The 283,975-nt window shown below is 47.2% G+C and overlaps 9 protein-coding genes and 1 long non-coding RNA gene across 16 annotated transcripts in view; 6 read left to right on the top strand and 4 right to left on the bottom strand.

The window, feature by feature from the left end:
- Window positions 1-15,395, bottom strand: part of MMRN2 (multimerin 2) — a 15,893-nt gene extending 498 nt beyond the window's left edge. The window contains exons 1-7 of one of the 2 annotated variants that reach the window (XM_080823533.1): window positions 15,150-15,395; window positions 6,930-7,058; window positions 6,730-6,836; window positions 6,549-6,629; window positions 5,631-5,795; window positions 3,749-5,473; window positions 1-1,293 (exon numbers count right to left, since the gene is read on the bottom strand). The exon at window positions 1-1,293 is cut by the window's left edge and continues 498 nt beyond it. In XM_080823533.1, the coding sequence (XP_080679659.1) occupies window positions 908-1,293; window positions 3,749-5,473; window positions 5,631-5,795; window positions 6,549-6,629; window positions 6,730-6,836; window positions 6,930-7,058; window positions 15,150-15,313 (2,757 nt within the window). In that variant the 5' untranslated portion in view covers window positions 15,314-15,395 and the 3' untranslated portion in view covers window positions 1-907. Of the gene's footprint in view, window positions 1,294-3,748; window positions 5,474-5,630; window positions 5,796-6,548; window positions 6,630-6,729; window positions 6,837-6,929; window positions 7,059-11,543; window positions 11,653-15,149 lie in introns of those variants that run through there. The other variant, XM_080823534.1, reaches the window with a different exon arrangement.
- A 918-nt stretch (window positions 15,396-16,313) lies between these two features.
- Window positions 16,314-20,881, top strand: SNCG (synuclein gamma). Its single transcript, XM_080823506.1, has 5 exons — window positions 16,314-16,541; window positions 17,344-17,385; window positions 17,737-17,864; window positions 20,252-20,323; window positions 20,572-20,881. The coding sequence occupies exons 1-5, from the start codon at window positions 16,316-16,318 to the stop codon at window positions 20,590-20,592; spliced, it is 489 nt and encodes a 162-aa protein (XP_080679632.1). The 5' UTR covers window positions 16,314-16,315; the 3' UTR covers window positions 20,593-20,881.
- A 3,690-nt stretch (window positions 20,882-24,571) lies between these two features.
- ADIRF (adipogenesis regulatory factor) lies at window positions 24,572-28,777 on the top strand. The gene is made up of 3 exons (XM_080823385.1): window positions 24,572-24,746; window positions 26,485-26,547; window positions 26,746-28,777. Exons 1-3 carry the CDS (start codon window positions 24,686-24,688, stop codon window positions 26,847-26,849), a joined length of 228 nt encoding a protein of 75 aa, XP_080679511.1. The 5' UTR covers window positions 24,572-24,685; the 3' UTR covers window positions 26,850-28,777.
- Window positions 28,778-35,580: 6,803 nt separating this feature from the next.
- On the top strand, window positions 35,581-38,219 carry FAM25A (family with sequence similarity 25 member A). Its single transcript, XM_080823384.1, has 3 exons — window positions 35,581-35,729; window positions 37,050-37,112; window positions 38,030-38,219. The coding sequence occupies exons 1-3, from the start codon at window positions 35,654-35,656 to the stop codon at window positions 38,161-38,163; spliced, it is 273 nt and encodes a 90-aa protein (XP_080679510.1). The 5' UTR covers window positions 35,581-35,653; the 3' UTR covers window positions 38,164-38,219.
- A 7,273-nt stretch (window positions 38,220-45,492) lies between these two features.
- On the bottom strand, window positions 45,493-83,159 carry GLUD1 (glutamate dehydrogenase 1). The gene is made up of 13 exons (XM_080823739.1): window positions 82,419-83,159; window positions 67,505-67,585; window positions 66,939-66,994; window positions 65,780-65,843; window positions 60,710-60,804; window positions 55,928-56,107; window positions 55,078-55,215; window positions 54,515-54,652; window positions 54,031-54,111; window positions 53,036-53,159; window positions 51,941-52,032; window positions 47,758-47,820; window positions 45,493-46,902 (listed from the first exon to the last, which is right to left on the bottom strand). The coding sequence occupies exons 1-13, from the start codon at window positions 82,867-82,869 to the stop codon at window positions 46,783-46,785; spliced, it is 1,683 nt and encodes a 560-aa protein (XP_080679865.1). The 5' UTR covers window positions 82,870-83,159; the 3' UTR covers window positions 45,493-46,782.
- A 68-nt stretch (window positions 83,160-83,227) lies between these two features.
- On the top strand, window positions 83,228-170,477 carry SHLD2 (shieldin complex subunit 2). Of its 6 annotated transcripts, none has more exons than XM_080822597.1 (10): window positions 83,228-83,285; window positions 113,823-113,872; window positions 134,193-135,728; window positions 140,087-140,194; window positions 149,554-149,748; window positions 149,911-150,045; window positions 156,542-156,748; window positions 163,561-163,789; window positions 168,237-168,352; window positions 170,136-170,477. In XM_080822597.1, exons 3-10 carry the CDS (start codon window positions 134,198-134,200, stop codon window positions 170,333-170,335), a joined length of 2,721 nt encoding a protein of 906 aa, XP_080678723.1. In that variant the 5' UTR covers window positions 83,228-83,285; window positions 113,823-113,872; window positions 134,193-134,197; the 3' UTR covers window positions 170,336-170,477. The 6 variants fall into 6 exon arrangements, with proteins under 6 accessions (XP_080678723.1, XP_080678727.1, XP_080678726.1 ...); XM_080822601.1 differs by having other exon boundaries at window positions 156,577-156,748; window positions 170,136-170,463; XM_080822600.1 differs by lacking the exons at window positions 83,228-83,285; window positions 113,823-113,872 and adding an exon at window positions 127,828-127,957.
- On the bottom strand, window positions 140,828-150,395 carry LOC308354847. The gene is made up of 3 exons (XR_013967911.1): window positions 150,306-150,395; window positions 146,202-146,292; window positions 140,828-141,343 (listed from the first exon to the last, which is right to left on the bottom strand). It is a non-coding gene; the product is annotated as an uncharacterized lncRNA (long non-coding RNA).
- Window positions 170,478-184,066: 13,589 nt separating the features above from the next.
- On the bottom strand, window positions 184,067-213,652 carry LOC308355013 (synaptotagmin-15-like; the record flags this gene model as incomplete). Its single annotated transcript, XM_080822931.1, has 11 exons — window positions 184,067-185,436; window positions 185,872-186,051; window positions 187,082-187,202; window positions 187,777-187,947; window positions 189,478-189,773; window positions 190,956-191,098; window positions 191,565-191,822; window positions 192,727-192,803; window positions 212,788-212,883; window positions 213,325-213,472; window positions 213,594-213,652. The coding sequence occupies 11 exons, from the start codon at window positions 213,650-213,652 to the stop codon at window positions 185,294-185,296; spliced, it is 1,692 nt and encodes a 563-aa protein (XP_080679057.1). The 3' UTR covers window positions 184,067-185,293.
- Window positions 213,653-218,195: 4,543 nt separating this feature from the next.
- On the top strand, window positions 218,196-220,302 carry GPRIN2 (G protein regulated inducer of neurite outgrowth 2; the record flags this gene model as incomplete). Its single annotated transcript, XM_080823179.1, has 2 exons — window positions 218,196-218,222; window positions 218,914-220,302. The coding sequence occupies exon 2, from the start codon at window positions 218,920-218,922 to the stop codon at window positions 220,300-220,302; it is 1,383 nt and encodes a 460-aa protein (XP_080679305.1). The 5' UTR covers window positions 218,196-218,222; window positions 218,914-218,919.
- Window positions 220,303-259,230: 38,928 nt separating this feature from the next.
- On the top strand, window positions 259,231-260,376 carry NPY4R2 (neuropeptide Y receptor Y4-2; the record flags this gene model as incomplete). Its single annotated transcript, XM_080822706.1, has 1 exon — window positions 259,231-260,376. The coding sequence occupies exon 1, from the start codon at window positions 259,249-259,251 to the stop codon at window positions 260,374-260,376; it is 1,128 nt and encodes a 375-aa protein (XP_080678832.1). The 5' UTR covers window positions 259,231-259,248.
- Window positions 260,377-283,975: the final 23,599 nt, after the last annotated feature.

The following is a 283,975-nucleotide window of genomic DNA, read 5'->3' as shown; positions in this document are numbered from 1 at the left end:
ATTTTGTCCCATATTTCTACCTCCTTTACCCAATCCTTTTGTGTTCCATAAATAAACCAGGCAGAGATTTGAAGGGCATTCATTGCTTTATTCCAGAGCTGACCATTACCAAGGGAAACCTTGACAGTCGTCCTTCACTTCCTCCCTTAGCCTCCTTCCCGGTGAAAGATGCTAATAAGAATAAGGATGGTCATCAGCGAATGGGAGGAAGTAAAAAAGTTGAAGGCTGTACACGTTTTAGTTCATGTCTGGCATGTCTTGGCCTTTGTCTTGTGGAGGTGAGGAAAAGAATAAGTGAAATTAAGTCATAGATAAATTCAAGGAAGGGCCAAAACTGAAGGAAATATAATTTTGTTTCCTTTGGTTAACTCAATGAGGCCCTTGTCCCTATTTCTAAGACAGGTCAAATAGGTCGGTTTTCTCCTACTGCCCTGGAGTGGGTAGAGACCGGTTTCCAACAGTATCCAAAATGTCACCTCCATTTTAAGCATACTCCTTCCGGGGAGGAATACTTTTCTAGAATAAGATTAGGGAGAAGAGGTGGGAGAAAGGTCTAAAGTTTCCAACCACAGGAGGAGCAACACACCAGAGAAGCTGTAGGACCCAGGGTGTGCTGAAGATCTGGAGGGCGCGACGCCAGACTGCGTCAGAAGGCACACCAAGCTCGGGCTCACGCTTCCCAGGGCCAGGTCCTGCCCAGACAGAAGCATTTCAGTTCTTCTTGTCATTAAGACATAGCCAAACTCAGGGCATCTAGAGGAAGGCCACATATACTGCATCGTCTTTGCAGAAGTTTTCCAGGAAGAACTAGACCCACTGGATGGTCTCCAGACCAACCCTGGCCAGAGCTCCAGGCCAAGGAGAGCTGGGCAAGTCCACGACATCTGGTCAGGGCTGTGCCTGGCGTTCAGGTCTTGAACATCAGGAATCCCCCAAATGCTGTGCCCGGTGGGTTTCTCTTGATGATTGATCCTTGGGTTAACTCAAACCACACTCTCTCGCCTTTCTGCAGCTCGGCCACAGTGAAGGTCGTGGCCGTGCTTCCACCCCTCCGCTCCTCGGTGGAACTGACAGGGGTCTGATGGTGACCTCCAAACACCAGCTGCCCGCTGCCCGGCCCTGGGCCAAATTCAACGCTCACTGCGAACAGATAGACTCCACGCTCAGGGGCTCGGAAGTAGCCGTGTTCAGGGAAGTAGCTGCTGCCGATGTTGATGTAAGTAGCGTTGAACTTCACGGTTTGCAGCGAGGCTGTGCCCTCTGAAAAGCCAGCATAGAAGGCCACAGGGGAGCCTGGAAAGCAGGAGGAAAGTGCTCAGTGATGGTCTCTCACTCCCCTGGATGGGAAATCAAACCCTGAGATCTGCCTTTCTCATACCTTATGAACAGTAGGAATAGGTCACTATTTCCAGATAACCTAGGTGTTCCTGATAGCAGCCTCAGAGGGCGGGAGCCAACTGGCCCACACTCCCCGGGCCACTGAGAGGAAGGGAGATACAAATCTGTCATCTCTAAGAGTGTACATTTTTCAAAAGCACTTTCTCATTTGCTCCCTTTTCCTGCCAACATCCTGGGAGGTAAGTGCCCTTCCTCTGAGGAAACCTGGAGTCTTGAGTGCTTAACTCGTCCAAAGCTATGTGGCTCGCCAATGGCAAGGCGGGGCAGGAACCCAGGTCTCTGATTCCCACACTCCTGCCTCCTACTGGGGATCTTAAGCTACGCAAGGGCAAGAGAGAAAATACTACCTATCCTCCAGGTAATAATGCTAACGCTGGTGAGAGAATGAAAGAACACCGAAGGATCCTTCCTACTGGGTGTCTGGCACAGGACCTTAGAGGGAGGAGAGCAGGTGGGCCCGGACAGGAAGATTCTTCAAGCTGGTCATCTTAATGCTTTCAAACTGTTGCACAGAGTCCTGGGGTTACCGATGGAGAAACCAACCCAGAAAGGGAAAGCTTGTTCATAATAAACGACCACACTGGGAGCTGTCCTTGGACCTCCTGGTTTCTGGTGTTCTTACCACATACAGAAGCATGTTAGCCAGCCATAGGAGGACAAGCAAGACCAAGAGAACACAGGTGGGGGGCCTACCAGGAGGCATGGAGGCAGACTGAGCCTCTCCATGTAGATGGCGAGTGTACAGTGAGGAAGGAGCCAATCCCACTGCCTGGCCGTGACTCCCAGGGTGGGGGTGGGGGGGCTAGGAAATGGGAAGGGTGAGTCCCAGGGAGGTTCTGCCCATGACACTGGCCTTGGCACCGATGAGGTCATGTTCCACATGTGCTCCCTCAACTCTCTGTGTGTCTCTCTGGATCTCTCTCTCTCTGTGTCCCTTGGTTGAGACCAAACTCCCCGTTTCTTAGGGGATAAAACCAAGCAAGGCCTAAAGGAGGGGCAATTTGCATTGTGGTTTGTGCCTTAATCCCACCTACAGCCACAACTCTTTGTCTCCCGGCCCAGAAATAGACTTGTGAGTGTCAAAATTTTGCTCTTCTTTAGTTCTGGAAGATTTTTCTGAGAATTGGAGTGTTGAATAGGGTTCCCATTTGTATTAATAGTGTGTCCTGTCCACGGCCGGCGGCTGGCTCTGCAGTTCCCCCAGCAGCCAGGAGGTGGGGCGCTCGCCCAGCCCAAGGGATGCCCGCCCAGCGCGCCCTCTGCCGGTACTTGGCTCTCTCTCCACCCGTTGCCTCCCGCCTGCCCGCAGCTTCGAGCCCGGCTTTCCAGGCAGACCCTACCCTCCCCAGCCCACCCGCCCCTCAGAAGGCTCAAGCGCTGCGCTTCACTGATTTGCTAGCAGGTAAACTGAGAGTGCGCCACCCTGCAGGGCACAAATTCAAGACCTATGGCCCTTCTACAAGACAAATCAGTGGGAATTTTTATTTTTAAGGGGAAATTTTTTTTGAAATAATAAAACACTGCAGTGGTACACTCAGATACCTAAACCATCAGGCAGTTGGGGCCTTGCATCACTCGCGGAAGGAAAAAAGATGGAAGAGTTAGTGAAGACAGACCCTCGGCCCTGAAAATGCTGGGGAAACGGGAAAGCACCGACTGGTTTCTACTAAATGTTAGACCTTATGTCAGGTACTTGGTAAATGTGTCTGTTAGTCTTCATAACAACCCTTTGATGGAGGTAGTGGCTCTCCCATGTTAAGACGACTCAACATGGCAAAGCCCAAGACAGGCACTGCAGGCGACCTGGCCTGGAGCTGCGAGAGGGGTCGGCTATGTCAGCACAAGGAGCTCCCTTCAGGGCCCGAGGTCTTCCCCCGGATTCCCCTCTTGTGGGGTCCTCCCCATGGCCGATGACAGCAGCCCCGGTTCACATACTGTATACAGGGGAGCCGATTAAAGACACACAGGGTGGAGTAGGTGGAGAGGAAGAGCTGAGATGGAGGGACTGGAGGCTGCAGCCTGCAGGAAAGGGAGGCTTTCCTCCGCCGGCTCTCCACCGCGCGGGCAGCCAGGAGTGTGTACCGAGCCTCAAAGATCTCATGGTGGGCCTCTGCCTGCTCAGACATTTGCTTACACTTCAGGTATAAGCAAGGGATAAGGAAGGGGGATCAGAGCAAAGCTGGGCCTGAGTAGTCCTGACCCCTGGGCACCCTGTTCTCTTTCACCTCGCTTTCTGCCTTCTCGGAGGGGAAGAGCTGCTTGCAGACAGCCCTGTCCTGCCAGACTCACCCAGCCACCCCCCACCTGACCCTCACCGCCCCCCACCCCCCACCTCCGCTGGGGAACTCACCTGCCTGCCCAAGCACCGGCCCCTGGACAGGCTCAGCCGCCCAAGTCTCAGCTTGCTTCCTGTCCCTCCTCCGGGGAGCTTCCAGACCCTTCTGCTTCTTCCCCTTCCTGCTCAGCATGGTCTGCAGCTTCCCCAGGTCCAGGCTGATGTTGGCAGCCACAAGCCCTTGGAAGTTTCCGAAGAGGCCGTGGAAGAGGCGCCGGTGCTGCTCCCAGTCGCGCTGGGCGGTGGCCAGTGCCTCGTGGAGGTCCTCGAGGGAGCTGTTGAGGGAAGAGGCCCCCGAAGCCTCGCAGCACCGGCCCACCCGCCGCAGGTCGGAGTCCAGGCGCTCCAGCTCCCGCGCCAGCCCCGCCGGGGTGGGCCCGCCGGCCCCTGCAGCCCGCTCCAGGGCCGCCACCCGCGCGGCCAGCGCGTCCCAGGCAAGCGCCTGCTCCTGCAGCCCGGTGGCTGCGTCCAGCAGGCTGGCGCGGATCTGCTCGTAGCTCAGAGGCAGCGGGTCGGGCGCCTCCTCCGCCATCTGCTCCATCACCTCCTCCCCGAAAAGGGCGGCCAGTACGGCCTCGTGCCGCAGCGCGTCGTCCAGCAGGGCCGTGAAGTAGCTGTGCAGCTGGCCCACCTCGGCCCGCATCTCCCCGTGCGCAGTCCGCAGCGCGCTCGCCTCGCCGGCCAGCGCCCGCATCTGGCTCCGCAGCCTCGCGCCATCCGCCCGCGCCCGCTCGCCCTCCGCCCGCTGCGCGTCCACCGCCTGCGACAGCGCGGCCACCGTGCCGCTCAGGGCCTGCAGCGACGAGCCGTCGCGCTCGTGCCGCTCGTCCAGGCTCACCTGCGCCTCCTCCAGGGCGCGCGTGGTGTCCCGCTGGCCCTCGCGGATGACGTCCAGGTCGAAGTAGAGCTTCTGGCAGTTGCAGTCCTTGACGTACTTGATGAGGTCGGCGTGGCCGCCCTGCAGGTGCTGGAGGGTGAGGTTGAGCTCCAGGAGCTGCCGCTCGATCTCCTCCTTGTTCTCCTCCATGATCAGCGACTTCTCCATGAGGATCACGCGCAGCTCTCGCAGCGCCGTGTGGTTCACCTGCAGCTCCTCCAGCTGCCGTTCTACCTTGCTGATCTGATCGAAGGTCTCGTCAGACTCCGAGTACAGCTCCTTGATCTCATCCACGTGCTGCGCCAGGGTGGCCCTCATGTCGGCCAGGGTGCTCTGCAACTCCTCCTCCCTGCGACCGGCTGCCGCGTGCAGCGCCGACAGGTTCCTCTGCAGCTGGCCCAGCCTGGCCTGCAGGCTCTCCGGCTCTGGCCTGGCCCCTGCCCCCGCTGCTGCTAGGACCAGGCTGCGGTTGGCCCCCACGGGCTCCGGGGCCTTAAGGCACCTCTTCAGCTTGGCGTCCACGTCTGCCTCAACCTCGGAGAGGGACTGCTGCAGGGAGAGGTGCTGGGCGTGCATGCGTTCCTCCACATCCTGCCGCAGCTGCCCCACTTTCTGGGCGTTCTCCTGGACCTTGCTCTCGAATTTGGTACCCAGCTCCTGGAAGTCAGCCCTGGCCACCGTGCTCTCCCGGACCCCCTTGATGGCCTGTTGGTTGGCCTCCACATCAAGAGACAGGTTTCTTATGGCTTGGGAGAGGCCCTGCAGGCTTTGATTAAGGCTCCTCCAAATAGGGCTGAAATGCTCCTGCAGGAAGGCGTTCAGGTGGGGCAGTAGCACTTGCTCCAAGGATCCACCAGCCACCTCTGCAACAGAGACACGCCCTTACACAAGCTCTGCAGGAGCAGACACCCCTCCCCGGGCAAGGCCTGGGTGGTGGGGTGGGGGGCGGCCCTCTGAGATTTGGGCCCTCCTCTCATCCCCTCGGATATAAGCAGGCTCTTCCTGGAACCTGCCACTCACCAGGCTCTGTCTGATTTGCCTCGATCGTGGCAGCTGTGAGGTTGCTTGCCAGGGCCTTCCACAGGCCTGAGAGCCCGTCTTCCACCTGATGAATGTCATTCTGGAGATCTCCCAGCAGATGTTCCTGCCGCTCCATGGTGCTGCTGAGCTCTGCAGCTGGCTGGCCTGAAGACACATGAGAGATACGAGTTGAGGTCTAACTCCCCAGGCCTGGGCAGATCAGGAGGTACAGAGAAAGAAATTCCCAGGTTCAGTTGGAAATATCAGGGGGGTGTGTGCTGATGTCCTCTGAGCAGGAGCTTAGCAGCCTTTAGCTCCGGAAGGGGAAATGCATGGCACATGAGCCCTCACCCTCAATCTAGCACTTACGGCAGACATGACTGATCAATCATGGCACACTTTCCTCCTTGGCTGCGTGGACTTAGCCTCTCAACATCATTCGAGGCAGCCCTTGTCAAAAGGTAGGAGTTCACCATGTGATGAAACTCATTCACTTCCCAGATGTGGCCCAGCCTTGAAAGCCCTCCCAAATGGTTCTCTTAGTGGTTCTGTGCTGACTGTAGACCAAAGGTAGTATGACTTCCTGACGTTGGTAGGTTGCATGTGGGAAACCTTCTTCCAGGCCATGAGATCTTGTGCCATTTAAGGAGCAGGGAAGATGCAAGATGAAGCTGTCCTTCCCCGAAAATGGAGTCAAGGAAAACGGCGTGTGTGCTTAGCCAGCAGGTAGTAATGGAAGGCCCTGTGACTCTTGCCTCCTTGGTGTGGGGGTAGGCTGATACAGAGCCACAGAAGGGCCCCTGCTGATTCTGGGCACAGAGTTTTCCCGAAATGGCACCACCCTAACAGAGGAGACCTGGGCACCTGGGTTCTTTCTGCCTGCCTGCCCTTCCTGCACCTTCTGGGTAAGCAGCATACCAGGTTCAAAGCCGACTGGCCCATCCCAAGGCTCCTGGAGGCCATCACCTAGATCTTCAGGCTCAGGGATTGCCGTGGGATCTGTGGAGAGGAGGCAACAAATGTTGACCCCACAGGTCAGAGGAATGGCCTGACCTCTGGGGTCAGAGGTTGGAGGGGAGGGAGCTCCAGGGAGCCCTACCATGATGCTGGCAGTCAGGGCCTGCAAAGCCTGGGCAGCACCTCCAGGCCACGGAGGCCAGCACCTTCTGCTTGACCTGGTAGACTGGCTTGTGTGCCACACGATACCTGAGGAGAAAGGGGCCACCTCAGTGACTCCAGGGTGAGCCAGTGTCGGCCTCCGTTGGATGGTCCGCCTTGCCCCATCCTGCCCCCACTCACATGACTTTGACCTTCTGGCAGTCCGGAGTCCCCTGTGGGCATGGCTGCTGTGAGTGGACGAGGAATTTCTCTGTTTTACAAGCAGCTACAAAGGTGACCAGCCGGGACTTCTGGTAAGGGCACCAGTTCCTGGAAGAACAAGCCAGAGGAGAGGGCAGCTGAGCCACACCCAAGTCCCATAGGACCCTTCCTGGAGGTCAGCTGTGTGCCGGTGCCCTCCTCCCCCTCCACCCCCACCTCCCTGCCCCACCCAATGCCGGGGATTCTGGAATCCATTAGCCTAAGAGGGGAGCACTCTGCATTATTCATCCCTGACTCCAGGACTAGAGCGCCACAAAACCGCCTGCAAGGACTCCTGCTCCACTGCCTTCCATGAAGCCCCTCAAAAGGGATCAGCCCAGAGAGGCAGAGGAGCACCCCGGAAATCACACAGCAAAATCACCCACAGAGTCAGGAAAGGCTCTCACTGTTCCTCTCAGTGCCAGGAAAGCAGGATAGTGCTGTTGGGACTGGAGGCTCCTGGGTTTGAATCTTTCACACTCTGGCTGTGTGATCTTACATGAGGCACTTAGGGAGGCCCCCCTTCCCCATTGCTCAGATGGAGATTATAACACCCTCCTCCAGGTGAGTGGATGAGTATCAAGGGTCTGGGTCCTGACAAGTCTCACCGAGCACTGCTGGCCTGCCCCATCACCACTCGTGCCTTTTCTCACCACAGACCAGGTTGCAGGGACGGCACCTGCTCCTGGCCACTTCCCATTATGGCCATTATGGAAATGGGCTTTCCAGCAGGGTGGAAGAAAGCAGCCGAGCTGAGAAGTCCCTTCTCTGGTAAAGGTCCTACAGGGTGGTTTGGGGATCACAGCCAGCATCCTGAATGCCCAAGAGGTAGCCTCTCCCACCTCTGCCCTGTACCAGTGCATGTGGTTGCAGAAATCCCCAGGAGCAGGGGTGCTCATGGCTGGCACAGCCCCAGCTCACTGGTCCAGTGGCAGGCTTGATGGGCTCAGCAGAAGAGGTCAGAGGGTCCTTCGCTGGGTAATTGGCACTGAGAACGGAGCTCTCCAGAGTTGCAAGTGGCAGTGACCTCCATGGCTCTGCTCAGTACAGCATCTCTTGGGTGCTGGGTGCTGGGCTAACGCTCAGCAGCACTCAGGGCCAGTATGGAGGAACAGATCTTCCCTCCAGGGTCCCCAGGAAAAGCAAGCCATCTCAGAGGGTGTGGAAGGTGCTAGGACCTGGGGAGACTTTCAGAAGGAGGTGATAATTTGGTGCCAGGAGCTGTGACAGAGGTGTATGGCCTGCTGAAATGCAGGGATTGGGTTAGGGAAGGGGGTGCAGAGGTAAGGAGAAGCCAGGCTGTGGATGCCTGATGCCAGATGAGGAACTGGACCGTGTCCTGAAAGCAGGGAAAGTTTTGAGGGAGGGGGTTTGAGCAGGGAAGTGACATAACAGAGCCACCCTGGTTCTTGGGTACAGAAAGGACAAGAAGTGGCAAGGTATAGGTGACTGTGTCAGGTATCTAGATGGAAGATGCTGGCAGGTTCCATGGGTGATGGTGATGGGTGTGGAGAGGAATGGCCACACTTGTCAGGTATTAGGAGGCCGTGTTCAGGGGCCTTGGAGATGGAGTGGCTACTGGGCTGGGATTTTATTCTCTGGAGCTGGTCTCTGTCCTGGGGCCACCAGGCACACAGGGATAGGGGTAGGGCGGGGGAAGGACTGAGGGAGATTGAGTGACCATATCTGTTTTGAAAGCTGAGCCTCCCCCTCCCCCAGCCTGATTTCCTACTTGGCTCCCAAAAGCCTGATGACCAGCTTTTACCCTCTTGGCAGCAGACAGAAAAAACTCATCAGGAGAAGGACCCCACTCAAGAGGAAAGACCTAAAAAACAATAACATCAGGGGCTCCTGCAGTAAAATAGCCCAGCTTATTTTCATATTATGAAAAAACACGTCAAAAAGCCCCATCCGCACACCCAGCTTCCAACCAGCTTCTTAGTCTGTCTACTCTCAAGTGGGCAGATGTCCAAGATGACTCCTGAGAAAAATCTGTAGTAGAAAAGAGGGAGGTCAAAAACAAGCAATTGGAAAAAAAATTAAGTTGGACAAAACCAACATTATGCAGAGAAGAGAAGTCCCTCAAATTTGTATTAATAACCCCAGATCTATAAGAGAAGTTACTGCATCCAAGAAAGAACAGGAAGCTATTTTATAAATAGAAGAACATTCAGAGAACAAAAAGTACCCTTGGAAATTAAAACTATAACAGTAGAAATGCAAATGAGATTTAATAGAAATGTTAGAGGGTGAAGTTAAAGAAATCTTCCTAAAAGAGCAAAGAGAGAAAGAGAAGCCTGGAGGGGAAAGATCAGAAAAATAGATCTTGGAAATCCAACATCCAAACAATAGGAGTTCCAGAAAGAGAACAGAGCAAGGAAATCATTGATTTAAAAAAAAAAAAAATCAAGCAAATACTACAGAAGGGAAGGGCTTCAACCTTCAGATTCAAAGGGCCCATAATATGAAAATAAACTCCAGGTCATCATAAAATTTTAGAACCCTGGAAACGAAGATAATTCTGTAATTTCTAGAGAGAAAAATCAAGACACATACATACACACATCAGCACTTAGAATGGCCTTGAACCCCTCAACAGGAACACTGGAAACTAGGACACAGTGGAGAACTGCCTTCAAAATATGGAATGGGCACCTGGGTGGCTCAGTCAGTTAACTCGGTCAGTTAACTCACTTAAACCAAGAGTCTGACTCTTGGTTTCAGCTCAGGTCATGATCTCAGCATGAGATCAAGCCCTGCACTGGGATCCATGCTCTGCGTGGAGTCTGCTTGTCCCCCTCCCTCTCGCTCTGCCCCTCCCCTGGCTCACACACACACTCTCTCTTTCTCAAATAAATAAATAAAACCTTTAAAAAAAATAGAGGAAAATATTTCCAATTTAGAATCCTATACCCAGCCTAACTATCTATCAAAGTGAAGAGCACAGAATAAAGACATTTTCAATAAACCAGGTTTTAAAACCTTGCCCACCCTTGGACTCCTCATCAGGAAACTACTTGAACAGTGGTTTGCTATCTTGCCATCAAATCTTCTCATCAAAACCACTGTGTAGCACTTTATGAAGAAGAGCCTCTGGGCTCCACTCCAGGTCAGTGAAGCAAGCATCTCTGGGATTGTGGCCTGGCATCGGCATTTTCAAGCTCTGTGGGTCATCCTAAGTCACAGCCCAGGACAGAGCATCATCATGCCAGAGGTCCTCCACCAACATGAGCCAGAGAACCAAGAACGAGGAAAGCACGGCCTCAGGAGACAGGAGGAGTTCCAGGGGCGATTCGAGAGGGAGAGCCCAGTACAGTGATGGGCAGTGGGTGTGGGGCCAGTGTCCAGACTGGAGCACAGCTGGAACTCTGAGAGCAGTATCGCTGAGAAGACACAGGTGGTCAAGCACCTGACACGGATAAAAGGGGAGAGCAGGTGTGGACAAGTGGCCAAGAATTCGTGATTGAGTAGTGACAGAGACATGGGGAACAAAGAAAATGAACACAGTTGTTTTCCAGGGAAGACCAAAAATATGAAATGTGGGCGGGGGCAGGGGCAGGGGGAAGGATTCATAGTTTTTTTCAAGTCTCCACTCTGAGTAGCATGCGTAGTCATATAAATGTAAATACTCAAAATGATAATATGGGAGGATGACGGAGGGGTAGTGCGCATGTGTGCACATGTATGCTCGATGCCTTCTTGTACGCCTGTGCATGTGTGCTGGGATTGGGGTATGGAGTGGGAATGAGAGCTGAACCAAAGATAATGCTACTTACCAAGAAGCAGCAATATAAACATGTTAGTTAGAGACACAGAGGTAAATGCCAAAAGATTCACCTAAAGAGTGAAAAGTCACTGCCTTTGGGGACCAGTGGGCAAAGGGGCTTCTGATTGTCTCAGCCAACATTGCAAAGGGTTTGACTCTAACCTAGGAGGTCGGCATGGTTTTTCCGTAAAGGGATAGAGAGTAAATATTTTACATGAGACTGACTACATAATTTGTAGTGTCCAGTGCAAAATGAAAATGCAGGACAACAATAGAGATTAAACCAAGTGTGGGGCCCTTCTGTGGGCTTGCCCTGTGTGACCGCTCAGGTCACATGCCCATGGAGTTGGCTCTGATTTTAGGCAAAGAATGTTCGCTCAACACAGAAAGAGTGACGGTGAAAGTGCTGGGCCCAGAGTTTAGGGACCACGGGTGAGACAGCCACCTGCACAGACTGTTCCAGAACCAGAAACTCCGGCATCCACCCCACCCCCACCCTGGGCCCCATGGAAATGCTGGAACATGGGCTCGGGCCTGGGGAAAAGTGTTTCTCTAAACTAGTGGTTCTCGGGGGGCGGGGGGTGGGGGGGGCAAATGGACTTCCTCCATGGGGAGGACGGCCATGAACTTGGCATCTAGTGGGCAGAGACCAAGGAAACTGCCGAACACCTCGCAATGCACACAGCATGGCCCGGCACCCCCACAGCCAAGAATTAGCCAGTTCCAAATGCCAGTAGTGCCGACCTTGAGAAACACCCACTCAAAACAAAGTGCTGTTCATTGCTCACCCTCTCAACTGCTGCAGAGGGTCCAGAAGCCCTGTGCCCAGGCGAGCTGGGTCTGGTCCAGCCTGCCAGGCCATGACTGGGACTTTCCACCTCGAGCTCCTGGAACCGGAAACGGTACCGCCCACCCTTCCTGCCCAGGAACTTTCTCTCTTGACCTGCCCAAACCTCAGGCTCCAACTATTCTCCCTGCCCCTGCTCCCCCTCCCTTGGCAGCCCTGTCCCCTTGGCATAGTACAGGCCGCTGGCCCAGAAGCCCTGGGAACATTCCTGACCTTTGCTTTGGTTTCCTCCAGCTCCTGGCAGCTGCACTGCTGGCCCTCCAAGCCTGAACCCCCAGCCCGGCTCGCCGAAGCGCCCATTGTTCTCACTCCGTGCTCTTTGCACCCTCCTCTCCTGGGGCCAGCCTAGAAATGAGTGTGGGGATCCTCCAGCTGGGTTTGGGCTGCCCTGGACCTCTGCTGACATGGCCCCCACCTGAGGCTTTGCCCCAGTCAGGAGAGTGTCTGCTGACTCCTTTGGAGCTTTTAATGGAAGCTCGGAAACCTGGGCCCCTCCCCTCCTGTTCCCCTTCCTGGATTCAGGGTGACCTTGAGCAAGGCCTTTCCCCCTCCCCAGTCCTGGAAATGTGGAGAAGATTCCCACTTCTGGCCTCTCCCTTGGGACTGAGGGAGGGGCTGTGGGGGAGGAAGAGCCAGCCTCTAGCAGGGAAAGGGCTGTTTGCTGGAGCCTCCTGAATTATGGTTGTGCTGCTGCCACTGTCCACTGGGACACTTCAATGCCAATAAAGCCCACCTCTGTCTGCCCCTTCTATCTTCCTGGGGAAGGAGAGCGTGTTCTTGGCATTCTTGCTTTCTGAAACTTTGAATGGAGAGAATTTTGCAGGGCTTTGTCTTTGAGCTGGAAAGGGACTTTGGCAGAGGAGCCTGAGGCCCACTCAGTGTCCAGAGTGGGGGTTCCCTGAGTTTGCCCAGGGCCCTGTGCTTCTGAGAGCGGGAGCAGGTGCAGGAAGTGCTGCCACGGCCGTGACCTGTGGTCTGGGTTCCGCCCGGCTCCTGAGTGACCTCCAGCCAAGTGCATAACTCCTCTGGGCCAGGAGCGCTCAGCTGCAACAAATCACAGACGTTGCTGGCAGGTGGGCCAGAAGAAGCTGATGCTGGCGGGCAGGGCCGAGAGACAGCCGGGAGCTCCCTCTCCTACCACTACCACCCACCTCGGGGGAGACAGGCCAGCAGGCACCTGAGATTTGCAGCCCAGTGGATGCTCTGACCTGTCACTTAGGAGCTGGGTGGTGTCCCCATCCCTCTGAGCCTCACAGCGTGGAGAGAGCTGTCACCGCAATGTGAAGATGGGGCACCTTGCCCAGGGCTCAGCTTGGTCCCCATCGCAGGCTCCGTCCTGCAGGGGGAGCACGTGCTGGCTCAGAGGAGCCCACAGCCCAGACTTCTGTTCCATCCCACTCCCACCAAAACTAGGGAGCATCAAAAGAGCCTCCTCCCCACGGAGTCCAAATACACATGTTACTGGGGGTCCCAGAGCCATGGGAAGCACCAGCCAGGTCCCACCTCCACCCTAGGACCAGGCATCTGGCACCAAATTGTTCTGTTCCAACTTCTCCTTTTAGAGTCTCATCTGGGCCCATATCCAGGGCCTCCCAGGGCCTGCCAGAGACAGGTGTGTGGGGCAAATGCAGGTTGGGAAGCCTGGTTCTGGCAGTCAGGGGCTGAGGGTCCATGAGGCTTATCCCTGATGCTGCGGGGCCCCACCTCCCCTTGCCCCTGTTGCAGGAGGGAGGCTGGAGCGGCATTTCCGCCTCTCCCTTCACAGAGCACGGGAAGCAATCAGACCGAGGAAGCTGAGCAGAATTTCCTTCCTTTCACACCAGCCCCTCCGGAGGCCTTCACAACCTGAGCTGGGCCTGTGGAGACCACAGCTTCTGGGTTGTGGGAAGGAGACCCAGCAGGCCTGCTGGGAACCCCTAGGTTCCCCTGGGACCTGGGCTTTCCTGGGCTGGAGCATCCTTGTTTGTACGTCTGCATGTGCTCTGCACACACTGGGACTCCCCAGGGAATGGATGTGTGAGCTCCATGGGGCAGCCTACGAGTCCCTCCCCATAGCCAAGGGGGTGTGGAAAAAGAGGAATGTCTCCTACCTTCTTCTGATCCACCTGGAACCCTGAGCCTCCTTTTAGCAAAAGGAAGCAGGCAGCCCAAAGAAAGGGGTATGGAGCTAGTGGCTTTGGGGAAGGGAGGCTTGGTTCTTGGACCTGAAATCAGAGTTGGGTGGGTGGTGTCCCCCACTAAGAATCACCTGCACCACCCAGCGCCGAGGAGGCCTGGTGGCAGGGCAGAGATGGGGCCCCCCGCCCCGTTTGTTAGACCTCACTGAGACTCGGCCTACACTTGCTTATTCTTTCCTCTCCGTGGGCAAATCTGCTTTTGGGAAAGTGTCCAACAAACACATTCACCTTGAAGCATCAGAGCTACATAGAACTGTCCCAGGCAGAGTCATTCTGCAAGCCATCGTGATGGTGAATCTCAGAGAGCCAAATGGAAGGCTCTGGGTGGGTGTAAGTTGCCCTCTCTCACCCTCCAGATCCATATAAACACCCTCTCCAAGCCTGGTGTGTGTGTGTGTGTGTGTGTGTGTGTGTGTGTGTGTGTGGTTGGGTCCTCTGTAGGCATATGAGGCATATCTGGGGGTTGGGGCTGCCTCTGAGGGCTCAGGGACCAGAGCATGAGCTCTGTCTCAGACTTAGATCCTGGTTCTAGATGTCCTTAGCTGTGTGATCTTGTGGCAGTGGCTTAGTCTCTCTGAGCCTCTGCAACTGTTGGGAGGATTCGCTGAGCTAACACTTGGCAAGAGGACTAGCCCGAGACAGACCCAGTAAAGGACCTGCTGCTCTTGACCGTGGAGGACCTGGAGGAGGAACCCACAGGCCTAGCATCTTATTGGCAGGGGGCCCCAGGCTTGGACAAATACAAAGCTGGAAAATGGTGTCCTGGTTTGGTCCCAAGACCATCCTACCCATTTCCAGAGGGGCACTGAAGCAGAGCTCCCGGATGCCATGGCTTCCTCCTTGTTCTGGAAGTAGAGCAGAGCACCCTGTCTGCTCACTGCCTGTCCCTCGGGGCCAGCCTGAGGACCCACACCAGTCCCAGGACACTCAGATAAAAATCCAGTCCCCGGAGCATCTGTCTTCTGTGACTGATGCCAGGCCAGCCTCACCTAGGTTCAACTGTCAGAGTTTACTTATTTCAGGGAACAGGACCCAGTGCCAGGCCAACTGAAAACTTCTGGAACTACTGCCCCTCATCACCCCATGCTAAGTGGTTGGTGGCAAGAAATGCTCCTGCCCAACCTCCAGGTCCAGTCCCTGCCACAGCCCAGGCAGGAAACTTCCTGTGGTGCCCAGTCCGGGCCGCCTGGCAGTGGCCTTTTGAAGGGAGCCTGGCGCCGGGCACCTCATTCAGCCTCACTGCTGGCCCAGTGGGTAGACAATGGGGTCATGTCACAGATGGGTGACCGAGGTCCTGAGAGACCCCGTTCTGGCTGAGCTGGGACTCAGATCCTGTACATGACTTCCCCCAAGGTCGAGGTCCTCCTTACCGTCTGCTGGGATCCCTGCCGGTGTCCTCAGCCTCTGCCCCCCAGACCCCAGGTGGCCTTGGATTGTGTGGATCCGAGAACCCACTACCTGGGGCCTGGGCTGAGGCCCCCAGCAGCCCCCAGCCCAGGGGTCCCCCGAGGCCAAGCAGCAGTGTCAGGATCATCTTGTCAGTGGGGCAGGCTCAGCCGCAGCAAGTGACTCCACAGACTGCTGGTGAGGGTGACGTCGTCTTCAAGTTAAGTCTCAGAAGGAAAAGAAAGCACAGGGACAACAAAGAGAGGAAGTGGCCTGGGCCGGCCCACCGGGTGAGCCTCGTCCGGCCTCCCCACCCCAATCGCCACCCCCCCACCGTCCCCCACAGAGGCGGCCAACTCAGGCCGGTTCCTGTGCCTCAAAATGACTTAGGTCAGGGACACAGGAGGTGTGGGACACGCAGGGAGGCAGCCCCACCACACACGACCCCGTGGGAGCTAGAAGAGCCCGAGCGTGGAAGTGAGGCTGCAGGAAGTGGTCGGGTCAGTCTCAGGGAACCTGCTGCCCATCCGTGCTGGTGGCCAGGAAGCGGGGGACACTGCATGCCGACTCAGCACCTTTCACCCTGGGTCTGTGGGAGCCAGCAGGTGGGGGGAGACTCAGAGAGAGAAAGGAGCTGTCCTAGGGTCTCTGGGGCACTGGGGAACCCTTGTGCGCTCCTCTGACCCAGGTCCCCGGCTGCCCTTGCTGGAGCCCAGGGATGGGGGCACCCAGGGAGCTGGTGAGTCACCAGGCAGCCCAGGCTGGTCTGGGAGGTTGGCCACTGTTGCCTGACAGGCCTGTGTGGCTCTGACCCCTGCCCTACCTGGGGCGATGGTAGCAAAGGCGCCTCCCCTGCCTGACCCCTTCTGTCCCAGATGGATCAGACACAATAGCCCCAGGCCCGAGAGCCCCCAGCCATGGCAGCCACTGCGGGTGAACAGGGCAGTGATGGATAAGGACGAGTCCAGTTCCCTGCAGCCCCCCTCCCTGAAGGGCAGGGGGCAGGAGGAGAGGGCTGAGCAACTGGGCTCGGGGAGAGCTGGACCCCGCTGCCCCGCCCTGGAGGAAGGTGAGGGCGGCCCCCTCCCCCCTCCCTCCCCGCCCGGCTGGCTGAGCTCCCAGCAGCCAGCCGCCGCATCATCAATATTTCATGGGCGTCAATAAGAGGCGGCGGGGACGGCGGCTGCAGCAGCATTCTCGCCAGCCCCAGCCACAGCTCTCTGCGAGAGTCGGCCTCCCTGCCCTGCCCACCACCATGGACGTCTTCAAGAAGGGCTTCTCCATCGCGAAGGAGGGTGTGGTGGGCGCCGTGGAGAAGACCAAGCAGGGGGTGACGGAAGCGGCCGAGAAGACCAAGGAGGGGGTCATGTATGTGGGTGAGTGTGGGCGAAGCAGGGCGTGGCAGGATGCAGCAACCAGGAGGCTGGAGGCAGGGATGCCCAGTTTCCGGGGGCCAACCTTATCCCCCAGCTCCAGGGAGGCATTTTGGGTGGAGTTGAGGACCTGGCTGTTGATTCAGGGTCTCCAGGCCCTGGAGCACCCCCATCCTCCTGTACATCACCCCCAGCCCCCCAGTATGTGCTTTGACCTCCTCAGGACCCCAGCATGTCTGGGGCAGACAGCAAGAGGGCACTCAGCCCTCAGACACACCTGTTTGTGCACATACACACATGTGCATGCGCACAGATGCAACCCAGTATCCCCCAGCCCAGCACCTGCACCCCTGGACTCAGATGAGAAGCCATGCTGAGCCTGAAGCCTCTGTGGGATGAGTGGGCAGGTGCTCATCAGCCATATCCCAGATCCCCACCCTGTTCGGGGGGGGGGCAGGGGAGAGGAGCCCGAGCCCCAGTATCCTGTGCAGCCCCACCCCCCTCAGCCCCTCAGAAGCCGGTGACTCAGCTCTGTCCTGTTGCTGCTTCCGAGGCCCCGGCCACACCCACGCGGGTCTGGACCCTATGGTCTCTCTCAGCCCTGTCCTGTCCACTTCCCATCCATTCCCTTCCTTCAGACACAGCCGGAAGCAGCCTTTGAAGGGACTGCTGGCCCCCATCCTAACCCCCTGCTGACCCATGGCTTGTCCAGCTGTTCTGTATTTGCTCTCACCAACCCCCCCCCCACCACCCCCACCCCTGTAATACCAGGAGGAGTAGGCTGACGCCTCCATTTCCTCCACAGGAGCTAAGACCAAGGAGAATGTTGTGCAGAGCGTGACCTCAGGTGAGGAGCCCAGGACCAGGGGACATGGGGGTTGGGACCTCTAGGGACTGCAACCTGGTGCTAAAGCTCCAAGCCCAGAGTCCTCCTTAACACCCAATGGGGAGCCCAGAGCCCTCCGTGAACTCAGAGCCCTCCAGACCCTCAGGCTAGACCCAGGGTGGGCCTCCTGATTTCCCCATCAGCATCAGGGCTCCCCAGAGTCAGAGAAAGGGGCAGCCCAGGGCTTCTAGTGGAGCCAGAGTTTTGAGCGCTCTGAGAAAGGGGCTGCTCAGCCTGACTTGGGCAGGCCAGGCCCATGGGGGCAGGGGGCAGGGGGCAGGAGGAACAAGGCTAGCCAGAGTCCTCTTGCAGTGGCTGAGAAGACCAAGGAGCAGGCCAATGCTGTGAGCGAAGCTGTGGTCACCAGTGTCAACACAGTGGCCATCAAGACGGTGGAGGAGGCAGAGAATATTGCCATCACCTCCGGAGTGGTTCGAAAGGTAAGGTGGGGTCCCAGAGAGGCTGGCTGGTGAGGAGGCATCAGTGTCTCATGACATATAAGGAAGCAGAGACTTAGGGGCCCAGGATGTGTGTGCTTGGTTTTTCTCACACCCATTAATGCCTGGGATCCTCCCAATGACCCTTGTGAGGGGGGCAGCTTGGGGGCCCAACTGGAAAGTGAGGCTCCAAACCACATCTTCTTGATGCTCAGCATTTGGGAGGTACCACATTTCACCCGTGAAAGCAGAGCCCCATGGGCCTCCGTGTGGTGACAGGCAGCCTCCTAGGCCACTAACATCGGGCTGGAGCTGTGAAGTCACCGCCCACAGGCCTGGTGGCCCGCCTCCCTGCAGGGCCCGGTGGGCAGCCTTTCCCTCCCAGCTTGAGCAGGGAAGCAGCGCCCCCTCGTGACAAAGCAGGGAGGGTCCTGACCGGGCCCTTCGCCTTCGTGAGCACAAGTGTGTGTGTGTGTGTGTGTGTGTACGTGTCTGTGCACACACGCCCCTGGGCGGCCTTCTGCAGAGAGCACGGGAGCAATCGGGCACTCCCAGGAGGTGGAGGCCCCAGGGGTGAGCTGTTCCAGCATCCACCACAGAGCAGGCTTTGCTTGAGGCATTTTGCACTTATTAACTCATTTAATCAGCCCCAAATCCCCAGAGATGGGGTGTGGAAATGAGGCCCAGAGAGGTTAAGTGAGGTGTCCAAGGTCCCAGGGCTGGTCCTGGCAGTCCGCAGTTCCCAGGGCAGTTAGGAGTGTGAGGTAGCTGGGGTGGGGGAGAGCCCAGTTTATATGGGGGGCAGGTACAGGCTGGGTACAGGCACCCAGCAATGAGGATCCCTGCTTTGGGAGATGGGGGGGAGGGGCCCACCCAGGCACCCACTTTCTGCACCAACATAGGGTCCCCATGTCCTTGGAGTAGGCAACTGCTCTCTGTCCTCACTCCCAGCTCTGCCCCTGGCTAGCTGTGTGACCTTGGGAAGCTACTCAACCCCTGGGGACCTCCATTACCTCATCTGTGACACGGGAGGAGGTGAGAGTGCCCGATTTGCTGTGACAATGTATAATCCTGCAGGGAACTTGCCCCACATGAAACCGTTACTCCCGGATCATGCTAAGCACCCGACAGAGGCAGATGACTCCATCATCATCATCATCGGTGCCTCTGGGCAGGACCCACAGGTGCTCTGGGAGACACCAGGACCCTCCCTCCCAGCAAAAGAGGCCCTGGGGTAGGGCCAGGCCGCCACTGGGTCTCTGAGAGGGAGCCTGGGCCCTTCTCTTTGGCTTTGAAGGAGGGCCGGTGAGCCTAGGGAGCCACCCAGGTCTTAGGGTATGGGTGGCTGCCCCAAGAAAGATATTTCCTGGTGACACCTAAAAACCAGTCACAACTGCCCCTCCAGTGAACCATAGAAGGATGTGGCACTGCCTGTCTGACAGCCCTTTCCTTCTGCGGGCCTCATGTACCCGCCTTGGGGCAGCAGGACTAGGCAGGGAGCTGCCTACCCTTTGCTTGAAAGGCCTGCCCCAACTCTTGCTGAACAGTTTGGTGCCCCAGTCTACCAAGGATGTCCCAGTGGTAGCATGGACATGGCAGGATCCTCTAAAGGTAGGTGCTAGGACTGGTCTTGCCCAGTCTGGTCTTGCCCATAGCTGCAAGTGTCTGGCTGGGGATAAGGGAGGAGGAGACAGGAAGTGGGGAGGATTATATAACCCCTGCTGGCCCAACCAGACCAGCTTCAGCCCAGAGGCCATCCAGGAGGCAGGCAGAGAGAAAGATGCTGCTTGTATAAGGATGGGCCTGGAGCAAGCCGAACCTGATCCCTACAAGTCCCATTGCTTTAAGCTCTGAAGGCTTGAGCTGGATACTTGGCCTCCCTGACCTGGAGGTCGCTGTTTGAACAACGATGGCATATCCCTCCTCCTGGTGTTATTTGGGAACTAAGTCGGACAAGGGTGTATGATCATGTGATTCGGGGACACTGAAGGTGGGTCAGGCCTCAGGTTTCAGGGCCACAGCCCTCCCCACCCCACTGCACCCCCCCTGTCCTCCTCGATGCAGAGGCCCAACCAAGGACAGCCCAGAGACTCTGCTTTAGCTTGGGGGCGGGGCATGTAAAGCTGGGCTCCAGGAGACTTGGTACCCCCAGAAGGCTTCAGCATGCTCGGACAGAGCCCCCACTGTGGGTCTTTACACAAGGCTCTGTCACTCCCGTGGTCCGACTGGTCCTCACACTTCCTTCACCTCTTGCCCTCCATGCACAGCAAGGTGTTGAGGGCTTCTGCTCATCTCTGAGGCCAGGTGGATGAGCCCTGGCTACAGAGCAGCTGGAGCCTCTGCATCTGCATGGTCCCACATCCCCTGGGTCCCCCTTTGCTCCCTCCCAGGAGGACCTGGAGCAACCGGCCGCCCCGCAGGAGGACAAGGCAGCCACGGGGGAAGAGGAAGTGGCCGAGGAGGTAAGTGCTGGGCTCCCGGAGGACACTGGGCAAGCCTGCTTCCCTCCCAGGGTCCCAGATCACTCAGGACAGCCCCTTGACCTTCTGCAGTCCCTCAGCCTGAGTGGGAGGTTCCCTCATGAATGACTCCCTCAGGGTGGAGGGCCGGAGATCACTCCCAGCCCCGCTGCACTCGCTGCACTGGGGGGGGGGGGGGCCGCTGGGGGTGGAGCTGGGGTTGTGTGTGAGGGGCACTCTCTCTCTCCCAGGCCAAGAGCGGAGGAGACTAGAGGGATGCCAGTCGGCCACGGAGACCCCGAGGAAGAGCCCTCTGCCTTGGACCCCACCCCTGCCCGGCACGCAGAGTGCCCAGCCCAGAGCGTGACCCGGGTTGCCCATGTTGCCGCGCCTACACCTGGCCACCCACAGGCCTGTCCTCCTAAGCTGCCTCTGTGGCCTTCACCTCCCTCACTCCCTCCCTCACAGCCTCTGCCCCCCGGTCCTTCTGAACCCACAGATGCTGCTGTGAAATTTTGTTTTTAATGATTCCAAATAAAACTCTAGTCCTCACCCCTGGCCATACGTGCCCATGCTTCCACTCTGTGCTGCCTCATCTGGGAACAGAAGCCAGGCCAGCCTGCTGGTGGGTCTGGGAAGCAGGTCTGGGGCAGGTACCCTTTGGGCAGACCCTGGGCATTTTGGGAACCTTCTGAGCGAGGCACCGCCTTCAGGGAGCCCACGCTGTTGTCTTTTAACATGGAGCGCTTTTGGTTCCCCCAGACAACCTCACACCCCTCCCTGAAACAGGGGGTAACCTTTAAATATGTGACGTCCAGGCCCATAGCAAGTCCTCTTTGAGTCCTCCTCAGCGCAGAAAGACATGACCCCACGGCTCCTCCTGCCTGGCGCCAGCCGGCCTCAAGCTCTCACCAGCTTGGAGCTGGGCTTTCCCGTCCTTTACCAGAAGTCCTGTCAGGTATCATTAGAAAAGAGGAGAGCTGAAAAGCAGGAGAGCGAGCCTCCACCCTTTAAAAGTAGTAAAAACGAGCTCCTCGCAGGCCTGAGCACTTCACCTAATTTCATCCTCAGAACAAACTCTTGGTATGATCCCAGTTTCCCCAAGAAGGAACCGAAGAACAGAGAGGTTAAATAACTTGCCCAAGGGCACAGAGCAAGGAACCTCTGGGACTGGGCAGAAGCCAAGGTCACCTGGCTCCAGAGCCACCCAGTTAATGCCCACACTCTGCTGCAGGACCCCAGACTGCGTGGTCCTGTTTCAAAACAACCTGGGGACCAGGGCTGGCAGGTGTCCTACATGAAGGGCTATTGGCATCATGTCCTGGGGCCTTGTTCATAGACGGTGGAGGTGTTCCTTCCCCTTTGGCACCCAGGCAGTTTGGGCTCAGAACATCTAAGTGACTTGCCCCAAGCCTCCAACCCTGGGTGTCAGAGCCAGAGCTTGAGTCCACCCCCACATTCTGAAACTACTGAGACCACCCCTTTCCCATCTTGCCTCAGTGATGGGAAGCAGGGGTCAAGGCCAGCCCTGTGGGCTGAGCAGGGTTGTATCCCAGCCTGCTGGCCATGGGCATGCACTGCTGAGGAGGCAGAAAGGAGCAGGAGGCTGCTGGTCCCACAGACCCCCAAATCCTGCCACGGGAGGAGTGAAAGTTCTAGAAGAGGTTCAGAGCAGTCAGGGCTGTTAATGCTCCCGGGCCCAGATGCATGAGCACAAGCAGGCCTGTGCACGCCTAGGAGCAGTCCACCTGGGGCCTGGGTGTGTCCGAGAGCTCTTTGAACTGTGAGGGACAGAGAGAAGGAGGGAGTCCCATAAGGTGACAGGGGGAGGAGGACACCTAGACCCAGGCCCTGTACACCGTGCATCACCAGCCTCCCAGTGCTCCCTGCGTCTGCCAAAGGAATCTGGAAGGGTCCCTGCTGCTTGGCTCCCACCCTAGACACATACTCAGGGCCTGTTCTTGGGGTCAAATGCCAAACATCTAGGTTCACCCTATCCAGGAAGCCTGTTCCCACCGGAGGGCACCTGCACTGCTCGCAGCCTTCCAAACCCTACCGGGGTGCCTGGGTAGCTCAGCTGGTTAGGCTAGGTGACCAGCTCTTATCTCAGCTCAGGTCTTGATCTCACGGTCGTCAGTTCAAGCCCTGTGTTGAGATCCACAATGAGCATGAAGCCCACATGAAAAAAATATAGACCCTCTCTTATGTGCTCCGGGCTCCTGCGGTTGCGCCTGGGTTCCCTAGAGGAACAACCGCTCTCTCTGGATCCCTCTCCTTACCTGAGAAGCTCCCAGGAGAATGCCCCCCTGTTGAGGGGCCCCCTGCTGAATGTGGGGCAGCCTTCAGCCCACTGAACCTTTGCAAGAGCCCTGTGAGGAGATTCTGTCTCCCCCATCCGCCCATCAAGGATGGGGCACTAGGGCTCAGAGAGATGGACTTGGTCCGGGGAGTCCGACTGCAGTGCCCGCTGCTTTAGAGACACTCAGCTGCCCTTATCATCACCGGCTTGGGCCCGGCTGTGCCTCCCACAGAGGTTGCTGCCTCCCTGTCTTATTCTCGTCCACTGGGACCTGCACCAAAGAGCATTAACAGCCAGCCATGAGCTAACTGCTGTGGTGAAAAGACCTTCTTGGCCAAAAGGCCTGGTGCTGCTGGTGGGAATTCAGGAGGACATGGGCAAGGCTGGGCTCTGCGGGGTCCCCTAGGCAGCAAGAAGGCAGCTCAGCTCCTGCCACGCCTTTGTGCTCTGGGCTTGGCTGGGCTTAAGGCCAGGAGGAGAGGGCGTGGTGGCCGCTTGGTTCCTCTGTCATTGGTGTCCCCTCCCCCCATCTGAACTCAGCGCCTGTCCTTCTACTTGCCCGGGGTTGACCTCACCTCCATTAATCCATTCTCATTGTGTGTGAGAAAGCAGGCTTCCGGATTGTCCACACGGTGGCTGACACTCCACGGTTTACCCCCCAGCCTCTCCCCCACCCGCCTCCTCCCTGAAACATTAGGGGCAGGGCATAGGCCAGCCGAGGGAACCTGGGTATGCAGGGTCTTCCCAGGGCTCCAGAATATGGAAGACTCCCACACCACCCCGGAGAGCAAGCACTAGAGAGAGAGTCCAGCAGCCACACCAAGATGCACAAGCCCAGCACGATGGTGGCCTCCAAGCTCCACAGGTTGGCTCTGGAGTGGGAGAACATGGGGCAGGGTGGAGGCCCGACCAGCACACTTGAGTGCCAGGAGCTCCTGCCTTTTGGGTCATACGGCTGTTCTCGGGATCCGTGGCTCTACCACTGGTGCACGGGCCTCTAACCCCACTCCCAGTGCCCCTGGGTCGTCACCACATCCGGCGTGCACCCCATCCTGGGAAAGGTGACCTCAGCCGTCTGAGGCTCGGCCACTCCCTTCTTTGCTGTGTGGCCTGGGGAGCTTCTCCGCCCTCTCTGAACCTTGCCTCCTGCCCAATTCGGAGGGCTTTGGTGACCTAAGGTAGCAATCTCCTTGCCTGGGCTGGGCACACACAGCGGCTCTTTCCGTCGCTCCCCCTCCACCTTGGGCTGCTTGCTCCCTGAGTCTCTCCCCTCTGCGCCTGCCTGGTCCCAGTGGCAGCAGGACAGATGGCCAGTCTGCAGTGTCCTGGCCGGTGTGTGGGGACAGCCGGCTTGGCGGCTGTCAGGGCCTTAGGGTTTACAGTCTACTGTCGCAGATTTGAGTCCCGGCCATTCAAGTCTGGGTGAGACCTAACGCGCCCTCTGTGTCTCAGTTTCTTCCTATAAACTGCTAATAACACCGATTTCATGTTGTTGAAAAGATTATACAAGAGGCCCGAAAGCCTTAGGGTAGCACTAAGTACCTTAGTCTCTAAGTACCTTAGTGCTACCTAGTACCTTAAGTACTAGGTAAATGCTCACTAAAAGGCAGCCTCTATTATTAATGTCGATTCCAGCCTTGAGATTCTGACCGCCGCTGAAGCAGCGCGCACCCCATCCTCAGGGTCAGGGACGAAGGGTGGGGCGGACGGGGAGGGGCGAGGTTTGCGCGCCCCCCTTCTACTCCAGCCCACCTCTGGACCCCGACCCAAGCCCTCTGCAGCCCTTCTTCCCTGTTCAGACCCTGGCGGGGACAGCCGCCTTCTCATGGCCACCGGCCGGAGGACGGGATGTGCTCTCCGGTTGGTGGAGCCTGGAGCAGGGCTGGGTCCGTCCCTGGAGCCCGTCTGCCGGGAAACGCCCCGCGCCCCCCCTTCCCCGCCCCGCGCGGGGCGGGCCGGCCCTGGGGCGCCTTAAAAACCAGAGCCCGCTCTCGGGTCGCAGCAAGGTGAACAGGCTCTAACATCGCTGCCGCTACCCTAGACGACCTCGCAGACCCCCCGCAGCCATGGCCAACAAGGGCTTGCAGGACCTGAAGCAGCAAGTGCAGGGGGCAGCCCAGGAAGCGGGTGAGGACAGCGCGCGACCCGGGGCACATGCAGCGGAGGCAGAAGCCCTGGGCTGCGCATCAAGTCGGTGGGCGGTTCCGGCTGGGGAGAGCCCTCCTTTGAGATGCAGGGACGGGGCCGACGCCCACCCCGCTCAGCCCAGGGGATGAAGCCTTGAGGCAGATGGGGAACAGCGGTGCCGAGGGTTCGTGGTCTGATCTGGGCATTGCCAGGAGCCAATATGAGGAGGCTGAGCGGCGGGGACCAGCCGCACCCCGATCCCGAGCAGCCCCACCTCAGTCCTTAGGGGAGGGTAGAGGTCCATGGAGAGAGCCCGCCTTGCACCCCAAAATCCACCTCTGCCTGCTGGGGTCTCAGAGGAGCACTGGACTGGATGGGATGGTGGAGGCGGCTCCACCCCCGCATTGTTTTGCACCCCCTTACCTCCCCCGCCCACACTCCGGAAAAATAATCGTTTCCTTCTAAGCCCTCACCCAGAGGGACTCCCCACCCTCACTCCACAGGGCAGGTCCCCAGCCTTGTTTCTCCACCTCCAGCTCTTTCCTCCTCAGACCTGAGGTTATGCAGCCGGGGTGGAGGAGGGTGGACTGGGGCTAGGGAATGTGAGGAGACTCCTGGGCCGGCCAGCTGCAGCTCTTCCAGTCCCAGGGCAGCCTCCCTCGGGACTCTGGCTCCCAGTCTGTCCTGCACATATCCCACTCAACAGACAAAACTCAAACTAACTCCCTCCTTCACCAGTGCCCCACAGAACTCCCATGGTTGTTCCCCTGAAATTAAAATGCTACCAGGAAGCCTGTCTATAGGACCCTCCCTTCTGGGCCTCACTTTCCCCATCTGTAAGTTGGGTGCAAAGGCTCATTCTCTGTGGCCCTGACTGGTTCTATCATATAAGGCCCCAAGGGGGACAGGAAGGGGGTGTACTTTGTGAGCCACAGACCCAGGGCCTGCCTGACCCCCCTACACCTCCCTGGCCCAAGGTCTGAGTAAAGCAGCTTCCTTCCTGTTCAGCAGCAAGGATGTCAGATCTCTAGAGGCAGGAGCCACTTGTCTGCTCACCCAGCAGGTGGGACCCACTTGAGGCCCTGGAAGCCCTGTTCACCATGGGCACAAACTCTGGCCCAGAGGACAGGCCCAGAGGCCTGACCTTGGAAGGGTCGCCTCCTCTCCGGACTTCATTTCCTAATGCCTTAAGTTGCCCGCCCACGGAGGCACTACTAGCATCACTGCTTGTGACAAGGTGAGGCACAGGAGAGGGTGAGGCACAGGAGGGAAGCCGCGGTGAGAGGGCCTCTTGCAAAAGTGGACTCCCGTGCACTCCAGGTGGGAAATCAGGCATCTGGGCCAGGCTTCTGGAGGAGACATTGTGAAAGGGGGACATGGTTCTTCTTGGGCCATGCCCAGGAGCAGCGGCAGACCAGATGCCAGCTCCAGCCTCTGTCGGGATATTTTCTCTGCAGTCCTGGAGTTGGGAAGAGAAGCAGGCCAGAGGGGAGGAGCCCAGAGTTATAAATAACTAAGAACACCCTAGAGGCATGGAAAGGGCTCCTTGCCTAGCTGGCTGGATGGTCTTAGTCAAAAGACTTCACTTCGATGGCATTCATCCCTTGGGCAGACTACTCCAGAGAACAGACTACTCCAGAGAACAGATCGGGGTGGGGGTGGGGGAGTAGCAACGGTGGGGTCCCTGTGGTCAGCAGTGTCTCAGTAGGGGCTAAAAGGCCACATCTCTCTGTTCCAGTGACTGCGGCAGGAGCATCAGCCCAGCAAGTGGTGGATCAGGCCACAGAAGCAGGGCAGAAAGGTCTGGTGTGCTGGTGGGCAGGAGGGTGGGCAGCCCCGCACACTGCCCCCCTCCCCATTCAGCCCTCACACAGAGATGTCCTCTCCTTCGGAGCCCCTCTGCCCACACTGCTTCTTGGGGATGGAGATCCAGGCTAACCCTACAGGGCTCTGGTTCCCAGGGCCTCGCCCTCATCTGCTTTCTCCTTTCCTTCCCCAGCCATGGACCAGGTGGCCAAGTCCACCCAGGAAACTATCGACAAGACTGCTAACCAGGCCTCTGAGACTTTCTCAGGTTTTGGGAAAAAATTAGGCTTCATGTAATAACAGCAGGGAGACATGGATGACTGCCCTCCAGGCTCTCAGCTCTGGCAGGCCCTTGGTCTGCTGCCTTATTAAAGCACTTGTTCCTACCTTGCGTCCACTTCATGCCTCCCCGCAAGCTGGGCCCAGCCCTCTCTCGCCTAGAGCTGAGTCCCTGTATCTAGAAACCCAGCCCGGACATCCAGAGTTCTGGCATTCCAAATTGGGAAACCCAGGCAGACTGTCCGAGAATTCTTTTCCCATGGTCTCAACAGCAAATCCAGACGCTCCCTTATTCGAAGTTCGACGACGTATGTGCGCCTCCGGCTCTGTTCAGGAGCCACCCCATGCCCCATTCTCAAACTGTTCCCCCAGCTTCGGGAACCCCGCCCCTCCTGGGAGGGGATCCTGGGTCCCTAGATGCTCGAGGGGCTCAGCTCAGGGTGGGGGGCGAGGGACTCCAAGGGCTGGGCTTCGGGAACTTCTCCCTGAGACCTGCTCATGGAGGCTGGGAGAACCAAGGCATCCCAGGGCTGGGCGCCTTCAAGGACCGTGGGTGGCCGGAGCTCTCGGGGACAACAAGGAGTCGCAGGAGCGGGATTTCCGTCCCCCCCCCCCCCCAACCGCGGTGTGTTTGTGCGCCGGCCCCACCCGACGATGAGTCACGGGGCAAGACCGGGAAGGCTAGGACGCGTTCCGACCAGCCACGCCCGGCAGGCTGGACTCCAGAGCTTTCGGCGCGGCCGCCGGGGCAGCCCCGCCCACGAAACGCCCCCGGAGGAGGAGCAGGGACGCACGGGGCCGTGCACGTGGCTGTGAAGTCGGCGACCGGGCAGTACAGTGCGTGCGCGACCCCGCCCGCGAGTACCCCGTCCCGCTGGGACACATCAGGACTTAACGTTTGGGGACGGAGACTGGCCATTTCGTCCCGCAGGGCCCTAGGAGGACTAGACTTCCCACAAACTTAGTCCCCCCCCCCCCTCCAGCACGTGTCCACGCACGCGACACCAGCCCTGGCTCCGCCTCGCTCCTGGGTGACTCACAGTTGCCACAGGATAAGGCGCGGCCCTGGCGCCGGGCGCTGGCGGCCCCCTTCATCCGGACCCACTGCCACACCGCGGCTGGTGACGCGCTCTGCCCCTTCCCCACCTTAGCGTCTTTGCACACGTTATTCCCTCCTCCCGGAAGACGAGCGCATAGGTAGCCAAGCCTTTTCCATTCAAAAATATTGATTACGCTTTCCAGTTCTGGGGAGTAAAGAGGGAGAAGATGAGTCTTTCCTTCCTGCGTTGACTCAAGACCGGCGTTGACTCAAGACCGGCTTCCCGAAAGGCCTTCCGTGGCTTCGGCAGGGAGCAGCGCTGTCGTGGGGTGCCCCGCCCCGGCCCAGATCTCTCTCTGGGTGCAGCTCTGCTCAAGTGACCTTTCTCTTCTCCCATCTGGAATCCCTCCCAAGGGTGGGACAGGTCTTCTCCCTCTCACCGTCAGCATCTCCCAGCCCCACCCCAGGGCCAAGCCCTGTTCACTCTTGTTTTCTGGTTTACTGACTGTACCCCAAAGAATGCCTCGCCTAATCTGCAAAATGGGCCAAGGCTGCTCCCTCTGGCCCAAAGGGAAGGTCCTCAAAAAGACAGCTGGGTAGTGTGGGGGTGCTTCCAGCATCTCCAGGAGCCCCGGCCTCCAGGTGGGTGCCAAGGTCAGAAGAGACCATCTTGGGCCACAACTGGGGGGAGGCCGGAGGGGCTGGATTGGCAGAGCCCTCACATCTTTTCTGGTGTGCGCCCTTCTGCTGGTGACTCAGAGAGAAATCCCCAGGGCCCCAGCAATCCCTTTTTATCCAGTGCTCCTCAAGAAATTGCCTTAGGGATGATGGGTGTGGGACCCAGCTCTGGCTGAGAAGAGGGGAGATCACATCTGAGGGCCAAGGAGCTTTTAGGAAAGACTTTTCCATCCTCAAGAAAAAAGAAAGAGAGAGAGAGAGAGAGATTGACAAAAGAAGAAAGAGTCCTTCATCTTCCACTGGACATTTTTTGTGGCTGGAAATGATGCTTGGAACTGTGGCGGCCACTTGTAACCAAAGGAGGAAGAAGCTTAAGGAAAAGCCAGCTTGCTGATGCGGGCAGAGCAGAAATATAGAAAGAAACTGGGTCCCAAGTTACTTTATTCAGTTCCTAAATTAACCAATCTTTGAGCTGCCACATGCTAGCGAGAGGGAGGATTCAGCTTCCCATGGTATTTTTTTTTTTAAGATTTTATTTATTTATCTGACAGAGAGAGAGAGAGAGAGATCACAAGTAGGCAGAGAGGCAGGCAGAGAGAGAGGGGGAAGCAGACTCCCCACTCAGCAGAGAGCCCAATGCGGGGCTCGATCCCAGGACCCTGAGACCATGACCTGAGCCGAAGGCAGATGCGTAACCCACTGAGCCACCCAGGCACCCCTTCCTATGGTATTTGAGCCACAGTGAATGAAGTTTTTCACTTGCAAACAAAAGCTTCAGTCCCCATGTTACCTGGATGCCAGCATCCTGTTGGCCTCACCTACCTCTCCAGCCTCCTCTCTCAACACCCTGTCCCTCTTTGCCTCAGCCACATTGACCTTTTCACATTTTCCTTGACATCATGCTCCTGCTCACCCCAGGGTCTTTGCATGTGCTGTTTTTTCTACCTGGAATGCTCTCTATCCTCCCCCACAAACTATTCTCTTCTAGAGCACCTACCCTTCATCCTTCAGGTTCCAGCTGCCCTGTCCACCCTCCAACACACACACACACACTCACGCATGCACGCACACTCAGAATGGGTCCAGCCATCACTGATACACTCTCACAGCCCCCCTGTACTCCTTCTCCACAGTTAATCTAACGAGTCCTTTCCTGTGTGCTTCTTTGTGATGGTTGTCCATGGGGCTGCAACCAAGTCCCTTCTACTGATGAGTGCACACCCAGTGCCTAGAGTAGTGCTCGGGAACATTTGCTAAATTGACAAAGTCATGACTGTCTTTTGGTTCTCCTACCAGATAACAGTGAGTTTGCATATTGTCACATTCACCATGGGAGCCATTATTATGTGTGGCCCCTTCCACACTCTTCCTGCCCCATGCAACTGGCCCTCCCCTGGCACCAGGCAAATGCTTGTTTCTGTGTGCCTCTGTTCTCCCCAACACTGTGAGCCCTGGGGGTGGAAGTAGAGGCAAGGCCAAGTTGAACTTGGTTTTGCTCAATATCTGGGACACAGTGAGCACAGTACCCCAGGGGAGGCCACAGGAGCCTATAGGAGCCTAGGCCTATCTCCGTGAGGTTCATGAAGCTAGCTGAGCCCAGACTGGCTGAGGAGGAGAAGGCTGTGGCCATCTGTTGGGTATTGGTCAAGGCTCCAAAGATCAGTTCTCCCATCAGCAATTCCCCCAGATAATTCCTGATTCTCCAGATTCCATTTCCCCAACTAGACCAACACAAGGTCACTAACATTACATATTGGTTCCCCTGGACTTCTCAGTTCTGATTCCTGTCAAGTTATAAACTACATGAGAGACAAGGAGCAGGGTTTTCTATTTTGACTTTCTCTCTCTTTATTTATTTTGTTTAAAGATTTATTTATTTATTTTAGAGAGAAAGAGATCTTGCATGCAACTGAGCAGGAGAGGCAGAGGGAGAGAGAGAGAAAGGGAGGCAGACTCCCTGCTGAGCACAGAGCCCAATGACATGGGGCTTGATCCCACGACCCTGAGATCAACACCTGAAATCAAGAGTCAGAGGCTTAACCGCCTGAGCCACCCAGGTGCCCCTATTTTCCACTTTTCAACCCCATTCTCTCTCTCTTTTTGGTTGTTATTTCTCTCATTTCTACTTTTTGAAATATTTACATTCCATTCCTCTACTCTGACCCACACCTTTGTTTTGCCTTAGATCTGCAACTGAAGATATTAAAAGCTCTCTGCCATTCTTTTTGCTAAAATATTTTTTGCTATCCATTGGTTGGTTGGAGTTAGTCCCCTAGAAGGTTCCTCAAGAATGAAATATTTACAGATAAAGTGGGAAGACATCTGGGATCTGAGCTCACAACTGCTATAGCTATACCCCTCAGGTTATTGCAATGGGCCCATGAAGATTCATTGTGTTCTATATTTGTGTACAGCATTTTCTATTTTTAAAGAAGTTAGGGGCGCCTGGGTGGTTCGGTTGGTTAAGGGACTGCCTTCGGCTCAGGTCATAATCCCGGAGTCCTGGAATCGAGTTCCGCCTCGGACTCCCAGCTCCATGGGGAGTCTGTTTCTCCCTCTGACCTTTTCAGCTTTCATGGTCTCTCTCACTCTCTCTCTCAAATAAATAAATAAAATCTTTTTTAAAAAAGTTAGAAAGTTAAAATTAAAACTTTATTATTCTTATTTAATTAAACAATATTATTTTGTTAACTAACTTAAATTTTAATTTAGCTAAATATGCTAATGTCAGTTCCTCCCTTCTGATAATTGTATTGTGGTTGTGTGAGATGCAAACATCCACGAGGGAAGGCTGGGGGAGGAAGATAGAGAAACCTACCCTACTCATTGTAAAGCCCTTGTATTTATGGCATTGGAGGCTGTCGGGCATCCAAAGTTCAGATCTGAAGTAGAACTTCACAGGCATCAGTGGGACATTCTCGTGGAGAGGGTCGGGCTGGGGACTCACCCAGGTTCTTCTGCTCAGGAGCCTGGCCTTCCTTCATATAAGTGTTGGGCTCACCTTCGTAGCCGTGAACCGAACTAACTTCAAGAAGGTTCTACAGGCAGCCTTCTTTTCCCAGTTGTGGCCTCCAGGGGTTCAGCCCTTGCCTTTCCAAGGGTTCTCTTGTCTCTTGGAAGGTGGTCCTCTTCTAGAGTAGCCCCTCTGGAGTTCCTTGGGCTTATTCCACTTCTTTCTTCAGCTCCTCAGGTTCAAGTTCTGTCCCACAGAGTTCTCACTCAGCGGGCCATCTCATCCCGGAAGTGAGTGTTGCTGGCAACGTCTGAGACGCCTGCTCCCCGGGCCCTTCCCCATCCCCTGCTCTTCGGCACTGGCCTGTTTTCCCCCTGGGTTCACCTGCTTCTGGATTTGCATGGTTTCCCGATCCCAATCTCCTGATTTCTCTGAAATTAAGTTTGACCTGTGGGTGTTGGTGAAGGCCTGCCTTTGTCCTCCATATGGTTTCAAGGAGGAGAAATGGGACTATCCGGAATTAAGCTGCTGCCTTGTTTCCTGCAGACCCAGCAGTCTGGCAGGCTGAGCTGGTGCTGTGTTTACAGAGAATCTGTATCCACTCTTCACCTGCTCCTCCCTGCCCTCGCCCTGGGAACCTGCCCTCGTGAGCTGCATCACCAGGGCTCCCACGACCTCAGCCCCAGTTAGGCTCAGCCAGTGGGGGATGTATCGGGAGAGCAGAGAGGGCGAGGAGAAGTATTTATCCCTCCTGCACCCTCCTTGCTTGGCATGGTTTGGCAGCAGCTGTGTTCCTCTGCTGCTGCTCCTTGTCTGATCTTCTCCTAAAGCCACAGCTCTCCTTGGCGTCTGTACGGGCTCTCCTTTGCCCCTCCCAGGCCCAGGGAGGTAACCGCTCTCGCTATTACAGGTCCCTGGGCACCTTGCCATCCTTTACTGTTCTCTTAAATCTGCCCACAGCTTTGTGGGCATAAGATACCCCTTTGATGTGCCCTCCGCTTTCCACCGGAACCTGGACTGTCAGCCGTGGATGTGTAATGTTGACGTGCCAAGGAAGTCCTTCTCTGCTGGCTCACAGACCGTTGCTAGGAGTCTGGATTTGGTTCCCTATAGCCGGAAGGGGTTGGTGTGCGCAGGGTCTGTAGGCTCAGTCTATCCTGTGAGCTCAAATCCAGGAAGCAGAAGGAGGAGAAGGCAGAAGGAGGACAGGCAGCCATGACACTCGACATTCGTGACATCTGCAGTTCAGCTCACACGAGAAATCGTCCTGCTTTGGACACAAGATAACCCCAAGTATTGGAGTACTTAAAATCAACATTCTTTCTTTTTATTTTTCAGAACTTGTCATTGTTAAGTTGGTAAGTTGTTATTTGAAAAATTAGCTCTCCGTGACTTGGTGACACAGCCAGTGGGTCCTTTGCCAAACTGGGTTGCTGAGCACATTCCACTTGGAGGATTAGTAGGCTCTGTGGAAGGCCTGAGTGTCCAGCCCCGACGGCTGGGCTTCATATTCTGACTCAGGACACGCTGACAGGTGCCTGTGTTCGAGGGCTGCTCCACGGGGGCCCAGTGTGAGTCAGGCCTCTTCCAAGGCTTGGAATGATTCTCTCCTGAGTCATCTTCCATCTCATGGAGGCAGTGAGGTGGCTCCCTGCAGGAGCTGCTTGAGCTCAGCCCCTCCCACTGGCATCCAGCCCTGGTCAGGAAGGTCTTGCACAGGGTGGACTGGGAGAACAGGGAGCTGGTCACAGCTAGAGCTGGAAGACCAAGGAGGGTTGGACCTGGGCCAGAGCACCAAGGTCCGGGCCCCCAGGCTGGTCCTGGGCAGCTTGGCCTCTCCAGGCCCCTTGCTTTCTCCCTGCTGCGTATTAGGGGTCTTTGTCTGGACCCAACCTTGCCAGCAGATCTGGGGCCATAATGTGTTGTCACTGGAGTCAGGGTGCTCATACCTGGGCAGTACAGGGTCTCATGGGCAAGGAGGGTGACATGGCAAGGGCAACAGTAGCCTGACAGTGGAAGAAAAGTGTATCCAGAAGCTGTGCTGGGTTGAGCTCTGGACTGGCACTGGGACCAAAGTCCTGCTGAGGGGCTGAGCCCTGGCAAGGGCCTATTGAGGGGCTAGTGAGCTCCTGAGGAGAGGGAGAGTAGTACCCTAGCATGGGCACAGGTAGGAAGGGGTCTGTGGAGTCTGGAAGCCATTCCAGAAATGCTGAGTGACACCACCATCCTGTCAGGGGAGCAGGCACAGCGAGGACCCCTGTGGGCCTGGGGGACCCACACAACCTCAGAGGAAGGGGGTTTGATGGGTCCAAGGAAGTTCCTGTGGGTCTCTCAGCCTAATTCCCTGCAGGTGTGTCCTGGAAGCTGCCCTCCAACCCCCACTGCCAACTCAGCAGTGCTGCCTGAGCAGAACATTCTGGTATTTGGCTGTGATAAGGGGAGAATGGAGTCTCAGGAACTTACTTAAGCTCCAGAGCCCCTCACTTCACAGCCTCTTGTGAGTCTACAAGGTCACTCAGGGCCATCTGTAACACTTGCAAGAGTAGTAGTAGTATGTTTTTTCCCTCAAAGAGGGCCTCTCCAAGTTGTTTAAGACCCAACCACTCCTGCCAGCGGAGAATGACAGGTGGGTGCTGTGACCCTGTGACCCAGAGTTTCTGCTGCCACAACACCCCCCCACTCCCTGGGGTACTGGTCACAGCTTGGGGCCTCCTAACACCAATCAGGAATGTGAGAGGGCCTCAGCCCCATAACACCCAGGCTGTAAGGGCCCCAGATCGGGTAAACACTAATTAGGGCTCACCACACCCTCCTGAAAAGCTCTGAGGGCTGAGAGAGCAGGCTCGTGGGGAGGCCGCTTCAGACTCCTGCCCTAGGCCTGGATGGCATGAACAGGGACTTGGGAGGACTTTTCTTCCATGACCCCTGGCCACTGGGGTCACACTCCCCAGCCCTCTGCTCCCTCTAGTCTTTGGCCCACCCACTGGTCAGTCAGGACTCACTGCCAAGCACATCAGTGACAAGGGAGAGGGAATAGAAGTTTACCAAGAGCTTGCACACATGACCCCACTGACTATCAGTGACATGGCAGGAAGGCATGGCTGTCCTCATATTATACATGAGGAAACTGAGGCTCAGGTTGGGCCAGTGACTAAAGGGTGTGGCACATGGCATGTGGCTTGAGGCATCTCTCTCCATCCTGAATAACTAGGGAGGCAGCCTGGTCCCTTGAGCATGTGATGCGTCAGGGGCTAGTGGAGTGGCTTTCTGGAATTCTGGCTAGGGCCACCAGACACACCTCCCCTAGTGGGGGTGGGGTCCTCCATCTACTCTTCTAGGACCTCCTGGGGGGCACTGGGCCTCTCCAAGAAGCCAGGCCCCAAGGTGCAGGGATGATCAGGCTCCCTCCTGGGCTGGTTGCTCCTGCGCTGGGCCATTCAGGTGTTCAGGTGCTCCTGTGAGCGAGAAGCAGCTGATGGCAAGCCAGGGGTGACTGTGTTTCTGGTTAACGCTGTGTCCTCCTCAGCCTAGGGCAAGGTACCATGATGAGGCCCCCGCCCCCCCACCCCTCAAATTTCTAGTGAAAGCTGCAGAGACTGCGGAGCTGAGGTCTTGGGGTCCAGTGGCCCCCACTTTACTTGTGTTCCTGGCCTGAGCAGCCATCCAGGTCCCCAGGTCCCCAGACCCTCAAGGCGCTAACTAGGCCACCCTGGGGATCCTGAACAGCCGGCTGGAAATCCTAGGCCTTGTCTGGGAGTGCTCCAGTGCCAGGGATGTGGGAAGCTCGAAACTCAGGGGGCTGGCGGGGGTCCCCAGTTGCCTCTCATCCCGCAGAAAAGTCAGGCCTCCTGCTTTGGGGGAGGGACATGTCCCAGAGCTGACTTCTCTGTCCAGTCCCTGACCCTCACAGGGTCCCAGAATACAGGGTGTAGGGGTCTCATACTGCCAGAAGGGCAAGGTTGCCCTCACAGCACTGGGGTGGCCCCACCCGGCCTCCTCCTCCTGCCGCCGCCTATGCTGACTAACCAGCTGATCTCCTACTTGGCTGAGGCGGGGGCCCCGTGCTCCAGAGCCCAGGCAGACATCAGAGGCATCTATAAAAGGACGCAGGGCCAGGCCCTAGCATCCCGCTTGCTTGCCACCTGTCATCACATGATGCTGGGAGGCCTGGGGAAACTTGCTGCTGAGGGCCTGGCCCACCGCACTGAGAAAGCCACTGAGGAAGCTGGTAAGAAGCCCGAAGCTCCTTTCCACCGGGGCCCTTCTCCTAAGGCTGGGAGGGCTGGGGCCTGTTGAAAGCGGATCCCAGCAGATTGGAGGTAGGCCTTGGCCCCTTGACAACCCTGGCCAGTCAGCCCCACAAGGACAGAATGGAAGTGAGGGGTATGGAAGCTGAGGAGGGCAGCTTGGGTGGAGTCATGAGGGGTCCAGTACCCCAAACAGGCCTCTCCGGGTCAGACCCATTTCTGGAGTCTGTGACTGAGGCCAGAAGGGACTCCAGCTCAGGGGACACAGGGAGAGCCCTGGTGCTTGGGTGAGCTTTGGGTAGCTAGAATCTGTCTGTCTGGAAACCTGGGAGCCCTTCCGTATCAAAAACAGCCTATTTTGAATATCCTCTACAGAAAAAGGAAAAATGGATTTTTATTTTTACCATGAATTTAGAGCTTCAAGCATTTCTTCACTAAGAAACCACCAAGTCTGATTCTGTTCAATGTCAGCCCCTAGGGTTTATCCAAAGGACATTTTTAATTTCTTCCAAGTCCCTAGAAACCCTTTCTTGTACGCAGACTCCCACAACTGTATGCTGGAGATGAGTCTGGGTCCCAGCGGGCATTCTGTGAAACACAGCCCCATGTTCGAGTTGGCCACTGTGGTTCCTCCTGGCTGGCTGCGGCAGACACGTCTGTCTTTCATCGGTTAAGCTGCAGCTGGCCTTCCCTGCCGGGTCACACCTGCCGCTGGCTCTGAGCTCAGTCCCACCCCCAGTCCGCAGGTGAGGGAACCAGGCAGCACACAGTGGAGGTAGAATGAGAATCAGTTCCTCTGACTCCAAAATCTTGCAGTTCTAGCCACTGCCACCCAAACGTCAGACAACTCCTAGGCGGTCAGAGAGTTCTCTCTTGCTGGAGGAATTGCTCTGGGGCCTTGGTTTTGCGGTAGATGGCTTTGGGACTTGGCCTCCCGCTGCAGCTTCCATTGGGCTGAGGCAGGCCAGCAGCGCGCCTGGAGGTGCCCTCATCTGGGAGACAGGCCCCACCTTGGCCCCCGGCCCCCAGCCGGCAGAAGGGCCTGCTCTTCTGCATTCCAGGCCTTGCCAGGCCAGCCAAGGGCCATGGAGAGCCCCGTGCCTTTGTCTGGCTCACCTCAGCTTGTCTCCCAGGAGCCAGGCCCCATGGGAGTCTCTGAAGTAAGCCAGCGGGGGCTCCTTCCTATGGGCTGCCTCGTCCTGCCTGCGGTGATGTCCAGGATATCCAGAGTGGTCTGGGCGCCGCATTGAGAAGAAGCTGGCCTGTGCTGTGTTTTCACTGTGGGCTTCTCCTCTTTGCAGTTCATGCCGTGGAGGGGGTGGTCAAGGAGGTGGTGGAACACGCCAAAGAAGCTGGAGAGAAAGGTATGGCTGGGGCTGGAACAGGGAAGGAGGGAAGCTAGGTGCTGGGAGCCGCCGTTCTTTGCCTAACCAGGTCAAACCCTGACCTTGGTGATGCGTCCTTTCAGGCAGTATGCAATTATCAACACTCATCTGAGACCACAGACTACTTTGCTAAAGCAAGATCTATCCAGACAGTCCTTTCTGGGGGATGTTAAGACGGTGTCACAAACGACTATGTGGCAGCAGGCTCGGACAAAAAACATTTCAGACATAAAATTCTCTATTTATATGAATATAAATTTACAGAAGTATTTGTGTGTGTGTGTGTGTGTGTGCTATAGTATAGTGGTGTAAAAATACTTCCTTCCTTACAACAAAAGAGATTCTAGAGGGATCAAGGGCTCTGTATTAAATACATGAAATTGTTTGTTAGAAGAGAAGGTAGTGGATTTGGATAATCTGGGAAAGGAGAGGATTGTTTTAACTATGACAGAAAACCTAACAGCCATAAAAGAAATAGTAGGTAAATCTGACAATAGAAGATTTCTAAATTTTCTATAATAAAAAAAAAATGGGATGAGCCAAGCCAAAAGAAAAACCACACACTGAAGAAAAGCATTTGTAAATAGAAACGATGAACTGATATAAAAATGACCAGAAGACAGAAGCAGGCAGCTGACAGAGAAACGAGGTCTGAGTAGGCAGTACGCCCTTGAGCGGAGCAAATGCTGTCTCGCTCCAGACTGCAGAAACCCAAGTTGTGGGGGGAAATAAAACCACACTTGAATGCATTCCTCCGGGAGCCCCGCTGCCCTCTGTCCCGTCGGGGCTCCTCCAGGGCACAATCCAGTAAGAACCACATCCCACAGGCCACTCCTGTCTACCAGCTGGAAATGTTTACTTAGCTCACCGGACATTATTCCTCTTTCTTCCGACAGCCATTGCCGATGCCTTAAAGAAGGCTCAAGATACAGGGGACAAGGTGGTGAAGGAAGTCACTGAGACGGTGACCAACACAGTCACAAATGCTGTCACCCATGCAGCGGAAGGCCTGGGCAAACTGGGACAGTGAGCACATCCACCTCCAGGGGACTCTTCCTGAATCTCAATAAAAACTGTGAAATGTGTACACCGAGCCCTGGATTTTTTCCTGTTTGGATGGAAACCCTGCCCGTGTCCCCAGTGGCCACTCTGCAGTGGCAGGGGACCCACATGTTGGCAGCTTCTGGGGGTCAGTAGGACCCCATGATTAATCAGTTGTGCTGCCCTCACATTACGACTTCTCACATCAGCAAGGAGCTCTGGAAGAATTGTTAGTGTCTGTGCAACATTTCAAAAATGGTTATTTTCCTAGACACTATATATAGCTTTCAGACACCTCTATGCTTCCAGGACATCCCAAGGGAGGAACATAATTCAACTCGCATGTTCTTTGGGTTTCCCTTGAAGTGTTCTTTTTTTTTTTTTTTAAAGATTTTATCTATTTATTTGACAGAGAAAGATCACAAGTAGGCAGAGAGGCAAGCAGAGAGAGAGGGGAAGCAGGCTCCCCGCTGAGCAGAGATCCCGATGCGGGGCTCAATCCCAGGACCCTGAGATCACAACCCGAGCTGAAGGCAGAGACTTAACCCACTGAGCCACCCAGGCACCCCTTCCTTGAAGTGTTCTTATAGGCCTCAAGGAAGATTGTGGACCAACCTGATGGAGAGTGTAGCTGGGCAGCTCAGACTGTTTGAGATGCTTCACATTCTGAAAGAGACTTTAGAGAAGCATTTGAGCTGGACAGTCATAGAATCAGGTCAAGTAGTAACTGAGTCCACTGCTTACTGGCCGTGGAAGCCACTGTTGGATCTTTCCCCAGAGACTTTTTCAGGCCCAATTGATAGCAGTGGCCAAGAACGCCTGGCCTCCTCCCCTTCCTGCCATGAGGGTTCAGCACCATAAAGTTAAACCTATGTGGAAGCAGCATTTAGCTTAACATTTTGGATTTTAAAAAAGGAAATGATTTGTAAAGAAGAGGCATCACTTGTTTATCTTGCTGGAAATTACTTGCTCTTCGCAGAAATGAGAAGAAAAGATGTTTAAGGAGCATGTCAGTTGGTCACCACACGTCTAGCTTTTTTAAAGTGGCTTCACAAGTCTTGAACAGCCCAGGAATATCCAATGTCCTGGCTTGGAACACTTGCCACTGTCCAGCTAGATCTGGACTCTATTTCTTGGTTTGGTTCCTGAAGACTTTTGAATTCCCTCAGTCTAAATCCTAGCTCAAAAAAAAAAAAAAAAAAAAAAAAAGAGAGCATTGTGGGTGGCAGAATAAACTGGAGCCCCCTTTGGACAGCAATGTCTCTTGCCAAGACTTGATTCTTCTGGTGTACACAGGTACACACAGATGCCTAGAGGGTGGACACACAGGTGCATCACGGCATGTCTGTAATAGCAGGAGGCGGAAACACCCTAGCATGCCAGGCAGAAATCGGGCCAATTTTGCTCTGCTTAATAGGGTTGATGCCTGATTTAGACTTGACACCTCTTACTTCTAATGTATTGTAAGCCATATCCCAGCTTGAAAAAAAATGGGACCTGTGTCTAGAGGGCCACCAACAGGAACTGGTTAACAATTGTTGCATATATATATATATATATATATATATATATATTCCACATATGTATATGGAATGGGATATTCCGTAACTGTCCAGAAAAATGAGGAACATGTAACACACTGTATGGGAACATGTCCACATAAATTACAAATTATAGAAAATACGTTTGTAGGAGGAGTTCATTTAAGTAAAGCAAACTCAAACTTGTGGAAGAAGAGGAAAAAACTGGTAGTATGTATCTAGCAGACATATTAATACTGTTCCTTTCTGTATTCATGGGAATATGAGAGATCTTCATTTTCTTTCTTTTTTTAATATTTTATTTATTTGTCAGAGACAGAGAGAGCACAAGCAAGGGGAGTGGCAGACAGAGCAGGCAGGGGGAGAAGCAGACTCCTCACTGAGCAAGTGATCCAATATGGGACTCGATCCCAGGACCCTGGGATTATGACCTGAGCCGAAGGCAGACATTCAACAGACTGAGCCACCCAGGCATCTTAAGATACCTTCATTTTCTCCATGACACAGTTCCACGATGCCTGAATTTAAGAGCAAACCAACACAGACAGATTTTTAAATGTTGTTGAGGGCACATATTAGCTTATTCAAGATCATTTGCTAGTTAAGTGCTACTCAACATTTATTGGCTTGCAAACCTTGTTATTACTACTTGGTGACAAGATAAGTGAGAACAGAGCATTTAGAAACTTTCACAAAAATCTGATATTGCCTGGACTTCCAGGAGTGTGATCAGCAGATGATGCTTGTTGAACAGGGTAGAGACCAGCTCTGGGTTGTTGAACTTGCATGGCAAGTTGTATGTGAACTAGTCACATGAAGGAGGACCACATACCCCGATGTCTTAGATTAGCAAACAAAATAAAATTGGTCCTTTACCACGGGGAGCTGGAGCAGCACTGCCCATGGTTCCTTAAGTTCACCTTGCAGTGTGCTGTTCTAGAATAAGAACTTCTATTTCCCACTTTCTCTTTACTGTCTGTTATGCAATGAGTGGTATGACATCAGCCTCAGACAAGCTCTAAATGTGTTAGAAAAAGCAATAGGTGGTGATGTCCAAGCAATGGGCAGAGCAGGGACCTCCAAAAATTTCCTCATCCATAAAAGTAATGAGAAAACTGGCAAAAATATGATCAGAATCAAAAATTTTTTTCCAGAATTCTTAACCAAAGGCTTACAGCAATCCAGGGAGCATTTATTTAAAACAAATTAAAAACAAATAAACAAAGTCTTCTTAAGAATGGCAATCTCTGTGATGTTTTTAACTTACCCTATTCTGTGTCCCACCCCCCAACCCCCACCTTCTCCAGTTCCATGAAAACCAACAGCCAGCGGTTACTGGAAAGAGCTGAAGAAGCTTCATTTCCAGAAAACTGTGCTTATTTCACTTGACTGGTGGTTCCAGTAAGACCTCATTGCAAGGCTGCTTTTATTTGTCTCGACTAGGGGCTCACCTAATGTAAACAGCTTTTTCCCTGGGGTTGTTTGTCATAAAACAATCAGAGGCAATAAAAAAAAAAAGATTTTATTTGTCAGAGAGAGAGAGAGAGCGAGAGCGCGCGCGCGAGTGCACAAGCAGGGGGAGCTGTAGGCAGAGGGAGTAGCCGGCTCCACCCTGAGCAGAGAGCCCAACGCAAGACTCGATCCCAGGATGCTGGGATCATGACCTGAGCTCAAAGCAGACACCCAACCCACTGAGCCACTCAGGCCTCCCTAGAGGCAATTTTTTTAAGCTGGTGGCCTCACTGGATAACAGTTTGGGAAATCAATAGGCTAAACAAAGCAAAGAGCTTTAAAGGAAAAACTGGGGAATGAAATGTCCATAGGGACTTCGAAAATTCCAGTACATTCCTGGGAATCTAGAAGGCCATGCACATGTGTAGGGCTGTACATGCGCTCATTAAAGACTGGAAAAGGCTCGAAGCTCTCACCTCTAAACAACCTTGAGGCTCTGTGCAAGGAGGAAGTGAAAACCAAAGCAGAGATATAATCTGCCCAGCTGAGTTTTGAAGGTGAGGCCCAACCTGCACAGAGTTCCCTGGCAATGATGGGAGACCTACTGATTCTGGATAAATCTCTGTCCAGTCATCAGCTAACAATTAAGCTACCTGAAGAGAAACTTCAATGGCAAAACACAACAAAGAAAACAGACTGTAGAATTATTTCAGAAAAGCCACTACACAAACACTTAAGAACAAAAAGCAACAAGGTATGTGGGGGGAAGGGTGTGGAATCCGATTTCAGAGTTGCCACATTATATTATTCAATACGTGTAGTTTTCAGAAAAAGAAAGTTATGCAAGGAAAGACATTATGACTCATTTAAAGGGGGGAAAATGGAAACTGTGCCTAAGTAAGCCCAAATATTGGACTTATCAGAGATTTTATTTTTTTCCCCAAAGACTTTAAATCAATTATTCTAAACATGTCCAAAGAGCTAAAGGAAACCACATCTACAGAATTAAAGTATATGATCAATACCAAATAGAGTACACATGGGCAGAAATTATAGAAAAGCATGAAATAGATATTCTAGAATTGAAAGTACAACTGAAATAAAACATTCATTAGAGGGCTCAAAAGTAGATGTGAACAGGCTCATGAAAGAATCTGTGAACTTGAAGATATGTCAGATGAGATGATCTAACCTGAGGAACAGAAAGCCAAACAAATGAAGAAAAATAAAGAGGATCAGAGACACATGCATCACTGTGCACCATGGGGGTACCAGTAGGAGAGGAGAGAAAGAGGCAGGAAAAGTATTTGAGGAAATACTGGTTGAAAACAAATTTGATGAAAATCCAAGAAGCTCAACGAACTCCAAGTAGGAAGATCCAATTAGATGTGCACCAGGTATATCCTAATCAAACTGTTTGAATTAAAACAAAGAATCTTGAAACAGAAAAAGAAGGCATCACATGAAAGGGAGGCTCAATGAGATTAACAGGTGACTTCTCATCAGAAACCAGAGGCCAGAGGCAGGAGGATCACCTATTCAGTGTTGAGAGAGACAATCACCCAGGAGTTCTAGTATTAAGCAACAACAGCCTTTTCACCCCATGTGGGCACAGTCTACTTAACCCATAGGACCACGGCTCACGCTTCTGACCCTGTTGTCTCCTGGGGAGACCTGGTGGCCCCAGGCCTTGGTCTGTCCCACCAGCATCATGACCTGCTGTGGGATTGTCGAGGCTCAAATACCACAAGTTCCTACAACTCCCTGATTGCTGTGGTCTGTGCTAGCCCTCTGTAGGGGAGGCTTCCCAGTGGTGGGTGCGCTCTGGGCAGCACCCATCTCCACTCCACTCACAGGATACTTGCTGTGAGCAGGGTTCATCAGAAACGTTGGCCAACTTGCAACTAGACTCCCTGGATGTTTCTGGGGGTTCAACTCTAAGTTAGTGGGTTTTAATTCATTTATTTTTAATTGAGGTGAAATTTATGTAATATATAATTAACCATTTTCAAGTGTATCATGCAGTTGCATTTAGCATATTCACAATGTTGTAAACCATCACTTAGTTTTAAAACTTTGTTATCACCTTGGGGCGCCTGCGTAGCTTAGTTGGTTGAGCATCTGACTCCTGGTTTTGGCTTGGGTTGTGATCTTGCGGTTGTTGGACTGAGCCCTGTGATCAGCTCTGTGCTCAGTGGGGAGTCTGCTTGGGATTCTTTCATCTCTCCCTCTTCCCCTCCCCCAAATTATGCGTGTGCACTAATAAATCTTAAACCAACCAACCAAGCACAAAAACCGTCTCAGAAAAACACCCCATACTCCTAAGCAACCATTCCTCACTCCCCCAGCTCCTGGTAACCATGAATCTGCTTTCTGTATCTGTGAATACCTATTCTGGGTACAGAGTATAGAAGGACTCATACAGTATGTGACCTTCTGTGTCTGACTTCCTTCACTTCCTTAGCATGTTTTCAAGGTTCATCTAAGTTGTGGTGTGTCATCACCACTCCTTTCCTTTTCATGGCTGAGTAATATCCCACCGCATGTACGTACCACTTTGTTTTTCATCAGTTATGTTGGGAACTGTGGATCTTTGTACATGTTTTTATCACATTCAGAAGTTGTGCCTGGGTGGCTCAGTCAGTTGAGCATCTGCGTTCATTTGGCAATGTGAATGTGTTTCTGATTGTCGTATCTGAGGCGCCACTGGCATCTAATGGAGGCCAGGGATGTTGTTAAACATCCTACAAAGCACAGGGTAGTCCCCCAAACAAGGAACTACCCGGTCCCAACTTCAACGGCATGGAGGTTAAGAAACTGCCTAAACCACTGTGTAAGCTTTGAACATCAATACAAAGGAGCCACTAAAAGTAATTTGTGGAAAAAAATCCTAACACTCAATTACAAAGCAAAAAAGGCTTTCACAGGGGTCTCTGTGCAAGGCCCATAGATGCAGTTCCCTTCCTCTGCCATGGCTGGACTGTCTGAATGTAGAGCACGGCCAAGAAGTCTACCAGGGAGGTTTAGGGAATGACGAATTTAAAGCTAGTAATTAATACACTAACGTTTTTGTATAAAAAGTCTATCACCAATCCTAGTAATTTGAGTTAGCAGAAGCACTGTTCAGGAAAAAAATAAACAAAAAACTGCCTCCCAAACCAAAAACCAAGCTTTTCGTCTCACTTCCCTGAACTCTGTCAGATAATTAGAACACATTCTGGTGTAGGGCTTGACCAGGCAAGAGCGAAGTATTCTTCGCATGTCACCCGAGCCGTCTGTGGCTATTTCAGAAGCAATTAATTTTAGAGTATTATATGTAATTTTTAAGAATTATGAATAGTAAATAAATTAGAAAATTTCAGTGAAGCTGAAAGACTAACTGACCAGGATTTTCAAACTCAAACCCCTGGAAACCAAAGTTGATACCAGCACTCTATACAGCTAGCAAGCATGATTCAGGTTTCCTAACATTAGTATCTGCAACGAACATCGATGTCTACCTAATCTTTAAATAACCACTACAAAGGGGCACCTGGGTGGCTCAGTTAGTTGAGTGTCTGTCTTTGGCTCGGGTCATGATCCCAGAGTCCTGTGATTGAGCCCCACATCGGGCTCTCCACTCAGTGGGGAGTCTGCTCCTCCTCCTCACTCTCCCTCTGTGTTCGCTCTCGCTCACTCTCTCTCTTGAATAAAAATATTAAAAACAAAAACAAAAACACATACAAACAGTCCCAATGTTGTTAGACAAAGGCCACCATGAAGACTTACCATCCCCCTTTCACACCTGGTAGGAGTGCAAGTAGACAGAGCAGCCTGGGAAGGGCTCCCTGTGTCCCTGGTGTCAGGGGGCCTCTTTACCTACTGCCTGACTTGATGCTCAGAACTGCAGGTGTTCTAGACAGAACTGGGACAAAACAGACAGTCCAGCTGGAAGCCGAGCTCCAGATTTGGCAGCTAAGTGAGTGACTGGTGGAGTCAGGTCTAGGATCTAGTTCTGCCAACCATGGTTAGTATTCTGCCTTAAGGTGTTACTATTATTAAAAACAAATCCCTGATCACTGAGAAGTTCCTTCATTAAAAAAGGCACTAAAAATTACCTGGGTATATCAGCTTTGAGTACCAGAACCTCCTCCCCAAGAACAGCCATTGATACCGCTTAACAGAACGAAACATGAAAGAATTCGAGAATAAAATCTGGGTGGCTCATAATAGATAGTGGAAAGAAATGTTATATAGGTGGTTCCAAAAATTTCAGAAACCCAACTTAGTTTAATTATTTACAGAAAGTTACTCTTAAATATGAAAACACAGAAACACAGGAAGCATAAGCTTTGGAAAAGGTAGACTTTTAATAACTGCTTTTATCACCAGGTTAAGTCATGCAGTTACAAAGTAGTTAGAAATTTCTGAAAGGATATTGTTGTTTAAAAAAAAAAAAAAGCTCATTCTTACATAAATAATATCTAGTACTCCATTGGGACACTACTGTTCAAAAGGCCCTGGCGAAATAACTCCCAAACAAAGCACTCAAACCAAGGTTGTTTCCAGCCCAGTGGTAATGAAGCTGTGTGTGGAATCCAGGCCTCTCAAAGAGGACACCAAGTCAGGCCGAGTCAGAGTCATTGGCAGGGCTCGGAGCCGCCGACTCCAAAGTGGGAGCCCGAGTGGTTTTTTTCTGGGACACTCTACTAGAATTATTGTTCAATTAGACAACACAGTAGATCTTCAAAAGAGAACAATTAATTAACATGATAAGGAGGTTACTGCACTCTTTGGACTATATGTCATAATTGAAGTTAGTAAATTCTGACAGTCTTAACAAAAATAGCCTCCACCATTTGCAGGTATGAAGATAACTTAATTCTCCATCAGACTTTTCATTTTTTGCTGGACAACAATACATGATTGATAAGCTATAAATGATACTGTTTTATATTATAAAAATACTAGCTTTTTTTCATTTATTACGTTTATAGGCATTCACTGCTTGAGTCAAGGTTAGGCTTGGTAAGTGATTAAAGGCAGTTTTATTACAGCAGCATGTACTTATTTTATTCTAAGAGAATAAAATGCATAAAGAGAAACAGCTTTTATTTTTGTCGCAATCTGTAAAACTGAGTTATTTTGCTGATGTAAAATACCAGTAACTCACTTGAGGACCATGCCACCCTCTGAAAATGCCCCACACCCGTGGCTCAGAGGCGGCCAAGTTCCAGCATGTATCAGACTCGTCCAGAGTGGAAGCAGCAAGCAACTGGCTGCTCTTGGCCAACAGGTGTGTTTCTGGCCCCAGCTCTGACCATACTGGAAGTAGCCGCAGAGCACAGCAGCACAGACAGACGGGAGAGACCTTCATTTAACAGCCAAATACCTATATGGCTCTCTGGCCTAGGGAATTTCTACTTCCATATTCATCAGCTTACATATGATCCCCTAACCTTAATTTCTTTTTTCTCAAAGGGGCTGATTTCGACCGACTTGTTGAGAATGATGTCCATTATCTAGTAAGTCAAGAGAGAGAGAGAGAGAGATATTTCTGTGGTTACATGTAAACTTGTGAAGGGTCTGCAGATGAAGAGGGGAAGAGGGCAGTGAAGAGGTCAGCCACATTCCGTCTATGTGAAGGTCACACCAGCTTCATTGTACACCTTGAAGACTTTCTCAATGGCGTTGACGTAGGCAGCCGTTCTCAGATCCAAACCCAGATTGTACTTCATGGCCGTGCGCATTATTTGCTGGAAGGTCAGAGAAAACACAGTGAGACAACCCCGACCCCAACAGCTGGGCCATGGTCATGAACACATGGGTCCCGTGAGGCAAACCCACCCCCACGTCAGTGCGAGACTCTTTGGCCACTGAACCCCATTGGGAAGGATGAACTCTTCAGACTAATACATGGTATCGATTAGGTGGCAGTGAGAAGTTGCTCTCAAATATGAACCATCTCTCTGTCCGTCAGACATCCTGTTAGCTGGACTGAGCTCACTGTTAAACTTGGTGATGATTCTACAGAACTAAGAATGGGGTGGTGCTGAAAATGTTCTGGACTGAGCGGTGACGGCTACATAGTCTTGGGAAGATAAATTTGAGGACTGTCTACTTTAAAAGGGTGAATTTACGGCATGTCAATGATATCACATTAAAAAAAAAATTAACAGCAAGCACCACCGTTAATGTCTGCTTATGCGATTTCAACTTAAAGCCAGGTGGACAGAATCTAAACTCAAAAAGAAATCAGGAAAACTGGACTCAAATTGTGTTTAAGGTATTGAAATAAGGACCAAATGGTCAAAAATCCTTTTACTTACAGCAAATTCCCTCATGAGGTAGTTCCCTGCAGCCCCAACAGAGTGGTGTAACGACACCACACATCACTCCCGCCTAACCTGCTGTTATCTATTTCCCAGAGCCTGGTGAACATACTGTAGGCAGTGGAAACACTGCCCATCAGGTGAGCCTGAAAAAGCCAGCCTTCTGCTATACGTTCTTGAAGAACATGCGAACAGGCAACACAGTCTGGCCGCCTAGAGGACGCACCCGAGCGGGGCTCCGTGCGGGAGCAGACTCGCCAAGAGCACCTGCACACGTACCCTGGCAGAGCGCTCCATGGTGTACGCCAAGCCGGAGTGCACGATGTCCTTCTCGGAGGCACCCTGGGCAGAAGAGAAGAGAAGTTTAACACCACCACACACAGACACGCTTCATTTATAACCAAAGGATTCTTCAATCAATATACAGCCAGAGAGAACTGTGTTGTCTTTTGGTAAAGACGTATTTAATTCTTATACCGTATCTTTTTTTTTTTATTTTTTTTTTAAAGATTTTATTTATTTATTTGAGAGAGAGAGAGAACATGAGAGAGAGAGCGAGCATGAGAGGAGAGAGGTCAGTGGGAGAAGCAGACTCCCTGCCAAGCTGGGAGCCCGATGTGGGACTCGATCCTGGGACTCCAGGATCATGACCTGAGCCGAAGGCAGTCGCTTAACCAACTGAGCCACCCAGGTGCCCTATACCGTATCTTTTTAAAAATTTTTCTGTAAGGTATCTAAATAGCTATTTAAATAGTTGTGTGTGTGTGTGTTTTAAGATTTTGTTTATTTATTTGAGAAAGAAAGCATGAGAAAGAGTGCAGGCAGGGGGGTAGAGGGAGAGGGAGAAGCAGACACCTCGACAAGCAGGGAGCCCGATGCGAGACTCGATCCCAGGATGCTGGGATCATGACCTGAGCTGAAGGCAGAGGCTTAACCCACTGAGCCACCCAAGCGCCCTTAAATAGTTGTGTTTTAATCACAGCTTGGTTTTCATTATATTTGACAAACAACTCATGAAGTAAGACGGTAAAACAATGCACACAGAGAGCTTGCAGCAGGAAAACATGGGGGCGAGGAGCGAGTCCAGCACGAGTCGCCCCTCTGAGAGCAGACGGACCACAGCAGCACGTTACACTGTCCACTTCATGGCTCACCTCCGCTCTGCAGCTAACAGGGACACTGCAAGGGGCCCAGAAAGGAGTCTGGCCACCTCCAACAGCAGCTCTACGGAAGGATCCTGGCTACGTACTCAGCAGTGCCACCAATGTGGAAAGCTGAACAGAGCTCAGCAGCTCCTTGTTATCCCCTCATTCCACTGAAGAGAGCGCCAACCAGAGAAGTTGGCCATGGTTACGGACAACTATTTTTAGAGCTGGGGTATAACCCAGGGCCTTCGACCACCAAGTCAGCTCATCTTCCCATGCCAATTACTTCCGTAAGTCCATTTGTTTCAATAGACTCCTCTATCTAGTTTCTAGACGCTTTCTAAAATTTTAGGACAATTAATGATCGCCCTCTTTCTAGTATGTCCTACCCAGCTGTCAAATACAAATCCGGCTATGCCAGATGAAAACTTAAAAACTGGGTCGCCAACCACAGGGGTCTATGCTGACCTTTGTCTCGTCAGCATTCTTGTCCCTTCAGAAGGTGTGTATCTGTAAAATCTGTATCAATTGAGAAACATCTGGGTCAAACTTGGTTCTGTCCTATCAAGTTAGGAAGAAAAAAAACTTCCTCTCCAAGTGGGATTACTGCTCTTTCTCACTCACTCATTCCCTCGTGAAACATTCATGGAGCAGCTACCATGTACCAGGCACTCTTCTAGGCATTGGGGGCAGAGCAGAAAACAAAATAATGAAAATTCTCTGTTCTCAGGGAGTTGATATTCTGGTGGAGGGAGTCAGCCTATTTGGGGACTTAAAACCAGAACTGAGGGAGATCACTACAATTCTGAATTCAGACACTGCAGTGATCGAGGGCCCGAGGCCTTCCACCAAGAAGAGCACGGAGAGGGGATGAGGACAGCAGACGGCAAATGCACAGGAATGGCTGGGGAAGCAGGAAGATACCAGTGAGGGTGCAGGGTCTTGGAAGCTAAGAGAAGAAACTATTTTAGGGGAATGATCACCTGTGACAACAGCTGCTGATCAGCAAAGGAAGAGGAGGACAGAAAATCGACCACGGGTGTGGCAGTGCCTGATGCCACGGGTCATCTGGACAAGAACAGTTTTGGAGGAGTGGTGGGCGTCAGTGCACGGAGACAGTACACACAACTCTCAAGGATGTCTGGTATGAGCGAAAAAAATGGGCAAGAACCAAGTTTGGAAGAGGAACTGGGATTGAGATTGAATTTTTTTAAGACTGCATTAAGCACACGGTCAGGAATGACTGCCGATGCGGGAGAGAAGGGAAGGCAGCGCATTTTCGGGGGGTGGAAACAGGCCACTGGGCTTAGATGAAGGTACCCAGAGCCACTCTGGAACCAGAGGAGCGGCGACAAGAGACAGGGTGCAGGTGCCAAAGCGCCGGGGGCCGGGGAAGTCTCCTCTGTGGACAGATCCTGGGTCATGTGCTGGAATGCGGGGGAGAAGAGAATGAGAATGTGGAACAGGGAGAGGCAGGACAACGGCCAGGCAGCGCCGGCTGTAGACCTGAGGTTTGGGTCAGGATGAAGCATTGGGCAGGGCCTCCAGCCCACAGGGGACAGGTGCGGAGGGAGCAGACTTGGTTTCATCAGGGTTCAGGTGTTAGCAAGGGGGTATGCTGAGGCAAAACAAGATGAGGGCATGACTTAATGATGTAGTGTGGAGTTTTTAAGTAAGACAACGAGAGGACTGAGGGGTGGGGGTGGGGGTGGGGTGGGGTGGTGGTCAATGATGTAAGTTCTGGCAGGGCCCGAGCTTGGCTGGGGAGGGGGGAGCGGGAGGGAAGGGGCTGAAATAAAAACCATTTTTTAAACTAATACCACAAGACTCCTATAATAAGTCAGTAAGAGATGAGAAACAGCAATTCAGTTCAACATCTGAAGCACTGAAAGCATTTGGAAATTCTGAGCCCATCACACTGGGCCAAGATTATTCAAAAAAAGGATAATGGGGTGCCTGGGTGGCTCAGTGGGTTAAGCCTCTGCCTTCGGCTCAGGTCATGATCTCAGGGTCCTGGGAGCAAGCCCCGCATCAGGCTCTCTGCTCAGCAGGGAGCCTGCTTCCCCCTCTCTCTCTGCCTACTTGTGATTTCTCTGTCAAATAAATATATCAATCTTAAAAATTAAATTAAATTAAAAAGGATAAAAAGCAAGTCATCATGGCTGTCTTCCTAACTGGCTGTCCTCCTCCTATAGTCCCTTTCGAGGCTTCAGTACCAGGACACAGGCGGCTGCAGGGAGGAGCAGGAAGCCCATCTAAGGGCAGTAACAAGTCCTGGCAGTGCAGGGACACGTGTGATGAAGGACGTGTACAATTCCCGCACGCAGTGGGACCTTCAGGGCTGGCGTACTCAGGCAGGGAGCAGGTCAGGGCACTGCAGGCAGAGGGACCAGAACTGAGACACAGCTCTGGGAAAGGTGAAGGCTCATTTAGGGTTAATACCCAGAGTGGCAAAGCACTTCTCTTCTTCAAAAGAAAACCCTAACTTTCCTTCCATGTTGCAATCTCACCTTACATTACTTTCCATGACTAAATATTTCATACAAAGATGTATTTATTATAACTTGGCCATTTCCCAGCCATGTGCGTGTAGATGGTTAAATCAAACCTAATTTAAAAACCTGACTGCGAACACTGTTCGCGAACACTGTTCCAATGACATCACCATGTGTGGCGTCATTCTTCTCCTTTAGAATGATTTTCTCAGGATCAACCAGGTAAATTCCCAGAGGGGATGTTATGACGGTGCCCACGGGCAGGAAAACTGTCATAGCTCTTCAACTTTGCCGAAGAACTGCACCAATCTGCCTCATCATCAAAATAAAGGTGCACTGTTTCCCCACAGACACAGTGAATGTAAGCTCCATGGATGGTTTTTGCTAGTTTAATACATTAAAGAAAACTTATTTTAATTTGTATTTCTTTAACAGCGAGAATGAACATTTTCTTTTTTCCTATGACTTTGTTTTTCATGTCTCTGCCCTTTACCAGGGACGATGTTCTCTTTGTGACGTGTGTGCGCTCTTACTCGGTCCCATCAACAGCTAATACACTCAGATACCTTTTCTACCTGCTTCCTTTCATGCTTGTTTGTGTAAAGCTTTTTTAAGTTTTTCAAGACCAGAAGAGACGTTAAATATTTATTTTAAACTATAATTCTTACTCAGTGTCTAGCATGTAAGGAGAGAGACTGTACAAAGCACACACAGATCATCATTACCGGCATGCTACCGACAACCCGTCACCCTGATACCTCTGCCTGGGTCTACAGAAGAGCGGGCTGTGTGTGGAGTGTGGGCCTGTCACAGCACACTCACCGATATCCTGTCTTGGAACTCGGCTGTGGGTACAATGGGAATAGTTCCACCATGCTTTCCAAATTTTCTTTCCAGGCTCTCTTGAACAGACACTGCAGAAAGCCAAGAGGTAAAGTTAAAATATTGCTAGTAGGGGAAAAAAAAAAAAAAGAAGAAGAACCAGTAGTAGTTTCAAACTATATCCACAACCCAGAAACTACTAGAGTTTAGAAGCCTTGGGGTCTCCTGGGTGGCTCAGTTCGTTAAGCATCTGCCCCTGGCTCAGGTCATGATCCCAGGATCTTAGGACAGAGCCCACACTGGGTTCCCTGCTCAGCAGGGAGCCTGCTTCTCCCTCTCCCTCTGCCCTCCCTCTATTTGTTCCCCACTCTTTCTCTCAAATAAATAAATAAAATCTTAAAAAAAAAAAAAAAAGACTTCAACACTAATGCCATAAATGGGTTAATCACTTAGAACTCTGCCAGAGTCCTATAAATGTGAATTTAGGTCAGTGCTCTGTTTCCATAACACCCATTACCAGGGTTTTTCCTTGGCTCTGTTAAAAAGAAAATGCTGAGGGAAAAAGAAACGGAAATGGATGGAACACTTCACCCAGATTCTCCGAGTGGGCTGAGTGAACCTCAGCTGGAGGTCTGGTCTTACTTCAGCTGGATGAAATGAGACCGTTAACTTGGGAGCCTACTCTAGTCAAAGAAAAACCGCATTCTCATCAGAAGACTCCAAAATTCTTGACGCTAGAAAGGCCTTAACTAAGAGCAACCAGAGGTCAAAATGAATGAGTATCAACAAGAGTTCCTGGTTTATTAAAAGGAAATTTTTTCTACTTACTAACTTGTAGATTATGTTAGGGGAACATTACAGCATAGAATAAACATCTGGATAGAAATTTGAGAGAGTTAGTAAGTTGACTACCCATAAAGAAATCATATATTTTTGGTCCTAAGGCTCATGAGACAATAATATAATTTCCTATTCTGAGATTAAGTTCTCTGGGATTACAAAAAGGAAATTAGTCCTTTTTAAGTGTAAGCTTTTTTCAGCCTTTTAGCGGGCCCCAAGGATGATTTCTGAACAAGGAAGGGCATCAGAACTCACTGAGCAAGTGGTAGTTAGAATCCCTTTCATATTTGAAGGTCAAACGGCCATAGCTGACATGATTTAGATTCTTCAGCCACTCAAAGTAAGACACTGTCACTCCTCCAGCATTCAAGTAGAGATCCTATACACAGAAATACAGGGAAGACACCAAAGAAATGAGCAGATGATGGCTTTAGTAAATGCTTTCAGTGGACATCAGAGCTCCATTTTAGTATTGAAGCAGATCAGCCTTAAACTTCCCAAATATACCTTAGATTGTATCAGGAATTTCACACTTAAATTTAACAAACATCCTTTCCAATTCACTAGAGGTTTTTTCCATTTTGAAAAAAAAATAATAATAACTTTTTTGGTTTATTAACTAACAAGCATGTGATCAGCTTTGGTTATAGCGTGTTCTCCACCAAGCACTGGATTGCCCAAACGGTACCTCACCAGAAGATCAGCATTCCTTCTCCTACTATCTAAGGGCAGTCTTGTTTCAGCTAACCTGAGTTTCTTAAGTGCTTTTGACAAGAGTTTAAATGCATCACAAATCCACATTCACTTCCTCTTGCAAATAATCTGGTATCGACCCCAAGCTCACACACTGATCACCTAAGCACACATTCTTTCTATGAGCTTTCTGAGTAAAGCAGCAAGGGACATTTGAAATGCACAAGGTTAGAAATTATAGAAAAGCTTAGAGTTCAAGTGAGAATTCGTATTTCTAGCACAATATACATTATTTATATAACTGGATTCTTAAGCAGGCTAATACATACAAGAGCGAGCCTGAAGTTGGAAGAAAATGTTCAGGTCAAAGTGGAAACTGACAGGTCTTTTTTAATACACTAACCAGGCTTCTACTTTATTTTCTTTAAAGCGAAATAAAGATAAAAAATTCAGTATAGTTTGGGAAGTTAAGGATGACCCTTTTCCTCCCCAGTTCATCGCAGAAGAGAGTTAGGATTCCAAGTGCGTATAAAACCTGGCAAAAACGGATGACTTACGGGAATCACCATAATGTTCCTCTCCAGGAAGATCTTATCAGCCTCTGGAGTTGTCGGCCCGTTGGCACCCTCAGCAATAATCTGCGAGAGAGTCAGGACATACAGAAATGCCAGCAACATCATTGACTCCCTTCACCGGGTCCATGAGGGGTGTGTGTGTGGGCAGAACTCCAGTTTAAATTTAATTAATAAGAGTTATTTTGTTCTATAAATAAAGTATATAAAACTATTTTTCACCTTTCTATTTCCTTAACCGCTTTTTGGAAGTTTGGTTTAAGAGGAAACCCGTGGTGATGGACAGCTGCACAGCTCTGTGTATATACAAAGCCATTAAATTCTATACTTGGGTGAATTGTATGGTATGTGAATTATAGCCCAATAAAGCAGTTAAAGAAAAAAAAAAGGAGGAAAGCCAGTTAAGAGCTTTTCTGTGACCCTCAGGGTCATTCCACTCTGTAAGGTCCCAGTTCCACCAAGCTCTCACCTTGGCTTTGACTCGGGGTGCATTGGACTTGGTCAGCTGCTTCTCACTGGCAGCAGGGATCAGGATGTCACAGTCTGCTTCCAAAATGCTCCCTTCATAGGGCTTTGCCTTGGGGAAGCCCAGGATTGATCCATGTTGCTGCAATTGGTTGAGGAGTCAGAATTAATGGCGTGTGCACCACGGTTTCAGTGTTTATGATTAGCGCCCATGATCTGAAGACACATCTACTGAGAGCTCTTTGGATTACATTTTAAAAAGTAAATAATGGGGGTGCCTGGGTGGCTCAGTGGGTTAAGGCCTCTGCCTTCAGCTCAGGTCATGATCAAAGGGTCCTGGGATCGAGCCCCGCATCGGGCTCTCTGCTCAGCAGGGAGCCTGCTTCCTCCGCTCTCTCTCTGCCTGCCTCTCTGCCTACTTGTGATCTCTAACTGTCAAAGAAATAAATAAAATCTTTAAAAAAAATAAAAATAAAAAGTAAATAATGGAAATAGATATTAATAGGGCTTATTTCAACTTTACAATACTCAGGGTAGCCAGACTGTTCAGATGTTAGATTAACATACCAATTTGAAGTCTTCCAGTTCCTTTGGGTCAATACCATCTGGATTCCATATGCTCCCGTCAGACTCACCGACACCCACACATTTAGCACCAAAACGATGTAAGTATCTCATAGAGTGCAGGCCCACATTACCAAATCCCTATAAAGAACAATTACACATGACACAAAAACCAAGGTTTTAATACAGATGGTAAGAGTCGTATTTTGACCAAGACACAGTCTCTTCGTTTAGAGTCATTCTCGAAACCCTTTTGCTACAAGAAACAAATGTACTAGATGGCTTCTCTTCAGCAATCAATTTCTCTTTAAGAATGTGGAGCCCCAGGCTCTGTTATCTGTGACAGCGAGTCCTGAAGAAGTTCAGGTGGGTGCAGCCTTGTCAGCTTGTAAAGAAATGGCCCTAGTGTCAGTCACACCCCAAGTCCTCAGTCCCTGATGACCAGACGCCTTATGGTTGTAAAAATACTAAAGTTACTAACTGGGAGGAATACGAATTCTATTCTAACGTAGCATTCAACTTAATTTAGTTTGCACTCAGTAAAATAACCAAATACCAAGCAAATTCCTCCTGAAAGTTAAAATCTGGGTCATTGTGCAAACCTTTCCCCTTCTGAAAACAATTTCAATTTAAATATTGACCAAAAGAAGTTGGTGATAGTTTCATATTTATCTGCAAGACACTAAACGTGGTTCTAGTCACATGAATCATCAAGTGCATATTACTCTGGAAACATCCACTCTAACACTTAAGAGATTCAATAGAATGACCTTTTAAAAACTGCAAATCTAAAAACACTGAAAAACTTACTTTATGTGTATCAGTTATTCTTTAAGAGAACAAACATTTTTACCTGAACAACAAATGTTTTATCTCCAAACCCTGGTGTCATTCCTAAAATACTCATGTAAGAAGCTTCGTTGATGAAATTTTCAATCCCATGGAAGACTCCTCGGCCAGTAGCAGAGATCCGCCCGTGGATCCCGCCCTGACTGATGGGCTTACCGGTAACACAGGCATGGGCATTGATATCCTGCAAGAAAAAGTCAGAACTTCACATTTTTAACTAATTTACTCATGAGGACTATATGTGTGCTTATGAGTACACTTCCACCAATAGGGCTAAGTCGCATTTTTTCAGATTTCTGTTCCTAAAAAATATAGAATAAAACAGACCGTATTTTCATGGGGCTCCTGGGTGACTCAGTCAGTTAAGCGTTTGCCTTTGGCTTAGGTCATGATCTCAGGGTCCTGGGATCGATCCCCTCCATCAGGTTCCCTGCTCAGCGGGGAGTCTGTTTCTCCCTCTGCCTATGTTCCTCCCCCAGGTTGTGCTCTCTCTCTCTCTTTCAAATAAATAGACAAAATCTTAAAAAAAAAAAGAAAAAAAGAAAAAAAAAAAAAAGACCAGGGGCACCTGGGTGGCTCAGAGGGTTACGCTTCTGCCTTCGGCTCAGGTCATGATCTCAGGGTTCTGGGATCGAGCCCTGCATTGGGCTCTCTGCTCAGCAGGGAGCCTGCCTCCCCACCTCTCTCTCTGTGTCAAATAAATAAATAAAATCTTAAAAAAAAAAAAAAGACCATATTTTCCAATGGGAGAAACAAAGTTTTTAGGAACTTAACATCATTAGTATAAATAACAGTATCGCAAAAGCAGAGATAGTTCTGCTTAAAACTATTATTCCTTCAAAAGTATTTAAGTCCTATTAAGTTAGATATACATCTCACATGTCTCTTAAAATTACCACGTCACCAAAATAGAGAGAGCCTAAGTAGGAGGAGGCATTATGGTAGTCCGGGTTAGATGGGAAGACTCAATGTTGTAAAGATATTCCACCACCAAACTAATCCAGAAATTCAATAAAATGCCACTTTAAAAGATAATATTCAGTTTTACCTACAAGTGGATTAACAAAAGTAGTCAAGAAATTAAAAAAAAAAAGATAAAATAACTAAGGGGTTTGTGGGGCATTCTGGAATGCCTACCAAATAAAAATACCCATTAACTCAAAGATTCTACTTCTAGGAATTCAAATTTTTGTGTATTTAGTGTATCATTTGAGTTAGGAAAAACAAAAAGGTGCATGTGGGCCAGACAGAGAGGCTGCTGCCTACATGTGGGTGGAGGCCCTCTGGGAGGCAGGGAGAGTAAGTCTTCACCACCCATCCTCCCTTACTCTGAACTGACAGTGTATTCTTATTCAGAAACAACTATCATTAGAAAGAAACAAAAGGCTGGGGAGAGCTTTCCTTCCAAGGTGCATCCACCAGAACAGTTCTGTAAGAACCAGAACAGTGCAGAACCCACAGACTTGATCAGTGGGACAGGAAAACTACACGGTCCTATTATATACAGGAAATCAACATAAAAAGGAAGCATTTTAAATCTGTCGGTAAAGTACAGACTAATAAACTTGCGGGGCAAACTGCTACCCGCGGAAAGCAGGATGGAATGCTTCACCTCACACTATAGTCCCTACCCCCAAACAGAGGTAGCTGGGTGAGGTAAGAAGCAACCTGGTCTTTATCCGTATTTTTTCAACTATTTTTACAGAGGTAAGTTAGAACCATATTGACTCTAAATTGCCAACAAAAAGAAGAGTTAAAAAAATCAAAGAAAGCAGTCCAGTAAAGTAATTTACAGAAATTAGTAGTTTTCCCACAGTTCCCTTCATGAATAATTAACACCATGAACACAGAATTAGGAACCTAGTGCCAAATGCTTTTACATAGTGCAAATGCGAATGCTGGAGCCTTGGGCAATCCCGAGTGAGGTCGGCCCGGGGCCAGCCGCCCAGCTCCCAGCACACCTCACTGTCCCGGCAGCCTGGCGACAGCACACCCTCCCTCCAGGACCTGCACTTCTGGGCAGGATTAGACCAAAGTTGAGGCGTGTTTAACTTTGTATCTGGAAATTAAGTTAAGACAGACAGTGGCTTCCTTACCTTAGGCCCTGATTTTGGATTTCCTACCACTTTAAGAAGAAGGAAGTCTTTTGCCAAGGTTTAGCTGGCAGTGCCTCACAACTTTCTTTTGTGGTCACCACTGGGGATAAGCTATGAATAATGAATACACTGCCTACTACTTTGCACTATGCAGTCTACTGTCTTGCTTAAAGGGAACCAGAGACTATCCAGAGCTCATTTAGTATCAAAAGGTGACGTGGAAAAAGCAGCATTGTGGGAAACGGCAGTTAAAACCAAAATTCTCTGAAGTGTCTCAAAATGCTCTTGTTTTATTTCAGGGAATTTATGCAATTTACCTGCTATAATATTTATAATATTTATTGTTTTGTGTATTTTAGTAAGGAGGGGGTACTATTCTAAGTGCATTATATTACCATTCAATTAATCCTCATTAGCTGCTATTACTGCTGTCATCTTACATACAAGACAGAGGCACAGTGAGCTCAAGGCGCCTGCCACAGGTCATGGAGCTGGCGTGTGAGGAGCCAGTTCTAAATCCAGCTCACGCCCCCAACCACAAGTCTGAGGTCATCAGGACCTCAGACCAGTGTGTGAGTTCTGCACTGTCTGCTGCAGCCCCCTTCCTTCCCTGGGGGGAACAGTTCTCCTCTTCTCCAAGGCTCATCTTTCCACTAGGACCTCCCCCTACCTTTTAAAAAAAGGTTTCATTTATTTACTTGAGAGAGAAAGAATCTCAAGCAGACTTGGCACTGGGCCTGGAGTGTGATGTGGGGCTTGATCTTAACACCCTGAGATCACGACCCGAACTGAAACCAACAGTCAGATGCTTCAGTGAATGCGCCACCCAGGCGCCCCTCCACTAGGGGGCCTTTAAAGGAAAATTCATGAGGCCTTTATTCCCTTGGACAACTCTGCTAACTCTTCTGTCTGTTATCGTTCTCGTGCGGTCTCTTGCATGGCTGAATCTGGGGCCCCGCAGTCAACTTGCCAATATCATCAACAACAATAACCTTTCTCTTTGGGCAACAGCCACTTTTCAAGTTCCCGCTCTGCTGTCCAGTGCCATTTTTCTCAGTGAAGGCTACTCTTCATGCCCTATTTCCCTCCTTGCAGCCTGGCTCCAATCACGGTCCCACAGAGGATCTAGTTGCTAAACTTGCCTCTTACCAGAAACCCCTCCCTTGACATCACCATGTGGAGCTCAGTGCTTCCCGTTCTGCAACGGATTGCCTTCCCTCTAAATCACTCTTCCATTTGGCCATCTCTCCAGCTCCAGTGGAGGCCAGTTTCCCTTCCCTTTGGGGCTCCTGTAGGGTCTCCTGCCCCCAACAATCCCATTCTGTGCTACGCACAGAGTAAAGCTCAAAATGCCGCCTGCCTGCTTCTAGTTAGCACCCTACCGGCTTCCCTCTGTTTTCAGGATGAAGACCAAAGTCTTTGCTGTCACTCCTAAGTGATGATGTGGTCTCACACTCCCCGACTGGCTTCTTAGGCTCTACTCTCCCGCTTTCCATGCTGGCTATCACAGTCTTCCCTCAATCTCAAGTTCACCTCTTCTGCACTCCAGAATTTAAACCAGTGGCTCCTTCTGCCTCCAACACTCGCACCCCCGCCCCTTCCCCAGTGGATCCTATTTGTCGTTCTGAGTGCAGACCGGAAGCTTACTCCTTCAAGGCGGCCTTTTCTAATCTCACCTGTGAAGGCTTGGCCAGGCCCTATGACGCCTTGTCCCAGCATCAGAAATCCCCCTGCTCCCATTTATTCCAAATGCACTGAATACTTCGCTTGTTTGGCATGTATATATTTTTAATGAGTCTTTTCAATTCCCTTTCTCTTCCTACTCCTTGCATGGTTTTCAAGGTTCCATCCGTTTCAAGAACAGAAAGTAGCTTTCCTTCTTGTGTTCTGTATTAGCAGCACCATTTCTGCTCAGTCCTCCAGACTCAAGTCCTCCTGGTTCTCTTCCTTGGTAACAGGCCCCCACTCCAGTCCTGCGGGGTCTATCATGTGCCTGTGCTTCTCCCCAGCCCCCAAAGCCCCCAGGCTCCAGTGCAGCCCAACACCACCAGCTCAGTCTCCCTTAAAAAGAGTCAGACCCAGAGCCTCCCCTCTGACTAGCCAACAAAACAAAAAACCAGGGCTTGGGTATTTTTGTCTTGGTTCACTTACTTCTTCACTCTTCTATTACGCTTCAAAATAAGCCTCATCTCCAGATAACCTGAGTTTTTCCTCCTACCCCGACGCTCCCCCCCACCAATGTCCGTGTTTAAATCCTACCCATTTTCCAGGTCTAGCCCAGATACCTCATCCAGGAAGCCTTCTTTCAGAGATGTAACTGCATCCTTGTATTATCCCATCTCCTGACCTTATGGGTTTATGTGTCCAAATTCCTCTTTAAATGAAAGCTCTTTGAGGAAAGTCAGAAATGAATGCTTATCCCTTCTAGCGTCTTGTACCACGTCCTGCCCTGCCTAGCAGGTGATTGTTTCTGAGGTCCCATCCCCAGCTTTCAGGACAGGGCAGCATATAAGTGAAAGCCCAGTTCGTGTTCACTACATTTATGGTTTATGTCAAGAGAGACAGAAGTAAAATAATATCCAAATCAAGATACAACTGAAGGGGAGAAGAGCCCAGTGAATTCTCTCCATCCACACACCATCAGCTTGTTATTTCTTACAGATAGCAAACGGAGCCCTCAGGGTACTCACATAGTGCCCTATGGTGCTGGCGTAGGTGTCCGCAATCCAGGACATCTCCCGCTCACCCGTGCTCATGTCTGGGGCAGGCACATCAATGCCAGGACCTGGGGGCACAAGGAAAAGGCACTGTACCAGCTTTTAAGGTCCACTCATCTCAAACACATCGATCCTTGTAATTTTCTACCATAACAAAGCTACCATGGTTAGAAAACTTGAGATTTCATCCGGTAACTACTTGAAGCCATAGAAATACTCGTTAAACATTTCACTACAAAACTTATACACATGCAATGTTACATGGCAATTTCTCCATCTGGCGTTTCTTTGCTCTGTTTGGAAGTTAGCTCTGCGTGAGACACATAAGCCACTCGGCTGGACTTCTGACTACGTGAGCATAAGCAGATCAGTGTACTCCCCTTGACCTCAGCTCCATGAACTGCAATTAGAGAGAGCGGTACCATCCTGCCCTACACAAGGATGACTGCTGTGGTTAGGGAGTATCTGTGTATGAGACAGCACAGAAACATACTACTTACTGGGGGCACAAGCCCTTCCCACCAGGGAGAAAAAGAAAACACACACACTGCTGAAGCAATTGTGGTAAGCCCCATAATACTTTCACTCGTGCTTTGACCTGTTCATCAAAGCTTACTCTATGTACATATAGTTCCAGGCCTCGGCTCTGAATTCCTCAGATCATAGCAAATTAGAAAGGTTGAAGATAATAGAAGTTAGTCCACAGGCAGCAACAAAGGCCAGGGACAGCACTAACACTGATAGCCAGCCTGAGATCTCAGGTAAAAATGTGTGAGGTGACACCCCCCCTCATCTGTCAAGGGAGGAATACACAGAAATACCCCCACCAGAACAGTAAAAATCAAAACACCTTTGATACTTAAAACTTAAAACACGCTGTATCTACATAAAGAATTATTATGCACCCATTAAAAAGCTTGTAACCCTCACCAAAACACAGTATGTGGGGAAAAAAAAAAGCAGGTTTCGTATAGTACATAGTAAAAGCAGGTTTTGTAGAGTACCGTAGAATGTGTTCCCATTTATGTAACATCCTTTCTTTCTCTCTAGCTACATCTCTGTACAGTATCTATGCATCTGTTTCCGTGTGTATATACAGTACATGGGCACAGGTTTGGAAGGATACGGTTACCTCACACTTGCTCACTATGTTTCCATTATCAGCCTTGTTTATAACTTTCTATATTGTTTTAGTTGTCTAATACAAACTCATTACCTTTATAAACAGAAAAACACAACTTGAAAAATGGTTCAGCTACGAAGTCTTCCAAAGAAAGCTCTTCCTAAGGCCTGCACTTGAGTTCTGTATTTTTCACTTTTTAACCAACTGAACAAGGTACATTTTATTTTATTTTTTAAAAGATTTTACTTATTTATTTTAGAGAGAGAGAGAGAGAGACCAAGCATGAGAAAAAGAGCACAAGCATGGGGGAGGGGCAGAGGGAGAAGCAGACTCCCCATGGAGAGGGACCACACCCACAGTTGCACCCACAGCTGCCAGCAGATGCTTAACCAACTGAGCTACCCAGGCACCCAGAGAGGAAAGTACGTTTTAGTATTTTCCTACACTGCCCAGGTTGTGATGCAATGGATACATAACCCGTCTACAATAACTTGGAAATGGTCAGCTTGCTTTTCACACTCCTGTCCCGCCCCCAGCCAATCTGTCATTCTCCTGCGCCCCAGCACACTTTCCCTTAGGCAGCTTCTAAATCTCATGAAGTCTAACTTCCCCAAACTACTCTCCCCCCATATAACTCTACCTGGAAGAGGTAATGCTCCATCCTGGCCTCCCCCTTTGACAAAAGGGCTCTATTATTTCCATGTGCTCAGTGTCCATTCCCTGAGAACAACAGACTTCAAAGATGTTCATAAAGATTTGTTTGATCATACTGCTTTTCTCCCAAGGTATAAATGAAATTGCTTCTGAATCCTTCTAGAGGCATCTACAAAAGTTTTCTTTTTTTTCTTTTTACCAATATCAAGTGTCAAGTAAGCTTGTTGCAGGGTGCCTGGGTGGCTCAGTGGGTTGAGCCTCTGCCTTCGGCTCTGGTCACCATCTCAGGGTTGGGCTCTCTGCTCAGCAGGGAGCCTGCTTTCCCCTCTCTCTGCCTGCCTCTCTGCCTACTTGTGATCTCTGTCAAATAAATAAATAAAGTATTAAAAAATAATATTAAATTAAAAAAAAAGTAAGCTTGTTGTGACAAATCCCAATTCCAACTGGAGAAAGCCTACTGGCAAGGGGCAAGTTTGAGGTACAGTCCGTAAACTGGAAATGTACCACAATAAACTGCTTCTTAAAAACCTTGATTCATCGGGGCGCCTGGGTGGCTCAGTGGGTTAAGCCTCTGCCTTGGGGCTCAGGTCATGATCTCAGGGTCCTGGGATCAAGCCTCGCATAGGGCTCTCTGCTCGGCGGAAAGCCTGCTTCCCTTCCTCACTCTCTGCCTGCCTCTCTGCCTACTTGAGATCTCTGTCTGTCAAATAAATAAATAAAATCTTTAAAAAAAACAAACAAATAAACAAAAAAAAACACCTCGATTCATCTAGACAGCCTAAGGTGAGACAGCTCTCCCTACCCAAAGCTGAAATATTATTAGGCTTTTGAGTTTTCTACTCCACACAAAATCCAGGGATGCTCGGATTATAGGTAAATCCTGAATTACAGACAAATTCTCAAATACCTTAAAGAGAACAGGTCTGAAAGTCCATACTTTGTAAAACAGGTACCTAACCTCAGGAAAGCTAAAATGCCATCCTTCAATCCCACAACAGTATACAAAAAGATGAAAAAACGGCAAAGAGCACAGCTGCTTTAAGAGAACGTGAGCACAGGGCGGAGCTAAAGGCCAGTTCTGGTGCACTGAGATCAGGGGGAGCTAGAAAGATGGACACACTGGTTACTGTGCGGGAACTTCACAGTGTACACAGGTGGTATCTAAACTCATGCTATAGAATTAACACTGAACTTTAACAAATCTAAAAAGAAAAAAAAAAGACACAAGTGGAAAGAACACTTGCTAACTCATTCTCTGAGGCCAGTATTCTGATGTCAAGGGTCTCACAAAAAAAGAATACTGTTGACCAATATCCCTTAGGGCCGCCTGGGTGGCTCAGTGGGTTAAGCCTCTGCCTTCGGCTCAGGTCATGATCTCAGGGTCCTGGGATCGAGCCCCGCATCGGGCTCTCTGCTCAGCAAGGAGCCTGCTTCCTCCTCTCTACCTGCCTCTCTGCCTACTTGTGATCTCTCTCTCTGTTAAAAAAAAAAAAAAAATCTTAAAAAAAAATAGCATAAAAAAAGTACTTATGAGTAAATTTAACAAGTCGTGCAGGGTATGTGAGCTGAACTACAGACCATCACTGAAGGCAATGAAAGGAGCCGGAAACAACTGGAAGGATACTCAGTGTTCAGGGACTGCAACAGTCCTCAGACAGGTCTGCAAAGCCATTGCATTCCCTATCAACTGCCCAGCTGACGTGACAGGGCTAGGACTCAGAGCCAGGTGGAACACACACTCAAACTCCATGGAAAGAGAAGTCCCCAAATAAGGAAGCAATGACCTCAGTTCCAGAGGTTTGTCAGGACCAGTTCTGTGTCCTGGAGGGAGAGAGAGAATTCCTCCCCCCTCCCCCCAGTGCTAAAAAGCCTTCTGAGCCCAGCCATCAGGTTAGCGGCATTGTGAGTCAATGAGGCTTTTTGCTTCAGAAAAGAAGTCAAATTGCAGGATTTAAGCCTTCATTGTTTTGATCAATCACTTTTAACCTTGGGAATACAGAGAAAATGAAGCTGGTTACCGTCTAGATACGGGCAGTAAATACTAACGAATAAAGTCTGAAACCACTTAAGACTATGAAAGACATTGCATTTAAGCTAAGACGAAATACGATACAAAAATTATGAAGGCTGTCTAAAGGCTGAACATGACTGTAGTTCACCAAATCTGGGAAGCAGGAGGCATTTCTGTAAGGAAGTAGTTACCTCCCCCTCGTGTTTCCCTGGCTCAGTGACGGGACAAGTTCACAGCAGTGCTGAGAAGGGGGCATGCCAAGAATCCAAATGCCTTTAAAATGATCAAATCATTTAAACCAGGCCAAATCTGGTAAAGTTCTCGTGTTACTTATATTTATTTCTGTACTAGTTTATTTCATGCTCTTTTTCCCTAAGAAGAGGGTAAATTTCAAAATAAGGATATCTTAAGTTCATAGGAACATGTCAATGGTGGGGAGAATGCTGGGTAAGAAAACACAGGGGCAGCAAAACAGAAAAAGTAGATTTTCCTTCTTATTAGTCAGTCTTTATGTTACAAGGGCAAACATTCTGTTAAATACTTTTATGTTATTAAAACAAATTAGGATTCTTCTAAGCACAACAGAAGAAATACGGACTCAATTTGCTTGAAAAACTAAAGAGTAAATGATGAATAGTCATACTTCACAGCAAAGAATATTGCTATCCCACATGAAGACAGGACACAGATGACAGTATGATACAAAAACAGCAAGCCAATGAAGATCAGCACCATCAGAAATCTAGTGTTTGGCCAAAGAGCCTCGTGAGGAGTCCCGGGGAACCCTCTAACCAGCCAGTGATGGCAGAGTGAGCCACTGTGGGAGCCCCTCACCTCCCAGCCTCTGCTCACTCTCTGCAGGGGCACCCGGCTTTCGGCTTTTTGCTCTAACCCCCAAAGTTATCAGATTTCTCACTGCTATCACAACAGGATTATTATCATAAAAGTGCTTCTTTATACATTAGAAAATGTTTGTTAATACAGGCATTACTTAGTTCCTCAATCTCTATGGACATCACCACTGTGACTGTACAGGGAGCCAAGGTAGCAGTGGCCCCCTGGTGTCCACACTGCGTACCAAGAACCTGAACTTGCCTTGCAGAGACGCATCAAAACCAGGCCTGTGTGCGCCCACCACAGTTATCACAGAGCCCTGTTTCTCAAAGCAAAGGGGCAGTTCTACCCAGGTACATACAGACAAACACAGGAGTTAGATGTTCCTACTCTATGCACAAGCCTACAAGGTAACACATACCAATAAAGCCCTTCTTCGCCAGCTCCATGGTAAACCTCCTTGTGATCTTTTCCAATTCATTATCCTATAAAGGAAAAAATGAAAACAAAACAACAATGAAACAAATGTTTCTCACAGAAAACCACTGGTGGAGATAAGTAATAGTTGCATCATATTTTCTGTTTATAGGACATTTTCATATATCTTATTTTTTTTTTAGATTTTATTTATTTATTTGTCAGAGAGAGAGAGCACAAGCAGGCAGAGGCAGAGAGAGATGCAGGACTCCATCCTCCCAGGCCCCTGGGATAAAGACCTGAGCCTAAGACAGCGGCTTAACCCATGGAGCCACCTAGGCATCCCAGGACCTTTTCATACATCTTGTGTAGTAACCCTTCTAACTCATAAAGCTGGGATCTCCATTTCAAAGATAAGAAAATGACAGATCAGAAATTAGGTTATACAAATATCAGACAGTAGAACTGGGGCTCAAATCCCAGTTTCTGCTCTTTTTGTATTAATACAGCACCCTACACATAATCCCAATGGTATATAACAGCCAACTTAAGTTAATTTGCAATTGATAGGATAAATGATAAGATTTTTACTAAATTAAGGTATCTGTCACTAGACCTTGGGATCCGGACATAAACATCTCAGATCAGGGTGCCTGGAGGGCCCAAGTTGGTTAAGTGGCTTTGGCTCAGGTCATGATCCCCGCATCCTGGGATGGAGTCCCATGTCGGGCTCCCTGCTCAGCAGGGAGTTTGCTTTTCCTTCTGCCCCTCCCCTAATTCGTTCTCTCAATCTCTCTCTTAAATAAATAAAATTAAAACAAAACAACCCCCCCAAAACACCCTCAGATCATAGCAACATTTTAAATGTATACAGAGCATATTATATTTATATTGCAGAATATATGACATGGATATAATTGCCTAAGAATATGAAGGTATTAATTACCTTTTAACCAAGTGTAAAAATGATAAAGGACATTGATGTTAAGCAGGTGACCTTTACATGGCACCACACTCAATGAGTTAATTATTTACTTGTTTTTCCAGTCCTTTAAAAAGCAACAGGGGTCATTAATCTCACTGGTATGGGGGACACACAGAAACCCTGTAATTTCAAGTCCTTTGTGAGTGTCCATGTGCACAAATATCATTTTGATACTTACAGTATAGTTCTTGGGATTGATCTTAACACCAGCCTTGGCACCCCCAAACGGCACATCTGAAAGAGAAGGCTGCAAGTTGCTATTCCATACAAAGGACAAAAAAAGTCAAGAGGCAGAAAGCACTATGCAGTATTACAATAATTCAAATATGACACTTCAAGCTTGAACTTCAGAAAATTCAAGATATAAACCCACACTGATCTCTTAAAATGTATTTGAACTAAAATTCTAGTGGAACAGAAATGATAAGACTGGGCAAGTTATGATGCCTTTTTATTCACTGTGCTTTACTACTTCTAAAAGAAAAAATTTATTTTCTTTCTACTATGATTTGGTCTTATTTACTGAGCACGGAAAGGGATTTTTAAAAAGATCTACACTTAAAGAAAATCCAATTTGTTTCTATAAAAAGTTTTCCATTAAAAAAAAGAGACTACATCTTAAGACTAACTGAAAAATGATGTAAGCATTAAACGGTGCAACTTAAATAAACCCCTAAAAGTAACCCGCTGTGTAGACGCATTTCCGTAAAGCGTTATCAGGCAGCAGCAAAGGGGATCGCTTACCGACCACCGCACACTTGTAGGTCATCAGCGAGGCCAGAGCTTTCACCTCATCCACACTCACATCCATGCTGTAACGAATCCCTGCAGGACGAGAAAGAAGGGGATGGATTCAGAACGTCTTTTGGCTGGTGGAAAGGAAAAGTGCCAGAAGCTGAAATGTCCACACTTCCTGCATTTCTTACCCTGGTTACTTCCAAGAACACTTAGAGTAGCTCGTGATACAAAGTCAAGGAAAACCTAATGAGACACGTAGCAAGGGCTACGGATGAGTACGGAACTCGATTTTTAAGTATTCTGATAGTTAAGAGAGAAAGATTGGCGTGGGAGTACAGTTTTTGCATTCTGGTAGGAGTGGATAAGAGCATCAAGCAGTGTTCCTGGAGATGAACAGATGAGCCACAGTCCTGTCCTTGAGGGACTTACAGCGCAGTGGGACTTCACAAGACAAAAACTACCTTCAAATGAATGTTTCTAATGCTCTTAAGAAGGCAACTAATTCAGCGAAGTCGTATATTCTTTTACTTTTTGGCTTAGGTGATTTGGTGGCAAGGAGTTAAAAAATGTTTTCTTTCTGAGAGCAGATAAATATAAGCAAATGGATAGTCAACAGATCCAACAGATTCAACTTAGTATCAGGTGTCTAGTTCTGGCTTCAGACAAGTGTAGGAGATCCTTACCTCTTCCTCCCTTCACTCACTGCTAGCTTGTCAACCAAGAGATGAGAAGGTGACAGTCCTTTTTCAGCAATTCCCTCTGCTCTTTCTGCAAGGACGGGAAGAGGCCAAGCGACAGGGAACTGTGTCTTAATGTCCCTGTACTTGGGAGTGATTAGGTGTTTGGTAGAAGGGACATGGAGACTGAGTATGCCCACTACCCACTACTTTGGCTTTGGGGGTCCTGGTCACTCACCCTCCTGAGTTGTGTAGCATGAAGCCACCTTTCATCCTCTGTAGTTCATTGCTTCTCAAGCCCAAGGAAGAAGGCCAGAGTGAGGTTGATGTCTGCATGCTACTTGGGGCTCGTGGGCACTGTGTGTTTGTGAGCAACAAAAGATTCCTGAATGAAGCTGGGTACAACTTCCACTGAGAGTTAAAGTAATGGGGGACCTCAGGGATATCTCTTAAAGAAGAATTTTGGGAATAAAAGCTTTTTAGATAGAAATACACAATATTTCATAAACTAGCAGTTTGAGAAAACTTCCCTAATCACTTTTAAAAGCTGGCTTCTTATGTATTTCAGAAAATATCCATCTAAACACAAATGATACAGCTTAAGGGAATTTTATCTGTTGTATATGCTATCATAAAGGTCAAATTCTAAACCCGAACACATTTCTCTGGCTTATTAGAAAAATAAAATGATTACATTTAGAAAAGTGAGCTGTAAGAAGAGATCTTACATATAATGGGTTCTCAGATTATCTTGGAACAAATTTATGTTAGTGAAATTTTAGATGAGATATAACAATTTTTAAAAGAAGATCTAGTGGTGGGGGTACCTGGGTGGCTCAGTCGATTAAGTGGGTGCCTTTGGCTTGGGTTGTGATCCCAGGGGCCTGGGATGGAGCCCCACTTCAGGCTCCTTGCTCAGGGGGCAGTCTGCTTCTCCCTCTGCCTGCCGCTCCCCCTGCTTGTGCTTGCTCCCTCCCCCTTTGTGTCAAATGAATAAATAAAATCTTAGGAAGGAAGGAAGGAAGGAATTGTAAACAAAGAAGAAGAAAAGGATCAAGCCGCTATCTGTTGCTATAGAGCTTGCTTTCTTATTTTCTTCAGGCCTCTATTAAAACTTGCTTCACTCCAAGAGGCCCTTCCTGACCACGTTATTTAAAAAGCGCCTTCCTCATATCCACTCTCTAGTCACCTCTACCTTATTTAATGTTTTACCACTCACTTTACATTATATATATTGTTTACAGTCTTGGCTTCCCCACCTGGAAAGCTAGCACCATGAGGACAGACTTTATTTTGTTCATTGCTTTAATTCTTAGTACCTAACACAGAAAATGGCAAGCATGTATTAGGTGCTCAAATACGTGTAAATAAATATATGAGTATTTCTTGACTAAGGTGTTAAGACAGAAAGGCCATGGTCACTAAAAATTCTGACATGCCTGTAAGTTCTAAACAATTCACCAGCAGTGTCCGCATGTATTACCAAAGGGCTAGAAACTAGAAAGAGGCAGAAGTACCAGGTCCTAAAATGTACTCCAGACAAAAAAACAAAATAAATCTGTAGGTAATATTAAGATCAAACATTTCTTTCTTTAAAACAAAAAAAAATTCTGCTCAAACACCACAATGTGTTTTTAAAACCAATAAAACTGTTACTATGTATCATGCACATGACTCAGTGGAAACCTTACTAGGCCAGGGACCTGGGCCAGGTGCGGGACTGGGCACTTCCTAACCAAGTTGAGTCCCCCGAAGCAGCAACTGCTGTGGCCTGAGCCTGCTTACCTGGGGGACAGGGACACGGCGCTCACGGTTCGAATCAAGCCTGCACAGGACAGTACCTGCGTGCGGCCATAGCTTCAATCTTGGCCATTATCACTGCTACTGGAAGTATTACCGTGTGGTGGCAGATCAAGAAATTTAGGTTTTAAAAAGTCTAAACTGACAGGAGCTTAAACAACTTAATAAAACTCGATTTCATTACTTCTCAAGATAAATTCATGAAGGTAGAAGAAACAGTCTGCTATGAAGAGTTAGTATTTATATTACACACAAAGCACTTTTTTCATTGTTCTTTTAGAGCCCATGGAAGTGGTTGCTCAGTTATTTAATTTCCCTTGCTTTCTTTAAAAGAAAATCACCGGGGTGCCTGGGTGGCTCAGTGGCTTAAAGCCTCCGCCTTCAGCTCAGGTCAAGATCCCAGGGTCCTGGGATCGAGCCCCCGCATCAGGCTCTCTGCTCAGCGGGGAGCCTGTATCCTCATCTCTCTCTCTCTCTGCCTGCCTCTGCCTACTTGTGATCTCTGTCTGTCAAATAAATAAATAAAATCTTTAAAAAAAAGAAAAGAAAAGAAAATCACCTTAGTTTCAGGTATACCACACCAGAGTGACTAGACAAGCCTATACATTACGTTGTGCTCACAGTGTAGTTACCACATTCCTTGCTTTCTTAAGGGAGGGGGAAAGTTATTGTCCCTTATCCAGTGTTTTTAACTAATACTTTTGGTGGGAAACTGAAAACAGCTTGAAAGAGTAACATTCACAAATCTGAGAGCAATCCTATTATTCTAGACATTGATGCTAATTAGAAACTGGACTCCAGCTTGTACAAAACACTGTAAACAAAATATCTATTTTACTGCAGAAGTCCTGGAATGATATGAGTCAGAAACTGTACATGTATAACAAAAAACATGTTTCTGCTTGGACAGAACCCAGGAATTCTTGTTTGTAAAGTAAAATTTTCTTTCCGAGCCACACCCAGTCAGAGCTCAGCTACATGCCACGGAAGAGCAGCAGTTAGATAAACTACCTTTCACACCAGCCTATTTTGGCAGGCTACGAGCCCCTGAAGGAGTCCAGTGTACTGAGAGGCAGGAGCGGAACAATCAGGGGGATAAGCCCTGGAGCAGATGAAGGTGGGGGCAGAGGTGGACCCCGGAACCAACACACATGGCACTGCTGGGCTAAAGAAAAAACAGGTTTTCCTGGGGCGCCTGGGTGGCTCAGTGGGTTAAGCCGCTGCCTTCGGCTCAGGTCATGATCTCAGGGTCCTGGGATCGAGTCCCGCATCGGGCTCTCTGCTCAGCAGGGAGCCTGCTTCCCTCTCTCCCTCTCTCTCTGCCTCTCTGTCTACTGTGATCTCTCTCTGTCAAATAAATAAAATCTTTAAAAAAAAAAAAAAACAGGTTTTCCTTTCAGTTTTCTAATTAATCAGTTGATACACAAATGTTTTGACTTCTGGAAGCTGGCAGACACGTTAACACAGGGTTACTTAAACTGTTAGTCTGGGAAAAACTCTCCAATAGAGCCATAAAAAAATACTCTGTACTGTACCAATACTTGAGACAAAAACAGGCATCAGTACAAAGAATTCATCCACATCTAAGGGAAAGCTACACTTGCTTTTCTTCTCATGGGACTGGAAACCAAAGGTAATTACTAAAAATATACTGTCACCTAAAAATTCTTACCCACATTCTATTGGATATTAAGAGTATGAGGGCAAAAAAGAAGTCGCTCTTCACTGTATACAAAGCCAGTCAGTTATGAGATACCAACGCAAGTGGGGTGAGTGAGGGACCAAGCAATGTGACATATACTTGATGTGACACTGACTACCCTGAGTTAGGACAGTCACCACATGTTATGCTTCAAAGTTCTGAAAGGGGGAAAACAGAGCATTTCTGAATGCCTCCAGTATTTCAAGAATACAGAATTTGAAGACAAAGTTGTTCAGTAAAGCCAAATAACAGGTAATACACACACACACACACACACACCAGGAAAGCTTAAAATGTTTTAAACCAAAATGAAACAAGGATCTTAGGTGCAGTCTGATATTTTTACTTTTTCTAAAACCACACTTTTCCTTCTTTCCTGTGGGATGGGTAGTATGGCAGAGAAGGCTAAAGGTGAGTCGGGACAGGCCAGGACTGGATGGGGGCACAAGGATAGAAACTAGAAGGACCCCAAGTTTTATTGCAGGAACTGAGAAAAGCAAATCAAGACTTTTTTCTTTCCTAAAGTCCTACAGCACTACCTGTCAGCCTGTGCTGCCATTAGCACTACTAGGGTTCAGGAGGAGGCTAACTGGGTCTCTGAACACAGCACTGGCAGGCATCACGCTGGAGGTGAACACGTGCAGTGAAAAGCAGGAGTCCACGGTTGGCCAAACCAGAACAGGAACTGGGTGATTACACATGTGTCATTAGAAACAGGGTCTAAAAATCGGGGACCACATTCTGACCGGCCCACAGAGTAACTTGAACTTCTAGTTCACCAGAGGAAACTGAAGAAATAGCATCCATGACAAGGTTTATCATCTATCAAACAAACCTGGTCAAGTTGGAGGAAGGGATGGTGACACAGCTTTGAAATCAGACCTTTCATTCTGAAGAGTAATCAACTCTACCATACAGTTATTTTAGGCTAACGGGCATCCAGATGTTTCAAAAGAACATTAATAACAGGCATACATCTGCATGCTACACAACACAGAGCGCGCCTCTGCCTTTTGACTTAATGACCAAAGAGTCTCATCCTCGAGAGTCTCATGATCAGTATACAGCACATTCTTCTAGGAGAAACAAAAAACAAAAGCAAAAATTAGCTGAAGTTGCTCTAGTGATGAAGAAACCACACCGGCTCCTTACTTTGAGAAAAGATTCCGTGAAAACCACAACTGAGTAGCTTCAATTTTTTTCCTTTCGCTAGCTGACTCAAAACCAAAAACAGACAAAAAAGCTCCTAGCAACTGAGCCAACATTGTTTTTTTTTATGATGAATCATTAACTGAACAGATTCACGAAAACTCAAATGGTTTTAAAAATTACTTGAGGGACGCCTGGGTGGCTCAGTGGGTTAAGCCGCTGCCTTCGGCTCAGGTCATGATCCCGGGGTCCTGGGATCGAGTCCCGCATCGGGTTCTCTGCTCCGCGGGGAGCCTGCTTCCTCCTTCTCTCTCTCTGCCTGCCTCTCTGCCTACTTGTGACCTCTGTCTGTCAGATAAATAAATAAAATATTTAAAAAAAAAAAAATTACTTGAACTAAGATCTTTTAATAGGGCTTGATTTATTAAAAATTCAATTTCCAACTGTATTCTATCTCTTTTCAGAGAGATTCTGAAGAGTTCTACCACAAGCACAGAACTCACAGGAAAGCAAAAAGAGCTGAGAATTCACAAAATGCATGCACTAACCCTCCTGCCATCTACTCCTGAGAACACTTCTTTTCTCACTTAATACTAACATAAACTCTAACGTGCAAGACAATGGCATACCTTAATTATTAATGAAGAGAGGAGGGCAAGCAGCAGTGAGGAACCACCACAGAAAATATGGGAAGTCTCAGATAAAAATTCATCTGGCACTGCGGAGAGCGTTTTGTTCGGGAGCAAAGGAAAGTCATACCTTTAACTGCTTTGACAGTGTCCCTGTGTGTGTACAAAGGCAGGGAAACCCCATTATCAAAATCTTTAAGTGTTTTGAAGAGACAAACTTCGTAAGTTCTGGGAAACATATGTTTAGCTGATGCTGGAGAAATGAAAAATATTTCACTTCTTCTTTTCATTAACATTTAGAAGTTTCAACACGTGTTCATCCAAACTTAAACACAGAAAAAACTGAAATCTCCCCTATCACTACATAAACCCCATCTTTTCCTTATGGGTGACCATTCTTAGCGATTTAAGAGAGAGAGAGAGTGTGTGCGTGTATGTGTGTGTATACATATCCTCCCAAATCATTTCCCTGCACTTAAATACGTACTGTCTATTGAATGTGCAGCTTTGTCTTGTACTAAGTATTGAACTTACTGCCCAATAGATGGAGGGAAGATTATGGATTAAGACGGGGGAATCTTGTTCACTGGTTTCACAGACTGCTTATTCTGCTAATAGCAGTAAACTTAGTCTCCCCTTCTCACCAAATAGGTCTTGGAAACGATGCTAGGGTAAAAGTGTTGAATATAAAATCGGACGACATTTAGGAAAACATAAAGGTAACTTGTTATAAAAAGGTTCAAAAGGTAAAGGACTGACATTACAGATATCCAGTTTCATATAAATAATGAATAAGTCTAGGTGATATCTGAGATGGATCGTAAGAGCAGGAAGAGAATTAGAGGGAGACAGAAGACAGGGGCTAGACAAGCACCACAGGCAGAGTGTACTTTGCCAGAGTTAAGATCGAGAAAATACATATGCCTGTGTTTCCAACTGTCCTAAGATCATTTTATACCCGATCTCCTTTAATTTAAAAATCCAGCCCTTTTTCCTAATTGCACTTTCCGGGTAGCTGATACCTCCCATTTCCCTAATGGCGCCTCAGGCTAGAAATAGAGGCGTTATATCATTTTCTGTTCCTCTGCTGCCTGGCCTTCTGGGCCCTCCCAGAGTTATCATTATCCACCCAACAAGCATAAAGGGAAAGTTGTTTCTGCTTGTACACTTCTGACACCAAATGTGTGGGTTTTCCACACCAACAGCCAGTTCTCCAAATCTCTGTGGGCACCAGCTGATTGTTGTACACAATTTAACCCAATTCTGACACTGGCTACCTGGAGTCAGCACAGACTCCACAGATTAAGGGTTTAGTCCCATAAGACTGGCCTTCGTCTTCATCCCAAGTATTGCATGCTCAGGGTACCCAGGCTTTTGTCCAACTTGGCAACAAACTGGGGCTCCCATGACTCCCTCCTCAGGTTTGATAATTTCCTATAATGGCTCACAGAACTCAAGTGAACACTTTACATATGTTCACTGGTTTACTATAAGGGTCCTGAGTATAGCAGCTTCCATCCTTGTGTAACAGGTGTGCCATCCTCCTGGCACATGGATGAATACCAGAAAGCTCTCAGAATCTAGTCGTTTGGGATTTTTATGAAGGCTTCCTCACGTAGGCATGATGGCTGTTAACTCAATGTCCAACTCCTCTCACCTCCACGGAGAAGGATAAGGGATGGGGCTGAAAGTTCCAAGCTACTCATCATGGCTTCATCTTTCTGGTGGCCAGCTGCCATCCTGAAGCTATCCAGGAACCCACCAAGAGTTGCCTCATTAAAACAAAAGATGCTCCTATCACCCAGGAAATTCCAAGGGATTTAGGAGCTCTGTGTTAGGAACTGCAGTCAAGACCAAATATTAGGACAAAAGAGGCTCTCAGCACCTCTATCACTCTATCACTTGTAAAATTACAAGGATTTTAGGAGCTGTGTGTCAGGAACCAGGGACAGAGACCAAAAAAATATTTATCATGCCATGAACCCTCACTTTCCCCTATTTACACACACACACAAAAGCTCTCCCTATGACCCCATCACACAGTCCTGCCTCTTACCTGGGCTTAATCAGTCACTCTCTATTTCTCTTTATCTAAAATCATCTTTCCCCCATCCAAATCCTATCCAGCCCTCCCTGATTACAGATCAAGAGGGTCATTCCCTGGTATTTTCTTTTAACTCCTACTGTAGCAACGCACTGTTGAGTGTTCCCAACTGTGTCATTTACTGACTAGTTCTGGGAAAGGAAAATGTAGAAACAGAATACTGAGCTAAAAGCAAAAGGAGAATGCCACAGATACCATAAGAGATTTGGGATTCTGTTCTATTCTATGAAAATAAATTAAAAGACATCGAGAAAAAAAAAATCAGCTTTGATTTGTTAAAGCTTTCTTATGGATAGTTCCTCCAGCAAAGAGCACAGTACCTGACAGACCAGGGATTAAAATGCCTGTAATGAACAGGTTAACTATCAGAAATCCCCAGGAGTTAAGGAATGCTCCTTAATTAAGCGTAACATTTAAAGCTCTTGCCTGCAGGGAAAACACATAATGGAAAAATTGATTTATCTGAAATATAATCAATAGCTCATAGTGAACACGGTCCTTATTCAGTAAACCCCCAATATGGGGACTTTCACCCTTGACTACTTACTATTCCCTTGCAGTTTCTCTCATGGTAAAAGGGATTAAAAACAACAAGGAGTCCATGTACATCCTAAGGCTCAAATGTGCAAAATGCTTTTTTTTTTAAAAAGGCCCATGTCCATGTATTTATGACGATGATATATGGCAAAAGGAGTCACACTACTGACAACCTTTATAATTTTCATTTGGGTCATCTTTCACATTTTTCTCTAGCCAAGAATAATCCAGAGAAACAGCAATTCATGATAAACTGTAACTTTTGAGTTTTTAAGGAAGAGGCACTCAGAAGAAAGCCTTGTTAAAATGATTCCTTTGAAAACCCTTCAAGATCCATGTTCTAACACTCTGGTAGGGAAAGGAGCTCTCCTGACTGTCACATCAAACTGTTCAGCATTACAGCTCTTCAAACCTTTCAGTGGAAAACTCTCATTAGGAAGTTCTTTCACGGCCGATTGGAATAAATGGGCCTGTAAAGATTCCAGATATGAGCGAGTTTTATATGCACAGCTGCTGGAATATGCAAGCATTTTCTAGGAAGGGAGGCCTTCTAATAGCTTTTAACACATTTCAAATGATCCGAAGTGTTTGGAGTCCTTGTACTGAGGGTATGACATGGTTCTCAGTCACTGCTTAGGATATAACTTGTCATTTTTTTTCATGTGAATAGATCCCAAACAATAATCATTAAGAAGATGGGTGCTGGAGCCAGAGGATGGGAGCCTGAACCCCAACTCTGCTACTTAAATTGGGTGGGGGTGTAACCTTACTGGAGGGCTCTTCGCTTTTCAGCCCCAGTATCCCTTTTTCAAAGTCGGGGCAACAGTGTGTTCATGAGGTTGTTGCGAAGAATAAAAGCGATGATGCATGAAAACCTCTTAGCAAAATGCCTGGTGTCCACAGAGAGCTTAACAAATGTGAGCTGTTAGGTCACCCCTTGCTTTGCCAGTTGACCTGTGTGGAGACAGATCTCTCAGGTGCTGCTGCCTTTGGGAAAGGAAATTAAGATCTGGAGCAGCCTTCTCCCAGGACACCACTCTGCCCTTGGTGAAACCTATCCTGCCTTTAGCCATAGTATTTCATACACCAATGCTTCAGTCTTTTTTACAGTGAGTCATCTACATTAATTTCTGCCTCTGGAAAGGGGAAAACATTGCTTCACTGGGATAGCTAGGTCAGTTTTAGGTAAGAACTATGGACAGAAAATTGTTCAGTTATTTCATGGGAAAGAGCTGGACAGAGTTGGTTCATTTTTCATTTTATAACCGTTATCACTATTTGAGTATCTGAATGATATACAGCTATTTTAACAGGAGTTTCTTGGATTACAGCCATCATGGGCTATTTATGAATCAATGTTCTTCACTGCGCTGATGTAAGAGGTTTTTTTTTTTTTTTTTTGTATTATGAAAATCTAGTATTATGCAAAATAAATGGGAAAAAAAGTCCCACAACATCCTGGAAATCCTATGTCAGGCTATTGCCTAGGAATTCTTCAACAAACCAAAGCTAATTATTTTGGTCTTTATTGGTTCTTGGCAGAACTCTCAGCACCTTTAAACATCACTGGACAAAAACAATTTTCTTAAATAATCTAAATTATTATCAATAGCTGTATGCCACCTAATTTCTTCCCTCTACAAACCAGAAAGTTCACGTTTGATTTTTACTTCTTCTACTTAAAATTTAAACACTGCCAGTTTTATTGAAGTTTAATATACTGGTACTTGTCCTCTGATTTTTGATGCCCCAATTCCTGCAATGTGTTCTCTGTGTAATGAATGGGCAGTGTCTGTGCTCCTGCATACGGGCTTTCTACTGCCAGGGCCAGCCACCTACATGGATTCACCCCAAGTGAGGGGAAGACTGAACCGCCTTCTCATGCATCCCATGTGATGCATTTGTCTCCACCACATTCCTAGCTCCTCATTCTCTAGTATATTGGGGTGGGGGTGGGGGCAGTCAAGGGCATTTGGCTTCCATGAAATTCAAAGGCCTCTATCACGGCAACCCAGTTCTGGATTTAATTAAAAAGGATTAAAAACAACAGCAGGAGCAGCAGCAACAAAACCCTCAGGGATGAGGGCTAGGGCGAGAACACATTACAAATCACTTGTCTTTTAACAGAATTTTCAGACTGCGTTAAATTCTAAGTTTATCTACAAAGGCTACATTTTCTCTTGTGGGAACAGATGCGGACACACGCTCACACTTCAAGAATACTGAGTGTGAGCATTTATTCAAAGTTACCCACGTTCTGACAGCTGTCAATCTGGCACAGCAGAAATAAGTCAGAAACATTTTTTCCCAGTGAAGGCAGAGCATGTGTCATTTTTAAACAGTATCAGTACTTTCTACACTCTTCCTACAATGCACCACCATTCACTACGCAGTGGTAACCCAGAGGACTAGCCAAATGATACTAGTGGACTCCGAACCTCAGCAGCCTCTCATACCCTCCACCCCAGCAAAGGGACTAGAACAAAGACCGTCTACCTCCCACTGCTTCTTTTTTTGCATGTTGGCTCTTAAAGAACAAGTCCACAGGTTATTATAGTTTATGCTTTTTTTTTGGGGGGGGTACTGATATTTACAGTTTAACAAAAGATTTAGGGTCAGTGTACCAGACTATTCCATTTATAGTCCATCAACTTTATTTATTTATTTATTTATTTATTTATTTATTTATTTATTTATTTTTAAAAAAGATTTTATTTATTTGACACAAAAAGATTTTATTTATTTATTTGAGATCACAAGTAGGCAGAGAGGCAGGCGGAGGGGAGGAAGCAGGCTCCCCGCCGAGCAGAGAGGCCCGAGGTGGGCCTCTGGGACTCGATCCCAAGATCCTGGGATCATGACCTGAGCCAAAGGCAAAGGCTTTAACCCACTGAGCAACCCAGGCACCCCCATCAGCTTTATTTAAAATGATGATAATTTTAGGAAGTTCTATGACAGAAGGAAGAAGCAGGAACAGGGAACTTTGGCTTAATAGTTCTAGTATGAAGGTAAGAACAACCTAGGAGAGAAAGTTAAATTGCTCCTACATCAATTAATATCAATTTGTACTTCTCCCCCCAAATTGACTTTTATTTATTTTTAAAAATTTTTTAAAGACTTGAGAAAGCATGCAAGAACAGGGGGAGGGGCAAAGGGAGAGAGAGAATTCAAAGCAGATTCCCTTCTGAGTGCAAAGCCCCATGCTTGGGATCCCAAGACTTCCATGACTGAAAACAAGAGTCAGCTGCTTAACTGACTGAGCCACCCAGGTGCCCCCCAAAACTGATTTTTAAACAATAAATTTCTTTCCGAAAAGGTACTGCACTGGTCTCAGAACTGGTTGCAGAACCATGGGCCAACAGAATATAGAATTTATTCTGAGAAAGTTAACAGAAACAATCACTGATAATGTTTTCAAACATGTAAGAAACTATGAAAAAGTCTTCTCAAAGCAGAAATTCCCACATTATTCATCTTTGTTGAAAATATTAAGGCTGCTCTTGAAATTTCCCTTCAAAGTCTACAGCATACTCTACTGCAAATGCTTAATAGATGTAAAATCTGATGACTTCAGTTAAATATGCTTTGTGGGGAAAGGAGCAAAAAAACCAAAATGTATTATTAAATATTTACTTGGAATAAAGTACACATCAGCCACCCCAGGTCTTCAAACCACCTGTTCCCCTTACACAGATTATAATTAGATTGTTACTTTGCTTCAACCTTGAAAATTGTATTTCAGAAAACTCAGGTAGAAGGTCACTCTTGAGGGAAGATTAGATGCAGAACACTGAGGGTTATGAAAAAGATGAACAGCAGACAAGGCTGTGTGTGTGTGTGTGCGCCCCCAAGAACACTGGCAGAGAAGGCAGCTGAGGTGGTGAGAGAAAAGTGTGTTTAAAAGAGAAAGATTTACTTAAGCCACAGGGATTGTTCAAAGCATCCTTGGAAATTTCAATCACCTAGTATATTTTCGAAGACCAGAGTGCAACCGTGAAGGTCAACAACCTTTTTGTAAGTTAAAAAAAAAAAAAAAAGCTTTAAATGTTTAATTGGAAACAAAAACTACTCAAAATAGGGTGCTCATAGAATATACATTCTTTGCAGTCAGATTAAAGTAATAAATGGGAAGATCGATCCTGGAGTGTTACAAAAAGCAAAGCATGCACGTCCACATTACCCAAACTTTGCTGATCAACTATTTAGCACGCCATGCATTAAGTAAAGCACACCAAAATATTTTTAAGGCCTTTCATAGCTATATAATCCTGCCCAATCAATCCTATTATCTCATTGAAGTCTTTGAAATTCCCTAAGATAATACATTTACCACTTTATAGAGGCCAATTTTCATGTTATGTTATCTTGCAATGCCTGCTTAACTAATTATTAGTTGCAATTCAGTTTCTCTCTGTTTGTAAGCTGGGAGTTAATAGCACTTTCAGTACATACCTTCTGGTAAATGGGGTAAATTGGAGAGAATTGTTTCTTACCCTTCGGTACAAGCAAATGCTACAATAACAGAGCCTCAATATGGCTGATGTGGTTTGTTGCTAGGTTCAATATTTTCGCATTAAAACTGCTGTGGCAACAAGAGGAGGAGGACTGACAAACCATGGTAAATTTTAGTTGCTTTAGTGAGTTTGTAGAGTTGTGATATATAAAGATAGGAGAGGACTCAGCATATAAAGAATAGAGGAATATAAAGAACTTCAAGGAAACGAAATCAGACCCTGCAGAAAAATATCTATAATGGTTTACCTGCTTATCTTTTAAGCGACTGGAATATACTGCCAAGAGGACAGTAATATAAACTAGACGGCCATTTTAAAGAAACACAGCAACTTAGAATTTGCTAACTTCTCTTCCTCCAACATCCTTGTTTGCTTTTCTTGGGAGCCTAAACTCGTATTCTTGGTTTAGAGAATAAGGGAGTGGTAGGAAGAAGGAAGGTGATGTAGGAGACTAACTTTTATGTAATTTGGAGGTGCAAAGGGAAATTAAAGGTCAAAGTGGTTCAAATATTAGTTTGAGAAGAGCAACGAGAGCTAGAGGGTATTAAGCTCTAAAGGTCTGTCCTAGAAGAGGGTGGCGTCAATGCAAATTTAACAGGTAAATCATTAAACACGTTCAGGCAACCTTTGTTCCCAGTTTGGAAATGCCAGCAGATCTCCAACTTTTTCTAAAAACTATCCTTAGGAGTCAGCTCCTATACTGAATACTGTACCAGACTCATGGAGAGAAACGGTCCAGCCCAACACCCTCTCTGTGCTTATTTGCCAAGCAATCTCCAGCAAGACTTCAACTCCCTGGGTCCTTTACTCAACATTTTTTTTTTTTTTTTTATATATAGAAAAAAAGTGGTTGTGCCCTTTTCCTAGGTTATGCTTAAGCGCTTTTAGAATATGTACTGTGCCATGTACTGGGGAAAAATTTTTTTAAGTTTATATTTGCTCGAAGGAAGCCAAATCTCAAAAATATAAGTACAGAAAAAAAAATGTAAGTACAAGATAATTTGGGACTACCAAATTGTAACCGACTCAACTCCTTTCTTCAGTACTTTATCTTTTCCCCAAGCTCAAATCTGGTGCTAGCCAGGACCAGTACACACCCCCAGGGCTATTTCATTCCATTGGCTGGCGGGCCGTCCTGCATTCTACACCCTTTAGATTTACTGTCAGGGCGCCCGGTTGTTTGTTTGTCGGAGATGTTACGTCGCTCTGCATTACTTTTTTTTTTTTTCTTTCTTTCTTTTTTTTTTTGGTGTGTGCAAAACAGAAGTGTCAGGTCAGAAAAATGACGTGATTTAAAAGACCAATGTGTAATTAGTAAAATCATTTGGTTAGCAAAACTGCCTAAATTTCAAACGTAAAAGGCAATTCACTTTGTATGTTTCTGTATCATTTGCCATTGATGTAAAAATGAGTGGAGGAAAAAAAACCCGGAAATAATTATTTCATAGTTCGTGATCGGGTGAGTCATAGAAGCTCACAAAAACTTGCAAAGGCACAGTCAGATGGGCCAGGCATTCTAGAAGTGCATTTCGTCAGGACCCACCCTGGGTGTCACCTACACTATGACCGAAGGGAGAGCCGTGCAGCATCTATTCTGCATGCAACATCCACACGCAGAGGCCGGGGATGATGGGTCACGGGGCAGAAGATGGGACCACTACGTGGCCGTTTCGGGAGGAAAAATCACGGTCCGCACGAGCCTGACACATCTGCGGCTGGGGCCGGGGGGGAGGGTGGGCGGGGGCCGGTTCCCATCCCGGCTGGGCAGGACTGCGGGGGAGGGCGCGAGGGGCTCCGCCGGCGCTCACCTCCCTTGCAGGGCGTGCGGTGCTGGCTGTGCTGGGCCCGGTAGCCTTCGATGACCTCCCAGGAGCCGTCGTCGCGCCGGATGGGGAAGGACAGGCTCAGCACATGGTTGCAGGGCTTGATGATCCGCAGGATGCCGCGCACCCGGTTCCGCTTCTGCTCCTCGCTCTCCCGGGTCTTGAGGTCCTCCACCAGCTTGTCCTCCACGATGCTGGCGCCGCGGTCGAAGAAGCCCTCCACCATCTTGAAGAAGTTAGGGTCGTCCTCGCGGTCGGCCGCCGCCTCGCTGTAGTGTCGCCGGGTGGGCGGCGCGAGCCCCGGCTGCTGGGCGGCGACGGCGGCGGGCTGCCCGCGGGCCCGGCCCAGCAGCGCGGCCGAGTCGGCCGCCGCGGAGACCAAGGCGGCGGGCCCCGCGCGGCACAGCAGCAGCGCTTCGCCCAGGCAGCGGTACATGGCGGCGGGGCGGAGGCCACGGAGCAGGGGCGCTCGCAGAGGCCGGGAACGGAGGGAGGGAGGAAGGGCCCGGCGCCCGCTGCTCTTTTAAGCTGCAGCTTCCTGCCCCCTGGGCTGTCCCCTCCCCTCCGGCGCCCGCCGCCTAACGGGGAGGACGGACTTTGGGGGCCGCGGGCGCAAGTCGCTTGTGAATGGCAGGGCTTGAGGGGGGTGGGGGGCGGTGCGCTCCGCCCAGGGAGCCGGGCCTCCGCCTCTGCCGCGGCCTCGCCGGGCCTCCCAGGCGGCGGCGCGTGCCTGCAGGGGCGCTCGGGGGCGCGCAGACGCGGGCGGGCCCAGTGCGCATGCTCGCGCCGGCCGGGGAGGGAGGGGCGAGGCCTCCCAGGGCTGGCAGGATCTACAGGGAGGCGGTGTCTCAGGTCTGTGCGCGCCCCCGACCTCGATCTGGGGAGGGGGCCAGTGTGGGGAGGGGGCCAGCTCGGGAAGGGGGCTTGCGGGGGGAGGAGCTTGTTCCCACTTTGGGGGCGCTGAGAGGCGGATCCCCGGGCCCCGCGGCAGTGAAGGCGGTGCGGTCTGGCGGCGGGCCGGGCCGAGTGAGTCACTGGTGTCCCTCGTTTCCGCCCGCACGCCCTCGGACGGGGTGGCGGCCCAGCACCCCGCTGGCCCGTCCTCTGGTGTCCCTGCGGGGCGCGGGGCCGAGCGAGGGGAGCCGAGACCGTGAAGCGGCGGTTGAAGACGCGGCTGTGGGCTTGGCTCTGCCTTCGGGGAATGAAGCACGGAAATGTCATCCGGAGGTGGCTTGCAGGAACTGGAAAGGAGAAAGCGTGGGAGCTGGGGAATCCCTTGTCCACTGGCCTTAATATAAAAATGAAGTTTTAAATTTTACCCCATGCAACCACTCATCAATGTCAAGATAATAGTTATCGTGAGTCATTGCAATTTTCTAAGATTTACTGACCGTGCTTCCCCTCTTTAGAAAGACGGTCTAAAAACAAAGACACTCTAGAAATGCAATAATAAGACTCCAGCATATTCTCCGTAATATAGGTATTAAGTGGCCCAGAGTAGGATTTATAAACGTCTAAGCTTCATGAGGGTTAATTTTATACTTGCACATACTTGAGGAATGCTAAAATCATACGCTCCTCTGGGTAGGTTAGGCACCTGTTTCATTCTAATGACTCAGTCCTTAAGAAAAGGTACCGAAGGCCTCATTCCCAGCTTTACTAGTCCCGGTGTACCTTGGTGGTTTTAAAATGGCACCTTTTTGACTTGCAAAACGACTTTACTTCCTGACATTCACTTTTTTCATCTCTTAGAACATGGAAAAGAATGTTCTTAATTCTTAAAATACACTGGGAAGTATGAAGTGGTAATGTAAATCAATTAAATTACATTCATCTATCTCAGTGTACTCTCAAAGCAAAGAAGATGCAGATTATATTTTATCTTATTTGCTAGGTAAATGTATTATTATTTATATTTGCGTGTTGTTTTTCACTGAAAAATACTCTCTAAACTGAATCCTGAATTTGTTTTGTTGGTAAAAAAAATTAAGGTACCAAATTTCCTTTTCACTTGATGGTATTATCATTTTACATTGCAAAAAACAACAACAACAACAACAACAACAACAACAACAACAACAAAACCATGAAAACTGAACCCCAGATACTAAAATTTTAGAATAAAGTGAATTAGCATCCAGAAACATGTGGACATTTTTTCCCTTGAGATTAAATTCTTTGGTATGTTTTGAGGAAAGTGGTTTCAAAGCTTAGTTTTATTGCCCCGATTATCTCTTTTGTGATAACCATAGCCTTCAGAAAAATCAATGTTTAACTTTGCTTCTTCCCAAGTTTTATTCATCTAAATTCAAAAGTTGGAAAGCCTATGGAAGTAGTGAGGAAGTCATCTGTAACTGAGTCTCCTATCTATAAATGACTTACAAAAGGGCTCCATAAGAACCCCAAAAGTAGATGCTTTTATTTTTTAAATCCTCATTATGTTTTAAAATTACATATAAGTTGTAAAAAAAATCCAGGTGGTACAGGTAATTTTTTTTTTTTAAAGTTTTTACTTATTCATTTGACAGAGAAAAAACAAGAGCAGGGGGAGGGGCAGAGGGAGAAGCCTACTCCCAGATGAGCTGGGAGCCCGATGTGGGGCAAGATCCCAGGACCCTGAGATGATGACCTGAGCCAAAGGCAGCTGATTAACCAACTGAGCCACCCAGGCACCCCTAAATGTTATAGATAAATTTAAGGAGTGAAATTTTCCAAACACTACTCTTCTTCCCCCCATTTAGTAAGTAGACGAAGTATTTCTTTTTAAACTAAAGTAGGTATTATAATTCCTGGTTTGATGGAAGAGGGAACTAAAGCTCACAGAGACCAAGTACATTGTTGATGGTCGCCCAGCTGGTAAACAGCAGGATGAGATTCAAACCTGTGTATTCGACCCCAAAGTTATTCTATTGCTGCTATCCCAAGAAATATGTTAAGTATTGTTGCGTTTAGTTTACACTTTTGTGATGTAAGGTATAGTGAGTTTCAGCTTCACACTGATGATTTAGTTTATTTTAATTGCCAGTACAGTTAGCATAGAGTGTTAAATTACTTTCAGGTATACCATATAGTGACTCAACAATTCTATATGTAACATTGATGATTGCTTTATAAAAGATACAGTTATTTTGCAAATTAAAGTTTAAATTTATGAGTAATTTCCATTTCAAAAGGAAGCCAGAATTTAACTGAAGGGAATTTTGGTCATTTGATGATATTCAACAAAGACAAATCAGTTTTCTGGCTTTGACATTTATGAGTTTTCCTTAGCTCTTTTAAAATTCCAGGTCATTTCTCTTTGATCCATTGCATGCTTTTATGTTTTCAAGTGCTTTTAAAAATATTACAGAAGAAGAATTTTAGGATTTAGAAAGACATAGCATAAAAATAAAAGAACTTCATAGTCTTTTAAAAAATGATTTGGAAAAGTAATACATACTTCCTACCTTGTGTGTTTATATTTGTCTTTGCTGGACATTTTGTTTAGATGGAATGATACAATACGTGGCCTTTTGTGACTGGCTTCTTTCACTTAGGATAATGTTGTAAGGATTCATTTATGTTATAGCATGGATCAGTATTTCATTTCTTTTCGTGGCTAAATAGTATTCGTTGTATGGCTATCTCATTTTTTAATCCATTTATCGTGGACATTTGGGTTATTTTCACTTTTTGGCTGTTGTGAATAATGCTCTTATGAACATTCTTGTACAAGTTTTTGTGTGGAAACATGTTTTCAGTCCTCTTGGGTATATACCTAGGAATGGAATTGCTGTTTAACCTTTTGAAAAAAAAAAAGTTTTTTAATCTTGAGAAACTGCCAAACTGTTTTCCACAGAGCTGCACCATTTTAATTCTTATTAGCAGCATATGAGGGATACAGTTTCTCTGCTTCCTCTGCAACACATGTTATTTTCTGGGGTGCAGTGGTAGCTCATTTTGGTTTTGATTTGCATTTCCTTGGTGGCTAATGATGCTGAATATCTTTTCATGTGCTCATTGGCCATTTGTCTATCTTTTCTTGGAGAAATGTCTATTCATTTCCTTTTCCTGTTTTTTTTAAGAAAGATTTTATTTCTTTATTTATTTGAGAGCAAGTGAGTGAGAGGAGGAGCAGAGGGAGAGGAACAAGCAGAATCCTCGATGAGCCGGATGTAGGGCTCGATCTCATGAGACTGCCACCCACTACCCCCCCACCCCCCCACCCCCCCACCCCCCGCCACCGCCCCAGAGATCATGACCTGAGCTGAAATCAAGAGTTGGAGGCTTAACTGACTGAGCCACCCAGGTGCCCCTCCTTTTCCCATTTCTAAGTTGGATTATTTCTCCTTTTCATTGTTGGGTTGTTACAGTTCTTTATATATTCTAGTCACAAATCCCTTATCAGATACATGATTTGGAAGTGTTTTCTACTATTCTGTTGTTGTTTGTTCACTTCTTTGATGGTGTCTTTTGAAGCACAAAAATTCTAAAATTTGGTGTCCAGTTTATTAACGTTTTCTTTTGTTGCTTGCGCTTTTGGTACCATGTGTAAGAAACCATTGTCTAACTGGAGGTCATGAAGATTTACACCTGTGTTTTCTTCTACGATTGTTAGCTTTTACATTTAGGTCTTTTTATATTTAGTTCTTTTATGTTTTAGGTTTCAAAATGGATTTTGAGTTGATTTTTGTATATGGAATGAGGAAGGAATCTACTTTCATTCTTCTGCCTGTGAATATCCATTTGTTCAAAAGTCTATTTCTTTCCCCATTTAATTGTCTTCATACCCTTTCAAAAATTAATTGACCTAAATGTGAGAATTTATTTTTGGACTCTTGAGTTCTTCTCCACTTCCTCACATATCTCTCTTTATGCTAGTACCAAACTATTTTGATTACTGTAGCTTTGTAGTAGATTTTGAAATTGGAAAGTGTGAGTCCTCAAACTTTGTTCTTTTTCAAGATTGTTTGGTTTTCAGAGTCCCTTGACTATTCAAATGAATTTTAGGGTCAAGTGGTTAATTGCTGCACAGATTCTGGCTGGAATTTTTATTGGGATTGGGTTGAATCAGTTTGGGGAGTGCCATTTTAATGATATCACATCTCTGACTCATGAACATGAGATTTTTTTTCAGTTGTTTAGGTCGTTAAAAATTGCTCTCAGCCCTGTTGTCTTTTCAGAGTAGAAGTTCTGTACTTCTGGGCACCTGGGTGGCTCAGTGGGTTGGGCCTCTGCCTTTGGCTTGGGTTGTGACCTTAGGGTCCTGGGATCGAGCCCTGCATCAGGCTCTCTGCTCAGTGGGGAACCTGCTTCCCCCCATCTCTCTCTGCCTGCCTCTCTGCCTAATTGTGATCTCTCCGTCAAATAAATAAATAAAATCTTTGAAAAAAAAAGTTATGTATTTCTTTCATTAGGTTTATTACTGGGGAGTGCTTGATTGGCTCAGTCCGTTAAGCATCTGACTCTCGGTTTTAGCTGAGGTCATGATCACAGGTCATGATCTCAGGGTGCTGAGATGGAGACTGTGTTGGGCTCTGCACTCAGCAGGGAGTCTGCTTGAGATTCTCCCTCTCTCCCTCTGCATCTCCTTGCCCTACTCATGTGTACAGTCTCTCTCTCTCTCTCTCTCAAATAAATAAACAGATCTTTAAAAGAAGTTTATTACTGAGCCTTTTATGCTTTTTGATGCTATTATAATTGGAATTCTTTCCTTAACTTCCTTTTTAAGTTCTTCTTTTCACCTTACAGAAATAGAATTGATTATTGTATATTGATATCTTGTGTTTTAACCTTATGGAACTCATTTATTAGTTTTCATAATTATTTTGGTGGGTTTCTTAGGATATTCTGTACACAAGATCATCTGCAAAGGGAGATAGTTTTACTTCTTCCTTTCCAATAGATGTATTTTATTTTACTGGCTAATTGCTCATTTTTTTGGTTATTATTCCATATTTCATTGTATGCGTGTGCTATAATTATTTTTGCTAGTCCCTCAATGGACACATAAATTGCTTCTAATACCTTGAAGTTACAGCAGTGCTACAGTGAATAATCTATTACATAGAACATCAGTTTTCAGTCTTTCATCTCAGGATGACTTTGCTTTCTCAAGTATGAGTGTGAATTTAAACTTAGGAAGAATTTAACAGTGGTCAGAATTTTGTTTTCCTTTAAAGTTGTTTAGTTCTCATTTGACGTAATTTATTACTCTGTAGACAAGTCAGATATTTAACTTAAACAAGGGCTTCTAAATGAGGAACTAAGAATCTTGATATTTCTTTTATTAGGTCACCATTTTTCTCATTTGAATAGTTTTTTTAAAAACAGATTTTATTTTATTTTATTTTTGCTTACTTATTTTTAAAGATTTTATTTATTTGAGAGAGAGACACAGATAGTAGTGAGATAGTGAGAGAGAGCACAAAGCAGGGAGGAGAGGGAGAAGCAGGCTCCCACTGAGCAGACACCCCGATGTGGGGCACGATCCCAGCACCCTGGGATCATGACCTGAGCTGAAGGCAGATGCTCAACTGATGGAGCCACCCAGGCGCCCCTTAATAGATTTTATTTGTGACAATATTTTATTTTATTTATTTATTTTTAAGTTGACTCCATGCCCATTGTGGGGCTTGAACTCATGACTCAGAGACCAAGCGTTGCATGCTCTACTGACTGAGCCAGCCAGGCATCACTATGTTTCAATCAGTTTTAGTTCACAAGTGCTTATTAGTACTTCATTAATCAGCCAGTTGAGTGTGGGGAGAGAAGAGACCCTTATACTAAAGGAGCACCATATGCAAAGGCCTGAAGGTAAATGGGACCATGATTTGAGAGTGTAGGGTAGCATACACTTTGGTTAAAGGAATTTGATCATAACGGTTCGGTTTAAACAGAAATTTAGTTGAGAGTTGCCTGGGTGGCTCAGTAGGTTAAGCATCTGGCTCTTGATTTCGGTTTAGGCCATGATCTCAGGGTTGAGGAAACAGGCCTGCATTGGGTTCTGTCTCAGCAGGGAGTCTGCTTGGGATTCTCTCTCTCCCTCACCCTCTCCCCCACCCTCAGATAAATAAATTAATTAAAAACAAAACCAAAAACCAAACAATAGTTTGTTTGAAAAATGAGTATCCCCTAGTTCCTTTTTTTTCCTCCCAGCATTGGTAATTTTGGTGTATCATGGATTATTTTTCAAGCCTCTGTGCTGTAATTTTCGGGAAATTTTTTTCTAATACTTTGGTGTTTCTCATGGATTTTCAGAAAAGTTGTAATTTTCATCTTTTGTCCCCTTTAGTGAGCATGTTTTTTTAGTAAGTAAAAAACAAACTATATCCAAGAAAAGAACCTGGAATTTTTAGGATTTCTAGTGTTTTTCCTTTTATTTTTAAATTTTTTTTAAAGATTTTATTTGTTTTTTTGAAAGACAGAGATCACAAGGAGGCAGATAGGCAGGCAGAGAGAGAAGAAGGGAAGCAGGCTCCCTGCTGAGCAGAGAGCCCAATGCGGGGCTCGATTCCAGGACCCCGGGATCATGACCTGAGCCGAAGGCAGAGGCTTTAACCCACTGAGCCACCCAGGTGCCACGTGTTTTTCCTTTTAAAAACCATTTTTTCCTAATAAATTATATGCCACTCATATCTGTTTCTGTAGTTTGGTTAAGTTTTCATTTTGCTGTGTTGCTGAATAATATTCAACAAAGGTTTTTATCAACCCTTCCTTAAGGGTTCTTTCCATGTTGTGAGTAAATGTGAAAACTCATTGTAGGAACTTTTATCTCTTTAAGGATAGTATGCAAGAAACAAATGAGGTCTCCTAAAAATTAGCTATACTAAGGTAGGATTCTGAATTCACCTGTATGTAATTCATTATGCCTGTCTTTTTCTTTGCTTTTTAATTGAGATCTTTTGTTTTCCTTATATGTAAAAAGGACAGCGCATTCAATTATTCATCATCCCAGATGCCTCACCATCCAGCTACATTTATTGATCTATGTAGATGACTCTTTATAAAATCCAGTCTTTATCCTAGCTTTCACACTTCCTTTTGGAAATTTTAAAGATTTTATTTATTTATCTTAGAGAGAGACCGCACGCAGGGGGAGGGGCAGAGGCAGAGGGGAAGAGAGAATCTCAAGCAGACTCCGTGCTGAGCACAGAGCCCCACATGGGCTTGATCTCAGGACCCTGAAATAGTGACCTGAGTGGAAAACAAGAGTTGGATGCTTAACCAACTAAGCCACCCAGGCTTGCACCCCTCCCCCACTTTTTAGAAATTTTAGATCACTTGTGATTTTTTTTTTTTAATTTTATTTATTTATTTGACAGAGAGAGATCACAAGAAGGCAGAAAGACAAACAGAGAGAGAGGAGGAAGCAGGCTGTCTGCTGAGCAGAGAGCCCGATACGGAGCTCGATCCCAGGACTCTGGGATCATGACCTGAGCCAAAAGCAGAGGCTTTAACCCACTGAGCCACCCAGGCACCCTGATCACTTGTGATCTTAATATGAGATTGAAGTTTGAATAATAAGAAAATGTAAGCTAAAAATTGAGGCATATTTGTGTGCTGGAGAAGCAAAAAGTACCTTCACGTTGACCATGGAAAAGTTGTAAAGAAACTGACTTTATCCTGAAGTGCAGATATGAGTGTAGTGACATTGAGTCTGCTCTTGGTAGAAAAGAAAAACATGAATGAGGCAGGACGGATCAAGGCATAGACACTGGTCACGGCTGGCATCAGCTAAGTAGCAGTGGTCTAACTGCAAGATAGTGAAGCGAATAGGTACGTGCTAGCTGTATTGGTTGGGATGTTTTGGCCCTTAAGCAACAATATCCAAATAAAAGTGGCTTTAGTCTCAGAGACTAAAGGAACAAACTAAATGAGATTAACTATTATCTAACAAGAAGCCTGGAGGCAGGGCTATTCCGGTTGTTGGTAAAGGGCTCGGAGATACTCTCAGGGAACCCAGAGCTTTTCTCAGTGTGACATTCAGCAAGTTGGTGGTATCTTTCCTTTTGGTCAGAAGATTGCTACATCAGTTCCAGGGGCCACATCCGGGCACAACTAAGTGCTATGTGGGAGAACAGCAGTTTCCTCCCATGTGCGTTCCTTTGTTGGTAAAGAAAACCTTTTCAAAGGCCTGTCGGCCAGCTTCAGCTCTTTTAGGTGGGCCTTAGTAGCTAGGAACAGGTTCCATGCTGTGCCCTCACTGTGGAGGAGGCAGGAAGGAGAACTTTCTGACGCTCTGAACTTCTAAAATACAGATAGGCACGGCCAGTGAGGAAGAAAGAGCAGGAGGAATAATTGTGAAGCTGGCAACCAGCAGTGTTTGCTGTATTTGCCACAGAAAATAACTGACCTGCTCTGTGCTCTCTCTCTCATTTTTTTTTTTTTAAAGACTTTATTTGTCAGAGAGAGAGAGAAAACACAAGCAGTGGGGGCAGGAAGCAGAGGAAAAAGCAGGCTGCAGGGAGCCAGATACGGGGCTCAATCCCAGGACCCTGGGATCATGACCTGAGCCGTAGGCAGATGCTTAGCTGACTGAGCCACCACCCAGGCGCCCCTGCTATGTGCTCTCTTATTGTGATAATGTATTCTCTTAGAAAATAAGCACAGTTTGAAAGGGGGGAAACATTCTTAAATATACCTCTGGGAATTATGCTTGTGGTTTCATGTTCTCTACATTGAGAAATCTAGAACCCAGTTCCCTTTGAAAATTCTCATTATGTTTCATGTTTTCTACTTTGAGACATTTGCTAAGTCTAGTTCCCTTTGAGATTTTATGTAATGATCCTAGTTTTAGAATATGTCTCTTTTGGCCGGGAGGAGGGGGGGTCACTGACAGCTTATAAGGCAGTATCTTCATGCTGCAGTGTTTATCGCCAGTCAGGAGAACAGAACAGAAGCTAAAAACACGTCCTCAGTTTCTGGGGGAAAGTCTGGGAGTTATAAAGAAATATCAAATGCTCAAATGATTTCAATGGATCTTCAGATTAAGCTGCTACCAGCAACTTACTGGCAGTGGTGTAAGACACAGGCAAATGAGGTACATCTACAGGAGGGGTCATCTGTCTGGTCTTTCTGTTGAAATTAGAAGTTATTGTGTTTGTGCTAAGGACAAGTGTGACAGTGTCACTGGAGTCTCTGTGTTCTATAGTACATACTGTCAGAAACACCGTTGGGGGTAAGACTCCTTTTTTTGAGAGAGAGCAAGAAAGAGCTTGTGTGTGTGAACGGGGTTGGGGGAGGGGCAGAGGCAGAGAGAGCATCCCAAGCAGGCTTCTCATGACCCTGAGATCCCAACCCCTGAATCAAGTGTCTGATGCAATTGACTGAGCCACCCAGGTGCCCTGAGGTGAGACTACTTTGAGATGCGCGGGGCAGATACGAAAAATGGCCCTTTACATATATTTGCCCTCCACAGTTTTCTTGCCAAGGATGTCATCGTTATAATTGTATTCCTGGAGGGCCATCTAGAACCAATGAAACACAGAGAGATTCATCTTAGATTCTAGAATCACCAGCCGTCCACAGTGGAAGTTCCGATCAGCTATGAAAAAAAACGAGGTATCAATGAAGAGCTGTTCGTCCGTGGGAACTTCTATTACAGGGAGAAAAGAGGTGTCAGGACTTCCAGCTTCCAGGGAAGCTGTGACGAGAGGCTCAAATTAAAGCAAGTATGTATCCCTACCTTCATGTGTTTTTTTCTAGGTTAGATATAAAATGGAATTATTTTTGAATAACAATTTTTTGGTATTTTTTAACAAGTATTGTAAAGAATGATACACTTTGACGGTCTTCTGTAATTTCATATTCTGTCTTGCCTTCTTCATTATACAATACAAACACCAAAAAAAAAAAAAAGTGAAGAAAACATTAGAGAAGCAAACACCATTAGCTTTAAATTAACTAGAAAAAACTTAAATGGGAAAAAAAGTAAAAAACCTGAGCCCCGAGAAATTCCAGTTCCTTGCCTCTTATGGTTTTTATTTATTTTAACGTTTTCTTAGAGAAAAATGAAAAAGTGTGTGAATGAGAACAGTAGCCCGCCCATCGGCCTGGGATGACTGTGCATTTTCAACTACAGGTACTCCTCGCTGACCCAACTCTTGCTGTCTGAACTCGGAAACAGAACAGATGGGACAACAAAGGATGCTTAGATTTATTCCTAACTTATTTCTGCAGACTCATGTTATTTCTAGTCCAAATCCATGCTTTTCCGTATTGGTTCTCATTACGGAACACCTATGCTTTCCTAATTTTTCTCTATTGCTATCAGTTAAAACAGGCAAAAAAAAGACTTTGAATTTTATTTTATTTTTAGAGAGAGAGAGAGAGCTCAACTGAGGAGGGGGAAGGAACAAAGGGAATAAAGGGGGAGAGAAAATTTTTTTTTTTTTTAAATTTTATTTGCTTATTTGACACAGAGAGAGAGAGCACAAGCAGGCAGAGGGAGAGGGAGAAGCAGGCTCTCTGCTGAGCAGGGAGCCCTGCACAGGGCTTGATCCCAGGATCCCTGGATCAAGACCTGAGCCAAAGGCAGCAGCTTAACCAACTGAGCCACCCAGGTGCCCCGAGGGGGAGAGAAATCTTTTTTTTTTTTTTTTTTTAAGATTTATTTATTTATTTATTTGACAGACTGAGAGAGATCACAAGTAGGCAGAGAGGCAGGCAGAGAGAGAGAGGGGGAAGTAGGCTCCCTGCTGAGCAGAGAGCCCGATGTGGGGCTCCATCCCAGGAGTCTGGGATCGTGACCTGAGCTGAAGGCAGCGGCTTTAACCCACTGAGCCACCCAGGCGCCCCTAGGGGGAGAGAAAATCTTAAACAGGCTCCACACCCAGTACTGGGGGGGGGGGGGCTCAGGGCTTGATCTCATTACCCTGAGATCATGATCTGAGCTGAAATCAGGAGTCAGATGCCCATCTGACTCAGCCACCCATTTGAATTTTAGAGTAGGGTAAGACCTGAAAAATCTGAAATATGAAAGAAAAATGCTTAAAAATATGTATCTAGGCTCATAGAAACACTCCATGATGTATTTATGATACTAAAAGTTGAAAAAAACAATGACTAGATGTGTTCAATTTTTCCACTTTTAAAATTTTTATTTTTGAAATAGTTTTATTTTGAAATATTTTGAAAACTATTTTGAAATAGTTTTATTTATAATAGTTTTATTTATATAAAATAAAAATTATATTTCATATTATATATATAATTGAAATAGTTTTATTTATAATAGTTTTATTTATATAAAATTATTTATTTTATTTATATAAAATAAAATATATTTATTTTATTAAATACATTAAATAAATAAAAATATTAAAAATAAAACATTTATTGTTTATATAAAATAAAAATGATATTTTATATTATATAAATATAAATATATATATTTATATATTATATAAAATAAAAAACTAAAATAGTTTTATTTATAATAATTTGTTTATTATTAAATAATAATTATATATATTATATATTATATAATTAAATAATTAAATAAATATATTAAATAACTTTTCTTTAGAAAGAATTTTAGATATATAGAAGAGGTGCAAAGATACTGCAGAGTTCTCTTCACCCATCTTTACCTAATGATAACATCTTACATAGCCGCAATACATTTATCAAATTAAGAAATTACCATTGGTACAGGGAGATTTTTAACTGTCATTTCAGCCAGATTGTTGTGTTGACCAACATGCTTTTTGCTGAGTTACTTGGAGCTCTACCATTGATCTTAATCACGATCTATGCTCCCAGCTCATTTGGACGGTCATGTTTGGTACCCTGTGACCTTCATCTCTTGTTCCTCAGGCTGCAGATGACTGACTGCCTTTTGGGCAAGTACCTAGCCACGTCCAGTCTAAATGCTGGCCAGAAACCCATGATGTGACTTGGTCAGAAAAATGGCTTTCCAAGTTTGGTTTTATTTCTAATGCGTGTGTCTTTTTATAATATCCTTCTCTCTACTTTTAGAACTGATCGAAATGTCTTCTTTTTAAACCAAAAAAGCCTGATCAAAATAGTCAGTGTTAGGTAACTGTGTCTTACTTTACTGTGGTCAGAGAGTGTGTTTATGCGGGTCTGCTGGGGATGGAGGGAGAAACAGGAGAAATGGCAAGAGATGAGGTGGGGCAGCTCACCAGATAGCAGGTCTCTTCGTTGGACCAGTTTAATGGCTTTACCAGTATCCTCTATTGGTTGGTTATTATTTGCAATTTTTGAATCTAGAGATGGACATCTTTGCAGGTTCTAGAACATTTGTAACTGTTACCTCTTCCAATACTGTCTCTTCCCTGTTCTATCTTCCTTCACTTTATCTTCTGTGTTTCTTACTCTTTTTGTGTTTTCCAACTTTTTTTTTTTTTTTTTTGTGCTTCATTCTGTAGGTGCCCAGGGTCAGGCAAGGTGCCACATCATTCAAGGTTTGCAGTTTCCTGGGCCATCAAACGATGCAAATCTTGGTTATAAGACTTCAGGCATTTGTTTACTTTATGATGACTGTTACCCTGAGGGTATTGCCCTTTAGAGTTACAGGTTATTGTGGGGACAGTCTCTTAGTAGGCTCATCATTTTGTATGGGTCCCGTGCTTTGAATTATGTTTCTAGTACCCTATGACACCATCAAACAAAAATGTATATTTCCCCTCACGATCAAATGTCCTCATCAAAAGCAGCTCCAATGTTAACTTACTCTAGATTGCTGGTTTTCTCGTATGGCTTTAAGATTTTATTTATTTATTTGACAGAGAAAGATCACAAGTAGGCAGAGAAGCAGGCAGAGAGAGAGGAGGAAGCAGGCTCCCTGCTGAGCAGGGAGCCCGATGCGGGACTCGATCCCAGGACCCTGAGATCATGACCTGAGCCGAAGGCAGAGGCTTTAACCCACTGAGCCGCCCAGGCGCCCTCTCGTATGGCTTTAGTTGCCTAATTTCCTTACTATATTATCTCTTAGTGGCAAAGAATTTGTTTTTTATGTTTCACCTTGTGTTTTTAGTTGTTTTCATAAGAAGAGTTGGCATGAATCTAGCTCTTCATTTTGGAAAACTGGAACTTATATTGTTATTTATATTTAAGTATGTCTAATATTGATCAGGATTAACTTTAAAAAATACATCCTTTTGTATTCTTTTTTTTTTTTTAAGATTTTATTTATTTATTTGAGAGAGAGACAGTGAGAGAGAGCATGAAAGGGGAGAAGGTCAGAGGAAGAAGCAGACTCCCCATGGAGCAGAGAGCCCAATGTGGGACTCGATCCCAGGACTCTGGGACCATGACCTGAGCTGAAGGCAGTCGCCCAACCAACTGAGCCGCCCAGGCACCCATATTCTTTTTTTTTTTTTTTTTTTTAAGATTTTATTTATTTATTTGACAGAGAGAGAGAGAGATCACAAGTAGGCAGAGAGAGAGAGAAGCAGGCTCCCTGCTGATCAGAGAGCCCAGTGCGGGGCTCGATCCCAGGACCCTGAGATCATGGCCTGAGCTGAAGGCAGAGACTTAACCCACTGAGCCACCCAGGTGCCCCCATCCTTTTGTATTCTACTTGTAGTTGTAGTAGGTTTATAGATTCATGGAAGGAGAATTGATATCTTACATTATTGTTTAACCATGAAAAGAATATGGAGCATCTCCCATTATGTTTAGACAGTTTCTTTTATTCCTCAGTAAAGTTTTTATAGACTCAGTTTTATTCTTGTGCACCTAATTATTTTATTATTTATTATAATTATTATTATTATTATTTTCAAAGAAACTCATCTTGATGGTTTGTTGAATTTGTTTCTGTTTTGTGTTTTGGTTTTAAGAGGCTTTAGCCTGAAGAAGTTACTCTATAATTTCATATAACCATTTTCTAAGACTCTATAATTACATTGTTTTAGTTTTTTTTATTATTTTTTTAAAATATTTTATTTATTTATTTGACAGAGAAAGATCACAAGTAGGCAGAGAGGCAGGCAGAGAGAGAGAGAGAGAGAGAAGCAGACTCCCTGCTGAGCAAAGAGCCCGATGCGGGGCTCGATCCCAGGACCTGAGATCATGACCTGAGCCGAAGGCAGCGGCTTAACCCACTGAGCCACCCAGGCGCCCCTATAATTACATTGTTTTAAAAATAAAAATAGAAACTTATTTATGTATGATCTTTTTTTTTACTTTGATTTCCAAATTGGAATATGGTGGTTGTCTACTTTTAACTTTTTAAATTCTTTAATACATGGATTTGTCAGAAGATTTTAAAGTTTATTTTGTCTATGACACTTTACTCTGATTCATTAGTTCCTGTAGGAACTATCCATTGACCACCTGTTATGGACCAGACACTGGGGTAGTTGGTGAATAAGATAGGCAAGAACAGAGCTTTTATTCTAGCTGGCATGTGAGATTTTGAGGACTATTCTAGTTGGAAATCATAGATGCTCTGCTACTTTATTTAGGATGTCAGAGAAGGCCTCTTTAAGGAAGAAACATTTAAATGGAGGCTAAAGTTTGTGTTGGGGCAACCTCTATGAAGACCCATGGGAGTACAAATGAAGGAAACAGCATGTGGAGATCTAGATCTCTAATATAGGAAAGACCTTGGCGTATTTTAGGAATGGGAGGAAACCAGGGTGATTATGGTTGTCCATGCTAAGCGCTGTATGTTGTACCTTTGGAGAGGTCGATCACATGGACAGGGGCTTTACATTTTACTTTTTGTGCAGCCGAAGCCCAACTGTTGTATAGCAGGCATAAATTTTGTCAACTACGAAATGTAGTTCTCTCTCTATAACTAAAATTTCCTTAGCTCTGGAGCTGCTTATTTCTACAGGGTAGTAGAGGACAATTTTGCCAATTTAGGATAAAGTCAGTAGCTTCTGGTTTAGCTTCATTAATTCCAGGTTTACTCAGATCCTTGGGTAAATAATCAGTCCTTTGGATAAAGTCAGTTTTTCCCACATATTTCTCTACTCCCCTCCCCCGCCGCCCGCCCCGGGGTGGAGAGTACTGGTAGAAGCGACACAATTTTTCCTGGCACTGAGGAGGGGCATCTTGTCTTTGGGCCATTCTCTGTCCTTGGCCATTGCTAAGCTGTGCCTTGACTGGCTTAGTCTCAGATGGCACCGTCTGCTCTGCTGCGTCCGAGGCTGATGTCCCTGCTATACCATGACCTCTGGTCAACAGGTCTGTGTGTGCTGGACCCGCCTTAATTCCAGGCTCTTTTGGGCACCCTGGCCTGAAGTAAACTTGTTAACAGTTTCTACATCATGCTAGTGTGCTTGGGTCTCTGAGGCAGCTTTTCAGGAATACGGTCTGGGCATGTCATTGGCTCTTAACACTGATATAGTGGTAGGTATAAGGTTTTGCTAAAAACTTGCAGTTCCCTGGATTATAACTTAGAAAAAGGAAGGGTGGTCATCTTCTCTTCTGGGTCCTTCCCCACAGACATACTAGAGCTTTTTCTCACCCTTACTCACCCCAAGACTTAGCCTCAGATGGGATAAGAGGTAAGAATTCTAAACTTCTACCTATTTTCTACCTCCTCTTTCTCTTTGTATTCCCACCCCCACCCATTTTTTATGTCCTCTTGATTGTTGTGGGAAAACCACACTTACACCATCACCTGCCACTTCCTGTATGCCATAGTTTACAGTATAAACTCTGCCAGCAAAGTTTTCCTGCTTTGTCATATTGAAAGCCAGGGTCTCAGAATTTAAAAAACCCTTAGATGTTGCAAGTGAAATGCTTAGCTTTTGAGAATTATGGTTTTCATGGATTAAGGACCTAAATCTAAAAGCTGAAAGCACACAACTGTTTGGAAAAAAATAGGTGTTAGTATTCATGATTTTATATTAGGCAACCGTTTCTTTCTTCTTCTTCCTTTTCTTTTTTTTTCCCAAAGATTTTATTTATTTATTTGACAGAGAGAGACACACAGGAAGAGAGGGAACGCAAGCAGGGGAGTGGGAGAGGTAGAAGCAGGTTTCCCGTTGAGCAGGGAGCCCAGTGTGGGGCTGGATCCCAGCATGCTGGGATCGTGACCTGAGCCAAAGGCAGATGCTTAACGACTGAGCCACCCAGCCGTCCCTAGGCAACAGCTTCTTAAATATGATACCCAAAGCACAAACAAACAAAGAAAAAATAGATAATTTGACTTCTTCAAAATTCAGTACTTTTGTGCATCAGAGGATACTATCAAGATAGTGAGATATCGAAGTACTGGTATCTTCTTATAGAGAGTGAGTGGGTCCAGAGCTCAGGATAGACTAGAGATCTGTATTTTGTCATCATCAGTGAGTAGGCAGTGTGAACATGGTAATCCCAGGATGGATGTGAGAAGAGCAAAGAAAGGAGTCCTGAGGGAGTACGAGTCTCTAAGCGTTGAGTAGAGAAAGTTAGGAGTGATCTGAGAGAAGAGTATGAATTGTAGAAGCTTCCTCCACCTGACTCTAAGTTCCTTGAGGGCTTGACTGTGCCATGCTCATCATTTTACCCCCAGTTCTTGTCAGAAAGTAGGTGTCCAGTAGATGTTGTTAAATGAAAACTGAGAAGTCTTAAGAGACCGTGGTCAGCAGTATCAAATGTCTCAAAATCGGTGAACTGACGTAAGGGCGAGGAGGAGGAGTGTCTTCAACAGAAGAACGTCAGTGGAGTCTCTGTGGGGGAGACACACAGCCAGATTGCTGAGGACAAAGAGTGAATGGTTGCAAGAGAGTTGGAGACAGTGCAGACATTCTTTTCCAAAACTTGAAGGATAGTAGGTAGAGCATATGTTGTATCAAGATGAGAGAGACATAAGTATGGTTATATGCTTCACAGGAGAATTCAGAAAGGGAGAAATGATACAGGAAGAAGGAGGTGTGTGAGTTTGGCCGAACATTATCCTTAGGATTAGAGTGAATGGAGTAAAGTTACAGGGTTTGAGTAGGAGTAGGAATATAATTGCCACTGACATGGGAATAATGGAAGGAGAGATGATGTCAACGAAGAAGTGCTTGGGGGGTAGGTGAGGAATTTGGGGCCTCAGTACACTTGATGAATTTTTCCAGTGAGGTGAGGGGGATAAAGTCATTAGCTGAGATTATAGGGGAAGGAGATGGTGATTATAGGGGAGAGTTTGGGGAGAAAGGGAGAATTTTGAGAAAGCCGTTGGGGGAAATGAGAGGGCTAACTGAACAGAATTACATAGAGGAATTGTAATGACACATTTTTCTTGGCTTTGGTATATGTAGCTGTGTGAGTGATCTGCCCTCCACCCCCCCCATCTCGGGGCTCAGCAGCCCGAGCGTCTGAGCAGACAAATTGAACAAGTAGATTGATCTTGGTCTGGGTTTAACCAGCCAGTGTGGCAGAAAGGGAGGCAAGAGATTCCAGCAGTGAAGGTGTTTGACGTGATGGACCATTGAGTCGAGGCAGACTAGGGAACAACGGAAACCAGAAAGTGGCAGCTGGGATGTGAAGTGGTTGAGACTGGATGTTGGAATTTAAGATTAAGTTAAATTGAAGCTTAACTAGGAGGAGCAGTTGCTGGTTATGACTGAATGCTAGAGCTGGCTGTGGCATGGGTTTCTGAAGCAGAGAAAGTGAAGGTTACTGGGGTTGAGCAGATAAGGGAGGTGTAAAGCTCGGGTGCAGAGGAGTCAGCTTCACAGAAAGTGAATTGCTCAGAATGGTTCTAGAACAAGGGCTGGGAAGATTCTGAATTAGATTCCAAAGTCTTTGGTGAATGTGGGAAAGTGACTAAAAGGTCAGTTGATGACAGAAACAAGGAGAGAGAGGTAGGAATAGGACAGACACCTCAAAAGAGGTACTTTGAGGGTGCCTCAAAAGAGGTACGTGAGGGTGCAGAACCTCGATGGTGAACAAGGAATGACTTCCGTGCTGTACCTTTGCTGAGGGCAGAAAGAATAGCTGTGGTCAGATTTTAGTTTAGACAAGAAGACTGCTGGAATGGTGCTCAGATTGGTTCAAGGTTTCGGGCATTTGTTTACAGGGGAACAGTATAAAGGGTCATAAAGGAAGGGTCATAAAGGGTATAAAGGAAGTAGAGCTACTGGAGGACTGGATGGTGGTCGAGGAGGGGGAGAGTACCTAGCAGAAATGAGATCAGAGTGCAGTAACGAAGGGGAATTACCTGGAGGGGTTTATGTTTTGGATGATCGTGGTAATGATGAAAAACATGGTGGTCTTAGCTGACCTCCAGATTTTTATTAATTTTGTAGGAAAATATGTTTATGCTGACAGACTGAGATACTGGGTTATGCACAGAGCTAGATGACTTCATTGATTTCAGGTCTACTTAGCAATGTTTAGCAATCTGTGGCCTTTGCTCAGCGTGTCATAAAGAATCCTAGCGTGGGGCTGTTTTCTTCTTTGGCGAGGCTTAGCGCTGGTGAGGAGGATGGCAGGGTGGAAGTGATTGGTACTCATCTGATCTTTTGACCTTGACAAACTTGTCTCTAAGGGGTGGATAGGTGGGTAGAGAAAATCCTGAGTCCGAATTGGGGTGTGATAAGTTGTCAGGACTTTGGAAGCCTGATGCCAGCTTGAGGGGGAATGTTAAAAGTTCTGAGTCCCCAAAGGAGGGAATAGCAATAAGAATGATTCATGTTCTCCTTGATGACTTAAAAATTTAATACTATTGCAGCAATATTTAAATCATATTTAAGTTAAAAATTATAACCCAAAATGCTACATACTAAATGTCTATTTTTGGAATTAGAAAATGTGACAATTTATAAAGTTGCAAGACCATACCCTCAAAGTTTTACCTTTCCCATAATGCCTTTCTTAAAACCAGAGGTTCTACTACATTGATCTTTGGCATATTTAAAATAGGCTTTCAGACTTCCTTGGGTTAAGGAATACTTAGAGTCATGACGCATGGTATTTTTACAGAGCTCTAAGAATACTGGTATGTGCTCTTGAATGCTTACCTTGATAAACACTGAGTAATGGATAGGTAGAATTGTTGAATCATTATATTGTACACCTGAAACTAGTATAATACTGTATGTTAATTACACTTTAATTTAAAAAAGCATAAAATAAAATAAAATTAAAAAAGAAATATTGGTGTGTATGATTTCACTATGCAAACTGAGAACAATTCTGCTAGCAGAAAACACGACTTCCTTGGATATATAACCGTTTCTGCCTCTCACAAAATAATAGATTATGTTCTAAAGAAATCACGTCATAATATTTTCAATCTTTTTCTAAAGATTTATTTATTTATTTGAGAGAGAGGGAGAGATAGCAGAGTGAGTGAGAGAGAACACCAGTGGAGTGGAAGGGCGGAGGGAGAGGGAGCAGACTCCCTGCTGAGCAGGGAGCCCAATGCAGGACTCGATCCCAGGACCTGGCATCATGACCTGAGCCAAAGGCAGACACTTAGCTAACTGAGCCACCCAGGCGCCCCTTTGTCAATCTTTTTAACCACTAGGCCAGTCCACCTGACATCATTTCTTTTGTCATCTATTAGAACTTTAACTCAAAGGCTAGGTGGTAGCAAGTAAGAGTTAATGAAAATTTTGGAGAGAAAAATATGGCATTTTATTTTTTGGGGTTTTTAAGAAATATTTTAACAATAAGACATACTCATTAAAGAAAACTTGGAAAATACAGGAAAAGAGAAAGAAGGGTCGCCTGTGGCTCAAATCGACCATAGTTGATGTTTTCATTTTTTTTTAATTTAGTTTTTTCTCTTATATTTTGATTATTTGGTATTTTGTTGGTTTATTTATTTTGGGTAAATGTGCTTTTACTATGAGTCTATATTTGTAACCTGCTTTTTCACATAGCATTATTCGTAACCTTTATAACATCATTTGTGATGACTGCGTAATAGAACTAATGTGCCACTCTGGATTTAATCCTTCCCCTAAAATTAGACTTTCTGAGTACAGTTGACTCTTGAACAATCCAAGTTTTAGCTGCACGGGACCAGTTACATGCGGATTTTTTTCAATAAATACAATATAGTACTGTAAATGTGTTTTCTTGTTTTTAGAATTTTCTTTGTAACATTTTCTTTTTTCTAGCCTTATTGTAAGAATATAGTATATAATACATATTACACAAAGTAGATTTTAATCAGTTGTGTTATTGTCTCAACAGTAGGCTATCACTTTGGGGAGTTAAAATTATACTCAGATTTTTTGATTGTGTGGGAGTTGATGCCCCTAATGCCCACTTTGTTCAGGGGTCAACTGTATTCTAATTTTCTAGAATGTTAAACCATGTTGCAATATGTGCATTTACATAAAATTTCATCATATATTCTTTATTTATTTCCATAGTATAGATTCTTGGAAATGGATTTGTTTGATCAAAGTCTATAAGCATTTCTGGAGATCCTAATATATATTGCTTAGAAAAATTCTTAATGATAGGGTAACATAATTGGCACTTTCTGCAATGATTGTAAATTTCACAACTGGGCAGAAAAAACACCAAATGCAATAAACACCATTTGAATATCTTCAAATCTATATAGGGGATATGAGACTTACATAGATGGCTATATCTTGATAACGGAAAACATTTTTTTTCTTATTCAGTTGCCTCCAGGCTGGATGATGACTGAATAGGTAACACACAATATTTTGGATAATTGAATGGCTGATCTGATAAGGCAGATGATGGCTTGAAGCCAGTGTGAGCTATGGAGTAGAAAGCAAAATGGTATTTCATTTCAGTACATGTATGGGTTCTGGGCACTGAATCCATATGCCGGAATCTATAAGGAGGTATTACTGCTTTATTATTAAGGATACAACTCAGGAATAGCCAAATGCAAGAGCCATGTAGGGCAGGGTATGAGGGAAGGAGTACTTCCATGCCCACTCTGGACGTTACCCTTCTAGCACCTTGATGTGTTCAGCAACTGGGAAGCACTAACCATGTTTTGTTTTGTTTTGTTTTTTAAACAGATTTTATTTTAGTGATGGAATTCTCTATTATTTCTCAGAGAATGGTTTTCTGTATTTTGGTTTTCGTTTTAAAGACATTAACCAGTCTTCTTGATGGCCTGTGAAAAAGTGGGTTCCATCATATAATTTTGAGAAAAAGCTATGTACCATATCCCTTTCCCACTTGGTGATTAACTGTGAACATCAACTTTCATCAGCTTAATAAGGGCTCAGGGAAATGATATTACCACTAACAATTTAACATTTATTGAGTACTTAGTATTTTTGTGGCTCTGTTCTAAAAATCCCACATGTATTAATCTTTACAGGTCTGTCTTCTGCAATTACATCCTTTGTTTACAGATGAGAAAGTTGAGGTCCACATTGGTAAAATAACTTGCCCAAAGTTACTAACATGGCTTAGTAGGTAGAAGAGCCAGGACTCCATCCCGGATAGACTGGCTCCAGAGGATTTTCAAGCACTACATTGTACTATTTGTAACTGGAAAGAAGACTGGTTTAGTGCAGTGTTTCTCAAGCTCGTTTAACAATGGAAGCTCATTGTCTTTCAATATTTTTATAGGGATTTGTTTTCCATGGAGTTAACTGGGAAGTGTTGCCTTGAGCCAGCCTGTACTGGTACAGTCTCTTAAACACCATTATTTTAGAATAGAACTTTTTTTTTTTTTTAAACTTGGTTCTCTGTTCATAATATTAAATGCTATTTTTATTTTTTTGTTATTTTGAAATGTTATTGAAAGATTAGTATTCTTTTTTTTTTTTAAAGATTTTATTTATTTACTTGACAGAGATCACAAGGAGGCAGAGAGGCAGGCAGAGAGAGAGGGAAGCAGGCTCCCCGCTGAGCAGAGAGCCCGATGCGGGGCTCAATCCCAGGACTCTGGGATCATGACCTGAGCCGAAGGCAGAGGCTTAACCCACTGAGCCACCCAGGCGCCCCGAAAGATTAGTATTCTGACTTCATTTTATATTGTCTTATAATGACCTTCCTAGGAATTTTTAAAAGGTCAGCATCACTTTATACTTCTTTTGAGGTACTAAAACAGTTTATAATCCAAGTCACTATTTTACTCTGCTTTCTGTGCTCTTATATTATTATGATTTTTTAAAAAAGATTTATTTACTTATTTGTCAGAGAGAGAGCACAAGCAGGCAGAGTGGCAGTCAGGGGCAGAGAGTGAAGCAGGCTCCCAGCTGAGAAAGGAGCCTGATGCGGGACTTGATCCCAGGACCTTAGGATCATGACCTGAGCCGAAGGCAGCCGCTTAACCGACTGAGCCACCCAGGCGTCCCTATTATGATTTTTTAAAATAAAAATTAAATTTCTTTACGATGTAAACTGACAGCTTTTTAGTGCTATGGGACATGAAAGTAACTGGCCACTTTGAGTTTCAACCTTGCTCTGCCTCTTTATAGACTATGTGATCTTAGAAAAGTCACTTCATTTCTCAAAGCTTCTGTTCTTTCCTCTAAAAGACAAGTTTAATATCTTGCAGGGTGGCTGTGGGAATCAAATGAGAAAATGCGTGTAATGTCTGACACGTAGAAAGCTCATGACAAATGTGAATTGGTCTCAATTCTATACCATGAGTGAATGCAAAAATAGTTGGAAAAGAAAGGTCAGTTTCAGTTTGAACTGCCTCGGTGTTATGCTGACATCAGCTACATTTCTGATAAAGTGATGTTTTCCTGATACAGGCTGTATGGGAGTTAAAACCAGTTTCCTTCCGGCTTTCTAACTGACATAATAAGCAAAACCTGACTGGGCAAACACAGACCTTTTTATTAGATCACTTATTATTAATGTTAAACTAGCCCTGGTGCTGACTTACCCTGTTCTTTCTTGAAATTTCACTGTTGTCATTTAAAATCTGCCAGACCTTCAGAAGCTTCACAGAATGCTAGAGGGTTTGGTCCATCTTCCAAAAACATGTGAAGTTTATTTTCCAAAGTGGTCCTCTACATCCAGCAGTATGTTCAAAATCATGCATGTAGGACAGAAATAGCTTCTATTTTTATATTTGCTGCTGGAGGTTTGTTCCATTTTCCTAACTGTCAACTTTGGAGTTTAGGGGGCAGTACTTAACACATCTAACCAAAGCATGAGTAATTACTGAAAACAGAACTATTAAAGGAAAGATCTGTGGAGATTTGGCAATTTCCCAGTGACTTACTCCTTAAGCAAAAAGAAAATGGGTTTGTTTTGAGCTATATATGGTGGGATCTCTAGTATTCTATCCTAAGTGCCTCCTCGACCTTGATATCTAGTAAGCACTCAGTAAATACTTCTTGATAGACTGAATTTGATTTCTAATCCCGATTTTGTACTTTGCAACTTCTGTAAACTTGGACCTTCTTGAACTTTCTAAGCTTCAGTTTCCTTTTATGTAAAAAATAGGGTACCAGTATTTGTGTCTCAGGATTGTTGTAACAATGAAGTGTTCATGCATTTAAAGCAGTCAACACAGGGACTCCTGGGTGGCTCAGTTGGTTAAGTGTCTGCCTTCAGCTCAGGTCATCATCTCTGGGTTCTGGGATCGGGTCCCATGTTGGGCTCCTTGCTCAGCGGGGAATCTCCTTTTCCCTCTGCCTGCTGCTCCCCCTGTTTGTGCTCTCTCTTTCTCTCTGACAAACAAATAAAATCTTTAAAAAAAAAAAAAAAGGAGGCACAACACGAGGCACCATAGTGGACACACAGTGCAGTGCACGTTTTCCCAGACGCCTCACTTTGTTCTTCAATAATATTCTCTTCAAGTACTTTTAAGCACTTTCTCATTCCCTAAACACTTAGAAGCTATGTTCAAGAACGAATATGAGTGTTTGCCAGTTAAAGCCAGTTAAACTGAAAATACATTCCTCTGTAGCCAGCGCTTGGAATGTTTCAGCAAGAACGAGTGTATCCCTGACAGACCTTGGTTTGAATTCTGGCTTTACAACTATGTTATGACCTTAGGCAAGTTACTTCACCTTCTGTAATGTCTTGTGAGGATGAAATGGGGCATAATATGTATAAAACAGCTGGTTCCAGTGCCTGGTTTGCCCAGGGACAGAAGAGATTTATTATCTTAAATTGAGAGTTTTATTTAATCTGATAATTTAGGGGCACCTGGGTGCTCAGTTGTTAAGCGCCTGCACTCGACTCAGGTCATGATTCCAGGGTCCTGGGATCGAGCCCCACATCTGGCTCCCTGCTCGGCGAGAAGCCTGCTTCTCCCTCTCCCACTCCCCCTGCATGTGTTCCTTCTCTCTCTGTGTCTCTGTCAAATAAATAAGTAAAATCTTTTTTAAAAAATCTGATAATTTATATAATTAATTCATGTATATCGAGTGCCTACTCTACTCAAACCCTGTTAAAAGCAGCCAGGAAGATTGTGAATGATTATGTAGGTGACTGAAGTTGGCCTCACCTAGAATCAGGTTCTGCAGAAGTGGCATTTTATTTTTTAGATTGTGTTTATTTATTTAGAGAGAGAAAGTGTGCGAACGTTTGAGCAGGGGGAGGGACAGAGGGAGATGGAGAGAGGGAAGCCCGAGTAGGCTCCATGCTGAGTGCAGAGCCTGATGGGGGGCCTTGATCTTATGACCCTGAGACCATGACCTGAGCAGAAACCAAGAGTCAGGTGCTTAACCGACTGAGCCACCCAGGCGCCCCCAGAAGTGGCATTTTCTATTGTATCTTAAGTAAAATAAATGAATGGGCTACAATTGCATTTGATATGGCATTTTTTGAATGTTGCATTTCTCTATTAAATACTAAAATTAAAAATAATGTCAAGAGATAGGTTTATGAGTGCTAAAGCAAACTAGGTAAATTTTGCTATTTAAAAGTTTTTTTATCTTCTGCTGATCTTGTTCATTACAAATAAACACCTTCCTCTCCTATACTAAAATTGAGTGCAGGATATTGGGAAGACAAATTTAATAAAATATTTGACCCATTTAAAAATTCACTTGAATTGTGTAGATATCATATAAAATTGATTCCTACCCTGGCAGACTAAGAATTGCAAAGCTGGTGCTAAGCGTTTTATGAGAATTCCTAACAAATAGGAAATCTTAAGGATGACATTGACATTATAGGAAAAGGTTAACTTTGAGGGGTACCTGGCTGGTTTTGTAGGTGGAACGTCTGACCCTCGATCTTGGGGTTGTGGGTTTGAACCCTGTGCTGGGCATAGAGATCACTTAAAAATTGAAAAAAATCCTCAAAAAAGGTTTATAATTAAAATACCTTATGAAATTAACCATAAGGTTTTTAAAGGGGTTCCAGAATAATCCACATTTCTCCAATAGGATGTTAACATCTTTGTATTGTGATGTAAAGTTTCTTGTGTCGATTGAGCTATAATTCACATAATGAAAAAATTCCAGGGATGTTAAGGATGTTCACAATCTTGTGCAACAATAACTTGGTTCCAGACCTTGTTCATCACCCTCAAAGGAAACTCTGTACCGGTTAAACAGTCGCTCGCTGTTTCTCCTTTCTCCCAGCCCCTGGCAGCCACTACTCTGCGTACATGTCTGTTGATTTGCCTATTCTGAGTACTTCATATAAATGGAATCATACTGTATATTGCCTTGTGTGTTTGGTTTCTTTCCCTTCGCATGTTTTCAGGGCTTATCTGTGTTGTGGCACTTATCAGTACTCATTACTTTTTAATTTGTAAAACATTATTTATTTGTTTGTTTGTTTGTTTATTTATTTATTTTAGAATGAGAGAGAGAGAGAGAGAGAGTGAGCACATGGGGAGGAGCCGAGGGTCGGGAGAGGAACAAGCAGACTCTTTGCTGAACTCATTCTCCTGACCCTGAGATCCTGACCTGAGCTGAAACCAAGAGTCAGATACTGAGCCCCCCAGGAGCCCCACTTCATTCCTTTTAAGGCAGAATAATACTTTATTGTATGGATATACACATTTTATTTATGCAGCAGTTGATGGATGTTTGAGTTGTTTCCCCTTTTTGGCTATTGTGCCTGATGCTACTGTGACCATTTATGAAAGTTTTTGTGTGGACTTGTTTTCAGTTCTTCCAGGTATATACCTAGGGTGGAATTACTGGGTCACATAGGAACTCTATGTTTAACTTTTTGAGGAAACACCAGACTTTTTCCAAAGCAGCAACGTCATGTTTTGTAGTTTTTAATGCTGAGATACTTGGAAGAAATGAGAGAAAAGTTTATTAAAATGTTAACCTGAGGGGCGACAGGGTGGCTCAGTGGGTTAAGGCCTCTGCCTTCGGCTCAGGTCATGATCCCGGGGTCCTGGGATCGAGCCCCACATCAGGCTCTCTGCTCCACAGGGACCGTGCTTCCTCCTCTCTCTCTGCCTGCCTCTCTGCCTACTTGTGATCTCTGTCTGTCAAATAAATAAATAAAATCTTAAAAAAAAAAAACCAAAAAATATTAACCTGAGACTATTAGTACTCATGACAGCCCTTCTGACAAGCTAGTTGGAAGTCTCAATTTGCGTATTTACTTTTCAGATGAAAATATTAAGATATAAACCCATACCATAGAAATAGTGTCATATTTTTTATGCCCTCTTCTACCCACCCACTTCTAAAAGTTTGGAATATGATTGGAGTTCATGATATTTACTTTCATGTAAGTATCGGTCTCTAAAAGTGATATATTGAGGTTCCTGCTCTGCTTTTCCTTAGTGGGTTTCATGTTTTATTACATAGGTTACTAATGTAGAGACATCAAACTTTGCTCTTTTTTAAAAGATTTTATTTATTTATTTGACAGAGAGAGATCACAAGTAAGCAGAGCAGCAGGCAGAGAGAGGGAGGAAGCAGGCTCCCCGCTGAGCAGAGAGCCAACATGGGGCTCGATCCCAGGACCCTGAGATCATGACCTGAGCTGAAGGCAGAGGTTTAACCCACTGGGCCACCCAGGCGCCCTGAACATTATTCTTTTAACAGAAAACATTCTTGAAACAAAATTCAACATAGATTTAATTACTTATGATTAAATTTTCTTGGATATACTACTATTTTTCAAAAATACCACAAAAAGACTTCACCCAGAAATCTTTATGTCAAGGATATTGTGTTAATGTAGTAGGTAGTTCAGAAATGCTTTTGCCTTCTTGGCTGATGACATTATTACCTGTGTCCAGACTTCCATTTTTGTCAGTAGTCCTTATCAACTATTCAACCTCCTACATTTGTTCTAGCAAATATTTATATAGCCTTCCTACATTTATATAAAATGAAATCATTATAAAGAAATAAAGTAAGTTGGTTTTATTGAGGGTATAGAATTTTAGAGCAGAAAGGGTGCTCAAAAGAAATAACATTTATGGAATAATTTCTGATGCTAAATTGGAACATAAGTGCTTTTGATGCTATATCCCATTTAGAGTGACACAATCTATATGAATTTTGTGCTTGGTAAAAGAAATGAGATGATCAGTCATTCTAAAAAGCTTGAAGTATTGAAGCGAGCTCTCTCTCTCTCTCTCTCTAGGATAAATTAGTCTTTATTCTTGTGTGGGTACATTATAGAGATAATTTGTTTTCTTAGAGTAATGAAAAATTAACGGAGTTTGTTTTTAGGTAAATTTCTCTCAGGTTTTAAACTATGAAAATCAGTATCATTGTGGACACTAAATACGCTGTTTACTAAGTTCTGTAATTTTAGCCCATACTTTTCAGTTATTTTTGCAATTATTTTGGTGCCTAAAATAATTTATGTTATCATGTTGGGTAACGTTATATCTATTTTGTTTCTGAAATATCTAAGAACAGGTAGCTGCATCTGAGCTAGAGAAATACTAGGTTTTAATCAGATCTTTTTGTCTGAATACTGACTCTTTTAAAAAGTTTTTTCTTTGGGGGGGGTGAGACATGGTATTAAGTTCGCAGTTGATAAGCTTCTATACTAACTAGAAGTAGAGCAGAAACTATACAAATCAGAAATCTGTCTCAAAAAATTGAAAATAGAACTACATATGATCCAGTAGTTCCACTTTCGGGTATATATCTGATGGGAGTGAAATCATTATCTTAAAGAATTATCCACATCCCCATATTCACTGCAGCATTATCTGCAGTGAAGACACAGAAACAACCTGAGTGTCCATCAGTTGATGAATGGATAAATAAAATGTGATACACACACATACACTGGAATAGTCAGTAATAAAAAAGAAGGAAATAGTATTATCTACAAAAATAAAAAATGGATGGGACCTGAAGGCATTATGCTAAGTGAAAGACAAATACTGTATGATCTCACTTATATGTGGAATCTAAAAAAAACAAAAAAAAAAACAAAAAAAAACAAACCCTGAAGTCCCAGAAATAGAGAACCAATCCGTGGTTGACAGAGCAGGGGTGTGGGGGCTAGGGGAAATGTGTGAAGGTGGTCAAAAGGTACAAATTTCCAGTTATAATGTAAATTAATTCCAGGGATGTAATGTACAGCATGGTGACTGTAGTTAAAAATACTGTATTTTGGAGGCACCTGGGTGGCTCAGGATGTTGGGCATCAGACTCTTGGTTTCAGCTCAGGTGCTGGTCTCAGGGTTGTGAGATTGAGCCCTGCGCTGTGCATGCATGGCATCTGCTTAAGTTTCTCCCTCTGCCTCTGCCTCCTCTCTTCCCCCAGCATGTGCTCTCTCTCAAATAAATAAATTAATTAAAAAATACTGTATTGTATATTTGGAAGTTGCTGTGAGAGTTGATCTTAAATGTTCTCATCACAAGAAAATTTGTAACTGTATGGTGATGGATGTTAATTAGACTTACTGTGATTGTTTTGCAATATATACATAAATCATTATGCAGTACACTTTAGTACAGTGTTCTATGTTAATTAAATCTCACTAAATCCAGAAGGAAAAATTCTTTCCAGATACAATATTGATGGCCACTATTTATATTTAGTTACTGGGTTTTTTTTGTTGTTGTTTTGTTTTATTTTATTAAAAAAAATTTTTTTTAAGATTGTATTTATTTATTTGACAGAGAGAGATCACATGTAGGCAGAGAGGCAGGCAGAGAGAGAGGAGGAAGCAGGCTCCCCAGCAGAGAGCCCGACGTGGGGCTCAATCCCAGGACCCCGGGATCATGACCTGAGCCAAAGGCAGAGGCCTTAACCCACTGAGCCACCCAGGTGCCCTTGTTTTGTTTTTTTTTTAAGATTTTATTTATTTACTTATTTGACACAGAGAGAGAGAGATCACAAGTAGGCAGACAGGCAGGAAGAGAGAGAGGGGGAAGCAGGCTCCCCGCTGAGCAGAGAGCTCAATGCGGGGCTCCATCCCAGGACCCTGAGATCATGACCTGAGCAGAAAGCAGCGGCTTAACCCACTGAGCCACTCAGGTGCCCCATAGTTACTGGTTTTTAAAGGGAAAGAAGTCAGGGAAATTTTGGAGGTCAAGTTGTTTATCATGAAAACCCAGTTTAGTGATATATACATACTTAGCAATAGTGTAAGTGATCTCTGACCAAAACCTGATTTCTTTTTTTTTTATTTAAAAAAATTTTTTTTAAAATTTATTTTGACAGAGAGAGAGAGAGAGAGAGATCACAAGTAGGCAGAGAGGCAGGCAGAGAGAGAAGGGGAAGCAGGCTCCCTGTTGAGCAGAGAGCCCGATGTGGGGCTTGATCCCAGGACCCTGAGACCATGACCTGAGCCGAAGGCAGAGGCTTTAACCCACTGAGCCACCCAGGCGCCCCCAAAACCTGATTTCTAAGGAGGAATAGCTTTCATGTCCGGTGGAGTACCTGCTGACACCATATGATTCTTGGTGTTCAAACTGGTCTTGTTGCCAAGGAAAAGGAAGCTGTTCCTTCAGTTGGAAATTGTAATGCATTTCTCCATAGAAAGAATATGGTCCAAATAGTACTTTTAATTCTAGTTATTCATTCATTAAGTAAATATTTTAAGCTCCTGAGAGAAAGCATGTACTGTGTTACATACCATTAATGTTTACAAGGATACAAAGTTGAATGAAACCAGGTGTGACATAGTGTCTAATCTGACATAAGAACTATTTTTTGCTTGCTGTGGGAGAACAAAAGACGTGGTTGAAAGTCATTTAACATGGCTACATTTCTTCCTGTCTTTTTCTGTGGTTTTCAGGTACGTATGGAGTAAATTGGTTTTTGGTGATTGCCGGTGGCCTCAACTTTATTTCATAAGTTTGTTTCTTTGGAAAAAATGTTTCCCAAGCTTTATAACAAAGTATCACTGAACTTGAAGAAGACAGCCTGTGCATAAGTTGGAGACTTTGCCTATTTTGAAATGGAAAAATTCTTGTCTCAGCATTACTGAGTTAATGTACAGTTGGTACAAAGTTTTCAATTCTATTGCTGACTTGCTTGGTGAGTGAATGATTGATCACAATGAACTAGAACGTGTAAGATAAAACGCAGTGACCTGAGTAGTTTTTCTGGTACAGCCAATTCTTTGGTGTGATAAGTATTTTTATGAACAAATTTTCTGTTTCTCTTGGATAGTCAATGTGTCTCCCTCTTTTTCAGGAGACTTATGTGAAGGGATTGGAAGAAGCCTTGATGTTTGAATAGATAAGGTAAGCAGTCAAGCAAACTCTTCAGTATTATGACAATTGAATTGGTTGATTTGATATCAAAAAGGAATTTTAGTTATTTAAAAAAGAGTGAATTATTAACTGTGTTAATAATATTTATATCTACCATCACTGTAAGCACTTCATATTCATTATCTGATTGAAGCCTACCAATAGTCCTGTGAGAGATACTATTATACCCACTTTATAAAGTAGGGAGCTGAAGCCCAGAAACCTACGATTTCTGCTCTTGACGCTATGTGTTTGTCAAGAGTTGTGACAGCGTGGAAGTAATGTCACTTCCTTCTTGCTCTTTTTATCCCCCTCAAACTCATCTGTTCTTGTTATTTTTTCCTTTGTGGGACGATTTTGTGGGAGTTCTTTGCTTCCAGAGGTCAGATTTAGTTGTTGACGTGGGTTCCGCACTCTTTCCCCATCTACCATGTTCTTTTATGTATACTTTTTTCAAGGTTATACAGTTCAGCAAGTTAAGTAGTTTGTCAGGGACTTTCAAACAGGGATTCTCAGTACCCACCCTCATTCCTCCTCCTCAGAGGTGACTGTTCTTGATTCTCCTTGCTTTTTGGGATTTACCTGTGGTTTCTCAAGTAGTATATCGAATTGATGTTACCTGAGTTTTCAGTTCAGGACATAAGTTGTTTATATGATTTTCTGTGTCCTTCTCACTAACCGAACTCAGGAGTCTCTATCAGTTGCCCAATGTTCCTGCTTTCTGTCACATCGTTTTTTCTGTTAATGTCATCATCTTGAAGAAGTCCCTCCCAGGGCAAAGTGCTGCCATACAGAGTAGCTTCTGTTTTCCCATAGTGCCCAGCTCTCATTCTAGGGGCTCTCTTTTCCTTTGGGTTGGATCTTCTATTTCCTCTCTCCTGTGTTGTCTTCTTTCTTGGTTCACTCCCTCATTTTGCTTCTCTAGGGCCTCTCCTGTATAGATACTAAATTATCTTGATTGGGCCTCTGATTTCCTTATTTGTTTCTTTTTCTTATTATCGTCTGTTTTAGTCTCTATTCTTTCTGATAAATTTCCCTAAATTTAAGGTCCAAAGCGCCTCTCTTAAAAAAAAAAAAAAAAAAGTTTTATTTATTTATTTTTTTGAGAGAGCGAGAAAGCACACAAGCTGGGGGAGCTGCAGAGGGAGAGGGAGAAGCAGGCTTCCTGCGGAGAAGGGAACCCAATGCCGCCTCATCCCAGGACCCTGGGACCATGACCTGAGCTGAAGGCAGATGCTTAACTGACTAAGCTACCCAGCCACCCCAGGATTATGCTGTTTCTTGAAGAACTTTCAACCAACCTACCCTGTTTGGTGTTCCCTTCACCCCTGTTTCCAGAGGTACCACCTGTTACCAATTCCTGTGCCTTTTGAGAATTGTGTGGACTAAGTCAGGTTGGTTTTTGGCTTTCCACCTTCCTGGTTTAAGATTCAGCTTTCCTGGATCTGCTACTATTTACCACTGTTCCATCTGCTTTCCAGCCTTCAAACTTTTGTTTATGCCTTGAAAATACCTTATTAACATTTTAGGAAAGAGTGAAATTAAATATGTATGTGTAATCTTTCCATCTTCCCAGAAACTACTGCTAGATTTTTTTCATTTGCTTAAGCATTTATTTATCTATTCATTTTTTTATTTTGGCAAAATATGTATAAAGTTTTTAACCATTTTAATGTGTGCAGGTCAGTAGCAATAAGTTACCTCCATGATGCTGTGTACCCATCACCACTGGCTGGTTCCAGAACTTTTTCACGCTAAAAGGAGCCCTATACCCATTAAGCAGTCGTTCCCTACTCCTCCCTCACTTTCCCCAGCCCTGGCAACCATGAATCTGCTTTTTTTTTTTTTTTTTTTTTTGAATCTGCTTTTTGTCTCTGTGGATTTGCCAGATCTGGTGAGACTCTTTTATTTTTTTATTTTTAAAGATTTTATTTATTTATCTGACAGAGAGAGAGAGATCACAAGTAGGCAGAGAAGCAGGCAGGGAGGGGTGGGGGAAGCAGGCTCTCCGCTGAGCAGAGAGCCCGATGGCCCTGGTGAGACTCTTTTAGACAGGGTAATCAGGCAAGGCTTCTTTGGAGAGAGAGGATATTTGAAAGGAAACCTTAATGCCCTGGAGGGGTGTGTGTGTGTGAGGGGGGTGATAAACCGTCAGAAGCATTGGGGAACGAATCCTGCTACTTCTTTAGATGTACAAAGTTACAAGGTTTTGTTATGGTCACCCTGAAAACCAGCAGAAGCCAAGTAAGGATCATAGTTTTAAAAACTCACCAGTCAGAGAAGATACAAGGAAACCCAAGTGAACCAAACTCCGGAAATTAATGAAAGCTTCACAGTGGAGAGGAGACCCATGGCTGTTCAGAACAGCCCAAGGAAGAGGAACCTGCCCCAGATGGGGGAAAGGAGAAACCTGCCACACTTTGGGCTGGCCTGTTGTGGCCCCATGCAGGCGGGCTGGTGCGACAGTCTAGAACCCTGAGGAGCCACAGTTGCTCCTCCACCAAAGAGCAAGTCCACCTCCAGCCCTCGCCCACAGGTCTTCACTGAATACTCAGGGGTGATGAGCCACACACCTGGGCCAAGAAGTCGAGCTGACCAAGACCCTACCTGAGGCACACGGAATTCCCCCCAAGTGCCCAGCAACCACCCTCAGCAAGCAGAGGACTGAGCAGGGGTGAAGGAGTAGACCTGGAGAGCTGAGAGAAACTCACCAGAAGTGCCCTAGGTTTTCAGTTATGGAAGCCTGAAGGCAGGGATAGAGCTGGAGATGACCTTCCCCTTCCCTATCCCCACACTCTGCAGCTCTGTGCTTTCAGTTCTGGATCACTGAACACAGGGCAGGACAGGTAAGAGAAACCCTCTGATTCATTCCAGGCCTTCCCACAATGTAGGAAGCTGCCCTCTCACAGGAAGGCTGGGGAGGAACAGGCTGGGAGAGGTTACCTGGGCTGCAGAAAGCAAGGCAGGGGACTGGAAAGCAAAGAGAATCCCTAGCAAATGAAAAACCTGGCAGTCAGGCTTAAAGCAGAGAGAGTTCCTAGTTGTTTTTGTTTTTAAAAATCAACTTATTTTTTGGAATGGTTTTAGTTTTTTAATGATTTATTTATTTATTTGAGAGAGAGAATGTGAGTGAGCTCAAGGGAGTGGGGAGCTGAGAGCAGACACTTAACAGACTGAGCCACCCAGGCGCCCCCATTTTCTTAAACATTATGGACTCATGGATATTTATTTTAGACTTGAGGTTATGGTCCAATTACTACTTTATTTATTTGGTTGAAATTGTTCCACCTTTGACCACTGGGAGCTCTTTCAGTTGTCTCTTTGACAACTTACCCCGTTAACGTGTGTGTATGTGTGTGTGTGTGTGTGTTTCTTACTTCCTGCACTATGTGATACTCCAGGTTTATGTGTATATTTTGTGCCACAGTCCTTCAGTCAGCTATTTCTTCCAGGAGCCCTCGTTGCTTTTATTCGAGAATGGGGAAACCAAGATCTAGGTGTTAGATGTGCTTGTTGCTACTGGGGTGTTGTGCTTGTAGGCCCTCTCAGCTGACAGAGCCAGGAAATATATGTGGAGGTACTAATCTGTATATTTACCCATATCTATAAATATTTCTATATATACCCATCTCCATCTATATTAGGCTAAATATGAGTTCATACTGACATGTCCAACTCAAATCCATTGACACTTAGATCATTCTAAATCCCTCCCCTTGTTTATCTGTTAGTCTTATTCTAGTGAGAAACCTGGCTCACACCATCTGCCGTCTGTTTACTTACTGTCACAGGGTACACATAAAGCACTCCCACAGTTTGGACAGCCCATGGCTTAGCTGTGAAGCACAGGCAGATCTCTGGAATCCTACCTGGGCTTGGATCCCAGACCCTGCTCTAGCAAAAGTCCCGAGTCCCACCCTTTAAGTATTTGAAGCCAGTGAGAGACTACGTCAAGCTAAAGCTGCATCAAAGCCTGGCCCCAGATTAATGACAGATGAGACTGACTCAGACCCCATTCCAGTGGCCTGACAGAGGGTCACATCTCTTTCTAGAAGGGAAATATTACTTACTTCAGTCATGAATGTATTTTTGTACAGAATGTCTGGGTTATAATAAAAAATTAGTAGACACAAGAAGAAACAGGAAAATGTGACCAAATATCAGGAGAGGAAATAGCCAGGAGAGGGAGACTCAGAGTAATCCAGGTGGTGGAATTATCAGACAGACACATAAAGGTAACTAAGGAGAAAAGAATGCTAGAAGATCTAATGGTAAATGTGGGCAACATGTATGAGCAGATGGGGATTTTTAGCAGAGTCATGGAAGCTCTACCACAGAACGAAATGGAAATTCTAGACATGAAAACTATAATGTTAGAAGTGAAGGTTGGGCTTACACATGGGCTTAACAGCTTCTTCCCATGTCAGAAGATAGGATCAGTGAATATGGAGCCCTGTCAATGGCAGATTCCAATGTAACTAAGGAGAGAGCAGAGGAGGGGAGAGGGAGAAAATATCCACCCGTGGGATAATGTCGGTCTGATGTACATGTCCTCGGGGTTTTTGAAAGAGGAGAGAATTGGCAGAAGACATTCTTGAGGAGACCATGGTCAAGAATTTCTAAAACTGATGAAAGACCTCAGTTCACAGAATCGAAAGCTCAGCAAGCCCCAAGTAGGTTAAATACAAAACCAAAAGAATCCAATGAATCCACAACAACAAAAATCCCAGACCTATACACATCCTAATCAAACTGCTGAACACTAAAGAGTAGATCTCACAAGCCAGTGAATAAAAGACACAGTAAATACATGGGAACAACAGTATGAATTACGGCTAAATACTCACCAGAAAAAAACTAGAGGCTTCAAGACAGTGGAGTGACATCCACAAAAGTGCTGAAGGAAATCAAACCAAACCAAACACCCTGTCGGCCTAGAAAATTGTCTCAAGAAGGAAGTCTACAAAAACGAAGGTAAAACAAAGGTATTTTCACACAGATTAAAAGGTGAAAGAATTTGTTTCTAGCAGATGTGAACTGCCACAAAATGCTAAAAAATGTTCCACAAGGTAAAGATAAAAGAGGCCAGACAGACCCTTGGGTCTGCAGAAAAGAATGAAGAAAACCAGGAATGTTAAATAACCTGGACCAGTATGCTGGAAAACCTTCTGGGACCTTCACATGTAATAGATACACGCAGACTATTGGGTATTTAAAGCAGAAATGTTAAAACATGGGGTTTACAGCTTTTATAGAAATAGAATATAATACTGCAAGAATACCGGAAGAGGGAAATGGAATTATGCTGTCCTAAATTTCGTATGCTGAATTAGTGCACTTTTATTTGTGTGCGGACGGTCATAACTTCAAGCTTGTATTTTAATCAGTAGACCAACCACTAAAAATTAACACAAAGAAGGAAACTATAAAAGTGGTACATATTCCCGTGTAAGATTAACCACCTTGAACATTGCGCTCCTATTGTACACTGAAAAACAGAATTAAAATATATGAAACAGCCACTTTCAGACATTGAAAAACAGTCAGTGCAGGGTAGTGACCCTTGAAAGAAATGACATTGTAGGTGCCCAGGACATGGTAGGCACTTGCTAGACTGTAGCAGAGTAGAGAAACCCAGATAGAGCCCAGGAGAGTTCAGAGAAGCTAAAGCACCTAGAATTTGTGGGATAAACCAGAGCAGAGGGTACTACACAGAAATCCATAGAACTAGGGGATCTCTGGAGATCTATAGAAGGGTCCTCTAGAATCTATTGATGAATACTAATCTTCATATGTGAAGTATGAAACCCTGCAGTGCTGGGGAAAGCCACACTGGAAATCCACATGCTGAACAATTCCAGGAGCTCACATAGAGCTCAGAGTAGTGTGTGTTTCTACTAGGCATCGAGGAGAGACTGTTTCTTTCTTTCTTTCTTTTTTTTTCTTTCTTTTTTTTTTTTTTTTAAGATTTTCTTTATTTATTTGACAGAGAGAGATCGTGAGTAGACAGGGCATCAGGCAGAGACAGAGAGGGAAGCAGGCTCCCCGCTGAGCAGAGAGCCCAATGTGGGGCTCGATCCCAGGACCCTGAGATTGTGACCTGAGCCGAAGGTAGAGGCTTTAACCCACTGAGCCACCCAGGCACCCCGGAGAGACTGTTTCATACGTGGACATTGGCTGGACATCTTGGAGTGGGGTTAAATTAGCCATAGACCGAAGCCCCCTCTAAGCTCACCCTAACAAAGCTCAGAAGCACGTTTGGAAAGTAGCAAATGAATTGTAAGTAACTGAACCATGAGCCAAAACTGAATCCATCGCTCTCTAAGTGAATACAGTAAAAACCAACATCCAGTAATGAAAATGTCCAGCATCAAATACTTGAGTGGGGGGAAAATATTTCTACCTCTTTTATGTGTCAAAGGACTTGTATCTAGGGGTTGTAAAGAACTGCAAAAACCCAATAGCAAAATGAACAAAAGAGGAATTGTGCAGTAACAAAATGAGGAAAAGCCATTACTTTCCAAAGGAAGACATACCAATGGTCAGTAAACACTTGGGAAGGCACTGAGCCGCCCTTAGTCAGCAGGGGAGTAATGCCAATGTAAACTTACAAGGAGGTACCATTTCACACCCTCTAGAATGACTAACAAGAGAAAGACTAACTGTACTTAGCCTTGGGGATGGTGTGATACAACAGGAGCCGTACATTGCTGGTGATCGTGCAAAATGGCACAGCTATTGGGGAGCCATTTGGGAATTTCTAATGAAATTGAACACAGAGCTGTCTTCTGATTTGTCAGTTCTACTCCTTGGTGTTTGATGAAGAGAGAGGAAAACACATGTCCACAGCCTTATTCATAATAGCCAAAAAGTGGAAACCACTGAAATGTCTGTCTACAGAAAGATGGATAAATTGTGGTTGTTCACGGGTCCCGACAACTGTTACACCCAGCAATGCAGAGGAGTCTCAGAACCCTGTGTGCAGGGAAAGAAACTGGACATAAACGAACATATACTACGTGGGTTATATGAAGTCTAAGAAAAGGCAGAACTATTCTACAAGGATAGAAATCAGAAAATAATTGTAGGTTGGAGAGGGAGGGACAGTGTTGAGGAAAGAGCAGGATGGAACTTCCTGAGGTCCCGCAAGTATGCCATGTCTCATTTTGGGTGATGGCTACACGAGTACAGTCAGTCATCCACAGTCATTGGTACAGGACTCTTAAAACCTGTGCCTATTATCAAAAATTTAATTACAAAAATTTAAAAAATTTAAAAACTAGTGAACAGGTGTCTAGGGGAAGAATGTTAATGCAAATGCTCTAGGTGCTGGGTATATTTTAAGAGATTATTATTATTATCATTTTAAAAGACTTTATTTATTTGTCAGAGAGAGAGCATGCCTGAGCGCAAGCAAGGGGAGTGGCAGGCAGAGGGAGAAGCAAGCAGAGGGAGAGGAAGGCAGTGGGAGAGGGGGGACGCAGGCTCCCTACTGAGCAAGGAGCCCTATGAGGATGAAGATGATGATGGTGATGGTGATGATGATGATGATGATGATGATGGTGATGTAGGACCTGGACTGGACCAGGCCCCTGGGATCATGACCTGAGCTGAAGGCAGACGCTGAACTGATGAGCCACCCAGGTGTCCCACACATTAAGATATTAAAGGTGAAAGGGAGAAAGTGTGCGGTTAGGTCAGGTAGGTAGTTCTGTCATCTGTACTTCGTTACGTATACTTTGTTTCAGCTCGCCGAGCAACGGGTTTTAAAATCTGAATATTTAATTTATTGGAAGTTTAGCGTCTCATTGCCAGCTCTTTAAAGTGTGAAGTGAGAAAGAGAGAGTGAGAGAGAGAGAGACCTGGGTGGGGGAGGGTAGAGAAGAGGAAGAGAGAGAGAGAAGGGGAGGGAGGGGAAGGAAGGAGAGAGAAAAATGGGTCGGATAGGAAGGAAGCAGGGGATTAAAAAGAGCTGTTTTCTTAAAAGCCATTTATTATTTGCTTCATTATGAGGTTTATAGTGAACCTTCTCAGTGGAATTCTTTGATAGTGAAGCCTCTTTATGCTTAAGTTTTGTTCTTTTCACACCTCTTTAGATAAGCCAGTGCTCTGTGAGGATCCTTGGTGACCCAGTGGCAGGGTTCTAGCTCGGGTGTGGGAAGACAGAAAAGCAGAAGGCAGTATGGAGCAGTGGTGACGGGGAGTGTAGGCTCTGACGTCCTGTCCTCTAGCCCCTGCTCCATGACCTCCAGGCTGTGTGACCCCGGTCACGTGTTCTGAGTGGGGAACAGGGAAAGCAGTTAGGAGGCTGTTTTCAATCATCCAGACCATGGTGCTTTGAACCAGGATGAGAGCAGGTGAAGGGGGAGAAAAGTGGCCAAATCATTTTTTTAAAATTTTTTAAAAAAAATTTTAAAGATTTTTTTTTTCATTTTTTATTTATTTGACAGACAGAGAGAGAGATCACAAGTAGGCAGAGAGGCAGGCAGATAGAGAGGGGGGAAAGCAGGCTCCCTGCCGAGCAGAGAGCCCTGATGCAGGGCTCCATCCCAGGACCATGAGATCATGACCTGAGCCAAGGCAGAGGCCCAACCCACTGATCCACCCAGGTGCCCCAAGTGGCCAACTTCTAAAGGAATCTTAAAGGGCCGGCAAAAGGGATTTGATGAGTTAAGAGAAAAAGAAAGCAGTCGGTGAGAAAACCAAGCTTTTTGGCTTGAGTTGCTGGAGGGATGGAGGCCCCATTGACTGAGTGTGACTTTTTACAAAAGAATGTCAGGGCTTAAACCGCAAAGTTTTTTTTTTTTTTTTTTCCCTCCTTTGGTTTGTTTGTTTTGTTTTTCATATATTTTTAGGGAATGGGTGGAGATGGTAGCAATCCTGGGGCTTGGCAGGCAGACCCCTGGCTTAGGGATTGTGATTGTCCCGCTTTGAGTTCCTTCCTTTTGCTATCACATGGTGGGGGTTGGGGGGAGGAAGCAAAGTGCGATATTTTAGGGCTTGACAGGAATTCCTTAGAAAGCATGAGCCTCGGACAAGTTGACATCTTGCTGTCCAAGACATTTTCCAGGAAGACTGGATCCAAAAGGTTTATTTTTTTAAAAGATTTATTTATTTATTTGTCAGAGAGAGAGTGAGCACAAGCAGAGGGAGTAGCAGGCAGAGGGACAAGTGACTCAGCACTGAGCAGGGAGCCCCATGCAGACTCCATCCCAGGACCCTGGGATTATGACCTGAGCCCAAGGTAGACACTTAACCAACTGAGCCACCCAGGGGCCCTGGATCCAAAAGGTTTAATACCTTTTGTCTGCAGTTTCATAAGTACCTGTCAGCAGAACCTGATGGCCAGATTCTTTTTTTCCCCATGGTTGCCAAACACGTCAATTTCTCTTCTCTACGTCATTTAATTCTTATCTCCATTGTGAGATTCTCAAATGCATGTTGTAATTTTTAGATACTATTCAACTGTATTTCCATTAGTATTTCATTATTTAAAAAATTGTATAAGAGGGGTGCCTGGGTTGCTCAATCAGTTGAGCATCTATCTTGGGCTCAGGTCGTGATCTCAAGGTCCTGGAATGAGCCCCACCTTGAGGCTCCCTGCTCAGCGGGCAGTCTGCCTCTCCCTTTTCCTCTGCTCCTCCCCCACTGCCTGTGCGCTCTGTCTCTCTCTAAATAAATAAATGAAAAATATTTTTTAAAAAATTGTACAGGAAAACTGAACAGAATGTTTCCTTTCTCCCTTAAATTGTTCCTACTATTATGTTTCTGATAAAATGTATTAAGAGGTATGCTCTTCACCAATAGGACATTTATTCATGCATTTGTCTGGTTCTTATCTTGGTGACTGTATAATGTATCTCTAAATGAGACATATGAACAGTGGAAAGGGAAACTGACTGACCAGGCTACCAGGATGGCACACTTAAATTGAGATTCTTGTGGGCAAATCCAAGTGTCTGGTCACACTATTCCGATGGTAAAAAAGCAGCTAGGTTACGGCTTGCTTCCTGTTTAAATGCTGGGACTTCACGGGGTGAAAGGCGCATGTCCGCAGTGGCGTGTGGGAAGGAGACCTTCCTGCCGCATTGCACGTAGGACTAAGGAGGCGCACTGCTCGACATCAAGTGGCGATGGGCCCGTGATGACATTCCTCACTTGAAAGCCAGTGTTGCAAAGGAAATCAAGGTCATGCGAGGAGATTTAAGGAATTATTTGTCTGCTGCCTTTGCCTTAGTAGCTTAGTTTAGTTACAAGAATGAGTAGTAGCTTTAAATCTCAGTTGCTTCTGTTTTTAGGACAAATACCACACCTTTCATCTTTTCATAGGTCATATAAAGTGTGGCACTGTTCTGTCATTTTATTTATTTATTTTTTATTAATTATTTTTGTTAACATACAATGTATTATTTGCCTCAGGGGTTTCAGGTCTGTGAATCGTCAGGCTTACACACTTCACAGCACTCACCATAGCACATACCCTCCCCAAAGTCCATAACCCAACCACCCTCTTGTTCTGTCATTTTATTTTATTTTATTTTTTAAAAAAGATTATTTATTTATTTGACAGACAGAGATCACAAGTAGGCAGAGAGGCAGGCAGAGAGGGAAGGGGAAGCAGCCTCCCTGCCGAGCAGAGAGCCAGATGTGTGGGGATCCCAGGACCCTGGAATCATGACCCGAGCCAGAGGCAGAGGCTTTAACCCACTGAGCCACCCAGGCGCCCCTTGTTCTGTCATTTTATTTTATTTATTTATTTATTTATTTTTAAAAATTATTTATTTGTTAGAGAGAGCGAGGGAGCACAGGCAGACAGAGTGGTCGACAGAGGCAGAGGGAGAAGCAGGCTCCCTGCTGAGCAAGGAGCCCGATGTGGGACTGGATCCTAGGACGCCGGGATCATGACCTGAGCCGAAGGCAGCCACTTAACCAACTGAGCTACCTAGGTGTCCCTATTCTGTCATTTTAAATGGGAAATTCAGGTACTAACATTTAGTGATTACTAGTGACTCTTAAGAGTAGAGTTCAGCGTGAACGTACATAATACGGGAGTTACTAATACCCCATATCACTTCTTAGCACAATGACGTAAGATGACAGATTGGACTGATGCAGTAAGGTTAAAGCAAAAAAAACCTATTTCTTTTTTGCCACCGCTTGTATCAGTTACCATGGAGAACACATATTTTTCTTGCATAGAAGGGGAAATGGTTTCTAACTTCAATATAAATCGTAGTAAACTGAATACTGTGTTTTAAAATATACAATCTTTCTATATTTAGTTTTTTATAGTCTCCTTGTTTTATATATAGGGAGAGGATTTTTTTTAGGTGATATTATATGTCTTTATGATTTTTAGTGTGTAGTTTGCCTTTGTATGGCTGGGCCATAATTTATTTAACTGATCTCAGTGGGTACACTTTGTCCTCACCTTTTTTTTTTTTTTTTTTAATTTTAGGCAGTACTGCTATGAGTATCCTTGTAGTGAGTGGGTGAGAGTGTATATGATGTTTTTTCTTTGAGGTTAAACTCTTAGGAGTATAACTGTGGGGCCAAGAGGATGCAGAATTGTAAGACTTTTGGTATCCATTGCCATATTGCCCTCCAGAAAAGCTTTCATAGTTTAAACCCCTGTGAGTAGAAATCATTTCTTGCACCCTTGTAACTTTTAAGTGAATCTTTCTAGTTTGATAGGTAGAAATGTTTTCTCACTAACTTACTAATTTTTCTTTCATGTTATTAGGAGGATGCATGTTTTCTTTGTTTTTAACCTTGTATTTTTTCAGTGCTGTATACCTGCTTATCTCCTTACCCATTTTTTTATTACTCTTTATATATTAAAGACATTCATCCAAATGTAATTTAAAATTCACTGTTTTTTTTTTTTTTCTATTTGGACATATCTAGGGAAATGCAGATGAACCCATAGTAAAATAGCTCAGTACCCTTACCAGTAAAATTATTTTTTCAGATGCTAACAAAGTTGTGTCAAGCAGGAGCTCTCAGCCATCCTTTGTGGCATTATAAACTGTTCAATTCTTTTGCAAATGACATGGTAATATATATTAAGAACCATAACAATGGACTGTTTTTGACCCAATAATCCCATACCTGGGAGTTTACCGCCAAAAAATAATTGAAAAGTGATGCTGAATGTCCCAAATCATTTATTGCAGCAAGGGCTATACTAATGACAAGTTAGAAACAAATTAATGAATTGGAGAGTAATGGTTAACTAAATTAGATTCATCATTAGAGTATTAAGTGAGCATTAAAAATGATTAGGAAGATTATAGATTGACCTAAAAGGGTGGCCCTATAAAAGGGTGGCCCTATGAAACCATTGAAGCAGAATACAAAATTATTTCAATTTTATGGTAACAATTATGTAAAAATACACATAAGAAACAAAACCTTGGAGGAAACACCATGGGCTGGTTTTTGTTTGTCCTACCAAGTATGTGTGTGTAGAGTTTCCAGGGTTTGAGACTAACATTTACTGAGCGAGTACTGTGTACTCATCTCACAACAGCGCTGTAAGATGGGACATGGTGTTATTCTCAATAGACAGATAAAGAAACTTAATTCTCATTTGATATGTAAAGAAATTTAACCTTTTATTATAGTTGTTTTCAGATGTCTACAAAAGTAGCAAGAATAGTAATGATGAGACCCGTGTAACTATCACCTAGCTTCTACAATTCCAAGTTTACATTTTTAGTAAGTTGCAGAGTTGTAACCATATCTCTCCTACCCTGAAACCCATGCTTCTCAACACAACCCTGTCTTGCCTCTTCATTTTGTTATTTAATGCTATCGAATAACTTTATGATGCTTAGCGTTTTTGGTAAAATGGCCATGGGAAGGCATTATAACAGTGAGTTTTATAAGGCAGAGAAAGGACTCTCTTTTAACCACATATATTTTGTAATAAGCATTTTTAGTTGCAGTGTTCTGCAAAGACAAAACTTGCTGATACAGTTCATCCTGTTTTATAAATCTTTGACCCATTCATCAGACTCTGACCATTCTAAAGATAAAGGGTTATGGTTGTATTGGTCTTTCTAACTGAAGTGGCCTTCTGCAGATTGAGAAATTGGCTAATCATTAACTACAGTAATGGATATGTACTTGCAAGTTTCATCTGGTATCTTAATGAGCTTTAACCCTCTGAGTACACCCTAAACATATCCTGGAATCATTGCAATTTATCAGTTGTCTGTAACTTAACTTTCTACTCTGTGTATTTTTGCTTTGATAGATGATTTGTGTCCCCCCCCCCCCCCCCGCCCCCATCCTATTCTCCTGTTCATTCACTCACAACTGTCAGTTACAGGATTTTGTAGCAGCAGCCTTAGATATAAAAACCTTCAAAAAAATTCTTCTTTTTTGGATTAACAGGACCATACTTTCTAGTCCATTTTTTGGTGTGTGTGTGGGAAGTTCCACACTTACTGGGGGGTACATTTAAACAAGTAAAGGCATACTGAAATAATTATTAGGGACACATAACCTTGTGTTTTATGGAACTGATTCATTTCAGACATCTGTTGTCCTGGGAGATCTTCTTTGAACTCTCAAGATGCCCTGTGTCATCCCTGTGTGCTTCCCATGTAGGGCTCTGAATCTTGGGGACCTCTGGCCTCATGGCCTTGTAACCATAAACCATACTAGAGTTGAGTCCAAGGACTGGAATCCAGTCTGGATACAGGGTATAGCAAGACTAGAAGGATGTCTGAAGTTCGGGAGAGTGGTTGGTTAAGTATCCATTGATAAAGCATAAGTATCCATTGGGGGATATTTAGTAGTTAAATGAATGAGACCGGGTGAAATTCTGCAGAGCTGTGTGGCGTGAAAAGAGGACATGGTCCAAGATGAGAGAAAGAAGAACCAGAGAGGAAGAGGAACTAGGAAAGCGTAGCATTCTAGAAACGGGGGGAGAGAGTTTTGCAATTAGAGTCGTCCGGTACTGTGAGTACTTATTTGACAATTTGGACTTCACTGTTGTCTGAACAGCGGTAAGAAATAGAAGTCCGACTGCAGGACCTTCAGGAGAAAAGTGAGGACCCAGAAGCAGTGAGTGTCTTATAGTCTCTGTAAATGTTCTGAAGGCACCTGTGTCTCTTGGGTAAGGCAACTGAAGCTGCTTTCTGGGCTCCTGTGGTGGGGTGGGGAGGAAGGGGACTTGGGGACTATGTTGGACTCCTTTTTTTCTGAATTGTTCTGATTTTAAATTTGTCATTAACTGTAGTCCTAAGAGCCTATGAAAAATGCAGATAATGGGCTGTCCGACTTTGGTTGGTTGCCGCCCCCCCCCCCCCCACCGCCTTCTGCCTGCTAGACACATCCCTGCATTTAATCCTGTGGCAGGTCAATAGCACTATTTTTTTAAAAAAATACTTATTTATTTGACAGAGATCACAAGTAGGCAGAGAGGCGGGGGGGGGGCGAGGGGGGGGCGGGGAAGCAGGCTCCCTGCTGAGTAGAGAGCCCCACGCGGGGCTCAATCCCAGGACCCTGAGATCATGACCTGAGCCGAAGGCAGAGGCTTAACCCCCCTGAGCCACCCAGGTGCCCCTCAATAGCACTATTTTATAATGTCATTTTGTTGCTCCCATTAGACTAGAAACTACTGAAAACTCCTTGTCATTGCTGACTTCTCATTACCTAGCATAATGCCCAGCACGTAGTATTAAGTATTTGTTGTATGAATGAGTGACTGAAAAAACCAGCAATTATCTTTCTCTTAAGCACAAAGTAATTCCAGTCCGATGCTCTCTCACAGAATCAAAAAAGAATGTTTCAGGTAAGAGGAACTTATAAACAGTTTCAAATGGCAGTAAGGGAAGGATCAAAAACTTATCTTTGGATTTGGCCATTAAAGGGCTTTGGTTTTCTAGTAAAAAGCATTATAGCTTTTTACTATAAAATGACTGGAATAAGAGCCATATTTAAGTGTGTTGGAGAATAAATGGGAAGTAAGAACAAAGAAACAACATAGAAGTTTGCCCCCCCACCCCGGCTTTTTAAAAGATTTTATTTATTTATGTGAGAGAGGGCGAGCGTATGAGAGAGAGAGAGAGAGAAAGAGAGAGAGAGAGGAGCAGGGGGAGCAGCAGAGGGCGAGGGAGCAGCAGAGCGCGAGGGAGAAGCAGGCTCTCCACTGAGCAGGGAGCCCTATACGGGGCTTGATTCCAGGACTCCTGGATCATGACCTGAGCTGAAAGCCGACACTTAAACCCGCCCCAGAAGTTTGTTTTTTGTTTTATTTTTTAAGGATTTGAGATTAAAGGGAAGAAACCGTTAGAGGGAAACCCAGATATTTGCGAGAGGGACGGACATTATCACTGTAATTTTATGCATTTGATTTGAATATAAGTATTCCCACCTGCTTGTCAGCATAGTTTATTTCTCCCTGTTCCGCTTGATTTTAATGCATCTTTAGAACTTGAAGGTTTTGACTGTGCTATTTGGGGGCCCCCTAGTGGCCAATTTAATAATGACACATTAGTAGTAAAATGTTGATTGACCCACTAGACCTGTTATTCCTTATGCAGGTTATTCTTTCTATGAGGATTAGATAGGGTGGGATATACAGTTATAGTAATAAGTGAGGCTTAGTCCTCTTTTATCTATCAAAACTTGTCACCTAAAATTACCTTCATTTTGCTTCCATAGTAAGAACTCACTGGGGCACCTGGGTGGCTCAGTGGGTTAAAGCCTCTGCCTTTGGCTCAGGTCATGATCCCAGGGTTCTGGGATGGAGCCCCACATCGGGCTCTCTGCTCAGCGGGGATCCTGCTTCCTCCTCTCTCTCTGCCTGCTTCTCTGCCTACTCGTGATCTCTGTCTGTGAAATAAATAAATAAAATCTTTAAAAAAACAAAACAAAACAAACAAACCAAGCATGTTCAGTACAATTCAAGCCCTTTGTGTACCTTTACCTATTACATCCCCATTCCTCCCTCCTGAAAGTAACCACAATCCTGAATTTGGTGTTTTATTCTCAGAAGTATTTAAAAATTCAATATTATAATTTAATACTGACAGCTCTACTTGTGGTGAACATAGCCTAATGTATAAACTTGTCGTATCAGAATCACTAAGTTGTACAACTTATGTAACACAGAAACTAATGTAACTGTGTGTCAACGATACTCAAATTATAAAAATATTAAAAAATTCAATATGTCAATGCCCAAATTTATATATTCTTCAGATTATTTCTTTCATTTAAAGTTGTATTTGTGGGGAGCCTGGGTGACTCAGTCAGTTGCGCATCTGATTGTTGATCTCAGTTCAGGTCTTGATCTCAGTGTCATGAGGTCAAGCCCAGCTCTGGGCTCAAAAAAAAAAAAAAAAAAAAAAAATTGTATTTGTAAGATATATCCGTGTTGACCTGTAACTCTTGGCTACTTCTTTTTGCTGCCATATGGTAATCTTTCTCTGAATATTCCATGATGTAGCCATTTTCCTCTTCATGAACTTTTAGCTTCTAAACTTCTTTTGCTTAAAAAGTCTTCCATGATCATTCTTGTACATATATAAAATCCCCAGGGTTCTCCGGAGCAGAAACTTGGAAGTGGAACTCTTTGGTTATGTGGTATGTGTATCCTCAGCTTTACCAAATTGTTTTTCAAAGTGGAATGCTGATTTACTGTTCTACCAACAGTGTGAGAGTTCCTCAATCTTGGCTATCATTAGACTGCTTTAATCTTTCTGCAGAGCTGTGGGTATGAACAGTATTTCTTAAGAACAGCAAAGAGAAGACTTGTATTACAGGATATTTAAAGCATATACAAAAGCAGAGTGATTACTGCTGTGAACCTCTATGTGTTTCATCACCCTGATTAACACATGGCCCTTCTTGTTTTATCTACACCCTTACTCCCTCTCCCCTCCCAGGGTTCTACAGGAATCTGAGATGTCATCCCATCTTACCTGCAGACACTCATGCATCTCCAGCCCTAACTCTTTCATACATAGCCTTGGTAGCATTATCCCACTGAAAAGTAACAATAATCCCTTCATGTTATTAAATTTAGTTTCTCCAGTTGTTTTGTAATATTTTTACATTTGTGTCTTCAAATCAGGATCTAGATAAGGTTCATACATTATAATTGATCTCAGTCCACAGAGCCTCTCCATTTTCCTGTACAACATCTACCTTGTGACATTAGCAGTCATCAGTGATTTTTGCTTAGAAAATATACTCTACTCTTTCATTGGGAGTTGCAAAATGGTGCTATTCTATAATTTCTTTTTTGTTTGTTTATCAGCAGGGTATCTTTGTAAAGAAAGATTTCTTCAAATAGTTGGTCTTCTTGAGATACTGTTAGTAAAGAAAGAGAGGATAAAATTTCTTTCATTCACCAGATTTTTTTTAAAAAGATTTTATTTATTTGATTGAGAGACAGTGAGAGAGGAAATACAAGCAGGGGGAGTGGGAGAAGGAGAAGCAGACTCCCTGCTCAGCAGGGAGCCCAATGCGGGGCTGGATCCCAGGACCCTGGGATCATGACCTGAGCCAAAGGCAGATGCTTAATGACTGAGCCACCCAGGCTCCCCTTAATTCACCAGCTTTTGAAACAATTACTTAGACACTAGTATCCTCCCAAGGTGATCACTGAGAAAGTTTGTTTTAGTTATCTTTATGAACTCATGCATTTAAACAAATTGGGTGTGTTCCAATCCATTATAGTAATCATTCTCAATGATGCTCAGAGTGCTCAACTTTGGCTGAAGGGAACTTCTTTAAGATGACCCCTGAGTTCTTCTGACACCACCCTAGTAGCTTCTGGTAGTTTTCTTACTTTCTGGGATGACAAGATGTTTCAGGTTCACCTCGTACATTTCTTGCTCCAGACCTGAGACCAACAATTTCTCTAAGGAGTTCTGGTCACACAGCCATCCTCTCTCTGCATGGCATATACTGAAATTCCCGTTTCTCAGAAGGAAAGCCAGTGTTCATCATAACATTGTTTACATGAATAGTTTAGGCAGGGTGGGCCATTCTTATCAAGGAACCATGGCAAGCCTCCTGGAGTCTAAATTCCTAGAGGCCAGCCTGGGCCCACCCTGCAGGCCAGCCTTTTTAAGGACAGTAGTCAGAGGCCTGCCGTGTTAACTCTTTTCTGCACAGCTGCCTGTTAGACATTCTGTGGGGGTGAAGTGTGAGTGGAAAGTTGGTTACGGAGTCAGGAGTTCAGAGGAGAGGTTGTGATGGGGGTGTAATGTGATTGTCATCAGTCCGGAGACGGTATTCAGAGCCTGGAGACAGTACGGTCACCTAGGGAGGGAGCACAGAGAGAGACTCAAGGACACGCCCCTGAGCACGAAGTCGCGGCCTTGAGGAGTCGGCAGAGGATACTGAGAAAGATTACCCGGTGAAGTAGTACCATGTGGAATGAGGACTAAGAGGGGGTAGAATCCCTAAATCCAAATAATAGAGTGTTGAAGAAGGAGGGCGAGGTCCACGGCGTCAGATGCTGCTGAAAATGGAGAACTGACTCCTCATGGCAGTGTGGAGGTTACTGAGGACCTTGAAACATGCTGTGTCACTGGGGTGGTTGGGACCAAAGCTTGATGGGAGTAGGTATAAGAGAGAATGGGAGAAGAGGGAGGATAGACAATTCTTTCAAGGAATTTTGCTGCAGAGGGGAGCAGAATGGTTGGAGGGGCAAAGGAGCCGAGGAATAACAACATGAGAAAAAATAGCAGCATGTCCGTGTGTTGATGGACATGCCCCAGGACAGAGAGAAAAATCAACGACCTAGGAGAGAAGGGGAGAGTTTTTAGAACCTGAGGAAGAAAAAGGGAATAAGCTCTAACGTCTAAGTAGGGAAGAGATGGCCTTGCCTAGAAGCATGGATAGTTCATCCACAGTAACAGGAAGGGGGGCACAGTATCTCATAGGGCAGGGCTGGGTTGGTAGGTCTGTTGTTGAGAGCTTGTAAATAGAGATGGTAACATGGTCACCTGCTGCACTCGAGGAGTGGGGAAGCGATGCTGCAGATTTAAAGAGTGAAGAGGTATGGGAACAGTTAGCTTAGTGAGTGGATAAGGAAAGACAGATTGCGAGGTACCCCCTGGAGTTCACTAGTGGTAATGAACTTAAAATGAGACTAGTTTTCAGTTGAAGGTTTTTGTTTGTTTCTTTGTTTGTTTTCCTAGTTACTTCTAGCCATTGGGCTCCGGGTGCAGGGATTGAAGCTGGTTAAGGAGGGAAGTGAAGAATGAAGCTGTAAAGATGTGGTCCCTACAGTCAGTCGTAGGTCCTGCATGTTCAAGGAGTTGCTGAAGTCGTGCATTTAGAGGGAGTAAGTAGGAAGAGGGGAGAAACTAATCAGAGTCCTGAAAGCTTAAATCAGGGAAGGATGTGCAGTTACGGATAATGGGAGGGTATGCTACTCTAAGAATGGGTAACTGGGGTAAGATGGGCAGTACAGTCCCTGCAGGCGAGGAGGACAAGGACCCAAGAAGTCGGGGGACAGGAAGGATCTTCCCCCATTGATACTGAAATCACAAGAATTCTAAAATCAGAGAAATTATTAGATTTGGAGAAGGTGACAATGAGCAAATCCTCAAGGATGATGAGAGTGACTGGAGATCCCAGTTGTCATTTCGTGAGGGTTCTGTGTACTTCCAGACTTCTCGCACCGCCACACGGACTTCTCATGATGTGAAAACTTCCTGCCTTTTTACAAAGTACCCTGTACTCTGGTTCAAAGTCCTTAGTCATGCCATGGGTCTGCCTAACTCTGCCTTTTATAGACGCTGTTTCTTTTGTTTAAATGCTGTCGGCCACAGTGGCTCACTTCCCCAGCGGATGGTCATTTCCTGTTTATAGGCTGTCGGGTTCGGTACCTTATTTTCAGAGTATTAGTTTACAGTCACTATTTTCCCCTTCTTTCTGTTTAGGCCAAGAACCTTCTCTGTCTCTTTGTCCCTGTAGCACTGTGAGAAAGCTCTTGGCAAGCTCTAGGACCAGACCTAGTACATAAAGTCCCTTTGAAAGTCAGGTATTATCAAGTAAATAGGGTGTGAGTCTTCATTTTTCTTCTTAGGAAGTAGGATGCTTATTTAGATGTACTTACAGCATGTGCCACGGTTAATGACAAAAAGTTTAAATCACAACGGATTCCTTTTCTCCGTGTGTTACAGAATGACTACTCTTAATCTTTGTATTTGTGTTGCCGAGAAGACTGAAGAATACAGGCCAGGAGTCACTAGCACAGCTTTTGGTATATTATTAAGTTAATATCAGTGTATAAAGTATCTAGTGACAAAATATTCATTTTAATTTTTTTCAGAAACTATGAGTGGAGGGTCTCAAGTCCACATTTTTTGGGGTGCTCCAGTTGGTCCATTGAACATGACCGTATCACCAGAACCACCTTCTTTAAGGTCTACTGAGAACCCCTGGAAAAAAATTCAGCTTTTATACAACCAACATTCTTTACATCTGAGGGATGAAAACTGTACCCGTGAAACTTTTGAAGACCATCCAGTCCTAGAAGCCAAGGGCCCTCCCCATCTTCCTAATGCTCAGTTTTTAATAAACTCTACTAGTGAACCTGTTCATGTGAACGAAGACTCTCTACACTGTATTTCTGAAACACAGCCTGTAAAATCCCAGGAGAGTCCCCCTTTAGGGATGAGAGAGAGAACCAGCCCCGATGTGCAAATATGCGGATTTAAGGGCAAAGTTCAGCATTTAACTGAAGAAGAAAAGTTTCCAAAGCTTCTCAGCGAAAATAAGAAAATTACAGATGAGGAGCATAAAGATCAGGCAAATACATGCGGTCAGAACTTCCGGAAAAACTTCTTCCAGTTAGACCATAAGTGTGCACTAGATCTGGTCTGTAGCGCGGAACAGGTTAGTACACGGCTGGGAGCGAAGGAAGCCAAGTGTGTGCCCACAGAAGGCTGGCATCATGAGGCACACAGCCAGGGTGTGGAGATCTTTTCCTCGGACACAGAAGATATGCCAAGGTCCGAAGCTGTTGGAAAGGTCTCTACTGATACTGAATTTCTTAGTATAATGACCTCCAGCCAGGTGGCTTTTTTATCTCAAAGGAAGTCTAAAGGACACAATATTACAAATAAAGGGCCTGTAAACATGGAGAGCAAACCAAAGGCAAGCCATAGGGAAGTAAGAATGCTTGAAGATGATCTGACTTGGCCCAATGAGGACTTTGCAGGAGGATGTGAAAGTGGACAAAACCAAGCTCATTCCCTGGAACTCTTCAGTCCTGTGTGTCCTGAAACAAAAAGTAGCGGCACTCCCGTGAAATCTGATAAAGGTCTGGAGGAAGATACAGGATCTCAAGCACTTTTCAATTTTGAAGATAAACCGCTGCCCAGTGCTGTACGTATTGAGTCATACAGCTCAGGAATGCTGTGTTCCCAGCAAAACGGCTTCCACAAAAGTCCTGTTAAAAGAAGTTGGACCTTTCCAAAGCTCAAAGAAGACAAGCTGACCCATTCCAGAGCTCTGTCTGAAGTCCTCCAACCATCCAAGAAAATTAAGTTGGTCTCTGATGCCGGAGATCCCACTGCAGCAATGGACCAGAGGAATGTGTCTACACTAAAGGGGATTAAAAAAATATCATTAATAAAAAATTGTGATTCTAAAAGCCAGAAGTATAATTGTTTAGTCCTGGTATTATCTCCATGTCATGTGAAAGAAATAAGTATAAAGTCTGGACCAAATTCCGGCTCTAAAGTGCCTTTAGGAATAATTGTGGTAACGGACCAGTCAGGAATTCAGAAGAAGGTCTCTCTGTGGAGGGCCGCGGCATTTTGGGCACTTACAGTGTTTCCTGGAGATATAATTTTGCTCACAGGTAAGGTCATTGTGGGGTAGTGGTAGCTTCAAGCTGTAGGCTTCCCCCAGCTCCACTTTAGGCCTTATACCATTTTCCCGCTTGGGGAGGCAGCATGACCAATCCCTTTCCAGTGTCCTTACCGTCGCCCCGTATCCCATGTCCCTGCCATTTCTGGGCCTTTACTGTAGCCCTTCTTAGATCTTTCCCTCTTTTCTGCTCACCTTGAAGAAGCCTTCCCTGGTTGCTCCTCCCCTTCATTCACTACGTGAGCATTCAGGTCATATCATCAGGTTCTTCCTTTGTTTCCTTATGGCTTTGTCTACATACGTCTTATTTTTAAGTGTTTCTTGAGCTATGTGAGCAGTCTTATGATGAAAGGACAACGTTTCTACTATGTAAGCCCTAATAATGCTGTGTACATCACCTTCTTATTGAAGGGACAGAGAGAGAATTTCTATTGTGGTTTTTATTTTATTTTATTTATTTATTTATTTATTTATTTTTTTAAAAGATTTTATTTATTTATTTGACAGAGAGAGATCACAGTAGACAGAGAGGCAGGCAGAGAGAGAGGGAGAGAGGGAAGCAGGTTCCCTGCCGAGCAGAGAGCCCGATGCGGGACTCGATCCCAGGACCCTGAGATCATGACCCGAGCCGAAGGCAGCAGCTTAGCCCACTGAGCCACCCAGGCGCCCCGTGGTTTTTTTTTTTATATATATATTTTAAAGATTTTATTTTATTTGACAGAGAGAGATCACAAGTAGACAGAGAGGCAGGCAGAGAGAGAGAGAGAGGGAAGCAGGCTCCCTGCTGAGCAGAGAGCCCGACACGGGACTTGATCCCAGGACCCCGAGATCATGACCTGAGCCGAAGGCAGCAGCTTAACCCACTGAGCCACCCAGGCACCCTCTATTGTGTTTTTAATTATTAAAATTATACTATCATTTGGGAATATGAGAAGGAAAAACTGCTGGTATTAAACCAACCTCAGACCACCACCAGTAGGGTTTTGGAGTGTTACCTTCCAGTTATCTTCTGTCTGCTCCTTAAAACATGTATACATACATATGTAATAGTTGATATTTATTGGGAACTTAACTTTGTGTCCAACCCTGTTTTTTTATGTATTTATTTTTTAAAAAGGTTTTATTTATTTATTTGACACAGAGAGACAGTGAGAAAGGGAACACAAGCAGGGGGAGTGGGAGAGGGAGAAGCAGGCTTCCCGCCGAGCAAAGAGCCGGACATGGGGCTTGATCCCAGGCCCCTGGGATCACGACCTGTGCTGAAGGCAGACGCCTAATGACTGAACCACCCAGGTGCACCCCCCCGACCCTGTTTTAAACTTTATGTGTGTATCAATTCATTACAACAACTATATGAAGAAGGTAGTGATTATTAGCCCCATTTTTCACTTTGAGGACATGGAGCCCCAGGAAAGTAAAGCTGTGGACCCAGTTTCACACATCTAGGAAGTGGCAAATCCAGGATTTCATCTAAGCTCCAGAACCTATACTCTTACTATAGAGTTGTAATCATATAGAACATCGAGTTTTTATCCTGCTGCTTTCTGACATAAGACATTTAACATTTTTTTTAACGTGTTCTTCATTAATTGAAAATACACATGTATTAGAGCAGAAATACCAATCATCTTAAGGATGAATCCCAGAGTGGGAGGAAGCTGATTAAGTTCAATAATCTATCTAAAGAAAGAATGTGGTAGAGAAGCAGAGTGGGGTGAGCCTCAGAAGCTTGCGAAAAGACATCAAGACAGTCCTTGGTGGTTCCTACCAAGTGGTTTGCTGGGAGAATGAGAGCCTTGCCTATTAGACCTTAGGTGCACAGGTAAGACTGTCAGGTGCACCCTCTCATGAACAGATATGTGGGATTGTAACCGACAAGGTTAGCGCGGTCCCCGCCCACTCGCAATGCCATCTTATTTGTTGGTAAGTCAATTCATCTAGCTCCCCTATTCTGATTCAGTGCTCACCAAGCAGCCCTTTGCTTACCATTTGCCTCTCCAGCTATAAACCCGCCTGCCTCCATGAGAGTGGGCTGCTAATGCAGTTTCTGTGGCAATTAATACCCCATTGTAAATTTTAAAATGGTGTTGTGCTGCTTGTTTGTCTCATTAACTTGTTTAGCGGGAGCTTATGTTGCAGAGCTGAAATCTATTTTCGGGTTGCCGACAAAATCAGATTCCCAGACTATCAGGAGACAACTGGGCCCTGGACCATGGTCATGTTTCCAAGGCAATTCCCATCACTGGGTGAGCCTCACAGGAGGACATTTCCTGGCAGATGGAAACTCAAGCCTGCCATCCCTGTGTTTTTCCCTGGTGTCTGTACAGTTAGGCAACCTTCTATCAAGTGCCTTGATTGGTTTCCCTAGCCATTTTCCTATTATGGGATATTTAGATTATTTCTATGAGCACCTTTAAAAGAAATCAGGTTTTTTTTCTTTCTGTTTTGCCTTACTTCCTTAGTAAAAAAAGTATTCTAGTTCACCAATTTCTGCATGAGTTTCTTTTGTTTGTGTGGGATAGATGGAAACTTCATGGAAAAAAGAGAAATCCGTACTTCCCCCTTGTCCTAATTAAGTACTGAAATTATACATACATAGAAATTTGTGGATAAAATCCCATTTTAATTAACAGTATTGAATTGTACATCATTATACCTCCATGTTGGCTATCTAATATCTACTGACCAAAAGCCCAAACTGAACGTGTTTCTGCAGCAGATGTATCCCAGCTCACACTGTGCTCAGTGACACAGCGGACGTTTTGCCATTATAGTTGTAGCAGTAGGCATGAAGAGGTGCTGTAAGTAAGAACTGTCTAAGGGAGACTGCGGGCCAGAGTTCGAAGATGACCTCACACTGAACTGTGGAAAACCACAGGTTTTCAGAACAAACAAGAGAGGCTCTAGGGCATATCAATGAGAGTGGATCAGGAGAGCCAGGAGGCAAGGGCTGGGTGGGGAATTCCACTCCACCCTATCACTCCTGATTAGCAAGTCCCTAACCCAACCTAGGTTTACAATCTCGTTTCCCAAAGCCTCGCCTTGAACTTTCTTACATGTTTCTTTCTGAAGAGCAGGCATCCTGATGGTCAGATTATGAGAAGTCTAGAATGCGGTGCTAGCTATTGCTGGCCAGGCAGGGGGCAGCTGCTGAGTTCTTTCTAAACCAGTCAACAGATCACATTAATATTCTTGAGAAATCGCTCATTAGCACTGGGGGACATGGATTGGAGGTGGGAAGGGAAACTGCTAGGAGAGAGAGGAATGTATGATATAAAACAGTCCTGGCAGGTCTGTGGGGAGACTCAAGAGGCAGAATCAACAGGTGAGGGTTTGAAGACAAAGGTGGGGAGGGAGAGGTAGGCGCTCAGGTTGATTTCATGTTTGAATTTACCTGGTGGGTTCCAGAGCGCCCACAAGTGAGACGCATTGTATGAGAAGAAGAGCAGATTTGAGCATTGCTGAGTTTGGGGGGCCGGTAGAATATCCAGGCAGGGATGTCCTTTTGACAGTTGTGGGTAACGGGGTAAATGGTTTTGAAGGTGGAGAGAGGGTCTGGGTATCAGTTTGGAAGTACTCGGAATGTGTGCCTCCTTGTTTTTCCTTCTTATTATCTCAAAAACTTGCTGCTGTTAGGATTTCTTTATACCTCTAGCGTTTTATGCACTGATCATATCTTGCCTGGGGTTGATATGTCTCTGTCTCTAATGTACAGTTTTTGCTCTACTTGGAATTGTTTCTGCCTGTTGGTATATTTAGTTCCACTCTGATTCTTCTCTAGACATCTTAGATCATAGATGACCTATGATCTACATCCCATTGGAAAGTATTCCTTACCTCCCAGATCCTTCACTTTTAACATCTGGAGATGAAGATTGCTTTTAGTTAAAGAGAACTTTAATTAAAAAATAATTAAATTCCTTCAAGAATGTCTATATTCATAGGTATTTATAGCAGAAGGGATAAATGCATACTAAATATTATTTGCCCTTCTAGGCACTACTGCTTTGGAACCATTACTTTGCTTCCTGGCTCAAATGATTTCCTTGTAACTTCTCAAAATAGATGTTAGAGCATTTCTTTTATGTAAACAAAAGCCATTAAACCATTCATTGTGGAGCAGTGAGCTTCCATACTGATACTCTTCAGATATACAGAAGCAATTTTGTTAGTGCTATTTTATTATTTTGTGTCTTTAGGCAGATCATTTGACCCACCTGAACTTCAGCTGAACTTTAGTTGCCTGGCATGTGAAAGACATGCATAATATTTTGCTATGATTGCTAAGTTAATTACAGTGTGAAGGAATGTATGGCATGATCAGAGGAACTTTTTTTTTCTCCTTTCTAGATGTTACCGTTCATGAAAATCATTGGAATGGTGAGACAGTACTACAATCAACATTTACCAGTCAGTTATTAAATCTTGGAAGTTACTCATCTGTCCAGTCTGAGGAGTGTAAGACATTTTAAATATAATAACTTCTTAGTATTTAAAGTATATACACTGTTTTCTTTTTTTTTTTTACACTGTTTTCTATATTAGAAAAAGGAGCTAAAATGTTACTCATCCGTCTAGTCTCAAGAGTGTAAGACAACATTTTAAATTAATAATTTCTTAGTATTATAAAGTATATATACTTTTCTATATTAGAAAAAGAAGTTAAAATAGTAATTTTATGAAATGTTTTTTTTTTTTAAAGATTTTATTTATTTATTTGACAGACAGAGATCACAGGTAGGCAGAGAGGCCAGCAGAGAGAGAGGAAGGGAAGCAGGCTCCCTGCTGAGCAGAGAGCCTGATGTGATGCGGGACTCGATCCCAGGAACCCTGGGATCACGACCCAAGCCCAAGGCAGAGGTTTTAACCCACTGAGCCACCCAGGCACCTCTGAAATGTTTTCTAAACAGGTTAGTTGGACAGTGTTGGTTTATTTTCTTCATAAGAATGAAACTAGAATTTATAAAAATAAACATGTGCGTTGCAAATCATAAATCTTTTAAGAAATATTAGGGTTCAGATTCCATTTTCTTACTTTTCTTAGAGTCCACATAGTAGTGATTCTTAACCTTTTAGGGAGACATAGCTCTCTCTGAGAAGCTATGGCCCATTTCTCCAGAAAAATGGACTTAGGTAGATAGAAACAATATTTTTTAAAAAAAGATTTTATTTATTTATTTGACAGAGAGAGGTCACAAGGAGGCAGAGAGGCAGGCAGAGAGAGAGGGGGAAGCAGGCTCCCTGCTGAGCAGAGAGCCCGATGTGGGGGCTTGATCCAGGACCCTGGGATCATGACCTGAGCCAAAGGCAGAGGCTTTAACCCACTGAGACACCCAGGCACCCCTAGAAAGAACATTTTTCAAATAATTCCAAATGGTTCCATGGACCTCTGAAGTTCTTTTGTGGGATTCCCCAGTCTCTGGTTATGAAACCTTAAGGTACTGAGAAAAGCATGGGCCTTCTAGTCAGGCGGTTGTGGTTTGAATCCCTGTTCTTCAGTCCACCACTGCTAGGAAAGACTACCTTCCTTCTCTGACATCCATTTTTCTCTTCTTTAAAGGGAGCTATTCAGTGAAGAGCCCAGCAGTTATCCTTTTCTCCAAGAAGCTAAAAAGGAAAACAAAATAAGGGAGACAGTATAAACTGGTAATTATTGTCTCTGGAGTCAAATAGAGCAGGATTTGAATCTTGGCCCTACCACTTCCACCGTCCGTGTCTTTTAGCAAGTTACTTAACCTCATTGTACCCCTGCTTCCTCTTGTGTGAAATGGAAATTAAAAAATATATATAGCTTATAGAGTTGCTGTGAAGATTAAATGAGAGAATGAATATGAGGTATTGTACCTACATGTAGTATATAATAATATAGTAGTATCAATGGGAGAAGTAATAAGCAAAATATATTTGTTAGAAAACTGAAACAGTGTCATAGAAAAATAGCTATCGTATATAAAAATACACTGATTATACAAGAGATTAACTGGAATGACAAGGAAGTTGTATATGGCATATATGGAAGATATAGCATGGAATTCCAACCCGTGAATAATAAGAATTCTCAAAGAAAGGCAGGGTAAGCAGAAGAGAACAACAATGGTGTTTGAGAAGGGTGAGAATTCCCCATATCCTAGGAAAGCTAGTCAGTGGGAAATCAGCTCTGACATAGTCTCATAAAATAACTAAAATTGGGGCTCCTGGGTGGCTCAGTGGGTTAAAGCCTCTGCCTTCAGCTCATGTCATGATCCCAGGGTCCTGGGATAGAGTCCCGCATTGGGCTCTCTGCTTGGCGGGGAGCCTGCTTCCTCCCCTCTCTCTCTGCCTGCCTCTCTGCCTACTTGTGATCTCTGTCTGTCAAATAAATAAATAACCTTAAAAAATAACTAAAATTGAGCTCTTCATCTGCCCAGTTTATACATATTAAGTGGTGACATTGTTTGAGGCAGTGTGCACTGGGGGTCCACCTGGTGCTGGCCTTCATGGCGCTCATGTTCATGTGTGGAGGATGGACAAAGAAGAAACTAAAGAGACATGCAAATATAATATTTGCAGATGGTAATGAATGCTATGAAGGAAAGTAACAAAGGGCAGGATGGAGAATACCATAGATCTGGTTGTGAAGGGCTGGGCATGGAACAGAATCAGGGAGTTAGGAGGTTATTAGAATAGTTGAGGTTGTGAGATAATGGGTGATCAGTGGAAATAATGAGAAATGGATGGATATGAGATATGGCTTAGATAGACCAGTTTCTGTAGAAGAAATGGAGAAAATTATTAAGGAACTACCATACAAAAAAGCTGCCAGGCCCAGACAGTTACACAGGAGAACTCTATCAAACCTTCAGAGACCAGATAGTTCCAATGCTCTAAAAATTATTCCAAAGTATTGAAGAAAGAAACTTCCTAATTCCTTTTATTAAGCAAATATAACACTGACACTTAAACCAAATGAAGTCATTACAAATAAAAATACAGACCAGTATTATCCATGAGTATTCATGCATGAAGTCTAAACAAAATATTAGTAAACAAAATCTGACACTGCATTAAAGAAATAATGATCAAGTGAGACTTTTTCCAGAAATGGAAAGGTGTGTTCAATATTAGAATATCCATGAATATTGTATACCATACCATAAAGAAAAAATTATATAATTATTTCCATAGAGGTTGAGAAATGCTTTGACAAAATTTGACAACCATTTATCATAAAAAGCACTCCAGGAAATGGAAATTGAAGGATACTTTCTCTTTCAGTATCAATAAATACAGTATCAATACAGTGTTACAATTACAATGCAATTGATACTGTGTCAATAAAGTTAGATGTATTTAGTCCTAATGCCAGCATCATATTTAATGGAGAAACACCAGAGGTATTTCCACTAAAATCGGGAACAAGGTAAGGATGTCCACTATCTCTGCTACTTGTCATCACTATACTAGAGTTATCAACCAGTGCAGCTAGACAAGAAGAGGTATCTGAGTGGGTGAAAAAGAGTAAAAACTATATGTACAAATGCTTTGATAACATATCTGAAAAACTTCAGGGAATCAAAGATAAACTAAATTCAAACAATAAAAGAATTCAGTGGCATTAACAGGAGATGAAAGTTAATGTTAAAAGAGTCAGTAGCCTCGTATACACAAACACTAAGCTGAGGGCATATGGGGAGGGAAGAACTCATCGGCAAAACCAGTAAAGAAGGTACTTCAGAATAAAGCTAACAGAAATTTGCAAAACCTGTGTGAGGAAAAAATTGTAACTACTCCAGAAAGAAATAAGGACATGAAGAAATGGAAACACAGCATTCCCTATGCATGGATAAGATGATTTAACATTATAATGGTATCAGTTCTGCATCACTTAATTCATAGACTCAGTGCTATCTCAATAAAAATACTAAGAAGCTGTGCTATGGCATTTCCAACTTGATACTAACATTCATATGGAAAAACAAAGATGCAAGAATAGCTAGGAAAACCCTGAAAAAGAAAAAGTACGGGAACCACGCTTACCAGACAGGCTTTAAACTGTAAAGCCTCTATAATTAAAACCATGTGATGCTGGTGCATAAATAGACAAGTGAACCAGGGGAATAGAACAGGATGATCACAATCAGACCCATACACATATAATTTAGTATATGACAAAGATGTTATCTGAGGTCATTGAGGTGGAGGCTAACTTTTTAATAAATGGTGGTGAAGCAACTAGGTAGTCATTTAGAATAAAGACTAAATTAGAACAATATCTCACATGAAATAGAAGGATATACTCCAAATGGATTAAGAATCTAAATATAAAAAATAAAACCATTAACTACTAGATGGAAACTCGGGTGAATTTCTCTATCATCTTGGTATAGAGAAAACTTTCTTACTATTCAGAATCCAGAAATAGCAAATGAAAAGGAAAAAGACCAATAAATCTGACTGCAGAAAAATAAAATTTTGCATGACCAGTAGTGTCATAAAGTTAGAAGAGGAGCACCTGGGTGGCTCAGTGGGTTAATCCTCTGCCTTTGGCTCAGGTCATGATCTCAGGGTCCTGGGATTGAGCCCTGCATTGGGCTCTCTGCTTACCAGGGAGGCTGCTTCTCCCTCTCTTTCTCTCTGCCTGCCTCTCTGCCTACTTGTGATCTCTGCCTGTCAAATAAAAAATAAATAAAATCTTAAAAACAAAAAACAAAGTCAAAAGACAACTGGCAAACTTGGACAGAATATTTGTGACATATACCTTAGACAAAAGGCTGATATTCCTAATACAGGGAGAACTCCTACAAATTGAGTGACAAAGGACCTGATAGGAAAATGGGAAAAAGACATGAGACATTCAAATGACAGCTACACAGAGATATCATTTCCTGCTATCCAACTGGCAAAATTAAAAAAACATGACAGCATGTGCTGTTGATGAGGCTGCAGGGAAACAGGCCCCCTTGTACATTGCTAGCAGGCATGAGAATTTCCGCACTTCTGGCGGGGTATGGTGATCCCTAACAAAATTAGTTAGTACTCAGCTTTCTGCCCAGGAAGCCTACTTACAGGAATCTATCCTGAAGCTACAACTACAACACTGTGAGAATACGTATGCACAAGGTTATTCAAGGCAATGTTTATAATTGCAAGACGCTGGGAAAAATCGGAATGCCCCGGCATAGCAGAATGATTGAGCAAATTGTGGTAACTTTCCATGGTGAAATACTATGCAGCCATGAAAAAGAAAGAAAAAGAGTTCTGTGAACTGATAGGAAGTGATTTCTGGGACATACTGTTACATGGAAAACACAAAGTTCAACAAAGTATATGTAGTATGCTATCTTTTGTATAAGAAAGGGAGGAATAAAATATATGTGTATCTCCTCATTTGCAAAAAAAAAAAATGCAGGAAAGAAAAAACAGAAACTAAAGAGATGAGTTACCTACAGAGGGTGGGTGGGAAAAGGGGCAGAAAGAAGGAGGGAATGGAAATAGTGTAGCATTGAGGAGGAGGGACTAACACTTTTCTGCGTGGATCTTTTTGTGTAGCCTTGACTCACTGAATCACACTGATGCTTCCCATACCCACAGTAAGCCATCAAAACCACATAAAATGCAGTGGAGGGGGAAGCCCAAAAGGAATACCAACACTAACAACTGAACCTAACCATACTACAAATGAATAAAATAACTGCACAGGAGGGTGGGAAAGAAAAGATCAAATCTCAGTAACTATGGAAAACAGTGTATGGACTGGATTCCGCAAAGCCAAGGGCAAAAGGACAGCATGGGTGCTGCAGTCTGGTTAGTAGAAGTGCTTCTCAGAGGGGCGTGGGTTACCAACAGCCTGGAGACTGGAAGCAATAAAAGGAAAAGTGAGTTTCCAATTTGGGAATTTCTTTAAAAGATGTAAGTATAATCTTTTATTATGAGTATTTGAAGTTGCCACATCCCTGGAGAGCCTATTTCCATGGAGCTGAATGGGTCATAAGTAAAATTCACCTTTTTTAATAGATGTTAATAGAAGAGAAGGGGATGTTTTGAAATCACGAAAATAGCATGGTATGCAAATATTTTGCGAGGGATTGGGGAGATAAATGTTGTAGGTAGAGTTGGCTTTAGGACTGATTTATATTCAAGTAAGGCTGATCCGTTTGAGTCATTTCAGAAAAACCTTAGGACCTAATTCTAGGTGAAGAACATCACATGGAACCCCAGGGAAGCTCCAGGTTTTTGTAGAACAGAGAGAAAAACCTTGAACTAGAGAACCTTTAAAGCTTACTTCAAATTCTTTCTTCTTATACTTACATAGGAATTTATATTGTCGTTTTTCACAGGATGGTAGCTAACGTATATTCTAAGTCTTTTTTATTTGATTTAGGGGAATGGTGATCAGTTGATACCTTGAGAATATTGTAGTTGTTTTTTTTCTGAAAGAATAAATCAGTTTGGTTAGGTTTTTGTTTTTGTTTTTACAAGTACTTACAGCTCATGAGAACATTCTTCTGATCAATATGTTGTGCTTTGGAGAAGACTTCTGTTCTTTCCTCATTACATGTGACAGGACATAGATTTATCTGAAATATTATTAAATTGAAATGATTGGATATAAATCAAAGGTTAATACAATGTTTTCATTGTATTATGTAATATGTAGACTATATTCATTGGAATTTAAGTAATCCCAGGTTTCTGTATTAAAAATCTGGGAAAGTAAATACTTGGATATCAGGGATCTTTGTATTTTCCCCGAAAAGCTCCACATTAAGACAAAGAATGAAGCCCAGGGAAGTTATGTACGAGTTCTCAGAACTCATTGTTGACAGAGTCAGAATTTGAACCTGTTTGAATTTTGATTCCACATGTGCCGGAAATATTGCGAAAGAGGGATCAGGATGTCTGGTGAATGAATTGGAGCCCTGGATGGAGCTACTTGGAGTTGGATTTTGCTGTAATCTAATGGGCTGTCTTATCTCTTCCTCTCTTGCTCTCATTTCTCTTTCATGTCTTCTGTTCTTTTCTCTTACGTTCCTTGTCTTTGTTAGTGATATCACTGTAGCTTCATAAAAGTCATTGAGAAACTGAGTCATCTAACCTGAATGGATTACAGGTATCAGGTTCTAAAAACCTTAAAACATTTGTTTTTATCCATGCACTCATCTGTGCAAGGAAACTTGATGCCATCTTTCATGTTTTCTGTGAGCTCTCCATCTCATTGTTTCTTGGATTCCACCTCCTGAACTGTTCACAGATCAGTCACCCCTCATCCCCTCACGCAGTCTTGCCTGGTTCCCAGCGCTCATCGTCTCCCGCCGGATGGCCACTGGCCTCCTAAATGTTCTTCCTACTTTCCCTTCTGTGAAAATTGATTCCTCCACATTAAAGGGTCCATGAACTTGGATGTGAAGGCATTACATCTTTACTTTCTCTGGAGCTAACTGAAAACGAGCACTTGCTTCCATTATGCATGAGGCAGCAATCCGCAGTGATATTAGTAGTACTTGGGGCTTGGTCACCAGTGGAAGGCACGCACACTTTCCTATCACGTATTACAGTTGTTGACAATGACATGAATATCATTTATGCCTGTCACTACTTTGAAATTACAGTAGTTGTTACATATGCATTATGTATTGTTATTTAATGTACTAATGAGGCACAGATTACCTGTTTAAAAATATTGGATTGTTATATTTCTATGTAGTCGGTTTTGCAATCTTATTTTATGCATTGAAAAGTACTATTTTGTAATGAAAATGCTCTAAAATTAGATAATGATAGTAGTTGTACAACATTGTGAAATACTAAAAAAACACTGAATCATACACTTTTTTTGGAATCATACACTTTATTTTTTTCTAATTCTTTTTGATTTTTTTAAAAAAAGATTTTATTTATTTATTTGACAGAGAGAGATCACAAGTAGGCAGAGAGGCAGGCAGAGAGAGAGGAAGAAGCAGGCTCCCCGCTGAGCAGAGAGCCCGATGCGGGGCTCGATCCCAGGACCCTGGGACCATGACCTGAGCCGAAGGCAGAGGCTTTAACCCACTGAGCCACCCAGATGCCCCATGATTTTTTTTTTTTTAAGTAGGCTCTGTGCCCAACATGGGGCTTAAACTCACAACCTTGAGCTTTAGAGATGTGTGTTCTACCAACTGAGCAAGCTAGATGCCCCAAATTATACACTTTAAAAAGGTGAATTTTATGTATGTCAGTTATAGCTCAATAAAGTTATTTTACAAAAAATACGATTCTGGTAATGGATTCACATGTTTCATCAGATTACCGGAAGCATCTGTAATATGTAAAGGAATACAGATCCCTTTCCCTTTACCCAGAAATACAACTCCTTCTCCATTTACTACCTAGAAAACTCTAGGACATTTTTCCAAAACCCAGCTCAAATATTCCTTCAATAAAGCCTCTTCCAACTTGCCTGGGCAGTTGTTTTCATGTGTTTTGGGAAAGGCTTACATGTATCTCATATCCTAAGCCCAGTGTTTGTTATTGACTATCTCAAGGTTGCTAATTCCTTCAGTGTGGGTATCATGACAAGATACGTCTTTGTATCCATAGCACCTGGCATAGTGCCTGGCATGTAGTGGATGGTCTCCTGATGAGAGAATGAATTATGAGGCTTTAGTGTAGCATCAGAAATACACAAGGATGAAAATGTTAATGGGAGAAGGAAAGAAGAATCATTTTTTTTTTCCTCCTGAAATCAGCAAACAGACCCAACAATCCACTATATATTCAAATATGCTTCCCTTACTTCAGGGAAATTAAAATTTAATGAGCAAACCTCATCCTTCTGTCCATTTAAAATGTGTGCATTTTATTGTATGTAAAGTATATCTCAAAAAAATGAAAAAAATCAAAACAAATAATTAAGAAACAAAGGAAAACATCTAAATGACATAATGAGCAAAGAACTAAACAACTGATTGAACAATCATGAGAAATATTACAATGTAGCACACGCTCAAAGACCACATGAGAGCTGGAGAGAAAAGCTTTCTATGGAAAGGAGTCGCTGGGAACCTCTCTATGGTGGTGTTTTTTCTGGGTGGTATTTGCGTAGGTAGAGTTGATGAGAGCGTTGCAGCCAGTGAGAGTGGTGAGGACAAAAGCTTGGAAGTGGGGAAGAGGAAGGCATGTTCAGGGAAAGAGGTGACTCTTAAGTAAATTTCAGATGAGAAACGTAAGAGTCTTGAGGAAGAACGGCAGCAGCTGGGATGGTCAGGGAAGGTGTGAGCAAATCAGACTGCAGGGCTTAGGGGGCACTGATTGGGTATAACAGGGTAATGGAGGAGTCAAAAGAAGTAACCAAAACACTGGTCTTGGTTACTTGGTAGAAAAATGATATTATTATTATTATTTTTTAAAGATTTTATTTATTTATTTATTTATTTGACAGACAAGGCATCACAAGTAGGCAGATAGGCAGGCGGGGTGGGGGGGAAGCAGGCTCCCTGCGGAGTAGAGAGCCCGATGCGGGGCTCGATCCCAGGACCCTGAGATCATGACCTGAGCCAAAGGCAGAGGCTTAACCCACTGAGCCACCCAGGTGCCCCGAAAAATGATATTATTAACAAAATAGAGAAGGGAACAGGGCAAGTTGTTTTGGAGATGGTAAGTAATTCTAATTCCCTCGGTAAAAAACATCCTTATTTTTGCACCTAAATATTTAAGTAAAGGTTACATATTTTTAGAAATGAAAGCATATTTTACATTTAATCACACTTTACAACATAAAATACATTTCTAAGAAAGTATTGTGTTGTTAAGAAAATATAATTTTGCTATCTTTCATACGTGTGCGTCTCTTTCTTTCTTAGTTTCCGATATAGTTAATGATGTTGTGCTTCGAGACTTACTGGCATACGTGTCTTCAAAACATTCCTATCTCAGAGATCTTCCTCAGAGGCAACCTCAGAAAATGAACAGTATAGAATTTGTAGATTTGGAGCAGCTGCAGCCGGACATACTGGTCCATGCGGTACTAAAAGTAGTTGATATCACTGTACTAACAGGTAAGTATTTGGGGTGCTGTCTTAGTTTTAGATTATAAAATAGTTAAGATATAAGACTTTTGTAGCGTATCATTTGGTTATCACTATTATATTTATCACTGGACATTAAGGTAAGATGTCCTATGTGTTAAAGTAATGCCAGCTGAACTATTTCTTTTCCAGAGGCATTATACAGTTATAGAGGACAGAAGCAAAGGAAAGTTATGTTAACAGTGGAACAGGTCCAAGGTCAACATTATGTGCTTGTATTATGGGGTCCTGGAGCAGCCTGGTACCCTCAACTTCAAAGGAAAAAAGGTAAATACACCAAAAAGCATTTAACCTATTTATAGTTAGGTAAATGATTAATGCTTATGAGCCTAAGATGAAGAGCATTTTAAGAGATTAAGATAGACAACATTTGAAATAGTAGGTGATCATAATTGAATATTTATCTTTGGAATTTTTCTGTTATTATTTTATACCTCCTGTAAGCAATTTCGTGATCTAAAAAGTCCTCTGTAATTAATGGAGGCAAAAGAAAAGCTTCCCATTTATTCCCAGGTTTACTACTTTACCTTTTTAGTGAAGATCTTATCTCCTCCAGGAAACGTTCTTTAAAAATTGAAATCTGGAGACGCTTCTACAGATTTTATTCAGCCAGAGTCTCTGATAAATAAATGTCTGTCTGGTTATAAGGCAGATGTTAGGGGAGCTGCATTAACCCTTTCAAGTCGCAGTGTTACTGCTTCATAAGTTAGTATGTTCCAGCTGTATGCATTATTATGTATACCAGTTGTTTTAAAAGTGTGGACTATTAGCCATCTATAGGATGTTCATGTTTAGAATATGACCCATGATTACATTTTTTTCTTTAAAGCATGAGTTACTAATAATTTTAAGATGAATTTAATTAAGTGGCATTGATGTTTCAATAAAATAGTATACTATCTTCATTTTGATATTATGAGATCCTTTCGTTGTAACAGTCAGAGGTAGTGTGATTAGTGGCTTATGAGTTATTGTGTCCTGCTGAATTAATCCAGAGATTGATTAGGTGTGTCTCATTCTTCTTTACCTGAAAGAGTTACTGTCTCTTCCCAAACTTCTGCCTACAAAATGGTTATCAGAGGATGGGATCTGTCACATTCTCTCTCTTAATCATTAATAGCCTATAACCAGGATTTGAGATAAGTCTGACTTTTTACTTTTATGTTAGGATCAAACAGTGACAAATATTTGTTCGGTTGAGAAATCTGACAAACATGTGTCGGTGGTAGGCTGACCATCGCTGTTGACCACTCTGTCGTAGCCGGGAACACGAGTCTAGTGCGTGTGGGACAAAATGTGGGTCAGAGGTGCTCTTGGCTTTGTGATGGGGCCATAGCAGACTGCTCCATGCTTACTGTGAATATTCTAAAAGTCGTGGTTATTCAGCTAATAGAAGAGACATTCTAGTTCTCTCTAGATACTTTTATGGTATTTAGGTTACTGTTGGAAATTTGGGAATCCAGGAATTAAGGTACATTTGTTCTTCATTCATTCATTCATTCATTCATTCAGCATATTTTGTTTATAACCATCATTCTTAAGTTTTGATATCCACCTCAGTATCCCAAAATTATTCTTTTCAAAACAAGAAAGTACCAATTTTGAAGGCTCATCTAAATAAGTGATTCTGCTTTCAGAAGCTGTTGGCGTTCTCTCTATTTGTTTAGTGTTTCTTGAGGCGCTCTCTGTATTAACCTCCATACGGGGCACTGGCTTTCCTTGTTCCTGAAGATAACAAACTCCAATTTAGATGATATAATCATCTAAATCGATGATGATACGATCATCAAGTAGTCATTGTTGAATACTGGAGATCACAGAGTTGATGTTTTGGGGAGGGATAATAAATCCCCAATTCACATTCTTTCAAAATTATGCATGGAAATTTGTAGCTAGGATTGATCACAATTTAGGTCCTAATGAGGGTGGACTAGAGGCATACATTACACTTCTTAGGAATAATTGGGTACATAAAATAAGCTATTCAGAACTAAATGCCTTCCAATGAAATGTTCTGAAAGTATTTAATAGAAGTCTAATATTTTAAAAATGCAACAAATTATAATAAAGTACTCTTGTGACATTACTAATTAAGCACAGAGTAATGCATATGATCCCAATGTTTGTAATTATACTTAATGCAAAATCATAATTACGTGTGTATGGAAGTTTGAAATCTATTAACATCTTTTTTTTTTTTTTAAAGATTTTATTTATTTATTTGTCAGAGAGAGAGAGAGCGAGTGAGCACAGGCTGACAGAGTGGCAGAGGGAGAAGCAGGCTCCCTGCGGAGCAAGGAACCCGATGTGGGGCTCGATCCCAGGACGCTGGGACCATGACCCAAGCCGAAGGCAGCTGCTTAACCAACTGAGCCACCCAGGCGTCCCTCTATTAACATCTTTAATTCATGAGTCAAATATAGAAATGTACCAGTCTCCCTCAGACCTACTAGTCTAATCTGCACATGACTCCTGTTACTTGAACTTGCCAATCTTTTTCCTGCCTTGGGATCTTAAGTTTACATCTTTCCTCTGCCTAGAGTGCTCTCTCCTCCAGCTCCCCACATGGATGTCTCCATTTCTCAGTTCCAATGTCATATCCTCAGAGGGGCCTCACACACATATCACTATCAGATTCACTCCTTGAAGTCTATTCATTCCACTTAACACCATCAGGATTATCCAGCTTATTTGCTTATTTGCAAATTAGCTAATTTTCTCCATAGACTATAAATTCTGTGAATACAAGCATTCTGCTAAGCTTCTTCAGCACGGTATCCTCATCACACACGCTGTGCCTGCCCTCGTAGATGCTTTCTGTGTGAATGAATGAATGAATGAATGAAGAATAAAATACAGATCAGGCAACCACTCAAAATTTCCAGTCTTGAAGGAGTAAGAGACTTAAGTTTGAGGAGGGAATAACTTTGTTTCCAATGATAAGAAAAAAATCACCAGTTTGAAAATGCATGCACACAAAGGTTCGGCAACCCATGGAATGTATTAACAAATTACATTTAAACTTGGGCACAGAGGGCTTTTAGTGAACTGAACTAGAACTCTTCTCTGGTTAACTTAAACAATTAAGGGGCATGTATTTGAAGTATATGGGAGTAGGTCATGGTACATAGGGCAAGAGTGCTGATGGGTTCAAGGGTACTTGGAAGCAGGAGCTGAAAAGCTTTGTGGGTCCCGGGCAGCTTCTCCAGCTGTCTGCGTTATTCACTTGGTGCAGACTTTGAGGGAAGGCAGAACAGGCTTACTCTGTAGCTCCTGATTTTACTTTTCCTTCTAAGAGACCAGTCCGTTTCCGAATTCCCAGTGAGGAAAATTTGAAATCCCAGATTGAATTTGAATCAGTCAACTGTGGCCTCAGGGACAGGGTGGGAAAGTACTATAGGAATGCCTGAGCTTGTATCAGAGGGTCGGGGAACAGGTGAGATGGTCCTTTGTGGTCTGGGTGGACATCCAAAGGTATTTGCCACCAAAGATAGGAATGTTCAGTAGCCCAGAGAGATGTATGTGATGTTACTATTGAATTTAAAAAGTAGATTATATATTGACGTTGGGGAGGGTATGTGCTATGGTGAGTGCTATGAAATGTGTAAGCCCGTTGATTCACAGACCTGTACCCCTGGGGCAAATAATACATTATATGTTAATAAAAAATTTTTTAAAAAGTAGATTATAAGATTTCATGTATGATAGGATCCCATTTTAATAAAGCAGGTAGGTAAGTATGTGTATACATGAAAAAATTTGGAAATACTGTTGCTAAAATGCTAGCAATGGCTATGTGTGTTTTTTTTCTTTATGCCTTTAGTTTGACTTTTATGCATGTGTGAATCTGCATTTATTTTTTACACATTTAGTAAAAACTTCAAACTTTGTGTATAGAGAATAATATAATGAAGTACCCATTATATCCATTATATTAGAACACTGGCCAACCTTATTTCACCTATTGCTATTCTTTTCTTTTACTGTATAAATATTTTATTGTAAATATATTCTATTTATAATTAAGAAATAAAGCATAAAGCAGATTTTTCCTTTTGAAAAAAAGAGTAGGTAAGGTTTGAGATAGCTAGTTAACAATTTGGAAAAAAAAATTAAATTTATATTTCATATTTGTGGCAAAATAAATTCCAGATGCATTAGAGATGCAAATTAAAAAAAAACAGTAGTATAAGAAAACATAAACAAACTTACTTGGAATCTAAAGATTGGTAGGTTAAATAAAATGCAGCAACAAGAACTATACATAAAAATCACCATATACCAGGGTGTCTGGGTGGATCAGTGGGTTAAGCCTCTACCTTTGGCTCAGATCATGATCTCAGGGTCCTGGGATTGAGTCCCGCATCGAGTCCCGCATCAAGCCCCGCATCGGGCTCCTTGCTTAGCAGGGAGCCTGCTCCCCCACACTCCACTGCCTGCCTCTCTGCCTACTTGTGATCTGTGTCAAATAAATAAATAAAATCTTTTTTTTTTTTAAAGATTTTATTTATTTGACAGACAGATTACAAGTAGGCAAGAGAGGCAGGGAGGGAGAGAGAGGAGGAAGCAGGCTCTCCACGGACCAGAGAGCCCGATGCGGGACTCGATCCCAGGACTCTGGGATCATGACCTGAGCCGAAGGCAGAGGCTTTAACCCACTGAGCCACCCAGGAGCCCCAATAAATAAAATCTTTTAAAAAAAGTTACCATATACCAAATTAAAAGGCAAGTGAAAAACCAGAAAAAAAAAAGTTGCATTTTGTTAGAAAATAATGCAATAAACAAAAGACAAATATCTGTAAGGATAAATGAGCAATAGAAATGAATAGGAAGTCCCCAAAGAAGAAATAAAAATGGCCAATGAATGTATGAAAAAGATTTACTGGGGGGCACCTGCATGGCTCAGTGGGTTAATAAGCCTCTGCTTTCAGCTCTGGTCATGATCTCAGGGTCCTGGGATCGAGCCCCACATGGGGCTCTCTGCTCAGCAGGGAGCCTGCTTCTCCCCTTCTCTCTGCCTCCCTCTCTGCCTACTTGTGATCTCTGTCTGTCAAATAAATAAATAAAATCTTTAAGAAAATTTACTTATTTGTAATTGAAGGCACACAAATAAAATAGTGACAGTACATGATTTTTCTCCTGACTAGTTGATAGAAAACCTACAGGGGAACAGCCACTCTCATAAACTATTGGAAATATAAATTGTCAAAACCTTTCTTGAGGACAACTGACAATGCATTATGAAAACTGAATTTGGAATACTGTTGACCTAATAATTACACTTACAGGAATTTATCATGGCTATGCATAAAGATGTGGGTAAAAATATATTTATCACAGTACTGTTTATAATAGTAAAAAATTAGAAATAACCAACATGCGCCCAAATGGGGAATTGCTGTAATAATTTTGAAGATTTTGGCATATCTGTGCCACGTATTGGCATATTATGCCATATTTTATTTTAATTTTTTAAAAGATTTTTATTTATTTATTTGACAGAGAGAGACACAGCGAGAAAGGGAACACCCGCAGGGGGAGTGAGAAAGGGAGAAGCAAGCTTCCGGCTGAGCAGGTAGCCCGATGTGGGGCTCAAACCAGGGGTCCTGGGATCATGACCTTAGCTGAAGGCAGACACTTAACGACTGAGCCACCCAGATGCCCCCTGTATTTTAAAATAATATAGAATAATATTTAATAACATATAAATCCACTTGAAAACAACTGGATGTCCACTAAACACAGTGTTAACTGAGTTTATCTGGGGATGTTGAGATTATGGTTGTTATTTTATTTTAGTTATGTATTTAATCTGATTTCTAAGCATGCATTTTATAATAAGATGAGCAAACTATTTTAAAAACAGTAATTGTAAAAAATAAAAATAGTGATTGTTTTCAAGCAGTGACTTGGAACGTATATGCTGTAGTTCTTTTTAGTGATGCTCTGTCTATACACACTTACCGACTCGTTTTGATTTTGCATTTTTCAAGAAGAAACTGAGGAAAAAAAATACTAAGGAGACAGTGTGGGGGAGGGATGTGAATTAGCTTTATGGCCTGATGTAAGTAGAAACTAAAAGAACAGCTGTTATTATTAGAAAACTCAGTACTGTCTACGGCCATACCACCCTGAACGCGCCGATCTTGTCTGATCTCAGAAGCTAAGCAGGGTTGGGCCTGGTTAGTACTTGGATGGGAGAAAACTCAGTACTAAGAGATCTTTTTGTTTTATTAGAGTTTGAAGTTGAAGTTATTAATATAGAATAGGATTATTTGGCCAGAAATCTCTGTGCCACTGAAGTTTTAAAAAGGATTATAATTATGACTACAATTGTCTCTCAATGCTTTTTTTTTGGTCATGGGAAAATTAGCTAAATAAGAAAAAGAAGGTGTTGAAAAATCAGCGAGAGATATGATTATGGCACACGTGTCCATTTCTATGCCTTACTAGTTTTAAAAACCTTTGCCTGTAGATATCAAAACAGGAATTAGCTACTCTGAAAAGCAGTTGGTTGTGATACATTATGACTGTTTAAGAAACAAAGAAATCTTTAAAAAATTTTTTTTATTAAAATTATCTTCAGCATCCTTATGCTGTTGCCCTAATACAGTGTAATTCACATTTTGTCTTTTAATACCCAAATTCCTTAGAGTGGTAAAAGTTGTATTTAACTGATCTAATCAATTGATCTATTTAATCTGATTCTGAGCCTAGATTATTTCCTTTTTGGTGACTTTTTGTTTTTGTTTGTTTGTTTAAGATTATATTTGGGAATTTAAATATCTTTTTGTTCAGCGCAATGACGTCCTAGAAAGCCTAGAATTGCATTCAACATTTTGGTCGTCCTGTGAGTGCCTGTTTGATGACGACATAAGGGCAATTACATTTAAAGCAAAATTTCAAAAAAGCATGCCCTCCTTTGTGAAGATGTCAGATTTAGCAACATACCTGGAGGAAAAGCGTTCAGGTAAGATCTTTATATACGCAAGATATTGCTCGTTTTACTACAAGCAAGGGAAGCTACCATTTTTGGGAAAAATGTGTAATTAAATATGAAAGTAAAATATAGATCACCATAAGTAGCCCAAACAGATATTTGTATAGCTTCTTAGCCTTCTGCCTACAATCCTTTGAGATTAAGTTGTAATTATTAGGGATCACTTAAAAATAACCTTCTTGCATATATGTACAAGCAGCTTATCACTTAATGAACCAGAAATAGAAAAATGGCCTTAAACAGAGTCACTGTTGAGATAAGCATTTTATCAAGTTACTAAACTGTTATCTGTACATGGTTGTTTAAATTTAGCACTGATACAGAATCCATGCAATTTGCTTGCTGCTCTAGTAAAATGTAAGAACATACTTCCTGAACCCACATGTTTGTGTGCGTATGTATGTGTGTGTATAAAATTCATCCTCAGAAATATACTACATAGAAGATTGCCTTTAGTGATGGATTTTATACACATACTCACATGCTTTCCATGAACTTAATACCATTAAACTAACTAATTTTGAATGAGGTAGTAAAAAGAATATGCTTTAGGTTCAATATGCCATATACTTTGGAATGAAGGGAGTAAAAGTGAGAATAACTAAATAAATTGATACAATTTTAGTGGGAAATACTTTCCACTAAATTATTTTGGCTTCCTAAGTACAGAGCTATGCTAAAAGTATGCTAACTCCAAGTTAAAGGAGGAACAATTAAACATCATTTGAACCTATATTTCAGGTTGCTAAATGCCAATAATCAGTAAATTGCAGTGATTATCAATTTTGGAAACTACGGAATGTTTTCTGGTGGCTATTACAGCAATTGTTTTTATCTATTTATTTTTATCTTTTAAATTTTATTTTTTCAGTGTTCCAAGATTCATTGTTTATGCACCACACCCAGTGTTCCATGCAATACGTGCCCTCCTTAATACCCACCACCAGGCTCAGCTAACCCCCCACCCCCCTGCAAAACCCTCAGTTTGTTTCTCAGAGTCCACATTCTCTCATGGTTCATCTCCCAGTCGATTTCCCCCAATTAACTTTTCCTTTCCTTCTCCCAATGTGCTCCGTGTTATTCCTTATGCTCCACAAGTAAATGAAACTGCATGATAACTGACTCTCTCTGCTTGACTTATTTCACTCAGCATAATCTCCTCCAGTCCTGTCCATGTTGATACAAAAGTTGTCTATTCATCCTTTCTGATGGAGGCATAATACTCCATAGTATATATGGACCATATCTTCTTTATCCATTCATCTGTTGATGGGCATCTTGACTCTTTCCACAGTTTGGTGACTGTGGCTATTGCTGCTATGAACGCTGGGGTACAGATGGTCCTTCTTTTCACTACTTCTGTATCTTTGGGGTAATACCTGGTAGATAGCAATTGTTTTTAGAGGGGAAATGAGTGCTGAAAAAAACAGGATGTATCTGTAAGTTTATTGTTATATAATTTAGGTTTTTTAATGAAGAAGAAAATATTTGGTCGAAATATTTTCTCAGAATTTGTATAAATAAGATTACCATTTTTGGTGCTTTTATAGGTTAAATTATTTTTTTTTTAAAAGATTTTATTTATTTATTTGATGGAGAAGGAACACAAGCAGGGGGAGTGGGAGAGGGAGAAGCAGGCTTCCTGCTGAGCGGGGAGCCAGATGTGGGGCTCTATCCCAGGATCCCGGGATCATGACCAAGCCAAAAGCAGATGCTTAACGACTGAGCCACCCAGGTTCCCCTATAGGTTAAATTATTAAGAATAACTCAGGAACTTTGGATTTTGGTACTAAATTTTAATTTTATCCTCCCATTTACACAAATAATTTTCTGCATTCTTATAGGTGGTTTTAGATTTTATTAAATGCTAGATGTAGTTCAAGAGAAATAAGATTATTTTAATAATTCTAATAAAAAGAACCTGTTCCAGAATGAAATGAGTTGAAACTCCTTAAGAGATCACATGTTAAGATTCTCAAGTGTATTTCTGGGACTTTTTGCTAGCGTGCTCTGCCCCCTTTTGGTACATCCCCAGAAATGTAAAAGTTTTGTCATAGCAGAGCGGAAGATATCTCAGATGCCTTTCTAATGTGGTTCAGAGTGTCAAATTTAAAAAGATTTTTAACCGAGTTTTTAGGATATAATTTTCATACAATAAATTGCTCTTACTTGGAAGTATCCACCTTCACACTGGTGAGTTTTGACACGAGACCCATCACCGCAGTCATAAAACTATTTCCACAGTCGTGAAACCATCACCACCGTCGTGAAACCGTCACCAGTCTGCCCCTTTGTAATCTCTCCCTTCCCTGCCTACCTACCCTCTTGAACCTTCCAGGCAATCAATCTGTTACCGGAGATTAGTTTGAATTTTCTATGGTTTTTATATACGTGGAATCATACATTATGTACACTGTTTTGTTTGGCATCTTTAATGAAGCAAATTCTTTTGAGACATATCTGTGCTTTTGTGCATATCAGTAGTTCATTCCTTTTATTCTCTTGTACAAATATACCATGATGTGTCTATCTCTCCATTTGTTGATGGACATCTGTGTTGTTTCCAGTTCTTGGCTCTTATAAGTAAAGCATCTATGGTATATGGACACCGTCTTTATTCGTGAGTAAACCTAGGAGCTGAGTGAGCTGAAGGATTATGTGGTAGGTGTATGTTTAATTTTTAATTGTTTAAGAAACTGCCAAACTGTTTTCCAAAGTAGTTGTAGCATTTTGTATTTCTCCCAAGCAGTGTGTAAAAGTTCTGTTTTTCCCACATCCACGTTAACACTTGGTCTTTTTAATTTCCGTAAGAATAGATCATTGTGCTTTTAATTTACATTTCCCCGTTGGCTAATGATATTGAGCATCTTTCTATCTGCTCATTTGCCATCCCTATGTCTTTGATGAAGTATCAACTGAAATCATTTGTCCATTCAAAAACAAAGGGTTGATTATTTTCTTATTACTGATTTTTGAGGGTTCTTTATATTCTGGATAAAAATTATTTGTTAGATGTAGTCTTTGCAGATATGTTCTCCCCGTCTGTTACCAGCTTGTTCATTCTTTTAACCAGCCTTTTTGAAGACCACAAGTTTCGTATTTTGATGAACTCCATTTTACCCATTTATTCTTGTACGAATTATGTTCTTGGTTTCCTACTTAGAAAATTGTTGCCTTACCCAGCGTCCCAAACTTTTATGTCTTATGAGTTATTTTTAGAAGTTTTAGAGTTTTAGGGTTCATGTTTGGGTCCATGATCTATTTTGAGTTCATTTTTGTATATGGTGTGATGCATGACTAGAAGTTCTCTTCCTTTTTGCATATGAATATCCCGCTCTTTAAGCCCCATGTGTTGAAAACATTTCTATTTTTCCAGTGAATTGCTTTTACCCCTTTGTCAAAATCAGTTGTTTACACATAAGTGATCTATTTTTGGGCTTTCCTTTCTATTTTATTGATCTATTTGTCTATCTTTATACCAGTACCACACTATTTTGATTACTGGTAGCTTTTATAATATGCCTTGAAGTTAGATATTTTTAGCCTTCCAACTTTGTTCTTTTTCAAAGTTGTTTTGGCCCTTCTAGGTACTTTGCATCTCCATGTGAATTTTAGAATTAGTTTGTCAATTTCTAGAAAAAAGCCTGCTGGGATTGTTTTGCAGCTATGTATACATCAGTTTGAGGGAGAATTGACATAATATTGAGTTTTCCAACCTACCAACAAGATACATCTCTTATTTCTCTTAGCTGTGTTTTGTAGTTTTCAGAATAGAAGGCTTTCATATCTTTCCTCAGACTCCTGTTTTCTGTTTTTCTGCTATTATAGTTGGTGCTTTTTAAAATTTCAGTTTCAACTGTTTGTTGCTGTTATGTAGAAATAGAGTTGATTTTTGTATGTCGATCTTGTCTTTTGTAACCTGGCTAAACTCACTAAGCTCAGTAGTAACTGTTTGGTAGATATGAATTTTCTATATAGATGATCACATTACCTGTGAAGAAAGACAGTTTCATTTCTTCCTTTCCAGTCTGGATGCCCCTTATTTATTTATCTCACCCCTTTGCACTTGATGACTTCTCTAATATAATATTGAAAAAAAGCTGTAAGAGCAAGCGTGTTTCTGATCTTAGGGAGAAAACATTCATTCTTTCATTATTAAGTATGACGTTGGCTTAGGGTTTTCCTCGATGCTTTGTATAAGGCTGATGAAGTTGCCTTTTATTCCTAGTTTACTGAAAAAAAATTTTTTTTATTGGGAATGGGTATTAGAATTTCTCAAATCCTTTTTCTCCATCAATTGAGATGATCATACAATTTTTCTTTTGCAATATTTTAATGTAATTACAGTGATTGATTTTTAAATGTTAAAACAAGTTTGCATTTATGGGGTAAAACATATCATGATGTGTCCTTTTTATATATTGCTGGATTTAATTTGCTGACATTTGTTAAGAATTTTTATGTCTGTGCTCATGCAGGATATTTGTAGTTTTGTTTTGTTTTATTTTCTTCTTGTAATAGCTTTTCTTGCTTTTGGAATAGAATTAGAATAATGCTTATGGAGTGAGTTGGGATGTAGTTCCTCCTCTTCAGTTTTCTGGAAGAGTTTGTTTAGAATGAGAATGGTTTCTTCCGTGTCTGGTAGAATTCCTCAGTGAGGCCCTGTGGGCCTCCAGTTTTCTTTACTGGAAGGTTTTAACTACAGAAAGGTAGTGGAGGAGTACATTTAACTTGGTGTCATGGAGAAGTCAGCTCTGTTATCTACTGGTTACACAGAGCAGCTGCCTCCTGGAATTGGAGATGTAGAATTAGATTTTAAAATAAAAATCACCATCATGAGCAGTAATAAAATAGGTGCTTATAACTCTGAGGGTTTGGTTTGGAGGATGAGGCCGGGCATTGGGAGTGTCCTTGCAAATGCTGGAGATGAGCTCCGCATTGGTAAGCCATGCAAAGACTGTGTTGTTACAGTTAGCCCCTGGTAGGCTGTGTTCAGAGGGGACCTTTTAGCTACTTTTCATTCTCTTATGTTCAGCTCTGAGGTCTGAATTCATAGTTTCTGTCATTGTGTATATGTTTTTAAGACAGAAATGGAGAGAGCATATGGAAGTACAAGCAATTTTTTCCTAACCTGCTTCATAGTTAAATAAAAGGAGTGAGATAAGGAGCTCAACGTGGGAGAATTTCTTGAGGGTCTGCTCTCTTAACAAAGCTTAACAGAAGCTGGATGGGGTGAAGCTGTGCCCGGCTCCTTGTCAAGAAAGGAAGGTGCTTTACTCAGTGTCCAGCTCTGCCATTGGGCCCTGCCATCCGCAGAACATCAGTGCCCAGGAGGCTGTAAGCCCCTTGAAAGCAGAGTCCACATTATCATAAACTTGTAATTCTTTTGTAGATACGTGTAAATTTATAAAATGTGTGGAGGGATGTTAACATTCTTCTAAAATGATTGAATTCTTTCATTAATTTCTTAGTGATACAACGTGTCTGCGGCAAGGCGTGATGCAGAGTGGGCTGTCGTTTGCTGGGTCTGCTGATGGCTACACACTCTTGTAATTCATGTTAGGGATACAGGGCCTGATTGGAGAAGATGATGAAACAATCTTTGGGCACCAAAAGACCAAAACAAACAGAAGGACTTAGGAATAGGAAAGTCACCATTAGTGGGTCTCTTAAAGAGATAACTCAAAAAGAGAATAGGTAGCCAGAAGGATGAGTTCCTGACCTGGAGTATACCACCTGCTAAAAGGATGAAGAAAAGCAAATCCAAAGGCTTAAAAAGGGCTTTCAGCTGACTCTGGAGAGGAAGGGAGAAGATAAACTCAGGTAAACTCCCTGACTTCACTAGTGTACAATAAGGCAAAGGTAAATGAGAAAATAAAGAGTGTCTGGCAGATAACGATACTCAGTATTTGTTTCACAGGTGAATGCATGAGCCAGTGAGAGTGCATGAACATGCTTGAGGTCCTGGTGAGCCACATTTTGTAAATGAGCACTCTCGGTGCTCACGGGCTCTGTAACCAATGCCCAGAGTATGGATGGCGATGGGCAGGAAACTGGAAAAAAAAAAAAAAGTTTAAAAAGAGGATATGTTTAAAAAGTGGTATGTTCGTTTTGGATGAAGTAGAGACTGGAAGAATACTGACCTGGTATTTGGCTTTCAGCAATGATCTGATAAAAAGAAGCGAGGATGGGAAGAGAGAGGGTATGTTAGCTCGTTTCAGGTGTTTCGAAGGGATCGCTCCTGAAAGAGGGATAGATCTTATTTTGCATGATTCTGGATGACAAGGAGGAAGGAAACACCCACCTGTGCAGCCAGTCTAGCCAGAGCAATCTTCACTCTTAGTTACGGGTAGCAGCTGCTTACCTCTCACTTTCAGAGTAAACACTGAGGCCACGAGACGATGAGATTGTGCAGGGAGAGAGTGAAGGAGGGAAGACCAATGGGGCGCCTGGGTGGCTCAGTGGGTTAAAGCCTCTGCCTTTGGCTCGGGTCATGATCTCAGGGTCCTGGGATTGAGCCCCACATCGGGCTCTCTGCTCCGCAGGGAGCCTGCTTCCTCCCCTCTCTATGGCTGCCTCTCTGCCTACTTATGATCTCTGTCTGTCAAATAAATAAATAAAATCTTAAAAAAAAAAAAAAAAGGAGGGAAGACCAAGAACGAGTCCTTGGGTGTGTCCTTTACTATCAATGACTCAGTCAACCATATCATGAACCATGTTCATAAGTTAAAGTTATGATCTTGGTCCTATAATTTATACACATTTCTTTTTGTCTCTTGTAGGAGTGATTCTAATCAAAGCCCAGATTTCAGAGCTAGTGATCCCTGTCCCAGCAGCTCAGAAGATAGCTTTGTGTGCCCGCAGCTCTCTGAAGAGCATCTTCTCTTCTCTTCCCGACATTGTATATACTGGCTGTGCAAAATGCGGCCTGGAACTGGAAACAGACAAGAACAAGATCTATAAACAGTGTTACGGCTGCTTGCCCTTTACTACGAAGAAGCTGTACTACAGGTGAGGCAGCCAAGCAAGCCACTGGGTTGGAAAAGATTTATTATCCTATGACTGGACATGACCGAAACATTGCATTTATCAATTCTTACTTTCTAATGAGAATTAACTAGAACTAATCCAAGAGAATAAAATTTTTCCCCTGAGTGATAAATGGCTATTTATGAAGGCAAAAATTGTCCAGTAATCATAACAGGGATTTTTAAAAGCAGTAATTAAAAGATATTATTATCTTCAAGCAGCTATATTAAAGAAAATTTTTACTTGGTTTTATATTTTTTAACCAAGATCTAAATGGCTCATGAGAAACTGATTTCTATACTTTCACATATAACTGGAATTTAAAGGTTAAACTGTTCTGTGATCTAACCTCTCAGTGTGGAAGCTAATAAGGTATTTAACTTTTCTGTGCCTCAGTTTTCCCAGCTTCACATTGGAAATTAAAGATTGCAAATGTTCTTTGGTAAAAATTGCAAACCAGCTCTGTGAAAAACACATTTTTCAATCAATAAATGTCCAAATGCTTGGATAAATTTTTTCTTTTTACCTTGTAAATTACATGCCTTTATAAAATAATCATCACTGTTTCATGCTCTTTTCTGTTTCTAAATACTGCAGTATCTAAAAACTAAATACAAATGTATTCAGCATGTTATCCTGGTATACGTTAAGAACATTTATAGAAGCTTAATCCATAAACCTTATTTCCCTTTACATATGTGTGTTATAAATAAGTAAATAAATTTTGCTCTTACTCTGAAGTTGCTTGTATGGAAAATAAAATAAAATTAAGATAGGTGGTGTATAAGAAGTATAGTTAATGAGAAAAAAAGAAATATAGTTAATGAAAATTGATTTCTTATCGATAGTTAAGGCTTCTTACAGAATACGTGTGTTACTTTATATCATTCTTAATGTTCCTAATGAATGTGATTATTTATTGGACAAAATGGTACCCAATAAATATCCCTATGGAGACGACAGACTTTGAATCTTCAGTCTAAAATAACTATTCAAGAGAAGGACTTCACAGATCATTATCAGCTGACTATGGTATACCCAGTATGAGGTCTATAAGGTATGGTTCTAAACTATAATGCATTGAAGATGTAGTGCAGATGTTTTGTGTTGCTAGAATGTTGGTAGACATACTAAAGCAGAGTTGTTTTATTTATTGAAAAGCCTTTGAATTGTTTTTAGGTTTAGGATTCAGATTATTTGGTTTCCTTAAAAAAGATTTTTTTTTTTTTGTTAAGAAAGTCTTGAGATTAGAGATTCCCTCAAGTTATGAAGTACAGTGATTCAGAAATCATTGCATGAGTCATCACTTACGATTCTATGTAAGTCAGTAGCAACCGAATAAGAAAAAGCTCTGATTGCCTAGTTTTGAAAGACCCACTCAACTGAGTTAGGTATCCACATATGTTCACCCGATATTTCGTACTGTGGGTGTTATGCTGGTTGATCTAAGCATACTTCTTATACTCAGAAACTCTTATGAAATATAAAGTGAGCATTTGTATGGGATGACAGTCCCATGCTGTCAGTGGATCAGTCATGTTGGATGTTGCTTGTTTGTAACTTGGAATTGATTTTCCAGCAGCAACCTTAGCTACCATGGTTTAAGTCTCATTCCTGCCTTCAAAGGATTACCCATGTGCTGGTGACTCTCGGCAGCATCTCCACCCTGGTTTTCTCCTCCAAGCCCCAATATCCAGAGACTCACTTCCCCACTTGAATGTGTTTCAGACAATCCACACTAAAAATACCTGAGATTGGCTCTCTTATTTTTCCTGTCTATATCAAACTTGGTTCTTTCCAGTTTCATACTTCCCAGTACATGGTATCACCATCTACCCCATTAACCTAGAAACCTGCACATAGGCCTTGAATCATCCCTTTATCCTTACCTACCATGTCTAATCTACTGGCAAGTCCTAGGAATTTCATCCAAAACCGCATCACAAATTCACTCGCTTTTTTCCATCTCCACTGTTCCTCAACCTCAGGGGCACTAGTGACATCTCAGGCAGGATAGTGTCTCATGGTTAGGGTACCCCATACATTGCAGGTCATGTGACATCCTGGTTACCTGGCCTTGCCGAAACCCTAGTTATCGCAAAACCAGAACGGGAAGGCAGCACCTGCTGGTCCCGAAGCACGCAGGCCTGGTCCCGGCCACTGCTCGGTCTTGCTGGCCTCCTTTGGCCTCGGCCCCCTTCCGATCCTTCTCTACACAGCTGACGGGTGATCACTGCCTGACCTAAACACCTCCGGGTGGGTTCCCTTCACTCTGCGGCCATGCTTCCCCTTGCTCGCTGTGCGCACCTCTCCCCTCACCCCCGGCCTTCTTTCGGTTCCTTGGACACCCCGATGTTTTTGTCCTTGAACTTTCTTGTGTGTTCTTCCCTCCGCCCTCCCCCATGTCTTAGTTTAAACGGCACCTCATCAGCGGGGCCTTCTTAACCCAGCACCACGTGTGTACTCGCTCTCCCTGCAATTGGTACTTGTCTAGTTGTTTGACGTCTTCTCTAAAAAACACCTTTACTGGGCTAGAATTCAAACGAACCCATCTAGAATGCATAATCCATGGTTTTAGTGTATTCACAGGCTTATGCCACCAACCCCACAGTCCATTTTTAAAGACACTTTCATCACCCATCACTTCCATCACCTTAGCAGTCACTTCCTCCCTTCCCCCACCCCAGCATTTGGACTGGTCCCACATTTTGGCTGTTATGAATGATATTGCTGTGAAGATTTGTGTACAAATTTATTTTCTAAGATTTTATTTATTTATTTGACAGACAGAGATCACAAGTAGGCAGAGAGGCAGGCAGAGAGAGAGGAGGAAGCAGGTTCCCTGCTGAGCAGAGAGCCCGATGTGGGGCTCGATCCCAGGACCCTGAGATCATGACCTGAGCAGAAAGCAGAGGCTTAACCCACTGAGCCACCCAGGCGCCCTGTTTGTTGTCTTTTTGTCCCACTAAACTCTTATGCTCCTGGAGTGAAGGAACCAGATCTGTCCTGTCTGCTAGTGTGTACCCAGTGCTTAGCACGGTGCTTGGCACGAAGTACATATCGAGTATGTGTTTGCCGAAATAAAGAATGGAGGAAGAGAGAGAGCACAGGGAAAGTGTAGAGTGAAAAGAGGAAAGACCTAGCATCATCATGTGGGTGAACGGGCAAGTAGGTTTTTTGAGGGAAAATCAGTACTCTTGTTTGAACTGTTAATTCCTCTATATTAATGAGTCTGTTTCTAAAATCTGTTCTGGGGGCCCCTAGGTGGTTCAGTTGGCTGAGGGTCTGACTCTTGATTTCAGCTCAGGTCATGATCTCATGGGATCGAACCCTGCCTTGGGTTTCCTCCTCAGCTCGGAGTCAGCTTGTCACTCTCCCTGTGCTCCCTCCCTGCACACCCTCAACTTTATACTCTTTTCCCCTCTCTCTCTCAAGTTAAAAAAAAAAAATCTCTTCTCAATTTATTTATTTATTTTTTAAAGATTTTATTTATTTTATTTGACAGACAGAGATCACAAGTAGGCAGAGAGGCAGGCAGAGAGAGAGGGGGAAGCAGGCTCCCTGCTGAGCAGAGAGCCCCATGCGGGGCTCGATCCCAGGACCCTGAGATCATGACCTGAGCTGAAGGCAGAGGCTCAACCCACTGAGCCACCCAGGTGCCCCTCTCTCAATTTATTTTCAACAATTAATCTTTGAAAGAGGTAATATGAGCCTGGTTAAAAATGCAACCTGTAGAGGAAGATATGAAGCTGGAAGTTCCTCCCCATCTACCCTCCACTGTCGCTGCTACTTCCTTGCTCATAGGAGGTTTTTGTATATTCTAGTAATTTATCATGTCCACACCAGCACATGTATATCCCTTTCTTTAAAAACATGTAGAAAGAATACTGTCCATTTTGTTTTATTCATATTGTTTGTTCTGTGGAGTATATCATGGCCGGCCTTCCCTGATAGCACTTATAAACCTTCATCAGCCTTTTTAACAGCCACATAGTACTCCACCATAGCACACACTGAAAATTATGTATCTAGTTCCCTACTGATCGACTAGCAAAACAGTCTGGTTTTGATAGGGAAAAATCCAGTGGGTAAAAAGAACTTGAAATTGTGACTGTGAAATACTGTGATTATTATCTTTATTTTTGTTTCTAAAAATAATATAGACAACAGCATAAAAATATGTTTTCTTTTCTTAGTATCTGAAATTTAAAAATGAATATGGAATAAATCAAATTTATTAATTGATCATTTGAAACTCTTAAAAAAAAGGGGGGGGGCTTTCTTTGTGTTTCAGAATGTCCTAGAGTTGTTTTAGGAATTAAAGTGAACCCTGTGTGGAAACCCAGTGCTCTTTGAAATTACATTGTACTTAAGTGTTCCTTTAATTTGAACATGTTATTGAAGGTCCCGTGTTATTACTGTTTTGTAGGCCAGCTGTAATGACTGTAGCTGACGGAATACAGGAGGTTTGCATCCACGTAGGATCCAAGCTGATGGAGAAGGTTCTTTTCAACATTCCTCCTGACTGGCTCAACAGAGTTATAGGTAAGATAGCAGCACTAGTTTCGGGGCCGTCGACAGTATATTTGAACAGAAAGAACACTATACTGTAAATTAAGGGTTTTTTTCCCGTCCATGCAAAAGCAGAGGGATAATTTAGCTTGCGTGGAACAAAAGGACAAAGGTGAAAGGTAAGACTTGTTCTCCACCTGCTGTGACAGCCGTGCTCTGCCTTATGTCCCTGGTGGGGGTGGGGGATCTTGTGCGGTCCTCGGCTCTCCCAGTAGTAGGGCACCACTTATGCTCTGGATGGGGAGGCTTCCTGCCCCTCCCCCAGGGATAGAGGGATTTTTCTTTTATCTTTCCTCTACGGTCAGCCCTGGGCAATAGGATTTACCCACCTTCCTCCCTCAGTTTAAGGCTCTCGTTCCTTAGAGGAGCCCTGAATGGTGTTTTGTGTTTTCCCTTGTGGCAGCTTCTCTGCTTCTCCAGACTTCACCGTTGTTGGAAGCTTTCTCTATGTCCTGCCCTAGATCCAAGTGTGTGAGCACTTGGTGGGGACGAGGGTGCAGTCCCTCCTTACCTGAGACACTGGCCCACACTTGGCTTTTAGCAAGTCATGAAAAGTTGTAGCACATTCTTCCTTCTTGCTTGTTAGGTGCACGTGTCTTCTTTCACCGCTCGCTGCGATAACCCTGTGGTCTGCTCAGTCCCCTCTCGTTTCCCTCTGGCTTGGCTGCCTCACTACCTCGGCTCTCCTAGAGGCTCCATAAATTGTGATTTTGTAGTGTCTTCAGTTTTTCTAGTAATTGTTAAGGTTGGAGCCATGTTCTTTCCAGCTTTTTACATCCTAACTGGAAGTCTGTGTGTCCTTTTTTATTCACTGTCTTTATTACTTTTCATTCTTTTGGCTGTTCCTTTCCTTCTCTTGGTGTTCTTTGTTGTATTTTCAGTTTTGCCTTTACACTTTTGGCACAATATCAGTTAGCCTCCATTTCCCAGAGAAGGACCGTTCTCAGATCAAGTCTATGTCTGTGTTTTGCGCATTCCCGAGTCAAATTACTTCTCACATTAATTAAATCGCAACCCTAAGTGAAAATGTGAGCACCAGTTATAAAATGGTCTTCAGACCATTCAAATTATCTCTAATCTTGATTTTTTTTTAGCTTATCCCAGTGAAAAATACGAAGGATTTGAGTATTATAAGAGAATTTCCTCACTGCCAAAAATATGTGACTGGCTGCCTGCGAGTCCGTAGCCGCAATCCAAGAGGGGCTGGTGGTGTTGGCCAGGGAAGAGTGTAGTTTGAGCGTGGTTGGTGGTGCCTGGCCAGCCTAGCATCTAGCACCCCACTCAGGAACTGGACTTGATGTCCTAAAATAAAATAAAAGGAAGCTATAAGACAAGTGCAAAAATACAGTGATATCTCTCTGTAATTTCAGTATTTTTATATTATTAAGATTTGATATTCATTAAGTAACTAAGTTAGGGTTCTGTTATATAAACTAGATAGCTGATAAGAGCTGTCGACTGGATAAATGAGACGGCTTTTCTGACATGGACACGCTCTTTCTGTGTCAGGCTTGACTCAGGAAGGTATCAATGTCAGTTCTTTCCTCTGTTGTTTTAAGAAGCCGCGATCAGCGGGCATCGCGGGCCCTCATTCTAGAGCATCTTCAGCACCTGTGACTGGAAGGAGAGGGGATAGAAAGGGAAATTCCCGGCGGGTGTGGGGCTCGAGAACCAAGCGGAGACGACCCCTTGGCTGTGTGCATTTCTGGCATCTGGGCAGGGAGCCTAAGAGCGCGTGTGTTTCCGTGTGCCCCAGCGCCTCCCTCGGAGGTCACCTTCCGCGCGGTGGCCGCGGACCTGCTGCACTCGCTGCTGGTGGGCGGCGGCGCCCCTTGCGTGGTGAAGCTGCACAGCCTCTTCGTGTTGGATGAAAACAGCTGCCCGCTGCAGCGGGAGTTCGCGCTGCTGGATTTGTATCCCGACTGTGGAGAGCCGGGGCCCAGTGCCCTCCTCTGAGACCCGATGGGGAAATCGCGGGTACTTCCAGGAAGACATCAATGACGGGGCTCTACCCGGGTGTTTTAAAAACATACGTATTTTTGTAAAGAGAATGGCGTTAAGTATATACATTAAAACTTTTTTTCTAGGAATGTTCCGTGAGGTTTTCTGTCTGTTGTTTGGTCTTTTCCTTTCCTGCTTCTAGAGGAAGGGTCTGGCGATAAAGGCAATAGGTAGCGGTTCCCTGGGAATTACAGGTCCACTCTTGGTCCCTGCTCCATTCCAGCGCTCTGTGAAGGACCGAACACACAGACGTTGCTCAAGAGTTGCTTTTCTGCCATGCTCACACACTCTCAGTGCTTTCCTTTTTTTTTTTTTTAATATATTTTTTAAAGATTTTATCTTCTTACCTGACAGAGACCACAAGTAGGCAGAGAGGCAGGCAGAGAGAGGGGGAAGCAGGCTCCCCGCTGAGCAGAGAGCCCGATGCGGGGCTCGATCCCAGGACCCCGGCACCATGACCTGAGCGGAAGGCAGAGGCCCCAACCCACTGAGCCACCCAAGCGCCCCCAGTGCTTTCCCTTTAATAGACTATCATTGTGAACTGATTTCCTCGATTGTAACTATAGAAGCAATGGGTTAGTTTGTATAAGCCTGTGTTTAGACAAGTTCAAGACAAGTGTGTCTTTTTATAAAGAAGCATTGACAATGAAGGAGACAGATCCTGCTTCAACTCATTTTATAAAAGGAGGAAGTTATGTTGTTAGTTCATTTCTAGGATCTGAGTGCCTTATGAATTTACTGACTAACAAACATTTAGTGATTTGTTCTCTTGTTATGGTTATAGAAGCAGCCCGTATAAAATGGTAGTCACTAATGAGGAAGTGTGGACGGGTGCCCAACCCGTAAGTTTGGAGTATGCTGAGGGTTAACAGGTTAAAAATATGGCTTGAAAATAACTAAATTTGTGACAAAATGAACATATTTGTTTTACCATACATGTGCTTTTAAAAATTCTTTTGATTCATTGCAATTGTTTTCTTTAATTCAGGTTTGCTTTTTTTTTTCTTTTTTTCTTTTTTGACTTGGCTTTTCTAAAAATGAACCTCAGGAGATTTGTGATTCTCCCAAAAATAATATGTAAAAATGTGTGTGAGACAGCACAAACACACAAAAGTACATCTTTCTGTGGAAGAGGAGGTCAGTTGTTCTCTGCAAATCCTGAGAAGGATCCTTGACCAAAATGGGCGTGGGGGAAACAAGCATTCTACTTGGTGAGTTAATTCCTGGGGAAGGAAGGAATTAAATCAAATGACTCCTGAGGTTTTATCCAACACCCAGTGAGGGGGCGGGGGGTGGAAAAAAAGTTGTTCCCGTGTTGTACCTAGAGAACAAAATGGTTGGCTCTGCCAGATGACTCATGTGATGGCTGATGAATCTCAAGGCCAGAGCTGATGTCTTCTAAGCTATGCTCTTTCAACTCTAAGCACAGTAGAAGCAAATTTGGAGTTCTGATATAAATTACTGCCCAGTCTGTGTAAGCCCACCGAGAGTGCTGTTCTCTTAAACCCCCACTTTGACCCCAAGATGAGGCCCAATCCTTTTATCAACCAAAACGCAGCCCCCTGGAATAGAGGACCTTCACACCCTTTTGGGAAGAAGGCTCTAAGCCATTTCAAGTGAGACAAAGAACAGCAGGTCCCACCAGTATCTCTTCACAGTTTCTAGTATGTAGGACATAGGTTAACCCATTTTTTCCAGGAACCCTTATTTGGGCTGAAAATAACTTCTTTATGTCCTGAGGAAATTATCATGTATTTAATTTAAACAAATTGCCATCGCTCCCAGGTGTACTCCTTACCCTAAATGTACAGGTAAGATATTTAACTACTCCACAGATTTTTATAAAACTCCATTGAGTAGCCTAAGAATGTCAGCCAATCCAACAGTCCTATGGCTGGCAATTCCATGGCAGACATTTTAGGTAAATCTAATTTTTCTTTCTTTCTTTCTTTCTTTTTTTTTTTTTTAAGATTTTATTTATTTATTTGACAGACAGAGATCACAAGTAGGCAGAGAGACAGGCAGAGAGAGAGGGGGAAGCAGGCTCCCCGCTGAGCAGAGAGCCTGATGCGGGGCTCGATCCCAGGACCCTGGGATCATGACCTGAGCCGAAGGCAGAGGCTTAACCCACTGAGCAACCCAGGCACCCCGGTAAATCTCATTTTTCATCTGACAGTTCAGCTGAGAGGGACAGTTCTCCTATCTTAAGTTGCTTACAGCTAGTCTTCCATTAATTTAGGTTCACCTGAATAGGTGACAACATGGCTTTCTTAGAAGAAAATATCTCTAATTTCTCAGAACGATATAGAATGAAACAGAAAATGTCCCAACCCTATGTCTTTGATTTTAAATGATGAATTTGCATCCTGGAGGGTCTCTAGATGGTGCAACATGGTTCACAGATCAGAACAATTAGAATAAAGTATTCATGTTTCCTGTTTTAAGGCCAGTAGGGTAAGAAATAGGTGAGGGGGAGGTTTGCCAATTAGTTGTTATTCTGTCTTTGGGGGTCTTAAACCGGGTTCATTATCAGGAAGTTAACTCCACCCGCTTAAGGAATACATTTGCTAAGGGTGAGCTGTCTGCTTCCAAGTGGAGGGGGAGGGACAGCCGTCTCTCCCTTGGCTCCCACTCGGCTTCTTGGGGCTGCAGGAGGGCATGAACTGACAGTGAGACAACTTCTCCCCAGTCTCTTCTCCATCCCCAGGCCCAGCTCCTGCAGGGACTAGGGGCAGGGAGGAAAGCAGGACCAGGGACAATGGTTTCATGACAAACTGGCTCCCACTATGGTCCCTTCTTGGGGTGGTCCTGACCGCCAGTGCCTTCTGTGCAGTCGGCACCCAACGCTGCTCTTTCTAGAACCCGTGCCGGAGTTCTTTGGAGGGCTTCTCCTTCTTACGCAGCATCTGCGTGGTTGCTTGTTGGGGGGGCTCAAGCTCCTGCCTGGTCTTTTCCACCCCTCCACTCCCTCCAGATGTCAGCCCTTCTCTTCATCCTGCCTTCTCTCTCGGACTCACTTCACTTCCTGCTCAGATAATGCAAATTCTCCACATAACCAGACAGCAGATAAGCTGAGGGATTGTCCTTATTTACATAATGTGTGTAGTACAATTCAAGTTATGTAACATTGTGATCATACCGTGTGGAAGACCTACCAAAATGGTGTAGTGAGTACCCTGGGTGGGGGGCTGGGGCCTGGTTTTACTTTCTCCTTTATGCTTTTTTTTTTTTTTTAAAGATTTTATTTATTTATTTCATAGACAGAGATCACAAGTAGGCAGAGAGGCAGGCAGAGAGAAAGGAGGAAGCAGGCTTCCCTGCTGAGCAGAAAGCCCAATGTGGGCTCGATTCCAGGACCCTGGGATCATGACCTGAGCTAAAGGCAGAGGCTTTAACCCACTGAGCCACCCAGGCACCCCTATGCTTGTTTTTATTTTATGGAATTACTAGGAAAATTTCCCTAATTCCTGAAGGATACAAATTCCCCATATTAAAAAGATTACTTACAAATATAGAAAAAGGTAATACGGTTTTGATCACAGAAACTACCACCAGGTTCTTCATGGGGCGGCAGCCAAGCCCACAACCCTATCCCTTCTCTGGGCCGCGTCTATGTTTGGTTTGATTCCTTGGCAGAAACTGATTACTCACAGACAGCAGGTTACCTGACTCAAGCTGGGCCAATCAGATTGTTTTTCCTGGAGTTAAAATTAAGATTTATACAAAGAATGCACAGATCTTAAATGTACAGGTTGCTGAATTTTGACAAATACATACATTCATGCAGCCAATACCCCAATCAAAATTTAGGTTTCCATCTCTCTAAAAGTTTCGCTCATTTCCACTTCCTGTCAATCCCCACCCATGCTAGGCAACCACTTTTCTGATTTCTGTCCCCATAGATTAGTTTTATCTGCTCTTGAATGTCAGGTAAGTAAAATCGTATGGTTTATATTCCTTTGTGACTTGCTTTCCTCACAACAGTGTTTTTGAGATTCATCCAGATTTTTATGTGACTTGGTAGTTCATTCTTTTTTTTTTTTTTTTTTTTAAGATTTTATTTGACAGAGAGAGATCACAAGTAGGCAGAGAGGCAGACAGAGGGGGAGGGGGGATGCAGGCTCCCTGCTGAGCAGAGAGCCCAATTTGGGGCTTGATCCCAGGTCCCCAGGATCATGATCCGAGCCGAAGGCAGAGGCTTTAACCCACTGAGCCACCCAGGCGCCCCTAGTTTGTCTTCTTATTGGTGAGTAATATGCCAGTGTAGGAATATATTATCTATTTTCCGATCCAAGGTCATTTGGGTTGTTTCCAGTTTGGAGCTGTTATGAGTAGTTGCTATGAACATCTTTTTTGCCAGTCCGGTTGTGGACATATGTTTTCAGATTTGGCTACGGGGTGGGGGGTAAATTCCTGTGACTGAGATTGCTGGCTTATAGGGTTCACTTCAAAAAAAGAAACTGCTAAAGAGTGCTCCGGAGTTGTACAACTTCACACACAAGCCGTTAATGAGGGTCCCAGTAATTCTGCTTCACCCCTGTTTGGGGGGCCAATTATTTTCACATAGTCATTCTATTGGGTGTGATGCGATAGCTCACAGTTTTAGTTTGTGTTTCTCTGTTGACTAATGTTGTTGAGCAACTTTTTTTTTTTTTAAAGATTTTATTTATTTATTTGACAGACAGAGATCACAAGTAGGCAGAGAGGCAGGCAGAGAGAGAGGAAGAAGCAGGCTCCCTGCTGAGCAGAGAGCCTTATGCAGGGATCGATCCCAGGACCCTGGAATCATGACCTGAGCCGAAGGCAGAGGCTTTAGCCTACTGAGCCACGCAGGCTCCCCTAGCAACTTTTCATGGTGCGTCTTCACTTGTGGACCGTCTGCTCAAGTCAGTGGTTCCTGTATTTTATTAGGTTGTTTGTCTTTTTGTATTGTACTGATCACATCTATGTTCTAAATAAAAGCCAGCTATACATATGTTTAATATTTTTGAAGTGCCTATTCAGCATTAGAAATGATGGCCACATGATTTCAGAAGAAAAAAGGAATGTGTAGCTGTAACAAAAAGTCTTAAAGAAAATGTCACTATTTTGAATGGCTGGAATGTATATGCAGAAAAATGATCTTAGGAAACCAATCAAAAATATATTGGTAGTATATTAATTATGTAGAACATAAATTAATTAAATATAGCATAAACTTAAAAAATTTAAATGTAGCAATATAGTACCACACACCAATAATATACAGTTCTAAATATAATAAAAATAATCATGCTTACAGATAAAACAAAAAAAATGAATGTCTTTATGGAGTCAAAGGAAATGATTTAAAAGCCACGAGGGAAATATAAAGAGAAAAGAATCAATGAGACATTGTACTGTGCTCTTGCTGCTTGAAAAGATCTGAGATGCAGAGCTGATTCACTAGTAAGCAAAGTCCCTGAAGGATGGCATATAAAAGTTGATAAACTGATTTACAAATTAATTGAGAAGAATAAAAAACCACGTTTTTTGGTGTTTGCAATATATTAAGTGAAAAATCACTTTAGGAAACTGTATGTCACCTATGTCGTTTTTGTAAAGACATACATTAAATCGATGGAGGGAGATCAACAAATTTTAACAATGTTTATCCTAAGGAGCTAACAACTGCAGCAAACATTTTACCTAAAGATGCAATGTTTCTGAGAACAGAAATCAGACAAGGATATCCAGCAGCATCACTTACATCCAGTACTTTCCTGATGTTCCTGGCCAGATTCATAAAGTAAAAAATTGAAATTAGAATATAAGGGTTGGAGCCAAGATACAAAACTATGATTGTATGTATTAAAAACTCAAAAAAATCTAGAGGTAAATGATTAGCATTAGTGAGTGTGGCATGATTGCTGGGTACAAGGTCAATGTAGGAAGACCCACTTTATGGATACCAGCAAGAATTAGAAGATAAACGATGTAAAAAAAAATTCCACTTATGATGCTATAAGAAAATCAATGTACAGGGAAAAAGGTAATGAAGATATATAAAGCCTCTACACATGCCACTATAGTGCACTGTGTAGAGAAACTAGGGTCGGGCTTAATAAATAGAAGTGTATACTGTTCAGGGATGGGAGGACTCGTTTTTGTAAAGACAGGTCTCCATGAGTTGACTTTTTAAAAATTTTTATTTTTTTATTTGACAGACAGAGATCACAAGTAGGCAGAGAGGCAGGCAGAGAGAGAGGGGAAAGTAGGCTCCTTGTTGAGCAGAGAGCCTGATGCAGGGCTTGATTCCAGGATCTGGGATCATGACCTGAGTGGAAGGCAGAGGCTTTAGCCCACTGAGCCACCCAGGCATCCCTCCCTGAGTTGACTTCTAGACTCTAGGCAATTTCAACCAAAGTCACAACAGCCTTCCTCTTTGGGAGATGGGAGGGACTTAGCAAGCTGATTCTAAAATTTACATGGAAATGCCACATGCCCAAATAGTCGACACTCTTAAAGAAGAACCAGACCAATGACTTAGCCAAGCAGATGTTGACATTACACACGAGTAATTAAGACATGATGGTATTAGTATAAAGACAGGCAAATTTACTCATGTAGCAGAAGGAGCCCAGAAACAGACTCAAACGTACATGATGCTTGATTTATTTCCTTGGTGCTGTAGCAGACTAATGGAGAAACGGATAATCTTTTCAATAAATGGTGCTTGGATAATTCAATATCCTATGGGAAAAAAAGGAAGAAACTCGAATCCAATGTTATAACTTATACAAGTGTCTATTTCAAGTAGCTTCTAGATACTCAAATGTGAAAGGCAAAATAATTAAGCTTCTTGAAAATAGTATAGAAGAATGTCTTCATGATCTGGAGGTGTGGAAAGTGTGAGAAGATGGAGGAGGGAGAGTAAAGTGTCCCCCAAACTGAGAAGGCACTTTGAGACCAGAAAATGAAACAGGCCACTCCGTATAGTTCGCACAGTTTTATTCAGGGTGACTTAATGATGTGGGAATTGGGATGGTGACAATAGCTGCACAGCTATTCTCCCCAAAGCCCAGACCTAAGTCCACAAATTTTATACAGTGAGGGGATGTACAGAGAGCACCTTAGTTAGGTCAAAGGGTCTAACACTGACCAGACCTCGTGGCGCCAACAGTGTGCCAGAATGGGAGGTGGGGTGGTTAGAAACTATGTTATCTCTATTAGTTATCTAAACAACTTTAGCAAAGACAAGAACAAGCCTTCTCACATTCCGGTCAGGGCATACATTAACCTAGGGCCTCGAACATGTAGCCCCGAGAGAGGTCATTGCGTGGACATGAACAAGGTGGAGGGCCAGAGACCGTGTTGTCCGCACTCCTACAGAAGTGCTTCTTAAAAGGAGGACACAAAAAGATTGCTTCTTTTGACTACATTAAAATGAAAAACTTCTGTTTATCAACAGAGAGCCATAAAAATGGGAGGAAATCAACTGCAAATATATTGGTAATTTAAATAAACAGAATGGGAGAAAACAGCTGGAGTATATCTAATCGAAATGAATTTCTATAAATCAGTTAGAAAACCACAATACAACAGAAAAGTGGTTAAGATCCAGGAACAAGCCCTTCACAAAGGAAGAGATCGGAATGACCAAGTAACATGCAAAACAGGTTCAGCCTCTTTTCATCAGGGTAGTACAAATTAAACCCACAAGGGATAGCTCTCCATACTATAAAGAATGACTAGAATAAACAGACTGATGATACCAAGTGTAGACAAGGATGTAGAGCAATGGGAACAGCTACGGGAACTCACACACTTCCGGTGAGAATGTGAACTTGGAACATTGACTTTGGAGAACAGTTTGGGTTTATCTATTAAATGGGGGAAATATGCAAATCCTATGATCCAGCAACTCTACTTCTGGTTTAATACCCCCCGCCCCCACAATGTATAATGAATCTTTATTCGTCGTGTGGAGTCAAAGAAGCCAAATACAAAAGAGTGCTTCCTTTCCAGTTCCCTATATGAGCTTTGTAACAAAACAAGCCCACGGCGTTTAAGGCTGCATGGTTGCGTAGTAAAAGCAACGAAGTGGTTTCCACAAAAACCAGGTTAGTGGTTATTTTGGTGGAGAGGGAGAGACGTGCTTGGGAGGGGGCGCAAGGGAAGAGTCTGGCGAGGCTGGTTTACCAGTTAATTTCCTAGGGGCTCCAAATCCGTCCTTAATACACGCTCTGCATAAGTACGCGGCTGAACAGCAGAGGGCGCTGGAGACACGTTGCGGGAGGTGGGCGCTTTTCTTGCTTGTCCAGTAGCTGCCCATTAGTCACGCCGCGGGTGTGGGGACACTGGATGGCGGTCTGCCCCTGCCACACGTCCCGGACTCGCGGCTCCCCGGCCACTTTGCATCCCCGTCTGGCCCGTCAGTCATGTTCCCATGACCCTCCTGACATGGACACCAGAGCTCCCCCCTCCCATCTGCTCCAGTGCTCCCCACTGTCTAGCTTGCATCATCTGCCTTCTGGAAGTTTGTCTTATCAGGTCAGTCAGTCAGCAAACCAATAAAAGCAGATTATCAAAAACAATAGGAAGACAAGAATCAAATCTGGTCACTTGCAGGATTACACTTTATCAGCAGTGGAGTTAAACACATAATTTACACAAACCGAAGGGCGGGAGAGGGAGCAAAGTAGGAAGGAAGGAGGGAGAGGGAGGGAAGCTGGCAGGGGGTGAGGGGGGAGGTGGACACCAGGACGGCCCCGCAGGCTGTTAACAGTGCCCAGACAGAAGCGGCTTGTCGACTGGGCATGTGAAGGGCCTTTCCCACGGCCCGGTGGTGGGAGTGTGACGGCACTTGGTGTTGCCTAGGGCTTTTTTGAGGTCCCTCTGGCAGTATGTAGCAGTGATACCATTTTGGACATCTGCGATCTGATTGAAATTCCAGCTCCACCACCTCCTGGCTCTGGAGCCCTGAGAAATGACCACCCCCCCCCATGCTCACTTACATCCTTTCTGAACATGGGGGAGCTCCTCGTGGGCTGCTGTGTGGATGTGACAAGCCGAGGTTTAAAGCCTTAGGCTGTTTCCCAAGGGCTAGTTCCCTGCTCCCCATCTTAACAGTCACCCCACTTTGAGAAACATGCTACTTGAAATAAAGCTTCACGTGGGGAGGGGAGGAGTGACCTGGGCCAATGATTCTATACTTAAAATAGGAAAAAAACAAGAGGCAGATATTATGATCTGTCTCCATAATAGCATACTAAATTCAATTAAGAAATATATCCATTATGTTGAAAGAGCCTGGCTTATGGAATATAATCAGCAAACTACTTCATCTTTTTTTTTTTTTTCCTTTTTCCAGTGACCCATTCAAACCTGCTTGGCAGGTTGCTTCTCCCTGCCCTTTGGATAAAATCTAGGGCAGAGCGCATGACTTTTTTGGATCACTCTTAGGTAGCAGTAAATTTTTCCTGTAACTTCTATTTACGAAAGCACGCTGTGTTCAGCACTTAAAATGTCCAATGTCATGTAGTCTGAACTTGCAACTTCATTGAAAATTTAAGCTCCCCCTTCACTCCTACCCTCACGCCTGCTCATGCCCCTTGAAGGTTGAAACCGGAGAAGGGCATGGAGCACAATTTTCCTATTTCTCCTACCCTGTGCTTCCACACTCCCCCAACTTTCGAACAGAGGTTTCTGCTCAACCTAGCACGGGCACGGAAGGAGCCCAACCAGGAGGCCGCCTAAGGGGCAGGGGACGTCCTCCTTGACCAATACAGTTATGAGCTGGAGGACTCATGTGGGTACTTCAAGAGCCTCCTAGATCTGCCGATCTCTTACCTAAGATCCCCCCACCCCAGTTTACCCCGGGGTGGTGGTGGTGGGATGCAGCACCATCCCCATCCCCTTTAAAGGTCTATATTACATTGTTTGGAAATTAGATTTCCCAGACTCTCCTATGAACAGTGTTCCAGGTTGAGTTTGCCAAATGTGAGATAATTGGGTGAGACTCAACAGCAGAAAGAGGGTAGAAATTGTCCTTTTCTGCCTTGGACTCTCATACTTTGGCCAGCAGCATGCTCCACACTCTCGAAGTAATCTGGGCAGAGAATTCCACAGTGAAAAATCAGAAAAAAAAGTTACCTGGCAAATGGCTGTGCAAGTTCTGGTCACTCACCACTAGAGGGAAGCAGTGGACAGCAGCGGCTCTGAGGCTTCGTGGCAGATGCCCAGTCCTGAGGTCTCCCCATCTCAGAGAGCCCTGCACAGCCACACACAGGCCCCCCGAGGTCCCCATCTCTACAACACATCACTAAAGTGCACTGAATTACCACCCCAATTCTCCACCCCTCCCTGCAGCTATGTCCACTGCCATGCAGCTTGCAGTTCCTCTCATAAAAAGGCATAATTTGCCTCCCTGCCCCTTGATTTTGAACTTGGCCACACAGCAGGGCTCAGCCAATGAGATATTAATTAAACCCAGCAGAAAGTGGAGCTGTGCTTGCCCTTCTGCCTTCTCTTTGGAAAGAACCACCCGCACACCCCCAGCCCCCTACCCCGGGGAGCTGCTGCCCTTTCAGCTTGTGCTCAGAATGAACAAATGCAGAGTGGGCCTGGGTGAGCACCTGAACCCCACCAGACCCAGTGTTTGAAAGTGACTTGCCTGATCTCGACGGGCTCACACTCAGCTGGCCATAGATGGATGAGAAATAAATGCTCATTTCAGTACAACTCTGAGATGTTGTGAATGTTTGTTACATGCGATTATTGCAAAAACAGATGACACAAGCAACTTTTCTCCTTTTGGCTTCACCAGCCTTCCCACGAATCGTGTGATCAAATACCTTGTACAAAATCAGTCTTTGCTGAGAATTCTTTTTTTTTTTTTGGAAATTCTGAGAAAAATGTTACTTTTCTGTGTTGGGTGGAGTGATGTTCGTGCCGATAAATGACTAGAAACGCTGAATAAAATACAGAAAACCTCTTGTCAAGTCACTGGAGAGCTCCCAAGTTGGCAAACTGACAAGCCATGATCTCCGAAGAGGGAAAACACGAGGAGGTGAGCTGACATTCTGTGAACCGCTTTTTTCCTTCAGGCAATGCATTGATTCTCATTAAGGAGCTGGCCTTTTGGGCAGAGGGCTGAGGCTGAGAGAGAGTAAAGGCAGCAGAGTGTCTGGAGTTGGAGAGACAAGACAAGAAATTGGAGATTGAGGTTGCCAAAGCAGCTGGGACTGAAGAGGCAAGAGGTTGAAAAGAAAGGAGATAGAAGAGTAGTTCTGACACTTAGAGTTTTTCCCTTTGGGGCATTTGCTGATTATGAAGTTATGAATTAATTTATGCAGAAAGCCCATGAAAGATGGCAGGGCTTTCCTCCTCTCCTCTCCTCTCCTTTCCTCCTCTCTCTCTCTTCCTTTCTCTCTCTCACTTTCTTTTTTTGCAATACCATGACACTGAGGAGATAAAAATTGGAGTTTATGACCCACTAAGGAAGAGGAGCCTAAACACACCAGAGCCTCATTTGGTGATCGAAATGGTACCCTTGGAAGACTACACCCTAAAAATGGGGGAAAGCCAGAGGTGGTCATAGAACCTTACAACTGCAACCCAGGGGTACCAGGGTAGCTCAGTTGGTAAAGTGACTGACTCAGGTCATGATTTTGGCTCATGTCATGACCTCAGGGCTGTGGGATCAAGCCCCATGTCGGACTCAGTGTTGAGTGTGGAGCCTACTTAAGATTTCCCTCTCCCTTTCCCTCTGCCTCCCCACCCCCAACTCGTGCCCTCTCTTAAATGCAAAAACAAAAGCAAAAAAACCTGCAACCCAGACTCCAGTTAGTTCACTACTGCACTGGATTAAGGTGACCTCTCCCCATTCTGTCAGCCAGAGGATACAGTAAGCCCTCTCTGAAGGAGTACTGTCTCCCGGGGCACCCGTAATTTATCACAATGGTCAGCATTGGACAATATATTGTCAAACATTCCAAGTGACAGAACCAAAGAGGGAAACACACACAGTAAAACTGACCCATTGATGTCACAGGTATTGGTATGACTGACAAACCAGAGACTTTCATCAGAGAGTGGGAATTGATCACAAAGCATCAAATGGAAATTTAAAACTGAAAGAATGCAGTAATTGAAATTAAGCACTCAGCATACAGGTTAACTACAATTAGACATAGCAGAAGAAAGATTTAGTAAAATGGAAGAGGGCAGGGAGTGGAAAAGGCAGCCCAGTGCCTAGGAGTCCTGGGGAGCTGCAGGGAGAGCTAACAGGTGTGTAATTGGAGTCTCAGAAGAGGAGAGGAAGAAGGGGCAGAAATCATATATGAAGAAGTATAGGCTGAGAATTTTCCAAAACTTATGGAGGTTTGCTACTCCCAAGGTGGATAAATAAAAGGAAAATTGCCTAGAGGTATACCATACTCAAATTCCTGATAACCAAAGATAAAGAGAAAATATTAAAAGCAGCTAAGGGTGGGAAGGAGAGGGAGATGCATTACTTTCCAAGGAGAAACAAAAGATGATAACTCACTTGTCAACAGCGATGATGGAAGTAAGAAGACAATGAACTCCATTTTAAAACTCTTGACAGAAAATGTCAGCCTAGAATTCTATTTCCCCCCCAAATCCTTTAAAAATGAATTTGAAATAGACATTTCTATTCAAAAACTAAGAAAATTTGCTGTGAACAGTTGTGCACTAAAAGAAATACTAAAAAGAGTTCTTCAAGTAGGAGGAACACTATCTCAGAATCCCAGAAACGCAGGAAAGAATGAAAAGCAAAAGAAAGAACAACTCTGTGACTGAATATAAGTGGGAATTGACTGAACATAATAATAATAGCAATGTCTTGCTAGGTGTAAGATATACGTGGGATTGAAATGAATGATATCAATACCATTAAAAACTGGAGGTAAAGAGAGATCGACCAAAGGAAATGGAGGGACATACCATGTTAATGGATGGAAGTTTCAATATTGTAGGGATAGAAAATGGTTCCCAAACTGGTCTATGTACTCCATCAAAATCCAGTCAAACTCAAGCACTTTTTTGGTGTGGCAGTTGACAAGCCGATCCTTAAATGCTTTGTGGAAATTCAAAGGACGTGCAAAGTGGAAAGACAGAGAGCTTATAAAGTGGAAATGCAGGGATCACCTGGTAGAAGAGGACTGAGACAACCCAGGCCAGCTCCCTCTGGTCCATTGGAAGTACTTGTGTATTTTTTGCTCTTACCACGTCTGTAGACATTTCAGCCCCATACAGCAACCCCTTCCTCCTCTCTGCTGCAGCAGAGAACTGTCAGTCTCTTGCCATTGAGATTTTTCAGCTGTGAGTCAGACACACCAGTCCACTTTGTTCTGCCAAAGGATACTTACCAGATTTATCAAGTGGCCCTGGAAAGGCCACCTAGTAGGCATGAATGTCACCTTGAAATGTGGGGGTGGCTGGCGCCTGTTGTCTCGGGACCCCGGTGAAATGGAAACCGTTCTAGGTTAGTAGTCTGCTAGACACACAGAGAGACTGTGTGTGCTCTGATGCTATTAGCAATGACTGGAGTGTGGGCTTTGTTGGAATGTGTGTGTGAAATAAGTGAGAAAAAGCAAACGCAAGATATTCTGTCTGTACGGACCACTGCCAGGTAAAACTTGCCTTTGTGCATGGACAGAGATCGGGAGTGAGATCGAAGAGGCACAGACCGAGTTTAATGCTCACTATTTTCTTTTGCTGAAGTTGTTCACTGCATAAGAAAAGAGACGGGTTTGAAGTTTGTTCCAGGTGTACAGTCACAGTGAATTGACCCCGCAAGTTCAAAAGCACGTGGGGGAAAATACAAGCTACCCGTTCAGTAACAGTGACAAACACAGTAATGGCTCATTACCCCGAGGATAGCGTCACGGGGAGGTGATGACAGGGATTTGTGAGGACTCTCAACTTGATGAGCCTCACATGGGCACCTGTCACAACACAGTCATCCTAACGAAATCGCTGGGTTTACAGGGAAAGCTCTCGGCCTTGGGGGCTGCGTTTTGGCTGCGTGCTTTCACCATTTCCTGCCCAAAGTGAGTTGTGTGAGCTGAACGCTGTCAACCAGGGAGACCACAGAAACCCGCAGGACAGCCAGCTGGAAGACCAGGGGCATGAGGCTTGGGTTCTGGGGAGGACGGGCCATGGGAAGGATGTGACACGGCCCTGGGAGGGACCCAACACAGATGAGGGCCTCCTCCTGGCACAGGGAGTGGATGTCCACTTGGTGGACAGTGGCCTTCCCCAGGCCTGAAGCTGGCGAGTCTCGATCCCTGAGAGCTTTCTCTCCTGAGCTGCAGGCACGCTGTGCTGAGCAGGCATCTGGGGGCTGTTCCATTCCAATGTGCCCGACCCCCATCCCAACTTTCAGATTGGGCTCTTTATTGTGGGCCAGCTGGAATCAGCGCTTTGGGCACCCCCACCCCCCCAGGACTCCCCCAGAGCAGTTTGTTTTCTCTGCTTGGCGGGAGGCGGGAAAACCACAGCTGAGACGCTGTGCCCATCCAGCACGGACCTGCCGTCAGCTTTCCAGAATGGCAGAGCCCGGGTCTCCGCTCAGCACACACAGCTCTGCTATCACTGAATAGAACAGTTCTTCTGAAGGCCTGAGATCCCTGTGTTGACCACGGGGACTGTGCCGACCACGGCTTGGGACTCGCAGCCCAGGCAGCAGCACGGGGAGGGGAGGATGGAGGGAGATGGGAGGGTTTCTGAGGCTGGCAGGTGGCATCCAGCCACGCTGCTGACCTGGCTGGAGCTCTCTGGTCCCTCTTCTCTCCTGCCCCTCAGCACGCAAGCTGCCCTCGCTCAGGCCGGCCTGGCAGCCCAGGGAGATGCTGGCCCGACCGTCCAGGCCCGTGGCTGCCACGGGGGAGGCAGGCTCCAGAGGCGGGGCGGGGGTCCTGAGCCGAGTCAGGGCTCAGGGGTGGGACAGAGCGCATGCCAGCGCTTCACCAGCTCCTTGGGCTTGCTGAGCATCGCATTCCAGTGCTCCAGCTGTCTGCCTCGGGCATACATGTAGGGGCCCACCACCACCCGGCCCAGCTGGTGGCTGTCTGTGGGGGAGGGAAAAACGCTGTCATTCTCCAGAGCACAGAAGCTACCCCACTTGGGCAACACCCACAGTGCCTTCTCTTTCCCTGTCTCACTCCTCCTCTCAGAGGATGGAGCTAGCCCCTCCCTCTAGAAGCAGGAGCAGGCAGCCCCCAAAGGGTCTCCCAATGGGGGAGAAGGGAGCCCAAGTGGAGAGCCAGCAGAGGCTGCCCTTTGACCTCTCCGTACGTTGCCATGGAGAGTCAAACTGAGCAAAGCTGGGCGTGAATCCTGGCTCTCCTGCTTGCAAGCTCTGTGTCCTTGGGCACTATCTCAGCCTCTCTGAGTTCTAGTTGCCCTAGGCAGAGAACAGAAACCTCTCTCTGCGGGTCCTACTGCCTGAACGCTTCTCCTGTGCCCATGTCCCAAGAACCTGGGGGGTGGGGGAGTGGACTTACTCTCCCCTCTGGTGCTCTGCAGCACGGTCAGGCTGAGGCTGGCGGTGTCCAGCTCCGAGGGGTCGGCCTTGAAGCTGAAAGTCTCGCTGTACACGGGGTTGGCTGAGCCCAGCACCGCCGAAGTCTTCTTGCACTTGACAAACTTGTTGTGGTTCATCAGAGACACTTTGACAAACACACCTAAGGGGCAGTGCAGGTGGTGGGCTGGGCTGGGAGGGGGCGGGCAGGTCCAGCCTCTGGCCTGTGGGAGGTCTGGCTGGGAGGGCACACGCCCACCTTGGGCACCAGGCCCCTTCTGCTGCAGCCAGAGGGCATCAATTACAAGGGGAAACAGGGCCGATTAGTGTATGGGCTTACACCCGAGGAAATGCTTGGCTCCCTTCCATTTCCTTTCTCTGTGCCTCCCGAGTGCATCATGGCTCTGCTGGCCCTTGCTTCCCAGAGCCTAACACCACACGCCCATCCCTCCCGTTGGTGGAGAGGGGGCCAGCCTGCTGAGTGCTCAGGCTCCTTGGAGCCCCTCAAGCACCATTCTCCTTCAGAGGGTCAAGGTTTTGGGGGGTGGGGCTCACATGAATTTTGGATCCACGGTGGAAGGTTGAATGACAACTTGCTTATGGTGACCCAGATGTGGAGACACACAGGGGTCAGATAGCTAGCACCCTGCTTGCGGGGCCGGGGGGCGGGTGTTGGGGGCGCATAAGGGCAGGACATTTCGGTAAGCTGGAGCAGGGACTCCACTCCTCCAGCTGCTGGGTTCTGGGCGGCCAGAGGAAGCAGAGCACTGCACTCCCTGTCAGCCTGGGAAACGTCTCCTTTCTGCCCAGTGTCCTGCCTGGTGTACAGGGAGCCCACCCGGGGGGCAGTGGGGCAAGGGGTCCGGCCCCGGAGGAACTGGAATCCTTCACGGAAGGGCAGAGGTGGAGGAGGAGGGACAGAACCTTTACGGAGCCAAGATGCTGCCTTGGGAAAGGGGAGGGGAGGACTTGGTCTCGGGGGGTGTTAGGGGTCTTGGTGTAGGCCAAGGGGATACAGTCTTGGGTTCAATAGAAGGAAGTGGCTTCCCACATCACAGCCGTCCACAGAGGGTAGTGAGCACTCCCTGGTGGGCCACAGGCAGGCGGAAGCTGGAGGGCCAGAGGAAGGGGTCAGACTCCAGCCCAGGCCACAGGCTCACTGGACAGGGCCTGCCCTGCGAAGGAAAACTTACTGATGAAGCTCGTGTCCTCCTGGAGCTGGAGGCCCTTGGCTCGCAGCACGACCACAGTCAGGCGACACAGGCAGTCATTGTAGCTGAGACAGAACTGCAGGTCTCCAAACTCGGAGGGAGGCTGGAGAGGCCCGGAGGAAAGCACCCCTGTCACTCAGCGGGTGCTGGAGAGGCCGCGGTATCTGGCCTCCTCCCAGCAGTCAGGCTCTGGTCCTGGGTTACACACCCAAGGTGTCTCCGCCCACCGGCATTTTAGGGATGGGGAAACTGAGGTCTGGGCAGTGGAAAGGGCTTGCTGAAGATCACACAGTAGTGAGTGTCAGAGCTGAGGTTTCAAACCCAGGTCTAGGGGATTCCAAAGCCTTTTTCAAGCTGCCTGGGTCTTCTCAGGGGTCAGGAGAAGAGAGGGCAAGCCTGGTCCATTTGGGGTATCACCTTTCACAGGTGTCTGATCTGGATGGGAATCAAGTTGATCCAGGTAATCTGGTCTCCAGGGCAAAAAACCCTCAGGCCACCCTTCATTGCTCAGGAGCAGCTCTGCCCGGCCCCCTGGTCCCGGGCCGCTCCAGCGCAGGTTCATGACCCCAAGTCACACTTGCTTGGGCTGATGCTGGCCAGTAGGCGCTGGGCCACACTGCTGGCTGCCCCTGGGAGTCTGACACACAGTGTATATGCTTGGTGACCTTGACCTTTACCTCTCCACTCTCAGCCTCCAGGTCTCTCCAGATGACGTGTGGGCAGTCACCGGCCAGGGGCTCATTTCTCAGGGGGAAGAACACCTGGCCCAGGAGCTGGTGTTTCCTCTGCCTGTCCACGTGGTACACGGAGAACCTGAGTACCCTTTGAGTGATGTTCTTGCTGGACACCTGGGAGAGATGAGGGTCTGGGCTGGGGTCAGGCGTGGAAATGGGATGGGGAGGATGTGGTACACTGTTCTCGACACAGGAGATTTTGGTGAGAGGTGGTTTGGCCAGTGACCTGCACCCCCCAAACCCAGACATCGTCAGGGGACCATTCCAGTAGTGGGGACCCATCCCCTGGGGGCCAGTGGCAGTGGGAACGTGTGCCAGAGCCTTGCCCTGCAGAGTGAGTTCAAGGACCAGCAGTGTCTACCCCTCCCCTGGACCTTATTAGAAATACAGGACATGGGGCCCCATCTCAGGGCCCCATCTCCACCGTTTAACAGGACCTCCAAGTGATCTGCCTGCACATAAAAATGTGAGAAGTCCCCCACCGGAGCCCAGGGAACCAGCCCGTCTCTGCCATTTGAGTTGGGCACCCCAGACCTCTCTCTGAGACTCAGTCTCCCCACCTGTAACAGTTCCTACTCTCTGAGTTGTAAAACCCCAATCACAGTGTCAGCCCTTTGGCAGATGGTCAGTTAATACAGATTTTCTTCTCTTCCTCATCTCCTTCCCCCTCCCCCTCAAAGAACAGAGAGGCCAGGATCAAGTTGGGGTGGGGACCGGGCAGGGAAGTGATGAGTAAACAGAAATAAGTTTGTGAACACGACGTGCGGCCGCGCTGGGCAGTACGGCTATATGTCTTGGCTTTTTACGTTCTGAGAAGAACAAGGTCACCTGCGAATACCCGCAGCCTTGACCCCCAGCAAAACAGGCGGGATCTGGGCCCCATGCCAGCTCTCTGTACAGCTCCAGCTCTCGGGCCCCGAAGAAGACAAGAATTCAGGCTCTGACCTCAGCAATCACCGTCTTCCCAGATGCTGAACGGCCTCTCCTCACCTTGCCAGCCAGCCTACTGCCTGGCTCTTGAAAATGTTTGTCCAAGGCCTCAAGGCAGCTCTTGATGCCTGGTTTCCCATCAGGGCCCCCAGTCACCTGCTCAGGCTCCCAGGCCCCTGTGGGCTTGGCTCAGTGCCCTGACAACCTCTGCACCTGCAGACCCTGAGCCGGCCTATCCTCAGGGCAGCCTAGGCAGCAGGGGCTGCATGATGGCTCTTGGGCCCTGCGCTGGCCTCCGACACACTAGGCGAGTTCCTGCCCCGCTCTAAGGGGCGTGGGGGTCTCACCCTCTGCCTTTCTTGGATAACCTTGCCAGAAACCCCCTAAGGCTCCAGGGCTTTGGACTGCTCCTCCAGAGTCTTGTGGGCCGGAGCCTGGCATCCAGTAGGTGCTCCGAGGATGTGTTTTCTCTTTCTCTCCTCCAGGCACCCCTGACATGGGGAGCCCAGCCCTCTACCCCTCACCTCCCTCGCTCGACCCCCACCCCCTCCCCCAAATAGGGCTCTGGGCTCTTGCAGGCCCTGACCTGTTCGGCAGGTAAAGTAGACCTGGTGGCAGCAGGGGCCTGGGAGGCTGTCACAGGAGGCTGGGGTCACCTGGACCCCGTCTGCTCCTCCCCCGGAGGCCAGACCCTGTCTGCTGCAGGGGTCGTACCTGGAAGATGAAGTGCTCATCAAACTGCGGGCTGGAGGTCTTGCGTTTGGTCTTGGACTGGAGGAAGCGCCGCTCGTCGGGCAGCAGGTGCAGCTTCACGAGGGGGCTGCAGCTCTCTGAGGGGGCTTGCAGCCTCCGCGCCTTGATCAAGCCCACCAGCAGCCGCTCGGTGTCCTGCTGATATTCCACGGAGAACCACAGCCGTCCCAGGCAGCCCTCAGGGAAGTCGGTTTCACTCTTGTCCTCCAGGAACTTATATAGATCTGGGTTGATGGTCCCCACCGTGCCTGTATTTCCTATAACAAAGGAGCGGGGTGGTCTGCCAGGCCCGAGGAAGGCAGGGACAGGGGTGGGGGGGACTGCAAGCTCTGGGCTTCATCGCCCCTGCCCCCAGCCCATCTCTTCTTGCCTGAGCCTCCAGGAGACAGTTCACTGGCCTCTCCTCACCACCTCAGCCCCACACCCTTCTCTAGACTGAACACAGCCCCTCTCTCTAGGACTACTCCTCCAGGAAGCCTGCCAGCACTAAGGCATGGCATATCCAGGCCTGCTCCCCTCTGAGGCCCCCAGAAGAGTGCCCATTTAACTCCATTTAACCCCAGCCCCTAGGTCAGGGCCTGCTTGGTGGGGGGAACATAGGGCCCAGCTCTTGGCCTGGCTCCTGTCCATGGGGTCCACAGGATGTCTCAGTGATGAAGTTTTGCCTCTTTTCTTTGTCTTCAAATTAGAGGGGACTAGCTGATCCCTTTTGGTTCCTGGGAAGGTATCTTGGGAGGTCTTCAGAGCAAAGGGGTAGGCAGAAAGCTGTGCTCTCGGCTCCTACCACTCTGTCCTCTGGATCATCCAACCTATCAGCCTAGAACAGAACTCATTGAGCGCTCTGGGTTCTAATCCCAGACCTGTTGCTTACTGCCTCTGTGACCTTGAGCAAGGCACTCTTAACCCTCTGAGCCTCTGTTTATGAATGTATAAGACGGGGCAAGGATCTCTTCCCCCACAGAGGCATGGGGTGAGGTTTAAGGCCACAATGGCACCTGAGGCCAGATCTGGCACAAGCTGGGGGTGCAGCAGGCGTTCGGTAAACCCAAGTACCTGGAAAGAGCGGTCACTGGGCAACTCTTTTCAAGGAAAACCAGAAAACTCTGCCCAGAGCACTAGGCAAGGGAGATGGCGTTACTGCGTTACTGGCGTTACTGCTGAGACCCAGCGGAGTCCAGCCAGCAGCCGCCTTGTTTCTGTTTCACTCCTGTGGTCCAGCCTAGGGGGTGGGCTTGCTGCCTAAATTCTGCCCCCAGGAGGCCAGTGGTGTGGGCTTTCCCCAAGCATCACAGTCCTGGTGGTCTCTGCCCCCAGAATAAGCAGACCTGGTCCCTGGGGGCACTACCGGAGGGCTGCTGGTCCAGGCTGTTTCCAGAACCAGGCCTGTGAAAGCAAATGGGCCCACCCCGGCCTGAACAGACCCTGACCCCAGCACTCACCAAAGCTGCCCCTGGAGGGGCGGGGCAGGAGCTCTGGGGAGAGGCAGGGGTCCTGTGGGGCCTGGGCCCACTCTCCACGGTGTAGGGGTACCCAATCTCGGTCTTGAAGGGAAGGAGGCACCACAAACGGCACACCTGGAGGCCTGTCCCGAGGCAGGGAGATGACATACATATTGGTGGCAAGTGAATGGTGTGGCCTCCTTGTGCTCAGCCCATAGGGGTTGAGGGCCGGAGGCTGGGGGAAGAAAAGACAGCAGGAGCCAGGAGGAGGCAAGAGCACCATTTTCTGGGTCCACATTCCCCCACTATCCCCCCACCAAAGCTAACAGCTCTGCCCATCTGCAGCCAGTGGAGACTTGCTGAAGGAGCACTGCTTCCGGAGTCACTCTGCCTGGACTCAAATGCCTGTTCTGGCACTTACTAGGCCTGCTTTATGTCCTCTGGGTCTGTTTCCTTATCTGGAAAATGAGCCTCACAATGCCTGTCCCTGAGCTTGTAGTGATGATTCTGGGGTTGCTTAGTAGCATGGTAATGGCATAGAGGAGGAGCCCAGCAAAACAGACTTTCCTCCCTACCCCCCACCAAGGGAAACTCCACATCCTGCCTCACCTGCTTGTCTGCATCCTGGCAGGTGGGGGGTAGAGCTTGCCCCCCTGTATGCTGGAGGCAGCGGTGCTCCCTGGCAGCTCCTCGTAGGTGGACAGGGCCTGAAGCTTCTTCCAGAGACAGCAGCTCACCCAGATCAGCAACAGTAGCAGCAGCAGCCCCCCAGCGAGGCCCCCAATTACCAGGGCCACTTGCTCTGGGGGCAGAGACCACTCGGATTGTGATGCCCAGGGGAAAGCCACTCCCCCTTGCACCACTGGCCTGCAGGGGGGGCAGAATGTGGGCAGCAACCCCACCCTCTGGGTTGGACCCCAGGACTGACACAGAAGCCGGCTTCCTGTTCTTTTGGAAAGCAGCAGGCCCTGGGCTTGAGATTCTGGCTGAAATGAACCATTTTCTCATGCTCCTGACATTCCATCTGCTCTTACCAGAACCTTTATCTTTCCAGGGTTCCTGTTCAGGCTTGAGGGTAAGCCTGAGTGTGGCCATTCTGTACTTAAGGGAAGCCCAGGAAGGGATGATGCCCTGGTTTGCATCCCTATCCTTTTTGGTCCTGGAGCCTGCTGAGAGACTGGACTCGTGTTTGAATTCTGTAACTTTCTCTAAAACCCAATCCCTTCCTCAACCCTCTATCAAGATGAAGCCACTTAGGGGAATCAGTTGAAGACAACAGAAAGGAGTGTCGATGAGGAAAGGCGCAGTAGGTGCGAGAAACAGAGACACAAGCACCGTTGACTGCCTGCACCCCATCATTTGAGGGGGCCTGGCCGGATCCACTCGCGTTCAGCGCCGGCTGAGAGCACCGGGACGCTCGTTCCCAGGCGCCGGCTGCCCTCCAAGGGCAAAGAAGGTGCCTGCTTCGGGTCACGTGCGGACAAGAGGCTTCTGGCGGGCTCTAGGGTCTGGACCGAGGGGACCGGTGAGAAGGCGAGATCCCCACACTTTCTGCCCCGCAACCGTCTGGGAGGAGAGGGTCTCCCTCTCCATTTCACCCTCGCCCAGGGCTAAAAGCCACGGGCAGGGTGCGGGCTGCGCCCCGGCGGGGCAGGGTGCGGGCTGCGCCCCGGCGGGGCAGGCGGGGAAAGGCAAAGTGCGGCCACGGCGGGGGTTGGGCGGGGGGCCCGGACGCCGCGCTGGGCGCGAGGGTGCGGCGAGGAGCACTTACCCGCCATGGGACTGCTCGGGCCGGCTGTCGGGGCTGGGGCGCACGTATCTCCGCACCTCCAGCCGCCGCTGGGCAGGCTTTTAAGCACCGGCGGGGGCCGTCGGGAGGGCGCGGGGGCGGTGCCTCGTCTCGCCGGGCCCTGGCTACAGACAGTGGGTCTGGGAGCCAGCCCCCGCCTGGTGCGTGCCCGGAAACTGCAGGGCTCCGAGCTGGGCGGCACGGGGCGCCCGGGGCTCCCCGCAGCTCGGGTCGGGTGGGGTGCGAGGGCCCCCGGCTCCGGGAGGGTGGGGTGAGAGGGCCCCCGGCTAACGTCTTGGCCGCCGCGTCTGATGGAGGGCTCAGCACCCGAACCTTCACGCCCGGCTGCCTGGGCAAGCCACCTGCAGGTCTAGGAGTGCGCCTCCACCTTCCACGGCCCCCCACAGCGTGAGGCTGTGTCCCCCCACACCCCTGCTCTGGCCCGGCGCCCACCCGCGTTCCTGGGGCCTGCCCAGATCCCAGGGCGGACTCTCCGCTCCGGGTCCCCGTGGCGCTGAAGTTCAATCATCCACCGTCGCAGCACACAAAATAACGAGGCGTTGGAGAGCCCTGGTTCTGCAGCAGGCCCTCAGACAACGACTCTGGGTTCCCACTCCGCTCCCCACCCACCAGCTGTGCCACTTGGGACAATTTCTTTCAGCACCCTGGGCTCTCGGTCCTCAGTTGGGTTAGCAATAGTACTCCTTCTGGATGGAAGTATGTAACGGATACGGCTTAGAATGGTGACTTAGCCTGAGGGTGTGGGGTTGGGGGTGCACAGAGCCTGCCACCCACTACTGTGGTGATTATGTGGCTCAGGGTGGAGTCGTCTGGATCCCCTCGACACCCGAAACCCTTATTATTGTAGTGATTATTATCAGAGCGCAGGGACAGTGCAGTCCAGACTACTGAACGCAGCCTTCACGGGAGGCTGGAGGAAAGGCCCTGCAGTTCCTCTGCCGGCTCCCACCCGTCTTGCGCCCCATCCACAGGCACCTTCTTGGGGCCGCCCCTGCGGAGCGCTCTGGGGCGGGGAGCGGGGAGTGGGGTGGGGGGAGCATCTGAAACCTCGAGGCGGCATCTGTAGTTGGCAACCGAAAGAAATATATGTGTGTGGGGAGGGAGGGTCTGTCTTGTAGTACAGCCTGAAGGTCATGTCCAAAGAGCGAGTCTGGGCCCCGCTCCTTCCTGGCACCTCCTCAGGGAGGAGGCTGAGTAGACTAGACGGGGTTGGGGGGGTCCTCCAGGCTGTCAGTGTGCAGGTCTGTCCTGCCCCCAGCGCTGGTTGACTTGAGGCACGATGGGTGGTGAACTGGGGTCCCCCTCCTTTTGCAGGGGTGGGAGGTGGGGCGGTTACTTTCTTCCTGTGGTCAGGTGAGAAGGGGGTCCCTGCATCTCTACCCAGTAGGGCCTCTCTCTGCTCTCCACCCCCGAAGACTGCTAGGAGCCTGGTGGAGGCAGGGCATTTCCTTTCCCCACCTTTCCCCTCCTGCAAATCCTGTTGGTGTCTGGAGAACCTGGGGCTCTGACCTTTGCTTTTGCCCAGCTGGTGATGCTGATGACATCTTGGGAAGTGGGGTCTGGGTCCCCCTCAAAGCCTCCTCATCTTTCTCCTCAGGTCTGAGTTGCATGTCAGTTTTCTGTTAGTTAAAAATGATGTAGTGTCTTGCAGCCTGAAGTCAGAGGACTGAAAGGGGTCTGCAGGGCTGCCTTCGTTCTGGAGGCTGGGGAGAAAATCCATTTCCCATCTTTTCCCAGCTTCTAGAAACTGCTTATGAGTGGCCCCTTCCTTTGTCTTCAAAGGGGCAGCAGCATTTTCTAATCTCTCTGAATCTTTATCATATTTGTTATTTTTTTATTATTTATTTATTTTGAGAGAGAGAAAGAGAATGAGAGAGAGCATGAGCACGGGGAGGGGCAGAGGGAGAGAAAGAATCTTAAGCAGACTCCCTGCTGAGCACAGAGCCTGACGCAGGGCTCAGTCTCACAACTCTGAGATCATGACCTGAGCCAAAATCAAGATCTGGACGCCCAACTGACTGAGCCACCCAGGAGTCCCAATCCTTGTCATTGTCACATCTAAGTAGATCTGCCTCCCTCTTATAAGGTGATTAGGTGGGACCTGCCCAGAAAATCCAGGGTAATTGTCCCATCTCAAGATCTTTACTTTAATCACTTCTGCAAGGTCCCCTTTGCCATGTCAGGTAACCCATTCCCAGGTCCCAAGCATTAGGACGTGGACATCATTGAGAGCTGTCCATCCTCCCCCAGCCCCATGCTCTGCCTTTCCAAGGCCTCCAAGACCCCTTTCCTGGTCTCCTTTCCTCGCCCTCCACATCTAAGCATGGCCTGCTTCTGCCAGCTCTTCCTCCTCTGTCCAACTCCATCACCACCAAACACTCCTGCCAGGTCTCTGCCATAACCAACCCGGAGCACGGCATCCAATTCCTGTCTGAATCTTCAGATTCAACCCTATACTCTCTCCTCCACTATGTCTTCCAGGATGTCCTCCCCATTCTCAGCCACCCGGATGCTCCCCCACCTCCATCCGTCTGCAGCACTCAGTGCCTGTGACCATCACCCCACCTCACTCTCCCCAGCAGACCAGGACTCCATGAAGGCAGGGAGCCATGTCTTCCTCAGCTCAGCATCCCAACATCAGCCTCTGGGGCCGAGGCTGTGTTGAATGGTGGAAGAAAGGCTTGCACCCTGAGGATGAGCTTCTGCCAGTGTCGTCCATGCATCACACACATCCCAGGCCCACACTCTGGGGCCTGCCAGGAGCTCTTGGCCTTGCCCTGGAGCCTGGCTTCGGGGTCTTGCTGTCACGTTGCTAGCTCAGCCTGCGAGCACCTTACCCATGCAGCCAGCCCCCTGAATTTTTAGTCTTTTTTCCTCCACCAGAAGATGAAAGCAGGTGTCGGGGGGCGGGCGTTCACCTTTCTTGCTCCTCCTTATGTTTTGGGCACCATGATGCAGGCTCAGTTTGCATGACCTGTTGAACCCTGCCTTGTGTCAGCCCTGCAGAGTTGGGTCTGCTCCTTCACATGAAGAAACCAAATCAAAGAAGTTCCACGGACCACCCAGTAAGTGGGGGAGCTGGACTCAGCCCCCGGACCCCCTCTGCCCATGGCCTCGCAGGGGCCCTGAGCCCGGCTGAGCTGGAGCCTGTTCACGTAGCAGCAGTTTCCAGGTCGAGCTGCAGCCCTGGCCCAGCTTCCTGTTTTCAGATCGTGTTCCTCCCTGGGTCCCTGGGAGCTGGGAACGCTGGAAAGAGCGGCAGACAGGGTTTCTCTTCTCTGTGGCCAAAAGGAAGTCATATTTCAACAGGCAAAAGCATTCCTGAGAAGGGCTGCGGGACGTCCAAGTGTTTTAAAGGCCTGCAAATGCCTGCAGGTGATTAATAATTCAGTGCGATGGGTGATTCATGAGAAAGGCCACTTTCAATTAACCTTAAGAATCAGCCCGTCTGAGGAAGTGTCGTCTCTCGTCACCTAGGAACAGAGAGACTAGAGCAGGATAAAGGCCATGTCAAGAACCCCGTGGAAGACCGTGTTGCTCACAGTTATGTAAACTCCACCCTGGTCAGCCCAGGTCCCTCTCTGTGAGATGGGGAAGGAGCCTGTCTTTTCTCTGGTTCGGTTAGATTGGCCTTACTTTCCTACTTTGGAGGAGCTTGGAGAAAGTATCTTTCCTTATCTGGTCAGAAGCTCCCTGCTTGTCCCCCACTCCACCATCCCGGCTCCAAATAGTTCCTGCGGACAAACACTCAGCGTCCCAGGATGGAGCCCGGAGCTCACGGCTCATGCCTGCCCCACAGGAGTTTTCTCCGCTGCCCTGCCTGGCTCGTCCTTCTTCCTGCCCTTGCGTGGCAGCCTTTCTCTCTACTGGCAACAACAGCCTACCTTTTCTTTCTCTGGAACTGCTCTCTCCCCTCCTTGCCCACATGGAAGCTGATGGAAGACCATCCCGCTGTGTGCTTCGTTCCCTGGACACAGCAATGGGTTCAGCCCTGGAATTTTTGTGGAATCCATTTTTGCGGATGCTCCTTTTTTCTCAGGCCCGGAGGAAGCGGGAGGAGCTACAGGGGTGGGTGGGAGCACTCGTGTGGAGGAGGGTATGTGAGACAAAGCCGGCACAGGAGCACAGAGCCTCAGGATACTGTCTGACCCCTGGCCCTGCTGTGCCGGGAGTCATCTCTCCCCAGATGGTTCAATAAATTAAATAATTTTTTTTCTTAAGCCAGTATGAGGTAATTGCTGTCACTTGCAATGAAGAGTCTTAATTAATTGTTAGCTGAGGCAGGCAATGGATGTGCGGGCAAGCACTGTGAAGCTCCTTCCCATCTCACTCAGGTGGAAAGTGAGGGACACGGACGGACATGAGGAGTCGCCGGAGGCCACCGAGCTAGGAGGTGACTGGGTGGTCTTGACACTAGTTTTTCTAGCTCTGGGTCTCCTGACCAACCCCTCAGACAGTGCAGAAGTCAGGGATGGAGGCAAAGCTGGTCATTTCTGAATTGTCATCTCTGGTGCTGCAGCTATCCCAAGGATGACTGGCCACTCAGGGGCGGGTCTCTTATCTGTCAAGGTTATTGCGGCCGGCAGCAGTTAATTTATTCCTCAGCACCCTGTGCTCACCCTCGACCCCTCCAGCTTTGTTGCTAACAGCAGAACCCAGACTTTGTGGGAGCAGCTGTGTGCTGGGGCAGGGATGCGTCTGAGCCGTCTGGGCCACGCACGGTGCTCTCAGCCCCCTCTGCTAGATTCTGACTTGACTAGCCTTCTTGGCAGCTGCTAGTGGCCACGTGGCAGGGCTCTAGCCGGTAAGACACGTGAGGACATCTTTCAGGGGGCTTCTGGGAATTTTTTTTTTAATAAAATGTTGTTTTAACGTATTAAGGTGTTACATCGATGTTTTGACAAAGACACTAAGAAGTTAGCCATCCAGCTCCAAAGAGAGGCGACAGGCAGAGATGCAGGTTGTCAAAGGTGGCAGCAAACCAGCCTCACAGCTGGCCTGTTGGGGGAAAGACAAAGCTGAGCGAGTGGAGGACGGAGAGGACTTTGGCAAGGATTGGAGCTGAGCTATTCCCCCCTTACCGTGGGGGACGGGGGGAATAGTCATACCTCCCTTAAGCCCAGAGACCATGAGCCTGAATAGGACCTCTCTGAGAGCCTGATTTGTGTCTGCTGGAGTTTGGGAGTTTGGAATTCCTCCGAAGCTCCCCCTGTGGCTATGGTGGGTTCAGGGAGACACAGACACAGGGACTGACCAGGGTCAATGAGAGGCAATGCCAATTTTCCTGCCAGTGCCAGGCCAGAGGCTCTTCCTGAGGGCCTTTGAATCTCACCGGCAAATCTCGTGTGATCAGAAAAGAGCCTGGCTGGAGGCTGGTGCACACAGCTGGTTGTGGTTCTTGGGTTGAGGTGGTGGGGGCCGAGGGGCAGGAATGCTGCTGCTGTGTTGGGAAGCAGCTGCATTCCCTCTAATGGGGTGGTGTCAAAGGCTTGTTGATCAGGTGAGCCACTTTTGGTGGGAGTGTGGACCTGACTGGATGGGCAGTTGCCACCAGCCCGCTCCCAGGGGCTTGTCAGGATGGGAGGAATCGAAGGGGACCACGTGATCAAAAGAGCCACTGTGCCATTATCCCCGACCCTGACCCAAGGCCTGCCCCGAACCGATGGAAGTGCAGCAGAAGGAAGGAGGAGGTGGACTTTCTAGGGGCCAAGGAGGAAGCCAGTGGTGTCTGATTCATTCGCTCGGGTCAGGGAACTACAGCTCTGGACCTGGGTGTGGAGATGGCAGGGTAGGGAGTGGCAGAGGAAAGAGAGGGTCTGCAAGAGACTTTTGAAAGTGCCCATGACAGCATTAAATTTCTTCCAGATCCAGTGAGCATAAAGCCATCTTATGGGACCATCGAGGAAGAACTTTCCATACTGCCTTCTCTTCCTCTGTCCTTGTCCTCTGACCTCAGCAGGCCATGTAGGAAAGGTGTGGGAGGAGAGAAGACACTGACAGCATCACTCTGTCAGAGAGAAGGCCTTGCCCGAGGCCGGCCTGAGCTGCGGGAGACCGGAAGGCTTAACTGTAATTCAAGCTGCAGAGACGATGATTCCCGGGCTGGACCCTGTCAGCACGGGATCCCAACGGTTGAGGGCAGTGGACAGAAGAGGGAGGATCTCTATCAGCTGTGGCTCCATTCCAGGTATGACCGCCATTGGGAGTTCAGCGCTCTCCCACATCCTCCTCCTCCTCCTTTCCCCCAGACAGATCATGTAATCATGGACAAGGCCAAAATTGTTCAGCTCAGGGTTTAAAGGTGAGCTTTCACTCTGACAAACAAATCAGTTACGAGTGCTGAGCCTGTGGGGAGGCTGTCCTTCAGTTCCCTGCTGCGGCGGATTACACTGTTGGTCCCAAGTCCTCTCTTCCTGGTACTGACGTTATACTTCCCCATACTTGCAACGCGCTGTGGAAGCATACTTCTCTGCTCGACTTTGAGCTTGGCCACGTGACTTGCTTGGGTCAATGGAATGTTAGCAGAGATGATGCAAGACCGGAAATTGTTTTCTTGAGTTTCTGCCATCACAGTTAGAAAGGCATGGCCCAGGTAGCTGCTGGCTGAAGGCCAGTGAGAGGTCTGTGGAGCAGATCCAAACCCAACTGAGAGCCTGGGGTCAATGGATCCAGTCTATGCCAGCTGACCCCCACCAACCTGCAGACATGGGAGGGAGATATCAACGCTCATGGATGATTGCCATAGAGTTCCCTAAGCAGGAAAGTTGACTGAAACACAGTCACTCTTTTTGATGACTCCAGTGAGATCAGAGTGGTGAGCTGAGCAGGGGTCCTCTTCGGAGGGCTATGCCCTTTCTCCCCCTCCGCACACCTTGGAGTTGTGGCCCCAGGGTGGATGGCCTTGTCACTTCTCCTTTCTGGCTGACTTTGGTCTTCTCTGGACCGCCTTTCATTGTGGAGGGAGTGATACAGTGTGAGGCCTGGGTGGTGGTAGTGGGCTTAGGGGATAGAGAGGAGAAGGCTTGGGGAAGACATCTGGGGTTGTTGTACCATGGCATCCTTTGTCCTTCTGCTAACATGGTGCCCCAGATGTGTTCTGGGAGAACCCCTCTCCCTCCTCTCAGTGCCAACGACTCAGGTGCTGTTGACCCTTCCCTCTGCCTTGATTCCTCCGAAGCTCCCTCTCCTGAGACAGTGATGGGTTCAGGGAGACACAGACACTGGGACCGACCAGGGCCGATGAGAGGCAACACCAATTTTCCTGATAGCGCTGGACCAAAGGCCTCTGGGAAGGCCTTGAATCTCACCAAGGAATCTTGCAGGAGAAAAGAGCCTGACAGAACAGAATCTGCTTGGAACAGTGGGTGCCCAGGGACTGAGGGTGAGAGTCACTGGGGCCTAGTGGCAGCTGAATCAGACCACGTCTGAAGCCAGAACATCACCGGACTTTTCCCCGAGGTGAGTCAATAAATTCTCATTTATACTTAAGCCAGTTTGAGTAGGTACCTGCCATCTGTAACTAAAAGTTTCAAATGATACAAGATTGTTGGGGCACCTGGGTGGCTCAGTCATTAACCTTTTGCCTTCATCTCAGGTCATTATCCCAGGGTCCTGGGATCGAGTCCCATGTCAAGCTCTCTGCTCAGCGGGAAGCCTGTTTCTTCCCCTCCCACTCCCCCTGCTTGTGTTCCCTCTTTTGCTGTCTCTCTCTCTGTCAAATAAATAAATAAATAAATAAAAACCTAAAAAAAAAAAGATTGCTACCTGTTTTGAGTTCTCTGAGGTCCAGACTTATAACTCATGTTTTCCCTGGACTTATTTTTTAGACATATACCAGTCTTAGGGATTGTGTGTGTGTCTACAGTTGGACAAATAATTTATGTAACTAGATATCGAGGCCCTGACAAAATACCATCCCTTTAAAAAAATCTACCTCAAGTACTTTGCTTACATATTATACATTCATTCATTCTTCACAACCACCATCTACGGTAGATATTTTTCCCAGTTAGGAGTTCTTTTGGCTACAGTTTACAGAACACCTGACTTAATGTGACTTAAACCATAAAGAGATTTACTTTCATATTTCAGTAACTCTAAGATGCTATTGATTGTAAAATGTACCACTATTGCATCATTTTCCTTGCATCAGAAAAAAATGCTGTCGAACTACGAAACAATTCTTTACTGTCCAATCAGCTGTGAGATGTGACTTGATTTTGGAAGTGTTAAATGTAAATAAGCATGTGGGTTTTAGGATTGGTGAAACATGGGATTAACAAGAAATCTGTCGTAAGATGGCTGCAGATTTGGTTTGGCAGCTGAAGGTTATCATCCAAGACCCAGGCTCCTTGTTACTTCCTACTCTGTCCATCTTAGCAGGTGCCTAGGCCTTAAAGTTGCAGGATAACTACGATAGCACCACACTTGATGTCCTCTAACACCAAGTCCAAAGGCAGGAAAAGAAGGAAGGGAACACGCTCCCCATTCACTCTCTCCTTTCATCAGAAACATCTAGCACATTGACTCTTACACATCATTGGCTAGATCCACACGCAGCCATGCTGGTTTCCAGGGCGACCAAGACAGTGGGCATCTGACCTTTTCAGTCTAACAGGGGGAGGTGAGTAAGGGAAATGGCTGTCTGTGTCACGGGATTTTTATTCCCATTTTATAGATGAGGAAACAAAGGCTCAAAGAGCCTTAATTTTATGTCCTTCATTATCCACCTACGGACACATAGCTGGAAATTGGTTGACCCTAGATTTGAAGCCTGCGTTGAGTGATCCAAAGCCCTTTTTCTTTCCACTGCACCATGAATTGTCTGCATGTTGAAGACTGAATGCATAGTCTTTAACTGAACAAACTGAAACTTGAAGCACAGTGAGGGTAAATAGTAGGAATGCAAATACCAGGTGGTCCTACTCTCAGTGAATCAAAGAGATAGGGGTTTTTTGTTTTCCTGTAAAAAGTAGCCTATGGATTGGCAACCCTGAACAAGGCAGCTGCTCAGGGATTTCATCAAGATCTCAGGCTCCCTCATCCTCTTCTTTTGCCTTCCTTATCATGTAGTTTCTGTCCTTATGCTCACAGTATGGCTGCTGCATCTCCAGGCATCACATCAGCTTTCCTTCCCAGTGGCTCTCTTCTGCATCTTACTGGTCAGAACAAGGTCACATGTCTAGCTCTAGTTACAAGGAAGTCTGGAAAGGTCGATTTAGCTGGGTACACTGTCGTCCTGGACAAAACTGTGACTCTTGTAGGTAGGAAGAAGAGAGAGAAACGGGGTAGTGGTTCCCATTAGTGCAGTGTGTGTCTGACTTTCCTCTTTTCATGCAGGTGGAATGAAGCCCCCCACCCTTGGACTTAGATAGGGATGTGTGATTTACTTTGGCCAATGAATTATGAACAGAAGTGACATGTATCACTTTCTGGTGGAAGCTTGAAGAGTTGGTGCCTAATTCTCCACCTTCTTTCCCATCGAGGTGCTGATTGCAAAAGCACGTGTTGAGGAGCCTCCAGTTGCCTGGGTTCCCGAGAGAAACAGAGCTCTCTTGCCAATCTATGAGGAATGTAAAGCGCGAGCAGGATATAGATCTTCGCTCAGTTAAGCCACTGATACTTCCACGAAGCTTGAGGTTGCAGCAAAATCTCGTCTCTCCTGACACAGGTAGGCCATCAGCAGCAGCTCTCCATTTGGGCCTCAGGCAATGTTACGATCAGACCTGTGAGGAGCCAAGACCTAGGTCCGAATTAGCACAGTGTCCCAGGTCCCCCAGAGTAAGCTGTTAGTGGCCTCACGGTGTGAATCGGGAGCTCACATGTTCCTAGGCATTAGAGAGAGCTGCGTATCTGGAGCTGCTGCCTGAGCCTGCAGAGCTGGCCACCCACCCACCAGCAGTGTCTCTACCACTTTGTCAGGCCTCAGAAGTACATACAGTAAGGATTTGCCAAGTCACCCCCACGCCCTTGCTTCCTTCTTACAGTAACGGAAACCAGGTTCCCTCTTCCATCGGATGCACTCCGCCCTGCTCTCCTCTGGTCAAGGAGTGGGTTTGGCATGCATTTTAGGCTAATCTTCTGCTCTCAGTCTGAAACTTGAATCTTGAGTAGAATAATCCAGATGAATTGGATTATTGGAATTTTTTAACCTCGATGGCGCACTTGAAATAGATCACCATTGGGTCCTGTTCTCTAGGTTTTTAGAGCTTCATTTAAGACCGTTCCTTCCAGGCTCTCTGAAAGGACTACACACCACCCAGAGATTCTGGAACTGGAGCTGGATGCAGCAACTGTTGGAGAATCTAGACCCTATTTTCTTCTGTTACCATTGGTATGAGAGGGTTTGGTGGTATATGGTATAACTGCATTATTTTATTTTTTTTAACTGCATTATTTTAAACAAGAATATTTTCACAAGTATGTTTATGGAAGGAAGGATATATGCAGATGGTGGGAGGCCAATGGTGTGAATTGCAGCGAACATCTGTTGTTTTTACCTGTCCAAAATCTATTGCTTCTTCTGGCAACAAAACCTATGTGTTCTCCCCTAATCTCAGACTATGTGACAGGGTGGGATAACTTCTTAACTTCAGAGTTCCACCCGATCCAGAACCTGTCAGTCAGAGCATCACATTTCTTGGGCCACAGTGACTCACATTAGTTTACTGTAACTCAAACCTCACAATTGGGGGGAACTGTAGGAAGTGATAACAACAATAATAGCTAATACAATAACTTGGCATTTTTTTTTCAACTCTTTAAATTCTTTTCCAAGGACTTATAGATGTGAGGATATAATCCAGGAGCTGCTGAGAGCCAACTATGTATGGGAAGTCTGGACAAAAGAGACAGAGAGGTGCCAGGCTTTGAGGACATCCCTTGCACCTAAATCCAGCAAAACCTGAGTGCCTTGGACTCTTGATTTTACAAGAGCCCAAGAAACGTCCTTTGGGTGGTTTAGCCAATTTGAGTTGAGCTCTGCCTCTCAAAGCCAAAAGAGTACTGCCTAATATAATATTTTTTTATAGACATGCAAGGCACATCAGTAGTGGTACCTGCCATGCCCACAGCCCTAGCAGCCCAACCAGCAGGTGGACGTGTTTTAGACCATGTGACCATTGCGTGGGAGGGGGCTCCTGACCTAGGTGCTAAATCCATCAGCTGGCCAGGACTTGTGCTTTCCTTTGGCGTTAGAGATGACCTGTGTCTATCAGATTTCTCTTGTTTGAACTGGGAGTTGGGAAGAATGTCAGGAGTTAGGCAGCTAGCAGCAGGAGTGAAAAGGATGCACTGAGAGACGCCACCAGGAGGAGCTGGGGCCTTGGTGATTCAAGGTATCCAAACAGTGGAAATTCTGCATCAGTAGAGGGCGCTAGTTGGTACAGAGTGTAGCGCAGAGGACCTTCTGGAGGGAGATGATGCTCCCAGGCTCCAGGAAGGAAGTGATGCGGCAATGACTATGGCTGGATCTGTCTGGCTAGTTCCTGAGACCTTTCCAATTCTAGTTCAAATACACATGCATCTTTATAATAAATCCATGTTTTCCCGAGCAAGCTTCAGGTGGTCTCTGACTTCCCTTGTAAGATTGAACTCAGGTATCTGCCTCCCATGCCACCTCCATGATACTCCCAGTCTGGGCTGAAGACTATCACCGAGGTCACCTTTGGTAGCAAGGAATGGAAATTTAACCCAAACTAGTTTAAACAAAAAGGATAATTATTGGCTTCTGTAACTGAGAAGTCAAGGAATGAGACCAGCCTTAGCCTAAACGTAGCCAGGTACATCATCTGAGCATTCAAGGCTCAGATGATGTACCTGGGACCTCGCTTCTCTTCACACCTTCACCTTGTCGCCCTCTGGGCTGGCTCCAGCATCAGGCTCTGAGTAAGGTGGTGGCTTCAGTCCGCACATCTCCTTAGGGACAGGAGTTGAGTTTCTTTCTTCGGACTCCCAGAGAAATTCTTGATTGCATGTCATTGACTCTAAGTGGGACGCGTGCTTATCCTGAGCAATCTCGGGAGCCAGGGAGGTGTGATGCAAGTGATTGGCCTGGGCCCAGGCATGTGCTCCTCCTCTGAGACACACCCAAAACACATGGGCGTAAAGGAAAGGGTGAGTAATTTTTAGGATATGGGTTGAACTGCTGGAAGAGAGACCTCAAATAAGGTTGGCGTAAGCAAGACGGAAGTTCCTTTCTCTCTCACCTGTCTTCAGGTAAGCAGCCTGAGCCCAGATTTCTTCTTCTCTTGTTTATTCACTATTCACAGGTATTGTGCATTCGTGTAGCTTGACATATTTCACCACTTCTACCACCCAGCCAGTGGAAACAGAAAAGAGAAAAGAGGAGGACTCCCCCTACTTCTGGTTAAAGAATCACAGCGGTCTCTATCCCAGTCTATTCCTTGGGCCAACCAAATGCCTGTGTGCCCTGTTCTTCAAAGCTTGGAATGCCCTTTCCCTCGGTGTCAGGGCTGGATGTGGTTCTTTATGGTGTGGCCATACAAGCTGTCTCATCATACCCCATACACAACAGTCAGTCAGAATAGGATAACACAGTAGTCCAGATTAAGGAGACACAGAAACCCACTGAAGCCACTGGTTGGCCACCATCATCAAGTCCTACCAGGCAGAAACTGTGAAGATTCCCAGGGAGTGGAGTATATTTCTTGGATGACAGCCCTTTCTCCAGGACTGTCCCTCTGGGCCCTGGTGGTCCCCTCTTTGTCTACTACCTTCTGTGGCCAAATCCAAAGTTGGCATTGAAGGTGTACATCTCTTGAGATTGTACAGTCGTGCAGCCCACTTCCTGCTGGTATGGGTTTGTCGGCAAGAGGTTAGCTGTTTTTTCTTTTAGGTTTTTATTTTAATTCCAGGGAGTTAACATACAGTTTATATGTAGGTGTACAATATAGTAATATAGTAATTCAACAGTTGCATACATCACCCTGTGGAGGTTGGTTTTTTAAGGAGTTAGCAGTGAGGGCTTTGTACTGTCTGGGCTCAGGCTTTCTTTGGTAACACACATATCCCTCAGAATCTTACTTGGCTTTCTGCCTATTTGCTTCCAGCTCTTCTCTCGGACCCATATTTAATATTTAAGCCTAGAAACTCTGGTCTTTCATTTAACAGCCTGCCTGCTATACCTGATCACCTCCCTGTGAACCTGAGACCAGTGAAGACATTCAGCTTAGACTGGAAGGCAAACCATCGGTCTGGCCTTTGCCGTTGAGCTGGCTGTCACTGTCGGGGTGAGAACTCTTAGCTGAACATGCTTGAGAAAGACCAGTGTCCATAGTCTTGTCTCCTGCTAATACCCCTTCTTCAAAAACATCTTCTAGACCTGCTTCAGTTTGCCATATAGAAGCGGTTGGAGTTTTCAGCTCTGAGAAATCACAGCCCGAGAGCGTCTGCTCGCCTGTGTGTGTTCCCTCCCATCTCTGCTTGCATGCTGGCTAGCTCTTTCAGATTCTCCTGGCTCACGGAGGCCTTTGCTGAGAGTGGCAAGGAGCAGCCAGCAAACGCGAGCATCCTGAAATATTCACTCATTTTCCTACAGCTACAGATGACTTTCCAGGGGACTGTGGGAGTTTATCAACTGCTTTTGCAGGGCAAAGCAAGGGTCTCCAGCTTCCCGGCCTACAATATCTATGTGTTGAGAACATATTTTAAGATTTGTTACCTGTACTACCTCTGTTGCAGGCACAAATTCTGCATGCATTACCATCTAGGCTTTCCTTCTGCAAGAGCGCCCCTCCCCCATAGCAGCTTAAATAGACTATAGGCTACTTTCTCTTTCATGCAAAATTCGGTCATAAACAATCCAGAGCAACTGACAACTATGTAGCATTGGGTTGTAGGGTCCTTCTATGCTGTTGCTCTGACACCCCTGGGGGGTGGGGGATCTTCCCCTCATCGGAATGTATGAATTAGCTAAGTACCAGTTCACTTGACTGCCGAAAGCAGAAGGCCTGGCCAGCCAAAGTGTAACCTCCCAGCCACCAGCATCCAGAAAGCTGGGCCGTTGACTCTCTTTTTCTCTCTTGCAATTGTAAATCCTAATCAAAACTTGCTTTTCCTTGATGATTCTTTCTGGGAAGTATTATCGCTGGTCACGAATTTTGGTTGGGCCCCAATATGGCCTAGCAATATTGGCTTCATGCCAACCAGGGGAGAGGGAAAGAAACACGCCTTCTGAGGGGTTCAGCTAGAAACCATGTGCCTCACTTCTGCTAACACGTCACTGGACAGAGCCCAGGCACACCATGGGCCTTGCTGCATGGTGTCTGAAAAGGTGGTCTCTGCTCTGGGCGGGTGTGTTCTCAGCGAGGGGAGTTCTATGCTTATAGAAGGGGGGAGTAAGTATTGGGGGACAACTGGCAGTCTCTGTATGGGGGTGATTTCCTAAATGAAGTGGGGGGTGTGGATTGTGGGGAGCTAAAAGGGAACAGAGGTCTACCGCAGGGCCTCTCCTCTGCGTGCTCCAGCCCCTTCTGTATCCTTTCATCACTCTGATCTAATTGTCTGTGTGTGCGTCTATCACTGCTGTCCCCAAATGCCCCATCGCCCCGGCTCTGAGGTCAAGGCATCTCTGATGCAGTCTGTATTCCCAGCTCACAGTGTACGGCTGGCATTTATTAGGGACTCAGTGAAATGTCTGTGGATGAAACTGAGGTGGTAATAGGTAATGGGTATTCCTGGATAGCCTTCTGCCTTCCCTCCCGTCTCTCAACATCTATTATATACCAGGTCCTGGGAAGTCGGTGCCTTTGGTCAGACAAAAAGGCACAGCCTTCTCACTCACGGGTCGTATGGCTGTGAGAAGAGTCTCTCACACTCTAGGAATTTTCGTGTCGGAAAGACAGACACTGTTCAGATTAATCTAAGCTCTCCCTTCCGTAGGCATTGATGGCACACGGACACATTTGAATTTTCAGCGGCTCCTTTTCTGAGCCTCCCAGAGATGCTGCCGCCTGTGGTCATCTGTGCTTTGGGCCAACTCAGTGTCGCTTTCCCTTTAGTCTGGCAACAGCTTCTTGCCTGTCCACTGTCCACTGAGTCCTGGGAGGGGTTGCCAGTCCTCGGACAGGGTCCTGAGCATCCTGGGAAGAGCACATGACACAGGCCGGCCTGCCAGAGATCTCTCTCCCTCTGGCCCAGGATGGTCAGGCTGGGTCAGGAAGACCCGGTTTGCAGATCCAGAGATGGGCGGGTGTGGGGCTGCCAGCAACCTTGTTTCACGCGAAAGGAGAGAGTCTGTGTGAGAAACTAGCCCAGAGGGTGTCAGAGGGAAGGAGCAGGTGAGAGATCCTGTCCACATCATCTGAGTCCTTGGCTTTAGCCAGTGCCTGAAGATGGATTCAAAAAGTCCCCTCGTTGGCCTAAACTATACAATAGTAGGCCTTTCCTCCTGTGTTCAGGTCTAATAAATGACTGGTTCGTAGGCAAGTCAGTTAATGTTATGGCAGCCGGGAAACAATCTGATTCAGAAGCTTTCCAGATCGCTAGCATGTTCCTCCTATTCTTTTTCAAGCTGCCTTTCCCACACTCAACTGACGGCTGATTTGGTGACTCACTTTCCAAAGCACTTAACCTAGTCTTCGTAGGAACAGAACTTTCTTTTTCTATGCCTATTCCGCTAGTTCATGCCCTATTTAATTAAATTAGATTTGATTATTTATGTAATTGCGTCACTACAACACGTACAGTCGGAGTGAGTGAGTTTGATACAAGCTCAGCTGACTCTTGGTAAGCCGACGACTCAAGCAGCCACAGCAGAAGGGCCAGCCGGCTTGGCCGTATGCTCCCGGCCACCGGCACCCAGAATGCTGTGGTCGTTTTGTGACTCTCTTTTTCTCTCTTGCAACTGTGAGTCCTAATTAGAACTTGCTTTTCTTTGATGATATTATTGCTGGTCACAAATCTTGCTTGGGCCCCAGTAATGCTTGGCAATATCTTCTACTGCATTTCTTCAGCCAACAGAGGATCTTACCCCTCTTTGCGATGACTATTTCTTTTCCTTTTCTTTTTTAAAAAAATATTTTAGTGAGGGTGTGGGGGGAGATAGAAGGAGAGGGAGAGAGAGAGTCTTAGACAGACTCCATGCCCAACATGGAGCCCAGTGCGGGGCTCAATCCCACGACACTGAGATCATGACCTGAGCTGAAATCAAGAGTCAGTCACTTAACTGACTGAGCCACCCAGGTACCCCTCTGCAATGGCCATTTCAAACTTCCTCTGCTCTTCTCACCCCTCCAACCTTTCCATCTTCTCCCTTCTGTCTCAGCACAACAGCTTGCCTTTTATTTCACAGAGAAAAGAGAAACCATCAACCTTAAATTTCCAAACCTAATAACCTACCTACATGCTACCCCTGTCATTTCTTCTTGCTTTCCAGTTACATAGAGAAGCTGTCCCCGCTCTTGCTTCACATGTTCTGGATCCCAGCCCATCGGGACCTTATGCCAGCGTGGTTCTTCCTCTTTCCAGCTCTTCATCCGCTCCCTCTCTACAGCTCCTTGCCCCCCAATGTCACGTACGCTCAATTTGTTACAACGTGCAGTGGAGCTGTCTGGGTCTGGCCACTTGGCCTCCATTCCTCCCTCTGGGGAAATTGTCCTGGGAGGCCATGGGTACTCCTAGAGGTCTACTTAGCCAGGTATTCCTCGATTGTCCGAGGACAAGGTGTGTGGCCGTAGCTCACCCAAACGAGCTCCTGCTTCCCTGAGACTTAGAATCTTGAACAGAACACAAAGGAGAAAAAACCAGTATCCTTCCTTCCACGGCCATGACCGGGCAAGACTGGGAAGTGGCTCCCTCTTTTGAGGTCTGGAGTCACCTGGCTCCCAGCTTGGAGGAGCAAGGCTCGCTCTCCACATTACTTTCCTTTCTGAGCTCCCCGCGATCTTCTGACAACTCCCTTTCTGCCTATCTCAACCCGAGCTGTTCTCTGTTGCTTGAAATCAAGGATTCCTACTCCATGATGCAGCATATTAAAAAGCCAACCAAAAAACCAGAGCCAAAAGCCCGAAATCTCTCTTGACCCCATGTCCTTCCCGAGTGACCCCTTTCTTTATTCTCCCCTTTAGGGTCCTGCTTAAAAGAGTTGTGTGCACATTTGGTGTCTTGGATTCTCCCCTCCAAGACTCCTCACTCAGTGCACTCCCGTGGTCCTGCCTCCAGCACCGTGATGAAGCTGCTTGCCGTGAGTGTTCCGAGTCCCAGCAATGTCCCAGTTTCCCTCTTTCTTCCCTGGCTGCTTCTTCTCAGTTCTTTGCCACCTGGTTGGTTACCCACAGCGGGGTCCTGGGCCCTCTTTGCTACACTCTTCCTGAAGACCTTATTTAACTCCTGTGACTTCAGGGACCCCTGTGCCCCTGATGCCCAGACCTTCCGGGAAAGTTGTAGATGTGCAACTCGCCGCTCTACCGGGCAATGCATCATGCCCTGACTGAACTCCGGAGCACACCATTCTTGCTCCTCTTCTGTCAGATTCTTTTTTTTTTTTTTAATATTTTATTTATTTATTTGAGAGAGAGAGTGAGAGAGAGCTTGAGAGGGCAGAAGGTCAGAGGGAGCAGCTGACTCCCCATGGAGCTGGGAGCCCAATGCGGGACTCAATCCCGGGACTCAGGGATCATGACCTGAGCCAAAGGCAGTCGCTTAACCAACTGAGCCACCTGGGTGCCTTTCTTCTGTCAGATTCTGAGACTCAGGGAGTGGTCCTTGGCCCATGGGGTCCTAAACCAGAGCCTCCCCTCTCTACTAGAACAGTCAACAAACCCCACTCCTTCCCCACACCAGGCTGTCCTGGCTTTTACTTCCAGAACCTGACACAGGAGGAGCTCAATAAATATTTGATCAAATGACTGATAGCAGCAAGAACACTCCGCAGAATACTTTCGCAAACCCCACCTTTCCCACAGCCCTGGGAGGGAGGTGTAATTATTGTCGCTGTGCAGATGAGGAAACTGATGCCCAGAGAGGTGGACAGTTTTCTTGGGTGTGGGATCCGCAGAGCAAGAGAACATGTGGAGGAGTTAGGACAGCAACTGAGGGCTGACTCTCCATGCTTGGCTCTCCCTGGGCAGCCACCACAGCCAGAGAAGCTTCTTTGCCAAACCACCGTTGGAAGAAGAGGACCAGCTGTCCAAGGTGCCAAGGCCAGGCTCAGAGACCTTGGTGGCAGGTTCAGTGAGGCCACAACTGCAGGTGGACACCAGACTCCAAGCTGCCCCCCTGAAACACCAGGTTGAAGTTCTCGGAGGCTCTCATATGATCAGGGAGCTGGGAGCCCTAGGCATTGGCACTGACTCTCAGTGTAACCCCGGGTAGCTTATCCCTTCTTGGGGCTCAGCTCACTTCCCTAAAAAGGCAATGTGAGTAAGGTTCCTGAGACGTGAAAAGAGGGGCCCTAATTGCTAGGCAGGAGCAGGAGTGGGTTGGTGGTCTCAGCAAACAATCTCCCATATGGCCCCTTTGGGCAGATCCCCCCTGGCAGGCTGTGTGTGGTGGGAGGACAGGGCCTAGGGCTTCCACTTGGACATTCCCCTGTTATCCCCCAGTGTTCACCATCACCTCCATAGCTGTCTGGGCCAGTGCTCTAAGACCCCACTGGAAAGGGGTGCTTAGGGCAGCTGGAGTCTTCCTGAGCAGAACCCCACCCACTCCACCAGTGAGTGGGCCCCCACTTGAAGCTGTAGCTGACCATGGCACAGGAGTGGGGGAGGTAGGGCCAAGGCTTCCATTCCAGCCAGGCCCTAAGCAGCAGGATCCCAGGCTGGAGGGGGTGGGAATAGGGAGACATGGATGCCTGTGTTAAACCTCAGGTGGGAGAGTGTGAGGGCATGACTTATAGGCCCCAAATGCTGTCTGTGACAGGTATCTGTTGTCTCCTTTGGTCTGTGAGGTAATCTGATGAGGGACAGTTCAGAGCTACAGATGGGGATGCTAAGGTGCGGGGGTCCCTGCACTCAGAGAACATACCAGGCGGTGGGGTGGGGGGTGGCTGGGCGGGAGGTACCAGCCACACCTGCGCCCTAGTGCTGCACACCCCTGTTCTGGGCTAGGAGCCAGGGTAGGGGCTGGGGGAAGGGCAGTGAATGGTGCACATTCCTGCCTGGGCTCTCCACTCTCCACTCTCCACCTTGCTCTGAGGGCTGAGGGGCTTTCTGCTGACCTTCTCCTGATGCTCTGGCCTCAGAGCAGGGCTTGGAGAGGCTGGAAAGGTGAGCCCAGGCTTCTCAAACTGGAGGAGGACCAGAGAGGCGTTAGCTACTGGGGTCACTGGACCAAAGCCATATAGATCCCTCAGCAAAAGGTTGGGCAAGCAAATCAGGGGTTCCCTGAGCTAGAGTCAATAGAGTCAACATTGGGACCCAATTCTCAGAGACTGGGGCCCAGAGGTGGGAAATGCTCTTCTTAAAATGAGGCCCTCGGGATGGATGGCAGGAACCTCTGGAGAGCTGAAGGGGTCCAGGGTGGCTCGTGTGGGTGGCTGTTGCTCCTCTGTGACCCCCTAGCCAGATCAGGGTTTTCAGATACTGGGGGATGCAGAGGGAAAGGTGGCGGGCCCAGGCATTCCCAGGACCTGGACTCTTTCTGGAATCGTGGGGCAGAAAGGGAGAGAGGGAGGTTATTTTGGGGGCTATAGGAAGCAGTGGGATGGGGTGTGTCTCGCATGGGGTCGCCTCACCCTCTCATGGTCATTATGCATGCCAGCTGTTGGGGCCCATGGTGGCGGTCTGGAGATTAAATGCCCAGGAATGGGATTGGGTTAGGGGGCAAAGGTGGGGATAGGGACATGGGCCGGGGGAAGGGTGGGAGAATACGTGCTTTGGGGTCCGGGACCACGGTAGTCTTGGAGTCTGCGAGAGTGGAGCTAAGAGGATGGGACTGTGGGGTTCAGGGTTTGGAAAACAGGGGAGCGGGACTGTGAGTATGACGAACCCGGCCTGGTGTCTGAGGGTGAATGGCCCTAGAGCCATGGGGTCTTGAGGGTGGGGTCGGAAGCCGGAAACTTACGAAGGGCGGATCCAGGATGATGAAGGACGTGGGGCGGGGCCGTGAGGAAGTGGGTCGCCGGAGGACCCCGTGGCCCTCGGTGAGGGGTGTGGCGCTCTACAACGGGGACCGAAGGGGCGGGGCAATGAGGAAGTAGACTTGGGGGCTCGGTCGGGGGCTGGAGGGCTGTGGGGAGCCGAGTCTAGAAGACGGGTTGGGCGGCAAGTCGGGAAGATGGGTGTCTTGGGGAATTCGCTGGGCAGGCGCGTATAACAGGGGATCGTGATGGGGGCGGGGCCGAAGAGACGGGACAGTGGAGACCTGCCCTGAGGTCGGGAAGGAGGGCTTGGGGCTCGTGGACAGAGGGGTAGGGCTCCAGCGGCTGTGGGCGCCGGACCGCTCGGAAGCCGTGGGGGCGGGGCGGGCCGGGTCCCGGGGGCGGGGCCGCGGTCAGGGGGCGGGGCCCGGACGCCGACGCGGGCTGTGGAGCGCGGGGGCGGGCCCAGGTGAGCGGGGCCACAGCCCCCTGCGCCCCTCCTTCTGCGGCCCCCCAGTCACCCCTGGGCGCCACCCGGGCGCTGGCTCCGCGGGCCAGGCGGACGGCGACGGGTGGCGTCTTCGGCCCGGGCCGGGTCGGGCTCCGGCTCCATCTTGGGCAGCTGCGCCGGGCACCTGTGGCGGCCGCAGGAGCAGCGCTTCCGCCGGCCTGCGCGGCCCCGGGCGGGCGAGAGGGTGAGAGGCCGGCTGTGTGCTTGCGGGTGGAAGGGGGGAGGGTGGTGGGATGGGCAGCGCCTTCCCTTCCTGCGCCCCAGAACCCCACTCCTCACCTCTTCGTGCGCTCGACCCTCCGCATCACAGCCCTCGCCTGGTGCTCAGCGCCCCCCATGGCTGCATCCCTCCTCCCATCTCTCCTCTCATTGCCTATCCCATTCCCTCTTCCGCGTCTCCTCTGCCCATCCTCCCATTTCCAGCACTCTGCCTAGGACCCCTACTTCTTCTGCCTCCATCTCCGCTACTATCGCTGTGCCCTCCCATTCCTCCTCCCTTTTCCATCTCTACCCCTCCCTCCACCCTTCCGCGAGGCCTCCAGCCCCAAACCTCCTTTCCCTCGCGTTCCTTCTGCCCTCCATCCATACCCCTTGCCCCACAGCCTCATCTTCCCTCAGTCACTGCTTTTGCTTCTGGGAAGATCTGTGTCCTAGTTTGGGGGATTGTATCGAGGACCTTCTCCCTGAGTCCGGTGGGCTTTGTGCGGAGCGGCGGGGAAGGGGCCCCTGCTCTGGGGGAGAGTGTATGGTGTGGTGTGTTCAGGCCTCTGGCCCCAGAGCCAGAGGCGGCCTGTACATTTGGTGTGCAGAGTGCAGCTGTGGAGGTGCTGTTTCCTGCAGGCTCCCACAGTAGATGGGCCTGTGCGTCCGCCTCTCATGTGGCCACGGGTGGGGCTCAGGCCCATGCTGGTGCATGGGTGCCTGGGGGCACGGGTGCCCGGGAGCATGCAGGGAGGGATACACTAGCTACCCTGGCTACCTCTGGTTTGGGGCACCTGGGCCTTTAGGTTTACCTCCTCCACCCCAGCTGCCTCCTGGGAAGTATGGGCATATCGTCCTCAGGGGAGGAAGCTCTGGGACGTTTGGGGGCCTGGGCCTCTCTGGTGAGCAGTGCTGGGTCCTTTGGGCTTTTGCCCACAGTTATCCTCGAACCCTTTACTGGCACAGCATGTGACCTGAGCATTTTGTACTTAAGGCCCCCTCATCCTGTGATGGGCAGATTTTGTCCCCTTCAAACAATCCCTCTCGGTAGCTCAGGAATGCTCCTTGCTGCCTTGCCCAACTTTGGCCTTGAGTGGGTCCTGTCAGGCCCCTTTTGCTGCTGGGATGGATCAGACCACCTGCTGGAGGTTGCTACACCCCCACTATCCAACCAGGGGTTCCCGTGCTGTGTATCCCTACCAGGTCCCTGAGGGGTAAGGTCCATAGGTCCATATTTTAACATTGGAGCAGTTTCCCCTGCTGACCACATGGGTTTGCTTTTCCTGTTTTGGTTTTGCTGGAAGCAGAAGTCATCATCCAAATGCCTATCTCTTAACAAGAGGAGATGTATGTGGACGACACAGGGTGGTCTGAAACGGCCTGCTTGCAGCACCCCCCTGCCCCCCCCCCCCCCCGCCCCGGCCACACTCCCAAAGGCCTGAGCTCCTCAGCTGGGTGGTATGGCTGGAGCTAGAATCTCTGACCAAGTCAACCTAGCAGTTTTGTTTTGTTTTTTTGGTTGGTCCAGTTTGGGAGGTTCTGCAGGACTGGGAGGCTTTACTCAAAATAATGCTGGCTGATTGCTGCGTGAGGCCAGTTGTTCTTCCATTTACTGAGCAGCAGAACTGAGGCAGTAGGAGAGTCCCATATGGGCCACAAGACCTGGCCATCTTGCAACTTTGGCATCAAACGGGGCAGGAGAGAGGACAGTAAGGTGTCATCCAAAGAACACTAGCGGTCTTGGATAGCTTGGTGTGCCTGTCATTTATTTTGTGCTAAAACATCTTTCTAGGGTCTGTTTGGGGGTGAAACCAGAGCCTTCTCCATGGTTTTTAAGTGTGCATGCCATTCAGGCCAGACTCCAGACTTGGGTGTGCACCCACATACGTGTATGTACAAGCATGGGTGTGTATCCTCCCAAATTAAGTTTTAAAATAGACTGGGAAGCTTAGTGCAGTGATGGAGACACTGGGGACCCTGGTGGTGACTAGGTCCTAGGATGAGATGAGGACAGAAAGGACTGGGAATCGAGAGTAAGCTCACCTACAGGTGTCTCGAAAATGTCCTTTTGTCCCCCAGTCCTAGTCCCTGTGATACCTTGAGCACAGGTCGCTCCTGATGGGAGGAGGAAAGAAGAGATTATTACTAGCCGCCACTATTCTGTCTGTGCGCCATCATGTTAGTAGACTTCACAGCAACCTTGCAGCTGCATTTACTTCTGTTTTGCAGACTGGGCAAACTGGGGCTCAGGGAGCGTAGGTGTCTGCCTGGGGTAGGTGCACGGGAAGGGGAGGAATCAGGCTTAGAAGCAGACCCCTTGCCAGCCTGCTCACCCACGGCTCCAAAGCACATTTGGTCAGCTCCTCTCGCTCCCTGAGAGGCCCCTCTTCTTAGCGATGGGGGTGTGGGAAGCCTCCTTTCCCTGGGATAACCTGGGTGACTTCCCTCACAGCGTTTCCCTCCTTCAAGGCTGGGAAGACCAGGCTGTGGGAGAAATACCCCATTGGGGTTCAGCTGTGGGCTCTCTGAAATTTCTCAACTGCTCCCAGCCTCCATTTTGTCAGCTGCCACTCATGGAGGTGAGGTGAAGAAGGGAAGCGACAGATAGCCACCCGCCTGGGGTCTCTGTGGTCACTGCTTTTTCTGGGGGATGCCCCATCCTGGTAAGGCAGCCGTCTGGTGAGGGGGGCACAGTGGGAACCTTGTCGCTGGCGGCTTCTGAGTAGCTCCCAGAGGAGTCTGAGCGTATCCGCAGCCTCAGCCCCCCTGTTTCCTCAGAGTGGGGCCAGGGCCTGACCTTGCTCTCTCTGGCCCTGCTTCCCAGGAAGGTTTTAGGTCGGTGGGTTTCAGCCAGAGGCTGTGTTAGGTGCCGGGCTTTCAGCCAAGTCAGGGCAACCGCAAAGTCGGGAGATGGTGGCAGTGGGGGAATGGTAGTCTCCAGGACTCAGACCCTCCTGGATTTGATTCCTGGCTTAGCCGCTCGCCAGCTGTGTGCCCACGGGCAAGTCGGGACACCTCTCTGAGCTCTGGCCTCCTCATCTGTAGAATGGGGTGGATGGTGTACCTTACGAGGCTGCTGTGACAATTACAGTCAAGTGAGCCAGTGCGCAGACAGGGTGTGACCCGTGCCTGGCACGGGAAGGCCGGGGGTGACAGCCCTGTGAGCTGTTCTTTAACGTCCTCATCACTGTGACTGTTACTGGCTTTGTCGCCCTTCTCTGTATGTACGTCCATCTTGGAGCTCCTGGAGGGCAGGGCCTGGGTTCTAGTCCTCCCTTGGCTCCCTTTTCTTGACACCTGGGACCAGTGTGGCTTCGGCCGCGAGGAGCAGCCAGGTGGGGACACTCCCGTGCAGGAGCTAGAGCCCACGGGTCCCGGAGGGGAGTCATTAAGCACAGGTGGCCATTTACACTTTAAATGGCTTACTGGGACATGAAATCAGAAAGCCAGTTTGTTAGTCATACAGGCCACGGGTCAAGGGCTTAGGAGCCACATGTGGCCGGTGCCCATCTATAGGGCAGTGCAGAGTAGAATCTTTCCATTATCACAAAGCTGGGCTGAACTGGACTCCAAAGCAGGCCTTGAGCTCTCAGGGGACTTCAGTTCCAGAAGCATCCTCACTGTAGAACAGCTGGCAGCCGTCTCCCGAGTGTCGGGGCAGAAGAAGTTGGTAATTATACAGAAATTGAGTTCCTGAGAGCCCTTCCCATGTTCTCTTTCTGGTGGCCTTGCTCACCTGTCCGAGGCGGTTGGTGTCTTGGTAGTTCTTATCAGGCCAGGGGTGGAAGGGCAGGACTGGGATTGCCTCTCTTCCCCTGCCCTGTTTCTCCAGCTGGTCCTGCCTGGCAGGGAGTCCTGGGGGGAGGGTCCTCACTGACAGCTTTGGCTGGGGCCAGGCCGGCCCAGATGCCCTGACCTCTCCCCCTTACCCCCTCTGGGGCCCTGCCCAACCTCCTCCCCTCCCCCCGTGTGCCTCCTGCCTTGTGCTCTCCCCCGGCCCCTTCTCCTTCCTTTCTCTCCGGGCCCCACGTACACGGCTGGGATCCCGGGAGGCCTTTTCTGATCCATCATGTGAAGTGAGCTCTCCTGGAAATGCTCTCTCTCGGACCCCATTTTCGGCACTCAGCCTTCTCCCCTGCGGCTTCACTCTCTTGTTTTCTGAGGCAGGCACATGGCAGCCGTGCCGAGTGCCAGCCAGTGTCGGGTCCGTTGTGGGTGCTGGGTAGACTGAGGGGCATGGGCCGCCGGGCCTGCTCCGACAGCTTTGGGTCAGTGGAGGCCCGCGGTTGCTCAGGTCGCTCCATCCAGGCCAGCCAGTGCTCAGCCAGAGATGGAGCCAGCCCAGCTTGGGTACGCTTCTCCAGGAGGAGGTGCTGAGGCTGAAGGGGCCAGGCTCTGGGCTGCGGAGGAGTCTGTGAGCACATCCAGAGGGGTCTGTGTGACGGGAGGAAGGGACAGGAATGGCAGGCGGGGAGGGAGGCGAGGAGAGTGCAGGCACACACAGCAAGAGGGAATTTAAGTTTTATGGAGGGCCTGTCTGCCTGGTGACGTTAGGTCCCGTTCCCGGAGGCGCAGCCAGATCCAAGCTGGTTCCTTGTCTCCCAACTCCAGAGCCTGGCAGGTGGTGGGTGCTTGGAGACGGCTGTGGAACAAGTGAACATGTAAAGGGCTGGCGCGTGGGGCTTCTCCCTCCCCCTGGAGCCTGAGGTGGGAGTCAGGAAACCCGTTTCCCCTTCACAGCTGCCAAGACTGAGTCCCAGAGACAGGACAGCTCAACCAGGCCAGGCCCGAGAGGGTGGTTGGGGGGGGACCCAGGGTCCTTCCCCGCGTGTCCTCTGTTCATTGTTTGTTCATCTCACAGCCCTCCTTGGAGCCCCAGCTCTGTCCCAGGGAGGCCCCACTCCAAAGCAAGATGGATACGGACAGTTTTAGGAGGAACCAGGCTAGTATTTGCTAGTCAAGCTTTACTGGTTATTAAAATATTGCAATGCTCCTGGGCTGGTTGACTAAGAGCTGTTGTCCCAAAGCCCCCGCCCCCAGTGCTGCAGTCCCCACCCCAGGGTCCCAACAGACACAGCCTCTCCCCTGGATTCCTGTCTTACCAGGTAAGGCAGCAGTTAAGACTCAGCAGCTGGCGTGGTGGGTGGTCTCTGGGACCTTGTGCTAGGGCTGGTTCTAATCGCTTGGTACTGTTATCAGAGATTTGCAGGGACATCTTCCAGTGTAATGTTTGCTAATCTTGATTTTAAGTGTCTCGTGTCCTCATGGCTCTGGGCCATCAGGCAACTGGGGCTGCAGCTGTCCTCCGAGCGTGCCTAGCTCCGCGCAAGCCCACGGCGGTGTCCAGCTGAGGTACTGCACACAATTCAGCTCCATTCCCTCCCTCTCTCTCCTGCAGGCCACCATGAGCACCAGCCGCCCCGAGCCAGGTGCCCGGCCACCCTGGAGCCCCCGCCCGCAGCCCCTGTCCCGGAGCTCGTCCAACCTGCTGGGTGAAGGCCAGGGGCAGAGACCAGAGCTCCGCAAGAGTGCCAGCAGCACCGTATGGCAGGCCCAGCCAGGCGAGGCCAGCAGCAGTCCGCAGGGCCCAGAAGAGGAGGAGCAGCATGCTGAGAGCGAGGAGCAGGCACAGGCATCCAGCCCCAGGCCCCGGCCCCGTGCTGTGGGCCACTGGCGGAGCAGCACTGTGGGCAATGTGTCTACCGTGGGCGGTGGTGATCTGTGTCGCCTGCGGGCCCCTGGCGCCACTGCCATGCAGAGGAGCCACTCAGACCTGGTCCGTAGCACCCAGACCCGGGGTCGCGGTGCTACCCAGAAGGCCAGCCTCAGCTGCTCGGCCCTTGGCAGCTTGCCTGTCCACAGGGCTCGGCTGCAGCCCAGCCGTACTTCTGGCCAGGGAGGCCAGGCCCCTGCCGGCCTAGAAAGGGACCTGGCTCCAGAGGAAGGGTCTTTGAACTCAGCCTGGACACTGGGAGAGAGTCAGGTGAGGGTAACACCACCAGACCTGGGAGGGACAGCTCCCACCAGCAGCAGCCCCCAGGCCGGACCCGAAGCCACTGGGCAGCCGGCAACCGCCTCCTGCCATGCCCTGTCCACAGCAACTCTAGTATGCGGGATGAGGGAGGTGGGGACCAGTGGCTGCTGCCATGCCCTGCCAGCCCCAGGGATCCTGGCCTTCCCCAAGCTAGTGGCCTCTGTGAGTGAGTCTGGGCTACAGGCACAGCATGGGGTGAACTTCCAGTGCAGGTTGCCTGGGGTGCTCCCTGGGCATTCCCACTGTTGTGCCCACCACCCTTGGGGTCCCACTGGGTTAGCCACAGAGCCTGGTGCCAGGACCAAGGATGTGTGGACCATGACCTCAGCCAGTGACTTGGCCCCTGTGTTGGCATCCTCTCTGTCAGCCCAGGATGCTGGTGTGCAGGCAGCGCCCATGGCGGTCTGCAAGGCTGTGGCAACCAGCCCACCCCTGGAAGGCCCTGCGGCCCTGCACACATTCCCGGAGGTAACCGTGGGAGCCAGCCTGGAGGAGGCACCCTCCCCTGTGCGGGATGTGCGATGGGATGCTGAGGGCATGACCTGGGAGGTGTACGGAGCTGCAGTGGACCCCGAGGTGCTGGGTGTGGCCATCCAGAAGCATCTGGAGATGCAGTTTGAGCAGCTGCAGCGGGCGCCCACCAGCGAGGACAGCCTGTCGGCGGCGGAGGGCCGCCGGGGGCCGCTGCGAGCCGTCATGCAGTCCCTGCGGCGCCCCAGCTGCTGCGGCTGCTCCGGTGGAGCTCCCGAGTGAGGGGCCATGGCCCTTGGAGCTCTCCTGGGCCCTTGGACTCAGCCTCAGGCCCCGGGCCGCAGGGGGTGCCATGCTTCTCAGTCCTACCGGCGGCTGTGGACGTGTCTCTGCTGTTGGCTGACCACAGGGCGCAGGACCGCAGCCTGGCCCCCTCCTCCTCACAGCTGGGCTGGTTTTTAAGGGCTTGATCCCCACGAGCCACATCTCTGCACGTTGAGGCTCTGAACCTTGGGACAGACTTTCAGCACCGTGCAGGAGGGAGATCCCGATTCTTCTGTAAAAATACTTGACATTCTGTGTAGTCTCTCCTCAGAAGTCTGCTGCGATTTCCCTGAGGGCTCTTGGTGGCTTTATTTTAGAGCTGAGCTATAGTGATGAGCTATAATGCCTTCCTGACATGAAAGTTGGGGCCCCAAGTGACAGGGACTGGCTGGGTCTTTAGGGCAGGGCACTGACATTGAAGACTGCCTGTGTGCCCGCCACTGTGCTTGTCACCTTACCCTGGGGAGCACCCGCCTCTTTGCCCCATTATCTGGATGAAACCATGGACACCTGGCAAGGCTGTAGCTGACAGACCTGGGCTGGCCTGCTGGAGGGGGTGGGCTAAGGTTCAAAGCCAAGGCTGGCTGAAGGCTGCACTCTTTTCCCTGCAGCACATGGTTGGTCAGTGCAGTGCAGTCACGAACCAGAAGACTTTATTGAGTCACTATTCTGTGTGGGGTTCTGTGGGTTCCTTGCTGAGCTGACAGTGTGGGGGAGGTGGCACTTCAGGACCAGGGTGCTGAGCATTACAGAAGGGCCGTGGGTGCTACTAAGAGCCAGCCCCCTTGTTGGTCATCATGGCAGGAGCCGGTCTCAGGAAGGGGAAAACAGGTGGCTCCTTGTCCCCGAATATCTTGGCAGGGCCTGAAATTGCACCCTTGTCACCTCATTCCTGTGGCTTAATGATTTATTCCCAGCTGGTGCACTCCTTGAAAGACGGATGGGAGAAATGGGTGGGAAAAGGGAAGAGGCCTGGAGTGGGGTCTTCCAACCTGTTGGGAAATGGCCAGAGCTATGAGGCCCTGGGGAGCAGGGAGGCCCATGGGCCTGTTCTTTCAGCCGTGCCCATGTGAGTTGACCTGGGCCAGGCAGTGGGGAGCCGGGGATATGGGGTGAGGGAGCCCAGGACACAGGCTTGGTACAGCCTGACTTCATTGCCTGAAGATCTCTCAGGCCCTGTGGAGTTTGGGGGCGGGCTTGTGTCATCATCTTGGGCTTAGCATCGAAGACTTTAAGCTCCTGGGACAGTCCACCAACTTACTCTTAAGAGGTTAGGGGGTTGCTCAGGGTCCCCTGCCCTGGGGTGGAATCAGGGCCCAGATGCTGAACAGGGTGTTGAGGACACAGTGGGGCTGGACAGATGGACCGTGGGGAAGGGCACACCAGGCAGCTGGGACAGTCTGGTCAGAGACCTGGAGGTGCCCGTCCTGCTCATGCTGTGGTGAGCCATGGTAATGCAGCCTCTGTTGGGGTGTTTGTTGGGTTGGGAGGCTGGCAAGGTTGCCCCATGGTGAGGACAGGAAGAGGTGGGAGGCAGGGCCCAGGAGATGTGGGTGTGCGAGCCAAGGGGGGGGGCCTGTCAAGGGGGAACGGAAGGGGAGCCGGGGTTTGGGTATGTGACACACACACACACCCATCCTGCCGTGGCTTCAGGAAGGAGGAGGAGTTCCAGGAGCTGGGGTTTTCCAGTTTGAGCAAAAGGAGGCGAGGCCATCACCTGGGACAAGGGGAGGCAGGTGAAGGGTCACATGTCAGGATATTTGGCTCAGACCAGTGAAACCCTTAAGAGACTTTCTCTGTCATATGCAAATTGGAATGAGTTCATTCTCTGTTGGGCTGTTGGGGGCCAACCTGGCCAACACGTGCAGCTTCTAGGCTGCACCTGGAGTGCCAGGATGTTGGGCTGGGCTGGGCCCTGAATGGGAAGGGCCAGCCAAACCTTCTACCCAATTCATCATGCCTGAGATAAATGTTTGCAGGGTGGTGTTGGAATCCAGGTGTGTCTGGCCTTGGGACTGTGCATGGCTCGGGACCCCGTCATACTCTCCTAGGTAGGCTTGCCACCCTGGCCTTGGCCCCACGGCTCAGACTGCGTAGACCTGGCCAGTGGATTTACCTAGTGACTGCAGCAGAATCCCTGAGTTTGACCTGGAGAACGAACCCCTCACCCCCATCCCATTGCTGTGGCCCCTCCCTGGCCAGGCATGACCGGTTGTGGTTTAGGGACTTAAAACATGTCCACCTGCTTAGTTTGCAGATCTCCCCTCAGGTTCCAGATTTGTGACCAGAGTCTCTGGGTCTCCTTCAAGCCCTGTTGTGGGAGGTGGTGGATTTCATTATTTGTACACTTGTTTTGTTCTGAATTTGAAATAAAGTTTTGGAGGTCAGAGCTTTGCCAGGCAAGGGTCCACAGTCCTGGCTGGTCTGGTTTTTTGCTGGTAGGTTTTGTTCTTGGAGCATCCCCCCTAGATCCTGAGCAGGAATCCCCCTCCTTCTTCTCCAGGGACTCCTCCCTTCTGTCCATTGTTCTCCCCTTCCTGGCAGGGCCCCCCAACAGCCGAAGCCTGGCTTCCTGGAGCTTATCACCTCTGGGCGTGGCCAGGACACAGGGCACACATCTCTTGCCAAGCCCCAGGCTGCTATTACCCTCCAGGCAATCACTCGCCCACCCCAAGGGAGAAGCCACTGCCGCCAGAGTGTAGGCTCCCCCCACCAGCTCACGTTGTGTATGGGGGGTGCAGATGGTGGAGGAGTGGAGAATGGTCCTGTCACATGGGGACATCACCGCCCGTATCCTCTGGATTGGGTCTCTGTCCCCAGAAGTGCTGCATTCTTATTTCACCGGGTGGTGGGGGTGGGTGGGGTTGACGAGGCAGGGAACCTTCCCAGTGTGGATCCTAACACTTCAGATCTGAAAGTGTTGCGGGGGAGTGGGGTGGGTGGTACTACATCTTAGTGGTCTACAGTCTGAGATTGACTCCTGGGTCTCATCCACAGCCAGGAGAGCTTGGGCAAATTACTGACCTTGCTGTCCTCAGCTTCCTCATGATGACACGATGACAGTCGTGGCTCCTTCTTAGGTTGGCCCTGTGGATCAAATGGAATAACCCACATGAAGCAGGTGGCACCGAGTTGGGGCTTACGCCCACACCAGTGTCCTGGGACGCCTCTTCCTTGGGCCTACTTCTGTGGCCAAAGTCAGGGGCTAGCTCTTCCCTAGCCAGCGTGGCTGTGGTCAAGGTCCACATCCCATCTCCTTGGCCATTCCTCATTCAGATCCGCCTTCCAGATCCTTCACCCTGTGCTTACACCCTGCTTAGAACATGTGTACTCTGGCCATGGCCTGAAACCGTGGTTTCCAGAACCATGCTGAGGAGACTAGTCTGCGCTGGGCTCCCAGAGAAGCTGGTGCTATGATTCTAGATTAACTGGGGAGTGGGGAGCACAAGGTAGGGAAGGGATAGAAGCCAACAAGGGCATGATCTCAGGTAGAGTCCCGGCCTTGGCCAGGTCCTGCAGGGGAGCCCTGTGGCACACTCTACCTCAGGTAAGGGCCACTGGGGCCAGGGCTATGTGGGTGAGGCGTAGTTCTGGACACTCCTGTCGGTGGCAGGCAGGCCGTGAAGACCCAGGAGCCCTGGGGCAGGTGTCTGCATGGGGTGTAGGTCCCATCTGAGGGGAGGGGTGCACAGAAACCAGGGACGTCTGCGGGGTCTGGGGGGACACCCATCCCCAGATGCGTTCAAGCCCTGATCAGCCCCTCACCCAGTAGATGCGTGTGGAGTCTGAGGCCTGCAGAGTGCCCAGACCTTGCCTCCGGGAGCTGCTCTGAAGCAGTTGTCTCATTTATGTTCATGCCGAGTGACCTTGGTTACTCAAGTGCAGAGCTTGCATTTGCCCTCACTAAATTCCGTCTCGGTCATCATTCTGGCCTGACCCAGTTTTGTCATCAGAAGCTATGACTAGTCCTTTATCAGTTTCCATCCAACCTGTCAGGCAGAGCAGGGACATATGGAGCCCAGGGCCCGTCACCGAGTCATCCTAGAGTTCAGCACTGGTCCCCGGTGCCTATGAATCAACAGTCATCATGGGCAAATTCATTTAAGGTGAATTTGTGCAAATCTGCATCTTCAACATGGGTAGCACTCTTCTGACCGAAGTTCTGGCCCAGGGACCCTCACATCCAAACAAGGACAGAGGGGAGGGGGCTTAACTTGAGTCCTTCCTCTTGGCATGGCTGTTTCTAGTTCTGGTGATCGCTGCTTTCCTTTTGAAGATCCTACTTCTGTTTAACAAGCTGTTCTAGAAGTTTGAGATCTGCAGCAAGCTAAGATTCAGACTACCTTGTAACCCCTTAGGATATTGGAAACTGCCCCACTCTGCATCGGCAGGCCTCCCCTTTATCTTCCTCTGGGCACAAGGGGACTCACCAGCGTACTTCCTTGGAAGTAAAGTGGCGGGGGGGGGGAGCATGGCACTCATCACAGCTGGTCTCTAGCACCTTCCTCATTGGGCCTTTCCCTGGGGCTGCACACCCTTTTTTGCTCAGTCTTTCTGAAGCTGGGTGGGGGTCTCCCTGATGGATTAGGAGAACGCAGGGCTAGTTTTGTTGCTGTGGTTACACAGAAATAATAAGCCACAGAACATTTCAGAAAAGTCGATGTCTGTTAAAAAACCCAAACCAAATCAAAGTTGCATTGGCCTATGGGATTGGGGGTGGGAGCTGGGGTCTGACTCTGGCTCCAAAAGTTGGATAAACATTGCCTTTGCTCTCTTCTGCAGTGACTTTCTGTGACTCATTCATCCTTTCTCCCCCTCCAAGTTGGGGTGCCTCAGCAAGGAGGCAGGTCTGTACCCTGAGATACTGTATCCTGTGTTGCCGGATGGGAGTCCTAGAATTCATATCTCATGTCCCCACTTCATAGGAGGGAGTGTGGGAATTGTAGGAACACGGCAGATCTCATTTGGGGCTTGGGACTGGTGAGTGTGTCCAATTTTAAGGTGTGTGGCTTTTAGTCATGTACCCCTCACCCAGTCTGTCCTGGCCTAGAACTTTCCATTTCTGAAACTTTCCTGAGAAGAAACATAGCATCCTATAAATGTGGCCAGGAGAGTGCAGGAACTCCATGGGTGTCCAGACAGGCCCCATGGGAAGGCTCTGCCAATGGTGTTTGTTCTCCCCACGCCCTGTTTTTCTTGAACCTCGGTTTCTCCCTTTTTTCCTTTTCTGTATCAAGTTCTCTCTGCCCTCAAGAAACCTCACATCTCCACATGGTCTCATTGTCCTTTCCCCTGCTTCCTTCCTCTGCCGCCAAGGGTCTGTCTCACCCTAACCCCCTTGCCACAAACAGCTGTCCTGTTCTTCTCATGGCCTGTGCCATTTCTCGCTCGACCATGGCTGAGTCTGGGTCTCAGCATTCCCGACTTTCACGAGTCTGGGCTCTTCCTTCCTACCTGCCCGTTCTCTTTGGGTGAAAACCAAATCATTGGAACTTGCCAAATAGATTCTGAGCCTCTCCCCAGAGAAGAAGGCCTCCCTGGGCTAAACTGGGGTTGCTTTGGCAAGTTTCTATCACTTTTACCCCAAATGAGAACTCAGTTGTTCGTGGTCCTGCTGGGTGAGGGGAGGAGCTTTGTTCAGGCTGAAAACTATACCAGTTTTCACTTTTGGTGGCCCTTATTGGGGCCTGGCGGGGTAGATCACTGAGGGGCTTATCGGATGTGCAGTGACACCTGCTGGCTTCAGGTAGGCCCTCTCCTCTTTCACGTTTTCAAACATTTCTTGCTTTGCTTGTAGTTAGATTGGGGCATGGCCTGGGCCTCCGTGGGAGCACATCATGCTGTCCCATCTCTGTGCTTCTCTCCTGTGTGGGACTGGGCTTGTGTCTAGGAGCCAGAGCTGGGGACAAGGGGGAGGAGACTTCTGTCTTCAACACCTAAGAAGATGCCCACTGAGAAAGCCTGAGTAGAGCCCAAGTAGGGAGCCTCAGTTGGGGTTGGCATTTTCCATGGCTCACCAGGGAACTGAATTTGGGGTGCTGGAGCCCTGCTGGGGAGGAGTGGAATTGTCCCCTCACCTACGCCCGCTGGCCCCTTACATGCAGCCTTCTACTTTGCCCTCTCTTTGTCTGCTTCTCATTTTTAGCAGTCAAGGCTCTGGGGAGGTGGTGGCCAAGGGTGCCATTTTGTATTCAGGCTTTGTGGCTTTTGTAAGCCCCACCTGCCTCCCTTGAGGAAGACTCAGTGGTTTGATTTCTTTTCCTGTGGAGTTGGGGGAATTCAGGGAGAGCAGGTAGGGCTTCCTGAGAAGTTTCCAACCCTGAACGCCCTTCCTCACAGGTACAATCCTCAGGGTGTGGCTCAGCCTCCCTCCTGGCCACACCCCTGGGCTGGGGAGGGAGTGGGCAAAAACCAGCAGGGCTGTGGTCCCAGGAAGGCTGGGACACACAGCTGGGCCCTGAAGGCACCAGGAGCACTGCCTGAGACTTGCTGAAGGACGGACAGCCATGCTCCACGTAGGAGCCTGCCTTTATCTGAATTTTTGATATTTCGTCATTCATTTTGTTGCATTGATTCTGATTTTAAAATATTCACGAAAGCACTGTTTATCTTGATTACTGAGCATTCTGTGCCTAGTCTCTGCCTGGTGTCCTCCTTCTGTCTGAGGACTAAGAGACCTCCGTTCCTTTTCCGGCCTCACACCGGTACCTCTGGCAGGTGCTGGGCGGCGCAGGGGAGGGGAGGGCTATCGGGGGGCGGGGGGGGCTGGTGGGGGTGGGCTGCCTGCCGCATGCGTCCCGGAGGGCTCCAGGGCTGGGAGGGTACCCGGGCCGTGCGGCCCGCGGGAGAAGCTCGGGCGCCCCCTAGTGGTCACGGAGCCGCCCTTCAGAGGCTCCTGAGGACGCAGGCTCGGAGCCAACTACTTGTCCCCTCCCGGGGCAGCCTGGAGCTACCAATCTCACCGCAGTGCCTGCCCCTCCTCCTCCGAATGCTCCAGGACAACCAGAGCAGAAGATTGCGGTTGGGATGATAGAGCCGGAAAAGGTTGAGGGGGTGGGGTCCAGGCAGAGGTGGGGCTGGGGAGGGCACCTGTGGCCTTTGGAGGGGAATACAACCTCATTTTACTTAAACCTTTGACTTCAGCTGTGAGTTATACAACCTGAGGAGGCTGAATGTAGGAGCATTTGTCATTCCACCCTAAACGCGGGTGTGTTTTCATAACCCTTCTTTGGCTTGCTTATGTCTTAAAATTGACCTGGGGTCTCTAAACGTGCTCAGTGGTCCCATCCCCAGAGGGTCCTCTTCCTGGGCCATGGGGAGACCCGGTGTAGACAGCCAGGATTGTGCCTTCCCTCACCAGGCACTGGCCCTGTCTGGCAGAGGGAGGATGTGGGGCAGTGGGCTGAGAAGAGGAGTCTGAGCTGGAGTTGACTGTCAGAGAGGGGCCGCGGTCTAACAATCTCTGCAGTGGGGCCTGTCTTGAGAGTCCTCATTGCTGTTATTTCCTATTTCCACTGACTCCGGGTGGTCTGCAAGGCCAGTTGGGCATGCTAGAATGATGGTAGTCGAGAGAGAGACTGGAGGGAGAGCTTCATAACTGAAGTGTGGCTGAGAGGTGTGCATGGGATTGAAAGAGAGCAGAGGGCTGGGCTTCTCTTCTTCAGTGGCATGGGGCTGGGGACTGGAGGGGAAAGGGAGTAGCCATGTCCCTGACAGATGCTCTTCTGTCATTCCATGCCCACATGGCCTCTCTGAGATGGTATCTCCCTTGGACATTTTTGCCTCTAAGTAACTGAATTATGAACCAAAAGTTATCTAAACAATTAGGATTAATTTCCCACTTAACTCTTTAATTTCATTTAAGAATGTACTGGGTCATTTTTAGAGTATGCTCTGTGGCTCAGTGAAGACATCAGGGATTCAAGTTCTTTCCATAATTCTGCTCTGACATCTTCAGAGTATTAGTGAAGGCTGTCCTCGTGGTCACAAGATGGTTGCTGCACCTCCAGCTATCACATTCCGATAGGAAGGAAGAAACCAAAAATCTGCCACAAGAAGTTCTTGGTGCACCCAAGCAACTGATTGAAAACATCAGCTTTTCATAGCCTGCTAATGAATGAAGCCCGCCTTATCCCGACCCTAAACAAATGGTGGAACCAGTGACTATGTTTTGCATACATTATCTTTTCCACTTCTCATGATCAGCCCCACTTCGCCATAACAGCTGAGTTTCAGAGAGGTCCCATTTTATGACCAGGAAATGAGGGAGCTGGAATTCAAACTCCAATCTGTATGACTCTAGGCCTGGCTTTTTGTTTGACTTTTTGAAAATGAAAGGAATACATATTATGATAAGAATGTCAAACAATCCAGAACTTGGCATTTTGCTTTTTAAACAGTATATGTTCATGATAAGAATTTCAGATAGTGTAAAGGGTATGGTGAAGATCTGTCTATCGCCCCTCTTGGCAGTATCCACTGTAATTTCTGTAAGTTCTCTAGGAAATTTCCTCTGTAGTCACAAGCTCAGGCTTCTAAATATTTTATACAAATGAGATCAACTTAGATACCATTCTGCACTCATTTTTAAAAATTAATGCATCTTGCTAGTAATATTGCCATATGTAAAGTCTACCTTCTTTGTTCTCTTGGTACGTTGTATTGCATAAAATACAGAGGTTATTATTGTTAATTATTATTCCAGTTCTCTTCTGCTGGCCTTCATGTTACTTCTCATATTTTTTTTTTACTTTCATAACAATGATGTAAAAATAAATTCCCTTCTATGTATAGTTTTGTGGTCATATGCGAGAATTTCTTTCAGATGAAGTTTTTATCAGATTGTACATACAATATATCTATGGATATTGCCAAATTGCCCTCAAAAAGATTGCACCAATAATACATGCAAATGCTTAATCTCTCACACCCACGCCAAACGGAAGTGTTATCACATTTTGGCCAATTTGATAAATAAGAAAAATAACATCTCGATGGTTGGTTTGCTTTGCATGGTTGTGTTGAGCCAAGCTGCCTGGGTGAGACTTCCTCTTCGGTGCTCGAAAGCTGTGCGCTGTTAGGCACATTGCTGCACCTCCCTGGACCCCAGTTTCTTCATCTGTAAAACAGCAATGGTACTGGACTAGTTAGTTGGTGTTGAGGATTTAATAACATAGTACGTGTAAATTGCTAGCAGAGTTTCTAGCTCAAAGTAAGGGCTAAGTAAATGTTTGCTATTATTATCCCGTGTATTTACCGACAATTTGAGTTTGTTTATCATTTGCTTGTTCATGTCTATTTTCCGTTTTCATTGGATTCTCTTTTCCTTATTAATTTGCTAGAACTCTTTGTGTATTAATAAAATGTAGCTTTCACATATATTACCAGTATTTCTGTTTACATTTTAATAGATTTTATTTGTTAGAGCAATTTCAGGTTCGCAGCTAAATGGAGAGGAAGGTGCAGAGATTTACCATATTATTTTATTTATTTTTTAAAAGATTTTATTTATTTATTTGAGGGAGGGAAGGGAAGAGAGAGAGAGAGAGAGAGACAGCTTGCGTGCACATGGATGAGGGTCAGAGGAAGAGGGGCAAGCAGACTCTCTGCTGAGTGAGGAGTCTGATGCTGGGCTCGATTCCAGAACACCAAGATCCTGACCTGAGCCAAGTCAGCTTCTTAACTGACCGTTAAGCACCTCGAGATTTCCCATAATATTAATCAATCCAGTGAATTAATGGATCCATTCATCCATTCATTCAATAAACACTTTTTGGTATGTCAAGCTCATGTCTTTTGCAAACAGTGGCCTCAACTTAAGATCCAAGGCCCATCAGTTTCCCTTCCGCTGGGGAGTTTTGGTAATACCAGCGTCAGAGAGCACTCATGAGTTGCAATGTGAAGGAGGCCTGTCCTGGACAGGGACGTGGGATGCTGTCCAGGCACATGGTGGGCCCTGACCACCTTGACCAGCACTGCGGTCATCCAGTCATAAAGATGTCTGCCCTGGCCGGCTTGCTGCCCTCCAGGTACACCTCCCTGGCTGAGAATCCCAGACAATCCCAGTGGCTGGCTTGGACCCCGTGTGTTCAGCAGGAGTTTATGAGAGGCAGTAACAGAACAAGGAAGATTAGAGAAAGAAAGACAGGGAGAGACAGAGAATTGGAGAGAAGGAAGAGCAAGAATGGGAAAAGATGGAGAACAGAGACAGTGAGGAGAAAAAATCTAGGATGACCAGCTTGCCCTGGTTTTCCTGGTTTTGGTCTCCAAGACTCATGGCCTAGAGATCCCCACAGGCTCGGGAATACGGAAACTGCCAGCCACCCTCAAGGAGGCACAATGAGGGAGAGACAGAATGTGGAAGGGAGTGCAAAGAGGCAGACACGGAGAGATGGTGGACTCCCCTGCTGGGGCTCCTGTTGCCGAGCTCCACAGACAGTCGTCTAAACAGCAGACATGTACGATCTCACAGGTCTGGACGTGAGAGGTTCCAGATGAAGGCGTCGGCTGAGTCAGTGCCTTCCAGGGGCCACGAGGGAAGGATCTGTTCCAGGCCTCTCTCCTTGGCTTGTAGAGGGGCTTTTTCCTGTGTCCTCACATCATCTTCCCTTTGTGCATGTCTGCCCTACATTCCAAATTTCTCCTGGTAAGGACACCCGTCAAATTGGATTAGAGGCCACTCTAATGACCTTGCTTTAACTTGATTTTCTCCGTAAAGATCCTGTCTCCATATGAGGGCACATTCTGTGGTATTGGAGGCTAGGACTTAAGTGGAAGAATTTGGGGGATACAAGTCAGCTCGTAACTGATGGGAAGTCAGAGAGAGACACCCAGAGGCCAGGGACAGGGACCGAGGTAGAGTGAGAGGAGTCCTAGGCAGGAAGGAGAGAGGCAGGGGACTGTGAGGGGCCCGAGGATCAGGAGTGACCACATACCACATCCAGTTTATTCTCCCGACAGCTGGCTTCTGTCCATAATCTAGTTCTCTCCCAGCTACATCCCACCTCCACTCTCCATCCCGGCCCAAGGTCCTCCCTGGAGCCTCATGTCCTCCCACTGCAGACCCCATGTGTGGTTTGGTCCCACCTGCAGTTCCCAAGTGGTGTCCCCTCAGAGCCCTAGTGCCACCTCTGTCTCTCTGCAGCGTCCCTGGGCCCTACGGCATGCCGCCCTGTGTGGCCATCTCTGGCATGCATACCTGCTCCTATGGGGTGCGGCCAGGGACCACCTCTCCCCTTGGCCACTGGACTCAGAATCTTATTCTTCTCAGTGCATTTGTGAGTCAACATTCCTGTCATTTCCTGCCTCCCATCTTCAGACCTCGCCAGGTTATCGGTGTTGTAATCTTGTTTGCTGGGATTCACTTACCAGCTGGTTTGTCCAAAAAGAAATCATTCCAACCTGCAGAACTTGCTCAGCTTCTCTGACTTTGTTTACAGGCTTTGGGAAGTGCTGGGCATGTTTATAGTCAGTTTCTGAAATATTGGGTGCAAAATATTGGGTTTGGTCTAACACCAAGCCTTGGTGCTGAGTTTCATCCCATTTAGCCTGGATCTTGGCAATGATAGATGGATTCTATGGGTCCAGCCAAGTTTCTCTGCTAGCCTCTCCCTCTTCATTATTGCTGTTTTCTCTCCCAACCTCTCAGTTCATCCATGGAGACTCCCATCCATCTACTTACATACCTGTTACCATCATTCATCATCTTTCCATCCATCAATCATCTATCATCCAATCATCCATCCATCCATCCATCCATTATCTCTCTACCCATTAATCTATTCACAATCCATCTGTTAGTCATCTGTCTCCCTATATATCCATTATTCATCATTCACTACAATCCAGACACTCATCTGTCTACCCACTTTCATCACTTAACAACCCATCCCCATCTAACTACCATCATTCATCCATCCATTCATTTATCTTCTCATCTACTATCCATCATTGATTCTCCTCCCATCCCATCCATCCTTCTATCCATCCATCCACCCACCCACCCACCAATCCACCTACCCACCCACCCACCCATCCATTCATTCTGTCCCATCTATCCCAACCCTCCATCTATCAATTTAGCAAGTATGCTCTATATTTTGGTAGTATGACAAGGAAGGTCTTAGGTCTTGAAAACCAGAGATAAGTAATAAACTTTTGCTATCCTTAGAGCTCTCCCCCTAAGCGGGGTGGGAGGAGGTGATGGAATGAAAACAAAATGAAACAGCTCTCCAAAGCTCTACAACATCAGTAAGCTCATCAGGGTACTGTGGGAACCCGGGGTGGGGGGAACCCACTAAATTTCTGAAGCTACTGGGGAGAGTTTCAAAGGAGGTGACATTTGACTAGGTCATTGAAGGATGAAGAGGAGTTGGTCATAGAGAAAATGAATGGGTGGTGGTTGGAGGGGTGTGTCGGGAAGGGGAAGGACATATTCCTGGGTGAGGAACTGCATGTGCAGAGGTGAGGATGACTCAGAGGCTCCCGGGGAGCAGGGAGATGTTTGGGGGGCTAGGGTGCAGCAGGTGGAATGAAGAGCTAAAGCTTTGGAGGTGGCCAGATCAGGAGTGTCTTGAATGCCAGGCTTTATTCTGTGGACATGGGGAGTCAGTGAAGGCCAGGAAGAAGGGGAGGAACACAGTCAGGTTTGGGCTTTGGAGTGATCATTCTGGCAGTGGGGGGTGAGGTGGGGGAAGGACATGCCTGAAAGGTGGAGGTGCCAAAGCCTGCAGCAACTGGCCACTGGGAGCATCAGACCTCGGCATTGGGGTGGCTAGCCAGGTGAGGTTGGCCCTGGGGGAACTGGGGTCCTGGCAGGGAAGCGAACCAGTGACTTTGGCCCCAGATGGAGTCCTGGGGCCCAGTTAGAGCTGACTGTGGGTGGGGAGGGTTCCGCTGGCGAGACAAGAGGTGGCTGGCAGTGCTTCCGTCAATGAGACAAAGGATGTACCGGGCGGGGCCCCTGTGCACTTCAGCAGAACTGCTGTCAGCAGCCAAGAGGTTGCCCAGGCAAGGACCCACCTCACCTACAGCTGAAAGTTGGGGTCCCAGGCCCAGGCCTGAATGAGTGTCGGGGTCACAGGCAGGCTTATGTCCTGATGCTTGGCATGGAGGCGGCAGGACTGCTCCCAGAGGCCTGGTGTCTGGGTTTGAGTGGCTGTGAGCCCACACCATGGCCAGCTCAGCCCTCTCCCTGGCGGGCTAGTCTGGGGTTCCCCTTGGTCTGCTGCTCTCTCTGACCCTCACTCTGGGATGGGTTGTCTCACTCTCTGACATTAAGGCCTCCTGCAGCTGTGGTCCCTGAAGGCTGGGGGAATGTGGGGCTTAAGCATCCTTGGGTCAATGTGTTGCCTGAGGGGCTCCAATGCTCCCTCTCAGGGAGTGGTGGAGCGGGGTGCAGTTTAGTTTCTTCTGTGGCCTTGGGTGGAGGGCTTCTTCCCGTCCCCTCACTCAGTTCTGCTCTTGCCCTCTTATCACTGTCTGCTTTCTGACTGTCCCTTGCCATAAAGCAGGTTCCAGACCACTCACTTCCATCTGCAGGGGCTAGCCGGTTGTGCAGTGGCAGTCATCTGGAATGCCCCTTGGGTACTCCAAGATCGGTGTCGTCCCCAGCCTGGCCCCAGTGTCCTGTGTCTGCTGGTTTGGGGACTCTGAGGTACCTCCTGAGGGCTGGATATATTCTGGTGGGACCTACTACCAGGGCAGTAGCAGAACTGGGTGCAGGGTTACCTGGGTCCCAAGCTTTGTGCTTGCCCTGCTAGATGTGTCTGTACAAACATCTTTCTAACAGCCTTGCCATGTAGCCCTGTGAGGGGCTGTGGGCATAGGGTTTGGAGCCTGGCTGACCTGGGCTTGGATCCTGCCTTCCTCCCCCTCTTCCCCAGCTGCTGTGTGAAACTGGATGAATGAGCCTCAGTTGCCATTCTGTAAAATGGGTCTAAATGCACCCACCTCCCAGGGGCTGGGAGACATGAAGGAGCCAGTGCGTCATGGTCCCCATGTTTTCCTTGGGCAGTTTCTGCCTCGCTCTGCACCAGGTGTTTTCTCTCCTCGTGGTCTCCAGAAGGAGCTCCTCTCTCCAAAGCCCTGGTGAGAAAGCTCGACTTCACTGACACTGCTCTAGGGGGCCCGATGGGGTACACGGCACCCCATGTGAAACGTGCTTCAAATCCCCCATTTGCTCACTTATCTCCCCAGTCCTTCCTTCTCCTGCTGCCTATGTGGAATCCCTTCTCTCCATTCTCCATCGAGTTTCCGTGTCAGAGACCCCAGTGTCTCACTGCCGACCCCCACTCCTCCTTCTTTCGCCCTTCTCATCTCTCTCTGCAGTTCTTTCCACATGTCTGGGGGCCCCGTGCTCAGGGATCCTCCAAAACCCAGGACAATGCCAGGGAGGTTCTGACCACATGGAAAATAGGTCTTGGTCTTGCTGATGAAAGAGTACTTTTAGGAGACAGAAGCTTGTAGATTGAAGAGACAGACTGGAGAGGGTTCCAAAGAGAGAGCCTAGAAAGTGCAGAGGCTTGGAGCCAGTGGGAGTACAGTGTGTTGGTGGTGTGTGCTGGTGGGAGACAGGGGACCCATGTCGTGTGTTGGGCACCTGGGGGACGGATGGATCCTGGGAGATGAGGCCAGGGTGGGAGGCAGACCACTAAGGGGTACTGCTCTGGGCACCAGCAGCTGGACAATTAGGGATTGTGGCTCAGTTGTCCTGATGGAGAGGTCAGCCTCTTCTGCCGGAGCTGGGGGCCCAGGCAAGCAGGGTTGGGCTGCCTTCACCTGAGCCCTTAATGGAGTCCTTAGTAGTTGTCCTGGCTATAGGCTGGGCACCCCACGCCAGGAAGAACTTGTGCTTTTGTCAGAAGGACCTCTTGAGCTGCGCTTGTGGGGGTTGTTAGAGAAAACCAGAGCTGGACGATAGTTAAAAAAATTTATTCAGGAATTATTGCTATTGGGGAAAAGAGATCTTCGTACAGAGAAATTAGCTCAGTTTTAAAGACAACAGGGACAAGTGGAATGACTGCCACGGATCAGGGTGGATGTCAGTGGGCAGACAGGTACGGAGGGCAAGCCTCAGGGGTAGGGGAGTTCCGCTAAAAACAACTTGACAGGATTCTGCTGAAGGCAGGCCAGGCTGAGCAGAGACCAAGAGCTGGGCATCAAGAAGTTGATCAGATATCGAGTGTGATCAGATATCAAGGGTGGGGGAGTCTCACTGCGCTGACTCAGCAAGACTCTTTGCGCAACTGGACTGTGCAGGCCAGGCAAGGACAGATGGACAAGGACAAGGAGAGCTCCAGGCCCTGAGGGCTTAGGGGAACCTGACTAGAGTTTGGTCAAGGACAGAGAGTGTCCGGGCCCAGCCTGGGCAATTCTCCTGCCTCAGAGCCGACTTCGGTTGGGAGCTAGTTATCTTCTCCATAGGTGGTTGCTGGGGGAGCCCGGTCACTCTGGGGCAGTTGGGGAGGAGGAGAAACCCAGGACCTTCTTGGAGGTTCCTTGGACGGGCTCCTCAAGGTAGCCTCTGGACCCGAGTGGTCGTCACTCTCCTGCCCTCCCCGGCTGTGCTCTCCACCCATCAAAGCGCAGAAGGAAGCCACCTACGCTAGCTCCTGGGCCAGATGAAACTCACCACATTGCAATCCGTTTTCCCAAAGGCATCCCCATCAGTGCTTTGACTGGTGCTGTGTATGGCAAAGAGAGTTTTGATCGTGCATTTGTGTTTTTCTTGATTTAACGAGCAATCTTGAGGTGGGTGCCTTCTAAGCGTGAATCAAATGTGGTTCCTCTTTCTTAGGAACTCACAGGCTGGTGGGGAAAGTTGCGTGAACAGTGAATGCTCACCAAGGCTGTTAACCCTGAACTCGGCAGTTACCAGTCATTCTTAGCAGATACAGAGCCCTTGACAGCAGCTTAATACCATTTTCGGAGAACTTTTGCTGTTCTTCTACGATAGGATGGTAGAGGGTCAGTGCAGTCATGGAACTATGACTGCGTCGCTTGTTGGCAGCTGAATCAGGCTTCCGACTCAGATCTCTCCTGCTGCGGAGGCTACTTCTGCAGCATCTACCTTCCCACACTGGAGCCTGAAAACAGAAGTTGTGATAACCAGGAGTTCCCCAGGGACCCATGGTGGGGGGCAGCCCAGGCAAAGAACCCGAGCAAAGTGTAGAGGTAGAGGTATGTGGCCTGGGCTGGGGGTGGGGACTGAATGTGTGTGATGGAGTGGAGGTTGGGAGGCTGACCGGGGCCTCTCTAGGACAACCGTCCTAGGTCTTGGTTCAAAACCAGGGTCTGGAGCTGAACACGAGCCTTGGGTTGCCACGGCAGTACCATGTCATCATTTACAACCCCTCGCTTGCTGTCCTCAGCATCAGCATCAGGGAGAGTGAGGAAGAGTGCAACAGTTCAGAATCCCACACATCTGTCTGACAGCTGTGTCCTTGGGCAAGTGACTTGCTCTCTACAGCTTTGACTTCTTCCTTTGTGAAGACGTGACCATTAAGGGAGATAATATACAGAAAACACTGTATCTATTAGACCTCTTTGCTTTTAAGCCATGGAAATGTTGATGAATTTAAGTAGGAATTTCATTCACAGAGTCAACGGGGAGGTAGGGGAACTGGGCCTTGGGCCCAAGGTCAGAACCAAGGCAGCTACAGAAGGGAACCTGGGGGAATGGCCTCATTCATGAGTGATCTGGTCAGGATGTAGAGACACTAGAAGGAATGGCTGGAGAAGTGGTGACCCCTGCCAGCCCCGATTCTGTGACCCAGATCCGGATTCCAGGGGGAGGCATGTGACAGACTGCTTCCTGATGAGGGCTGGCCTGGAAGCTGTTTTATGAGCCAGGAGACTGGAGATAATGGAGAGAAACGGTGTGGTTAGCAAGGGAAAGTGGACACAGTGTCACTGCTGGTGGAGGGTCAGGCACTTTATCCTCTCTCCTCTCCTCCTGTGTCTTCTCCTTCTTCTCCTTCTTCCTACTTCTTCTTCCCCTTCCATCTTTCTCTTCCTTCTCTCCCCAAGTCCCCAGAATGGTGGGTTCTCATCCACTTTCATGTAGACAGTAGTAGCTGCCCTACTCTCATCTCTCCCCTCTGACAGCTCACCACACACCCTCCAGTTTTATTTCTAAGATGTAAATATTGTCTTGTTGCTTCTCTGCTAAAAAGGCTAAAGGCTTCTCAACAAAGCAGGACAAATCTCAGAATTCTGAATCATGCCTGCTTTTCTGCTGTCAGTCACTTAACCCCACACTACTCTTCTCTGATCCCGTCATCTTTCCAGTAGTCTAAGTCCCAGTGTTCTCGTTTCCTGAAATGCACCAACCCAAACCTAGAGAGCTCCTGCTTATCCTTTAGATCCATCCCAAATGGGAATATTACAGAAAAATGTCAGATGAGTGACAACTGACCAATGACACATGCATGTTAGTTACAGGTGTTAGTGATCTGGGCAGCTAACCCAGATGTCATTACACCTGGGACGGAGGGCTTGCCCAAGATGGCTTGCCAGGTGAAGGAGGGAGGCAGAAGGGCTGCCTCCTCTGTGCATTTTTAGGTTTGGCCTCATGGTGTCGCCATTAGGTCTCTGGTGCTTTCACAAATCATAGGTGGTTTTTTTTTGTTTTGTTTTGTTTTGTGTTTTTGTTTGTTTGTTTGTTTGTTTGTTTTTCTTGTCTTCCTGCCTTGGGACAAATGATCTGGCTAAGGAACCTTGTCTTCCTGCCTTGGGACAAATGATCTGGCTAAGGAACCTGTGTGGACCAGCACCCCCCACCCCACCCCCCACCCACCAACTCTGGGGTGTCAAACACCTTATGCTGTTTCCCCATCCAGGGACTGAGAGGCGTTCCTGGTTTTCACATCTTCTCCTTTGGTGTGCTAGGTCCATTCCATGGGTCACAGCTGCTTTGGCCATGGCTCAGAGTAGGGACCTTTACACCAACCTGCCTTCTCTTCTCAGCCTCCTCTGACTCCCCTGCACAGTTAGTGCTTCTGTCTTCTGGGGTCCCATAGCACGAGCTGGATTTACTGGATCTGGGCTCTGATATGGGCAGGACTGGGAACCAAAGGCCCCTTGTTTGTGGAGGGAACACCAGGAACTGGGAGGTGGGGTAGGTCCAGCCACCTTTGAAAGGAGTCTGGAACAAACTGGAACTGCTACTTGGGGTTAAGGCTTGAAACACCTGCATCCCTAAGAAGGCAAGTGGTGCAGAGAAGGCTGGGAAGACAGTTCTTGGGCCAGGCCCTGGGCCAATGACTGAATGGGCCCTGTCTTCCATACTGGCATTTTGAAAGCTCTAACCTGCCATTGCAAAGCTTGTTTTGGGGATGAGCACTTTGGAAGGCCGTATGGGAGCAGTGACAAGACCTGGAAAGGTGAGGAAGGGCATGGGAAATGAACACAGTGAGAACAACAAAGAAATCAGAACTTCTACTACAGACTAAAAGTCCAAAGGACTGGGAAAAACTAATCATAAGAAGAGTGAGAATTAAAATCAACGATGAGGAGATGAATTCATTCCGAGGAAGTGGAGATATGAGAAAATAAGAAAAAAAAAAGCATTTTGAGATCTCCATAGAGGAAAAAACAATGTTTGTAAAAATAACAAGAAATGATAAAGAACAGGTTAGCTTTGGGAAGGAATGGTTTAGAAATCTGGGCGTAAAAGCCATGCTAATCAAGTGGATAGATGAAAGAATCAAAGACAGAATTAATGAACTGAAGGTTAGAAAGCAACTCGCTGGTCTAAGAAGATGAAAAGATGGGAAAGAATATAAGAGTCAGGTTAGGAAGGAGTGACAGAGAAGGAGTAGTAGAGGGGATGACTGAGAATCTTCTATAATTTAAGAAAGACGTGACTTCAGAGTAAAAACTTGCATGGGATGCTGAGCAGGATAAACATAAGGAAACTGAGAGAGAGACCCCCTAGACCAGGTTGGCCCACCCCATCCCCCACCCTAGGTCACCTTCTCCTTCTCATTGGTAGCATCGGGACACTGGTCACGATACTCTGGATCCATGTCTGTTTGGATAATATGCAGGTGGTCTGGTGTCTGGTTTCTAGAAGGTGCTCAATAAACATATGCCAAGTAATATTTGAATAACCGACAGGTGAGTAAGTCATTGTTGAGAGAAACTTGTCCCTGTGTCCCAGTGCCCAGCCAGGGCCTGGGGAGAGGAGAGTCACTGCAGAGGAGTGTGGGAAGTGGCCAGGGACAAGCTCATGGCCCCGCTCTGGCAGGGCTGGCCAGGCAGGCTTCCAATGTGGAGGGCCACTCTGCCGGCCAATGTGCCTGGGGGTGGCAGGAAGGAGCTGCACGCCCTCTGTAGTGGGGAGCCCACTCAGACCACGCTCAGGGACATGTGAGGACCAGCTTTCCCATGAGATCTTTCTGGTTTCCTTGCCTGGAGAGCGGCTGGCCCAGTAGAGGTACGAACTCATTCTCTATAAATATGTGATTAGAGATGAGTTATTAATAGAACAACCTTAAAGCAGCATGATCAAATATTGATACAGCACTTTACGGGTTCCAAAGGGCTTCACGTTTGTTATCTCATCTAATCCCTATAACATCCATAGAGGATTTTGTTAGCATAGTCATTTGATAGGCTGGGGAAAAACTAGGCTTGGAGAATTGGAACAGGTCACCTGAGCTCCCTGAACTCCTGGGGGGCAGAGCTGGGGCTCTGCAGGGCGGCTCTGGCCTTTGGCCTCTGCTCTTCCCGGCCTCTGTCCTCCTGCTTGTCCAGGCAAAGGCTGGGCTGCCAGTGACCTTTGCTCCCCAGAAACAAAGGGTTTAGTGAGTAACTGAAGAATGTATACAACACGGCACAGCCGGCCACGTGTACTGTGTTCCCGGCCACCGAGCGGGGCTTCCCCGCCCGCCTCCACAGAGAACACAGGAAGTGGAGTGCGTGCAGGCCAAGAACAGATGGAGGTGTGCGGGGGTGACGGGGACGCTTTCAGGGAGGTAAGGAAGAGAAGAGAGGGGGTACAGTCCCTGCTTTTCCTCCTCCACATCTGGATCCAGCACTCAAGGCTTCCCTGCTTGCATTTTGTACACGGGCTTTTCTTTTACTCTGTCCCTTCATGGGTGGCCCATGGGCCTGCAAGGGAGGCAGGCTAAGCACTCCTGCTTTGGCATGTTGGAAGACCCAGACTCCCGTCTCAGCTGGATTCTTCCTGAGCTCTGAGCCCTAGCATTTTGAAATTTCCACTGTTCTAATCAAACCAGGGGAAAAGAAAGAAAGCATGTGAATAATGGCCAAAGACCGCCGTACATATGTGGAGGTCTTCGGTCCGCATCGGCTGGGTCAGCAGAACCCAACCATCTCCCCACAGCTGTGAGGGGAGGGCTGAATGGGGCGCACACAGGACCACACACCAGAGAGACTCAAGGGCGGGTTTTTCGAACGTGCAATGTGTGGAAGTCGATGACAGCTTCTGTTTCCAAAATATCTATTCATAAAATAATCAATGGACCTATTTGTGAACAACTCATTCAGCAAATATTTATTGTGCTCCCGGTCGCCTGGAAATGACTAAGGGGAGGCCTCGCCCACAAGGAGCTCACCGTCACAGGGGAGAAATCAGGCTGCGTGGAAAGTTCGAGGCAGTGACTGAAGCTATGGGTGCAGTCTCCTTGCGACCCTCCCTCCCAACGCTGTGGTTTGTGAGCACGATGCTTCGTTTCAGTGTTTCTATACAGGCACATTCTGAAAGTCAGACTGCACTTCCCTTGGTTCATTTAATTGAGTGGATTTTCACTTGCAGAGAAAATGCTACTTAATAGCGGAAACAAGAGGAAGGGAGAAAGGAAGGCTTTGTGCAGCAGGGCCGGCTGGGCTTGGGAGGAGGCAGGAGGCAGCAGGGGTGGAAGGAAGGAGCACCAGGAAAAACCCTGGGCCAGCAGCGGAGCCGCCCTCTGCTGTGATGACAGAGTGTGGCAGAGACCATGTATTTCTGGGGTTGGTTTAGGACAGAAGGAAGCTCCTAACTGTCCATCCTGACAGAGCTGCAGAATGGGATGAGTCCCTTTTGTCTGCAGTTTGGACATGGTGGAATCTCATCTGGCAGCTGTGTTAACTGGTCTTTAGCTGTAATTCTTTCAAACTGCTGTCCCCTACCTCCACCCCGTACCTGCTGGCTGCGTGCGGCCTTGGCCAGGTTCACGCAGCGGCTCCTGACCCTCTCCTGGGGCATTCAGCACCTTCTAGAGTGAATGGGTCATTACTAGGTCTCTGCCTTCAGACAACGAGTCCTCTGGGGGCCCTCTGTTGCCCTCCCAGTCCTCAGTACCAGGCACAGGGCCTGGGCAGGAGCACCCGGACAGGAGCAGAGTCACCTTGCCGAGGGTGGGAGGGAAAAGGACAAGGGAGCACCCCAGGGGCATGGAGATCGAGGCTTGTAGCTGGGAGTCAAGTGCTCTGTCTTTCCTCTTTGCACCCCCAGGTACCCTCCAGCATCCTGCTCCTCTTCCCCCCGCTGGCCAGATGTGGAGATGCTGGCTCTTCCCGAATCACTTGCCCTGCCAGGTGAGAAGAGCACCAGCAGGGCCCCTGGAGAGGGGAGGGTGCTCCCGCTGTTTGTGGGGTTGCACGCTACGGGTGCTGTTGGTCAAGGCGGGGCACCCCAAGTGTCACAGCACTGACTGTGCTTGGACCCGTCACTTCTATTCACGGAGTCTGTTTCCACCTGTAGAATGGGGGTAATCACAGCAACTCCCAGGATGACATGAAGAGAGGGATGTAGCGTAAAGTGCATGGCACATTACAGACACTCGCACAATGGCGACTGTAATTCTGTATTCTCGGCCTGACCCCTAGAGGAGACTCCACAGATGGATGGTTCCTGAGTGTGATCAGCGCTGTGGTTCTCTGTGGTCTTGTTATGGGATGTTGAACACAGAGGGCAGAGAGTTTGGGGAGAGCATTACCCCAGGAATCAGAAGAGGCCTGAGGTTTGAGTCTGGGTTCTGTCACATTGTAGCTGTGTGACTCGGAGCAAGTGAGTTACCCTCTCTGAACCTTATTCTTATTATTTTTTCTTAATTGTTGAATATGGAATCTTCCAGATGCTCTAAGAGTAGAGACAGTGACCTCCGGAATCAAGGCAAAATGTTACCACTATCCTCCTATAGGACATTTCTTCCAGTGGTGAGTTCGAAGTTCGCAGGTGATGGCTGGGCTCCTGGCCACTGCGGTGCGTTGATGGACACCCTAGTGACACTGATACCAAGGAGCGCTTTTCACCGCCTCTGTCTGACTCCTTATCGACATGGCAGCAAATATTTACCAAGGTCTGGCTGGCCTTAGAAATGCTGGTCTAAACATCATTATGGGGTGGGGATGAGATTGAAACAGAGGCCTCCTGGACTCATTACCTATATCCCCAGATATAATTATGTCATGTTATCTTTGATGGAAAGTATAGGGACTCCCTGAATTGTAAGAGATGGGAGTTGGTAAACAGAGGAGATGACAACCTCCTGCCCCCTGCCCCCGGCCCGCCCCCGGGTGCAGTGGAGGACTACTGAGGGGCAGGACAGGTTCTTGGAGAGCTTCCAGCTGGAGAACACTCAGGGAGAGAGCCCCGGCCCTTGGAGTAACACCAGATGAGGGATTGTTGTCTTTGGCCTCCCTCCTTGAACAGCAAGCAATCAGGGCGAGCAGACGCTAGGGTGGGAGCATGAGGGCAGCACGCAGGAGAAGGAGGGGAGCACTGCCGCCTGGAAGGGTGACTACTGGCATATCCAGTCCAGCAACCCTCCCCAGACACCGCAGCTGCAGAGGCTGCCTTCACCACCTCCAGGCAACAAAATTAGTAATGCTCGCTGCAGGCTCATAGTCTAAGCCTAAGGTGGGCCCTCCAATAAGACCCTCCACACATTTGTGGAAAAAAATGACACCTGAACAGAGATACCAAGGAAATCGAGTTAAATGAGCAAACAGGAGATTTAAACAAAGAAAAAAAGAAAGAAAATCTTAAGAGGGATGAAATTATCAAATCTATTAAACAAGAACAAGCAATTTTATTTTAAAAATTAAAGTAAAATAGAGGTGCCTGGGTGGCTCAGTCAGTTAAGTGCCCAACTCTTAATCTCAGCTCAGGTCTTGATCTCAGGGTCCTGAGTTCAAGCCCTGTGCTGGGCCCCATGCTGGGCGCGGAGCCTATTTAAAAAAAAAAAAAATATATATATATATATATGTATATATAGATAGATAGATAGATAATGAGGTTTTGGCAATGAAAAATAGGATTGTCAAAATACATTTAAAAAACTAAAAGGATGGGATTACTAGCCACAGTAACACAAGTAGAAGGGGGGTTAGTGAGCTGGAAGAACGAGGAAGGGAATGCTTCCAGAACCCACTGCAGACATTCTAGAAGGACTGTCAGTGGACTACGAATTCCAGCCTCCCCCTTTCCAGAACACAGGTTGGTTCCCAGTCCCCACTGTTAGTAGATGTGGTCACGTGACTGAATTCTGTCCAATGAACACGAGAGGCGGGGCTGGGTTCCTTCCAGACCCGAGGACCTGCCTCTTTCTGCTGTTCCCTCCCACCATTTGGGGAGGAAGAAAACTTCAAGTAGAAAATGGAAGAAAATATCAAAGAGGTGAAGAAAGGCAAGATTCAATTTAAAGGCCCCTGGAGTATCAAGCAGGATGAAAGGAAATAAAAATAAAAAGAAATTCTGGCTTAAATCCTTGCTATGACATTTGGAAACACCAAAGAGAGAGAGAACATCCTAAGAAGGGGAGAGAATTAAATAAACATAGGAAATGAGAATTAAACTACCGTCAGTTTTCTCACTTGGCAACCCTGAATACAAAAGAGCAGCATTTTTGAAATTCTGGGGGAAAACTGCTTTGAACTGACAAGGCTATCCAGAGCCCATCTGTAAGTCAAGTGCAAGGGCGAAGTAAAGACATCTGAAGGCAGAAAGCTCTGTTTACCACTGGCCTTATTACCTGTGAATCTTATTCGAAAGAATAGCTGGAAGATGTACTTCAGCAAAATGAAATGTGAATCCAAGAAAAAATGTGCGTTATAAGAAATATGTGATTAAAGATACCAGTAAAACTTAATTATTCCAAATAATCAATGATATTGTCAGTATACTATATCGATTGTATTATACATGATGTTATAAGAACCTGGAACAAAGATTCTAAATAACCTCAACAAGAGGTAAGTGATGAAAAAGATAGAAACATGTTAAAATGGAAATAATATTTTCCCCTTTCTCAAAAAGAGAAAAATATGAAATAAGAAATACGAGTCTTTTTTTAAGAGAGAAGTCATACTTAATTAAAGGGAAACTATGAAGCAAATCAGTTGGACCTAAAATTGCTTTGTTTATTCGGTTAATATATTACAAGTTGCTTTCTCTGGGCTACTATGGAAATGGAAAGATGTAGTATATTTATGACTCTGTGAGCTAAAACATAAAATCAATTTGCTGACAAATCTGATTGATGTCAAGGGCTCAAGTAAAATGAAATTTTATTCTGCTCTAACTTTATCACAAGTCATGGATCTTCCCTGCTGTGTTTCCTGGGGCTTAATATAAAGATACAACAATTATCTTTGTTATAAAGATGTCCCTTATTAGCCAGTCTTTTTTCCGTGGAGCATGTCTTTACTCATCAAAAGTGTGATTTCTTAACTTATAAATGTGTCTGCACATCAAGGCTTTTGAAATGTATTTTTCTCAATTTTGTAAAACATGACCACCAGCAAAGGAGACAGTGGTGTTCAAAGATTGTACCTATAGTTAATTACTCCAACTGTAACTGACTCACTTCCTTTCCTTCCTTCCAGTTTAGAACTTAAGTTTTCGGTTTCCCACAGTGTTATTACTGGGAGTTGAAATCGTTTATTCTGCTAGCTCTCCCTGCTGTATCTATTAAATATAAACTTGAGTTAAAAACATGTGCTAAAAAAACCCCCCAAAACCCAAAAACCAAAAAAGTGCTAAAGAAAAAAAAATGGTGTCGATATCAAGTGTTGGCAAGGATGTGGAGAAACTGGGTCACTCATGCATCATTCAGCTGGCGGGGGGGGGGGGGGAGGTTGTTCCAGAATGAACGGAGGTGAAGGAACCTAAACCTCAGTGAGGAGCCAAGTCCTGCTGGACCCACAGCTCAAGGCAGAGCTGGCCCACTGAGCCCAGCTTAGGTCAGCTCAACCCCAGGTGACCTGTAGTTGCTTGTATGTCACTGTCTGTATGCCATTTTGTGGTTATTTGTTACTCAGCAATAGCTGACCCATACATCATTGTATCAGGTAAACATGCTAGAACAGTGCGTCTAAGCACAATTTGAGATGAGGAATAAAATAGAGTGAGTTCTTCATCCAAGGCATATGGTAGTCTGGTGGCTGTTTTGCCTAAAATCCCATCTGCACCCACTTGGGAAGTTTCTGGATCAAAACCTCTTTTATAACATGTCTTGGGGAGCTGAACTCTATGTCCAGCATCCAGCACATGTAGAACTTAAAAATATTTGTTCAATGACTGTGGATTGCTTGAATGAATCCTAGGAGGTCCCAGAAGGTCCCAGAAGGCAGGGACAGGGTTTGGGGAGAGGGGTGGATACAAACAGTGTAGGCTGGACTGCTTTGGTATTTCTCCTTTGTCTTCCACAGAGCGGCAGGTGATACACTGGGGTAGCCAAGGACAGGGACTATAGGTCTCCAGGGGAATGATGCTCTTTCGTCCTTGTCCTTCTTTTACTCTCTGCTGAGGAGGAACAATGCTGTCCTCAGCTGGGCAGCTTCAAAATCATGGACTGTACTGGGGGAAATGGAGCTTAGTGGCAGGTGGCAACTGTGCCCTCTTTCTCCTTTCTCTCTGGCTGGTGGGCAAGCTTTGCCTTGCCTTTCCTTGAGGTGAAGTAGAGAAGGACTGAAACATTGGAAAGGAGGAGACGGGCAAAGGCACTGGAAGTCTAGCTTCATCGCAAGAGAGGCAGGGACAGGGAGCCAGGGAAAGGCCAGCTGTCTGGGGTGGGAGGCAGGAAAGGTGTTGGCTGCCAGCTGACATCCCTTATCTTCCTTTCTTGTGGCCAGAGTAGGTTATTCTATAGTCCAGCCCCTTTATGGCCTCAGTAGGGGACAAGGGCCAGCAAAGAGCAAGGGATCCTTCAGGGTCTGGGGAGCCGCCTCCCACAGCAGATGTGCTTTCTTCTGCGGCCCTGCCTGCCACTTGGAGAGCTTCATGGAAGCCCAGACCCATAGGGACTGCCTGACCTGGAGGTCCCTCCTTCATGTTCCCCTTTCATGTGGCTTTGAAAAAGACTTTGAATGCATCCTGATCCTTTCAACCTTTGCATCCTCACCAGCTTGTCATGAGCTTGAACCAGTCTTGGCTCCATTTCACAGATGATGACACCAAGGCTGGGGTGGTTGTTACCAAGCTTCTTTATCCTCTGGGCTATGGATGTTATTTCATTCCTTTTATTTATTCTTTTCTTTAATAATTATAGCTACTCTTCTTTAATAGGAAGAAATGGACTCTATTCCTGTTGCTTAGAAAAATGAGGTTGACATCCCCACACCCTGATTTTTTTCTGGAGGTTGCAACTTTCAACTTTTATTTCTGTTTTATTCCATGGAGGTGAAAGATCTTATTATTTAAAAATATATAAACAATCTTAAACTTACAGAAGAGTTGTAAGTGAGTAGAGAGAACATTTAAAAAAATTTCTGAACCACTTGAGAGTAAGCTGCGACAACGCGCTCATCTCCTCCAAAGGCTATTTTTATGGTATATTTCTTATAGAGAAGGACATTCTCCTGCTTACCCCAAAACACAACCATCATGATGCAGGCTCTTAGCAGTGACACACGACTACCCTCTCACCCCTAGGCTCCATTTACCAGTGGTCCCAAGATGCTTGGGTTTAGCTTTCACAAATCTGGTCTTCTTTATTCTGGAACAGTTCTCCTTGACTTTCATGGCCTTGACACGTTCTAAGACTACAGGCCAGGTATTGGCAGCATGTCCCTCATTTTGGGCTAGTCTGATGTTTCCTTGGGGTTGGGTTCATTTTTGTGCATCTTTTGCAGAAATATGACAGAAGCAATTATGTGCTCTTCTTGCATCCCATCGTGATTTCAGTTTGTAACTTTAGTGGTGATGCTCGCTTTGATCATGCTGATTAGCGTGGGGTCTTCCAGGCTCCTCTGAAAAGTGACTAATTTTTTCTTTGTAACTAATATCTATTTTATGGTGAGGCACACTGAAGCCATGGAAATATCCTGTTGTTCATCAAACTTTCACTTTATTCATTCAATTATTTATGTTGGAGTGGACTCACGGGTTTCTATTTTATTCAATGGGCTAGTATCTATTACTATCATTCTCTATTTTCATACTCACATTGCTCCAGATTTGGCCAGTAAGCATCCTTTCCAGCTGGATCCTGGGTCTTTTTAACATGCTTCATTGTTCTTAGAGTGCTCTGTTACTTTCCAGCCTCCAAAGATCATTCAGGCTCATCTTGTATGTTCCCTGTCCTTGGATTCTTTCAAGGGAGAGTGGCATTTAGAAGCCAAGTATGGGTGCTAGGAGTCCTCATTGTTATTGGTGTCATTACGCCAAGCCTCTCTCAGTGGACAGAGTAAGGAGATGTGTGTGTGTGAACGTGTATCTCACAATTGCATTCATATTTATTTATATACAGATCTTCTTTAACTTACAATGGGGTTATGTCCTGATAAACCCATTGCACCTTGAAGATAATGTAAATTGAAAATACATTTAATAACCTAACCTAAGGAACATCATAGCTTAGCTAAGCTTAACTTAAACGTGCTCAGACCACTTGCATGAATCTACTTAGGCAAAGTCATCTAACACAAAGCCATTTTATAATAAAGTGATGAATATTATGTAATTTATTGAATGCTGTACTGAAAGGGAAAAACAGAATGGTTGAATAGGTATCAACTGTTCAGTCTCGTGATTGTGTGGCTGACTGGCCCACGGCCCAGCATCACGAGAGACTATGTCATATTGCTAGCCCAGGAAAAGATCAAAATTCAGAATCTGAAGTACTGTTTCTACTGAATGTGTATGGCTTTCACACCCTTATAAGGTTGAAAAGTTGTTTGAGTCAAACCAGTGTAAGTGGGGGACCATGTATCTATTGAAAACTGAGTTCACACAAGACCTTCAATTCTGATTTAAAACCACGGGGCTCATTCTGGTTTTTTTCCCCTTCTGTGTTTGTAACTCCCTTCTCCATTGGTGAGAAAACTGGCTCCAATTATCTTTAGTATATTTGCTTCACTTGGTTGGTTCCCATGTGTGGAGCCAGTCCCCGACAGCGGAACTCCCCTCCACCACCCCTCCCTCTGTGCTGGCTCTGGGACTCTGGGCTGTCCTCTCTCCTCACCTGGATACTCTCTTCATTGTATTTGAGCTCTAACACCCTGTGTTGGGTTGCGAATTCCCTGCCTCCTTATATGGATACTTTGTCCTGTTCTGACACCCTAATGCAAGGCCCCCTGCCATGGGGTGCCATTCCCCGTGTGCTTGGCTCTGACAGGGCTGGGCTGCTGGGGTGGATACCCTGTGCCATGCAGATGTATTCCTCCCTTCTGGGTTCCTACACCTGCTGGCTTGCCCCTTGTGGGGATATCTTCTTACTCAACTTGGGCTCCAACTCTCTATTCTTGGCTACCAGCAGTCCTCATCCTGGCCTCACCCTCATGGGACACCACCTTGCTCAGCTCTACCTAACGGCTTTTGGACCATATCGTTCCCTGCACCATGGAAGCATTTGGAACTAATTTTGGATATGGATATGAATATTCAGAAGGGCAGGGAATGGAAGAGGAACAGAATAAGTGCTTCAAAACTTTTTATTTTGAGCAGCACTCAGTAGATCTTTTCAAACTACATCTCTGGGAAAGTTTCTTTTATTATTGAGAATTCCTTGTGCTGGGTACTTTCTGTTAATACTCCACCCGGATCCATTCTCTGCCATTGTTCTGGCCTTCTTTATGCCCAGAGAGTCTGGAGGAATCTTTGCTGGTTGGATCCCAGGTGGCTTTGATCAATGGCAGGAACCCACAGGAGACTGGCAGTGGATGGGGAAGAGTTGGTATACTTCTTCCATACATGCCTTTGTTTCAATGCTGAGTCTCCGGCGACAGTGGCTTGCCTCCAGACTCCAGCATTGGGTGGCCCTTCCCTCGGCTCTGATGACATGATTTTTCCCCCTCACTCCTTTAGCTGTAGGGTGATAACTGCCCTGCCAGTCTCTGGGTGTCTTACCCCTTCTCGTCTTTTGCCTTACTCCTGCCACTCCTCCATAAGTTACCTTTCAATTAATGTCTCTTCATTTGACTATCCGGAGGTGAATTCCATTTCCTGCTTAGTCTATGACTGATATGCTACCTTTTATTTTCTTGGTTCTCCCTTCCTAGAAATTTTATTAATTGGTTAATGGATCATTTGCATTAATCATCTATGTCTCTTGTTTTTTTCTCTTGGTTTTCCATCTTTTTGTGTTTTGGCTGCACACGATGGGACATTTCCCTACATTGTCCCTTGCCCCCATCCCTTCCAATAAAATGTTTTCCAACTTCAGCAATCATATATTTAATTTTCAAGGGTTCTTTCTTGTTTTCTAGGTCTCTCGTTTCCTAGCAGTCTGCTCTTGTTTTACAAATACAGCAACTTCTTTAATCTCTGAGGATTAATGAACATGGCTGGTCTCTTAATGTTCTTCTCTAGTCCCTGAGTCACCTCAGTTTTATGTGGGGTCAATTGTTTTGTTTATTTATCGTGACCTGTCTCATTTGTACTCTCATTTGTACTCTCATTTGTTGATTTTCTAAATGTATGGGATTCTTCGGTTCTCTGTTCATAGGAATAGGAAAATAAACTGATTTTCCTGGATAGCTAATGTGGCTTTCTTTTGCTGTGTCTCTTCCAGGAACAAAGCAGGACATCTGCCTGGGAGCTCTCCGTGTGGGGGACACACTCGCTAGCTTCCCTTTAGAATGAATGTGTGGCGGAATGAAATGACAGGGACATTTCACAGAGGGCGGGTTGTATGGGGTTGGTCTCCAAGAATGAATAGGAGTTTTCCAAGTGGAGAATGAGCTCAATGAGTCCAGCCCATGGAAACAACATCTACACAAACCTGGATATGTGAGATGCAAAGATAGTCCCTAAAAATGGAGAGTTTGAGTGGGGAAGGAGTCTGGGGGAGACACCCTAGAAAGGCTTAAGGGGAAACAGACTGATTTTGAGAAGCTCACCATGATGGAGATGAGGCCCGTTAGAACCATGGTGGACTAATTCTGGTGGGAGTATGGGTCCGGAGAGGTTCCAGACTAGAATTGCTGGAGCCTGCTCATTAGCTTTTGGGGGGAGGGGCGGTGCTAAAGGGGGTGGAGGAGCACAGGAGAACGGGGGGGGGGGGGCAATAACAGCAGCCTTGGATCTCCAGGGCATGTTTCCTGTGCTAGGAGCCATTCACATCTCTTCTCATTTCTGCTTACAACAGCCTCAAGGTGGATTTTATTAGCTCCATTTTACAGAAGAGAATTTGAGGCTTGAAGAGTTGGCCCCTGCACCCAGCCCTTGACCACTTACCACACTGGCTCTCAAGATGGTGGCAGGAACAGGCCTCGTTTCTAATCTCAGCACATTGCCAGCAAGAGGGTGGTTGGGTTGTATGCCTCCTTCCTGACCCCCAGCTTTCTCATCGGCCCAAGGAGGCGTTGCAGTGGACCAAGGGGGTCAAACTGCAGGCTGTGGAGGGCTGAACACGCCTGAGGGATTAGTGCTTGCATTTGGCTCCAAAGAGATTCACATGGAACATGCCAAAGGGGGTGGGAAGTGAGGTCCATCACTAGGCTGTTAAGAAGGTTCAGTGTCTAGGAGGTCAGACAAAAAACCAGCCACTTCTACAGTGCAGGGAGAACCCTACCGAGCCCCTTTCCCAGAGACTGCGGAATGTAGCCTGGCTGGCTGGCAGGCCCTCCCAGACTGGGGTCCCCGCCCCAGAACCCCACGAGATGGGAAGTACCATGCCCCCTTTCTTGCTTGTGTCCTTGCTTGTTTTTTTGGGGGGAGCTCTGCTGGGTGCCCAGCTCTGCTGCCGCCAGAGGGTGCTGTTTCCTTCCCCAGCAAAGGCAGAGGGTCTGACAGCGTGCTCCTGTAGTGTTGGTTGGACTAGGAATTCTGCTGTGAGGCAATCCCTCGCCCTCTCAGGGGGCACTATAGGGCTGGAGAATGAGCGCAGACTTAGCCTTCAGATCCCAGCCTGGCCATCTACAATTTGGATGACTGAGACAAGTCACTCTACTTCTTTGGGTCTCAGTATTTCTCACTGAGAAATGGGATGATCGCACTTCACCAGGTGAGCACAAGGAGGGAGTAAGAGCAGGTGCTCCTTTCACTGGCTGAAGAGGAGCCAACGCTTGGCTGCCCGATTTTGCCTGCTGTCTCAGCTCCTTGGCTGTTCTCTGACCACGGGGGGTGGGGCTCAGACTCCTGAGCCCTGGGCAGTGGTTTTCAAATGTGTGCATGTGGCGGCCTGCCTGGAAGGGCTCCTCAGCGAGGCCTGACACAGCTGCCCCATGGGGAGGAAGGTACAGTGTCTGAGTTCTTGCCTGCATAGAGAACAGGTGCCTATGCTGAGCAGTTCCTGGATAGGAAATATCGTCCACTTTAGACTCTAGGAAGTTACAATTATGATTAAGTTCCATTAAGTGCATACCTTCCTTTCTTTGTCAGATGCTGCCTCTGCGTATGGACCCATGCTGAGCTTTTGGGGGCAGAGGAGAGACTGGTGCCCTTGAGATGGGGAATGGGGAGACAAGGGTGCTGGGGTGCTCCCTGCCTCTGCCACGGAGCACGGAGGGCTGGAGGAATGCATCCTAGCAGGAGGGTCATTGGAAGGCCCTTGTGAGCAGAGCCATGGGTTTGGCAGGCTGGATCTGAGTGTTTCTTAGCCGAGTCTTGGCGTCTCACTTGGCTTCAATAGTAAAGTAGGAATAAAAATGCCTACCTCTTGGAGCTGTTGTGATGATCAAATAAGGTCATGTTTGTAGGGTCCACAAGTACCATCAATGACAGCTGCCATTCTAGAAGAGGTCACAGCTCCAGGGCCGTTTCCACAAATGAATGGTACCTTGGGGTTTACCTGGTGTGTGGAAGGAGTACCTGGGAGGTGTGTGTCATGTCATAGGAGACTTGTGCCTGTCCCAGATTTAGGATATTCCCTTGAAGCAGATCTGTTACTCTCAGGAGGTCCTCCAAACACATACTTAATTTTACTGTGTGGCCTCCTCAGGGAAGAAAATGATTAGTGTGTTTAAAGTAGGAACAGCCCTTGTAACAAATCCTGTTCCATTTCAACCAAGTCCTGTGTCGCCTGGGTCCTGATGGAGAAGTGCTTTCTCTGTTAATTCTCATTGCAACAACCTTGGAGGCCCTTCCAGCACCTCTAAGTCCCTCCTGACTGTCCCACCTGAGCCTCTGGAAGCCTCCTTGCTAACATTCTTCGCGACACCGACACTGCTTCTGGTGTTCTTCATGGGCCAAAGCCTCCAGCCTCAGGGCCTGCGCTCCTGCTGGGCTCTCTGCCAGGCTCTCTGCCTGGACCACCCATCTAGAGCTGACCTATTTCCCCACAGCATCTCACTCCGAGGTAACTCATTTACTTGTCTCTTGCTTGTCTTTCCTCCCAGGACCGGGAGCTCCAGAATGACACAGGACAGGGACTCTGTCTTCTTCGGCTGTGTGTGCCCAGCAGGAGAGCCAAGCTCACAGAAGGCCTGCAATTAGTATTCGTGAACCAGTTCATGAACGGCCCATTTCGCGGATGAGGACACCGAGGCGCAGGCAGGGAGAGCCGCGCAGCCCCAGTCTGGAGTGCGGACCGGGGCAGGCGCGGGAGGAGGCCCGCGTGCTGGGCCGGAGCGGCAGGGCGGGTGGTGGGGCTCGCGGGCGCGGCTCCCAGAGGAGCCGTCCTCGTGGGCGGGCGCCGGCTGCGGACTGGGCGGGCGCGGGAGCGGCGGGCGGCGCAGGAGGGAGCAGAGCGGGCCCGCGGGCGGACGGGCAGGGCTGCTGGGCTCCGCACGCAGAGAGCGCCGTGGCCGCCGGAGCGGGTAGGCGGGCGCCGGCCCCGCGACGGCACCGTGGGTGCGGGGGGCTGAGGGGCCCAGAGCCCAGGTGCCAGGGGTCCTCAGGGGAGCCGCGCGCGCCGCCTGCCGCGGGGCAACTGGGGAGGGGGCCCGGTGGGCTTCACATGAGCCCCAGGGCTCGGAGCCGCAGGGCCGGGGTCAGGGGTGGAGGGCGGGGCGGGGCGGGGCGGGGGGGGGAGTCCGTAGCCCCTCCCGTGGACTCGGGCTCCAGCCGCCGCGGTGTCCTCACCTGCTGCCTCACCCTGTGGGCCGCGAGAAACGAGGGGTGCATGGAAAGCGTCTGGGCGCCTGGGCTTTAGGAGACCAGGAGGTGTATTAATTGTTAGTTTTCCTCTGACTGATGGGGAATGCAGGCTGCGGGGAGACCACTCCCAGAGCTTCAGATGTTCCCGAGTGTCTTGACAGCTGCCTGGGAACTAAATCCGGACTCACCATTCTACGGCCCTTGTACAATAATCCCCTCTCCCCCTCCCAGAATCACTACCCCTGGGGCGGACCCAGAGGAACTGAGCCCTGGTCCTCCTCACTGGGCACCTCTGAGGTACGCAATGGGAAGTGAGGGACAGTCTTGGTATGAGGTCCCCTGCTGGGGGGTGGGGGAGGGAAGCTCCCAGAAAGGTCTGAAGTGGTCATGTGGCCTCAGCTCAGCACCCCGGGGAGGGGATGTGATCCCTGCACTGCTGGAGGCTATGAGGCACTGACCCTTGGAAGGGACGGGTCCTTGCTCAGTGGTAGCCCTTCCAGCCTGCGTCTCCTCCTTGGGGAGCCATCCTCTTGTGGTCTGCCATGGTGGGGGAGGGCTCTGAGATTCCAGAGTGTGTCAGTAAGGAGGCAACCCCAAGAGTGTCATTGCCAGTCCCACACTGCTTGGGAAGGACGGGGGCCTGAAGAGGCTGGATGGTCCTTGGCGCTGCCGGGGAGCTGGGGGTTCTGAGCCAGCATGCTGGGGCCAAGAGCCAAAGCCCTCCACCTCACCAACGCAGGTCCCCGGGGCACCTTCTTATTTGGCTTAGCCACCTCCCAGCACCCCTGGGTGCTCACTGGAACCATGGGCTCCAGTGAGCGCTTTATCAGGGACCTTCACCGCCAACCCAGCCTCTGCTCCTCTGTGGCTCTACATCAGCTTGCGTCTTGCTTAAGCGTGGGTTCCACTTCCCTTTTCGAAATCTGTCTGGCAGGTCCAAGGGCAGGGGTTTTGGAGTCAGACTGCTGGGGTTCTTACTAGCTGTGTCCCTGTGTTCTTACTAGTCAGGTCCCTTCCTCTAGCTGGGTCTCAAGTGTCCCCCTCTTGAAAATGGAGCAGATATGAGATTGAACCACATGAATTTGCCGTGTTTGCAGGGCAACAATGGTTGGGTACTGGCAATTTCATGTGGTTCAGCCTAGTAATGCCTTCCTCTCAGGGCTGTATTGTGGATTAATGGCGGGTGGGATATAAGGGCCCGAAGCTCTGTGACAGCTGATGTCCCTTCTGCCCATTGTCTCCCAGGAATGCATGTGTTCTCCAGGTTGAGGCAAGCCCCCTCCCTTCTTGCTCCCTCTCCTCTAAGACTAGGCTTCCTCTGTGGTCTCCTGCTTTCCCTACCAAGTGTGCTTCCCTGCTCCCCTGGGTCTAGCAGCCTCGGATCCTGCCCCTCCCCAGGTGCAGCCTCATGGGCTGTTTGGGCGTCTCCTGGGATGTCCAGGGACCAAAATCAAAGCAAAATCTCGTCTGTCTGCATGCTGGCGGCTACCGCCTTCTCCTTACTGCCTATGTGTCCCTCAGAATCCTGGGGTCTCATCTACAGATGGGGCAGTGTGAATGAGGGTCAGTGTGAGGCCTGTCATGGGTGTCTCTTGAGCTAGTCACTGGCCTGTGGACGGCGAAGTCTTTGGCTCTGAAATGCGAGCAGTGGGAGTGTGGCCCTTCCTAGCTCGGGGTAGAGATGGGGACTCCACGGTGGGGCGGGGCTCACAGCAGGAGCGTGGTGAAGCAGAACTGGCGCACTTTTGAGGCCGGGCTCTGGGTAAAGGATTGGAGTAGGTGATTGCTCCCAGCTCTGTGCCCTCTTGCAGGACTTCCTAAAGAGGCTTTGGGTCAAAGCTAGAGCCAAGTGCACTCAGCGGCCTGGGCATGGGTTTGTATGACCACTGTGGCCAGGTCCTCATGGTGGAAGAGAGTGAGGTCCCCTCGGGTAGTGTTGGTGGGGGGATGTGTGGGAAGAGAAGGAAACTAACGTTCAATGAGCACCTACTCTAGGCTAGGCTGGTCTTGTTGCAAAATGGACAGCTCAGCTTCCCAGGAGATGGCAGAGAGAGTTCCTGAACAGGACCTGGTCCACTGAATTGTGTTATTTGTGCAAGGAACTAAGATGGAGACTGAAACGGAAAGAGTCTAAGGGAGGGAGAGCTCCAGGGTCCTACCTTTCAGGCTCCTTTTGTTCCCATTTTATCCCCTGACCTAGGAGGGAACCAGGCCCTCCTGTAAGATAAGGATTGCTCCCCCCCTTCCCCATATAACTGAAGGAACTGAGGCTCAAGGAGGTTCAGCGACTCTCCCAAAGCCACCCTGCTGATAGGTGGCAGGGCTGGAATTTGAACCCAGGACAAGTTCACGGCCTGCTGGGCTCCCTGGGGTCCTGATGTTTCTTGGCTCTTTTCCCAGATGCCAGGGATGGCCCCGTGCAACAAAGGATACTGTTCTTGCCCCCAGGGGCCCTCAGACAACTGGGGAGACAGAACTACAGCCTGCTCTTGAGGGAAAGCATCCCCTGCCCCAGCCCACCCCACTCCTTTCAACCACATGGTCTCACTCTGAGACCTCAACCCTGAAGTCCCAGTTGGTGGGGTTGTGGCTGGATCATGATAGCTTTCCACCAGGCCCTGGGGGTAGCTAAGTCCTATCCTTCCTCACCTGATTCTGCTCAGGAGCATCTCCCTCCAAGGGATCCTCCTTTCCGGAGGTCCCCACCTCTCAGCATGTTCTTTGAAAGAAATCTAGCTTTCCTGATGATCTGGGGCTCTTGGATTTGAGTCATTGCCACGTTGGCCCTGGAGTATGCTTCTGGAAATCCTCAGTCCTGGTGCACAGAGGGCCTTTCTGTGGTGGAGATGGGGGCTCATGGAGTCTCCTTCTGGTGGGCCTCTCCCAGCTTCTACAGAAACACACAGAGGCCCGCTGATAGTTCCGATTCTTTTCTGGCCCCAACCCCATGCTTGCTTTCCTGTCTTACTGCTCTCCCAGTCCTGGCACTTCCCTCCTCTCCCTGTTCCCACTAGTTGCTGGGAAGGGCTGATTTGCTTTCAGGCACTCATGTGGTCTAGGCAGCAGTGACGGGTGTGGTGTGTCCCGGGCCACACGTGCCCATCCCTTATGTTACTCTTTATGGGTTCCCTTAGAAGGGGGCTACAAGCCAGTGCTGTCGTCCTGGCCCTCCCTCTCCTCCTGTCCTGGACTTCTTCCTCAGTCTGTTCCCTACATCCAAATGATATTTCTAGAATGGACGTGGGCTTGTTGGCCAGCTTTTAATGGCTCCCCCGGCATTCCTGCTCTGGCCCACTTCTCCAGTCTCACTGCTTTCCACTGCCTTCCACCTACGCGAGACTTCCGTTATTCTGAGGGGCTCGCTGTTCTCTGAGGAGGTTCTGCTCTTCCCTGCCTTCCTGTCTTTGCACATGCTGTTCCCCTCACCTTGAATTCCCTCCTCTATCTGGTCCACTGGATGGCTGACTCCTTCAACTTTGGGGCCCTGCCTCAATGTCACATCTTCTCTCATCTTCCTGCTTCCTCTCCCATCTCCCAGTTCACAGGTGTTGTGGTCATACTGGTTTTGGCCATGGTATGGCCTTGAGGCTCACCTGTGTTTCTGGGGGCAGTTCTGTGGTCTGGGAGGGACATGGCCATATGTCATCTTTGCATGGGTCTTCTGGCATGGGTCTTGGCACCTGTTTATTGAGTGAATGAAGATGTGAGGATTTTTTGGAGGTCTCCCCACCCACGAACTCTGCTGTGATCATGTTGTCCTTGGCTAATTTAGAGCTGCTGGCCTTCCTCCCTGCCATTGACCCAGCTCTGGCTGATGGTCCACCAGAGCCTGGGGTGTCTCTCCCATTGGCTGCTTCTGAGCACAGTGCACCCAACTCTGTTTCGTGCAGCTCTGGCTGCTTTTGGACTCAACATACTGGACCTTACATTTGGCTTTGCTGTATTTCATTTTGTCAGGTTCTATTCCAAACAGTCCTTTCTGCCAGAAGACTGTGGTGCCAGAAAAATCCTCCTGCCTCTGAGATTCAGTAGCCAAAAGAACCAGCCTGTAAAGTATCAGTTGAATTCATGACTTGATCTTGTAAATAGCCAGATGTAGCTCATCTTTATAAGTCAGATCAAATGCACGGTGAGTGACATTTAGGACATTAGACATACAGATTTTACTGATCTCTGGTTCATTTTGGCCATACTCTGTAAAAACAGCTTTTAAATTGTCACTTGATCATGAAGAACATATATATGCTCACCAATGGGCTTGACCATTCTGTGGGACTTAAAAAATATCTGAAATAGGGTCTTCCTCTGTGAATGGTGTACTTCACAATGGGACTCAAGGAGCATGCGCATGAGAGTTCTCTGGGCCACTTGCTAAGAAACAAGTGCCTGGGCCCCATCCCAGACTCACTTCACTGTATCTCCTGGTGTGGGGCTCTCGAGTCTGCACTTTCGACATGCTCCTGGAAGGATTGCAATGCTTCCTGAGGGCTGGGAACGGCCCGCGGGATTAATGACAGCTAGAGACCCCGTGAGGAAGGTGAATCACGGTGGTGTGTGGAGTGATCTGGTAGCTCTCTAAGTCCGAGTCTCTGCCATTGGCAGTACCACCTGGAGATTCCAGAGTCCAAAATTCCAATCTGGTGTTAGCGGAGGGTCCCTCATGTTGAGGAGACAGACAGGGAAAAGAGACAAGCTGTGTCAGGGCATGGAGGTATGGACCAGGCTGGTGTGCTTGGGATCTGCAAGCTAGTTCAGAAGACTTGAGCATAGACAGGACAGTCAGTGGCAGCTCATAACCTTGGCCTTGCATGTGTGCAGCACGATGGGCAGGAGGAGAGAGCTGGCATGCCAATGACCCCGTCTTTGCATCTGTGGCCATCTTCAACTTTGCCGTGTGTTGCCGGAGAAACAAGGCTGGCAGGGCAGGTAGGGCCCGAGACCCAGGAGGGGTGCACTGGGTGGCGAGCTCTGAGGTTTGGTTTTATCCCACAGGGCAGGGGCCGCTGTGGAAGGACCTGAGCAGACGGTGGCATTTGCTGCCATCTCCATTTGGATAAAATATCACAAGGGGATTTCGGCCCATATTCCCTAAGCAGTTCTGTCTTTATACTCTGCATGCAAAACCCTAGGTTTTTTTTTTGTTCGTTTGTTTTGTTTTTGTTTTTGTTTTTTTTAATCATTAAAACAGCCTGGAAGCCTGAAGTAAGAGGGAATGTGTATGACAAGTTCTGGCATCAGACCGGAGTTCACATCTGAGCCCTGTGACTGATTAGCTGTGGGACCATGGGCAAGTTGCTTTATATCTCTGAGGCTCAGGTCTTCCAGGTACCAGCAGCCTTGGGATGGCAGAAGCCATGAACCCCTCTATGTGGCCCCCACCTCTCCCTAGATTCAGGAGGCAGGATCCCTGAGTACTATTTGTCTGTTTGCTTTGTAGGCTTCGTCACTGAACCTTCTGGAATCTTCTCACCTGCACCATGAATGTCTCTCACTTCCTGGCCTTACTTCTCCCAGGATCCCCTCAGGGTCAAAACAGGAGCAGGTCAAGGAGCATTCCATACAACTTCTCAGACCACTGCCAGGATTCTGTAGACCTGATGGTCTTCATTGTCACCTCTTATAGCATTGAGACTGTTGTGGGGGTCCTGGGCAACCTCTGCCTCATATGCGTGACCGTGCGGCAGAAGGAGAAGGCCAACGTGACCAACTTGCTCATCGCCAACCTGGCTTTCTCGGACTTCCTCATGGGTCTCCTCTGCCAGCCGCTTACGGCCATATACACCATCATGGACTACTGGGTCTTTGGGGAGGCCCTTTGCAAGATGTCGGCCTTCATCCAGTGCATGTCGGTGACAGTCTCCATCCTTTCGCTTGTCCTTGTGGCCCTGGAGAGGCATCAGCTCATTATCAACCCAACAGGCTGGAAGCCCAGTGTCCCCCAGGCCTACCTGGGGATTGTGATCATCTGGCTCATTGGTGGCTTCCTCTCCCTGCCCTTCCTGGTCAACAGTGTCCTGGAGAAAGTCTTTCACAGGAACCACTCCAAGGCTGTGGAGTTTCTGGCAGATAAGGTGGTCTGTACTGAGTCGTGGCCGCTGCACCACCACCGCATCGTCTACACCACCTCCCTGCTGCTCTTCCAGTACTGCATGCCCTTGGCCTTCATCCTGGTCTGCTACCTTCGCATCTACTGGCACCTGCGGAAGAGGAGGCAGGTGTTCCGCAAGGGCACCTACAGCTCACGGGCATGGCAGATGAAACGGATCAATGGGATCCTCGTGGCTATGGTGGTGGCCTTCGCCGTGCTCTGGCTGCCCCTGCATGTGTTCAACAGCCTAGAGGACTGGTACCACGAGGCCATCCCTGTCTGTTACGGCAACCTCATCTTCTTGGTGTGCCACCTGCTTGCCATGGCCTCTACCTGTGTCAACCCTTTCATCTACGGCTTTCTCAACACCAACTTCAAGAAGGAGGTCAAGGCCCTGGTGCTGACGTGTCAGCAGAGTGCTCCGGTGGATGAGTCTGAGCATCTGCCCCTGTCCACGGTGCACACGGAGGTCTCCAAAGGCTCACTGAGGCTCAGTGGCAGATCTAACCCCATTTAGTCTGGTTTAGGGCTTCTCCCTGCCACGTCCATTGCCAGGCTCTCTCACTCAGCTAAATGGGCCAGTTGCATCATTACTGGCATCGTTAGGGCATTCTGGTGGCACTCCATCATTGCTGGCTTTCTGGAGCCCAGAGAGGCTGGAGAGAGCCTCTTTCTGCACCCATTTGCCCTGTGAAGCCTGACATTCACATGATCCAGCCATTTGTTCCTGGGGGTGTCCTGAGTCTGGATTCTGCAGGTTATAGCACTCCTTGCAGCCTGATTAGGTGCCGGAACCAGAGATGGTCCGCTTGTAGCAGGCAGAGTTCATTCTGGTAATTCACAAACAGATGCTCAGCCTAGGAACCCAAGGGGTTCACCTTGGCCAACAAGACTGTGAGGTCACCGTGGGGTGAGGGAAGGAGCACGTGGGGTCAGGGCTCTGGACCTTGGTCAGCCCCTCACCTCTGGGAGAGGTGATGTTGGTGAACAGAATTTACGAGTAGTAAAGAAGTCTATGAAGAGAAGATAGAGGGATTCCGTCATGGGCTTAGAGAATTACATTGCAGAGCATGGATCCTCGTCATCTTGGGTCCTCGTGCTCCTCTGCAGCAGGCCTGAGCAGCAAGAACCCCAGGATTCACCTCCTGCTCCAACTTTCTCTTTCACTGCCTCTGCCACCTTAGGGGGAAATAAGCCTGCAAGTGTCCCCCCTCTTGAAAACCACCTTGAGGGGGATACCTGCATTGTCGCAGAGCTGGTCCTCCACACCTAGGACAGATGCTGGCGCAGGGAGAGGGCTCCAGCAAGTCAGGCTGATGGCAAATGTGCCCTGCTGAGTGCTCAGCTGAGCACAGGCACCCTGGGCCACAGTCCAGCATGGGGAGGACTCAGGCTGCTTCAGCTATGCTCTTACCTCCCCTTCCTGGCCTTTAGGACTTCTCTCGACAAGGCAGCTGGCCAGGAACTCTGTGTGCCTCCCCATCATTGACCCACTGCCAAGGCCAACGGCATTCTGACTGCTAACCTGACTTGCTCTAGGTGATGTGCACCCTTGTTGAAAAGCCTCACCAAGGCTTCAGGAAGGGTAGGGGCCGGGGGGTTCTTTCGTTTGGCCTAATGGGACACTGGCTGAAAGTAGGGGTCCCCCTTCCTCCAGCCCACCCAGGAAAAGGGAGGAAAGCCTAAAATGAATATGATTATCTCACTCATGCCCCAGTCTTCTGGCTGCTGACCCAGATCCAAGGCTTTATCTCTGTGTGGACCAGACAGACAGGTCAAGATCGCCTCTGGGCCACTTTTGATGGGATGCCGGGTCTGGCTCTTGCCTGCTCAGACCCACCCACCCTGGGGCAGAATGGTCACTGGTTAGACCCACCATGGCTTCCTGGGGCAGGATATTCAGGTGCCCAGAGCCCCCGAGGAGTCTCACTGGGAGGCTACTAGGACTGCTGTTCACAGGATATCTGGGAGAGGGCCAAGCAGCAGGAAGTTGAACAGCCATGTCTGACTGTCTCTCTGACCTGGCCCCTGACCAAGAACTTGTGCAGCCAACACCCAAGTCAAGCGCTCCACTGGGCCACCAGCTCCATTCCTGGAGCTCTTTGTTTCGTCCCAGCTTTTGGTCACAGCTCTCATGCTGTTCCTTTGCTGACCTTTACCCTGGCTTTCGGGATAGATTTTGAGCATTCTGTCAGGCGTGGCTTGTGCTGGTCCTCTGGTGCCATCTGCTGCAGGCTGCTCCAGGTAAAGCCCGGACCCAGGGGCTCATCCCAGCATGATGTCATTGACCAAGCTTCCCAAAGAATTTGGGGGCCTCAGGCCCCTCCAGAACCCCATGTAGTTGCCTGGAGTTTATGTCTCATCACCCATCTCAATGGGGATGGTTGGGGACAAGGATGCTTTAGGGTGCCCATACACTTGAGGACAGGGGACCGGTCTGGGGATCTGGCAAAGGTGCTTGACATTAGGAATTGGGGTAGTGGGTGAAAGCTTTGTTGAGCATCTTCTGTGCTCCCCTCACCTTGCCTGGGTGGACATAACCTGCCCGGATGGCTGTCTCTTATTCCCAGTTCCTAGTGCCCCTTGGAGTTGTATGGCTCCCCAGCACCCTGGGATCGTGCTGCTGAAAGTAGGATCAGAAGACTCTTGGATCCTCAGCATCACTTGGAACTTGACAGACATGCGGGATCTCTGTTCCCACTTAAGACCTAGTAAATCAGAATCCTCATTTGATCAAATCCGCCAAGTTAATGGTGTACACCTTTGAGTGTGAGAAGCTCTGCTCGAGGAAACAGAGTGCCTTGCAGTCTGGAGCCACTCGGGGAGCCCTGCAGGCACGCACTCTGGGATCTCAAAGAGGGTTCTAGGAATCCTGGTTCTGGAGATTGGGCTGCACAGTGGTATTGCTGAAAAGGTGGGTTGTTTGTCTCATCTCTGTCTGCTTGTGGACAAAATTCTTGTGATGCCTTTTCATTCCTCCAATAAATATTCACTGAATGAATAGTTTGTGCAGTTACATTCTTAGTGGACATGCCCACCTGTATTCTGCTTGATCTCACTTAAAACTATCATCAACGGTTTTCCATGATCATTTTTGACCATCCCTATCATTATGGATTTAGCAAATGTGCCCGTGAAAGCTGGTACCTCTGAGCAAGCTCCTGGGTCCCAGCTAATGGGCATGTCCCTGACTGTAGTGGGAGGAGCCCAATCTTCGGGGAGCATTGGGGCTGGAACCTGTGCCGCCCACCCACAAAGACTGCCTGGGGACCCCTCGAGGGAGCAATGCATTACTGAACCCTGGTGGTGGGAATGCAAATCCTGTCTCACTCCAGCACTTCCTTTTCCCAGAAATGACATTGGCTTGTTTTTTTCCCCTTTTATAAAAGTTAATCATGTTCATTCTTAAACATACATGAAATATGCAACAGTAAAATGGAAAAGGAAATCACGTTCTGTCACCCAAAGATACTCATTGTTTACATTCTTTGGGAGTCATTTCTTTAGTTTCCGTGTACATAGTTTTATTAGAAAAGCATGGTTGAGATCATACTGTAAGTGTCTGCGTATTTATGTATAGTCTTAAAATATTTTAAAATATCTTTTTTTGCTTAACCTTGTAAGAATTTTTAATCATTCAACAGATATGTCAGACACATGGGAGGTGATGGAGATACAGTGCTAAGTAAAATAGACACTGTCCCTATTCTCATGGAGTATATAGTCCAATGACTAGATCCATCCTGCATCTTTAATCATCTGTTGTGGCATACTTAGATGTTTCTAGACCTGTTATGATGAACTTCTATGCAGATAGCTTTTTCTAATTTTTTATTTTTTAAAAATATTTTAAAGAAATATTTTAAGTTGTTTCTACACGCAATGTAGGGCTTGAACCCAGGACCTGGAGATCAAAGATCACATGCTCTACTGATTGAGCCAGCCAGGCAACCGCAGAGAACTCTTTTTGTATTTGGAGTTATTTCCTTAAGAGAGATTTCCAGAAGTGGAATTAATGGGTCAAAGGGCATGGACATTTTTGAAGGCTCATGATGTGTACTGCTAGACTGATTTCTGAAGAGGCTGGAATGCTTTTTGCTCTGTGGCTAGGGCCTGTTTTACTGTCACCTGGACGCTTGAGGGGTTAGCATTTACAAGCAGACCTCCGTTGTTCACTAGATCCTGTCCCCACTCACCTCCTGGACGTCACTCCAGCGTCCTCTGTTCTGCTCTGAGGCTTGTCTTATCTGGATGTCTCTGCTTCTCCTCCTCCCATGCTCTTTTGAACTCACCTGTCCATCTAAACAGATCTTGCCAAGGTCACCAGTGACCCCCATGTTGCCAGATCCCATGGTCAGTACTCAGTTTCGTCTTCTGTGACTGATTAACAGCATTTGGCAGTTGGTCAATCCCTTCTCCTTGAATCTCTTTCTGCTTTTTCAGGACATCACACTCTTGGCTTTTTCAGGACATCACACTCATGGTTCTGCTGGGCAGTCCTTCTCAGATTCCTTCTTGGATTCTGGTTTCCCTGCCCTTAGATTATTGGCACGTTCTTATGGATACATGGAGGCCCACCTCTGATCCTCTCGATGGGCTCACCCAGTCTCCTGGCTTTCAACACCATCGAATGTTTACCTGCCTAATGCTCCCAAAATGTCACTCTCCGGTCTGGTCTTCTTCTGCTCTCAGATTTGTATATCCAACCACTGCTCTATGTTGACTGGATCAAACTTGGCACGTTCAAAAACAGATGCCTGATTTGTTGCCTCACCTCTTCTCCCTAAGTTTCCCTTCCCCCTTCGTGAAACGGCAACTCTTCCATTTCATTTGCTTGGGTCACAGTCTTAGGATCAGCCTTCCATTTACAGCCCACATCCAGTCCACCAGTGAGTTCTGTAAGCTCCGCCTTCAAAATGCATTGAGAATGACCACTTCTCACCTCCTCTGGCTCTGCCACCTGGTCTGAGCCGTCACCATCTCTACCAAGATGATTGCAGTGGCCTTGTCTCTGCTCTTGCTCAAGCCAAGCGATCCTTTGAACACCTCTGTTCAAAACCCTTTACTGGCTTTCTGTCACTCTCAGAGCCAAATTTACAGTCCATGGCCTGCCTGGGTTGGCCATCTGCTTGTCTCTGACCTTACTTCTTACCACCTTTTCCCTCTCCCACACCCTTCAGCAGCTTCTAAGATTGCTCCAACTTCCGTCCTTTGTACTTCCTACTCTTGCTGCTACCCTCTGAGATCAACACGTTCACTCCCTTCCTCCCTTCACTTTAATGAGCCTCTATCAGAAGCTTACTTGCTCAGCCACGCTATGATGCATGCCTACTTGATGCTATAGGACTTAGCACCCTATGACATGCTTGTACACATCTATTGCTTTGTTATTGAGTGCCTTATTTCCCCATTAGGATGTAAACCCCATGAAGGCAGAGACCTTGTAAGTTTTATTAACTGTCTGGCTCTTAGAAGAGTGTCTGCCTATGGGAGGTTCAGAAGAAACATATGCAGAGTGAATACATTTAAACATTTTTTTGTAGTTGATCAGTGGGGAGTGATACTTCAACTTCTTATTTGTGGAGGGCAGGCATTTGGTTTTTGTAGGATTTTGGCCCCAGGCATGGTAAAGCCTTAGCTGGCTGAACGTGTGAACCTGAGAGGCCCCCTCTGTATCTTGGTTTCTTTCTTTCTTTCTTTTCTTTTTTTTTTTTTTTTGTTGTTTTTTAAAGATTTATTTATTTATTTAATTGACGGACAGAGATCACAAGTAGGCAGAGAGGCAGGCAGAGAGAGAGGAGGGGAAGCAGGCTCCCCGCGGAACAGAGAGTCTGATGTGGGCTCGATCCCGGGATCGATTGAGGATCCCCGATCCTCGATCCTAGGACCCTGGGATCATGACCTGAGTGAAGGCAGAGGCTTAACCCACTGAGCCACCCAGGCGTCCCTGCATCTTGGTTTCTGATTCTTCACCTGCAATGACCCTGGCTACTATGTGTTTAGTGTCCCAAACACTGTGCTAGACACTCTATAGACAGGGGCTCTCCTCAACATTTAGATTGGGTGGATGAAGAAATGGGTGGAGGGACAAAAAAAAAAAAAAACCACTTCATCCAAATTTTCAAAAAGAGCTAGATTTGAAACCCAATCTGGTGGATTCCAAAGTCCATGACTTGGATTGCTACAGCAAGGAAGAAGGTTGACCAGAGGACCTTCCAGCTTTTAGCTAGACAGTTTGAACTTTATGGGTAATGGAGGGACCATGAAGGGCTTTAAGCAGGGAAATGGCATAGTCGGGTCACATTTAGAGATCAGTGAGGCTGAACAGGCCTGGGTTTCCCTAAAACAGAAGCCAAGGCAGAGGCTTACGGGCTTTTCCTTTATTGGAGAATGCAATCCCAAGAAACGAAGCGAGCACACGGAGAATGAGATGGGGAAAGAGAGAGAGCCAATCTGAAGATACTTTATTGAACTGGCTGTTTTTCAAAGGCAGCTGATTACTCGATCTTTTGTATCACCCTCAGGACAGTCTGTCTGGAAGGAGAAAAGAGTAAGAATTTAACCATTCATCCCTGTATGTCACTTGTCCAAGGTTTTCCCCATGGAGTTGTGCATTCGTAGAGCTTGAACACACTTTTCCATGAACAGAGCAGCCCTGGGGAGAGGAAAGAAGATGTGCTATGAGGTAAGGTGTAAGATGAAGTGGCATCAGGTCACACTTGCAGGAAGCTGGTCAGAGTCCCGCAGAGCTGGATGCTGCAGTGGCCACTGGACCTGCAACAGAGAATCTGAAGGTGGGCATAAGCGGCTTCTGATGCAGGGCAGAGCTGGAGGCGGGTGGCTGGTGTTATCAGTTGAATTGTGTCTCCCCCACCCCCAAATTCATATGTTGAAGGTTTAACCCCAGGACTTCAGAATGTGACCTTATTTGGCAGTAGGGGCACTGCAGATATAATTAGTTGAGATGAAGCCATGCTAGAGGAGGGTGGACCCCAATCCAATATGATTGGTATTCTTATAAAAGGAGAAAGTTTGGATACAGAGACAAGATGCAGTGAAGATGAAGGAAGAGGTCTGAGTGATGCTTCTACAAGCCAAGGAAGGTCAAAGATTGCCAGCTCACCATCAAAAACTAGGGGAAAGGCATGGACACATTATTTCTCATAGCCTTCAAAGGAACCAACCCTACTGACACCTTGGTTTTGGACTCCCAGCCTCCAGAACATTGAGGCAATATATTTCTGTTATTTAAGCCACCCAGTTTGTTTTGGCAACCCTAGAAGACTAGTGCAGGAGGTAAGATTGAATGCAGGAAGACCCATCCATGGGAGCTATGGTGTCCGCCAGGTGCTCTGTTGTTGGAGACAGACACCCCAGCTCAAACTGGTTATGACCAAATAGGGATTTATAGATTCATGTAATGGGGTAGAGTTCTTCCAAAGGAAATTCTTTGGTTTTAGGCTGGATTCAGAGGTTCAAATGATGACATTGGGGCTCTCCTTTCCTCTCCACCACTCCTTCTGATCCCTTAATTCTACTGAGTTCTTCATGGCCTCACACTCCTACATGTGACTGTAAGAGGCTCCATAGCTCCCACCTTTGGTCCTCATAAGCCCAGGGAGAAGGAGCATATCTTCCCCCGTGCCCAGTCAGAACTCTGCGGAGGATTCCAATGGCTCAGTCCTGAACAGATGACCATGGCCAAGTTGCTGCATATTTTCCAGGCCTGGATCCCTTGGCTATCCCTGCATCAGGGTGCTTGGGCCAAGCTCACTTGAATCACATGGATGTGATAAGATATTATTACTATTTTTCATGTTTTTAAGATTTAAATTCAATTTAGTTAACACATAGTGTATTATTAGTTTCAGAGGTAGAATTTAGTGATTCATCCATTGCCTATAACACTCAGAGCTCATTACATCAAATGCCCTCCTTAATGCCCATCACCCAATTACCCCATCTTCCACCCATATCCCCTCCAGCATCCCTCATATTTGTTTCTTAGAGTTATGAGTCTCTTACGGTTTGCCTCCCTCTCTGTTTTCATCTTATTTTATTTTTCCTTCTCTTCCCCTATGTTCATCTGTTCTGTTTCTTAAATTCCACCTATGAGTGAAATCATATGGTATTTGTCTTTCTCTGACTGACTTATTTTGCTCAGCATAATATCTCTAGTTCTCTCTACATTGTTATAAAGGGCAAGACATCATTCTTTTTGATGGCTGCATAGTATTCATACACACACACACACACACACACACACACACACACACCACTTCTTCTTTATCCATTCATCTGTCCATGGACATCTGGGCTCTTTCCATAGTTTGGCTATTGTGAACATTGCTGCTATAAACATTGGGGTGCAGGGGCCCCTTCGAATCAGTATGTTTGTATCCTTTGGATAAATACCCAGTAATGCAATTGCTGCCTTGTAGGGTAGCTCTATTTTCAACTTTTTGAGGAAACTTCATACTGTTTCCCAGAGTGGCTGCACCAGCCTGCATTCCCATCAACAGTGTAAGATGGTTTCCCTTTCTCTGCATCCTCACCAACACCTGTTGTTCCCTGAGTTGTTCATTTTAGCCATTCTGCCTGGTGTGAGTGGTATCTCATTGTGGTTTTGGTGATAGGATCATTCTAGCAGGGGCTAGAAGTAGTATCCCAAAGAAAGTGATGCCAAGGCAGGTCAAATACACAAAGCAGAGCAGGCTTGGAGAGGAGAGATGGATTGGAAGGATATTTAGGTATTGGATGGATGGGATGAACTTGGATGTGGGGGAGAGGAGGAAGATTCTGAGATTCCAGACTCGGGAAAGTGGTGTAAATTGGTCAATTTAGTGAGAAGGAGCCGAGTTTGGGGAGTGGGTAGCTTCTCTTGGGATATATTGTTGGTGGCACACTTGGGCAGGCAAATGGATGGTCAGGTACTTGAGTCTGGAGCTCTAGGGAGAGCTTGGATCAAGGCCTGATCAAGCCCTGAAAATGGGCACTAGATTGGGGTGTGGGTTGATATGGAGTTGGGCATGGGCCAAAGGAATTCTAGGTGCCTGGAGCTGAATATGGTGATAGGACATTGAGGTCAGCAAACTAGTTGGGGTCCTAGGACATGGGGTGGGACAGTGCCCAGCAAGGAGGTCTGGTGGACAGGGCATTATAAATCAGAAATTGGGGCTATTTCCCTAAACCTGAGCCCAGGGATGATATCAGGCAAATTGTCCTCACTAGGTAAGTTGTTCTGTAGCCTCAGTTCTTCAGAGAATGAAGGACAGCTTTAAGGTCAAGCTTCTTGGCTGGAAGTTGGGAGTTGTTACTGTGACTCACCTCTTTGCAGGGATACAATAATGCCTGAGAAAATGCTGAAAAGATCTGAAAGTTCTTCAAAGAAGAAATCTTTGATTCCTACAGTGTGTTAAGGGATGGTCTGATGGCAGAGGAATGAGCACAGCTGTTGTCTCTGTCTTAAATTGGGTTATGCTGACTCGGACAGACATCTTTTGATGACAAAGCTCTTGGCTTGGCCTTGTCTCATGGTGGGGCTTCTCCCTAGAATATCTCTTCAAGGTTCTGGTGCACGTTATAAGACTGCTGCAAATACACAGACAGGGACCAGCCCGGGGCCCCTGGGTCTTGAGAGGACACCGGGAAGGGGTTTGCAGAGCAGACTGGATGCTTTCCTTGCTGACAGCAGCCCAGCACTCCCTCCCCTGGGCAGCTGAGAATGCATCTGCTGGGTGGATTTGCCAGTGAACCACAGAGCGGGAGGCTACTTGTGAATGTGGCTGTGCACTCACGGCCTTTGAGGTTTCTAGTTGTTTAAATGTCACCATTTATTTGAAATTGATTCCCGTCAGACTTCGGAAAGTTTATCAGTGCAATTGTGTATCAGCACAAAGCTCTCTTAAAATACATTTCCTTTCATTCATAAAGCTGTTAATGGACATTTGATTAGTCTTTCTCTCGACTGCCAAGGAAACCGTGCTGAAAGTAGGGCACGAATTCAGAACAAAGAACTTCAACTCACTGGCGAGAACCCTGCGATAGCCTTATCTCCCTCGCCAGATAGTGCACCTTGCGATGGCCAGCCACCCGTTGCCACTTCGTAAACGTCACCTGAAACCCCTTCTGGGTTTTACGACTTTAAGGTGTGGGGGAGGGTGGGGTGTTTGGACCCAGAAAGGATTTCCCAAAAAAAGACCTCCTTTTCCTACTTTTTCTTTTATAGACCCATTTCTTCAACCCACATACCTGGGACAAGTGGGAGACTTGTAGCTTACCTGGGCAGATGTGAGCACCATTCTTTTCCCTGGGTTCCCGGGCACTGTCAGACTGTGCTCCCAATGGGAGTGGGGCTTCTGTCATCCTGGTGGAAGGAATACTGAGGTCTCTTATCAGTATGTTCAAAAACTCAGAGGTAATGGCCTATACCACTTTTTCTCCCCGCCCAGTACATAGCTTTGAAACAGTTAAAGATAACATGGTTTATATAAGGTGGTGGGTGTTTCACCACCTATGAAATCTGGGGTCTATGGCTGTGGCCAGGGCAGAAAGGCGCAGAGCCAGAGTTTTGGGGAGAAGCATATGCAGCTGGTGCATTTCATCCTGATTCATTGGGACCTTCTCTGCAGATGGCTTAATGGAGACACCTTCAGAAGGTACTTATAAAAATAAGTACCATGTGCTGTGAGAGCAATCACAGAGTCAGGGCGTGGGGTCGGGCCAGTCATTCTCCAGGAGCGCATTTGGGAGGCTTTGCCTTTAAGTTCACCAGTGGGCAGGATGGGAAAAGTGTGACATCAGTAGCAGGCAACAGCAGGGGGTTGAGTTCTGCTGCTGAAGGCTTGCATCCCCCGCTTGAGTGGTTTGACTCCATCAGGCTGGTGAGGGGAGAACACTAAGACACTTTAGCGGAGGGTTGGGGGGTACCGGGGTTGGGATGGAGGTTAGAAAAGCTGTCTTTGGCTGCAGTGAGGAGAGGGGTCAGGGGAGTGATAACTAACGTACTCAGCTCATTTCGGACTTAGCTCTTCTCTATAGGCTGGCCTCCCAGAGGACCCGGTCTCCTGCAGAGCTTCCAGGAGGCTGGCTCCAGCTGAATCTGGAAAACAGTCAGTCGTAGTGGAACCCTGCTTTGTCAGAAGCTGGAACCCTACCCTTGACCATGCCAGCGTGGCCAGTGCCCCCAGCTAGGAATGCTGAGCTGCGAGGGCAGGGCGGATGACCAGAGTTCTGCCACACCACACGGTGATCAGGTGCCAAGTCCTGGGCCCCCCAGGAGAGGGCTGGTGCGTCCCTAATCATAAAAGCCTGAGGTCTGGGGTCCCTTTCCTGGACTCTGACATCAGCTAGCCAGAACCCTATGCACTGCCCTGGAATGGGTCAACACATTTGTTCCTGAGCTTATCTCTGTGGGTTTCCCTCACTGACCCCTGTTCCAGCAGGCAGTGCGTGGACCGTCAGGTAATTTTCCCTTGTTTGCGAAAGTAGTTTGGGCCCGGAGGCCATTTCCATAGCTTTTTGGTTCAGCTTGCTAAAGAGAGGCCCCTCTTGCTCCTAGGCACCGAGTCCTGACAAACGTAGGCACGGGGGAGGGTGATGAGGCTGTGTAAGGGCATCTTGAGGGTAGGGCCGTGAACTCTTGTGTCCACTCACCTCTCCCTCAGGCCTCCTCCAGCGCAGAAGTTAGAGGGCTCAGTGTCCAGTTCCGAGCCACACAGTCTGCTGTGCAGAAGGGGCGACCAGGCATCATCGAAGCCCTGGAGCCATCTTCTCATGGTTTGTGGATTCTGTGTCACCAGCTCACGGAGAAAGTTCTGGAAGTTGCTAACACTGAGTCTCAGTTTCCCTATCAGTCATACGGGGCGGTCGGGACTAGAATATTTCCTGGGTTCTGGACTTTTTTAGAAGAGTCCATGATTTCTCTGTCTTGTGGGAAATAAAGTGATCTCTTTAGCCCTCCGACCTCTCCATGCAATGAAGTTGAAGCCCTCGCTAGGACCAGCAACAGGACCAAAGTGCAGGATTCCTAGTACATGGTGGGAGTTGCCTGCATCTTGTTAAATTCACAGCCTCATTTTCATGAGGACTGTCCTGATTTTTTTTGGCCCGGCGTACCCGGGCCAGAGCTCGATTCCATGGCTTGGTTAGTTAATTTAGTCCTTTAAGTTGGCATTAGCCATGTCAGAGCTGTGCAGTTGGCTATTAAAAGCCAGACAACAGCATCATCTGTCTGAATTATTACTGAGCACTGATGGACACGTGGTGCCAGATAACGAGCCATAAATGTCCAAAATATTGAGAAAGAATGTGGGATGAGTGGGGTCGGAGACTCCCATGTCACACTACTGCCAGCATGCCATCCCCGGCTCCTGCACGCGGGCCTGTGGCCAGCACTGCATTCTGCGACCCTCCTGGGACTCGGAACGTCAGAGCTTGAGCCTGGCCAGGCAGCTTCTCCATGGGGTCCTGAGCCTCTTCCTCCCTCCGGCCTTGCCTGAACTGGCCCGAGGCTCAGGACTGGTCAGTGTCAAAGTATCTACGCCTGGGGGAGGGTGACAGATCCACAGCACGGGAGGATTACTCCTTTCGGGAAAGTTTAGCCCATAATTAAAGGCATCACAGCTCTCCAGTCTTTCAGCTTAGCACCTTCTAAGTCATCTTCAGACTCTTTCTCTACAGGCTCTGTCTTTCCAGCCTACAAACCCTGTGAGGGGCCACCTTGGAACAATTCCTCCCAGGACTTTGCCAGCCCCTTTTATGGATCCCCTTCCCTCCAAAGCCAAGATCCTCGGAGAGAATTCTATGCACATGACCACCACTGTCTCCCCTTCTCCTTGCTTCTCAACTGATGGAGACGTTTTATAACCACAGCTGCTGAAGTTCCTGCGCGTAAAATCCCAGGTGGCCAGTTAATCGCCGCACATTTGAGTCCTTACCCTACTTGATCTTTCTGGCATTTTGTTCTTGATTTCACAAGAACCATCCCCACCCCTCCCCCACTCCACTGTTAGCTTCCATGACAGGACCCCAGCCTCATTCTCCTAATTCTGGCTGCTCCGTCTCAGGTACCTCTGTCCCTCAAATGTCAGGCTTTTCCTGGTTCTGCTGTGGCTTTTGTGTCCTACCTGACATATTTTCTGTGAGCAATTGCATTGTGTTCCCTTGGCTTCAGTGGCTCCTTAGAAGTTGACCAGTCCCAAATTACATGTCCCCAAACTTCATCTACTTGCTGCTTGATATCCGCCCCCCTACACACACACCGGGAGTGCAAGTCCAAAGCAAACAAACCCTCTCTTGCATTCCTACTGGATTTTCCTTCACAGTCATCCCCTACCACCAACCACCTGATTGCCTACCTTCTAACATCTGATTCATTTCCGTTACTTAGCACTCTGGCAAGAGCCTCCCTCAATGGTATCTCTATGTTCAGTCTTGCTGTCCTGTGGTTTCATCTTACTCTAGTCACACATTTGACCTTGACTTTATCATTTGATAGTTTCTACCATCTATAGGATGGAGTTCCAATGCTTTTACGTGGTCCCTTGGCCATTTGTGGTCTACCTCTAGCTGGTCTTGTTAATCTTTTTTCTAACCTTCACCCACCCACACACCCTCTGCTCCAGTCCACCAGACACCTTATTTTCTGTTCCTCAAACATACCACACTTTGCCCAGATTGATGCCTGTTGAATCTCTGCACCCTAAGTTTACTTTCTCTGAAAACTTTCTGCAGCTGCCTTGTCTCATTGTCTGTGTGCCCGGAATACTTTGCAATGTCTCAGTTGTCCCCTTAAAGAGTCTTAGAACTGGAGAGAAGAAAGGATGTCTCTCTGCTTTCCACTTGGCTGTAGACCCCTCAAGCAAAGGGACTTCAGCTCCTGGATAGGCCACATAATGCCCGGCCTTGAGTAAATTCCCCAGGAAGAACAGACAAATGAACTTGTCATCAGAGGTGATCGAGGCCTCAGGGAGGAGATGAGGAAGAGCAGGGCTGGCAAATCTTTTCCCCTACAGTGCAGCTAATCGCGTCTACAGTCATCTCTGGCTCCAACATGCACAAAGCAACTCTCCATACAGAGCATTTAAACTAGACTTTGGGGTCTAGGGGCCTATTTTTTGAATTTAAGTAAGCAGGAAACTATAATATAAATTATTTAAAAAGGGAGAGAGAGAAGGGAGAAAGGAACCTGGGCAGAGCAACTATCCCTTGTAGTTTCCTTGGGCATGATGGAAGCACGTTCTTGGACTCAGTAGTTTATCACCTGATCACACTTCCTCTACTTTTCCCCAGGCAGGACTGTTGACACAGGAATCTACAACATTTGTATATATCAACAGAGACCAATTAACAAATGCATGTGTTCCTGTGTAAATATGCAAACTTCCTTATGCAGACAGGAGTAAGCAGACATTTGGCTTAGAAATATTTATTTTTTAGAAATATTTAACAAATAGGGGTGGCAGACAAGATGTCAGCCTCTGCACCCTGCTCCAGGCGGCCAGGTGCCTAGATGCCTCTGGTTTCTTTTTAAGTAAGTTCCCTTTCCTTGAAACGAATGCTATACAAGGGACTTATATTTATTTTTAAGCAAAAAACCAAATTTAACTTCGTCTAGCTTAAACAAAAATTAGGAAATACGGACAAATGAAAAGAATGACCGTTCACATTTCAATTTGTATGCATATTCCCCTTTTGAATTCTATTAATTTATTCACGCAGACTTTAGAATGAACTATTACTAAACAGTCTTTCCTGTCTTCTTTTCTATTCTTTTTAAATGTATTTAATTAATTTAATTTTTTAAATGGACCTGGAGTGTACTACGCTCCGTGAAATAAGACAAAGAAAGACAAATACCATATGATCTCATTAATACGTGGACTCCAGAAAACAAAACAAGTAAACAAACAACAATAGCAACAACAAAAAAGAGAAACAGTCCCATAAATCGTTGCCAAAGGGAAGGGTTGGAGAGAGATGGGCAAAATAGGGGAAGGAGACCAGACGGTACAGACTTTCAGTGATACGTAAGTCATGGGCAAAAACAGTAAGTCACTGGGATGAAAGTACAGCCCAGAGAGTATAATCAATAATATGGTAATTACGTTGGTGACAGATGGTAACCACGCTTTATTGCGGCAAGCATCTTGTAATGTATATCCTTGTCGAATCACTATGTTGCACACCTGAAAGTGATATCATAGGTAAACTACACTTCAATAAAAAAACTAGACCCATCTGTCTTTATCAGTCTTCCCTGTGTCGTTCTGAGCATTTCAATGGTCATTGTCGGGTTTGTTGAAGCTAACGCGTTCTTTAGCAGGTGCGTGCCCCATGCGTGGACTCTCTCACTTACTGGCGAGGAGGAATGGACTCTGTGTGAGTCATCGATGAACGAGGGTTATTCAGTCAACATCATTAAATGCCTAGGCACGTGCCAGGCCCTGGGGCTGAGGAAGGCAGGACTGCAAACATGCATAAGGCGGTCTGGAGGAACTCACAGCTTTTAAGGGAAACCTATATTTGGTGTAAGATTGATGTACAAAAAGGCCTTTCTGTGTACGGTATCATACGTGGGGAGCAAGCAAACGCTCAAGGATCGGGCGAGGCTTAACAAGGTGGGAGAGTGGGCTACCGGCTGGGAGGGGAGACGCTTTGGTAACATTGAGGATACTTCTGATCTGTTAAATATTTTAAAATCACCATGCCGAACTGTATCATATACTCCCTGCTATTTGTGAAGTGCACTTACGCATTCATAGAGAAAAAAATCCCTGGAAGGAAAGACTGCAGTGACTACGGGATTGCGGTGATATTTTTATTTGTTCTCTATATATATCTTATATTGTCCAAGGTTTCTACAATAAACAGCCATTGCATTTACAGTCAAAAAAGCGATTTTTAAAAGTCTTCATGCCTGGATGAAAAAGACTGTTCATGAAGCTTTGTGGGGTCTCTCGGGTTCCACTTTTCTGTTAGGAGAACTTGGTTCTAATAATTCCTGTAGGAGAGCTACCTAAAAGCAAAATGAAGGGCAAACAGGATATGCCCATTTCGAAGCTTCTGATGGGTTTGCGACACTTCTTTCCAACAAGGCTGTGCTGATTCACCTTCTCCAACAGCCTCTGTGACAAGTTACAAAGTCTCGGAGCACACGCCTTGGTGCTGAGGGGACAGGTGTTCCATCTGGCGACATTTGGTGGTAGGCCCACTTGCCTCCCATAGCACACTTGCTCATCTAGTCACCGAGACTCCTGCTTACATCCCATCTTATCTCCAAACATCCAGACCTGGTGAAGAGATCAGGAATACATGCATTTTGACGAAAGCCTGGCGCTCCCTTCAGTCAGCCTGCAGCCGTACTATCTCCCAGAGCATACTTGTCCTGCCATTGCTATGGACTGTCCTCTGCCTCAGTTGGAAGTCGCAGAGCTTGCCTGAATGGTCTGTTATCTCCAGAGAGACGACATCAAGTTCTCAGGAGGCTGGCTCTGCTGGCTGTCTGTCGCTAAGACGCTGCTAAGAATACAGGAGGCAGGAAGCAAAGGGAGCATAGCAGAGACAGCCTGGACTGGAGAGCCAGGCAGCCACTGACCTTGGGCAGGTGACTACCCTGTCCTGGGCCATAGCTTCCACGCCTATGACATGCATTCTAGTGTCCTTCCTGCTGAAACATCCGGCTGTTCTGCATGTTCTGGTATAAGGAGATGCCAGGTAAAGCGTCAGGGCACTCCCCCACCCCAGGACCCAGATAAACTCCTCACTGGATATGCTTCGTGTCATTTAAGGGTTCCCAGTTTTATTTGGCCCTGGACTTGAGATCAGGGTTGTTTGAACTCCGAGAGTTAGGGGTGGGATCTGGCTGGGTTAAGACTCTCCCATTACTGCTGAGGAAACAAACCTGGAAGCATGGAGTGGCCTGAAGCCCCATGGCCATTTGGAGGTCAGCTGAGAGGACACCTGAGGCTCCTTTGACCATGTGGAGCCCCTCACACCAGCTTGCTTCCCTGAGACATCGTGTCTGAGCTTGCCTCCCGGGGAGGAGCAGAGCAAGCTGGGACTTCTGAGCATGATTTCCTCGCATGTGTGATGAGCAACGAGCTGTCCTTACGAGACCGAGGTGGGCACAATGAAGCAAAGTGCTTTCTGCCTCGCAGTGCTTTGTGGGGAGGCTGTGGGATCAAAAGTCCCCAAGGAGAAACTCCAAGACTGTGTCAGAAAGGAGAGAAAGGGACTGTCCCCTCTGGGGCCCTGCCAGACTCCTAGCGGAAGGCCTGGGCTGTTCACAGGGTGGGGAGTAAGAAGAGAGGGAGGGGCAGGAACGGGCTGTCTCAGCCCCTTTGTTCCCTCTGAGTCTGGTCACTGAGGTTGGTGGCACCACTACGATGTGGCTCCTGGGGTGTCATGGTAGAGCTATGGGTGGGGGGATGGCAGTCGATTTCTCTCCATCAGTGTCCAGCAGGTTGGCTGCCTGAGTTGGAAGGCAGGTCTCCCAGCCTTGCTGTCACTTCTTGAATTGCACTTGAACCACAGAATGTGATGTGGGATGCAGCTTGGTACCGTGGGAAGGGAGGGCTTTGGGTGTGGGCTCAGGGCCCTGCTCTGCTGTGTAGGCAGCCTCGGCATCCGTGCTTGTCTCCCGTGTAAATGCGGCTGCTTACTCCGAGGCAGTCCACCAGGCCCCTTGTAACCCTGAACCTCACTCTTTCGATATTGGCAAGGGCTGGAGGCCTCCCGTGGGGGACAGTGCCTGGCCTGAAGTCCCTGCTGTAGACATTCCCTTTCCCCATGGCCACCCCATTCATCACAGCTCCTCCCCAACCACATGCTGGCCTTTGAACTTTGCTCCCATCTGAGGCCTGGAGAGGCCAGGTGGGGAGGTCCCACCAGATCTCCTGATAGCTTGGGACCCTCTTTCAGCTCTTCTCGCCTGGGTTTCTGTCTCCCCCACCTGCATTCCAGGTCCATGTGGGCTTCTCTCTTCTCTAAACACTCCACGCTCCCTCTTGCCCTCCTCCCCGGATTTTGAATACACAGTTCCCTCCACCTGGAATGATTTTCACCCCTGCACCCCCCCCCCCACCTCCATCCCCAACTAACCTGCTATGGACAGATTTCATGTCACTCCCTCTGGGACGCCCAAGACTGCCTCTAGCCCTCTGTTCCTCCCTCTGTGGCTTCTTGAATTTCCTGGCACAGCTATAACTGTCTTTCCACAGTCTCCACACCCCACCCCTCCCTCGTGTCTCAGCAACTGTCCCCAGAGAGGCACATCGTGGCTGTGGAACACGGTGCCTCAGGCCATGGATGGATTTTCTAGGCTTTAGGGTTTGGTGGTATGCCGGGGAACAGTGTTTTCAGTGAGCTGGTCCGTTGTTACCAGCTTTTGAATATTCATGAGTCTCTCTGTGCCCTGAACGTCCTTCTTTTTCAGAAGAGAGGGCTTTCAGGGCTTTCAGGCCAACAATGGGTTAAGATGCCTGTCAGTTGGGTCTCTGAGGATAAGACCCCAAGACCTCAACTAGCTGCTGAATTCCACCAGGTGCCTGAAGACAGCGTGACATATCCCTTTCCACACATATTCTTTTTTTTTTTTATTGTGGTAATATATGTATATATAATGTATGATTTGCCATTTTAATGTTTTTCAGTATACAATGCAATGGCATTAACTGCATTCATATTAAGCAGTCATCACTAGTGTTCCCCAATTTTTTCATCGTCTCAAACAGACTCTATAGCCCATTAAACACTAACTCCCCATTCCCCTCTCCTCCCAGCGCCTGGCCATCTCTACTTTCTATCTCTATGGGTTTACCTATTTTCGATATTTCCTACAAGTGGAGTCATGCAGTATTTGTCTGCTTGTAACGGTCTTATTTCACTTAACATAATGTTTCTGGGGTTCATCCATGTGGTAAGCATGTATCAAAACTTCCTTCCTGGGGTGCCTGGGTGGCTCAGTGGGTTAAGCCTCTGCCTTAAGCTCAGGTCATGATCTCAGGGTCCTGGGATCAAGCCCCGCATCAGGCTCTCTGCTCAGCGGGGGACCTGCTTCCCTCTCTCTCTCTGCCTGACATTCCGCCTGCCTCTCTGTCTACTTGTGATCTCTCTCTGTCAAATAAATAAAATCTTTAGAAAAGCAAAACAAACAAAAAAACCTTCATTCCTTTTTTTGGGGTGGGGAGGGGCAGAGGGAAAGGGAGACTGAGGGAGAATCCCAAGCAGACTCTTGGCTGAGCACAGAGCAGAGCCCAACACAGGGCTGGATCCTGTGACCCTGAGATCATGACCTGAGCCGAAATCAAGAGTAGGATGCCTAATTGACTGAACCCCCAGGTGTCCCAGAACTTTATTCCTTTTTATGGCTGAGTACTTTTCCACTGTATGTATGTGCCACATTTGTGTATCTGTTCAGCTGTTAATAGACACTTGTGTTGTTTCCACGCCCGGCTACGGTGACTAGGGTTGCAGTGAACATTGCAATATATGTTTTCAGTCCTTTTGGATCTATACCCAGGAGTGGAATTGCCGAGTCATACATGGGTAATTCTCTGTTGGTCTTTTTGAGGACACTAGACTGTTTCCAAAGCAGCTGCGTCGTTTTATATTCTCACTGGGGATGTATGGGGGTTCCAATTTCTTTTACAACCTTGCTAACCCTTGTTATTTTACATTTAAAAAATTATGGTCATCTTGATAGAGGTGAAGTGGTGTCTCATCGTGGTTTTGATTTGCATTGCCCTAATGACCAAAGATGCCAAACATCTTTTCGCATGCTTATTGGCCATTTGTGTATAATTTCTTTGAAGAAATACCTATGCAAGTCTTTGTCATTTTAAAATTTGGGTTTATCTCTATTGTTGGGTTTTAGGAATCCTTTATACATTCTGGGTATTGACTCTTGATATACATGGTTTGCAAATATTTTCTTCCATTTTGTATATTATATTATTTTCTCGATAATGTCCTTTGATTCGCCAAGGTTTTTACATTTTGATGAAGTCTGTTTATTCGTTCCCCCTGCCTCTTTTTTTTTTTTTTTTTTTGACTTATGCTTTTGGTGTCTTCTTTAAGAATCCATTGCGAGATCTGAGGTCATAAAGATTTACCCCTACATTTTCTTCTAAGAGTTTTATAGTCTTGGCTCTTACCTTTAGGTCTTTGATACATTTTGAGTTAATGTCTTTATATTGTGGGAGATAGGATTCCAGCTTCACTCTTTTGCATGTGGAATTCAAGTTATCTGAGCACCACTGGTTGAAAGATTGTTCTTTCCTCACTGAATGGACATGGAAGCCTTGTTAAAATCAATTGATCATAGAAGCATGGTTTTACTTCTGGATATTCTCAATTCTATTCCATTGGTCTAAATATCTATCTTTATGCTAATATGCCACTGTTTTGGTTATTGTTGCTTTATAGTGAGTTTGAAATCATAAAGTGGGAGTCAGACACATATTCTTTTGTCCCTGCCTATATCCTGGGCTGATTCCCTGCTAGTCTCCAGCACCTTCCTTGAGCCTCTGGTCCTATGTGTAAGATAGACACAGGCCTAGGAGACCTGCTTCATGTTTCCTCTCCCCAGACTCCCTCTGGAGTGTGTGTGTGTGTGTGTGTGTGGGCGGGGGGGGGGGAGAGAAAATAATAAAATTATGTGGACTTGGATACTTTTGAAAATGGAAGGGAATTTGTATGAGTTTCTTAGGGCTTATATAGTGAATTACTACAACTTCGGGGGTTTAAAACAATAGATATTTATTCTCTCACAGTTCTGGAGGCCAGAAGTCTGTGAACAGAGGGCACGCGGGTCTGTCTTCCAAAGGCGCTGGGAGGAGTTCTTCCCTTACTCTTCTGGCCTCTGGTGGCTCCTGGCATTCTTTGGCTTGTGGCTGCTTCCCTCCAATCTCGGCCTCTGTCCTCCCATGGTCTTCTCCTTTGTGTCTGCCTCTGCTCTTCTCTCTCTTATAAGAGCACTTGTCATTGGACTTAGAGCCCCCTGGATAATCCAGGATGATCTCATCTTGAGATCCTTAATGACATCTTCAAAGACCTTTTTTGCAAAACAAGGTCACACTTACAGGTTACAGAAGTAAGGGCATGGGGAAAACTTATGGGAGACATAACTCAACATACGACAGGATTTTATTGGTAATTATACTGGGACAAAAGATATTATATCAGCACTGTTCCCAGCAAAGCAGGGCTTATGGTCACCTAGATTGAAGACTCTGGATTTAGCATAATATGAAGGGACTGCTTTTTCCGTCCATAGCTCAGGGCCGAAGCACCCTCCCCCTCACTCCACTCCACCATGCTTCCTTGTGCTAGGCCAGGGTCTGGTTCCCATGGCCGTCCAAAGCCAAGGACTCCCCGTCCAAAGGTGGCATCTCAGTCACTGTCTCTCCACATCACAGATGTGATCCCTTTTGTGCGTCCCACCGAAAGTTCCCTTCTGCCTTGAGTAGGTGCACTGGGCATCAGAGAATCCCTGTGGTTCTTAGACTGTGACAGATGTGTTCCCTTGTTTTTTTCCTAGAAGTTGAGGGGAGGGAGCCCTCTAGATATTGGTGGTAATAATAAAGAGACTTATCACACTGAACATGCCTGTTGTCTCGGGCTTTGGCATGTGACACAGCAGGGCCAGCCAGAGTCCATCTTTAGGAACTGAGAATGAACTCTGGGAGAGGAGTCCACTCCCCTTTGAAATGTACCGTGGGGGGCTGTGTGAGCTTGGGGCTTCTGCACACCATCTCGCTGGCTCATGGAGGCAGTGTGTATGAAACCGAAGCCAAGCAGAGTCCTGTAGAGTCTAGAGGTAGAGCAGGAAAACCCAAGAACCTTGCTTGAATTCCTGGGGTCCAACCATACCCCCAAATCCTGGTGGTGCTTTAAGTTGTGTGTCCTTGTGGAAAGTTAATGACAACCACAGAATCTTTGACAGCGCTCCCCTTGAGAGGCGGGGTGAATCCAAGTGGGGTCACCAAAACCAGAGGTCTGTGTGCAAGGATCGGGCATGGAGGTGGCTTACCGATGGTGCTCCTCGGGGAGGAGAGAGCGGAGGCCAGAGGCTGGGCACTGGAGGAGGAGATATTTATTACATCTTGATCCTTTTATGCTCAGCCTTCAGAGGTACTTCAGCACATATGCTCTTATCCCAAGGAGGAGCCGTAGCTGTGGAAAGTGAAGGCCAAGGTCATCCCGTAATCAAGTAGCCGGACCTGCCACACTTGTCACACTTGCCCCCACCCCAAGTCAGTTTTCCTGAGGATGAGTCAATGACCACTGTGCCCTCGCAGCCTCCCATCCCCCATCCTCCCATCCCAAACTGACCCCTGAATTATTCTGCTGCACAGATCTCATTACCGCTGGGAGCAGGGAGCGTGGCTCCAGCCTCGCCCACCTCAGCCGCTAATGAGTGCCCTAATTTGATTGGCTCCAAATGAATGTGACGCAAAATTAAAAGATGCCAGAAGACACTGCCATAAATCGAATGAGTTGGCTTCAATTTATTATGTTTTGAATTCAATTAGATTTCCCCTCCCATTCTCTCCGAATATTAATCCAGCTGCTGGCCACAGAGCAATAACTAGAAGGGTTATGATTGTTGAATCCCAGTCCCACTGTGGAGCTTGGGCTTGGGCAACAGCTCTGGATGGAAAACCTCAGCCTGGGTGTGGGGAGGTCAAGGGAGTTCAAGGCCAGCTGCCAAGCCTCCCACCAGCCAGCCGGCATATTTCCTGTTGGGGAAGGGAGTCAAAGCCATGTACCCGATTAAAATGGTTTAAAAATTATTTTTAGTGCATAAACACTTCAAAAGACTGCATAGAAGGGAGGACTGGAGTCATGGACTTGGTCATGTGACAAGCAGCAGGGGACATGATGACCCAGGGTCTGGGCTTAGCCAGGCCACAAGCTCTGTGCAGCCAACCTTTTCCAGCCCCTGATCCTCCACTTGCAAAACAAGGGAGGTGGACTCTGAGAATGATTTTGATGGCCCTGGATTCTGCAATTTCCCTTTTGTTCCCACCTGTCCACCCAGCCCCTGTTCTACCTCCTGCTGTCATTTGGCCTGGGAACCAGACCTCCTCAGGTTGCCTCTCCAGGGCTTTTTTTTTGCATAGGTTGGATTCAGCCAATGGGAGGCTCTGGTTGGAGGGTGAAAGGATAGGAAGAGAGATCAGGGTGTTGTCCCTTCAAGACCTCACTCCAGCGAGAAGCCCCCCTCCATACCTCCAGCTTTCCTGGCAGTGGTGGCACTGTTGTCTCTTTGTCTCTTCAGCCCTGTGGGTGGTAACAGCAACCTACAGCTGCTGCCCCCATGTTCTCTACACCCCTTACTAGATCTCTGCACCCGGCCCACCTTTGTTTGGGAGTATTGTCATTAAAGTCTCAGGATTTGAACCACCTGGGATGAGTTCCACTTCCTGCCATGACTCCAAATAATGAAGATGCTGAATCCATTCTTGACTGAGGTTTCCCATGGGGAGGGGTCCTCCAAGGAGAGGGACTGCAGCTGAAACAAAGGAAGGCTCCTGGTTTGGGAGCCTGGCATGAGGCCAGGGAAGTCCAGGAGCTTCCAGGCAGAACATGGAAGATGCTGTCCCCAGAGGCACTGTCCATCCTCAGGTGGAGAGCACAGGGGGACCTGGGTATGGGGAGCTCAGGGGAGGCAGTTTCTCCCAGCCCTCAGAAAGCAGATGATGCCTCAGAAGGCTAGAGGAAAGAGAGGGAGGCTCCGGGCCCCACTCTATCCTTGACCCAGTTGGATGTGGAGAGTGAGAGCCCCTGACTAAGGGCAAAGGGCTTGTATCCTCAGAGAATCCCGGGAGGGAGGGAGCTCTGCAAAGAGGCTGATGATGGAGGGTTAGTTTGCTCTGGAATGGGGCTCCCAAGAGTTCAGTGACAAGAACTTGGGGTCAGCCACGGGGCAAGAACCTGACAGAGAAGGAGTCCCTGAGCAGGATGGAGGGGGAGAGGGAAATGGTGGGCGGCCAGGAGCTTGCCTTTGGGATCGTGGCCAAAGATTACAGGGGTGGGATCAACTATGGCTCAATATGGCACTCAGCATCAGTGAAGTAAATGACCCGGGCCCTGGAGGAGGGTGAAGAGTG

Source organism: Martes martes, assembly GCF_963455335.1.
Source record: "Martes martes genome assembly, chromosome: 14".
Lineage (NCBI taxonomy): Eukaryota > Metazoa > Chordata > Mammalia > Carnivora > Mustelidae > Martes > Martes martes.
This window is presented reverse-complemented; position numbering and strand designations above follow the sequence as displayed.

What these genes read in the sequence shown, in the direction of transcription:
- SNCG (XM_080823506.1), top strand. Translation starts at nt 16,316, where the DNA reads ATGGGCGTCAATAAGAGGCGGCGGGGACGGCGGCTGCAGCAGCATTCT. An exon ending in GGAGGGGGTCATGTATGTGG is followed by an intron (nt 16,542 to 17,343) that starts GTGAGTGTGGGC and finishes TTTCCTCCACAG; the next exon opens with GAGCTAAGACCAAGGAGAAT. An exon ending in TGTGCAGAGCGTGACCTCAG is followed by an intron (nt 17,386 to 17,736) that starts GTGAGGAGCCCA and finishes GTCCTCTTGCAG; the next exon opens with TGGCTGAGAAGACCAAGGAG.
- ADIRF (XM_080823385.1), top strand. Translation starts at nt 24,686, where the DNA reads ATGGCCAACAAGGGCTTGCAGGACCTGAAGCAGCAAGTGCAGGGGGCA. An exon ending in GGGGGCAGCCCAGGAAGCGG is followed by an intron (nt 24,747 to 26,484) that starts GTGAGGACAGCG and finishes TCTCTGTTCCAG; the next exon opens with TGACTGCGGCAGGAGCATCA. An exon ending in CACAGAAGCAGGGCAGAAAG is followed by an intron (nt 26,548 to 26,745) that starts GTCTGGTGTGCT and finishes TTCCTTCCCCAG; the next exon opens with CCATGGACCAGGTGGCCAAG.
- FAM25A (XM_080823384.1), top strand. Translation starts at nt 35,654, where the DNA reads ATGATGCTGGGAGGCCTGGGGAAACTTGCTGCTGAGGGCCTGGCCCAC. An exon ending in GAAAGCCACTGAGGAAGCTG is followed by an intron (nt 35,730 to 37,049) that starts GTAAGAAGCCCG and finishes TCCTCTTTGCAG; the next exon opens with TTCATGCCGTGGAGGGGGTG. An exon ending in CAAAGAAGCTGGAGAGAAAG is followed by an intron (nt 37,113 to 38,029) that starts GTATGGCTGGGG and finishes TTCTTCCGACAG; the next exon opens with CCATTGCCGATGCCTTAAAG.
- GLUD1 (XM_080823739.1), bottom strand. Translation starts at nt 82,869, where the DNA reads ATGTACCGCTGCCTGGGCGAAGCGCTGCTGCTGTGCCGCGCGGGGCCC. An exon ending in TCAATCCCAAGAACTATACT is followed by an intron (nt 65,844 to 66,938) that starts GTAAGTATCAAA and finishes TTTCCTTTATAG; the next exon opens with GATAATGAATTGGAAAAGAT. An exon ending in ATAAAACATTTGTTGTTCAG is followed by an intron (nt 55,216 to 55,927) that starts GTAAAAATGTTT and finishes TGTTCTTTATAG; the next exon opens with GGATTTGGTAATGTGGGCCT.
- SHLD2 (XM_080822597.1), top strand. Translation starts at nt 134,198, where the DNA reads ATGAGTGGAGGGTCTCAAGTCCACATTTTTTGGGGTGCTCCAGTTGGT. An exon ending in TGATATCACTGTACTAACAG is followed by an intron (nt 149,749 to 149,910) that starts GTAAGTATTTGG and finishes TTTCTTTTCCAG; the next exon opens with AGGCATTATACAGTTATAGA. An exon ending in CCTGGAGGAAAAGCGTTCAG is followed by an intron (nt 156,749 to 163,560) that starts GTAAGATCTTTA and finishes TGTCTCTTGTAG; the next exon opens with GAGTGATTCTAATCAAAGCC.